This window comes from Odocoileus virginianus, unplaced genomic scaffold (assembly GCF_023699985.2).
Source record: "Odocoileus virginianus isolate 20LAN1187 ecotype Illinois unplaced genomic scaffold, Ovbor_1.2 Unplaced_Scaffold_5, whole genome shotgun sequence".
Taxonomy (NCBI): Eukaryota; Metazoa; Chordata; class Mammalia; order Artiodactyla; family Cervidae; genus Odocoileus; species Odocoileus virginianus.
The window spans coordinates 2,571,138-2,835,585 of NW_027224267.1; the positions used below are offsets into that span (position 1 = coordinate 2,571,138).

Here is a 264,448-nt window from a genome sequence, read left to right on the forward strand (position 1 = left end):
CAACACTCACTTGTGGGGGCCTCCTCCTCAGTCTGCCAGACCCCTCAAAAGGGTTCTTTCTCACTGGCTCCTCCTGGACTCCCTAGTATCTCCACTGGGAGGGCTGCAGGGGGGCTTGGCCCTCGTCCTCACTCACTCCCTTAACCATCTCACCATCTCGAGACGCTGCAAGCTGCCGCTGCACTCACGTAGACCCCAGCCTTAGGGCAGTCCCAGTTGGGGGTCAGGTGACATCACTTTCCCCAGATGGTCAGCAGCTTTCCATCCCTGCCTCCTCTCATGCCACTACCTCAGCAGTCCCACCCACCCTACAGCTCCCCACCTGGTGCAGCGCCCTGGCTCTCCCTTGCTCTGCCTCTCGCCCCAGCCCCGCCCCCACAGACAAAGGGCAGCGGGAGGCCAACCCCAAGTAGAGAGCCCTCTGCTCAGACACTCCAGGAACCTCTCCATCTGACCTGACCTCTGTGTCCTCTAGCTTTCGCCTGGTCTCTGGAAAGCATTCTTCACACTTCCTCCCACCCCCGGGGCCTGGGGTTGGCTGGACTCTCCACGTGCTAGCTGCCCCCAACCGGTTACTTGCAGGGCTCGCTGCTCCTCACGACCCTTACGTGCCGGTTCACTCTAAGGTAACCATCTCCGGACATCCGCTGCCTGGCCCAATCGGCTTGTTTCTCACAGGACACCACATTTACGCTGTCCTTTGTGATTTTCTCCCCCCACTGCAGTGTGGACCCCACGAGGGCGTGGACGTCATGATCACTGCTTTACAGCTCCAGGGCAGGGCCTGCAGAAAGGCGGATCCATGGACGGGTGGCGGGGTCAGCCTTGCTGCCTACTGTCTGGGAGCCCAGAGGTAGGGTTTCTGCCTGTCCGCGGCGCCCCCGTTCCTGCCTGAAGCTGATTCCCAAGAAAACAAGAATGCCAGGATGAGACTGCCTCCCTCGGAGGAAACCCCAGGTCTGGGGGCGGGGTCCTAACGCCTGCTGCCTGCAGGATCCGAGGTTCCGCAAGGTGCGCCTCCGCCCCGCGCTGCGCCCGCCGGCCCAGCCCCGCCTCGCCCTGCGCCGCCCCGCCCCCGCCCCGCCCCCGCCCCGCCCTCGGCCCCGCCCCGCCCCCAGGCCCCGCCCCATCTCTGGCCCCGCCTCCCCAGCCTCTGGAGCGTCTCACGCACCGGGCTTGGTCTCTGCAAGGAGCCCGGCCCCCAGGCTCCCTCTGACCCCGCCCTCTGTCCCCACCCACAACCTCTCACCACGCCCTCGTCCTGGGTTCCGCGGCCGGCAACCCTCTCCTCTTCAGGCCCCAGAGCCGCCCCAGTCCGGACGCGCCTGCGCCCTCTGGCTCCGCCCTGTCCCCGCCCCCGAACCGCCCCCTACAGGCCCCGCCCCTGCCCCGGCCGCCGGGTGGGAGCCGGGCCGCGCAACGCGCATGCTCCAGGCGCGGCGCCCCCGACTCTGCGGTCGGCTCCGCTCGGGCATTTCCGCCTCTTTGTTTTAAACTCCGGACGGGTTTTTTTCTCCGGCTCTTGGTGGGGACCCGGAGGGAGCGGCGCCCCCTCCCCCTGCCCGCTCTGCCCCCGCGTGCGTCCAGCTCGCCCGCAGCTGAGACGGCAGGTCAGTGAGTCCGCGCCCCGCCTGGCCTGGCCCGTGGCGCCCGCTCCACAGGCCGCGGCCTCGGCCCGTGTCCGGGCCCGGAAGGCTCCGAACCCCGGCCCGCGCCCCTGCACCCTCGTCGGCCCGGCCTGCGGCGCCCCTACTCTGCTCGGTAGGCCCAGGCCCGGGCCGGACCTCGGGCAGGGCCCGACCTCGGGACGGGTCTTCGGGGAGCGACCGGGGATGACTGGATCCCAGGACCAGCCACTGAGGGGGACCAGACCCCTGGACAGGCCAGCGCAGAGGGGCCAGGGAGGACCGGACCCCAGGACAGGCCGGCGCAGAGGGGCCAGGGAGGACTGGACTCCTGGACGGGTCAGCGCAGAGTGGCCAGGGAGGACCGGACCCCTGGACGGGCCAGCGCAGAGGGGCCAGGGAGGACTGGACTCCTGGACGGGTCGCCAGGGAGGGACCAGGGAGGACCGGACCCCAGGACAGGCCAGCGCAGAGGGGCCAGGGAGGACCGGACCCCTGGACAGGCCAGCGCAGAGGGGCCAGGGAGGACCGGACTCCTGGACGGGTCGCCAGGGAGGGACCAGGGAGGACCAGACCCCAGGACGGGCCAGCGCAGAGGGGCCAGGGAGGACCGGACTCCTGGACGGGTCGCCAGGGAGGAACCAGGGAGGACTGGACCCCAGGACGGGTCGCCAGGGAGGGACCAGGGAGGACCGGACCCCTGGACGGGCCAGTGCAGAGGATCTCACCCCAGGGTGGGTTATCAGGGAGGACTGGACCCTAGGACCCACTGAGAAAAGACTAGGGAGTACTGGACGCCAAGACAGGTCTCCTAGGAGAGCCCAACCCCGATGTGGGTCATGGAGGAGAGCTGGGACCGTCAGACTCAGCAAGAATCAGCTGGACCGTGAGACAGGTCGCCGAGGGTGGCCAGGACTTAGGAACAGTTGGGACTGGGACAAGTCACTGAGGAGCTGTGGACCTTAGGATGGGTCACCTGGGGGCGGTCTGGACCCCAGGACTGGCCCGTGGAAAGATCAGGGCTTGAGTAAACCCACTAGAGAGGACTGAGACCCCAGGACTGGTCTCCAGTAGGGCCAGGATTTCGAAACTGTCCTGTGAGCACTTCTGGGACCCGGGGACAGCCCGTCCTTCCCAGGAGCCCAGACCCTGGGGCTGTGCCACGTGGAGGGCTCTGTCTTGTGACAGACTGCAGGGATGACCCAGGTAGGTCGTGAAGGAGAGTTGGACGCTGGGCAGTCCTGAAGAAGGCTGGGTCTCAGACAGGACTGGGACTGTGATGAGAGCTGAAACTTGGAGACAGGCCCCCAGGAAGGCTGCGACTCTTGAATGAGTCACTGAGAAGCACCCAGGCCTCAAGGGTGGTCTCTGAGGAGTGCTGGGACCCTAGGTTGGACCCCCAGGGGCCTGGGCCGTGGGGCAGTTTCCAGAGTGCCCGGAATCCACTCAGCTCACTCAGCTGGACCCCACCTACTATAAAGGTCTGGAGCATCAGGGATCCTGGGCACGTAAGCCGCACAGGTGCAAACCAGCCCTCTCTGTGAGGCACCTGGGCCCTACAAACCTGACCTTCAGCAGTTGCTGCCTGGACTGGTTCCTGGGGTTAGACTGGGTTGAGACTGATGGAGCCCCTACTCCACACTGGCTCCATGCCCCGAGCCAGCAGGGTGCCCCTCCCCAGACCCAGGAAGCTGTCCCCTACCCTGTTCTCCCAGTCTCTGCTCCAGGGCTGTCATTTCCTTACCTGGACTCTGTGGTCAGTGTCAGGCACCTTCGATCACTTCTACCCTCCCCGCCCTCCGGTGATGTCACCAAAAGGGCCCCATTCTCTAGGGCTGGAGGTGTTTTCAGTGTCCAGGAATTTCCAGGAGGGATGGGATCCAAATGGCCATGTGGGTTGCGGGAAGGGTTTGGGGGCCATTGGTCCAGTGTTTGTCAGGTGAGCCATCAGGCACCTTTTCCAGTCCAGGAAGAGACCCTGGGGTGGGGGCTCTGCTTCTCCAAAACATTACCATCTGACCTCACCCGGATCTTGCCCACAGTGTCCTTTACTTTGAAAGTAGGAATGGAGACGTGCTGCCTTTGGGCTGGGGAAAGGCTCCAGTGTGTCCAGTACATGAGGCTGCCGAGGTGGGCACTGTCTGCCTGGCATGAGACCAGCGTGCAGTGCGTTCACTGTGTGGACAAGAGGCAGGAGAACATTCAGAGAGGTTGCCCTGTGTTAGGATGGGGCGTGAGTCTAAAACCCAAGGGAGACGCTTGAATGATCAGTTCACTGTTTCATTTTGTGCCATAACTTCTCTTCTTGGTTACTTAGGAGAAACCCCCTTTGAATTTTCAGTGTGACATTTCATAGGACTTAATCTTAAATGGAGTCCATGAATAGTCCAGCCTAGAAACTTTTATTTGTCAGACGTAACCACGCTTGGGACCTTCTTGCTCAGTGCTTACTTCTGATTTTGTTCGTTTGTTTAAACATACACTTTCTAAAAAACTTAATTTTCTTTGAAGTTTTGGAAAAGACTTGTGAAACTGGGCATTCAAGTTTGATTAGGCTCTTTATTTTCTCATTTTTGGATTTTTGAAGGTGTGATAGCACTGGATGGTTATATTATTTATATATTATTGTCCTGCAGGTTACTCCAAAATGTAGTGTGCCTTAAAACCACATCAGTCATCTCACTGTCTGAGGTCAGGAGTCTAGGCACAGCTTAGCTGTGTCCGCAGCCTCGAGAGTCTCAGAGGCTGCAGACAGGGTGCTGGCTGGGGCTGTGGCATCTGTCTGTAGGCTCAGCTAGCCTCGAGAGTCTCAGAGGCTGCAGACGGGGTGGTGGCTGGGGCTGTGGCATCTGTCTGCAGGCTCAGCTGGGGCATCTGCTTCCAGGCTGCTCGCTGGAGACATCCACAGGGCAGCTCTAGGGAGCCAGTGACTGAATGGGAGAGTGAGCAGGCCACAGTGTTCATGGCCTGATATTGGCTGGGATATCCCATCCCTTTTGCCATGTTCTTTGTTAGAACCCAGTTACCAGGCCCTGCCCATGCTTGAGCAGGAGGAACGCCACAGGTGATTCCTGGGAGGGGCTGGGGGCAGCCGGGCCATCCTAATGCCTGGCCTCCATTGGGTGTTGGCTCCTGAGAAGTGCCCTGCAGGGTGAGTGAACAGGACTGCGCAGAGCAGTGAGGTCAGCCCGAGGGTGCAGCGGCTCAGCTGTCTCTTGAGTTACACAGGTTGCTCTGATGTCACCACTGTGCTGATGGAGTGATGCTGGAGCGTGCGCATGATGGGAGAGAAATTACAAGTAGGAAAGATGTTTAGGAGTTAGCCTAGGACACTTGCAGCAAACCTTAAGCCCCCGCCCCACACACAGGTAACCTGTAGGTATTGTGTCAGAGATGTGGAGTTTGAAGCTTCAAGTGCAGTGATTTTAGTTGTTTCTAGAGCTTTGATTCCTGCCAGTTATTTTGCTCTGGGAATTATAAACTGATGTTTCTAAGACATTTTTGAAGTGTGAGGTCCAAGATGTTTTGCATATTTGACCCTCGAAGGGAAGAGTGCTCCAAGAACCTGTGTGCTGGGGCCTGGTTCTCAGCCCACACCTCCCCTCCCACACCTGGACCCTGGTACCTTGACTTCCTGGTGCCGGGGCAGCGCTGCAGGACTGTGACGGCTGTGAAGGGCACCCACACGGGGCCCACTGCCCTTGACTGGTCACCACATGGAGGGGGTGTCCTCTCCTACCACCCTGCTCTCTGGACCCGCTAGGTTTCCACCTTGCTGGGGTGAAGCAGGGTCCTTTCCAGTGATTACACTTACTTATTTGGGTTATAAACAAAGTTTGTGTTAGCCTATACTATTACTCTTTAATTTACTGAATGATAGGATTTGTTATTTCATAGTTTTATTTGGTTAATGGTCAGAATCGAATTTGAAGTTGAAAGTTAATTTTCTTTTTTTTGCACTATGTTGAGGTTTGAGGACAGTTTCTTACTACCTTTCTGATACTTGCTGTTGCAAAAATGCTGCACAATTTATTATGCTTCAAAAAATGGAACTGTTCTTCAGTTCTACAAGTTGATAGTTTTTCACTGTTTTAAAAAAGTGAGGTATTTTAAAAGTAACTAGACTGTCTTCAAAAACTAGTTATTAGGCTTATTTTATTTTTTTGAAGAGAACTTCTAATGCTTAGGCGAATTTAGAGAGTGGAGGTTAACAGGATTTTTTTTTTTTTTGCAAACGCATCAATATTTGCTGGACTTTGCCACACTAACAGCAAATTCCAGGTGTTTGACACGAAAAAGCAAAGAGTAGGAAGGTGTCCACAGACCTCCCTGAAGTTCCTGGCCAACTTGTGGGTCCTCTGTGCGTCTCTTGGCGGCCCACCGGGTTTGGTTGGGGGGGTCTTGTCAGCTGCTATGTTTGCTGATTCTCAGCAGGGCCTGGCGCGTAGAAGGTGCTCAGCTAACTAAAAGCTGACCTGCTCCCTTCTACGGCCCTGTTCTGGAGCTGTTGTATGCATTAACGCCTTCCATGGATCACCCAGGACGACCTGCTCACCCGTGGCTGCCTGGTGAGGACACGCAGGCATGGGGTGCAGTCACAGGTGGTGAGGGACCGAGAAGGGTCAGCCTCTTCCGCTTTTAAGTAATTTAGTTTTACTGTAAAAAAAAAATTGCTTATTTACGTATGGCTGTACTGGGTCTTTGTTGCTGCGCAAGCTGTTCTCTGGTTGTGAGCAGGGGCCGCTCTCTAATAGTGGAGATTGAGGGCCCCTCTCCTGTTGTGGGGCGCGGGCTTCTCAGTGCGGGGACCTCTCGTTGTGGAGCGTCATCTCTAGAGCACAGGCGCGGCAGTTGTGGCACACAGGCTTAGTTGCTCCAGGGCGTGTGGAATCCTCCTGGATCAAGGATCAAACCCATCTCTCCTGCGGTGGCAGATAGATTCTTTACCACTGAGCCACCAGCAAAGCCCCTTTTAGTTTTTTACCAGAGTTTCTGAGGAAGAAAAAACGAATTAGACAATGAGCACCCTTCTACCCTAACCCTAGACTCAACAATTATGTGTGTTTTGCCACATTTGCTTATCAGTTTCTCTAAACACATTTATTGTTGAATCGTCTGATGGGTCAGACGGTAAAGAATCCGCCTGCAATGCAGGAGACCTGGGTTCGATCCCTGGGTTGGGAAGATCCCCTGGAGGAGGGCATGGCAACCCACTCCAGTGTTCTTGCCTGGAGAATCCCCATGGACAGAGGAGCCTGGCGGGCTGCAGTCCATGGGGTCGCAAAGAGTCAGACACGACTGAGTGACTAAGCCCAGCACACACAGCACAGCACCCTGCTGCCCGAACCCGAGACCCAGCGATTACGTGTGTTTCGCCACATATGCTTATTGGTTTCCCTAAACACACAGTTATTGTTGAATCATCTGAAGTAGCTGCAGACCATCTGCCTCGTTCCTTGGTGATTCACATCACGTGACGCTGGTAAGAAGATGGTCTCCACATAACGGCAACGTCGTGGTCACACTGAGAAGTGGACGCTCACTCCACGTACTGGCTCATTTCCTGTCCACTCTCAGCTCTCCCCGGGTGGCTCAGGAAGGTCTTCCTGAACATTTCCGTCTGGGAGGCAGGTGATTCCCCGCATGGCACTGGGGTTCTCCCACCCTTTCGGGCTCCCCACAGCACAGACTTCTCCAGGCCACCCATCACTTGTGAGTTTTTCTGATGGCTCACTCAGGGTGCCGCCCACCTCTGTGTGTGCCCCCTGTTTACCCCGAGGGCAGAGCGGGCTGCGCCCCTCCTGGGTTGGCAGATGCCTCATGGGGGCTGTGGGGACTTCATGCTGTGCTGGTAGGCTGCGCGTCCCGCACTCAGCACTGCCGTCACCCCTGTGCCCCGGGCGCTGGGCCGAGGCTCCGGGGAGCCCAGAGGAGCCGAGCTCTGTCCTGGGAGCGGCACCCGCTCTTGCCCGGGGGGCTGCCTCCGCCACCCTCTCTGTGTCTGAGAGGTGTCCGGGGCCGTTTTGTCACCCTCACACACGCGCGGTGGCGAGTCCCACTCGGGTCAGCTCTGTTGCTCTTAGCAGACTTTATGAAAGGTTTAGTGGGTGGAAAGTTCTTGAAATTGTCAGGGGAAATATGAGTTCTGCTTTGGAGTAGCGTTTCCTCTGGGTGGAATAACTTCCTCCGTACCCTGGAGACGGGAACTGCGGGAGGCAGTCGTCTTCCCTGCTTCACACTAGCTGCCCTGAGAAGGAGCTGGGAGACGGGGTCTCCGTACCGCTGCCGGGACGAGACCCCACAGATAGGGTGGTCCAGGGAGGCTGAGGTCCAGGTTCAGGGTGCCAGTGGGCTTGGTTCCTGGCCTGGACGGGCCTTCTCGCCCTCACAGACAGACTGGTAGCAGGCTGGCTCCTTCCCGGCAGGGTGCTCACCCGTCAGCCCCAACTCATGAGTCAGCCTCGCAGAGGCCCCGTGTGTGGAGACGGGGTTGGGGCTTTAACACGTGAGCTTGAGGGGCCTAGTTCAGTCCATTCCAAGGGGTTCTCGCCTCTTCCACTTGCTTATTAACCTGATTCTTGTCTCTGGAGCTGGGAGAATAGGTGCCGAATGAGAGTATTTCCAGAAGTGGTGGCTGCTTTGTTTTTCACGTGTTTGGGAAACGCCCTTTCTTTAGAAGCTAGCAACTTTCATTTCTGCAAACCCTGTTGTCTCATTTTCTACTGCTGGAAAATGAATTGCCACAAACTTAGTGGCTTGAAAGGGCACCCACTTATGTGTCACGGCTCCATGGGTCAGAAGTCCGGCAGCACGAGGCTGACTCCGCTGCCCAGGGCCCCGGGCCGAGGTCGGTGTATGAGCGTGGCCCTTGTCAGGGACTCACTGGCAGGCCCGCCCTGGCCCCGAGGCCCCGTGGTCCTTTGCCTGAGGGCCATGGGCCCTCAGCATGTTGTGTTCTGCTGTGGTCTGCTCTTCTGCCACTAGCTGAGAAAACTCGGCTCTGAAAGACTGTGCAGTTTGGTCAGGCTGCTGGATACTTGCCCTGTTGTAAGGTCAGCTGATTTGAGACCTTAATTACATCTTCAAAAACCCCTTTACAGCGATAGGTGGGATAATTAGGGCAGAGGTGTGTGTCCGGTAGGGCCCAGGACCTTGCGACCATCTCAGAATTCTGCCTTTCAAAGTCTTCCCTCTGGCCCCCCGAAATTCATACTCCCCAGATGCAAACCCCCCTTCCCCTCCCTTCCAAGGCTCCCAGGGTCTCAGCCCCTGAGTCCCCTGTCTGGTGTGGCTCACCAGGGGCACCTGCGAACCGAGTGAGGCGGTGTCCTCCCTGGGGCTTCCCAGCAACCATGGGCAGGCTGGCCGGCTGTTGTAACTCAGACGTGGGTGGGGGTGACAAGGAGTCGTGTTGAGGCACAGTTCTGAGACCCTGTGGGGAGCCCGGCCTGGCTCCCTGGTTCTGCCTGAGCCGGTGTTTTTGGGGGAGGGGTCACGTGTCTGCTCCTGGGCAGGGTTTGCAGCCAGCTGCCCGCCAGCGGCATCTTGGGGTCCCTCAGCCCTTTCTCTGTTTTCTGTGCTTCTCCGAAGCGTGGACCCGAGTGGGAAGTAGGTGAGGCTGTGAGTCAAGTCTGGTCTCTGGCCGGACTTCCCTCCTGCCTCACTTTGCCTGCTGTCCCTCTCCTGGCCCACGTTCTCAAGGGTCCGGCCTGCGCCCTGCGCCCTCCTTGGTCCTCTGTCCCTGTGCCTGGTCCCGGCTGGAGGCCTTATGCTGGGCTTGTGGAGCCCCTGCCCCTGCCTGCCCGGCACCCCCCGCCCAGGTCAGAGTGGAGACGTCTCTCCACACGTCCTTCCTCGGTCACAGCCAGAGCGGCCGGCCTGCCAGCGCCCCAGCACTCCCTGCACCTGTGCTGACACGTGAGCGCCTGCTGGCTCATCATGTGCTTCAGGGCGTCCTGTGAATGGGTGTCTGAGCATGTTTCCTGAGGCCTCTGCCAGTCTGCTGGGTCAGTTGTCTGGCTGGATGTAGAATCATATGTCCCAGGTGTCTTTAATTGGACTCCTTGGAGTCGGGCGCTGCAGGTGAGGAGGCTGGTGCAGGCGATCCCTCCTCCAGGCTCCTCCTGCCCCAGAACCTTCAGGACTCTCCCTCGCGCCCTGATGTCTTCAGGTTTGGGGACCCGCGTGGATGTGGGCGGCACCAGGTCCCTTGTTGTCTGAGGGGACGACATGCAAATCTCCCAGCTGGGGAGACATGCAGATCATTTTCTCCAGGTTATGAAGTGTTGCCTATGAATGAGTGCGTGGATGACCCAGGAACGTGTGTGCTCCCAGCCCGGCTCCAGACTGTCAGAGCATCTTGTCTGTTTCCCTTTTCTGGAGCACCTGTTGATTGGACGTGGCATTTCTTCTATTTCTCGTCTTTTATACCCTTCGGACAGATTTTCTCAATTTTGTCATATAGCTGGTCTGTTGAATTTTCAGCGTTCCCAGTCACTGCCTGACAGTGTAATCTAGGTGCGAGTGATAACAAAGTTGTCAGTTAAGGGTAGGAGGGGGAAGGCTCAGAGTCATTCGTGTGGGTGTGGACCTTAGGATGGTCTCAGAGCTCACTGGGGAGGGGACGCTTGAGACAAGACTTGCTGGGAGTGAGCCAGCAAGTGGGCCCCAGGGCAGGAATATTCCGGCTAAGAGTACAGTCCCGCAAGGACCCCAGGCGGGACTGCACGTGGAGTGTCCTAGAACAGCGGGGGCCCATGGGGACTGTGGAGCGCCCTGAGCTTCGCAGGACTTCACACTGGAGGTCCCCTGAGCCACTCTGAGAGGGGCGCAGCTGGCGTGGACGACCTGGGCGAGCAGGGCCACTGTGAGTGCACAGCCCCAGGCCGCCTGTCCTCCAGGGCTCCTGCAGACACCTTGCTGCCGCCAGACAGCGTTTGGGTCCCGTGACCCAACACGTGCTTGCCTGGTGAACAGAACAGAGCAGACGCCCGGCAGGTGTGTGAGTGAGGTCACCGGGGCCCGGTGTGGACAGGCCAGCCACGGGGAGAAGGCCCCGGGGGGCCCAGCAGAGCGCAGAGCTCTTCCCAGGCACGGCCGGGGCCTCTGGGTGCGGGCAGCCTGGCCAGCTCCCCCAGGCGGAGGGGCGGGAGCTGAGCGTGGGACTCCGCTTGGCGTGGCTGGTCAGGAGAAGAGGGCATGTGCAGGGAGCAGGGCCCACACTTTGTCAGCTCTGCGTGAAAATAAACAGATAGGTTTCCTGGAGTTTTTCGAGGACGTCAGGAGTACCTCCGGCTGACTGGACACCGGCTCTGGGGCGGGCTCCCTGCTGGACATGGTGCACTGTGGTGAGGGACTCACCCCTGTGGGGTCGCGGGGCACAGACCCTGAGAAGCTGACAGCAGGGGGACAAGACGGCAAATGGGTTCAGGCTTGAGCTTGGGTGGCCTGTCCCGGAGTCTTGCTGGTCTCTGATGGCCCCTTGAGGATGGATTGCCAGGCATGTACAGAGCCGAGAGGTGGGCGAGGCCACGGCGGACGGAGCTGAGGTGGGCTGAGTGGACACAGATAGGCCCCAACATGGATGGAGGAGCTGACGTGGACGGGGAGCGTGGGGGAGGGCTCGGCTTGTCCGCAGTCGGGCTTCTGCAGTTGGTTTTTCAGGGGTCTCGGGTTTGCTTTTCTGAAGTTGTCAGACGTGTCTGTGGAGAAAGAATTGATGGTACAGATGCCTGGGGGCTGTCCTGTTGGCTCCGCCGTCCATCCGGGAACCACAGTGATGTCCAGGGCAGGCCTGTGGGCATAGAGACTGGTGGGGGCTCTGGTGTTGGGGTGAGGATGAACTGAAGGGGCAGAAGAATGGCCCCCAGGGCAACAGAGGCTCAGATGGGGCAGGTGGACACAGGTGACCTCCTCAGTGGGTGTTTCCCCAGCGGGCCATCCACACAGAGCTGTGGCCACCACTCTTCACGGCACCCTCTTTCCCGCAGCCCTGAGGGACAGAGGCAGATGTCTGTCTACAGGCAAGGGGGCTGAGAGTCAGGGTAGGCACCACTCAGAACAGAAGGGGTGAGCTGCCCGTCCACGTGGCCGCTCGGTGAGTCTCAGGAGGCTGCCTGGCCCTGTCTACACAGCGTCCAGAGCCAGGGCCCTGGGGTCCCTTTAAGGCATGTGTCACTTGTCAGACATCCCCCAGTGAAGCTGTTTAATACGTTTTCAGGCTACTCTGAGCAATTCTGTGACAATAAATTTGATGACCTGTTTCCTAGGAAAATATAGCTTAGCGGCACTAACCCCAAAATAAATCGAAAACAGAAAGGTTCTCATAAGATATGTTGATAGAAGGAAGCATGACCAGGGTGGGCTTGTATGGGGAGGTGGTTCTTTTTTGAGGGTCATGAGGGCAGGGAGCGGGGACTGGCTGTGGCCAGAGCCTCCAGGAGGAGCTGTGGGAACACCTGGTCACACCTAGCCACAGCCAGTCTGAGAGCCCAGACTGTGCCTGGTTCTCGGGAGGCTGTGGTTCTCTGTGACTGGTGCTGGAAGGCATCCTCGCAGTTTGTAGCTGAGGGTCTGAGGACGCGTGTAAGTGTGGATGAGGGGGTGTGTGTTTGCAATGTCGGTGGAAGTGAGGATGAGGGTGTATGTATTTGCAGTGTCAGGTGAAAGTGAGGATGAGGGTGTGTGTTTGCAGTGTCAGGCAGAAGTGAGGATGAGGGTGTGTGTTTGCGTTGTTGGTGGAAGTGAGGATGAGGGTGTGTCTCTGCAGTGTCAGATGGAAGTGAGGGTGGGGTGTGTGTCTGCAGTGTCAGGCGGAAGTGAGGGTGGGGGTGTGTGTCTGCATTGTTGGTGGAAGTGAGGATGAGGGTTAGGGTGTCTGCAGTGTCAGGCAGAAGTGAGGATGAGGGTGTGTGTCTGCATTGTTGGTGGAAGTGAGGATGAGGGTGTGTCTCTACAGTGTCAGGTGGAAGTGAGGGTGGGGTGTGTGTCTGCAGTGTCAGGCGGAAGTGAGGGTAGGGGTGTGTGTCTGCACTGTCAGGAGGAAGTGAGGATGAGGGTGTGTGTCTGCAGTGTCAGGCAGAAGTGAGGATGAGGGTGTGTGTCTGCATTGTTGGTGGAAGTGAGGATGAGGGTGTGTCTCTACAGTGTCAGGTGGAAGTGAGGGTGGGGTGTGTGTCTGCACTGTCAGGAGGAAGTGAGGATGAGGGTGTGTGTCTGCAGCGTCAGGCGGAAGTGAGGATGAGGGTGTGTGTCTGCAGTTTCAGGCAGAAGTGAGGATGAGGGTGTGGGTCTGCATTGTTGGTGGAAGTGAGGATGAGGGTGTGTCTCTACAGTGTCAGGTGGAAGTGAGGGTGGGGTGTGTGTCTGCACTGTCAGGCGGAAGTGAGGATGAGGGTGTGTGTCTGCAGTGTCAGGCAGAAGTGAGGATGAGGGTGTGTGTCTGCAGTGTCAGGCGGAAGTGAGGATGAGGGTGTGTGTCTGCAGTGTCAGGTGGAAGTGAGGGTGGGGTGTGTGTCTGCAGTGTCAGGCGGAAGTGAGGGTGGGGGTGTGTGTCTGCACTGTCAGGAGGAAGTGAGGATGAGGGTGTGTGTCTGCAGCGTCAGGCAGAAGTGAGGATGAGGGTGTGTGTCTGCAGTGTCAGGCAGAAGTGAGGATGAGGGTGTGTGTCTGCAGCGTCAGGCGGAAGTGAGGATGAGGGTGTGTGTCTGCAGCGTCAGGCGGAAGTGAGGATGGGGATGTGTGTCTGCAGTGTCAGGCGGAAGTGAGGATGAGGGTGTGTGTCTGCAGTGTCAGGCGGAAGTGAGGATGAGGGTGTGTGTCTGCAGTGTCAGGCGGAAGTGAGGATGGGGATGTGTGTCTGCAGTTTCAGGCAGAAGTGAGGATGAGGGTGTGTGTCTGCAGTGTCAGGCGGAAGTGAGGATGAGGGTGTGTGTCTGCAGTGTCAGGTGGAAGTGAGGGTGGGGTGTGTGTCTGCAGTGTCAGGCGGAAGTGAGGGTGGGGGTGTGTGTCTGCACTGTCAGGAGGAAGTGAGGATGAGGTTGTGTGTCTGCAGTGTCAGGCAGAAGTGAGGATGAGGGTGTGTCTCTACAGTGTCAGGAGGAAGTGAGGGTGGGGTGTGTGTCTGCAGTGTCAGGCGGAAGTGAGGGTGGGGGTGTGTGTCTGCACTGTCAGGAGGAAGTGAGGATGAGGTTGTGTGTCTGCAGTGTCAGGCAGAAGTGAGGATGAGGGTGTGTCTCTACAGTGTCAGGAGGAAGTGAGGGTGGGGTGTGTGTCTGCAGTGTCAGGCGGAAGTGAGGGTGGGGTGTGTGTTTGCAGCGTCAGGCGGAAGTGAGGATGGGGATGTGTGTCTGCAGCATCAGGAGGAAGTGAGGATGAGGGTGTGTGTCTGCAGCGTCAGGCAGAAGTGAGGATGAGGGTGTGTGTCTGCAGTGTCAGGTAGAAGGGAGGTGGGGTGTGTGTTTGCAGTGTCAGGCGGAAGTGAGGATGGTGGAAGCGCCCGGCACATGGCGAGCAGCAGTGAGTGTTGGGGGTTAAGACTGAAGGCTTTTTCCTTAACTATATTCAGTGAAGGATTCCAGGTTGTGATTAGTGAGTGTGTTTACTACTTTTATCCAGCGCAGCAAGCCTAATGTGTTTCCCTGGAGGAGGAAAGGGGATAAATGTATGTGTCACGCAAGGGTATCATGTGGGGAAGTACCCCTTAAGCAGGCTGTGGCATCGGGGGTGTTGCAGACGGGTGGACAGGGGTCTGGACAGGGCAGTGGTCCGAGATGCTGGGACAGAAGGGCCTCTTCATGCAGGAACGAGTGCCCCTGAGTTCTGGCGTGACCCTGAGAGGTGTGGGGCATGTGGCCTGGCCCTTCTGGAGTGTGCAGGGCTGAGGCCATTGTGTGGCCCCTACTGCTTCCCCGGTGGCAGGGGCCGCATGGAGGGGTCGGCTGGGCTGCACGTGGGCGACAGCCTTATATCTTGGAGGGCTGGTGATGTCCTTGTCACCGGAACTTGGTGGAGTCGAGGACGGAAGGCTGGGTGGGGGGTGACTGAGTCATGGGATGGGGGGGTCCTGTGGAGGCAGGTTCTGTCAGGAGGGAGGTGTGGAAGGTTCCGGATGAGAAGGGCTTGCTGGGACCCTCAGAGCCCTTGGGAAGCAGGAGGGTGGGGCCTGGATCAGCCTGGACCGGGGAAGGGGGTAGAGGTGCCACCGTGTCCCGGGGCCGCAGCAGGGTCAGGCCCGGGGCAGCCAGGCCTCGCTCACTGTCTCCGGCCTAGACAGGCTTGTCTGGGCAGACACATGGAGGCCCGGCAGGCCCGGGGCGTTGAGAGGCTGAGGGGTGGCCCCAGGTGTGCAGGCACAGAATGTACTCTTCACGCTCAGGGCTGTGGGTCACTTCAGCCGAAGGTCACAGCTGAATCCGCGAAGGAAGCGGCAGACAGGACGAGCCTTGGGGGACCGGGCCCTGCGTCCAGAGCCCTCTCCCCGAGGAGTCGGGGTGAGCGCGCTCAGTGGAGGGAAGGGCTGTCGCCCAGGGGCCCAGGGCCCTCCGGGCTCTCATGGCGGCTCCTGCTTGGCAGGCTCTCAGCGCCCGAGGACATGGGTCTTGGCATGGACCCCGCTGAGCTTTCAGGGAGGTTTAAGTCACCAGTGGACACTGTCACCAGCCAGGCTCCCAGGCGCTGGCCATGGCTGTCCTCACCGGCCTCTCCCCGCCGAGTCTTAGCCATCGGCCTGGGAGAGGTAGGAGTCAGGGCTCCAGCCGTGCTGCTCCGCGCGGGACAGCCCAGCGACCAGCACCGGTGTTAGGGGGCGCGGGGCTAGAGGATGGCGCCCCCGGCCATCTGGCTCAAGGAGGGTCAACCGATTGTCTGAAGTGTTGCATTATCATTTGATTTCATTTTTGAAAAGTAAAGATCTTTTGTACACACATATGGCATTGGATCTGCCACTTAGGACACCGTGACACATCAGACTCAGGAGGTGTCAGCAAGATGGGGTCAGGGCAGGGGTCCGCCCCCCACATCTGTGCCCGCGACCCCGGGGGCCAAGGCTTGGCCAAGGCCAAGGGGAGAGTGGGAGGTGCAGTGCCCAGCAGCGGAGCCGCCCGGCAGGACGCAGGGCTGGTGACGGCCAGGCGGGGCAGGTGTGTCCTCTCAGCCTTGCGTCGTGCCTCACACATCTGGCCTCCATCCGCCTGGAGTCGGCTATCTGGGGATACTTGCCCAGAGATGCCTGGCGTAAGGGAGAATTCTCACCGCCAGGAGTGGCACTTGTGTTGGGCAGGCTTTTGGTAAAGTGTGCTTTTCAGGGAGGTGTTTACATGCGCTGAAGTGCCCAGTTTCACGGTGCACTTGCTGTCTTGGAGCACCTGTCCCGTCACGCGTCCCCCAGGCGCTGACCTCTGGTTGCCGGCTGCGTCCAGGAGACACACGGCCGCAGCTGCTCCCCGCAGGCGCCTGCTGGGAAGAGAGCTCTGCAGTCGGGCGTAAACCTTCCAGTGGATGGAAGTGTCTGTCTCTTAGATGGAGAGCTTTGTTCAGGTGGAGAAGTTCTTTCTGCTCTTAACTCGCTGAGAGTGCATGTCTCTGGGGAGATCTTAGCATCTCTCTCCTTTTAGATTTTGTCATAAACGACATTCGTTTCCTACACAGAGCCCCTCTTGTGCGCTCTGCAGGCGGTGCTGCGGCTGTCGGTGGTCTGTGTCCCCCGGGTCCCCCTGGCCTGTGCTGTGCAGCCTCAGCCCCAGTCGGGAACACCACCACCTGTGTGCTCGGGCGGGTCTGTCTGGGGCGGGCTGCAGCACACAGGTTTGGTGGAACCCGCCTGGCTCAGCGTCCTTAGGGGTCTAGAACTCTCAATTCTGTTTCCATTCACCTCAGTTCTGGTGAGCTGTTTTCAAGCAATTTGTCAAATTCCTTAGGAGTTTTCAACTCTGTTGGCACGAAGTTATTCCTGACACTCTAATGTTGCTCAGCTGTGACTTCAGGGAGGTGTTCTGGACCCCTGCTCTCCCTGCCTCCTCCTCTGCTCTGGTTTGTCCTGTCTGTCACCTGCAGTGTCTGAATGGACAGCGTGCCTGCTCATGGCGTTTAGCACTTGCTGTCAGTCTTCTCGAGAACGTTGGCCCTGGGGATCTGTGTCCCTTGCTCTCTGACGTCTGAGATCGCGCGTGCAGCATCTGTGCCTGTGTCGCTGGCCGCGTCTAAGCGACGCTGAGTGCAGGCGCCCCGCCCCCCCCAGAGCTCCAGGAATAACTCCAGCTCCAGGCCCTTCAGCTCCGTCTCCCCGACGGTGGCCAAGTCCTACAGGGGCCTGGTCACCCGCTTCTCTGCTGCCGCTCACCCCAGCCCCGTGCTGTGCTCGCTGGCCACGGCCCTGGCGCCGCCGTCTGCACACACACATGCCCGTTGGCGTGTCTGTCCCCTGCGGTGGCCCAGAACCCATGCGGAGCCTGCGGGCGTCCTCGTGTGGCTTCCCCGGGTGAGCCGCCCTGGGGACACCTTCCAGGGCGGGAACTGTGAAAGCAGCCCAGGAGTCACATGGCTGCTCTCCCAGCCTCCCGCCAGGTCACCCAAAGCCCACCACCTCCCCGGGAGCTTCTCTGGGCCCCTGGGCGTGGGGGGCAGCCCCCAGCCTACCTCCCGACCACCCCCAGCCCCTGGGCCTCGAGCCGCCAGGCTCCTCTCGGGGCCTGCCCGTGTCTCCGTGGTTGCTGTGGGTGCTTTACTGTCAACCGAGCTTGCTTTTCATTTTGTTGTTCCAAGCAGGTAAAGGGAGAGACCTGCTGACCTGAGCAGCCGAAGCCGCCTGTCTGGGGTCCAGGCTCCGTGGAACGGCACGTGTGGGTGACGCCCCGTCCCTGTGTCTCCACAGGCTTCAAAATGTAGCGGAGGACCTGGCTCTGTGCACAGGTAATGCAGTGTGAGCTTGAGCTGCTTCTTTCAGCGCGTGTGAGTTGAGTAAGCTTACCTTGAATCACACTTTGTCTTATTTTGACTGTTGCAGCCATAGAAAAAGTCAGTGCTCTGTAGCTCCTTTAAAATTTCGTCTCTGACAGCTCCAGAGCAGGTTCGAGCACAGTTACTGACACATATTCCAGTGTTTTCTGATAATATTTCTAATCGACTCCGTTCTGCTGTTCGCTACGTGGGGCTCTTCACACTTTCTAGCAGAAACGTAACTGCGGGGCCGTGTACGTCACATAAGTGACGTGGCCTTGAACAGCAGGTGCCATTTCTGTGCTAGAAAATGGAAACACCGCAAGAGACGCAAGGAAGGCGCAGACGTGAGGAGCCAGAGCACGGAGGGCACGGCGGACTAGGCGTGAGCGTGGTGCACCCATAGGCGGCGGCGTCCGATGCAGAGGCAGCAGGAGGGACGACGGCCTCGAGGAGGTAGGCACAGGCTTCCTGTGCAGGCTGCTGTCCTGACCGTCAGTGGCGCCTCCGGGGCCGCCCCATGCGCCGCCCGCCTGTGGTCCAGAGGTGCCCGTCCGGTGCTGCGGACCCCTGGGTCATGGCTGAGTTGGGGCGACCACGGGTGCCTAGGTCCTGGCCAGGGTGGGGCAACAGTGGGCGTTGGCCCCTTGTGAGAGTGGCTGGTTACACGCCTGACTGGCTTGGAGGGCCACGTGGGCAGAACTGGAGGCCGGGCCCCCGTGGGGCTCAGGTTCTGGTAGGGGCCTGTCAGACCTGATGCCAAGAGGCACCCCTGCAGTGGGGTCCTGGCCCAGGTATCACCCGTCACACTGTTGGTGGCACACAGGGCTTTCTTCCCGAGGTTCCTGCCCTTCTCGAAGGATGCTGAGTGTTTGGAGACTTCATGTACCTTCACGTCCTCGGTGAAGTCTTCCCCCGCTGACCCCCACCGAGGCTTCCTGAGTCTGCGTCCCTGCAGTTGTCCTTGGGTGGTGACTCTCGCTGCCAGCCTGCCTTCCGTTTACCAGCTCACGTGCTGTGGGGAAGGGCGCCCCTTCCTTGCCCGTCTGTCCGTGTGGCCTCATAGGCTCCTGTGTTACTCCGCTAACCCCCAGCAGTGATGGTTGCTGTCCCGGCTCTAAGCACAGAGGTCCGCCAGGTCCTCGCCTGGTCAGGGCCGGCTGCACGTCCAGCGGTGCTGCCTCCTGCGGCAGAGGCGGTGTGCACCCTCGGCCCAGGGCTGCCCAGAGCGGTCACTCCCAGGGGGCGGAGCTGAGGGCGAGTGGGCGTGCCCACACTCGTGCACACACATCTGTAGAGTGGGCGTGTCCACACGTGCGCACACATCTGTAAAGTGGGTGTGCCCACACTCATGTGCACAGACATCTGTAGAGTGAGTGGGCATGTCCACACTCATGCACACATTGTATCTGTTTGCCTGCTGCCACTCAAGATGAGTTCACACTGATCTTGACCCTGGTCTGTGTGATTTGGAGCCGGTTCTGGCCTGGCTGTCGGGCTGGTGGCAAGTGTGAGCCTGTCGGGCGTGCGAACAGCGCACAGTGAGTCAAGGACACGGTGCTAGGCTCAGTTGAACAGGTGGTAGACAGCACCCCAGGCCCTGGCATCCAGTGGAGTTCTCATCCCGTCTCTGCTTCGCTTTGCTGGGCGACGACTTGGGTTCCTCCCCTTTCCGTTACCTCCCATTTCTTCGGCTCCACAGGGTGCACAGGCCCTTCTTCATGGAGCTGGCCTCAGCAGGTCCAAGCGGTCAGGCAGGCTCCGCACAGCACCTGGTGACCGTGACACTGAGAGCCTGGCCCTGCAGACTTAGGTTTGCTTCCCGGGGCCCGTGGAGCCCCTGTGGGAATGACCCTCATCTCTCCTGACAGCTCGGAACCACTCGGGGCCGCAGGAGAGGGCTCTCTGGTGGGGACCCCCTGCTGGCTCTGCCTGCGAGCCTCCCGTCCTACTTTCTGTGACAGTCGAGGGGCATTGTTGCTGGCGCAGCGGCCCTCGCGTTTCCAGGGGGACTGCGCCCCGCGCCGTGCTGGGCGCCTCAGTCTGTCCTGATGGTTGCTTCTGGGCTTTGGTGTAAGGTGACGGTTTAGTCTTGGGTCGGGGCCTCCCCGGGGTCCGGTGCGGCCTCGTCTGCCCGCCCGGCCCCCTCTGTCCCTCTGCCTGTCTTCAGACAGCGCTGAGCCGGGAACGTCCGCGCGGGAGCCGGGAGCCTCATGCGCTGTGTCCGTGGGTGAGGCCTCACTCTCCAGCTCAGTGCCCAGTGTGCCGTGGGCCTCCTGGGCCTTGGCCTCCATCTCCCGGGGCGTTTCTGCCTCTGGGCAGAATTGTCAGTGATCCTGGTCGTGGAAGCTCCTTGTACCCTGTGCGGTGTACCATCCAGAGGCGTCTCCTGCTCAAACCACAGCGAGTGTCCCGGAAGCTGGTGGCCAAGTGAAGTCTCAGGGTCTCACTGGCCGGTGCTGCCAGCCAGGCATCCAGGGCTACAGTCCGGGTGCAGGCGGCGCTGCTCGTCTCAGAGCTTCCCCCTCGGGGAAGCCCCTTCCCGCTCACAGCCTGCAGGCGGCTTCTGCCATATCTCCTCCAAGCCTCCTGTGCCCCAGAAGGGCCCTGTGGTGACACAGTCACCCGGGGACTCCAGTGGGGATCCCGTCTCAGGAGCCTTTTGCTCCATGAGGTGACACACAGGTTTTGGGGAAGATGTAGCATCTTCGGGGCTGTTTCTCCTGTGCAGCCTTCTATTAGGGCGATGACGACAGACCCTGCACTTGTGAGCCCATGGTCTGGGAGGGGAGCCAGTCAGAGCCGCCGCGGCTCTGGAGGGCGGCTCTGGGGCAGAGGCGGCGCGTCCACGCTCCGAGCACGGTGACAGATGTTTGGACTTAGGATGCTGTTGTGCACTGTGCTTCCTGGGGATGTGGTCCCCTACTGCTCACCTGTGTCATCTTATCAGAGGAGCCAGAGCTCTAGACGGACCCTGTCCTGCCCAGCACGGCCTGCCGGCTCCCTCGCCTCCCCTCCCTCAGCTCCAGAAAACTCTACTGCCTTGCGCCGCCTCACCAGCTGACCTCGTGGGTTCTGAGCAGGAGGAGCAGGAGGGGGGCCTGGAAGGAGCAGCAGTGTGTGTGCAGCCTGGTGCTGCCACAGGGCGGGTGACCTGGTCCACGGGGGGCGACTGCCTGCCTCATGGTGGAAGCAGGGTCGCAGGGTGCAGACCTGGCCTGGTGGGAGCAGGTGGGCCTGACCTGGTGGGAGCAGGGAGACCTGGCCTGGTGGGAGCGGGGGGACCTGGCCTGGTGGGAGCAGGTGGGCCTGACCTGGTGGGAGCGGGGGGGACCTGACCTGGTGGGAGCGGGGGGGACCTGACCTGGTGGGAGCGGGGGGACCTGGTGGGAGCAGGGGGACCTGGCCCGGTGGGAGCGGGGGAACCTGGTGGGAGCAGGGGGTGACCTGACCTAGTGGGAGCGGGGGGACCTGACCTGGTGGGAATGGGGGGACTTGACCTGGTAGGAGTGGGGGTAGGACCTGGCCTCAGCCCTCCTCATGCTGAGCTCCTTCTGGCCACACTAGAGCTGGATTTATGTTGAACTTGAACCTTTGATGAAACATCAGACTGCATCATACTTTGGTTAATATGCTTTTTTCTCTTGCAGAAGCCAAAGATGTTGACCAGAAAGATTAAACTCTGGGACATAAACGCCCACATCACCTGCCGCCTGTGTAGTGGATACCTCATCGATGCAACCACGGTGACTGAGTGTCTGCACACATGTGCGTGCAGAGTGTTCCATCCTCTAACACTTGGGCTCTTTTCCCCAGAGCGTTTACTCAAGCACAGAGCAAGTCCCAGCAGCAGAAATAAAGGAGATCCTTAAGATAAATGAGAAAAGTTATCTGAAGTTAAAACACTAGGGGTAATTTCAGAATAAGAGGTATCATTTGAGAAAGCTAAATAAATGCAAGAAAAGGTTAGTTATTTGTATGTAACAGCTGAAGCCTTACATGTGGTGTGACAGAATATTGGTTTCTAGTGGCCCGAAGTGTTATTGCCATTTGCAAATGAATTCCTTAAACTTTGTGCTCCCTGCCCACCACGGCCGCTGGCCTGTTGCAGGCTTTAGCTTGCAGCTGGTGCTGAACGTGGGTGTCCTCCTCCTTCAAGCACCGCACCCCCCCCCCCCAGCCTTCACCAGCAGGCTGGATCCTGGGGTGCTAACCCGGGCACTTCCTAAGGTTAAACGAATCCTTTGACAGTAAGGATCTTTGATCTTGTATTTCTCACTTTAGAAGATGCTTGCCAGTTTTGATAGAAATTTTATTTTAAGTTAATTGTATTTTAGATATTGGTTGGCAGTATTTTATGGTACATTCACTGAATCTTATCCCATTTGGTCGTGCAGAGAAGTTCTGGTGCTTTCTTAGGCTAACGTAGAAATTTACCTGTTTCCTACTGTGCGTGCGTGTGTGCGTGCGTGCGTGTGTGTGTGCGTGCGTGTGTGTGTGTGTGTGTGAGCTACATGTTCACATCAACATGAGTGTCCAGACGTGAGAGGTGCTCCTTGCGCAGGTCCTGGTCAGGGACGTTTGAGAAACCCCCTCTGGTCTGGCACAGCCCGAGACTGCCTGACGCCTGCAGGACTTGAGAAGCCCAGCTGGTGGGGGGCACTGGTCACCAAGGGGTCTTGCCTGTGTCCTTCTCTGAGTGTTCACCAGCATCTGGAGTCCACACTCTGACGTGTCAACTCAGGTCCTGTGTCACTCTTGCTGGCCCAGGCATTTTGTACAAACTAGAAGCAAAATTCAACTAAAATTCCAGTTTGTGATTGTGGAGTTTGTTATTATTACATGGAAAAGGTTTGAGAATTAGAGGATTGACATTTTTGGCTAACCCACCTGTTCTGTTCTTTTCCAGTCATGACAGAACCATGCAGGATATTGTTTACAAATTGGTCCCAGGCCTCCAAGAGGGTAAGTGTCGGAACCTCCCCCTGGACCCCTGTGTCCTCAGCAGGGCCTCCAAGAGCCTTTTCGTTCAGGGGTCCTGGCTTTGGACGTCTCGCTTGGCCCTGCCCTGGGCTCCCTGCCGTCTGCGCGCTGGTCTCGTCCGCCTTCGCTCACGCGTCTCTCTGTGTTCTGGGGTCCCCAGTGCCCGGCACGTGTGCAGCCCTGGCCAGGCCCCGGGGGCAGAGCAGGGCGGTCTCCTGCTCATGCTGCTGGAGGTGGAGCCAGGAACCCTGTGTCGGCCAAGTTTAACCAAATTTAAACTTTAAATACAAGCTTTAAGTCGATCTTAAGAGACTTCAGCAGAAATACTATGTGGTACAAGTATCCTGAGAGTGGGAATGGCCTTTCTCTCCTCAGTCCTGAGCCCTGAGACCGTCTTGTCCTTGGTGACGGGTGATCCATTCAGAGTGGAGAGTGGGAATGGCCGTTCTCTCCGCAGTCCTGAGCCCTGAGACCGTCTTGTCCTTGATGATGGGTGATCCATTCAGAGTAGAGAGTGGGAATGGCCGTGCTCTCCGCAGTCCTGAGCCCTGAGACCGTCTTGTCCTTGGTGATGGGTGATCCATTCAGAGTGGAGAGTGGGAATGGCCGTTCTCTCCGAAGTCCTGAGCCCTGAGACCATCTTGTCCTTGGTGACGGGTGACCCATCCAGAGTGGGTGCTGGCTGGTGGGGCGGTGCCAGCTGATGAAACCTAGGTGCAGCTTTCTTTCCAAGATAAAAGGCAGCAGTTCATTTGGGAGTGTTCTCTCACCATTGTGTTTCAGAAGGTTATGATTTAAAGAACAGGCTTACTCCATTAGCTCAGTAGATGTCACATGTGACTTTTAAGACACAACTTAGGGAGTAATACTGTTAAAGTCTTCTTTCACTGTTCACAGAATTCATTCAAGAAAGAAGAATTTAAGTTTTCTGAGTAAATATATGTAGAAACTGTCACTTTCGATGGTTGAAGAAGGGTTTTCTACTTCCGAGGTGGCTCAGATGGTAAGGAATCTGCCTGCAGTGCGGGAGATCTGGTTCTGATCCCTGGATCAGGAAGATCCCCCGGAGAAGGGAATGACCACGCACTCCAGTATTCTTGCCTGGAGAAGCCCATGGACAGAGGAGCCTGGCGGCTGCAGTCCATGAAATCAGAAAAAGTCGGACATGACTGAGCAACTGACACTTTCTTTTCTAGTGCTGGGGAAAGGCAAAGAATACATGAAAATAAAATACTGATAGTGTTAAAAATTATTCTAGGGTGTCTTAAACATGCTAAGATTTCATAAAGCACCCGGTGTGCTTATGGCCTAGGGTCCAGAGCTGTCAGCTTGGTCCCGGTCCCTGTTTCATCCAGAGATGTTGACATTTGTTTCCCCAAAGAGGCTTCTTCTTGAAACAGGGAGTTCAGCACCTCTGTAAACCGAGAGCGTGGTGCCAACTCCGTGTTAGCATCAGGGGCTCGTGGGTGGGGCCGTCCTGTCTCTCACAGTTTGGCTAATCCCAGGCTCTCGGTCCCCACGTTCCCGTGTGCGGGTGAGATGGAGAGGCCCCGTGCGATTCTGGCCCCTCCCAGGTGGGACAGTCCACAGGACTTCACGGGTGTGGTCCCGCAGAGCCGCAGCTCATGAGTCCCGGTGACCCAGTGTGTGTCCCTGCATGTCAGCATGTGTCCCAGTGTGTCACCAGCACGGGTCACTGTGTGTGTCCCTGCGTGTCACCAGCATGTGTCCCTGCATGTGTCTGAGTATGTCCCAACATGTGTCCCTGCGTGTGTCACCAGTGTGTCCCAGCTTGTGTCCAAGTCTGTCCCAGCATGTCAGCAGCGTGTCCCTGCCTATCACCAGCGTGTGTCACCGTGTGTCACCAGCTTGTGTCCCTGTGTGTCACCAGCGTGTCCCAGCATGTCACCAGCGTATGTCCCAGCATGTGTCCGAGTCTGTCCCAACGTGTGTCACCAGCGTGTGTCCCTGCGTGTCACCAGCGTGTCCCAGCATGTCACCAGCGTGTGTCCCTGTGTGTGTCACCTGCGTGTGTCCCAGTGTGTGTCCCTGAGTCTGTCCCAACATGTGTCACCAGTGTGTGTCCCTGCGTGTCACCAGCATGTGTCCCTGCATGTGTCACCAGCTTGTGTCCCTGCGTGTCACCAGCGTGTGTCCCTGCGTGTCACCAGTGTGTCACCAGCATGTGTCCCAGCGTGTGTCCCTGAGTCTGTCACACAACACGTGTATCACCAGTGTGTGTCCCTGCATGTCCCGGCATGTGTCCAGCGTGTGTCCCTATGTCTGTCACCACTGTGTGTCCCAGCACAGCAGTTAGGTTAGATTTCTCTTGTGCACCCGCGGTTGGGAGTTGGTGGTGGTGTCTCATGTGTGCTGTTGAGTGGAGTTGTGAGGCTCTGCAGTCCTGTCTGGACATGTCTGCAGGACAAGATGAGGCTGGCAGGGAGGCATGCTTCTGATTGGCCTGCCCCTATTGCCTGGTGCTAAGCATGCAGGTTGTTTCTGATACTTCAGTGTTGGAAATAAGGCTTTATCTCCTTAGGTACTTACCTGATTATTTCCTTGGGATACACTAGTAGCAGTTTTTATAAGTCACCTTGATGCTGGGAAATATTGAGGGCAGGAGGAGAAGGGGGCGACAGAGGATGAGATGGTTGGATGGCATCACTGACTCAGTGGACATGAGTTTGAGCAAGCTCCAGAAGATAGTGAAGGACAGGGAAGCCTGGCACGCTGCAGTCCATGGGGTCATAAACAGTTGGACACAGGTTAGCTACTGAACGACAACCTTCCTGAAAAGTTATCCCAATTGACATTTCCATACCTGTGTGTATCTGACATCGAGTATTGTTATTTTCAATTCTTTTTCATTTTGATAGGTAAAAATTAAAGAAATAGGAATTAAAACTAGGTACAGGCAGACCTCAGAAATACTGCAGGTTCAGCTTCAGACTGTTGTGATAAAGCAAGTGTCGCAACAGGGTGAATCACATCAATCTTCTGGTTTCCCAGTGGCTATAAAAGTTATGTTCACATTATACTGTGGGCTACTGAGTGTATAATAGCATTATGGCTAAAAAGTAGTGTATATCTCTTAGTTAAAAACACAGAATGAAAAAAAAACAATTAAAATAATAACATCAAAGTTCCCTGATCACAGATACCATAAGAAATATAATAACAATGAAAAAGTTTGAAATACTGTGAGTATTAGCAAAACGTGGCGCAAATTGGGTTTTGCGTTTGGTTCCAGTGCCCCGCAGCTCTGCGCTGGACTCACGCGTCAGTCAGTTCTAAGAGGCCTCCCTCCTTCCTTAGCCCGCTGCCTCACGCGTTCGTTTTTTCCTGCACAGTCGGGTATTTTGCAGCATCTGCCTGAGTCTAGGACGTGACCAGGGCATTTCCTGGCCCTCACGGAGCTCGTGGTATGTAGGGAGGGCGCTGTGTAGTGGGTCACCTGTGCATAGGTCTTTCCCACAGTGCGCCTTATGGTTTCTCGTCTGGGTTAGGTTTCCTTTGCGCCCTGCCACGTGGCCCGGGCGGTGGCCACCGCTTTGTTGCCTGGGTGTGAGCCACTCCTCAGTAGCCGCCTGTATCAGAGTCGGCCCTTCCCAGGGCATGCGAGGACCCAGCCTGGACAGCTGTCCTCTTGCCTCCCGGCCTGGCCCCACTCGTGTCTAAGCCCGATGGCCGGGCTGGAGGCTGCTTGCTGCCCAACTCCATCCCCTCCAACCAGTAGAGACCCCTCCCCTGTGGTGGGCGGCTCCAGTCCCCCAGGACTGACGAGCCGCGGTTGCCAGCCGTGGACACCACAAGCACCCTTCTCCTGCCAGGCGCACCTGGAGGCCTGTCCTGGGGGAGCCAGTGGCACCTACACTCAGTGGGGCCCAGGCCGCACCCTGGTACCTGGCCCAATCACACAGCCGGCAGCTGCTCTGAGATTCCAGGGGGCACGGTCCAAAGTTGGTCATTTCTCATGGGTAGCAGCCTTCAGACCTTTTCATCCAAACCTACCCTTTTTCTCATGTGATAATATTTGTGTGCAGAATTTTAATATAATCCATCACCTGCCTAAGATAAAGGATTACATGTTAATTTTTCATAGCGGAAATGAGAAAGCAGAGGGAATTCTACCACAAGTTAGGCCTGGAAGTGCCTGGAGACATCAAGGGGGAGACGTGTTCTGCAAAGCAGCACCTGGACCCCCACCGAAATGGTGAGTGACTGCGTCTCACCTGCACGAACCCCTGCAGGTTCCCAGCGGGCGTGGTGGGCGTCAGCGTCCCTGTGAAGCTGACAGGACCGGGGGGCGCTGAGGAGCAGGGTCCAAGTCCCAGGGCTTACGTGGAGGGCCGTGGGGGGTACCTGTAGGGGCCCCAGAGCTGCCTGGAGGTGGGGTGTGCAGGGACCACGTGTGCACGACGGCCCTCCCAGGGCTCTTTTCCCAATTTGCCTGTTTTCTTGCGGAAAGACCAACTTCTCTTTGGCTTTGATGGAAAATTAGTGGTGCTTTGAATCTGTACATATTGTAACAGTTTATTCAAACCTTTGACTCCATGGGCCACACAGGTTCCTAAGCACTCTGGTCTGTTCTGTGCATCTCTTGAGCATCTGGGAAGGGGAGGCCTTGGCTGCCGGCCCAGAGGAGCAGGGGCTGCATACCTGCAGGCTCGGGGCCTGGGAGCCAGGAATCCCCTCTTTCCCGAGCCGGAGGCCCGCTTTTAAAGCCGTATGGGACCAGCGCGAGCTCTGGGAGCCGTGCTGTTGGGCGGAGTTGAGGCGTGACACCTGGTTGTGCACTGCGGACGGCAGCCTGCCCAGGACCCCCGGACGCACCCACCCCCACCGCAGCCTCGAGACTGAGGCCCTGTCGACCAGCACTCCTACGACTCTTAGGCGTGTGAACTCCTGTCACTGTGGGATTTCATAGCATTTGAGTGTTCTGTGGGGGAAAAATAACGGTTTAACACTTTGGATATCGTGATGCAGTCTTTTGTTTTTGCTAAAAGGAGAAACCAAAGCGGACGACAGTTCGAACAAAGAGGCAGCGGAGGAGAAACAGGAGGAAGACGGTGATTACCACCGGAGCGATGAGCAGGTGGGCGCGTGGCGCGGCCTCGGGGGGGTCTCCCCTGACAGGAAGGGCCGGGAGAGAGGGAGCAGGTGGGCGCACGGCCCAGCCTCGGGGGGGGTTTCCCCTGACAGGAAGGGCCGGGAGGAAGGGAGCAGGTGGGCGCGCGGCCCAGCCTCGGGGGGCTCTCCCCTCACAGAGACGGACCAGGAGGAGGGCACAGCAGAGACAGTCGTGCACCCACCGGCGGCTCTCTGAGTCTCTCCTGACCCCTCCTCTCCTCCCCTTTCTCCTCCTCCTCCTTTTGGCTGCACAGCTTGTGGGATCTTAGTTTCCAGGGGCTGAACCTACGCCCTCAGCAGTGAGAGCACCACCTGGCAACCGCTGGACAGCCGGGAGCTCCCCTTCTGTGGCTAATTGCCCGAGTGACCCCCTACCCACTGCAGAGTGCTTTAGGAACGGAAAGGTTAAAGTGGGTGCCTTCAGCGGGGAGTGGGGGGACGGTGTCTTCCATGCAAACTGCAGTGAAAATAACCAGGACAGAGCCTGCTCTTGGTGGCACTCACTGTCAGGAATCAGGGGAGAATCACTGGGCCCTCACGGCGATGCTGCTGAGAACATGGCGGTGTCACACCTCCCCGTCTGGCACCTCCCTGTCTCTTAGCGCGCCTTGACTTGGAGGCTCCAGTGGTCCTCACACTCCCTGATGGAACAGTTGTCTCATCAGCGTCAGAATTAAGAAAATGTCCGCCCTTGGCTGTCACTCAGCATGATTTGGGAGGCCCTGGACTCAACAATCGGGAGACAGGAACACGAGCTGGGCATGCTATGATTCTTGGGCACACGCATGTGACTCAGCTCCTCAAGGTGCTGAGACCCCTTTTCCAGTGGTAGGACCAGCGTGTCAGAGTCAGAGGGTGGGTGGCTTTGTTCAGAAAATTAATAAGAACTTTAAGGCAGCCTAGCAATAAATGTGAGAGACCAAAACAAAGATACCAGAACCTTCTGGAAGAACACAGAGAAAATTGCATAATTGGGTGTTCCTGGATGGAAGGTTGATCTTAGGATTCGAGTTCTCCTGAAATTAATCTCAGTGGTTGTGACTGTAATCAATTTTATAAATAGGAATGTAACCAGCTGCTTCTGAAGCTCATCTGAAAGAGGAGGAAGTCTGCAATAGCCATGAGAACTTAGGGTCTTGGCTGTAGCAGAATATATGTGTAACATATCCATGCACACATATTTATACATATAGGCCCCTTAGGAGACACTGAGATTCAGTTCCAGACCATTGTAATAAAACAAATCATGAATTTTTTTTATTTCCCAGTGCATATAAAAGCTATGTGTCCACTATATTGTGGTCTATCAAGTGTGAGGTTTTGTTATATCTAAAAAACAGCATTATTTAGTCGCTAAGTTGTGCCCGAGTCTTTTGCAACCCCATGGACTGTAACCCTCCAGGCTCCTCTGTCCATAGGATCTCCCAGGCAAGAATACTGGAGTGGGTTGCCATTTCCTTCTCCAGGGGATCTTCCCAACCCAGGGATCAAACCCACATCTCCTGCATCTCCTGCATTGCAGGCAGATTCTTTACCACTGAGCCACCAGGGAAGCCCTCAGAGGGGGAAAGAAAAAAAGATACATTCCTTAATTAAAAGATACTTTATTGCCAAACAATGCTAGCCATCATCTACCACAAACATTCCATTCATAAAAAACACAGTATCTGTGAAGTGCAATAAAGCAAAGTCTGCCTATATATATATTCTGACATATGGCAGCTCAGTGGTAAAGAACCCGTCTGCAGTGCAGGAGATGCACCAGACCTGGGTTTGATCCCTGGCTTGGGAAGATCCCCTGGAGAAGGAAATGGCACCCCACTCCAGTATTCTTGCCGGGAAATCCCTGGACCAAGGAGCCTGGCGGGCTGCACTCTATAGGGTTGCAAAAGAGTCGGACACGACTGAGCAACTAAACACGCATACATACATATATTTAAGAAGTAAAATATATGTGTATATATGTACACTGACATTTATTACAGACATGATTGGCATAGTGTGGATGTAAGGATAGAATAGTGGAACCTTAATTTCCCAGTTTATATGCTTCTGTGTTGTTGAAAACTTTCCCCGGGTGCCGCAGGAAGAGAAACATCTCTGAAGTGTGGGAGGGTGCTCCAATGTGTCTCAGTGAGCAGAGAGAAGAACAAACACTGGGGTGCAGGACACCTCCCTGGGGCCCACGTCTCCGCCTTTATACGTCCTTTTGGACTTGGAGGTCTCGCTGGGGTCTGGGTCAGGCTGCTGGCCCGGCCTCTTCAGGTGCAGGGTGGGCCTTCTTGTTAACCCCTGTTCTGTCAGTTTTAAACCTCCAGCGTTTATCTTTATTGTTACTAAATTTTGCCTTTTTTATCACAAACGTCCCAAAGAGGTGTCTGTGTGATTGGCTGCTCTCAGAGGAGCCAGCAGGCTGTCCCGGGGACGGGGGCACAGGCCCCACTGCACCCCTTTGAGGCCACATGTCCACGCCAGTCTGCGCCTCGCGCTGTTCTGTTGTTGGCCCCAAGGAAGGTAGAGCGGGGTGGCCGTGGCCCAAGACAGGGGCCTGCTGGGGCCCCCAGGTGTGAGGAGCAGGGGCGGGACAGGGCCTGCAGGGAGGGAAGGCTGGGGGCAGGGCGGCCAGGCTGGAGCCAAGGGTGGGCGGGGACTGGGCGGCAGGGCCTTGGGCAGGTGGTGGTGCAGGTGCCCGGAGCTTGGCCTGGGACGCACCCAAAAACCTTGGGGACCTACTAGACTCTACCGACCTGGGTCCTGAGTCTTCATGTTTATGATGTAGCCACAGACCATGGACACTACAGAACAGGCGCCTTTTCTCAGTTAAAATAGACTTGAGCTTGTTTTTGAGGTGTGTCACGCAGCCACTTCGCACGGTTGCCATGTGACATGGTGCCACGGTGGGCCCTGCGGTGTGTCCTGGGCGCATGCATGGCTCAGGCCTCGGAACAAGGATCCTACTGGTTTCTGTCTGGCGTTCTGACTATTCCAGCCCTCACAGACTCCTGGGTGCTGGCCTTGGTCTTCCTGGCACATTTCCACGCACTGTTTGTGCCAGACTCCAGGGTCTGTGATCTATTTGGTTGCCCATCTGTCTCTAGCTCCTGGGGCGGCCCTTGCTTCTTTCACGCGGATTCTTGCTGTGTTCATGGGTGTGTGTTGCATGTTCTGATGTAATCATTTCACAGGAACTGTATGTATCTGTTTAGCTTTGGTATCAAGGGGAGAAGTCTCAGAGCTGGAGATGGTCTCTCTCTCCCATTTTCATTCTCTAGGAAAGTTTGTATAAGATTGAGAACATCCGTTTTATTGAATATTTTGTTTAAACTTCCCATGAAGCCATCAGATCTTAGTTAATTTTTTTGAAGATGGGTAGGAAGATTTTAAACTATGCATTAAATTTCCTTAATGATTTTAATCCTTCTCGAATCTTTTGTTTCTTTTTTAGATTATTTGGTATTTTTTCTAGGAAAGTTTCTACTTGGACTTAGGTTTTCACAGAATTCTTTTGTCTGTCTTTGGGCTTTGCCAAGTGTCTGGTTATTTCTCTGTTGCTCTTCCTAGTATCCCGCTGGTGTCCCCTGCTTTTTTGGTCATTCTTGCTAGAGATGGAGCCACATTCTTTTCTGTTAATCATTCCTTCTTTCTGCTCTGTGTTCCCTTTTGTTCCTTCTCTACTTTCTTGAGTTGAACGTTCTTTAATATATGCATTGGAGATTTTGAACATCAAATCTTACAAACAAGGCTGCAGTAATCAAGACATTGTGTTGCGGTTGTTAAGGTAGATTTTTTCATCACTGTGGAGTGTGGAAATAAGCCCTTAGATTCAAGGTCATTTGATTCCAGCACAGGTGCCATGGCCCTTCCTGAGGAAAGAACAGTGTCTTGGATGGTGCTTGGACAGCTGGACACCCGCGTGCAGAAGATTCACACATGCCCTTGCCTCTCACCACATGGAAAGTGAAAGTGAAAGTTGCTCAGTTGTGTCCAACTCTTTGCGACCTCATGGACTATACAGTCTGTGGAATTCTCCAGGCCAGAATACTGGAGTGGGTAGCCTTTCCCTTCTCCAGGGGATCTTCCCAACCCAGGTCTCCTGCATTGCAGGTGGATTCTTTACCAACTGAGCTATCAGGGAAGCCCAAGTTAACTCAAAATGTAAGGGCTCAAACCTGGAAACTTTTCAGGAAAACATGAGAGAAACTCGTTAGCATCTTGGGTTAAGCTTGTAGTTCTCAGATCCAAAACCAAGAACACAACTCAGGAAAGAAAACTGATGAAAGAAAATTCATCAAATGAAGAAATACTGCTCTTGGGACTCCCTGGCGGTCCAGTGGCTGAGATTTTGTGCTTCCCCTTCGAGGCACGGCTCAGCCGCTGGTCAGGGAGCTGAGATTCCTCAAGCCACACGGTGCAGCCAAAAGGAGTTGCTACTCTTCAAAAGACACTACTGGGAAAAATATAAAAGACCACAGACTGGGAGAAAATATTAGCAAATGACATTTCTGAAAAGGACTCTTATCTAGGATATGTAACTCTTAACTCAATAAGAAGATGAACAATCCAGTTAACAAATCAGCAGACATTTTATCAAAGAGGAATTACAAATGTTTAATAGTCACATTCCCTGGTAGCTCAGCTGGTAAAGAATCTACCTGCAATGCAGGAGACCTAGAAAGATACCCTGGAGAAGGGAAGGGCTACCCACTCCAGTATTCAGGCCTGGAGGATTCCGTGGAAAGAGGAGCCTGGCAGGCTACAGACCATGGGGTCTCAAAGAGTCAGATTTGACTGAGCAACTTTCACTAATAGTCACATGAAAAATGTGTTCAACATCATCAGTCATTAGGAAAATACAAATTAAAACCATAATGAAATAGCATTTTACACTCACCAAGATGGCTGTAATCAAAAAGATGGTGACAGGTATTGGCAGGGAGGTGGAGAAGTGCAAGGTGCCGCTGTGCACTTGAGTCTCCGCACTTGACTGTGTGAAAGAAGTCAGATGGGAAGACTCCGTTGTATGATCCCATCTGTAGACTGTTCAGGAGAGGCTGGTCCACAGACGCAGGCCAAGGGTGGCTGCTCGGGTGGGGCGGATTGACCACCAAAACCACGAGGGTCTTTATGAGGATGATGGGTCTGACCTCAGACTGGGTGGCGTGGTGGTTGCACGACTTTAAGTTGACTAAAACTTACTGAATTGTATACTTAAAACATATATGTAAATTATACTGCAACAAAGCTGTTAAAAAATTACAAACATGCTTTTAACTTAGTGTTTTTAAGTAGGTAATACATTTGAGTACTTCCTGATGGTTCAGTGGCTGAGACTCCCCTGCAGGGGCCCCAGGTTCAATCCCTGGTCTGGGAAATAAGGTCCTGCATGTGGTACAGTGTGGTCAGAAACACAGATAGGTGATGCGCTTACACGGTCCCGAGGGCAGTGTGCGGTGAGAGGGGTGTGTGTCGCTGTCCCGAGTTCCCCTTCGTAGGGCGCGCTTTGTGGTCACTGCCTGCTTGCACAGACTGGGCTTTCCAGAGCGCTCTGCAGCTCTGTGCCCCCTCCTCCCTGACGGCCCAGCCCACGGCCTCCTGCTCATGTTGTTGGGGGGGCCTGTGGCTTCTTCCTCTTGTCTCCCCTAAACAGCAGCAGGGCTCTCCCGCTGCCTGGGCGCCTCCTTAACCCCAGCTAGTCCGTCTGCTTCGGGCTCTTTCTTCCCGAGCTGCCACTTCTCGTTTCTCGTACTTGGGTTCTGTCTTCGTTTGCTGGTGACATCATTCCACTTCCTCTCTGAATGATAGTTTGGTTCTTCCTTTCTGGCGGCACAGTGGGAAGCCCCGTGACTGGGCTCAGCTCCTGAGCACCAGCCCCTCCTTCAGACCCACCCGGCCCCCTGGGCCTCAGTCCCAGGTGCTCGGAGGGGTCCTTAATGTCTGGGTGCAGATTTCCTCTGATTTCCTTTGTTTCAGATTCTTTTGCTTCCTGGAGTTGAGGACTTAATGTCTTGCATCATTTGGGGGCACCCTTTTGCCTTTATTTTCTCTTTTTCCTCTGGCCTCTTGTGATTTTCAGATTCTGGTCTGTCTTCAGGTGTCTTACCTTTCCTTTGTTTTCTTATTTTAATTCATACCTCTGTGTCTATACTTCTTTTGGGTAATTTGCTCACATTGATCTTTCAGAAGATTGATCTGCGTTCAGTTGAGACTAATCTGTGGTTTGACCAGCCATTGAGTTTTTAATTTGAATGAATGTTTTTTATTTTTAGAAGTTATATTCGAATATCTTTTATTCAAAACATACCTGCCTGTTCTTTATTCCTAGTTATATTCATAGTTATACTTTCAGTTCCTTCTTTCATATCTGGTAATTTTAGACATGTATTTCAGTTGTTAATGACTCTGTTGTTTGAGTTTGGGGCCTGGTTTTTGGCACGCCCTAACCATTCCTGGAGGAAGGCTTGCCCTGAGTGAGGCGAGGCGTCTCGGGTGGGGCAGGCTCAGCAGTGCAGCGGCCAGGCTGCCCCTCCGCTGCGCCTGCCATCTGGAGTCGCTTGACTCAGTTTGTCGTCTTGAAGCTCCTTGTCACACGCTGAGTACTCCGACCCTAACCGTGAACTTGAGACTTGGTGCTTTTGCTCAGAGTCCTCTGCCCTCCAGTGAGCTGGCCACGCGTGCTGCCTCCTGGTGACCCTCTCTGGATGAGGGGTCCATGGTGCCGCCACGTGTGATGTCTTTGCTGAGTCCTCTGCCCTCCAGTGAGCTGGTCGAGCATGATGCGCCCCTTGGTGGCCCTTCCTGGGTGTGGGGGTCGTGGTGGCTGCTATGTGATGTCTTTTCTCGTCATTCCTGTGGAACACTTGGCCTCTGTGGCGACGCGTGTGTGTCCTGCCGGCTAGCTTTTACAACAGGATTTCCACCTTTGTCGGTTTAACTCTTGAGGCTAGCATGTACTGCCACAATAAATAAATCTCGGGTTTACTTTAAAGAACTGTATTAATAAAACAATTAATAATGTTAGATTGTTTTTCACAAAATGGTAAAAATAAACAGATTTTAAGGTAGTGCGTTTAGGTCAAAATAGATTTATGATTTCTAAAACGTCTGCAGTTTTAGGTTTAGCAGGATCGGTAGAGGGCTAGGAGAGCCTCCGGGGCACAGCCCCGTGGCGAGCTCCGGTGCACCTCCCCAGCTGAGCCCTTTCTCTCGCAGGTAAGCATCTGTCTGGAATGCAACAGCAGCAAACTGCGGGGCTTGAAGCGAAAATGGATCCGCTGCTCAGCCCAGGCCACAGTCCTGCATCTGAAGAAGTTCATTGCCAAAAAACTTAACCTCTCGTCTTTCAACGAGGTAAACAGAAACTGTAATGAGTCACTTCTTATTTGTAGAAGTGATACTTCTGAAGTTCTTTGGATTTGTTTGCTTTTTACAATTTTGTTTGGAGATTTTCAATCAGAAAAAAAAGTCTTGTGTGTTGAGTACTCCCAGTTAGTGTGATAGTAAATAGTGATGCAGGCAGTGGAGGCCCAGAACCCATGAGCATGGAGGCCAATGCTAAGAGAAGAGGTGATGCCAATGGGATGGCAGTGAGATGCGTTACAGATTTTCACCGCAGGAGAGATTCTGGTCTTTAATTTCACAAACAGATGGATGGGGATGGATAGAATGGGCAGGTAGACAGAGAAGATACTTCCAAGTTCTGATGAATGCTGAGACTACTATAAAACCGGTGCAGAGCAGAGCGGTCGCAGGGGGAGAGCGAGCACACTCGCGCGGGGTCTCGGACGCCCTCCTGAGGGCGTTCGCTTCTGCTCACACGCGGCTGGTCTGCAGGAGCTGGCCGTGCAGCAGCATCAGGAGGAGACCCTGTGGGGTGCAAAGCCCGGGGCTCGTGATGAAACCAGCCCTCAGGCTGCGAGGAGAGTGGTCCTGGGGTTCGGAAAAGGAAGCAGGAGAGGCCAGTTGGGGGAGTCTGGCAGAAGCCCCAGGAGAGTGGGCCAGTGAGGACAGAGGAAGCCAGCTTCTGAGATGTATGTCAGAGAAGAGTGGGTTGGACATAGCCCCCCACGGAGCTGTGCCCACACCCCAACCCCACAACCTGTAATCATGACCTTTTTGGAGAAAAGATCTTTCCAGATGTGATGAAGCTAAGAGTCTTTAGCTGAAATAATCCTGCATTGACCCTAAATCCAATGACATGTGCCCGTAGAAATGTGAGGCAGAGGGAACTATGAGACACACAAAGAGGAGAACACGGTGTGAAGATGGAGACAAGATTGGGGTGATATGACCACAAGCCAAGGGATGCCTGGAGACCCCAAAAGCTGGTCTGGTTTCTTCTATAATAAAATGTTAGAGGAGAGGGATGAATTCAAGAATGAATTGCCAAACAAAAAGGAACCTACAGCCTATCCAGATTGTAAAAAGATGGTAATATTAGAAATTTGACTGTTAGAAAAACAGTCTAGAGAGAAGGCCAAGTGTGTAGCTGTTCAACCTTTTGCTAAAGGGTTTCGTTGTTTGACTCATGGTGGCTCAGCTGTCTCATGGGAGGAGTAGGGAGGAGTTATCCGAGAAAGAGCCACAGAGGATTTTCATGTCAGTGGCCTGGATCTGGGACATACCTGGGAGACCCACAGTGTTTTTAAGAATGTGGCAGAACCACCACCAGCTTTCTGAAGGGGACAGAGACAGGAAGAAATGAGAGAAGGCTATCAGACTTCCAAAATTCTACCAGCAGGAAATAGGCTGGTAAGAGCTGCTCAGCTACCAAGGTGAGCCACCCCAGAGGGTGAGGCCAACATGGGCCCAAGAGAGCAGAACCTTGACCCTCAGTGATGTGTTCTCAGATCTTGAGATCAAATGGAACTTCCATACTGGATTTCAAATGTTATGGAGACCAGTGATGTTTTTATGCCTCCTAATATAGCTCCCTTTTGGACTAAGAATACCTATCCTGTCCCACACTTGGATTTTGGAAGCAAATAATGTGTTTTCTAGTTTCACAGATCTGCAGTTGGAGGCTTCCCTGGTAGCTCGGGCGGTAAAGCGTTCTACCTACAGTGCGGGAGACATGGGTTCGATCCCTGGAGAAGGCAGTGGCATTCTTGCCCACCCCCACCGCCACCCCCCAAAACAGATCTGCAGTTGGAGAGGAATTTTTCCTCGGGATGCATCATACTCAGAGTCTCACCCATAGATGATTCCTGTGATTTAGAAAATAAGCTCTGAGACTTTGAACTGATGATGTGAAGTTGAGATTTGGGGTTCTGGAGTTGATGCTAGAGTGGCTTGAGTCTCTTTGAGCTAAAAAAATGCATGCGGGGTGGATGTGGGTTTTATGGGGTCAGAAGGCAGACTGTTATAGGTTAAGTGGTGACCCTGCAAAAAATATACATTCACTTTTTAATCCTGAGAACATCTGAATACATCTTTATTTGAAAAAAGGTTTTTGTAAACATGCAAAGAATGTTGGAGTGAAGAGACCTTCTGGATTATCGTGGTGGGCTGTAAATCCAGGGACTGGTGTCCTTAGAAGAGCAGACACAAATTGTCTCAGTATATTTTCAAGGATGTTATACAAAGTATCTTCTCATACCACAGCTGCATGAGGTTAGAAATAAATAACCAAAAGAAAACTGGAAAATTCACAAAATTGTGGAAATTAGGCAACCAGTGGATCAAAGGAGAAATCAAAGAGTGATTAGAAAATAGTTAGAGACAAATAAAAAAAAAATCCAACATATCAAAACTAATGATGCAGTGAAAACAGTGCTAAGGGGGAGGTTTATAGCTGTAAACGAGGAAAGATCTCAAAACAAGGAACATCTCAAATCAGCAAACTCAGTTTGCAACTTAAGGATCTAGAAAAAGACTAAGCTAAACCCAAAGCTAGCAGGAAGAAAAGAATAATACGGATTAGAGCAGAAATAAACAAAATAGAGAATAGAAAAACAATAGAGAAGATCAACAGTTTTTCAAAAAGATCAACAGTATTGACAAACTTTGAGCTAGAGGGGCTAAGAAAGAGGACTTAAGTTATATAATCTGACATGGAAGTAGGGACATCCCTTCTGTTTCTTCAGATATAGATTTTCAGAGAGCACTCTGAGCAGTTGTATGCCAGCAGATTGGATGACCTAGATGAAATGGACAAATACCTAGAAACACAAGGCCTACCACAACAGTCACAAAGAAATAGGAGATTTGAATAGACCTGTAACTGGTAAAGGAGATTGAATCACCAATCAGAAAATCTTGCAACAAAAAAAAGTCCTGGACCTGATGGCTTCCCTGAATTCTACCAAGCCTTTAAAAAACTAGTATCAATCCTTCTCAAACTTTTCTAAAAGACTGAAGAGGAGAACCACTTTCTAACTCATTTCATGAGATCAACATAACCCTGAGAAAGCCAGATAAAGACACTACAAGAAAACTGCACAATATCCCTCATTAACATTGATGCAAAAAATCCTCAACAAAATAGTAATAAACAGAATTCAACATATTAAAAGGATTTACACACCATACCTAAGTGGGTTTCACGGGATTAGATTTGATAGAGTGCCTGAAGAACTATGGATGGAGGTTTGTGACATTGTACAGGAGTCAGTGATTGAGATCATCCCCAAAAAAAGGAAGGCAAAAAGGCAAAATGGCTGTCTGAGGAGGCCTTACAAATAGCTATGAAAAGAAGAGAAGCTAAAGGCAAAGAAGAAAAGAAAAGATATACCCATCTGAATGCAGAGTTCCAAAGAATAGCAAGGAGAGATAAGAAAGCCTTTCTCAGTGATCAATGCAAAGAAATAGAGGAAAACAATAGAATGGGAAAGACTAGAGATCTCTTCAAGAAAATTAGAGATACCAAGGGAACATCATGCAAAGATAGGCACAATAAAGGACAGAAATGGTATAGACAGAGGTGGTGGCAAGAATACACAAAAGAACTATACAGAAAAGATCTTCATGACCCAGATAACCACGATGGTGTGATCACTCACCTAGAGCCAGACATCCTGGAATGCAAAGTCAAGTGGGCCTTAGGAAGCATCACTATGAACAAAGCTAGTGGAGGTGATGGAATTCCAGTTGAACTATTTCAAGTCCTAAAAGATTTGCTGTGAACGCAGCACTCAATATGCCAGAAAATCTGGAAAACTCAGCAGTGGTCACAGGACTGGAAAAGGTCAGTTTTCACTCCAATCCCAAAGAAAGGCAATGCCAAAGAATGTTCAAACTACCGCACAATTGTACTCATCTCACATGCTAGCAAAGTAATGCTCAAAATTCTCCAAGCCAGGCTTCAACAGTACATGAACCATGAACTTCCAGATGTTCAAGCTGGATTTAGAAAAGGCAGAGGAACCAGACAGAGTTCAAATTGCCAACATCTGTTGGGATCATCGAAAAAGCAAGAGAATTTCAGAAGAAAAAAAAAAAATCTGCTTTATTGACTACACCAAAGCCTTTGACTGTGTAGATCACAACAAACTGTGGAAAATTCTTCAAGAGATGGGAATACCAGACCACCTTACCTGCCTCCTGAGAAATCTGCATGCAGGTCAAGAAGCAACAGTTAGAACCGGACATGGAACAAATGGACTGGTTCCAAATTGGGAAAGGAGTACATCAATGCTGTATATTGTCACCCTGCTTATTTAACTTATATGCAGAGTACATCATGAGAAACGCTGGGCTGAATGAAGCACAAGCTGGAATCAGGTTAGTAACCTGAGATACACAGATGACACCACCCTTATGGCAGAAAGTGAAGAAGAACTAAAGAGCCTCTTGATGAAGGTGAAAGAGGAGAGTGAAAAAGTTGGGTTAAAACTCAACATTCAGAAAACTAAGATCATGGCATCTGGTCCCATCACTTCATGGCAAATAGATGGGGAGAAACAGTGGAAACAGTGGCTGACTTTATTTTGGAGGGCTCCAAAATCACTGCAGATGGTGACTGCAGCCATGAAATTAAAAGACGTTTGCTCCTTGGAAGGAAAGTTATGACCAACCTAGACAGCATATTAAAAAGCAGAGACATTACTTTGCCAACAAAGGTCCGTCTAGTCAAAGCTGTGGTTTTTCCAGTAGTCATGTACGGATGTGAGAGTTGGACCGTGAGGAAAGCTGAGCGCCGAAGAATTGATGCTTCTGAACTGTGGTATTGGAGAAGACTCTTGAGAGTCCCTTGGACTGCAAGGAGATCCAACCAGTCCATCCTAAAGGAAATCAGTCCTGAATATTCATTGGAAGGACTAATGCTGAAGCTGAAACTCCAATACTTTGGCCACCTGATGTGAAGAACTGACTCATTTGAAAAGACTCTGATGCTGGGAAAGATTGAAGGCAGGAGGAGAAGGGGACGACAGAGGATGAGATGGTTGGATGGCATCACTGGTCTCAATGGACATGAGTTTGAGTAAGCTCCAGAGTTGGGACAGGGAAGCCTGGCGTGCTGCAGTCCATGGGGTCACAAAGAGTCATACACAGCTGAGCGACTGAACTGAAGAGTGAGGAAGAAGAATATGTAGAAAACTCTAAAAATTTCGCAGAAAGACCCTGTCAGAACTAACCACAAGGTAGCAAAATGCGAAGTGAGCAGAGAAATCAGATGCATTTTTATACATGAGCAATGAACAAGCTGAAAAGCAAATTATAAAACTAAATAAATTTATAATAGCATCAGAAAGAATAATATACTCAGCCATAAAAAGAAATAAAATTAGGTCATTTGTAGAGATGTGGATAGACTTGAAGACTGTCATACAAAGTGAAGTGTCAGAGAAAACAAATATATTAACACATATGCGTGTAATGTAAAAAAATGGTTTAGATGATGTTACATGCAAAGCAGAAATAGAGACACAGACATGGAGAACAAACATGGACATCAGGAGAGGAAAGCTGGGGAGTGGCATTAGTTGGGAGATCGAGGTTGACATGTGCACTGTGGATGCTGCATGTAAAGTAAGAAAGTAATGAGGATGTACTGTGTGGCTCCGAGAGCTCTATTCACTGCTCTGTGGTGACACAAATGGGAAGGAAATCCAAACAAGAGGGCATATATGTACAGTAGCAACTAAGACACCTTTGTAAAGCAACTATAGCCCAATAAAAACAATTCTTAAAAATGAAATACGGAGGAATTAAGTTAACGAAGGAAGTGAGTGACTTGTACAGTGAAAATTATAGAAAGTGCTGAAAAAATGAAAGAAGCAAGTGGAAATGTATACCGAATTCATGGATTAGAAGACTTAATATTGTTTAAAATGTCAGTATTACCCAAATGAGCTACAGATTCAATACAATTCCTATCAAAATCCCAAAGATATTTCTTGCAGAAATAAAAAAAATGCATCCTAATTTTTTTATGGACTCTCTTTTTTTTTTTTTTTTTTATTTTTTTTTTTTTTATTTGTTGGAGGCTAATTATTTACAACATTGCAGTGGTTTTTGTCATACATTGAAATGAATTAGCCATGGATTTACATGTATTCCCCATCCCGGTCCCCCCTCCCACCTCCCTCTCCACCCCATCCCTCTGGGTCTTCCCAGTGCACCAGGCCTGAGCACTTGTCCCATGCATCCAACCTGGGCTGGTGATCTGTTTCACCCTAGATATACATGTTTCGATGCTGTTCTCTTGAAACATCCCGCCCTCGCCTTCTCCCACAGAGTCCACAAGTCTGTTCTATACATCTGAGTCTCTTTTTTCTTTTTTTTGCATATAAGGTTATCGTTACCATCTTTCTAGATTCCATATATATGTGTTAGTATACTGTAATGGTCTTTATCTTTCTGGCTTACTTCGCTCTGTATAATGGGTTCCAGTTTCACCCATCTCATTAGAACTGATTCAAATGAATTCTTTTTGATGGCTGAGTAATATTCCATGGTGTATATGTACCACAGCTTCCTCATCCATTCGTCTGCTGATGGGCATCTAGGTTGCTTCCATGACCTGGCTATTATAAACAGTGCTGCGATGAACATTGGGGTGCACGTGTCTCTTTCAGATCTGGTTTCCTCAGTGTGTATGCCTAGAAGTGGTATTGCTGGGTCATATGGCAGATCTATTTCCAGCTTTTTAAGGAATCTCCACACTGTTTTCCATAGTGGCTGTACTAATTTGCATTCCCACCAACAGTGTAAGAGGGTTCCCTTTTCTCCACACCCTCTCCAGCATTTATTGCTTGTAGACTTTTGGATAGCAGCCATCCTGACTGGTGTATAATGGTACCTCATTGTGGTTTTGATTTGCATTTCTCTGATAATGAGTGATGTTGAGCATCTTTTCATGTGTTTTTTTGCCATCCGTATGTCTTCCTTGGAGAAATGTCTGTTGAGTTCTTTGGCCCATTTTTTGATTGGGTCATTTATTTTTCTGGAGTTGAGCTGGAGGAGTTGCTTGTATATATTTGAGATTAATCCTTTGTCTGTTGCTTCATTTGCTATTATTTTCTCCCAATCTGAGGGCTGTCTTTTCACCTTGCTTATAGTTTTTTATGGACTCTCAAAGAACCCAAATAGCCAAAACAACCTTGAAAAAGAACAAAACTGGAGGACTCAAAGTTTCCCAACGTACTAGAGAGATACACTAACCAAAACTGTGGTGTTGGCGTTGAGACAGACAGACTAATGGGGCAGAATAGAATAAATCCTCACATACGTGGTCAACTGACAAGGTTCCAAGACCCTCTAATGAGGAAAGGACAGTCTTTTCAACAAATGGTGCTGAGGAAACTGGATAGCCACGTACAAAAGAATGAAGTTTGACCCTTACCTAACATAGCATATAAAAATCAACTCAAAGTGTATCAGGGACATAAATGTAAAACCTGAAACAATAAAACTCTTAAAACATAGGACAAAAACTTGGCATTGGATTTGGCAATGATTGCTTGTATAGAATACCCAAGGAATGGATAACAAAAGAAAAATTAGACAATTTGGACTTTGTTGAATTGAAAAAAAAAAAAAAGAAATTGTATGGAATGGAAGGAAGTATTTATAAATCATATATCTGACAAGGAATTACTATCCAGAATAGATAGACTATCTCTAAAATAGAGCACAAAAAAACTCAATTACAAAATGAGCACAGGACTTGAGTAGACATTTCTTCAAAGATGTACAGATGCCAGTAAGCACATGAAAACATAATCAACATCACTAACCACGGGGGAAATGCAAGCCAGAACTGTGATGAGACCTACCTCATATCCAATAGGATAGCTACTGCAAAAAATAAGAAACGAGTGGTGGTGAGGATGTGGAGAATTTGGAACACTTGTGCACTGTTGATGAGATATAAAATGGTGCAGCCACTCTGGAAAACAGTATGAGGATTTCTCAAAAAATTAAACAGATCTACCATGAGATCTAACAATTCCACTTCTGGGTAATACCCAAAAGAATTGAAAACAGGATCCCGGGGAAACATTTGTACTCCCGTGCTTGTAGCAGCATTATTGACAGTGGGCAAAAGGTGGAAGCATCCACAGTGGGTGATGGATAAGCAAAATGTGGTCTGTCCATACGATGGAATGTTCTGCCTTAAACAGGAAGGAAATTTTAACACCTGCTACAACATAGATGAATCTTGAGGAGACTAGTAAGCCAATCACAAAAGGACAAATACTGTCTGATTCCACTTATACTAGGTCCCCAGAGGCATCGGAATCATGAAGACAGAAAGTACAATAGGAGTTGCCGGCGCTGGGGAGGGGACGGGCGGTTCTTGACTAAGCGGGCAGAGTTACAGGTTTACACACACAGAGTCCGTGGATGGGCGTGGTGGCAGCTGCACATCATGGAGGTGGTTAACACCGCTGAGCTGTGCACTTGAAAATGGCTAAGCTGGTAAATGTTACGTGCATCTTACCCCAATTATTTTAATGATAAATAAGAACGAACTATTGATGCGTACAGAGAAGAAAGTAGAGGGAGCTTGGGGCCACCTGAGGACGGAAGCAGGGCTGGAAGGACGCTGCCCCGGGCCAGGGAGCCCTGGCGCCTCCAGAGGGCCTGAGCCTGCGGGCTCCCAGACAGAACTCCAAGGACTGCACTCCTGGCGTTCTCTGTCCTGACCCACAGCTGTGCTGTTTGCATGGCAGATGCAGGAAGCACACGTCAGGACCCTTCCTCCCCTGCCTGAGAGAGAAGTTCAAAAGACCATCTGGGAATTCCTGGTGGCCCAGTGGTTAAGACTCGGTGCGTTCACTGCAGTGGCCTGGGTTCAGTACCTGGTCAGGGAACTACAATCCTGCAAGCTGCATGGCACTGCCAAAAAAAATAATAATAAAAAGATCATCTAGGTCAACAACATTTATCATCAGGTAAATGCAAATTAAAACAATGAGATCCCACTCCACACCTACAGAATGTCCAAAATCCAGGACCCCAACACCACCACATGCTGGCAAGGACATGGAGCAACAGAAACTTAATCACTGCCAGTGGAAATGCAAAATGGTGCAGCCACTTAGGAAAACAGTTCAGTGGTTTCTCACGAAACGACTCTTACATATGTACAACTCGGCAATCAAGCCCCTTGGTACTTACCCAAAGGAGTTGAAAACTTAGGTCCACAAGAAAACTTATACACAGGTGTTTATAGCAGCTTAGTCACAGTTGCCAAAACTTGGCAGCCAAGGCATCCTTCAGAAGGTGAGTGGATAAGTAAACTGTGGTCCATCCAGACAGTGGAACGTCTCTCAGCCAAGAGAAAAGAGCTGACGGCATGATAGACGTGGAGGAACCTTCAGTGCGTATGACGGTGAAAGGAGCCAATCCAGAAAGCCTGCACGCTGTGATCCGAGCCTGTGCCATCTGGGAAAACCCGTGGAGACGGCGCAAGGAGCCGCGGTTGCCAGGGTCGGGGGGCGAGAGGGACAGGCCCCCCGCGGAGTCCTAGGGCCGTGAGCCTGCTCTGAGTGACGCTGTCCTGGAGGACACTCGTCACTCTGTGTCTGTCCAGGCCCCCAGAAGGCACAGCATCGGTCCTGAGCCTGGGGGAGGCGTGGCTATGGCAGGTGAGGATGTGTTGACGGAGGTTCATCAGGTGTAACATGTTTACATCGGGGGTGCTGATGGCGGGGGGAGGCTGTGGGGTGGGGCCAGGAGATAGATGTGGACTCGGTATCTTCTGCTAAATTTTCCTGTGAACCTAAGACTGCTCTAAAATGTCTTTTTACAAAAAAGGGAAGAGTTGTCTGTGGAGCCCATAACCTTTTTCCACTGAGCGAGAGGGACAAACCTGGCCAAGATGGACTGATGCTGGGGCACAGGGTGCTTTTTGGTGAGAGTCGCCTGGAGGCTGCCGTCCCACGACAGGGCTGCTGCCTTGTCCTGTGTAGACAGAGGCCCCTGAGTGCTGTCCACCCTCGGGTGGGGCAGGGAAGGGCCTTCTGAGTGCTGTTTCCCGCTGGTGCTGCCCCAGAAGGAAGGCAGGTGGCTCTCCGCTGACGGGCATGACTGCCTGGCCAGAGGCCCCGTGCTCTGAGCGCCAAGCCCTCGGCCCCGCTGACTGAGGTCTTGTTCTCCTGGCAGCTGGACATTTTATGCAACGAGGAGATCCTTGGCAAGGACCATACACTCAAGTTTGTCGTCGTCACGAGGTGGAGATTCAAGGTGAGACTGCTGTGATTGTGTGTGGTGTCTTTCAGAGCCTAGGAGTAACAGCCCACCATGGACTGGCAGCAGTGTGGTCGCTCTGAGTCATCAGCCCCAGAGTGGCCATGGGTGGCGCAGTCCCCAGGCCCCCACTTGTCTCATCCCTCTCGGTCAAGGTGACTGACATCCTGGGGAGGGAGGCGCCACTGCAATCGGAAGGCACCCTTCAAGCCACGGTCCCTCTCTGGAGCAGGAAACAGACAGGCGTGACCCCCCAAGGTCTGCCTGAGAGCAGGGGAGACAGGCTGGCCGAGCGCCGGCTGGGGCCGGGGTCTGAGGGCGAGCGGGGACCAGACGGGCAGGTGGGGGCAGGAGCAGGCGGGGCCCCCTCCGCAGCTGACCCGGGGGGTCCCGGTCCCCCACACCCCTTGTCTTGCAGAAGGCACCTCTCCTGTTGCACTACAGACCCAAGATGGACCTGCTGTGAGCGCAGCGGAGACGGCGCCCAGGCGCCTGAGGGCGCGCGCCAGGCGGGCCCACAGCACTCGGGTGCTGCCCCGGCGCCATGTGGACCGGACCTCGGACAGAGAGTATTTATCACTTTTGTATGAGAGAGAATCCGCACGCGATGAGACACGGCACAGGGTTGCAGATGTGACGCACGGGGACCAGCGTGAGGACAGGGAGGCGGCGGCCTTCATTCCAACACGTGACCTTTGCTTGCTTTCCAGGTCTTGAAAATCTCAGTCACTTCCGTTCAGTTTATAATTAGGTTTCACGATAGCCCCCAAATACTTGTACGTTTATTGAATCCTTCCTAAGTTATTGAAAAAAATGTCTTTTCATGGTGAATGACGATATTTATGTTGCCTTTAGCTTCCTGAAGACTTAGAAGATATATAAAAATTTAATTTAAAAGCAACCAAAAGAGGTTTCCGTGAGTATCGTGAGTTAACCATGGTGTTTCATTTTCCACGTTAGGGAATGTGAAGCCAGGGGGGCTCTGACCCCCGGGGGACCCAGAGCCCAGGGCAGGGTGCCGCACCCCAGCACCAGCGCAGAGGCTCAGCAGAGCGGACTGGGCCAGTCAGCACTGGTTCTCAGAACAGTTATTCTCAAAACTCGCTTTTATTAAATAGGGCACAAGTTGCTCAGTGCCGCCGGTTAACTTCACGCTGATTCTTCCCCTTTCTCGTTTTGCTGAAGGAATCAATGGTGGTTGCGGGGGTGGGGCTGGCGCCCGGGGGTGTGTCTCCACTGAAGCCCCAGGCGTGCAGACCCCAGGGCCCGCCGGGTCCACCTTCAGCGGCGGGCACGTCCGCCCTGCCCAGCCCCCTCTCCCGGAGCAGACGGCGGGGCCAGCGGGGTCCTGTGCGTTGGAAGCTGCTGTCCTCAGTTTCTTAGGACCTAAAACCCAGCAAAGGCAGCACACCCTCTGTTAACCTTCTCCTCCCAAATGTTCGTATTTTTGTGGAATTCGAGAATAAACTCTTTGCCAGCACATCCATCTTTGTTCTTTCGAGATCGTAGTTTGGAATGTCTGGAGGCAGGAGTGAGGTGAGGGCCCTTCCTGGGTGCGAGCTTGTCCCGGCTGCGTGTCTGTCCCCGTGCGCGTACGTGTCCGGTGGCTTCTGCCTGAGCTTCGTGCTCTTCCCCGCCGTCACCTCTGCGCCCTGGGGTCCTGGGGCCGCCTCGTTCGGTAGGTAGTCTTGATGGTCTCCTGAGAGCTGGGTTTTCCGTGAAGAACTTCACCTTGGTGACTAGCATTTTTCTTGAACTTGCTTTGGAAGCAGTGGTCAGGCTCATTGACATTCAAGTCTGTTTATTTTCTTTTACTTCCTGTTTCTTATGCGTAAATGTCAGAAGCAGCTCCTTGGTGATAAGTAAACAAATAACTCAGTCCAAGTGATCTTAATATAAGGCCTTTCAGAAACATAAAACCAAGTTTTTCCCTAGGAATTGGTCAAAGTTCACCTCTTTATTTAAGCCCATTACTCCCAGGACTGTTTGAATTATTAGTTACCTAAGCTCATTTTTCATCCAAATCGTTTTTTTAGAGTTCCTATTCAAGGGTTTAATGAGTAGATGTGTATGAGTAAATATTACCTGTCTACCTCAAATACACATTTCTGCTAAAACGTTCTGTAAAACCATGTGTTCTCAATGCAGTTGAAGTATAAGATTAGAACTTAAGTATTCTGTGTGGTCAAGGTAAGGAAGGATTAAACAGTATGAGCGTCAGAATTCAAAAACCATTAATTCAGGGTCAGACTAGCAGGAGCCCAACTGCGTGATCTCATAGTATGTGTCTGTAACCCTGCGGCTGTCTTTGCAATCACTTGAATTTGCCATGGTGCTAAGTTTGATGTACTTAATACACAGAGGTGGAGGCGGGCAAGCCGGTGCCACCGTCCCCCTGGGCCCCAACCAGCCCTGGTCCCGCGTGTGTAGCATGTGGCCCTGATGAAACCTCAGCAGCAGAAGTACCTATTTTTCTAAGATGTCCGTTGCAGACTGTCTTCACTGCAGGAGAGCCCGGTCCTGCCACCTCTGATCCGACGCAGCCTTAAGGGCCGGCGCTGGGGGCCTCTCAGCAGAGGGAAGCCTGCCCTGTCCTCGCACATCTGCTTAACATCAAAGGGAGACCCATCTTTTCCAGCATGAAAGCCGGGATCAGCTAGTGATTGGATCCTGTCACTTTTTTTTTTTTTTAAACAGATGGAGTTACTGTGAAGTAGTTTTCACAACTGTTTATGCTGGTAAAGTAAACGCTGTCAGTCAGCAAGCAGTAGCGAGCTTGTCACCAGGGCAGGGTCTCACTAGACACAGGCGTCATGAAAATAGAAGATTCAGATAGAATATATAATATTGAATTTAAGATTTGGGGGGTGAAAAAGAAGAAAACTTAACTTTATAAAATTATTTATTCTATTTTAAGCCTTTTATCATATTTTCCCATCCAATTGTTTGTTTTCAGTGGTCCAGCTTTATTTACAGGCATATAAAATGGAAATTGTGAGGTGTTTTGCAAGCTTCTTCTTTTTACTTTGAGTAGTTTTAATTTGTGTGTGTTGTTTCTCGTGGCTGAAGCGCGGTTTGTGCGTCTGTGCGGCAGGCTACGGCATGCGTTCACCGGAGTTACGTTGGGTTGTCTGCAGCGTCTGTTCTGCTGACTTGAAGGGGGTGCAGGGGGGCCCTCGGCACGTGTACGCTCAGCCCTGATTCTTCTTCTCCATCGTGGTCCTCACGAGAATGCTCTTGTCAGGAGTGTGTGGGGGCCTGCGCGGGGGTGTCTACCATCAGTGAGAGTCAGGGACCGCGTGGCCAAGACTGGCCTCGTGCCTTGGGCCCCGAGTGCTGGCGGCCCAGGACACACCCCGCACTGACCACAGCTGTGATGGTGCTACTTCCCGGGCTCCAGAGCCCTGCAGGGCGTGCGGCCTCCACGCCCCCTCGTGATATTAGAAGTCTTTAGAAATTTGTTTTTTTCTCAAAGCCCACAGGATGTATTTTACAGTGATTTTGAAATGTGTCATTGGATTGAATATTCTAGGAACGAGCCAACTGATTTCTTCTTTGTACGTGAATATTTAATGTGCTCTCAGAACACTGAAAATACATTTAGTGCAGATAAATCACAAAAAGCTCAGTTTCTCTATTTCCTCAGGAAATCATTTACACTCCAGTGCATCACGTGTGACCTTCATGTGATGAACCAGTGTGTTTCTTGCCTTGGTGTTTAAACTAAACAGGTTGGGGTAAGTTGTTAGGAAATGATTCGGACGACACCGGGGTCATCGCTGAGCTTCTGCCCCTGCTGGGGAGCTGCCGTCTCACCAGCTCACGAGTCTCCACGTCTCGGGCACGTCTGAGGGGCCTGAAACATTACGTGTCCCTGAGCACATGTGTAGCAGTCTTGTAAGTGTCTATTCCAACAGCTTCGTCAGGTGCAAGAAAACCGATTTTCCTGAAAGATGTAGCGTTCGGGGGCGAGAGCCCTTGCTGCCCTAGCGTGCCCCGTGGAGCTGGGGGGCCATGGGGGTTGCGGAGGTGACGCTGCAGACACACGTTTCTGACCGTTTGGTTTGGAAGTTTACATTTTTTACGCTTTGTGTTGGTGTGTGATTTTTTTGTACTATTGGTGGCTAGATTTTAATCTAAAAATCTTTTTTGGAATATTGCTTAAATGTTTTGATTTTATGATAGTGAAGCTTGTATTCAGTGTTTTGCCAATTGATATTATATGCTTGTAATAAAAGCAAAAGGAAAACCTACCTAGTTCTCTGAAGCTGGATGTTTGTTACCTAAGATGTTTGTAAAAGTGTAAGGTAGGTGCCCTGTTAGGGTGATCCAGTGCCCTGTGTATCTATGAGTACTCACACACACCCCGCCAGGCCCACCCACCCAGCCTGGGCCCTCTGCCCCACATGGCATTTGTGGCTGTGACCTTGGAGCTGGTCTGGTGTTTGGCGCCAGAGCTTTGATGGGGACTCTGGGAGCCCACGCTTGTCTGTTTGCCTGGAGAGGGAACTGTCTTTGGCTTGGAGCTGTGTGTGCCCGGGGAGCCATGTTAAAGAAAACCTCTGATTCCTGTTGCCGGCAGACTGCCAGCAGATTGTCACCGTCTTCTCATGTTATCTGGGCTTCCCCAGAGCACCAGCCCCACAGGACACATGTGCACACACGTTTCTCGTGAGGAGGCCCTCGAGGGGGCTGGGTGATGCCCATCCCCATGGGAGGGCGCAGGCTGCCCATTCTAAGGCTTCTCTCACCTGGGACACCCTCACAGGCACACTAGAATAATGTTAACTTGGGCACTGAGGCCCCGTCAGATTGACACATGAAATAGGCCATCACAGACAGTTCAAGGGAAAAGTACTATGCCCAAAACTTAATTTTCAAAGGTTAAGTAATTTACAGCAACCGTGAAAATCTGAGAAAACTAGAATTGAAAAAAGGGAGAGTATATTGACCAAAGTTACACTCCTTGAGTTTCAGATCAGTAAACTTTATATTGGAGGGAATCGCTTTACAGCCTCGTGTTCGTTTCTGCTTTACACCCTGGCGAATCAGCTGTAACTATACATTCATCCCCTCCGTCCTGACCCTTCCCCGCCCCCACCCCCCACATCATCACGGAGCACAGGGCTGAGCTCCCTGTGCCACTCCGGCTTCCCACTCCAGCTGTTTTACACCTCACGGTGTGTGTGTGTGTCAGTCTCCGGGTCTGTCCCCCTCGCCCCTCCTCCGCCGCTGTCTGTTCTCTTGTCTGCGTTACAGCTGGGCTCATCTGTGCCAGTGTTTCTAGCTTCCATATGTATGAGTTAATACATGCAGATCAGTAAACTTTAAAGATAAATTTAGTCTTAAGAAATTAATTGTACCTATTCTACTTATTTTTGGTAAGTCATTTACCCCATCTCATGAGTGTCGAGATGCTAAAGCCACATGTAAACGTTCACCGAGGTGCTAGGCACACGATTAGGTCCCGCTTGTAGGGCTCCACTTGGACAGCCAGCTGCCACAGGTGCTTGGGGAAGGCGAGTCTGGGAAAGAGCGAGAAGGCGACTGGCCAGGCCCCCAGGCCGGGAGGATGCGCTTCAAGGAGGGGTCGGATGATCGGCTCAGCCTGGAGCTCTGGGCAGGAGGTTCACTTCCCCAGCGAGAAGCCGAGTCCCGATTTCACCGTCAGCACCATCCCCGCCACGGCCACGATCCTGAGCGAGGCGCAGCGCTGGCCAGGAAAGGGGTGCAGCACACCGGGAGCCTTCACCACGCCTGCTGCCCGGCCAGGCTAAGTGTCTCCTCTGACTCCTGGTTCCTAAGGATAAATCCCCTTGCGGGGCAGCTGAGGGTAGGCCCGGGGGCAGGCCCTCCTGCTCGGCCAGTTCCCCGGAGCACGACTGCGCTACCGTAAGAGGCTCCTGCAGGGCGCACCACCACCTCCTTCCAGGCGGACGCACACCAGGGCTTTGGGTGTGTTGCGGCGGGTGGCCCGAGAGATGCTTCCCCAGCCTTGAGGCCCGTCTGTCTCCACCACCAACAGGCTGATGTGTCCATGGGACTCTCCTTGCAGCCTCGCTGTCTCTGGATTTTATTGGGATGTGAAAATATTAATCATTTGAACATTACATTGAATCCTGTGGGTTTTGTGTGTGTGTGTGTTTTGGGTACTACGATACAAAGTTACTTCTTTAGGAACATTTTTAGTCACAAATCTTTCGAAGCATAGAGAGATCTGGTCTTTATAACAAATAGGCTAAGTCTGAGAATGCATCAAATAAGAATATATTGTTGGTGGGAAATGGCTTCTCTACTAACATCGTGGGCAGCACAGAGAAACTGTTATTCCAGCTTCTGGGAAGCACTTCTGGTGATTCTCCGGTTTATAGTCTGCTATCGTAGGACCCCAAGGCTTGGGCAGGGGTATCCTGGGACCCCAGGGCTCTGGAAGGAGTGTATGATCCTGGGGCTCTGCAGAGAGGTGTAGTCCTGGGACAGCCAGGGCTCCTGAGAGTCAGGGGCCCCAGGGACCCACACTTCTTTCTCTTCCTGTTCCTACGTGGTCCTGAGGCTCAGGTGTTAACAGCTTCACCTCCTCCTGCCCCATGTCTGTCTCTGACCCCACACCCAGGCAGCTGGAGGGGTGCAGAGCCTGCCCCTTCCCAAGATTGCAGCCAAGATGGGCTGAATGCTCCCCATGGAGCTGTGGCTGGTCTGGTCCACCTGCTCCCCCAGCACCCTGGTTGGCCCCTGCAAGGGTTCATTTCAGGGACTTGCTTAGCGATACTCAGGTTGGGGGGGGGGGGGGGGTGGCCTGGGATCTGCTGGAATCACAGGGCGTGTGTTCCATTTGTCATCCAGCATGGAAAGCACCTCCTGTTGTGTCAGTGTTGGCTCTTCACCCACAACATGCCACGTTCATGTGCTTAGACCCCTTCAGGGTCTCGCAGAAGCTCTTCCACATTTTCTTCATGCAGTTCTCACACATTTCTAGTTTGGTTTTATTTCATGTATTTTCTCAGGGAGGTGGGAGCACCTGGTATTGTGGGGTAGAGAAAACACTGGTGTTTGTGCCCAATCTGCTGGTTCTGACTGTGACCGGGAGATGTCCTTGATGCCCACCCCGGCAACAGCATCAGAACCATACAGACCCACTGCTCCTCACCCAGAAAAACATCAGTGGGAAGAGACCTGCTGTGCAACCTGACTTGAGTGGGGATATTCTTAACATCGCCATTTAAGCACGATTGTTGTGGGGAGTTGATAAACACCAATTATTAAGTCAAGGAATTTCCTTCTCTTAAAGCTTACTGGACATTTTAGGCTAGACTATGTAATTTCCATTTTATTTTTTAAGTTAAAAATTTTCAGTAAACTTCCTATTCTGCTTTTCAATTTTTAACACATACGGATTCATGCAACCACCACTACAGTCAGGACACAGAATGGCTCCATTACCCCAAAGACCTCCTGGGGTCAATCCTCTTTTTCACCACCCCCCGTAAATCCTGGCAGCCACTGACCTCCATCATTATAACTGCCGTCTCAAAAATGTCGTGTAGGTAGAATTATACACATCACTTTAGAGACTGGTTTCCTTGACTCCACATACTGCCAGGTTGGCCACATATTTTATATTTCCTGTGACATGGATGAACCACAGTTTGTCTTCCAGTTAACCTGGTGAAAGTCTTTTGTATTTTCAGTGTTTGATGATTGCAAACTTCACATACAGATTTCCATGTGGATGTAAAATTTCTCTACAAAGCAGGATTGCCGGGCCATATTTTCACTTTAAGAAAGCAGTGAGCCATCTGTTTTCATTCCAATCCCAAAGATACTGCCAATGAATGTTCAAACTACTGCACAATTGCAGTCATTTCACACACAAGCAAAGTAATGCTCAAAATTCTCCAAGCCAGGCTTTAACAGTACATGAACCAAGAACTTTAAGATGTTCAAACTGAATTTAGAAAAGGCAGAGGAACCAGAGATCAAATTGCCAACATCCATTGGATCATAGAAAAAGCAAGAGAATTCCAGAAAAACATCTACTTCTGCTTCATTGACTATGCTAAAGCCTTTGACTGTGTGGATCACAACAAACTGGAAAATTCTTCAAGAGATGGGAATACCAGACCACTTTACCTGCCTCTTGAGAAATCTGTATGCAGGTGAGGAAGCAACAGTTAGAACCAGACACGGAACAACAGACTGGTTCCAAATTGGGAAAGGAGTACGTCAAGGCTGTATATTGTCACCTTGCTTATTTAACTTATATGCAGAGTACATCATGCAAAATGCCAGGCTGGATGAAGCACAAGCTGGAATCAAGATTGCCAGGAGAAATATCAGTAACCTCAGATATGCAGATGACACCACCTTATGGCAGAAAGCAAAGAGGAACTAAAGAGCCTCTTGATGAAAGTGAAAAGAGAGTGAAAAAGCTGGTTTAAAACTCAACATTCAAAAAACTAAGATCATGGCATCTGGTCCCATCACTTCATGGCAAATAGATGGGGAAACAATGGAAACAGTGACAGACTTTATTTTGGGGGGCTCCAAAATCACTGCAGATGGTGACTGTAGCCATGAAATTAAAAGACGCTTGCTCCTTGGAAGAAAAGCTATGACCAACCTAGACAGCATATTAAAAAGCAGAGACATTACTTTGCCAACAAAGGTCCGTCTAGTCAAAACTATGGCTTTTCCAGTAGTCATGTATGGATGTGAGAGTTGGACCATAAAGAAAGCTAAGCGCCACAAGAATTGATGCTTCTGAACTGTGGTGCTGGAGAAAACTCTTGAGAGTCCGGTGGACTGCAAGGAGATCAAACCAGTCAGTCTAGAGGAAATCAGTCCTGAATATTCATTGGAAGGACTGATGCTGAAGCTCCAATACTTTGGCCACTTGATGTGAAGAACTGACACTGGAAAAGACCCTGATGCTGGGAAAGACTGAGGGCAGGAGGAGAAGGGGATGACAGAGGATGAGATGGTTGGATGGCATCACCAACTCATTGGACATGAGTTTGAATTAAACTCTGGGAGTTGGTGATGAACAGGGAGGCCTGGTGTGCTGCAGCCCACGTGGTCACAGAGTCGGACACGACTGAGCGACTCAACTGTATTGAACTGAAGCCGTCCCTTCCAACCCCATCCTGAGGGTCTTTCTCAGTCCACTTTTGGTGTGGACAGTTCCCCCAGAAGAGACAAAGGCTGGGATCCAATTTGGAGGTCCGGGCAGAGATGAAATTCGGGGGATGGAAGACAGCCAGTGAGAAAGAGGGAGAGAGCTCTTAGTCCAGGAGATGCCTCCGCTGCCTTCCACCCTCCCCCCCCCCGCGCTGACCCGGCCCCAGGAGCCGGCTCCACCCTCCCCTGCAGTCGGACTGCCCTCCTCCTGCCACCACCCCTCCCCCTGCCCTCCACCGCCCCGCCGCGACTCAAACCCCAGGAGCCAGCCCCGCCCCCAGGTACTGGCCCAGCCTCCAGCGCAGGGGTCCGCCTTCAAACAGAAGCAATTTCACAGTACACGTTGACTCGTCGCCAGACAGAGACGCTCTGATGTATCAAGACAGAAACTAGAGAATGTAATAATCTCATCCAAAATTTGCAGACAAAATGTAAACTTTACCACAATGACCCAGCATCCGCATCCTGGCTGTGTTTACCAAGCACGGTGTTCACTCCTTTTAGCCCTCTCCCCTCCAGGTGAGATGCGTTGAGAAGCCTCATCACAGAAAGACCCCCAATTCCTGACAGCATTCAAAGCAGAGCAAAGCCCGCTTCCTCAAACCTTCCACCCCAGTCTCCCACTGCTCCCAAATCCTAGAAGTCCCTGCTCACCGAGAGGCATGTCATGTTCCCATCGTGTGTTTTCTGTCCCCGTGACCAGAGATACAGTAACTCCACGGCGGGGAGTTGCTGGTGGATTTTGACTGCAGGACATTGGCACAAGAGAGTGACAAGGTCACTCCTGTGGGGGGCCTGGGACGCTGGGGACACACTTGTCTCGGCAGTTCCCTGTCTGGTTCCAGGTGGGAAGGAGCTGGGGTAGCCCACCAGCCCCGCTGCAGTGCTGGGATGTCAGCTCTCGCGTTTCTGGCTGTGCACAGAAGCAGAGTCACAGCAGACGCAGGCAGCTGGGAGGTGACCAGGGTGCCCAGCACAGCGTCCTGGGACACACGGGCCGCCTAGGCGGCTGCTCTGCTGGCTGATGTAACTGGGAATGTTGGACCTGGATCTGCCCCCCTCTGTACCTTCTACTTGCCTCTCTCCCCCTCAGTTCTATCCCCTATTAGATCACTCGTGATTGTTTTTCACTTATTCTTCTACCAATTGGTGAGTCATATACACATATTTATATTCTATTCTTTCCATTTTTTAGCCAATTTATACATACAAAAAACCCAACTGTTTTTAATGGCTTCTCTGTCCTATGGAACCCACACACACACAAAAAAAAAAGACAAAAAGAGAAGACACTGAAAGAGGAACTCCCCAGGTCGGGAGGCGCCCAAAATGCTACTGAAGATCAGTGGAGAAGTAACTCCAGAAAGAATGAAGAGACGGAGCCAAATCTGTAGATGTGACTAGTGATGGAAGTAAAGTCCGATGCTGTAAAGAGCAATATTGCATAGGAACCTGGAATGTTAGGTCCATGAATCAAAGTAAATTGGAAGTGCTCAAACAGGAGATGCAAAGCATGGACATCAACATTTTAGGAATCAGTGAACTAAAATGGACTGGAATGGGTGAAGTTTAACTCAGATGACCATTACATCTACTACTATGGGCAAGAATCCCTTAGAAGAAATGGAGTAGTCCTCATAGTCAACAAAAGAGTCTGAAATGCAGTACTTGGATGCAATCTCAAAAACGACAGAATGATCTCTGTTTGTTTCCAAGGCAAACCATTCAATATCACGGTAATCCAAGTCTATGCCCCGACCAGTAATGCTGAAGAAGCTGAAGTTGAACAGTTCTATGAAGACCTACAAGACCTTCTAGAACTAACACCCCAAAAAGATGTCCTTTTCATTATAGGGGACTGGAATGCAAAAGTAGGAAGTCAAGAGATACCTGGAGTAACAGGCAAATTTGGCCTTGGAGTACAGAATGAAGCAGGGCAAAGGCTAACAGAGTTTTGCCAAGAGAACGCACTGGTCATAGCAAACACCCTCTTCCAACAACACAAGAGATGACTCTACACATGGACATCACCAGATGGTCAATACCGAAATCAGACTGATTATATTCTTTGCAGCCAAAGGTGAAGAAGCTCTATACAGTCAGCAAAAACTGTGGCTCAGACCATGACTCCTTAGTCCCAAATTCTGACTTAAATTGAAGAAAGTATGGAAAACCACTAGACCTTTCAGGTATGAATGGTAAATCAAATCCCTTAGGTTTATACAGTGGAAATGACAAATAAATTCAAGGGATTAGATCTGATAGACAGAGTGCCTGAAGAACTATGGATGGAGGTTCATGACATTGTACAGAAGGCAGTGATCAAGACCATCCCCAAGAAAAAGAAATGCAAAAAGGCAAAATGGTTGTCTGAGGAGGCCTTACAAATAGCTGAGAAAAGAAGAGAAGCTAAAAGGCAAAGGAGAAAAGGAAAGATATACCCATCTGAATGCAGAGTTCCAAAGAATAGCAAGGAGAGATAAGAAAGCCTTCCTCAGTGATCAGTGAAAAGAAATAGAGAAAAACAATAGAATGGGAAAGACTAGAGATCTCTTCAAGAAAATTAGATACTTACCAAGGGAACATTTCATGCAAAGATGGGCACAATAAAGGACAGAAATGGTATGGACCTAACAGAAGCAGAAGATATTAAGAAGAGGTGGCAAGAATACACAGAACTATACAAAAAATATCTTCATGACCCAGATAACCACAATAGTGTGATCACTCACCTAGAGCCAGACATCCTGGAATATGAAGTCAAGTGGGCCTTAGGAAGCATCATTATGAACAAAGCTAGTGGAGGTGATGGAATTCCAGTTGAGGTATTTCAAATCCTAAAAGATGATGCTGTGAAAGTGCTGCACTCAATATGCCAGCAAATTTGGAAAACTCAGCAGAGGCCACAGGACTGGAAAAGGTCAGTTTTCATCCCAACCCCAAAGAAAGGCAACACCAAAAAATGTTCAAACTACTGCACAATTGCACTCGTCTCACACACTACCAAAGTAATGCTCAGTGTTCTCCAAGCCAGGCTTCAACAGTATGTGAACCGTGAACTTCTAGTGTTCAAGCTAGATTTAGAAAAGGCAGAGGAATCAGACAGATCAAATTGCCAACATCCGTTGGATCATAGAAAAAGCAAGAGAGTTCCAGAAAAACATCTACTTCTGCTTCATTGACTATGCTAAATCCTTTGATTGTGTGGATCACAACAAACTGTGGAAAATTCTTCAAGAGATGGGAATACCAGACCACTTTACCTGCCTCCTGAGAAATCTGTATGCAGGTCAAGAAGCAACAGTTAGAACTGGACATGGAACAACAGACTGGTTCCAAATTGGGAAAGGAGTACATCAAGGCTGTATGTTGTCACCCTGCTTATTTAACTTATATGCAGAGTACATCATGCAAAATGCTGGATGAAGCACAAGCTGGAATCAAGATTGCTGGGGGAAATATCAATAACCTCAGATATGCAGATGACACCACCCTTATGGCAGAAAGTAAAGAAGAACTAAAGAGCCTCTTGATGAAGGTGAAAGAGGAGAGTGAAAAAGTTGGCTTAAACAACTCAACATTCAAAAAACTAAGATCATGGCATCCAGTCCCATCACTTCATGGCAAATAGATGGGGAAACAATGGAAACAGTGACAGACTTTATTTTTTTGGGCTCCAAAATCACTACAGATGGTGACTGAAACCATGAATGTAAAAGGTGCTTGCTCCTTGGAAGGAAAGCTATGACCAACCTAGACAGCATATTAAAAAGCAGACATTACTTTGCCCACAAAGGTCCGTCTAGTCAAAGCTATGGTTTTTCCAGTAGTCATGTATGGATGTGAAAGTTGCACCATACAAAAATCACAATATTGTAAAGTAATTAGCCTCCAACTAATAAAAATAAATGGGAAAAAAAACCCAAAATTAAAAAAAAAAGTTGCACTATAAATAAAGCTGAGCACTGAAGAATTGATGCTTTTGAATTGTGGTTCAAAAAGACTCTTGAGAGTCCCTTGGACTGCAAGGAGATCAAACCAGTCAAGCCTAAAGGACATCAGTCCTGAATATTCACTGGAAGGACTGATGCTGAAGCTGAAACTCCAATCCTTTGGCCACCAGATGAGCTGACTCGTTTGAAAAGACCATGATGCAGGGAAAGATTGAAGGCAGGAGAAGGGGACGACAGAGGATGAGATGGATAGTATCGCCAACTAAATGGACATGAGTTTGAGCAAGCTCCGCGAGGTGGGATGGTGATGGACAGGGAGGCCTGGCGTGCTGCAGTCCGTGGGGTCACGGAGAGTTGCACACGACTGAGTGACTGGACTAAACTGGATTCAGCTGTCCTATGAATAATTTAGAAGTTTATTTTCCAAACATGAGTTTTCTGTTTCTCTCTTTATTTTTAATCTTATACCAGGTGCCCTGAGGCGAGACCATGTGTTTTTTTGGTGGGTTTTTTCTCTTGGTTACACTGGGCAGTTATGGGATCTTAGTTCCCTCTAGTCTCCCCGCTACCACAGACTGAGGGCCTCTGACAGTGAGAGCTCGGAATCCCAACCACCGACCCCCAGGGAATTCTCCCATGTGTTCTGTTCCGTGCCAGATCCATGACTTGTTGGGACTAGTTCTGTGGCCTAGTTAGCAGTTAATGTTCATAAATATTCATGGAACTTGAAAAGTACACGTGTTTATCTGTAATTTCAATTGAGTGCAAAGTTCTGTGTATGTCCAGTAGGCCAAGTTTTCTAACTGCAGTATTTGAATCTTCTCTATCTTTTCCTGATTTCAGCTGCTTGTTCTGTGTTCTGCTTGTCACTGCAGAGATGTGTGAAATGCTTTCCCACACTCTGATGGTGACTGGATTCCTGTTCTTCCCGGGGAGGCTAAGGGCCACATTCACTGTGTCTGCTTGTTCGTAGCGCGGCTGCCCCTCCACCCCCCTTTTGCTCCTGTCTGGCAGGCTCTGTTGGGAACTGGCTTCCAGCTGAGACACAGGCGAGGCTCTGCTCTCTCCCTGTCTCTGAGGCTGCTTTGCTTTCTCTTCTGCTTCGGGCAGGAAGGCTGCTGGGCTTTCGAGGACCATGAATATCTCAGCGGTCTGAGAGGTTGGCAGGGGCCGGGCAGGACCCAGATGGGCTGGGGCCATCAGATGAACCTGGTCTGACTGGGATGGCGTCAGGCCACCCCGCCCAGTTCACCCCATGGGGCGGAGCAGGGGCAGCATCACCCCAGAGGCCTCCTGATCACATGGGCCCTTGCACAGTGGCAGTGGGGAGAGAGGCGACTCAGCCAGGAAGGCGCCAGGGACTGCCCATGTGCCCACCTGGCTGAGGCTCTGTGGTCATGTGAGCTGGCTCTGGGCTGGACCCGAACTTCCCTCTCCTGGGCTTTTCAGTAAAGGGCTGGGATTGGTGTTAACTGAATTGGATTACACCTTTTTAAAGTGAAATTTAAGAGCAGATTTAGATTTATAGGAAGAATATGAGGCTATTGCAATGTTCCCTAGGCTCCCCACCTGTGAACACCTGCCACTGTCTGATACTAAAGTCCATCCTGTGTTCAGATTTCCTTAGCTGTTTTCCTTGATGTCTTTCTGTTCCAGGATCTTATCCAGGATATTGTTACAGAGCCAAACTTGGGTCCACTCGCCTGCGCACAGTAAAACCAGTTTACTGACACCAGGTGGTGTTGAAGCCAAGTGCAGAACTTAATGCAATGCCGAGCACCAAAGAATTGATGCTTTTGAACTGTGGTGCTGGAAAAGACTTCTGAGAGTCCCTTGGACAGCAAGGAGATCAAACCAGTCAATCCTAAAGGAAATCAATCCTGAATAGTCATTGAAACGACTAATGCTGTGTGGATCACAACAAACTATGGAAAATTCTTCAAGAGATGGGAATACCAGACCACCTGACCTGCCTCTTGAGAAATCTGTATGCAGGTCAGGAAGCAACAATTAGAACTGGACATGGAACAACAGACTGGTTCCAAATTGGGAAAGGAGTACGTCAAGGCTGTATATTGTCACCCTGCTTATTTAACTTATATGCAGAGTACATCATGAGAAATGCCAGGCTGGATAAAGCACAAGCTGGAATCAAAATTGCCGGGAGAAATATCAATAACCTCAGATATGCAGACGACACCACCCTTATGGCAGAAAGTAAAGAAGAACTAAAGAGCCTCTTGATGAAAGTGAAAGAGGAGTGTGAAAAAGTTGGCTTAAAACTCAACATTAAAAAAACTAAGATCATGGCATCTGGTCCCATCACTTCATGGCAAATAGATGGGGAAACAATGGAAACAGTGACAGACTTTATTTTTTTGGGCTCCAAAAATCACTGCAGATGGTGACTGCAGCCATGAAATTAAAAGACGCTTGCTCCTTGGAAGAAAAGTTATGACCAACCTAGACAGCATATTAAAAAGCAGAGACATTACTTTGCCAACAAAGTTCCATCTAGTCAAGGCTATGGTTTTTCCAGTAGTCATGTATGGATGTGAGTTATCACTCAGTTGTATCCAACTCTTTCCGACCCCATGGACTGTAGCCCCACCAGGTTCCTCTGTCCCTGGGATTCTCCAGGCAAGAATACTGGAGTGGGTTGCCATTTCCTTCTCCATGGATGTGAGAGTTGGACTATAAAGAAAGCTGAGTGCCGAAGAATTGATACTTTTGAACTGTGGTGTTGGGGGAGACTCTTGAGAGCCCCTTGGACTGCAAAGAGATCCAGCTAGACCATCCTAAAGGAAATCAGTCCTGAGTATTCATTGGAAAGACTGATGCTGAAGCTGAAACTCCAGTACTTTGGCCACCTGATGCAAAGAACTGATTCATTGGAAAAGACCCTGATACTGGGAGACTGAAGGCAGAAGAAGGGAATGACAGAGGATGAGATGGTTGGATGGTATCACCGACTCAATGGACATGAGTTTGGGTAAACTCCGGGAGTTGGTGATGGACAGGGAAGCTTGGCATGCTGCAGTCCATGGGGCTGCAGAGTCAGACACGACTGACAGACTTAACAACAGAGCAAGGAGTCCAGGGCCACTGATGCTTAGAAAGCCCAATCTCCCTAAAGTTTTTCAGGAAAGGGTTTTTGAAGACAGGGTGAGGGAGAAGGGTTGTTGGGCTCTTGATCTGCTTGGTGGACATTCTTCTGATTGGTTAGTGGTAAGATAATTGGAAATCAACATAATCTTCTGATTCCAACTGGTCTGATGTCTGCGTGGTTTCAGTATCAGCAAGACAGCTCAAGGACAGAGCTCAGAATAGTATCACAGCTCTTGAGAAGGAACTAAAGATACTTGACTCTGTTTAATGGCTAAACTATTATTACATTGTCTTGCTTGACTGTTTCCTTTGTTTCTGCATTTTCTCACTTCTCTAATTAAATGTATTCTTTGGGACACAGGGAAGGGTTCAGAGGCTGAAGTTTTTCTACAGACAAGAGGCAGGCAGAGGACATGGTGGGGGGTCGGGGGAGCCTCTGTCCCAGAAAGGCAACTCAGAGTCCTACTCATCACAACATCACATTAGTTGGCATGTCCCCTTAGGCTCCTCTGGGCTATGACAGTTCCTCAGACATTTCTTGTTTTAGACGACCTTGACGGTTTGGAGGAATGCTGGTCAGGTGTTTTGTAGGCTGGCCCTCAAATGCAGTTAGTCTAATGTTTTCTTCAGGGTTAGACTGGGGATGTGTATTTGGGGAGGAGGACCCCAGAAGTAGGCTTCCTCTCTCACCACATCATGGGTGCCTGCAACCAACATGACCCGTTGTGACCTGGAGCCCCTGGGATCTGGAGCCCCCGGAGGTGGTGGTCTGTCTGGCTTCCCCATGTGGTGTTCCATTTTGTGTCCTTTGGCAGAACGTCGCTGCGTGGAGCCCACACCAGAAGAGTGGGGAGTTTGTGGACCAATCTGCACAGGAGTTGTGTCTTCTCCACACTTATGTGCTAAATCACGTACCCCAGTGTGGACTCAACGGTTATACTCCAGCACAACTTATTTGTTCACACTGGTCTGGGCTTGGAGCTGAGTTGGTGGCAGCCAAGTCCCTTTCTCACGCCCATCATCCTGGAGCATTTCATTTCCAGGCTCATCTTGTACATTTCCTGTCCCAGCAAATTCCTCCTGATTGGTGAATTGTGCTTACTCACTGAACTTTATCGCCACTCACGATATGAGAATTCGTTGTAGAAGAGAGACCTGTGAGGAGTGTCAATCTCCTATCTGATCCTGGAGTTCCAGCGGCGCATGGCCCCAGTCCTGAGTGGCTGAGGGAGGGGCGGGGAGGTGGGATGGGGCGTGTCCCACCTCTCTTGGGTGCCATGGTCAGGGCCTGGTGGATATGTGTGGATAGAGGCCACCTTCTGGCTGACTGACCCTAGAATCTAGGATTCCTTTGAGAGGATCAGGGGTTTGACTGCCTGGACAGAGGGCCCAGGCCCCTCTTTGTGGGTGAGCTCTTGTTGTAGCAGCTCCACTCAGCTGCCAGTAGAAGCCACAGACTGAAGCAGATTAAGGATCAGTGCTTGGGCTGGGCTCAAAGGCCAGTCAACAACACATTAGGATTTGTCTTTCCAAGAAGCCATCTTAACACTGGGCCCTTTGGAGAGTGCCAGGGAGAAGGAATGGCAGGTGTGCACGGATCTCTCCCAGCCCCGGCAGGGCGGCAGCCAGGGGCTTCTGCCAAGGTCTCATCCTGTCCCGTCCTGGCCTCCAGGCCTTTCCCAGCCAGGCCAGGGTTCCTGACATAGACCTTTACCCTCTCCACAGCATAAACCTCAATGCACTCGCTCAAGCATGCAAGAAACTGTGTTTATTTTGCAGAAATCAAACTTAACTTCAACTTCCATGCCTCATCCTCTGGGGCTGAGAAGTCACTCTGGGCACCAACAGGGCCTGGGGGCTGATGATCAGCCCTGAGCGGGGGCTCTAGGACACCACCAGGCTTCACCCTCCAGGACAAGTGATGTGACAGCAGGGTTCTAGGTGCCTTGGACTCTGGTTTTTCCCCAAGCATCAGGCAACAGAGTGATGACCCACCAACGGGCCAGCACCTGCCACTGGAGGCTCGGGCACCCCCAAGTCCCATCCTCAGCTCCAGCTCCAGCTCCCACGGTGCAGCAGGGACCATTTTGTGGTCCTTCCCCCATGGGCTCTGTCCTTAGGTACGTGCGTGCGTGCCAAGTCGCTTTAGTCGTATCCGACTCTTTTGTGACCCTTTGGACTGTAGCCAGACAGGTACAGACCTCCGCTTATCCAGCCTGGGACCACCGGACCCTACACCCTCACCTGGGCGGAGGGCGGTCAGTTTAGGGAGCAGGGCCGGTGGGAAAGAGAGGTGACTCCGCCGAGGGCCGCTTCAGCTCAAGGGGCGAGGGTGGAGATCCTCTGCCGTCGGTCCCTGGACAAGCTGTGCGTGCCAGGCCGGGCGGGTCTCTCCGGCGCCGGAATTCCTGGGCCCTGGGTCACCGCCCCGCCTAGACCCCGCTGCCCGCCCTCCAACAGGCGGTCCCTGGGACACGGAAGTTCCGCTCTTCACTCCGGCTCAACCCAGCCCAGGGAGCGATCCCGGGTGCCAAGCGCAAGTATGGGCCCCGACCTGCCGCGGCCGCCCTTCCGGCTTTCTCGTTTCGGGGGCTCCGATTAGCCAGGCTTCTGGCACGTGACCCTCTTGGAGCCAATCGCAGCGGCCTTATCTGGCACTCGCTGATTGGCTCAGGACAGCCAGGGGCGGGGCGGGGAGGGGCGGGGCGGGGGAGGCGGGGCGGGGCCGAGGGGTGGGCCGAGGGGAAGGGCGGGGCCCAGGCGCCTGGACTCCGCCCCCAGTTCGAGTGGCTCTGGGTCCTGCCTTGAGACCCTTCCCCCCCCAACCCCGGACCGCGCAGATGTTGACCGATACTGGCCAGGCACTGACGCATCCCGAGCCCATCCCCAGTCCCGCTCCCGGCTCGGCCCCGCAGTCCGGCGTCTCGCATCCCTCCTCCAGCCCGGCCCAGCCTGACTCTACCCGCTCCCATCCCGACCACCCTCCCGAGTTCTGCCCAAACCCGGCCCCTTGTTTCGACCCTTCAACCCTGCCCCTCGGCCAAGTGCAAGTCCGGCTCCAAGGACCTAGCCTTCACCCCAGAGGCTACCGCTCCTTTCAGACCTGACGGGAACCGCCTGAGGCAGGAGTGCAGCAGATTACAAATTGAGTGGACAGGTGGCCCAGACCCAGGGTTCACCGAGCCCCGCTGGCTGCGACTGTGGACAGCAGGATCGTCTAGCTGCGGATTAGCACAACTAGACAAAATGGTCCTTAATTGCCAGATCTTTAAAAATGTGCCCTGACAGCCTTGATAGTCCAGTGGCTGGTGACTCAAACAGCTCTCCGATGCAGGGCGCCTGCAAGGAGAGACAGCAAATCCAAGCAGAGCACTGCCCGGGGCTGGCTGCCTGCAGAGTGGACAGCTCTGGGGGGGCAGGTATCAAAGTGTGCTCTGCTTTGTCAAAACAGAGCTAAATGTCCTGAAAGGAAAGGGGCTCCAGAAGAGGCAGTGTGATCCTAAAGCAAGCCCAGGGGCAAGGCCACGGTCAGCCGGAGTCCCCATGGCCACTCTGAAATGCTCAGCCAGCTCCTGCCTCGGGGCCCTGGCACTGCTGTTCCTGCCTGGGTCCCACAGGGCTCCTCCTTTCTTCCTTGTGGTCTGTCTGCACACCTCACCTCCTCAGAGGTGAAATAGCCACTCTCACCATCCTCTCTGCCCCTTATCCTACTCAATTTTCTTAGAAAGAAATCACCACCTATGTCGTTATTCATCATTTGTCTCCTGCCACTGGAACAATCAGCCCCAGGAGGAAGGACCTCCACTATCCCCAGGCCCTAGAAGAGCTCTGCACATCACAAGGGCTCAGCAGCCTGGAGTGAGCAAGTGCCTCTCCCAGGAGTCCTCAGGAGAGGATTAAGGGGTCTGCCTCACCAGGCACTGGGGAAGGGCTGCCAGGGAAGGCAATTCAGGTGACCAGCACATCTGAATCATTGCTTAGGACCAAGATGAGTCCAGGCCAGGTTGGGGGAGGTGGGGGAGGAGGGTAGAGATGGGGGAATGGAGGCTAATGGTGGGGGCACTTTGGGGTGCCCCACTGAGACCAGCCATGCTGGGGATGGAGGCTTGCAGATCCCAAAGCCGGAACTTGCTACAAAGGCTTCTGACCCCGTTCTGAGGTTGAGGGAAAGGGGCAGTGGGTCCAGGACAGTATTCTGGGCACAGCTGGGTGGGGGATGGGTGGGAAGGGGGACAGGGCGGGTGGGGGTGGATGGGTGGATAGGGAGGGGGAAGGGGCGGGTTGGGGGGGATGGGTGGGGAGGAGGACGGGGCTGGTGCGTGGAGTGGGGAGAGTGTGGCGTTTCTTTTGCTGAGACTGGGCAGGTTTTGCTGGAAGGCGCCCATGCATCCTCATCACCCAGCAGTGTGAGGAGGGTCACAGGCACCCTCCTCCTGGATAGAAGGCCCAGGTACGGACGTCAAACAAGGCCACTCTGGGGACACAAGCGGCCATGGCATCTAGGGGTCAGGCTCACAGAGCCAGCAGTTCCCACAGGCACCTCGTCAGGCCTCAGCCTCTACAGACAGGACGCAGAGGCCTCTCACTGGGCCCGAGGTGTGGCCGGCATAGAAAGACCTGGGCCCGCGTCCTAGGGTGTGCAGTGCAGGAGAGGCCTGGGGTGGGGCCTGTGCTGCGGGCTGGAGACTGGGGGCGGGGGGCACTGAGGGACGGGCTGCATTTCAGGTGGAGACGACCCTGGCCGGGAGGACCTCAGGGAGAAAGGATCGGATGTGTGCGTCCAGAGCGGCAGGAGGCCCTGCCTTGGCCTCAGTGAAAGGAAAAAGGTGCTCCCATCTGGCAGGGCATGGGCTCAAGCAACAGAGCCCAAAGGGAACATCGCAGCCGGCCAGGCTCTGCCCTCCCGACAGGGCAGCACCTCAAGCACCCCAGCCCCGTCGCCTCCCAGGGAATGGACTCCAGAGGCAATGGCCAAGACGTGAAATCACTGTGGAGTTTATTGGCTGTGATTCCATCCGGAGAGAACACAGGCAGCGGCCCCGACATGCAGGAGGAGGCGCAGGCGTCGGGACAGACGGACAGAGGACGTCCACGTCTACACTAAGCTCGGCACTGGGGCGCCCCACGCGCTGAGGATGGGATGCGGGTTTCTACCAGACGCCCGGTCTGCTCAGAGCTGGCTTTTTAAAGTGTGGAAACAGGCATTAAAAAAAGACAAGGAACCCGGAGGGGTCCAGGCGCAGGGCGGACGGCGGGGGACAAAGGGCGCCAGGGGTCAGTATTGCCGTCTAGTCATATGGCTTCTCTAAGGAGCGGGGGAGGGCCGCGCCCCTGGCCCGCGACGCTGGACAGGATGAAAACTTATGTGAACAGGAAGGGCCCTGGGGACCCAGGTGACAAGCTTTCTGTCAAGATAAAACTCCTCACAGACAGAAGACCTCATTTACCTGAGATTCAACATATTGTGATGCAAATTAAACAAGAGGCCGGGGAGCGCTGGGAGGCCCACAGCCGCTTCCGGGGAGCCCGCTGGGCTGGCGGCTGGGATGCCCCGTCGAGGGCCTGCAGGGCTGAGGCGGCTGAGGGTCGGGGCTGGTCTTCGGGGCCACACACTCCGGCCGGCGCGCAGCGCTCGGCCCCCAGGCTCCGGGCCGCCTCCCGGTTCTGAGTGTTCAGAGGCTGCGGGCACCCCCACCCCCAGCAGCCTCAGAGGGACAGGAGGCGCCGGCCAGGGAAGGGGATGGGTTCGCTGCGCCCGCGGACTCTGGGGGTGGAGAGAGAGGTCAGAGAGGGTCCTCCCAAGCGTATTGCTTCGCCTCTCTTCGCGAGAACCAGCCCCGAAGCTCAGCCTTCCAGAGGCCGCGGCCGGGGGACAGACAGGTGGATGAAGAGGGTAAGGGTGCACACGGAGAGCGGTGGCGGAGATTCAGCAACGGGGGCGGGGCTTAGGAGGGGCGTACAGGCCGAACCCTGCTGGGGGAGCCCCAGGCGCCTGCGGCTCGTCCCCCCACCACCCCGGCTCACGACCGCACCCCTACTATGGCTGTGCTCCTGAGTTGGGCCCGACAGGCGTCCACCAATGGGGACCCTTTCGGTGGCCCTGGCCGCGGGCCCTGCTGGGTGGGCGGTGAGGGGCGGAGCCAGAAGGGCTTCCCGGGGCCTGGGGGCGAGTCCAGTCCACCCGCTGCCAGAAGAGCAAGGGGCTGCCCCCGCCCTCCCCCCCCCCCCCCCCCCGAGGTCTCCGGCACAGAAGGCAGCGGCCGTGGGGGGCCCGACGCGCCTCCCTCGGTGGCGGGGGCGGTTCTGGGAGCGGGTGGGCTGCGAGGTGGGCGGAGGCTCCCGAGGCGCGAGGGGGCAACGGGGCGGATGGACCTAGGGCTATGGCTTATATCGGCGTGGGGGGGCTGCGCTCTGCTCCCGGCGGCTCTTCGGGGGCCTCGCGGAGGGCGGGACCGGGGCGGGCGCGGGGCGGGCTGCTGTTCAGCCCTGGCGCTACTTCTTGAAAATGTCCTGCAGCGGCCCGGGCAGGTACTTGATGACCGTGTCCAGGATGCTCTCGTCCTCCTCCTCCGCCGCGTCCCCGCAGCCTGGCGGGATGGCTTTCTTGGGCCTCGTCAGGCTGCCCTCCGAGTTGGCCTCCAGGGCGGCCTGGGCCTCGGCCTCGCGCTCCTCCTTCTTCTTGATGCCGTACTGCGGGGAGGGCAGAGGGTCAGCGCGCGGGCCCTGACCCCGCCCCGCCCGGGAGGGTGCCTGGCGGGGTAAGGCCACCCTCCGGCCCGGGCCCCGCCCTCCTGCGGCCCCGCCTCCCGGGGACGAGGGCGCGGGTGTCAGCCCTGCCCCACGCGGCCCTCCGGTGACATGAGGCCACACTTTTATGCCAAGTATCCTCGGATGCCGCCAAGAACCCCCAGCCCTAGGAGGGGCACTCTGCATGCCCCGTGTCCCGCAGTCACTTTCAGGTGGGTGTCCTAGAACCCTACCTAGATGTGCCCTCAGCAACACCCCTGGGCACCGCCGCACACCCCCAGTTCTGGTTTCCTGTGTATCTCTCTGTCCCCAACCCTTTCCAAAAATCTCCCCTCAGATTGAAAGGAGTCCCCCCAAATTCAGGCCACCTGGAACCTCAGCATGTGACCTTGTTTGGAAACAGGATCTCTGCAGGTGTAATCAAGGTAAGAATAGAGAGGAGGCCTCCCTGCGCTCTAAATCCAGAGCTTCTTTGCAAAAGAAAAGGACACGCAGAGTAGGAAAAGAAAACGTAAAAGCTTGGGAACCACCTTGCCACTAGTCAAGGACACAAACAATGCCAGAAGCCCCCAGAAACTACAAAAGAGGATTCTCAGATTCTTGCCTACAGGTTTCAGAGGGAGAACAGTCCTGCCAACATCTTGATTTGGGACTTCTAGCCTCCAGAACCAAGAAAATTAATTTCTAGGAGACTAACACCTCACCCCAAGGCCCCCAGCACCCTCAGCAGCCCTCCTGGACCAACAAAGCCCTGAAGCCTGTGGTCAGGAGGCCACGAGACCAGGGGAAGACTTCCTGCCTTAGGACTGGTGGGACCAGGGGGGGGCCACGCTGGCCTGATGGATTGGGGACAGAGTTCGGGACCCACCCTAGCTGGGGAGGGGGTGCCCCGTGTTAGGTCTGAGGTCCTGGGTTACACAACATGGAATGTCCAGAAGCAGAGGCTGTGATGTTGGCGAAGAGAGAGTGCCGGGAAGCACACCGCTCAGGGCTGCTGGTCCCAGGAAGGGTCCCCAGGTCCGCTCATCTCTCCTCACCAGCTGCTCCTGAAGGAAGCAGTCGGCTGCCACTGGTGCTGTCGGCAGTGGAGGGGGCACCCTGGTCCTCCAAGAAGACCCTTCGCTCTGCTTCCAGATTAGGGGGGTGGTCCCACTCCCCAGCTTGCTCTGCACCCATCTCCCTCAAGGTTGTGGGGGGCTTCAGGCAGGAGGGCAAGTGCTCTTTAGCAGAGTCTGAGAGGAGGAATCCGGGCTCCTGGCCGCAGTGACCAGACCACAGCTTAGGGCCCCTGGGCACTAAGGAAGGAGGGGTAAGGGGTCTGGCCACCTTCCTCAGCAGGGGCCCTAGTGGTCTGAAGGCCCCTCTGCACCCTGGACGAGTCAGGAGCTTGGGAAGGGTCTCCAGGGTAGGGGGGAGGGCTCAGGGCAACTGACCAAGAGGGCCTCCCCCCTGAGCATGGACACCAGGTCAGCCCAGGGCAGAGTGCGACGAGCCAGCCTGACGGCAGCCACTCCAAGGGGCACAGCCCTCTTCCTGGGTCACCACAGAGGCCGGTGCTCTGATTCAGGGAGGGACGTGCAGGGTGGAGAGACACACCGCCAGGAATTAGGTCAGACCAGAGAAAGCCTCCCTCCAGCCAGAGGCGCAGAGCCCAGCAGTTTCCACAGCCACAGGATGTCTGTCCCCAACTGCGGCACAGGTCTGTGCGCTGGACCCAGGAGGCCGTGGTGGCCAAAGCCCCCCCACACACTCAGCAGAGGCACACACACATGCTCAGGGGGACACATGGTGCTGGCAGAACAGGTGGGTGGCAAGGGGACACACACGTACGGGTAGGAACACATGGTAGGGTCAGGCAGGAGGTCAGGGAGGGACCTGTGTCACAGTTGTCCCCGCTAGGGTCCAGGAAGGAGACCCCAGGCCCCGAGCCAGTCGCTCCACTGAGGCTAAAAGCCATTCTGAGCCTAAGCCACTCTGGGCAAACCTGAGGGCCACCTTACTCGTGGGGTCTCTCCCAGAGCCTGGCTCTGATGTGGTCTGGCTGAGCGCCTGTCTGAAAGCCCAACTCTCCCCCAGTCGCCCCATCCCAAACCCCTCCCTCCACCCTCCTCAACCACTCAGACGGTACCACTGAGGCCCAGGCTGCCAGCGCCCTGGGCAAAGCAGCGCTCCCTAACGGTGAGTCACTGATGTGCCCACAGCCTGTTATTCTCAGCACAAACCTGGGCCGTGGGAGCCAGGTCGACTAGGACCTGCCAGCCCAGCGCTGGCTGGAGGGTGGTTCTGGCTCAGAGTCGCTGAACGTGGGTGGCTGGAAACACCAAACCCGGCGGTGCGGTGTAAACCTGAAGGCGGGGGTGCAGACCAGGAAGCGGGGACCAGATGACACAGGCGGGCCAGTCTCCCCCGACCCGGACACGCGCAGTGCGTCATGACGTCATTACGCGCGGGGCGGGGGGGGGAGGCACCGCCCACCAGCCCGCAGAGGCGAGGAGACCCAAACACAGATGAGGTCCCCCAGGGAGCTGGGGCACGTGGCCTGGTCTGACCCCTCGGCCCCCGTGTGAGGGACCCCCACCCTCTTCCTTGACCACTCGTGAGGTCAGGGGTGGGGGCATGGGGCATACCACGGGGCACCCCACCCCAGACACCAGGAAGGGGCTGCAGCAAGCGGGTCTGGAGCCTGGGAGCCAGCGAGGGCCATTGGGGGAGCCGCCCCTAAAGGTCAGGGGTCCCAACCTGCGGGGAGCAGGAGGGCGGGAGGGGGTCGCCTTGGAAGGCCGGGTAGAGAACGGCTCTGCAGCCATGGGGGACCAGGCAGGGCCAGGGGACGTGATGGGGGGCTTTGTCGGTGAGTAGGGGGATCCAGGCGCTGAGCTCATTGTCAGGATGTCTGGGGAGAGAGGGCAGCAGTGGCCACCACCCTGGGTGGCCGGGGCAGCCTGACCTCCCACGGCCACGCTGTCCACCTCTGGGGTCTTGGGGGCACGGTGGGCTCCCTTCTGTTGAACTGGAGACTCCTTGGAGGAGGTGACCAAATTCTTGGAGACCAGCGCTGAGGCTGTGAGCACCTGGAGCTTTGGAGCTCTAACATCCAGAGTGCATCAGACCCTGAGCTGCCTCCGACCTGTGAATGGGGGTGCTCACCATCAGCCTGTCTCCCCTGCACACCCCCAAGGCCCAGCCCCCACCTGTCAGACTCAGTTGCATGTGTCGGTATGCTCCCCAACACACCACACCTTCCCTGCAGGTTGCCCCCCAGGACCAAGCCCTGGCCCCCTAGTCCGCCTAATCCTCTGACTGCAGAAGCTGTGCTTGGGCCAGTAAGGAAACTGCAGCCCCAGCCCTAGGGTGGGGTGGGGCCCGGCTCTGACCCCTGCCCTGGCAACTGAAATCAGCAGACACCATCGTGCCCCCTGGGTGGGTGAGACCAGACCCTGGACGTGCCCAGGAAAGAGGCCTGGGCCTGGCGGGGAGACCGGCCGCTGTGGCTGATGGAGCCATGGTAGGTCTGGGGACTGCCAGGGTCCAGGAGCAACCTGGGGTCTGTGGAGGCAGTTCAGAAGCAAAGGCACTCAGCCCACCCATGGGGGTCCCAGATGGGGGCGATGCTTGTCTGAGGAAGCAGGACCACTGGCCAAGCGACCCCCGGGGCACCAGGCTAGGGGGCCTTGGGGCTGGCTGCAGCCTTCCATGTGGTGGCCCTGAAAGCTGGGGTCCTGAGGGTGGAGGTGATGAGGGTCGCCCTGCCCCCTGGCCTCCCATGGAACTGCCTTTAGGGTGGGGACACATTCCCCATTTTCACTGGGACTCACTTTGTGACTTGTAAGTCCCACTCGATTCCCTGAGCAAGAAAAGGACCCTGGAGCTAATGCCTGTTCACTCACTTGTTCACTCACTCACTTGTTTGCTCGGCATACAACGGCCAAGTGCAGTCAGAGTTCCTGCCCTCCCTGCGGGGGATGGACAGTGAACAGTAAACCAGTAAAAAGTATGTGTCAGATGAAGGCTGGCTTCTCAGGTGGCTCAGTGGTAAAGAATCTGCCTGCCAAAGCAGGAGGACACAGGAGACTGAGGTTGATCCCTGGGTAGGGAAGATCCCTGGAGGAGGAAAAGGCAACCCACTCTAGTATTCTTGCCTGGAGAATCCCATGGATGGAGGAGCCTGGTGGGGTCACAGAGAGTTGGATACTACTGAGTGAGAAAGCATGCACCCAGATGAAGGCAAGTGCAGAGCAAGATAAGACAGGAGAGGAGTGTGGAGGGGACAGGGAGGCAGAGCCTCAGGGAGCCCCGGAGGGGAGCAGCCAAGCAAAGGCCCTGGGGCAGTGGGAGCCCTGAGGGGCAGTGTCCCCATGGCCCTGGGGCTGGGGCCCGGGGTAGATGGGGCAGAAGGGACTTCTATTAAAGGCAGAATGAGTGGGGTATCTCTACCTTCTGACCCCTCCCCGCCCATGGCTGCCTGCCTCTCTGCTGTCTGTGTGCTCTTCCTGGCTCTTCCCCAAACAGCTCTGAAAGTCTTGAGGTTGGTCCTGGGGGTGAGGGTCTCATGAGCTGCCGCCCCAGCACAATCAACTTGAACTTTCTGCCCAGAAGGGTGTCCAGTGACCAGTGATGGGACACCAGGGGGCACCCCCATGCCCCCATCAACATAGGGGACCCCTCATAAGCCCAGAGACCTGCAGGCGCCCACTTGTGTCCTCACCGCAGCTCTGGTGTCAGGCAGAGGCCCTGCGAACCAAGCAGGGGGGTGGGTCCTGGGGACTGAGCCGTCCCCCCTACAGCCCTAGCGTCTTGCCGGTCTAGGGTTGGGGACTGTTGGAGATGCCCTCTGGAGGACCCCTCCGCCTGCTCCCAGCCCCCTTCCACAGGCTTCATCCACAGTGTCTAGAAACACTTCCCCCAGGGCCCAGAGATGGGAGTGTCAGGGTGGGGGGCAGGACAGAACTGAGAGGCAGCACCCCCAAACTGAGTCCCCCCCCGGTCTCTGGGTGGAGGTGCCTGGCCCGTGTGGGGCCAAGAGTGGTGGGCAAGGCCCAAGACGCTGTGGACTGTGGGAGACCATGTGGTTCAGGACATCATGGGGCCCTAGGGAGGGCCCTTCATTCTCCACCTGGCCCGCAGGCCAGCCCACCCTGAAGGAGGCCGGAGCAGCCGTCCATGCCTGCCCTTCTGACCCACGAGCTGGATGGGCACTTGAGGATGGGCAGTGGACAGGCCCCTGGGGCCCCAGCTGACAGCCTCATGTGTCTACCCCTGCTCTGGCCTCAGGTCCCCGCGGGTGTATCATGCCCTGCGCACAGAGGAAGGTGCCAGAGGGTTCTGGAAAGATGGCCTCCAGCTCCCAGCCCACCCCCATCCAGCCCACACAGCCACAGACCTGCCCCCCAACACCCTGTCGTTCACCTCGGGGGTCTGAGGCCCACCTGGGTGTGGTCAGGGGCATCCTCCAGCCCGTGACGATTCACCCACCTGTGGCCCACTGGGTGGGCCAGCCCCTGACCGCCCTGCTCCTCCTCTCCAGAAGGGCCTGCCCTCCAAGTCTGTGGTGGCAATCCTGGGGGCAGCCACGGGAGCTTGTCCTGCAGAAGCCAGCACCCTAGCCCAGGATCCTAGGAGGATGGGGTCCAGCCCCTGCCATCGGGGCCAGAAGGGCTCGGGCCGCAGGGCAAGCCCAGGCCTGGTGAGCATGTGCAAACGTGCACGCGGGGGCGTGGGATCTCGCCCGCCCGCCCCCCTCCCCGGGGGTCCCTCTCGGAGGTCAGTTCTGCGAGCTTCGGAGGAGGGGGCCGGCAGCCCAGCCAGGCTCCACTCGGCCCTCCCACAGGCAGCCCCCGCCCCAGCCCTTCCCCGTCCCCCATCCGCGCAGGCGGTGCGGGGCCCACCTTGTCGCGGATGCCCTGCCGCATGGCCTCACGCTCCGCCTCCATCTTGGCGTACTTGGCCTTGCGCTCCTCCTCCTCCTGCCGCAAAGCCTCCTGCCGCTCCTCCTCCTTCTTGGCGGCGTCAGGGTCCTTCTCCTCGTCGCCCCCAAGCATCTTGCCCATGTCCTTGGTGGCCCCTGGGCACAGGAAGGCAGGAGTCAGGCCAGGCCCGCCTTCTCCTTGCCCTGCCCTGCCAGGCTCTCCGGTCCAGCAGGCTGGTGGCCCCCAGTGTGGATCGGAGGAGGCTTTGTCTGTTCGGGTGCGACTGCACGACGGTACCCGCAGGCCTCTCTGCTGTGGCTATGTGTGTAGTTTTGTGTATGTGGTTGGTGTGTGTGTCTGCATGTAGTTGTGTGTGTGTGTGTCTGTGGGTGATTTTTGTGTCTGTGGGTGGTTGTGTGTGTGTCTGTGGTTGTGTGTGTGTCTGTGGTTGTGTGTGTCTGTGAGTGGTTGTATATGTGCGTGTGTGGTTGTATGTGTCTATGGTTGTGTGTGTGTCTGGGTGGCTGTGTGTGTGCCTGTGGGTGGTCATGTGTCTGTGAGTGGTTGTGTGTGTGTCTGGTTGTGTGTGTTTCTATGGGTGGCTCTGTGTGGGGCTTTGTGTATGTGGTTGTGTGTGTGTGTCTGTCTGGTTTTGTGTGTGTGGTTGTGTTTGTGTGTGGGGGTGGTTGTGTGTGTGTGTGTTTCTGTGGGTGGTTGTGTGCATGTCCGTGGTTGTGTGTGTCTGTGGTTTTGTGTGTGGTTGCGTTTGTGTTCCTGTATGTGGTTGCTGTGCATGTCTGCATGTAGTTGTATGTGTGTACGTCTGCGGGTGGTTGTGTGGTTGTGTCTGGTTTTGTGTGTGTGGTTGTGTCTGTGTGTGGGGGTGGTTGTGTGTGTCTGTGGGTGTGTGTTTGTGTGCCTGTGTGTGGTTGTGCGTGGGGGGTGGCAGTGTGTATGCACGGTTGTGTGTGTGTGCCTGTGTGTGGTGTGTGTCTCTTGGTGGCTGTGTCTGTGTCTGTGCGGTTGTATGGCGTGTGTGTTGTCTGGGTCCCGGGTGCAGCAGGGCCTCCGCCTCTGTTGGCTGGTAGGGTGGCTGAGTGTGTGGCTGTGTAGCGGGGCGGGGCGGCCCTGGTTCAGAACTGCTGGCGGCGGTGTGTGGCAGCCCCAAGGCCCTAATTTGTCTGCCTCGCCAGCTGCCGCTTTGCTCATGAGCGCCTGATTCACCGGCGACAGCAAACACCTCCTCAGATGCCCCTGTGGCTCAGCCCCGGGACAGACGTGTAATCACGGCTGCAGCCCCCGACGCAGGGGCACCGCGGGGAGAGGGCATAGTGGTCAGCGCTGGGCGTCAGCCGCTCTCAGGCCGGGCGGCCGGCCCTGTAGGAGCGCCCTGCACCCTGCACACCGCCAGCAGCAGTGAGCCCCATGTGCTCCCTGGGAACCAGCCCGCATTCTGAGGGGCCCGTGGCCCAGGTTGTCTGGTCTCTGCCGGGCCCACTCTGTCCTCTCATCCTGGGATGGCCCCTCCCAGGCGCAGCTGGAGGCTGGCTTAGTCCACACCCTGGGAATGGGGGGGTCTGACTGGGTCCATGCAGCTCAGAACCCGGAGAGACTCTGGCCTGCGGACACCTGCGGGTCTCCACCTCCACCCCCATTGGGCAGAAGGAGCCTGGTGGTGGGAAGGCGGCAGCAGCCCGTTGAGTGCTCTGAGCTGAAATCTAGACGTCTGTGGGGCTGGCCTTCCCAGCTGCTGAGACTACTGCCAGATCATGGGGTCACTGTGGGGGCAGGGAGCCCGGCCGACTGGGCTTGGCCAGTGGCACAGCTCCAGATGAGGACAGAAACCAGGAGCCTCACATCAGTTTCCACCCACGTCTGCAAAATTCTGCAAAGGAGACTGTCAGCCAGTGGCTGGAGCGAAACTGGGTCAGGAGCAAAGCTGCAGACTCGCTGTTCTCGGCTCCTAGGACAGGCGGCCGGATCTCTCTGCCTCGCGGCCTGTTGTCCCGGCAGGCAGTGCTGGCGGGGGCAGTGGGGGGGGCTGGGCAGGAGAGCCCCAACCCTGAGCAGCTGTGACCTTCCCAGCCTCCCTGGCAGAGGGGCCACCTACAGCATTGTTGGGCGGCCTTTACACAGATCTCCCCTCTTGACCAAGCTCATTCACACTAAAGTGAGAGTGACTGATAGCTCGCTCTTCTGCATGGAGAGGACTGGCATGGAAGGCAGAGGTATGTGAACAGTCTCGTCTGCATCTCTCTTCCGGTGGAAAGTGCGCAGAGGCTGGGATGGGGGCTGGAGGGGCCACGCCGACTGGGTGATTTGGGTCCCCAAACCTGCTCCTCCAATGCACCATGTGCACTCTAGGCCTAGTGATCACATAGGCATCTACTGAGCACCAGCTATGTGCAGAGCTCTGCACACCAGGTGAACTGGCCTTGCCCCCACTGGAGCTCTGGGCTGGTCCGCCCCACCTGCCTGGGAGTCAGAGAAGGCTCAGGAGAGCGATCCAGCAAACCAAGGGTGCTCCAGGAGGCTGGTGGCCTCTCCCAGGCCGGGGGCAGGAGACCAGAGGTCAACCCACCATGGTGAGATGGTGCCAGCACCGATGCCAGGACTTCCCTGTGCTCTCTACCCATGCCCCCGATCCTGCCTCCACGCGGCGCCCCCACGCCGCCTTCACAGCGTTTGCAGGTGAGCTGTCCCACGTGGTCGCACTCAAGGCCCAGACAGACAGCCGCAGCCCGAGCCTCCCGAATCCAGGACTTGTTGGCCACATGAGGGGTGCAGGAGCTGACACCATCCATCCCTCACTCTTGTCTGAGCCTCTGTTGCCTGGGTGACTCAGCAGGGGAGTGCCAGGGCGGGAGTAGCCGATCCCACCCCCCCTCGACAGTCAGGTAAAGCCCCCAGGAACGACTTCAGTGCAGGATGAGGCATGGGCAATTTTCTCCCCTGGAGCAGGTCCCATACTTGGGCGGGCAGGTTGTGCACAAACCCAACAATGAGAGCGAGCTCTCTAGAACAGTGCTCACAAAGGCCCTGTCCAGGAGACACCTCGAGGGAGAAGCAGGAGGAGGTGGGACGCCCTGCCCAGTGGCCCATGTCGGGGGACACAGTGCAGTGCTACAGGGGAAGGGGGCCAAGTGATCCAAGTGGACAAGCCACCTGCAGACACAGACTCACAGACGTGGGACCTGCACACGTCAGTGACAGAGGGCCGCAGAGCCCTGAGAGAAGAGCCCTGGTTCCCGGGGCAAATGAGCTCCTTTGGGGAAGCGTGAACCTGGATTCACATAACACCACAAATTTTTATTAGTTATTAGTCTGAACATCAACCCAAAATAAAAGTGGGCGAAGATAAACAGCCCTCCCCGCCCTCAATCAGTTTTGTGATCCCACACAGCATGCGTCGTTACCTGAAGTGACCTGATATGCTTTTTGGCTTCTTTATTGTCAGCCTCTGCCAACAGAAGGTCGGCGCCAGGAGAGAAGGGATGCTGACCAGCACTGGGCTGTCCTCCCTACGACTGGAACAGTGCCAGACACAAGGCAGGCACTCACTGAATACTTGGCAAATAACGAGTTTTAAACATTTAACAGCTATGCATCATGTACTCAGCCACAAACAAAACCTTAGCAAACCCTTCAGCTAACATCATGGTCCATGTGAAATACTGAATCCTTGCCTCAGCTCACTAATAAGCAAAGGACATTACAGTCCCCTTGTACTGGAGGGCTTGGCCATTGGACTAAGACAAGAAAAGACACAGAGGCATAAAGATAGAAAAGGAAGAAGTAAAACTGTCTTTGTTAACAAATAACATATGATCTGTGTAGAAAAAGTTGAAGGAGTCTGCAAAACCATGCTAGGACGAAAAGGTGGATCTAGCAAACTCACAAAATCAATAAGCAACAAACAAAGGGTTGCTATGTATTAGCAGCTAACAAGTGGGAAATGAAGTTTGAAAAACAATTCCATTAGCAATACTGAGAAAAATATAAAATATCTATGACTATATTTTTAATAGGTGTGGAAGCCTGTTTTACCTAAAACGATAGAACTGTTGAAAGAAATTTTAAAAGACCTAAATGAATAGGGAGAGACACCATGTTCATGGGCTCAGCATCACTATGATGTCAATTTTCCCTGGATTGATCTATGGATTCAGTGCAATCCCAAACAAAATGCAAATAGGCTTTTTGAGCAAATCTACCAGCTGATTCTAAACTTTATATGGAAATGGCAAAAGACCTAGAAGAGGCAAAACAGTTTTGCAAAAGAACAACTTTAGAGGACCCACCCTTCCTGTTTCCAAGGTCTACTGTAATGAAGAAAGTGTGATATTGACAGGAGACTGGACGTGTGGACCCATGGAACAGGATAAATGGTCCAGAAATAAACCCACTTGTGTATGTTCGAGTGAGTTTCTGACAAAGCCACGAAGATAACTCAGTGAAGAAAGACCAATCTTTGCACAAGCAGCACTGAAACAACGAGGTATTCCTTTGCAAACAAGCAAACATACAAATGTCTGCTGTAAACTCACACCTTATATAAAGCTCAGTAATAGACCTTGTGGAAAAGATAAGAATATAAAATTTCAAGAAGAAAGCATAAGAGAAAAATCTTTGTGACTTTGCTTACGTAAGTGACAAAAAAGCATGAGGCTTAAAAGAAAAAATTGATAGATTGGACTTCATCAACAAAAACTTTTGTTCATAAGACACTGTTAAAAAAAAAGAAAAAAGGCAAGGCCGAGAGAATATGTTTGCAGACCATTGGTCTGATAAAGCCTTATACCCAGTAAAGAACTCTTACAATCCAAGGATAAGAGCACAGACCACTGATTTTAAAAACAGACAACAGATCTGAGTAGACACTTTGCCAGAGAAGAGATACAGATGGCAAGTAAGCACCTGAAAAGATGTGCTCCACAAAGAGCTGACCAACAGGGTACAAACTGAACTCAGGGGCAAGACCTCCAGGCACCCACTTGAATGTCCTGGACTGAAGACGGCAGGTGCCAGGAGGCTGGGGAGGAACCGGGACCCTAGCCCAGCACCACTGGGGTGCTGCTGGCACGGCAGCTGGAAGACAGCCTGGCTGTTTCCTACGATTAAACGCGCATCGCCCACATGACCCAGCAATCCCACTCCTTGGAGTTTGCCCAGAGAAGCAGAGACGCAGGTTCACATGTGTGTGCGGCCTGATCTGCATGAGCCCAGACAAGGGGGGCCCTCAACACCTGTCAGCAGGTGAATGGATGTGGAGGCCAGGCCATCCGTCCAGGGACACTGAGGTTCTTGGCCACATGGAGGAGTCTCACAACCTTTATGGAGTATGAACAGCCAGGCACAAGTTATATGATTTCATTTATATAAACAGAAGTGTGAATTGGTATATGGTGACCACAAGCGCGTCAGGGATTCCTGGGCCCAGGGCTGGGGTGGGGACTGCAAAGGACCATGCCATAGCCAGAACCCAGAGGACCAGGCAGTCCCGGGCAGTACTCAGCGTCAACCACGTCAAAACCAAACTGAGGTAAAACCCTGACAAATGACCAATAGGAGCTGGTACACAGTCCATCTCCCCCAAACATCACCCGGTCAGATTACAAATACTAAAAAGATGACCAGACCCATAACTTTGTAAATTTGAGTTTTAGAAATATGTACTTAATTAACGCTTAAGTTGAAGAGGAAATAAAAACTGAAATTGTAAAAACTCTTAAAAAGCAAAGAAAAATAAGCATTTTCTGTCTAAACTTAGGATCCATGGCTAAAACTGTTTTGGAGAAAAAACTAGCCTTTAATTTTAAAGACGAAAAGAGAAAGTATAGGGACTTCATTATTACCTTTAAATAATTAAAACAATAAACAACCCAAAATAAGGCAAAGAGGATTAATAAAAACAATAGCTGTAACTACAGAGGAAAAGGACCAACGTGAGTGGATAACCCTGCTCCCATGAAATCTGCAGCATGGACGCAGGCCTCCTGTAAATGGTCAGCATTGTTTTGAAGGGTTGATCAAGTCTCAGAGGAGATAAACCAAGAAGTACTGCACTATAAAAAGAGATGGAATTCTCTCTTCACACCCATCTCTTTTGCCAGTGATGTGATCACGTAAGTAAGTAATGCTCAGTCGTGCCTGACTCTGTGCGACCCCATGGACTGCAGCCCACCAAGCTCCTCTGTCCATGAAATTTTCCAAGCAAGGATACTGGAGTGGGTTGCCATTTCCTTCTCCAGGGTATCTTCCTAACCCAGGGATCGAACCCAGGTCTCCTGCACTGCAGGCAGATTCTTTACCAACTGAGCTACAAGGGAAGCCCAAAGAAACTCATGACATGTCAGTGAAAACCCACCAAAACTAATCACGGAAAGTGGTAGAATGGTAAGTGCAATATTTATGGATAAAACTTAATTTAAAACTTCACCTCATACTATTAGAAACAAGCTAGAAACATCAGTGGAGACAGTGGTCTACTTACAGTAATTATTTAAACATAAAAAACACTCAGGAATATGTTTAACAGAGAACTCTATGGTGGGTTTCCCTGGTGGAGCAGTGGATAAGAACCCACCTGCCAATGCAGGAGACACAGGTTTGATCCCACAGGCCACAAAGCAAGTAAGCCCAAGAGCCACCATGGGAGCCACCACAGGAGCCGTCACGAGAACCACCACAGGGGCCACCACGAGCAGTCACCACAGGAGCCGCCATGAGAGCCGCCACAGGAGCCGCCACGGGAGCCACCACAGGAGCGGTGACGGGAGCCACCACAGGAGCCGCCACGGCAGCCACCATGAGAACCACCACAAGGAGCTGCCACGGGAGCCGCCATGAGAGCCGCCACAGGAGCCGCCACAGGAGCCATCACAGGAGCTGCCATGAGCAGTCACCATAGGAGCCGCCATGAGAGCCGCCATGAGAGCCGCCACAGGAGCCGCCACGGGAGCTGCCATGAGCAGTCACCATAGGAGCCGCCATGAGAGCCGCCACAGGAGCCATCACAGGAGCTGCCATGAGCAGTCACCATAGGAGCCGCCATGAGAGCCGCCACAGGAGCCGCCACGGGAGCTGCCATGAGCAGTCACCATAGGAGCCGCCATGAGAGCCGCCACAGGAGCCGCCACGGGAGCCGCCACAGGAGCCACCACTAGAAGCCCGTGTGCTACAGTGATGAGGAGCCCCCACTTGCCACAGCTAGAGAAGCCCATACTGCAATGGAGACCCAGCCCAGCCAAAGATTAACAAACAAAGATAAAAAGAGAGGGAAATCTGTGGCTCCTTCACTTCCCTAAAGGTGACGGCTCGGCACAGACACCCAAGACCCCAGGGGCCCCAGGGAAGGCACGTCGGGAAGGGCCGGCTCCTCCCAAGTCAGCGTGGGACCATGTGCAGCCTGCTCACACTGCCACTGCCACGAAAACTCCACAATCTTCCTGCCTTGGGGGTCTGCATGAAGTTAAGCACCATGCGGCAGATCGGACCTCAGAGGAGAGCTGATTCAGGTCCCTTTAGGATGGAAACTGTCTCTGCTGTGGTCCCGGAGACAGCAAGGAGGTCACCGACTAGAGACCCTTTAAGTGGGGAGCCCAGGAACGGGCCCCAGGGTCTGTGGGAGGTGTGCTCCTGGTGGCGCAGGCTGACAGGCACACTCTTAAGCCCCTTCAGAGCCTACCCGCCCATCCACCCGCTGGCCTCCTACCTCCTCCCAACAAGCTGCACCCCTCCTTGGGGAGCCACGACCCGTGGCTGCTCACTGGCCAGTTTGTTTTGGCCGTGGCCCCGGCAGACGGCGGGACACAAGGCTCCACCTCGGGCAAACGGCCACGCAGGCCTGGTGCCCCACGTCAGGGGTCCCAGGGGCCCATGAGCGGGAAGAGCCCCACATAGCACCAGGGCCCGGTGCAGACGAGGAGGAAAAGGCCTGTGTGTGGGCTTAGACACTTCTTCATTGACTGTCTAAAGATAGAAAAAGAAGGGCATGTTACAAACGAGGTTCGCACCAAACCGAAATCCTCAACGAACAAACAAAAACCAGCCCGCGTTTTCTCCAGACTCTCATGGAACATTCACCAAGGGCAGCTGAATGTTCGTCCACACCACAGTGAGCACCCACGTCACACGATTGGAGTGGCCGTTATTTAAAACACACACCAAACCCAAACTGTCCCAGGAAGCAGCAAGCGTTGGCCAGGACCTGGAGCCCCTGGGACCCTGAGCCCTGTCGGCGGGGGCTTAGAGTGGGGCAGGTGCGGCAGAGCAGTGCGGAGCTTCCCCAGATTCAGCTCAGAACTTCCACAGGGCGGAGCAGAGCGCCTCTGGGTGTAAACCCAGAGGAGCTGAAGGCAGGGGATGCACACGCCCCGTGCTCGCAGCAGCAGCGTCATGGCCACCAAAGGTGGACACGCCACAGGGCGGAGCAGAGCGCCTCTGGGTGTAAACCCAGAAGAGCTGAAGGCAGGAGATGCACACGCCCCGTGCTCGCAGCAGCAGCGTCATGGCCACCAAAGGTGGACACGGCGCAGCGCCCATCTGCAGGTGAGGGGCAGACACAACGAGGTCCATCCGCACAGTGGACACTGTCCACCCCTAACAGGGATGAGATTCCGCCCCACGTTACAGCGCGACACACCTGGAAGAGATCCTGCTGAAGGAAATACACCAGATGCAAAAGAACAAACACTGCCTGATCGCACTAGGGGCCCTAAAGCAGACAAGATCACAGAGACAGAAAGGGAGAGGAGGTGCAGGGGGCTGGGGGCCTGGGCATCAGTGTTTAATGAGGACAGAGTTCAGTTTGGGAAGACGGAGAAGTTCTGGAGTGGGTGGCGGCGATGGCTGCACGGCAATGGGAATGTAGTTGATGCCACTGAAGTGTGCACTTAAGAATAGCTAAAATGGCAGATTTTATATGGTGTATGTTTTACCACGATAAAAAAAGAGAAGTATAAATTTAAATTGATTCATAATCCCACATCTCAAAAGAATATCAGGCTGCAGAGGCAACCTGAACACAATTTCAGTGTATTAACAGGAATGACGCGGAGCATCTGAAGGCCTCAGGCATACAGCAGGAGCAGCAGGGAACCTGGGAGCAGGCCCCCCCCAACCCTGCAGAACCCCCCCCACCCTGCAAACCCGTGCTCTCAGAGCCACCCCCGACGCACACACGTGTCTCGCTAACACGCAAGCTCAGGTGATGTCACAGCCACTGTGTTCTGGGAGCTGGAATGTGAGGTGGGGTCTAGTGAGACCCATGGGGCAGCCCCCTGCACCCACCCATGGACTGCGGCTTAAGGGGTGGGCGTGCAACAGCAAGGGCCGTCCTGAGGACACAGAGCTTCAGACACGGGTGTGGCTGTGGCCGGGCGGGCTGCAGGGAGAGAGGGGGCGGGGAAAGGGCAGAGACCTGCGAACTTGGGACCAACGAGGGAGAAAGGCTGCAGGTGGGAGGACATTAGAACAGTCAGATGATACCTTTACCCTCTATGCCCACACACGTGAAAACCTGAATGGAGTAGTTTTTTCAAGAAATGTCAAAATCTGAGAACCATGTCTAAGAATTCACAGATGGATTCTTTCAGTCAAGAAGCAGATCATTCCGATGATATTTGCACTGTTCTTGGAAGGGACAAAAAAAAAAAAAAGAGGGAAATCCTCCTGGTTATTTTTGTGAAATCAGCACGAGAACGATGCCAAGAAAAGTCGCCGAGTGGGGCCGGGCTCCCACACGAACAGCTAAGAGACAGGAGGCAAGCTTGGCACTTCTCACAGAATTCTGCAGGAAGGGTTCATCTTGGGGAATAAAAGGTGGTCCAATCAGTGTAGGTATGTGTGGATGCTGTCCAGACCCCCTGTGCTAACAGAGCAGCAGGGATCTCAGGCTGTTCCCAGGGCCCCCCACCCCAGACCTGGGGTCCTGGCACCACCCCACCTGGGCTGAAGGGCCTTCTCTCTGCATCCGCGAGGACACGGGATGGAAGCTCCTGCTATGCCTGTCACTGCCAGCTCCCCGGGCCTGCCTGGAGCCCAGCCTCAGGGGCCCTGGTCCACACGAGTGCCATCCCAGTGGCACAGTCAGTTTTAGAACAGCTTAATGGAAGTGCGGTGGGCATACTCTAAACCATGAAATCTGACAAACACATCTATGAACCCATCACACAGTCAGGATACAATACACGTCCAGCCCCCCAGTTTCCTGATGGCCCCGTGTAAGTCTTCCCACCAAACCACCCACTGACGAGCAGACCACTGACTCCTCCCTGTGGCGCCCTTCCCCGCATGCCCCCCAGGCCCGTAGAGAGGCGGCCACAGGGCAGGCGGCATCGCAGGGGGGCGGGCCACCATGGGGACGCTTGCTCGTCCTTCAGGGCTGAGAGGATAAGCACCGAGGGTGTGTCCCGTCATCAGGTGATGGACACGGGGTTGCCTCCATTTGGTCTTTGTGGCTAAAGCCACACGGACAGGTCTCTGTGGGCGCCTGCATGCTCATGTCTCGTGAATGGACACCCAGGAGTGGACACTGAGTGGTGTGGCAAATGGAGTTCTGCTTTTCAGGAACTGCAAACTGTTTTCCAAAGCAGTTGTATCATGTTACAAGCCCACCAGTGTGTCCGAGGGCTCCCACTTCTCTGCATGCCCACCAACACAGCCCCCACCTGTCCCTGCGGTTCCAACCATCCCGGGGGCCATGACGCGGCCACTGCGTTTCCCTCCTCACCACAGACGTGAGCACCTTCTCATGCGCTTGTACCTTATTTGGTGGAATCCCTATTGAAACCACTTGCATACTTTCAAAAATAAACTTTCCATTTTGGAACAAACTTAGACTTACAGAAAAATTATGAAGGCAGCACACAGAGTTCCCATATGCCCCCCACAACAGGAGACAATGGCTTCCTTTACTGTTAACACGTGACGTTAGACTGGCCCACCTGCCACAGTCGATAAACTGATTAACTGAGAATCGGTTAACTGATTTCTGAGGTGACCACCTGAGGTCCACTTTCTGGGCCAGGACCCCGTCCAGGGACCGTATACGATAGTCATCATGTCCCCTTAGGCACCTCTAGGCTGTGTTGCTGGTCAGTTGCTCAGTCGTGTCCGACTCTGTGACCCTGTGCCCTAGAGCACACCAGGCTCCCCTGTCCTCCAGCATCTCCCAGAGTGTGTGCAAACTCATGTCCATTGCATCAGTGATGCCATCCAACCATCTCATCCTCTGTCATCCCCTTCTCCTCCCGCCTTCAATCTTTCCCAGCATCAGGGTCTTTTCTAATGAATCAGTTCTTCCCATCAGGTGGCCAAAGTATTGGAGTTTCAGCTTCAGCATCAGTCCTTCCAATGAATATTCAGGACTGATTTCCTTTAGGATGGACTGGTTGGATCTCCTTACTGTCCAAGGGTCTCTTGAGTCTTCTCCAACACCACAGTTCAAAAGCATCAGTTCTTTGGCACTCAACCTTCTTTATGGTCCAACTCTCACATTCATACATGACTACTGGAAAAACCATAGCTTTGACTATATGGACCTTTGTGGGCAAAGTAATGTCTCTGCTTTTTAATACACTGTGTGTCATAGCTTTTCTTCCAAGGAGCAAGAGTCTTTTAATTTCATGGCTGCAATCATCATCTGCAGTGATTTTGGAGCCCAAGAAAATAGTCTATCACTTTTTCCATTGTTTCCCCATCTATTTGCCATGGGACTGGATGGAACTGCATGCCATGATCTTAGTTTTTTGAATGTTTAAGACAGCTTTTTCTCTCTCTTCTTTAACCCTCATCAAGAGGCTCTTTAGTTCCTCTTCGCTTTCTACCATAAGGGTGGTGTATCTGCATATCTGAGGTTGTTGATATTTCTCCCAGAAATCTTGACTCCAGCTTGTGATTCCTCTAGCCTGGCAATTGTATGATGTACTCTGTATAGAAGTTAAATAAGCAGGGTAACAATATACAGCCGTGACATAGTCCCTTCCCAATTTTGAACCGGTCCATTGTGCCAGCCAGTTCTAACTGTTTCTTGATGTGCATGCAGGTTTCTCAGGAGACAGGTAAGGTGGTCTGATGTTTCATCTCTTTAAGAATTTTCCACAGTTTGTTGGGATCCACACAGTCAAAGGCTTTAGCACAATCAATGAAGCAGAAGCAGGTGTTTTGGGGAATTCCTTTGCTTTCTCCATGATCCAATGAATGTTGGCAATTTGATCTCTGGTTCCTCTGCTTTTCTAAACCCAGCTTGTACATCTGGAAGTTCTCAGTTCATATACTGCTGAAGCCTAGCTTGAAGGATTTTGAGAATTACTTTGCTAGCATGTGAAATAAATACAATTGTTCAGTAATTTGAACATTTCTTTGGCATTGCATTTCTTTGGGATTGGAATGAAAACTGACCTTTTCCAGTCCTGTGGCCACTGCTAAGTTTTCCAAATTTGCTGGCATAATGAGTGCAGCACTTTCACAGCATCATCTTTTAGGATTTGAAACAGCTCAGCTGGAATTTCATCACCTCCACTAGCTTTGTTTGTAGTGATGATTCCTAAGGCCCACTTGACTTCACATTCCAAGATGTCTGGCTCTCAGCAAGTGACCACACCATCATGGTTATCCTGTGATTAAGACTTTTCTTGTATATTTCTTACCACCTCTTCTTAATCTCTTCTGCTTCCATTAGGTCCTTACTGTTTCTGTCCTTTATTGTGACCATCCTTGTATGGAATATTTCCTTGATATCTTCAATTTTCTCAAAGAGCTATCTAGTCTTTCCCATTCTATTTTATTCCTCTATTTCTTTGCATTGTTTATTCAAGAAGGCCTTCTTATCTCTTCTTTCTATTCCCTGGAATTTTGTATTCAGATTAATATATCTTTGCTTTCCTCCTTTGCCTTTCATTTCTCTTCTTTTGTCAGCTATTTATAAGTCCTCCTCAGACAACCACTTTGCCTTCTTTCATTCTTTCTCTTTGGGATGGTTTTGGCCACTGTCTCCTGTACAGTGTTACACACTTCTGTCCATAGTTCTTCAGGGTATCAGATCTAATATCTTGAATCTATTTTTCACCTTTACTGTATAATCATAAGGAGTTTGATTTAGGTCATACCTGAATGGCCTAGTGGTTTTCCCTATTTTCTTCAATTTAAGCCTGAATTTTGCAATAAGGAGCTCATGATCTGAGCCACAGTCAACTCCAGGTCTTGTTTTTGCTGACTGTATAATCTTCTTCATCTTCAGCTATGAAGAACATATCATTCTGATTTTGGTATTGACCATCTGGTGATGTCCATGTGTAGAGTCATCTCTTGGGTTGTTGAAAATGGGTGTTTCTATGACCAGCATGTTCTCTTGACAAAACTCTGTTAGCCTTTGCCCTGCTTCATTTTATTTTATTTTTTATGTGTTTTTTTTTTTTTTTTTTTTGCCCTGCTTCATTTTATACTACCAGGTCTAGCTTGCCTATTATTCCAGACATCTCTTGACTTCCTACTTTTGCATTCCAACCCCATATGATGAAAAAGACATCTTTTTTCAGTGTTAATTTAGAAGGTGTTGTAGGTCTTCATGCATGCATGCATGCTAAGTCACTTCAGTCATGTCAGACTCTTTGAGACCCCATGGACTATAGCCTGCCAGGCTCCTCTGTCCATTAGGGGAAACCTGTAGGTCTTCATAGAACCATTCAACTTCAGCTTCTTCAGCATCAATGGTTGGGGCATAGACTTGGATTACTGTGATGTTGAATGGTTTGCCTTGGAAACAAACTGAGATCATTCTGTCATTTTTGAGACTTCACCCAAGTACTGCATTTCAGACTCTTGTTGACTATGAGGGCCACTCCATTTCTTCTAAGGGATTCTTGCTCACAGGAGTAGGTATTAATATAATGGTCATCTGAATTAAAGTTGCCTATTCCCATCCATTTTACTTCACTGATTTCTAAAATGTCAGTGTTCACTCTTGCCATCTCCTGCCTGACTATGTCCAATTTATCTTGATTCATGGACTTAACATGGCTTTCCTGGTGGCTCAGATGGTAAAGAATCCACCTGCAATGCAGGAGACCCAGGTTCAATCCCTGGGTCAGGAAGATCCCCTGGAGAAGGGAATGGCTACCCACTCCAGTGTTCTTGCCTGGAGAATCCCATGGACAGAGGAGCCTGGATGGGCTACAGTCCATGGGGTCACAAAGAGCTGGACATGACTGAGCGACTGAACATGCACACACACACATGGACCTAGGATTCCAGTTCTTATGTGGAGACAGGATGTAGGAGGATGTGCGCTCATCTTCTCCTGTGAGAACTCCAAAATTACAACTCACTGCTGAACAACCATTGACAGGAGAATGTCTGGATGGATCCCACAAAAAAAGATACCCCACATCCAAGGGCAAAGGAGAAGCCCCAGCAAGATGGTAGGAGGGGTGAAATCACATTTAGAATCAAACTCCATACCCACCAGAGATGCTTGGAAGGCTCAAACAAACCTTGTGCACACCAGGATCCAGAGACCCACAGAACTGTGTTTGAGTGTCTCCTGCAGAGGTATGGGTCAGCAGTGGCCTGCCACAGGGGCAGGGGCTCTGGGTGCAGCAGACCTGGGTATGGCATAAGCCCTCTTGGAGGAGGTCACCATTAACCCCACCATAGAGCTGCCAGAACTTACACAGGACTGGGGAAACAGACTCTTGGAGGGCACAAACAAAACCTTGTGTGCACCAGGACCCAGGAGAAAGGAGCAGTGACCCCACAAGAGACTGACTCAGACTTGCCTGTGAGTGTCCAGGAGTCTCCAGCAGAGGCGTGGGTCGGCGGTGGCCTGCTGCAGGGTTGGGGCATTGAGTGCAGCGGTGAGTACAAGGGACCATTTGAAGGAAGGCACCATTATCTCCATCACCTCCACCATAGTTTGGCCTAAGGTCAAACCACAGGGAGGGAACACAGCCCCTCCCATCAACAGAAAATTAAAACAGTAAAACTAAAGATTTACTGAGCATGGCCCCGCCCATCAGAACAAGACCCAGTTTCCCCCTCAGTCAGTCTCCCATCAGGAAGCTTCCACAAGTCTCTTATCCTTATCCATCAGAGGGCAGACAGAATGAAAACCACAGTCACAGAAAACTAACCAAACTGATCACATGGACCACAGCCTTGTCTAACTCAATGAAACTATGAGCCATGCCATGTAGGGCCACCCAAGACAGATGGGTCATGGTGGAGAGTTCTGACAAAACATGGTCCACTGGAGAAGGGAATGGCAAACCACTTCAGTATTCTTGCCTTGAGAACCCCATGAACAGTATGAAGAGGCAAAAATACCATTCAGGTATGATCTAAATCAAATCCCTTACAATTATACAGTGGAAGTGACAAATAGATTCAAGAGATTAGATCTGATAGACAAGAGTGCCTGAAGAACTATGGATGGAGGCTCATGACATTGTACAGGAGGCAGGGATCAAGACCATCCCCAAGAAAAAGAAATGCAAAAAAACAAAATGGCTGTCTGAGGAGGCCTTACAAATTTCTGAGAAAAGAAGAGAAGCTAAAGGCAAAGGAGAAAAGGAAAGATATTCCCACTTGAATGCAGAGTTCCACAGAATAGCAAGAAGAGATAAGAAAGTCTTCCTCAGTGATCAGTGCGAAGAAAAAGAGGAAAACAATAGAATATGAGAGACTAGAGATCTCTTCAGGAAAATTAGAGATCCCAAGGGAACATTTCATTCAAAAATGGGCACAATAAAGGACAGAAATGGTATGGACCTAACAGAAGCAGAAGATATTAAGAAGAGGTGGCAAGAATACACAGAAGAACTATACAAAAAAGATCTTCATGACCCAGATAACCATGATGGTGTGATCACTCATCTAGAGCCAGACATCCTGGAATGCAAAGTCAAGTGGGCCTTAGGAAGCATCACTATGAACAAAGCTAGTGGAGGTGATGGAATTCCAGTTGAGCTACTTCAAATCCTAAAAGATGATGCTGTGAAAGTGCTGCACTCAATATGCCAGCAAATTTGGAAAACTCAGCAATGAAAAGGTCAGTTTTCATTCCAATCCCAAAGAAAGGCAATGCCAAAGAATGCTCAAACTACTGCACAATTGCACTCATCTCACACACTAGCAAAGTAATGCTCAAAATTCTCCAAGCCAGGCTTCAACAGTACATGAACCATGAACTTCCAGATGTTCAAGCTGGATTTTAAAAAGGCAGAGAAACCAGAGATCAAATTGCCAACATCTGTTGGATCATAGAAAAAGCAAGAGAGTTCCAGAAAAACATTTCTGCTTTATTGATTACGCCAAAGCCTTTGACTGTGTAGATCAAAACAAACTGTGGGAAATTCTTCAAGAGATGGGAATACCAGACCACTTTACCTGCCTCCTGAGAAATCTGTATGCAGGTCAAGAAGCAACAGTTAGAACTGGACATGAAACAACAGACTGGTTCCAAATTGGGAAAGGAGTATGTCAAGGCTGTATATTGTCACCCTGCTTATTTAACTTATATGCAGAGTACATCATGTGAAATGCTGGGCTGGATGAAGCACAAGCTGGAATCAAGATTGCCAGAAGAAATATCAATAACCTCAGATATGCAGATGACACCACCGTTATGGCAGACAGCAAATAAGAACTAAAGAGCATCTTAATGAAGGTGAAAGACGAGAGTGGAAAAGTTGGCTTGAAACTCAACATTCAGAAAACTAAGATCATGGCATCCAGTCCCATCACTTCATGGCAAGTTAGATGGGGAAACAATGGCAACAGTGAGAGAATTTCTTTTTTTCAGCTCCACAATCACTGCAGATGGTGACTGCAGTCAAGACATGGCTTGACTGTAAGCCAAGACACTTCCTCCTTGGAAGAAAAACTATGACCAACCTAGACAGCATATTAAAAAGCAGAGACATTACTTTGCCCACAAAGGCCCATCTAGTCAAAGCTATGGTTTTTCTGTCATGGATGGATGTGAGAGTTGTACTATAAAGAAAGCTGAGCATTGAAGAACTGATGCTTTTGAACTGTGGTGTTGGAGGAGGCTTGAGAGTCCCCTGGACTGCAAGGAAATCCAACCAGTCCATCCTAAAGGAAATCAGTCCTGAATATTCATTGGAAGGACTGATGCTGAAGCTGAAGCTCCAATACTTTGGCCACCTGATGAGAAGAGTTGACTCATTAGAAAAGACCCTGATGCTGGAAAAGATTGAAGGCAGGATAAGAAGAGGACAACAGAAGATGAGATGGTTTGATGGCATCACCGATTCGATGGACATGACTTTGAGCAAGCTCTGGGAGTTGGTGATGGACAGGGAGTCCTGGGGTGCTACAGTCCATGGGTCACAAAGAGTCAGACACGACTGAGCTGCTGAACTGAACTGAACTGATGCAATATTGCTCTTTACAGCACTGAACTTTACTTTCATCAGCAGACACATCCACAGCAAGTGTCATTTCTGCTTTGGCCTCTTCATTCTTTTCGAGCTGTTAGTCATTGCCCTTCACTCTTCCCCAGTAGCATATTGGACACTTTCTGACCTGGGGGGCTCATCTTCCAGTGTCATATCTTTTTGCCTTTTCATACTGTTCATGGGGTTCTCCAGGCAAGAATACTGGAGTGGTTTGCCATTTCCTCCTCCAGTGGACCACGTTTTGTCAGAACTCTTCACTATGACCTGTCTGTCTTGGGTGGCCCTGCACGGCATGGCTCATGGCTTCATTGAGTTATGCAAGCCCCTTCACCAGGACAAGGCTGTGATCAACGAATGGGGCTGTGACAGTTTCTCAAGTTTTCCTTTTCTTGACGACCTGCTCACTTTGAGGAGCGCTTATCAGGAAGTCCATGTGTTTCTGTTAGGACTTGTCTGATGCCCTTCTCTTGATTATGCTGGGTGCCAGGTTCGGGGAGGAAGACTCAGAGGGTGGAGTGCCTTCTCATTCCCTCCCCTCCAAGCCCAGCCAGGCTCTCAATGAGACGGTCACCTTGCTGTCCTGGCTGGCCCCCCTGGAGCTGAGGGTTATGGTCTACCACCTTAGGCTTTGGCACATGTCTTTCTTTTTTAAATAATTGAGTTTATTTACATACAGGTATGGCTGTGCTGGGTTTTTGTCACTACACAGGCTCTTCTGCAGTCATGACAAGCTCGGGGTGTGCTCCGGGCGCGGCGTGCAGTCCAGTTGAGCACACGGTCCAGAGCACAGGCTCAGGAGTTACGGGGCAGGGACTTTGCTGCTCTGCCACACATGGATCTTTGTGACCCAGGGGTCAAACCTGTGTGCCCTGCACTGGCAGGCGGATTCTTACCAACTGAGCCACCAGGGAAACCCTGCCTGTCTCTTAATTGGGCTGTTGATCACCTTATTCTTAACTGGTAACTGTTCTTTATATATTCTGAATACAAGTCTGATTTTATTGATCTTCTTAACTAACTTCTTTCATCCCCACCCCTCACTTCAGTAATTTCCATTCTGATCTTTATTATTTCCTTTCTTTTGCTTACAGTGGAGGTGATGATGATTTCCCTGGTGGCTCAGAAGGTAAAGCATCTGCCTACAATGCAGGAGGCCCGGGTTTGGAAGGTCCTCTGGAGAAGGAAATGGCAACCACTCCAGTACTCTTGCCTGGAAAATCTCATGGACGGAGGAGCCTGGCGGGCTACAGTCCATGGGGTCACAAAGAGTCAGACACGACTGAGCGACTTCACTTCACTTCACTTACTTTGGGTTTCATTCCTTTCCCTCACTTTAGCTGTCAGAAGTTGAAGTTAATCATTGGAAACCTTTCTTCATTTCTGCTGAAGTGTTTGGTGATGTGTTTCCCTCTAAACACAACTTCACTGAATTCCACAATTTTTATCTTTTTGCCATTTGCGTTCAGTTCACAGCTTTCTAACTTCCTTGTTGATCCTTTGCGGCCTCATGGGCTGTTTAGAGTGTGTTGTTCAGTCTCCAAATATTTGGGCAGGTTTTCCTGATCTCTTTCTGTTATGTGTTTCTTGTTTCATCCCATTGTGGACAGAGAACTCGCTCCAGTCGCTGTGGACTGGACTCCTATGTCTATTGAGGCTGCTTCTGTGGCCAAGAATAAGGTCGGAAAACAGTCTGAGCGAGAACCATCCTGAGTGCCTGCAATCAGTCGACTGTATCGGCTGGAAGCTTGCTCCAGTCTGTAGGTCCTTCTGATGTTACCACCAGAATTTGCAGGTCGTCTGTTTCTCCTTTAAGCTCCACCTGTTTTTGCTCACATGTCTTGAAACTTATTATAAATAGAAATGGTCAGGACTCATTATAAGTAGAAGTGGTCAGGACTGTTATGCCCTCTTGATTAACTGGTTCCTTCTCACTGGGAAAGAACCATCTTCCCCTTGGTCATAATCTTTGCTCTGAAATCTACTCTGTCTGACATTAATGTGGCCCCTCCACGCTTCTTTTGATTAATATTAACATGACTTCTCTCATTCTTCCTTTTTAATTTTCCCTTATTTCTGTCTTTATATTTCAGGTACGTTTCTTATAGGCGTGATAAAGTTGGGTCTTGATTTTCTACCAAATCCAAGATCTGCACCTTTTATGAGAATGTCCCCAAGAGCAAGAGCAGAAAAAGCTACCGATCACCGGGCCTCCATCAAAGTAAGAAGTGCACGACCTCAGCTCTGGTTGTGGGAAAATTATCCTCAGACTAAACCTTTCTCTGATCCACCAAACAAAGTTCAGACAAGACAGGAAAGAGTCAAGCTGTATCTAAATAACTTGACCACAGGCTGAACGAAACCCCGTGCAGCAGCAACAGGGTGAATGGACTCGGTGTGCGGGGTCTGTGAAAAGCCCCCAGGCCAGCGAAGACCTGGAAGGCAGCAACTGGCAGGAGGCAGCCGCTCCGCAGCCTGGCGGGACGGCCACAGAAACCGGGGCGGGGAGGGCGCGCAGAGCGTCGGAGAGGTAGATGGGGTGGTGAGTAACAGAAAGTACACCTAAAGTGAGTAAGTCACAAACAGTGGCAAGCACTGGCTATTCAAAAGTGTGGCTGAGTGAACAAAAAATGTTAAATCCAGACTATGACTCCAAAATGTAATTAAAAGTGAGATCAACTTTAGCCCATGGAACCACCCACGCCGGGAAATGCGCCCGGCCTGGGTGCAGACTTGCCGGATCTGCATAGAGGGCCCTCTGGAGCCTTGACAGACCATCCCCGCACACCCTTCGTGCCATGTTCGTGACAGCAGGGATTCCATGGTCTCCTGGAGGCCAGCCCTGCAGCCGCCGCACTGCCGTCTCAGCAGCTCCGCGCGGTTTCCCTCCGTGTGGCACCTCTCACGGCCCCACGTTTAGTCTGCTTACTGGATTCCGTTTATCTGTTTCTGACACTAGAGCATCCACTTCATCAGATAGAGACCGTCTGTCTGTATCCAGCTCATGGGAAGCACTCAGTGAATACATGACATTGGATGACGGGATGTAAGTGCGGGGCGCCCTGCAACATTGTTTATAAGAGCGGCGAGCCCGGGTGTGAGATGGTACCGGCTAAGTCGGCGGTGGTGATTCGTACACGCCCCCTACACATGAATGAGTTCTGTTCCAAGGGCACGTTCATAAGTCTACAAAGATAGCCTTGGTACTCAACTAACACAACTGGTGTATAGTACCATATTGTTGTTGTTTAGTCGCTAAGCCATGTCCGACACTTTGCAACCCCATGGACCGTAGCCCCCCAGTCTCCTCTGTCCATGGGATTCTCCAGGCAAGAGTACTGGAGTGGGTTGCTATTGCCTTCTGCAATAGTACCGTATAGTAATAGGTTTATAACACTATTCACACAAATACATAAAAACAAACACATACAATACAGAGAACATTGTTAATCTTACAGTGCAGTACCTTGGAAAGGACGGTAGTACGGGACAGCAGCTGACACACGGGGGCTGGTGTCACATGAACACGGAGAAGAGCTGCTGATGGAGGAGGGGAGGGGTGGGGACGGTCCCGCTGATGGGCCGTCAGCAACGGGACGCGGCGGGCAGGCTGCAGCCTCACGCACACCGGAGGCTGACGGCGCGCACGTTTGCGTCTCTGAAAGCTCACGACCTGAAGGTTCGAATGTTGGGGACTTACTGTCCCAGCCATCCCGGCGTCAGAGGTCCGCACACCCGGGGCTCAAGCCGGACCCCAGGACACTGCTTGTCCCACACAGCTGCGTCTCGCGGTCCTGAGATCCTCAGATTGAAGGCCTGTGGGGACCCTACGCTGAGCAGCCTGTCAGCGCCGTGTTGTCAGCAGCGTTTATCCCCTTCCCGTCTCCTGCCACATCTAGTGATTCTCACAACGTCTCAGACCCTCCACCAGCAAAATGACTGTAAGTCCCTGAAGGTGGCGATGATGGCTAGCATTTTCTACTGTACAGTTTTTTAACCCAGATATAAACACTGTCTTTTTTAGACAAAACACTGCTGCACACTTAATAGATATATCGTAGTGTGAACATACCTTCCATATGCACTGGGAGCCCAGAAAATGCACACGACTCACTTATTTCGACATTGCCTTTACTGTGGTGGTCTGGAACTGACCCCACATTGACTGAGGTCTGCCTGCACTGGTCTTCCCAGCACACAGCACTCACTCTGGCTACCCTGTGTCCCATCCAGGGGGTCTAATCCCAGGTGTCCTAAAGCCAGTCAGCCTAACAACTGATGGTACCAAGTCGTGGTTGAACAGGCTGGACCAAACACCCATACTTGTCTACACCACTTGCACAACCCACTAAAATGGGAGCAAAATGCAAAGCTGTAATTCCACGAGGACACAGAGCAGGAACAGAGAGAGCAAGGCAATTGAGATATCAAATTGGGGGCAACGGAACAGAAGTGCAGGTGGGGGGCGGTGAGGGGTCAGTGAGGTGCAGAGGAGCCCTGCCCAGGGTACCCACAGTGGGAGTGGGGTCAAAGATGGCCCAAAGCAAGGTCCCGAGAGCGAGAAATTTCACAATGCCAGGTCAAAAGGAAACCGTCAGCGCCTCCAGAGAGAAAAGCACCTGGGACTGAGGGCAGTGTGAGATTAAGAGCAGCCTAGAGTCCGTAACAGACATAAAGCTGCAGAACCCAAGGAGGAAGCTCTGTAAAATCCACAGCTTTTACCCAGCCCCCTGGCAGTGGTGCACGAAGGCAGAATAGAGACCTGCCGTCGGGAGGGTCCCCAGGGCCCCGCGGGAGGGGGTGGGGGGAGGCCTGGGCACAGCACTGGGTGCCAGTGGGGCGGAGGGTGCTGGTGCCCTGGGGCAGTGGCTCCAGAGGGAGGAACTCGGCGGCAAGTTGTCTGGGACCTTTAACACATGAGCGGTGGCTCAGAGTAAAGAGCCGCCTGCCAGTGCAGAAGACGCAGAAGGCATGGGCTCAGTCTCTGAGTAAGGGAAGATCCCCTGGAGCTGGAAATGGCAGCCCACTCCAGTATTCCTGCCTGGACAATTCCATGGAAGGGGGAGCCTGGTGGGCCAGTCCATGGGGTCGCAGAGAGCCGGATGCGAGCGAGCGCGAGCACAAGCCCTGGGGACAGGGGCTGCTGCTGGGATGTGGGAAGAGCTCAAGACAGAACTCAGAGCACCAGACAAACAGGGAGCGTGGCACGGTAGCTCAGCAGGCCATGGGTTCTGGAGGAAAGGGCGTCACCGGGCACCCTGCGGGACGCAGTGCGCCGAGGGGACATGTCGGGAGGGGCAGGAGGTCAGTCCCAACTGAGGGTCCCCGTCCAGCCCTGGAAGCCAAGAGACATCTGAGAGCTAACAGGGGGCCCCTTGGGTCCGAATTCAAGTTACACCTGCAGCCCCGCTTCTGCCCGCAGGACGGAGGGCAGCAATTAACAAACTGTTCCTGAAACTGGAGTCAAGTCTGCACATCACCCACAGGATGAGCTTCACCTCAATCTGTCTGTATGGCAGATGGAGACGCCCCTGAAGCCTGCACTGCTGAAAGGGCTGATGTAAGAAATGACCTTGCCCGGTGTTTTCTGTCCAAAGCTGTTTTAAACCACAGTTGCCAGGGAAGGCTCACTCTTCTCCCCCAGCTTTGGAACAGCCAGCCGATCCCCAAACTAGTTCTAATAAACTGACAGCAGAGTCTTTAAAAGTCTTTAAAAGACTGTGCAGTCTTTTAAAATTAGAGCTGGATCTGAAGGAATTTGTTTCTCCTTGAAAAAATACTTTCAAATACTATAATTTCAAGGAAGTAATGAGTGATCTAATAGATGAGTTTGAAAGTGATGTGGTGTCTCAATTTTCCATACCACTTCTTTATGCTTTTCTGTATTATTTCAGTTCCCTGAACATTACAATGAACATTTATAATTTTCAAGCTAGGAAAGAAGTCCATTTTCATGTTAAAAAATAAATATGGACTAGTACCTCTTATCAAATTGAAGGCAAAGATAAAATATTTTTCTATATTAAGAAAACATCGACTGTAATACCAATTCTCCAGATCAAAACCACAGACCTGAAGAAGGTGGATAAGGGTGGAGGCCAGACAGAAGGACTCACAGAACTTGCTTGGCAAGACCTGGAGACACACGGCTTTGATCCTGACAGCGACAACTAGAGCCCGAATGATGTTTCCAAATGGCACATAGGTTCTAAAACACTGCAGAAGGTTTTTAAAAAGAAAATTTAGTCCATACATTAAGAATAAATAAATGACATAGCAAGAAAGCATGTAAATAGGTTAAAGTGAGGACAACACAGGTTAGATCAGAGGTTAACTGTGATGAGACACATTAAACGGTAAACATTCTTGCAAAGCAAGACATGCAGTGAAGCCGCTCACAGATGCCCACCCTGCTGCCCAGTGGAGGTGCTTGGCCTGTGGGCCCGGACGGGCACTGCAGCCCTGCATGCAGGCCCGTGCTGGGCTCTCCTCGACACCCCAGGCCGAGGAAGCAGCCACACCCACCTCAGGCCGCTGTCTGCTGTCCGCTGCCCCGGGGCCAGCATCCCACATGCCCTCTGGCCCCGCCGGGATGACCCGGAGGTGGGAGAGGCGGCGTCCCACCCTGTCCTTGTCCTTGTCCGTGTCCTCGCTGCAGGCAGAGACCACCCCGCCTGAGGTCATGGCCCAGCCGGGGCGCCCACGCCCTCGGGAGGGGAGACTCAAAGCTTGGGCCTGTCACCCTGCTGAGAGCCGTGCTCTGCCCTGGGCCTGGGGCCTCTCCTGAAGCTGGCCGAGGGCCTGGCCAGGGGCTGGCTCCATGGGGGGTCCCTTGGGAGGTGCCGGTGCCCAGTCTTAACCAGAGTCGGGCCTGGCCTGCCTTCATCTTCCGCAGAGCTCAGCGTTCCCCTGCTTCCGTAGCCTTGCTTCCCTCGCTGGCTTGCCGGGGGCACCGGGCAGGCACTCCGTGCCCGTTAGGGAAGGGCCGCGGGCCACAGCTGTCTCTGCCTACAGCACCGGGCGCCAGGCAGAGCGTCTGGCCATGGTTTCAGGAGAGGACGCCCGGAGACAGAGGCAAGATGAGGCCGTCTGTGAGCAAGTCCGGCAGAGCCCGGCCCGGGACAGATGGCGCGGCCCCAGGCCTCTGCCCGGCTGGCCCCCAGCCCCCTGCACTCCCCAGGTCTGCAGCGGAGGCAGTGGCCCAGGGCCCAGGGCCCAGGGGAGGGGCCTGCCTGCCCCAGCCCGCACCTCCTGTCCTGAGGCGGAGCAGAGGCTCCCTCCAACCCTCTGCACAGCAGGTGCCGGCCCCTCGACACAGCTGGAGGGTCATGAGCAGCTGCTGCTGGGGGCGGGGTCACCCACCATGTTCATTCTGGGGCAGGGCAGGGGGCACCCCACTGCAGAGGCCGCCTTCTGAAGGGTGCGACGTGCGGTGGAGTCCTGCGGCCCAGAGACCCTCAAGGGCCCGAGGCTAGAGCCCTTTGCCCATGTTGGGGTCCCTGTTCTCTCTGCATCTCCCTCCTGCCGTCCCGTGTTGGGGGTCCCCGTTCTCCCTGCCCCTCCTGCTGCATCCCTGGCACCCCCTCTCCCCAGAGGCCCCTCAACCGTGGCCTTCCTGCCCATCCTGGGCGGCGGGGGCCAGAGGACAGGCAGAGGCCTGAGGCTGCGGTGGCCAGGGTGCCTGCCCAGCTCCCAGCTCCGGAAGCAAAGCTCAGCATGCAGGCCTGGTGTTTCCCTTGGATGCGGCCACAGCGGACTTGGGCATGCGCGGGGCAGCCATCACACCAGCAGACACTCCCAGGCTGTGCCACCAGCCGCCCAGCCCCGGGAGTCCTCAGCCTCCCAAGAGCAGCCTGCACTGGCACCCAGATTCCAACACCCAGCCCAGCACTCGCAGCCTTCCACTGGCGCCAGGGCAGACGTCCGCCTCGCCCAGACGCCACAGCTCACGGGCTAGTCCACGGGACCAAAGGGACCTACAGGGCGAGGTGGGGGCTCCCCCAGCCCCCCAGGCTGGAGGTCCCACCTGACCACTGCAGGGCTGAGAGGAGCCACCCCCCGCCCCCCCTGCCACCGTCAGAACAGGAGAAAAGTGAGCCGATGCTGGAAAACGGGCTTGTGCAGACTGCGAGCACCGCTGGGCCAGGAGGAGGGGCTGGAGAGACCCACCCGCCCCCAGACGGGATGGGGACTCACGGCAGCCAGCAGCAGGTGTCTCAGAGGACTGGCTCCCCCCACAGGGGCCACTCAGATCTGCCAGGAGCCTCCTCCCCGACCTCTGCTGACCCCGGCTTGGGTTCAGGAGGCCAAGGACTCTGAGACTTGCCCGCAGTGGGCTTTACCAAGGTGACGCTGATTTGGGGTTTTGCCAAGCCCCGCTCTGTGAAAGGTGAAAACGCGCAGAGAGGCAGACCCAGCCCCACAGGCTGGCTGGCAGCATGGAGCTGTTCACACAAGTGCCTTAATCCCAACCGGAACTGCTCACCGAACAACAGGACAAAAAATAAATGACCTGACAGCTGAAGTGCATTGTATGCATTTATTCCCCGGTTGGGGCTAAAGCATCTCTGACTGAGTGTCGGCTTCACCAACAGGAGGGCCTCTCCTGAGGGAAGGGCTGTCCAGGACTTCAGGAGGACAGACGGCTTCTCTGAAGCATCCTTTTAGCCTCTAAGAGACGAGAGGTAAGAGGTGTCTCTGCTGAACCCCGCGAGGTGAGCTAGTGCTTCTTCCGTCCAACATGGCATCTGGGAGCCCACTCTGAATGAAAATTGGTATTTTATCATCTAGTGTTTGCTGGCTGCCTGTGGAGGAGGAGCCCAGCTCTCAAGGGAAGGAGACATCTCCGCACTCTGGGAGCTTGTGGTCCGGGGGCCCTGTTCCTGGAAATCAAGGGTTCCCAGGCTGGTGGAGGGCTGGTGTGAGCTGCCTTGTTTGGAGGGTGATGGGCTTCCTCGGCCCTCACCTTCCCAGACCTTCTTGCCTGTGACACATAGTGGAAACCTCCACGAGATTTCATAGACATCCTTGCCAAGCAAACAAGGCGCTGCCGCCTTCTTCCTCCCCTCACTGTGCATGGGACGCTGGGACAGCAGCAGCCACTTTGCGACCGTGAGAAGCAAGCTGACTGCTCTCCTAGGAGGACGGAGCACAGTGAAAGCCAGATCCAGGTCCCTGATGGCTCGGCTGCTCAGCTGAGCCACTTCCTGACACCTCATCATGTGAGGAAAACAAACTTCAGTCCAAGCCACGCTGACTGGCTCTCTGCAATTTGAGTCAAAAGTATTCTCTCCAATGCAGAATTCTAGAGTTCCCCCACCCCAGTCTGTTCCGACCCTGCAGTCCAGCTCAGCCTGTGATGCTCATCCTCCCAGAGACCAGAGGACCTGGTCTCCCTGACCAGTGTCCCAGCAGAGCAGCCCCTGACCTGTGGGAAGCCCCTGATAGAGTGAACCCCCATGGGAGCAGCCCTGCCCTCAGGCCCTGGGTCTGGACAGGATGGGGATGCCTGGCCTCACCCTTGGTGTGGAACCGGGAGCAGGGCGGCGTGGGGTCCCCAGGTCCAGGCTCTGCCAGGGGTTCCCTCCCCAGGGCACCTCCCTCCGCGGAGATCTTGGTGGCACGGTGCCCCTGCCGCCTGCACACACGCAGACGCGCAGGCCTGAGGGCAGCGGCACCCCATCCCCTCCTCCCTGCCACACACGGGGCACAGGCCCCCTGCTCTCCTGCCCCTCAAAAGAGGATGAAATCTCAGCCCAGACTCCCGGCCTGTAGGACGGGCCCAGGGCCGACTCACCACAGGACACCGTCCACACCGGCCAAGCCCCAGGACGTGCCAGGGCAGGCCTGATCTCGGGGAGGAAGACCCCTCAGGCTTGGGCTCTGGGCTGCCTTCCTAGCCTGTGCCAGCCCCCAAGACCCTGGGCCTATGCACGTGTGGCATCCCAGGCTGTCCGCTCCTCCTTGGAGCCCCCTTCGCACATCCCCTCCTCCGTGAAACCCTCCCCTGCCCCGCACTGCTCTGAGGACCTAACATGCTCCAGAACAGGACAGGACAGCCCCCGCGGACCAGGCCACTTGGGGCAAAATAGCCGTGTGCTCCCGATTTAGCCCAAAGAGCACCTGCAGCAGGCACACTAACCCGATGACACCCGCCTCTCCTCCGACACGTAAATGGAGCTCCGCGGCGTTCACCACTGCCTGGCCCTGGGGGAAATCAGCTTCTTCAAGTCACATCCTTGAGGACCCTGAGTCCCCAACCCAGGCAGACATAGCCGGGCTCCCAGCCGCCACACAACCATGCATCAGCGTTCTCTTCTCTTGGGGAAGGAGCGTTCACTCACTTAAATCTGGAGACATTTTGAGGGATCTCAGGAGGGCCCAATGCCCGTCAAGGCCTCCCGGATGTTCTCCTAGTGAGAACAGGTTTGCCAACAGCTCGCACCTTCCTCGATTACTGGCCCCAAGAGCATGGTCCCCAGCCGGTCCCCACGTGCCTCCCACAACCCCGCGGGGCCATGGCTCAGAGCCGGAGGCCACGCCGGGCATAGAGCGGGCATCCACAGAGTCACGGGAGGGCCTGGGCTCGCCTGGGGTTTCAGGGCCCACCAAGCGTGAACTGGCCCTTCCTGAGCGGGCCCTGCCCTACCTCACGGAGGTGCCCAGGATGTGCAGGCGGGCAGGATGGACAGGGCAGAGGCTGCCAGTGGGGTCGAGACCAGACAACTGAGGGGGTAAGAGGCGCGCGCACCCCAGACACGACAGTTCTCCCCCAAACACAGCCCTCAAGGGGGCTGGAGGGTGGGGCACGCATCAGGGCCACACAGGTGAGGCAGGGCAGGTGGGGCCAGACAGGTAGGGGCCAGGCTGGTGGGGCCAGACAGGTGGGGGCAGAAGTGTGGAAGGCGTGCACCTATCTGCGGCCCAGCAGGTCCCAGGCTGGTTCCTCCCAAGAGCCCCAGAATGGACAAGGCTGGGCAGATGCAGCCGTGTGTCCGGGCCGCTGTGGTGCCCCATCTGTCTGCCTGTCTGTCCCACGCAGGATTCCTGAGTCCTGCCGCTGCTGGCCTGCCAGGCAGTTACCCGGAAACCTCTGCCCAACAAAAAAGACCTTGGCTGAGACACGGCCGAGCAGACGGCCTGGCTCAATTAGGCCGCACAGAGTCTTGTCCCCAGCGCTGCGAGCAAAGCCTGCCTAGGGCTCCCTCCAGGCTGTGAGTCCTTCTCTGAGGGTGTCTATGTGTGCACACACGTCTCTGCTTCGGGCCCCGACTCAACTTCTCGACCTGTTTCTAATCATCCCTGTGTCTGCGCGCCTCTCTACCTCTCTGTCTGCCTGTCCACCCACGCCTCTCTGTCTGTCCATTTCTCCCTGTTTGTCTGTCTCCATCAGTGTCTGTGTCTGTCTCTGTGGGTCTGTCTCACTGTCTACGTCTGTCTCTCTCAGTCTCTCCCTGTCTGTCTCTCTGTTTCCCCCTGTCTGTCTCTGTCTGCCTGTCCATCCACGCCTCTCTGTCTGTCCATTTCTCCCTGTTTGTCTGTCTCCATCAGTGTCTGTGTCTGTCTCTGTGGGTCTGTCTCACTGTCTACGTCTGTCTGTCTCTCTCAGTCTCTCCCTGTCTGTCTCTCTGTTTCCCCCCGTCTGTCTCTGTCTGCCTGGCTTGCACTTGCTCTTCCTGCCCTGGTTCCTCGGGTCTCCCAGGCTCCGCCTCAGCCAGCCCGTCTCCCGCTCTGAGCTGCTGACCCCCACGCTCCATCCCTGCCCGCCCTCCAGCACCTGCCCATGGGCCTCTCTCCCACGTCAGTCTGCCCCCAGCCCTGCTTCCCCATGGCTTGGCCTCGGGCCGGGGCACTTCCATCGTCCCTTCCCCATCTGTCTCTGACCATGCCTGCTTGGGGCCAGCCTGCCTCAGCATCTGAGGCTCTAGTCTGTGTCTCTGGAATGAGCTCCCAGTCTCCGTCTGTCTGCCTCTCACCCACACTCACCCTAAGAGAACAGAATGCTGCCCGCCGGGGGACAGAGGAGACAAGGTCTCACCCGGAGCAGCCCTGGGGTGCAAATGGGCTGGGGGCAGGGGTAATGCCAGGCTGGGGCGCCCCCAGCGCCCCAGCCCCTCATCGGGGGTGAGCCTGCACTGTCACCACAGCAGGAGGAACTTTGGGCGGCCACAGAACAAAGGCAATCCAGGCTGGCAATTACCCAGCTAATTTCAGCCATGTAGACAGCCAATCAAATATTTCGGTTTCTTTCCAAGCCCACCTCAGGGCCTGAATTAGCTGCCTAATTAATTATCTGTAGCAGCCAGGGGCTGGCTGGGGGGAGCCGGGAGCCGCCTGTGCACGGATCACGCCCGTGACGTAATCGTTATAATTAGACTCAACCTGCAGCCCATCCCTGACCGCAGAGCCTGGAAATGTGGCCCCGGGCCTCCCCGACAGCTTTCCTCTTAACTTGAGTCGGGAGGAGATGCGGCCCACTGTGGGGCCCCGGTCCTGGGCATGGGTCCTTAGGGCCTCCATCCTGCCCTTAGCTCCTAGCACCAAGCCTCGTGGCACCCCGCCTCTGGTGAAAAGCGGCCTGTCACCCCTGCTGAGAGGTGGGCTCACCCTGCAGCACGTGACCCACACCTGGCTGCGAAAGGCATCCGGTCAGCGTGGGGCTGAAGGAGGCCACGTGCGGAAGCCAGCTCCGACGGCAGAGTCGGGCAGCGCCTGTCACTGGGGCTCCCACGGCTGGCACTCACCCAGGGAGCTGGGTGCACAGAGCCGCCCCCAGGGGCCAGGCTGCCCAGACCGTTCTGTCAATAAGCATCCATCTCAGTGTGGCCCGAAGTCCAGTGCCCTGCCCACCTGCTGGGCCAGGGCCTCAGCCCACCGTGCTGTGCCACCTTCCCCTCCTGGCTGTGGTGACAGCCTTTAGCCAAGCCACAGGATTCCTTTCAGAAACAGTCGGCGGGGTTGGAAGCGGAGCGGTTTCCCTCCCCCAACATACACATGGGAATGCATTGTCTGTGGGTGCACACAAGCTATTCGGGGCCTTTTCCCTTATCCTTGTGCCCAGGCCGGCCCTGACCCCCGTACCCAGGCAGGCCCTGACCCCCGTGCCCAGGCCGGCCCTGACCCCCGTGCCCAGCCGGCCCTGGCCCCCGTGCCCAGCCGGCCCTGGCCCCCGTACCCAGGCAGGCCCTGACCCCCGTGCCCAGGCAGGCCCTGAGCCCCGTGCCCAGGCCGGCCCTGGCCCCCGTACCCAGCCGGCCCTGAGCCCCGTGCCCAGCCGGCCCTGAGCCCCGTGCTCAGCCGGCCCTGAGCCCCGTGCCCAGCAGGCCCTGACCCCCGTGCCCAGCCGGCCCTGAGCCCCGTGCCCAGCAGGCCCTGACCCCCGTGCCCAGCCGGCCCTGACCCCGTGCCCAGCCGGCCCTGGCCCCCGTGCCCAGCCGGCCCTGACCCCCGTGCCCAGGCCGGCCCTGAGCCCCGTACCCAGGCCGGCCCTGACCCCCGTGCCCAGCCGGCCCTGGCCCCCGTGCCCAGCCGGCCCTGACCCCTGTGCGTGCTCCTGGCCCTTCCCTGGTAACACCTTGAAGCCCTTGCTGGACGCCCCAGGTCCAGCTCTGTCCCTTACCCCATCTCTGGCTGCCATGGCCAGCCTGCGGCCTCCTGCACCCCTGCTCGCCAGAGGCAAAGTCCCCATGGGGCCCCCAGATTTGACCAGTGGGACTTCCCCGGTGCCCCTTGGGTGGGCTCCACCTGACCACAGCACGTGGCATGTACCCTTCCCCACCCCGAAGCCGAGCACGGTAACTCGGGGTTGCTGCCTTTGGTCGGGCGGAGCCTGCAGCTGGCCTGCGGGCTGTGTGGGGGTCTGAGGGCGACCCTTTGTGACGCCAGCTGTGGGGTGCAGGGGGCCCCTCGCCCTACCTCCCAGGGCCTGTTTCATCACGAACTCCATGGCGATGGCTGAGTCCTCAGCGGCTCCTCGGAGGGCCGAAACTCACGTGCGAGTGTGGCCAGTCCTCTGCCTGTGGGGGGATGTGGTCACAGGTCACCTGAAGGGCTGGGGAGGACGTGCTCCTCGCTCCTGAGATGCGGGTCTGGGGTCTGAGACAGCATCATTCACGGTCCCTGCACACCTGGAGGCCAGACCTCAGGATGGGACAGGCACCTGGAAGGGTCTGGGAGGGTCCCTGCAAAGTGGTCTCATCAAGCTCCTGGAGTGTGTGAAGGTGGATTTTGGCTGCTACTGCAGGGAAGGGGAGGGTGCAGCTGAAAGGAGGCGGCCTGTGTGAAGTGAGGGCAGCCCCAGGGGCGTTTGGAGGTGACTGGCTCGGTGACTACTTGCTGGAGCCCTGGACCACAGGGGCAGGGATCTATCTAAAGACGGGAAAGGTTAGTGTGGGTGGCACCTGGGGGAGCGCCTTGGGTCTGATGGAACTTGGGAGACCAGGTTCCACCAGGGGAGATGCCGGCAGTCATTGACACCTGCCCAGAGACTCGGGGGCGGGGGTGCAGGGAATCCAGCCTTCAGGGAACAAATGAAATGGGGGGTGACCACTGCGCCCCTGCATGCATGGGTGGGCCTCTCCAAGTATAGGTCAGCTGCAGGTCTAGTGGGGAGGGGCTTCTTGTAAAATCAGTAACTGCAGTGCCCACCCCCCTTCCTGTGAAGTCTCTCCTGGCAAGGAAACCCAGGTCCCTGGAGAGACACTGTTTTATGCCTTTAAATTGTTTCCTTCCCAGATGAAGGAGACCTGTGTTTGTGCTGGCTGGGGAAGGAATGCCCCCGCCTGCCCGCAAGGCACTGGCGCGCAGGGGCACCTTTGCCGCAAAGCAGATCCTCTTCCAAACTTCTCCCCTGGCTCCCGGGGGAGCGGATCCCAAGGCCACAGCGCGGCCAGGACGCTGCTCGAGCTCCCCCAAGGCTCCCACCGCCGCCCGCGAGGCTCGGCTCCAGAGGACGCCGCACCCCTCGGCTTTGCTGGCGGGCGAGTTGCCCGACTCTGCCAAGCGGCCCTCAGGCGGGAGCGCGCCAGAAGAGAGAAAGAAAGACACAGAGGACGAAGCAGGGGAAGGGGGGGACGCTAGAGGCAGGAGACTCGGAGAAGCAGCAGGAAAGAGGGAGGGCACGGGCCGGGACCGCGGGGCCGCTTCAGCACCGCTACGGAGGACAGCGCCCGGCGGGGCCAGGGAGGGGGCATCCGGGGCCGGAGAGGGGGCATCGGGGGCGAGAGCGCGCCCTGCCCGGGCCGGGGAGGGGGCATCGGGGGCCGGGGAGGGAGCCGGTTACCTTCCTGGGGCCGCGACCGGGGCGCGAGAGGGCGGGCGGGCGGTCAGCGGCAGAGCGCGCTCGGGCCAGCCGGGTCCATGTGGCGCCCCGGGAACTGCGGCTTCAGCTGAAGGGCACGGCGAGGAGGGCGCGTCACAGGGAGGCGCTCCCCGCCCCCCGCCCGCGTCTAGCGTGACGAGGAGGGCGGGGCCGCGGCGGCCGGGCGGGCGCCCGGGGTGGGGGTGGAAGGAGCGGAGCCGCGCCCCCCCAAACCCTGCCGCTGGGCCGGACGGGGGCGGGGGGGCGTCCCAGGGAGCGAGCTCTCAGTCGGACGCACCACCCCGGCCCTCCCCTTAGGGCAGAGCCACAGACACTGCCCCCAGCCGCCTCCGTCTGATCCGGTCTGCCTGGACCCGGGCGGGGGCCGCCCCCAACCCAGCGCGAGCCAGGGACCCGCGCTCCCATACACTTGCGCCCATGCGGAGCGCCTGGCGCGCGGGCGGGTCGGTCCGCAGCCCAGTGGGAAAGGCCTTTTCTTGTTCGGGCTTTGGCTCTCTGCGGGGGTTGGGGGAGGTTGGGGGTCACGGCCCCGCCCGGCTTCCCACCCTCCACGGGGGCGCGGGAAGCGGTTCTCAGCGCGGCGGGTGACCGCGGTCCCCACCGAGCCGAGTGCCCCTGAGCGCTGCTCCGGTTTCGACCCTCGCCGCTGGGCAGGAGAAGGGGGCCCCCAGACCCCAGAGAACCCATCCAACCGTTGTCGGAGGGCAGCCCACAGACCGACTCGGACCTATTTGTCTGCGTAACAGGGTCGCAAAGAAAGAGCCACGCCGTTTCACTTTAGCGGGACAGAGGCGGAGCGACCCCCGCGCCCTCGGCCGGCGGCCCCACGCCGGGCAGGGACGAGCGAAGGTCACTGCGGAACGTCCGCTCAGCTCCCGCCCGCGCGGCCGCGCCCCTGCTCCGGGCCTCCGGGATCGCCTCTGCAGTGGAAACCAGGTTACAACGGGGAGAGCGGGGTCGCTGCAAGGTCGGCGCCTGGCCTGCAGCCGCTCCAGGGTCAAGTGACAGCCCGCAGCTCTGCCCGGCTCACCCCTGATGACTGCTCCATTAACTTTCACACACCGCCCCCCCCCAGCTGAGTCATAGCTGGGCCTGGGGTGATCCTAGAGACCCCCACCCCGCAAAGCCCTCCTCACGCTGCCCCCCAGGACAGACAGCCTGAACTCGGGACGCCCTGCCTGTTTTCCTCCATCTACCTGGTGCCTGGGCTCCCACCGTCCACCCGTTGCTGACCACCTCCAGGCCTGAGTGTGGGCATCAGTGGCCGGACGGGGGCCCCCAGCAGTAAGGGGTTAGGATGGGGACAGGGTGGAGGCCAGCACCGCTTTCTGGGAGTGGGCAGGGGCACCCCCACTCTGCAGCTACTCTGCCCAGTGAGGACCCTGGTGGCCCTGGGGGAGGCCCATGCTCCAGGACGCACAAAGCTGCAGACTCCTTGGATGCTGGGGCTGTAAGAACCGGCCCAGAACTGTTCACTCTTCCTGCTGGTATCTCCTGTCACCTGGATCTGGGCAAGGTGGGTGCACTGAGGCTGCTCTGAAGGGTGAACCTGGGAACATACAGGACTCACACTGGACCTGCAGGGAGCCCCTTGTGCCTGCCCACCCTGGCCAACCCCCATGAACGTGAGATGCTCATGTCTGTTTCACCTCTCGCCCCACCCTTCACGCCTTCAGCAGGTCTGGGACAGGTGTTCTTGGGAGGGGGTGGTCACCGGTTTCCAGGTGTCGAGGGTCTTCGGGCCCAGCCTTAGCCCTCAGGGTCTGTGCAGCCTGGCCCCTGGTGTTCTCAGGCCCTGGGTGTGGACACAGGAGGGAGACGTGTGTGTCCAGCAGGGAGACGCTCCTTCCCCTGCTGGAGCCTCTGCCCTCCAGCCCTGCCAGCCCTTCCATCCCCTGCGTGGACCCCACAGACCCCGTGACCCAGGCCCGGCCCGTGTCAGTGGCCGAGGACACAGGCCCTCTGCTGACCTTGCCACCTGACCCTCCGGCCCTCAGCCTCTTTCTCCCCCTCCTCTTGGGGTCACCATTCAGAGGTCACACGTGAGGTCATCACCTACCTCTCTGTTGTTACCCCTCTTAGACCCACCACACACTCACAGCTGCCTACTCAGTTCTCATATCTGTCCAGGCCCTAGGCGGGGTGAGGGAGACTCAGACCCTTCCATGGGAAATAGACAAGGTTAGTGACAGTCCCAGCTCAAGGCGCCCGGCACCTGAGGAGGCCTGGAGGGCAGGGGTCAGCTCCCGGCAGGCAGGGGACAATGCCCTGTGACCAGGAGGTGATGCAGCTCATGACCTCTGCCTGGCCGTGGGGCAACACCCCAGGTGGGCACCCATGGCCCCATGAGTGCCTGGAAGAGGACCTAGGTGCCGGTGACCAGTCCCCAAGCCTGCAGCCGACCCGAGAGTCAGGAGTGGAGTGGAAATGTCCATGACAGCAAGAAGGGCTGAGCCCAGGGTGCCGGTGCGCGTCAAGGGTTGACGACCACAGTCAGAGCGGGGAGGTGGGTGATGGGTAGACCAGGCTGGGTGCAGGGAGCGGGGAGGGGGGATGGTTCCCCCAAGGTTTCAGCTTCGGGGCCTGCCAGCAGGACGGGGCAAAGCCCTGAGCTCAGGCCTACGTGGGCTCCTGAAACCCTGAAGGCTTGGAACCCCTGACCCGCAGTGGGGCTACGCTGAGGCCAAGACCACACCGTGCTGGTTTGAGAGGTCCCCTGCAGCCCTCACGGGGCCACTCCAGATGGCAGGGACAAAGGTGGCTCCCTGGCTCCAGTGCCCCCAGCCAGCCTCCTGGAAGCCCTTTTCTGGCTCCCGTCACGCCCCCGGGGAGGCCTGGCCCCTGCTGGTCCCTAGGTTCCAAGAGGGGCCAGGATCACTTGAAGTCCTTCTTCAGTCCTGGCGAGGGGTCTGGCCAGGGGGCTGCAGGCCCCATGGGAAGGACACACTGGCTCACCAGAAACTTCAAATGCAAACTGAATATTTCAACACGATGAATAATTCAGTCTCTGGCACCGGCACCAGCTGCGTGGCCATTTTCCTGCTGGATTTCGTCATTACTTTGAAAGGTAATAACACGTGAAAAGCAGAAGCCACCAGACGGGATCATCGCTGCTGCTGCTTGAAGCTGGGCCAGAGCACCTCGCTCGGCATGGCAGACCCCGCGTGCTCCCACCCCAGGGTCCCATCCGGCCATGTGGGCTCCAGGGAAGAGCTGGAGGTGCTGGCCTGGCCCAGGGGGCCAGCTCGATCCTTGGGCCCTGCCCCCACCTGGGGCGCTGGGACAGGTGGTTCCCTTTCCCACCTGCAGGGGCTGCTCCTCACGCTCCAGGGATGGGCAGGCCTTAGGTCACCCTGGGAACCCCGAGGGCCCGCCTCCCTGAGAGGCCAGCCCAGGATCTGGGCTCAGAGCACATCTCCTGTGCCCATACTCTGCCCGCCCCGGACCCCGCGGGGCACTACCCCGCACTCAGTGCACTGGCGGGGCATGCTGTCCTGCAGACGCCCCCAGCCCGCTCCCTGCCCCCGCCCGCGGTCACCTCCTGCCGGCCATCCACCCCCTGGCCTCCTGCCCACCCATGCCCACTGGGGGGCCAGCCCTCTCCTCTTCCTGGTCTCTTCTCAGAGCTCTCAGCACAGGGGTCTGTCTGTGGGGCTGGGGGGAGCCTGAGCCCACCTGGAGGGTGGGGAGTGTTAGAAAGAGGGGTCATGACTCCCCGAGATGCCCAGAGCAGGGCCTGGGGAGGGGCTGGGCAGCCACGCGGGGCCGTGAGGGCCATGCCCCCCCTTCTCCTCCGGCTGCTGCCTGGACCCCCCCTGTTCCCCGTGCTCCCAGGTGAAAATAGAGTTCACACCGCCTGAAAATGGAATCCCACTTCTCCCCAGCTCTATTGCAGGTGGTAACCACAGGGGTGCGGCAGCACGGCAGCACCAGGCGGCCCTGGGTGAGTGCGGGGGCCTCGGTCACGAGCGGGACGTGGGGGCAATGGGGAGGCCGTGAGTCCTCAGGCCTCTGCCCGGCGGGATCCCCCGTCGCCCCCACCCTGGGCTCAGCTCGCCCGAGCCTCCCATCGGGGTCTCTGCGGCCAAAAGGAAAGTGATGTCCGGCTGAGGGGCCCACACCCCACTCTGTCCAGTGGTCACTCCCTTGCTGTGCGACCCTCACAGGGTGAGTTCCCGAGATGCACCAGCAGTCCCTGCTCTGTGAGTGACCCCACCCATCACCAGAGGCCTCCTCCGCCCTCCACGGGCCGCCGGGACCAGGCCGGGGACCCTCCACAGGACACGCCATCAGAGGCCAGACTCAGTGCTTCCTGCGTCCCTCAAGGGCCCAAGCTGCCAGCGCTCGGCGCAGGTCAGGCCTGGACTCCCTCAGCTGGTGATCTGCGTCCAGCAAGGACCAATTTGGCTGACAACAGGGCGGGCCCCCTGGGGTGGGCTTCAGGCTCAAGAAATCCTTCCCAGAAAGGCAGGCTAATGAGAGACCACCACGCGGCATGTCCTCCCCACCCTGCCCCCTCCAGTTCCCCTCACTCAGACCTGAGTAAGGCTCGGCCTGTGCGGGTCCCGCTGGTGGGCCTGCATGCCAGGAGGCCCAGGAGGCGCTGTCTGGGCCTCGGGGGACCCTGTCTGCTCACTCAGGGGTCTTCCTTTGGTCCTGGGCTGGGGCCCCTCCTCCTGTGCTTATGTCCAGGGGGCCTGGCAGCCCTGGTCAAGCAGCTCGGGCTTGCAGGGAGGAGTGGGCAGCTGAATTCAGGCCCCGTTCCTGTAGGCCCAGGGTAGGGGGTGGCCGGAGGCCTGCCTCAGAGGACAAGGAGGCTGCAGCAGCCAGGCCCTTGCAGTGCAGTCCAGGGGACCATCCAGCTAGTGACTGGAGCTCTGACACCACCAGCGTCAGTCAGAGGCACCCTGCTCACGGCACCCTGCTCACCCATCAGCACCCTGGAGGGAAGGGGGTCTTGGGGGCCGGGCCCACCCCTGGATCACGTCCCCCTCCTGCAGGACCCTCAGCCCTCATCTATCCAGAGCTCAAGCCACCGGTGGTGCCCGTCACCGCGTGGTCTACTGCCGCCCCAGGAGCTGTCCTGGTGGGGGCGGTGGAGGAAGGCAGGCGAGGCTGTGCAAGCGCCGTGAAGAGGCGGAGCAGTGGAGCCAGAGAGAGCTGGGGAGGGTGGCCTTCCAGGCAGCACACTGTGGGCAGGCCTGGCCCAGCCCAGATGGGTACGACCTCTATCCACCTTCAAGGCGGGAGCCCTCGAGGCCCTGGGACACCCCCTTCCCCAGACTACATCCCTGGCTGTTCAGGCTCAGTTGTGTCCGACTCTTTGCAACCCCATGGCCTGCAGCACTCTAGGCTTCCCTGCCCTTCACTATTTCCCAGAGCTCAAATTCATATCCATTGAGTTGATTATACCATTCAACCACCTCATCCTCTGTTGTTCTCTTCTCCTCCTGCCCTCAATCTTTCCCAGCATGAGGGTCTTTTCCAGTGAGTCAGCTCTTCACATCAGGTGGCCAAAATATTGTAACTTCAGCATCAGTCCTTCTCATGATTATTGAGGGTTGATTTCCTTTAGGACTGATTGATCCCCTTCCAGTTCAAGGGATTCTCAAGAGTTTTCTCAAATGCCACAGTTCAAAGAAAGGCATCAATTCTTCAGCGGAGGTACTTTCAGGATTCATATGGGAATTGCAGCATCACATGCAGAAAAGGAAAAAATGACAGAAACAGAAGGCATCCCAAACCGGAGAGAGGAGACTCCCCCTCCGCCCCCATGAGAAGCCTAGGAAGTGACTGAATCAAGTTAACCCCTCCTTCCTGGCCTGGGGGCTAGGCCCTGCCCAGTCCAGGGGGCCTGTGGACAAGTCCCAGCCCAGGGCCAGGTGTGCACAGTGAGGAGCAGCACCCCACCAGTGCCTGTAGCTGCCCAGTACCCCGCCCTGTATCCAGGCTCTGCCCCCCACACCTATGTACCCTCCCCCATCTGATTCCTGGAAAACCCTGGCCCAAGTCTCCCTAAATCTACCTGCATCCCAACACTCACCCAAAGGCAACACGCCTGCTGGGCTCACCACTGCCTGAGGGGCCCCTCCTGCCCCCTTCCCGCCTCCCCTCCTCCTGACACCCCCCGGGGTGGCCCAGGACCCCGCAGATTTGAGACCCATAAGCTGTGTCCTGGCCCTCAGGCCAGCTCCTCCCCAGCCTGGCTGGCCTGGGCCTGCCCCTACCTGTTAGCCGTGACAGTCCTTGGGACTCTCCAGGCCAGAATACCTGAGTGGGGAGCCTTCCCTTCTCCAGGGGATCTTCCCAACCCAGGGATCAAACCCAGGTCTCCTGCATTGCAGGCCGATTCTTTACCAGCTGAGCCACCAGGGAAGCCCAAATGCCCCCAGGAGCAGTCCCCAAAGGACGAGGTTCTGACCCACAAGTGGGTCTGGGGGTCCTGGTCCTGAAACATCGCTCTCAGGGAGGAGTGTGTGTGCCAGGGACACGAGGGCAGGCAAGTGAAGGTGGGGGTGGAGTGGGGGTGCGTAGGGGGTGTGTGTCTGTGTGTGGTGTGTGTCTGTGTGGTGTGTGTATGTGGTGCGGTGCGTGGTGTGTGTGTGTCTGTGCATGTGGTGTGTGTGTGTCTGTGGTGTGTGTGTATCTGTGTGTATATCTGTCTGTGTGTGTCTGTGGTGTGTATGTGGTGCCGTGCGTGGTGTCTGTGCATGTGGTGTGTGTGTGTGTGTGTGTATGTGGTGTGTGTGTGTGTGTCTGTGCGTGGTGTGTGTGTGTGTGTGGTGTGTGTGTCTGTGGTGTATCCGTGTATATCTGTGTGTGTCTGTGTGTGTCTGTGGTGTGTGTGTGTGTGTGTCTGTGCGTGGTGTGTGTGTGTGTGTGTGTGTCTGTGCTGTGTGTGTGTGTGTGTGTCTGTGGTGTGTATGTGGTGCGGTGCGTGGTGTGTGTGTGTCTGTGGTGTATCTGTATATATCTGTGTGTGTCTGTGTGTGTGTGTCTGTGCATGTGGTGTGTGTGTGTGTGCGTGGTGTGTGTCTGTGCGTGGTGTGTGTGTGTCTGTGCATGTGGTGTGTGTGTGTGTATATCTGTGTGTGTGTGTCTGTGTGGTGTGTGTGTTGCGGCGCCCTCCGGGCAGCGAGCCCACCTCCCACAGCCGGGCTCTGGGGAGGGGCAGAGTCGTCGCCGAGGCCTGGGGCTGCGGCTCCTGGCAGGGCCCAGCGCGCCCAAGGGCGCCGGGGGACGGGGGCTCAGTGGCTGCAGCGCGAGGGGATCTGAGCCGGCTTCATGCTGGACAGAGGGTCTCCTTTGGCCAGGATTCCCACCTCCGAACTCCACCTGGGCGGGGGTGCTTCTCCCAGGCCCATTCACAGAGCTGGGGACAGTCACCTGTGCGTGCTGGGACAGGACGATTCCCGAGGTCAGTGAGGGACCCGCCAGGCAGTCTGGGGTTTGGTCCTGCAGGAAGGGAACCACCGGGAGCAGGGGCCCACTTCTCCCAGGGCCCTGTGGGGCCCAAGGGGATCTATCCCTGGGTCCCCCAAGGCAGAGCCTGGACTCAGGCCCGGGGCAGCAGTTCCTCTCTGAGGCCTCAGAAGTAGTGACCGGGGCAGGCAAGGAAGCCAGCAGGGGTCAGCAGCTGAGCTGGCCCAAGCCATCTTCCTGGTTCACAAGCAAACGAGTCCTTTCCTTTCCACAAATGGGCATTGCCGGTAATCCAACAAGGGTGGGATTCCAGCCTGCTTTCTGTGCTGGAGCCAAGCACGTGGGCCTCCCCCGGCACCCGAGGGTCCCCGCCCACAAACCCCAGGGGCAGGCAGCCTCCCCGAGGCAAGGAGAGCCACACAGCAGGAACGTGATGGGGGTCCGACATCAGGGGGCTTCCTGCAGGGAAGTCACAAGCCCAGCTCCTTCAGACTCAGGGCTCAGTGCCTGCCGGGACTCGGGGAGCCGCAGAGGCCACGGGGGACAGACTGGGAGGGACGGCTGGCATGGGACAAGGGTCGTGTCCCTCGCGACGCCCGTCACCCAGATGCTCAGGCACATGCCGGGTGGGGCTTCTACAGGGCAGGGGTGGCCAGACTAGGGGGTCCCGGGTCCAGACCCGACCTCTGCAGAGCCGCCCCCCAACACAGCCTCTGCAAGCAGGGGAACAGCTGGTGGTGCCAGCTTAGGGCCAGGGTCACTCCCTGAGTCCCCGGGGGCCCACTGCAGGGGCCACACCTGGTCCCTGGAGGATGGAGACACTGGGGCCGTCACCCACCCTGGCGCTAACTCAGAGCCGGGGCGTGAGGAAGCGCCCATCAGACCCAGGGGAGGCAGGTCCTGCAGGGCCTGAGCCGGCGCCTGGAACATGCGTGTGCACCCTCGGGCCTACTTGGGTCGTTTGCTGTTCCTCAGGAGGCCTCAGCCTGCGGAGGACCAGGTTTACACCTCCCAGGTGGTAAGGCGCCCACCTCAGCGGGGACGGAGCAGCGGCCAGGCCCTCAGCCTCCTCCCCTGCCCTCTGCTCAGGCCCGTTGCCCAGGATGGGGTGGGGGGGGACCCAGGGGCAGAGGTTGGAAGGTCCGGGGCCTCAGGAGGGGAAGCAGGAGCCCCCTCCTTCTCCGGGCCTCCAGGAGCCACAGGCTTTGCCCTCTCCTGGACCAAGGAGGTCCCAGAGGCTTCGGGTCAGAGTCCAGCTGCCCATACTCCCAGGTGAAGCCTGATCTGAGGACGAGCCCACAAGGGCAGCATGGGGTGGGTCCTGGGAGGTGGCGCCCTCCTGAGCCTTCCTGGCATCACAGCTGCCGCAGTGACTCACATGTTGCAGGCTGCAGCTCTAGCACGGCCGGCCACGGGTGCGGGCGGCCAGGAGGCGACGAGCCCTGGGGTGCGGACTCACAGGAGGCTGGACCGTCACCTCTGACCAAAACCACAAGGCACGCAGCCGCTGCTGGCCCCAGGCCCACACTGCCCAGCCTTCCTGCCGCGACTGACCGCCCCGCCCAGGGCCCGTGGGGGCCTGGCTCGGTGTGGGCGAGGAGCCTGGTGCTGCGGGGCAGGGTCCCTACGCTGCACCTCCACGGACGACAGCAGACAGGCTGGGAGGTGGAGAGGCAGCCGGAGACGAGGGCCATCAGAAAATAGTTTAATTCTGTACAGTGGTCACCAGGCTGATTACAGGGGAAGACACAAACGCTCACGGACAGACTCCGCAGGACAGCAGCGCAGCGCCATCCACCTCGTGGACACGCCACCGGACAGAACAAATCACAGCCGTGACACGCCTGGGGGGAGCACGGAGTGTCACGCCTCCTCTGGGGCCAAGAGAGAAAATTAGAGGACTGGGAGGCTTTGGAATGCTTTCTCTTCTCCCGCCGGGAGCGGCATCGGCTCCGACCCGCTGAGTACATGGGCACGATGCGAGGACTGGGTGCAGCCACGCCCGCCCACACCGCCGGAGCTCCGGCCACGCTCGAGGGCCGCTCGCAGCTACGGCTCCAGAGCCACATGCGCAGCCGCAGTTCAGAAGAGCGGCCGGGAGCCCTGGCTCTCAAACTCAGCCCAGGCGTCATTGAGCTCCATGAAGATCATCCGGGCGTACTGCTCGTGGGGCTGCCCCCGGGCCTGCAGGGTGGACAGCAGAGTAAGGGCGGCCTTCCCCGCACCTGCCCACCCCATCCCCACGCCCACCCCAACCCAGCACTCACCCTGTCCAGGGGACCCCCAACCTGGCACCCACCCCAACCCGGCGCCCACCCTGTCCAGGGGACCCCCAACCTGGCACCCACCCCAACCCGGCGCCCACCCTGTCCAGGGGACCCCCAACCTGGTGCCCACCCCAATCCAGTGCCCACCGTGTCCGGGGGACCCCCAACCCCACACCCACCGTGTCCGGGGGACCCCCACCCCGGCACCCGCACCCGCGCCCACCTTGTCGGGGTGGACTACCAGCACGGCGCGGCGGTAGTGCTTCTTCACTTGCGCGGGTGTCACCAGGTCGGCCATGCCCACCGGCGTCCAGCGGCTCTCGCCATCCCACAGCGCCGTGTGCAATGTGGACAGCAGTGCGCGGATGTTCCTTTCCTTGCCCTCCGTCCACTCCAGGAGCTGCAGGAGATGAGGTACTACTGAGGGGGCACTGGGCCTGGCCTGCACCAGCCCCACAGCTGGGGTGAGCCCCACGGAGCCGGGCTCTGACCGTGAGACGCATAGCCCTGTTTCTGCACTGAGCCCCCGCCCCCCTGGCATAGCCAACACGTCCCTGGGTCTGGACGGACAGGACGTGGAGGAGACTGGTGTGTGGAACCAGGGACCCGTCCTCGACGGGGTCGTCCACAGACCACCTGCCATCACGGCCTCCGCCTGTCCCTGGCCTGGGGCCCCAGCGCCCGGCAGGAACAATGCCGGACTCCAGGGGGCCCTCAGAGGGCCCCATGACCCCGTCTCCCAGCTGTCCTCCCAAGGTCAGGGCGTAAGCACACAGACATCGGTCACCCTGCGGTCTCTGCGGGTCAGACCCTGACCAGGGTCACACCTGGCTGGTCTCAGAGGTGTGAGAAGCTTAACGAGCACGAAGCCTCTTGTCCCAGCCATGTGGGGACAGCTGATCTTTCACCCCAGAGCTTTCAGAAGAGCAGTGAATGTGGACGGAAGCCCCCTCCCCGCAATGTGCTGCACAAAGGTCCTCACGTCTAAGCCAGCGGCCGGCTGGTTGCATCCCTCCCCTAGTACCTTCAGCTTCAGCGGATCTGAGTCCCGGGCCTGGTCCTGCCTCCTCATCTCAGCGATGGTCCGCGGCCCCTTCCTGTCGGCCCGCGAGGAGAAGCCCTGGTTGGACAACAGGTCTTCAAAATCGTTCTCTGACACCCTCGGCTTTGGACCTGCAAGTGAGCAGAGGGTGACAGCCTGCCCGCCCCTCCGCGCTATGCAGGGGCTCAAGGATTCCTCGGACAGAGGCACGGCTGAGACGGGCAACAGCCGACGGAGCTGCCTGAGCTGTGGGTCCACCACTGTGGGTGGCGTTGTGGCAGGCGTCAGGACTCCCCCCCACCCCGAGGCGAGTGCTGCAGTCAGGTCTGGCCCGGCCACCGCTTCCTGGCCAGCGAAACAGAGAAGGTTCCTGGACAGGGTGGCCTGGCCACCTGAAGTGCCTGCCAGGGGCAGAGGTCACCCAGACACTGGTCTGAAATCATGAACTTCCGTCCCAAGGGGCTCCCATGGGTGGAGTCTCTTTAAACACCCTTCCCCAGGACTGAAATGAGCCGGACAAGATGTGGCTTCGCTGTACCCCCTTCACGGGGCGGCAGGGGAACTCACCGAAGCTGGGGGCGCGGACTCCCCGCTCCTCCCGGCTGCCGATCACACTAAAGCTGGAGGTGTAGTTAGGCCTTGGCTGTACACTGGCTTTGGGGGGCGGCTTGGCATGGGGGGGCCACGGGGTGCCCTGGGCTGGGGGCCGACTCGTCTGCCAGGAGCCGCTGGCCTTGGGAGGGGGCGCTGCTTTGGGACCAAAGCCCCCAAGAGCAGATGTGGCAGGTGAGCCTGGGGAGACAGTTCCCGCGGGAGCGTCAGCGACAGCCCAGACAGGCTGCCCTGCAGACACTCAGGCCTCAGGAACCGTGCCCCAGGTCAGCAGCCGCGACGGGCTCCCCTCCCCACACGCTCACACGCAGGACCAGTCCAGGAAGCTCAAAACCAGTGCCCAGAGCACCCAGCCCCTGACCAGCACACGTGGGCATCATGTGTCACGTGTATGGTCCTTGGCCACTTCACGCGTGTACAAGCAGCAAGCAGCGGGGTCAAGACGGCCCTGTTTTCCGTCCTATGACCATCATCTTAAGAACATTCCAGAAGTGGAATCGCAGGGCAGGCGGCCTTTGTGATGGGCTCTTCTCCCTCAGGACACACCCGGCTGCAGGCCAGTGGGTGGACACACCGTGGACTCCAGCAGGTTCCATCTGAGCCCACTGCCAGTGGCGGCCGTGTGCGCTGGGGCCAGACCCCCGAGAAGCCCACACGCGCCTCTGGGGTCCCCCCAAGAAGGATGCCCGCCAGCTCTGTGCCTGGCACTGCCCCCAACACGGGGTGTGGCTGCCGTCCTCTCTGAAGCTCACTCATCTCCAAGTCGGACGGGTCCACCTTTGTTTTCGCTGTTGCTGCTCCCACACGTGCAGGAGCTGTCACACGTGTGGTTCAGAGCTGTTTTCCCCACTCTAGCTTCTCATCCTGCTGACAGCCTTCAGCACAGCAAAAACTGCTGATTAAGTCCAATTTACCCATTTTCTCTGATGGATCATGGTCCAGGTGACACGCCTTTCTGTTTTCCTCTAAAGGCTTTAGAAATCTATGGCCGCTTCTGAGCAGTGGTCACTTACTTGCTATTTCAGGTGTGAAGTTCATGGCAAGGCCACTTTCCTTGCCCAGCGACTCTACGAATGGCTTTGCACCGCTGTCTTCCGCTCCTCCATCCTGCCCTGGGACCTGTGTGTCTGTCCTGACCACACCACACAGGGCTAATTCCAGCAGCTAGAGTCCGCCACGGCCTGGTGGGCTGAACCGACCACTTGCCCTAACTCTCCGATAAATTCTACAGTGAGTCCATCTGAATTCTGGTGGGGACTGAGCTGACCCCTTGACCACTGCTGGAGAGCCTTCCCCTCACTGGTCTCTGGGAGGCGAGCTAGTCTCCCTGTTCACTGAGGCCTTCCCCGACCTCCCGCATCCTGGGACCCTCTTCAACACACCCTGGGGCCTGAAATGCTTTCCCAGGCAAACAGCACGCTGTCTGCACATGGCCACACTGCCTGTCCCTTCTGCCCCTCTCCTACCTGCGTGCACTGCCAGGGTCAGCCCTGGAGAGCGTGCGGTCCTCCGAAACCCAGCGTGTGGCAGGCAGCAGGACTCAAGACGCGCCAGCTCAAGTCTACAGACTACGAGCCAACGGTCTGTCAAGAGTGCTCCCCACAGTGAGTTGGACTCCGGGGACACCTTTTCTGCACCGTGCTATGATCACACAGTTCCCCTCCAGAGCCAGTTAACATGGACCATGCCTGTGGGTTTGAGGATGTTGAGCCAGCCATGCCTTATGGGACAAGCCCTGTCTGGCTGTGGCGAGCTCTTGCGCTGGCTTCTGTGAGCGATGCTTCCCTGGGGTCTCTGGTTTTCTTCTGCATTGTCTCCGTCTGGTTTTGGCATCAGCCTCATAAAATCAACTGCAAAATATTCCCTCCTCTTCCTACTTCCTAGAAAGATCATGTAGAACTGGTGTGAGTTCTTTAAACATTTCGTAAAATTCTCCAGTGAATCCAGCTGGGCCTAGAGATCTCCATGGGCGGTTTTTAACTGAGCTCACTTTCGTCATGGTTACAGACCCTCTCCAACAACCTGTCTCCCCGGCATGGCCCCCTCACAGCAGGCCTAGGGGTGGGGCTGAGGCCGTGAGTCTGCTTTCCTTTGGCACCTCCAGGCTCTGTGGACAACTCATGCTAACCTCTCTTTTTAATCCAACTTAGGAGAGATTTGTCAGCTTTACTAATCTTCTCAGAGAACTAACTTTTTGATCAACCCATTTTCTCTAGTTTTCCTTTTCACTGATGTGGGCTTTTCATCATTTCCTTCCTTCTATTTGTTTTGAGTTTACTTTGCTTTTCTTTACAAACACCTTTAGCTGAGAACTCATAATACCAGTGAGCCGTCTCCTCTTTTCCAAACTGCACACCCAGTGTTATACATCTCCCTCCCGGCATTGCTTCAGCAGCATGCCTCACGTTTAGCTATGCTGTGCTTTCATTCTGTTTGACAAGAGTTTTATTTCCCTTGAGACTTCCCACATAACCTGTGTTATTCAGAAGTGTGTCATTCAATTTCGAAGAGCTTGATTTCGCAGTTATCTCACCGTCATTGATTTCTCCTTCGGTTGTCAGTCAGGGAACGACATGCTCTGCTGGTCTCAGTTCTAACGTGCTGAGGGCCATTTATGGCCCAGCACATGGCCTTTCCTGTGGCTGCTTGGCTGCCTGAGGACCTGTGTCCTGCTCTGGGCAGTGTCCTATGGAAGCCCCACGGCTTCACTGGCCTTCCGTCTGACGGCTCCATCTGCGCTGACACAGGGGTGCCAGGCTCTCCAGCCAGAATGTGGGCCTGTTTCTCCTATCAGCTCCGTGAGCTTCACGCAGGACTCTTGTTTTCTGAGTGGGGTGTGATGGACGTCTGGGGTCACAGTGCCAGGCTGAAGGCGGGGCTATACCCTGAGAACGGGCACCCCAGATCCTGAGAAGTCCTTTCCACCACAGGCAGCACCCGAGAGGCTGGGGATGGATGGCCCTGCCTCAAAGAGCCCAGGATAGAGGCAGAAAGCCCAGGACACACCCACAGTTCCAGGAATGCATTCAGGGAGACAAAGAAACCTTGTGAAACTCTGGAAAGCACCCGGGGATGTTATTTTCACCTAAAATTCCACATGCCTCCCAACTGCCAAGGGATGAGACAGGCACACGGCCTCCAAAGAATCAGCGTCCTTAGAGGTCTTCTCAGAAAGGACAGTGGCCGGTGGTGGATTCTGCACCCCAGGCCCAGCCCTGAGCAGGGCAGGCAGGCTCCACCATCCTGGGCTGAGGCAGCCCCCAGCTGGCCCCCACACCCCATGGAGCCGGCAGAGGGGCTAGTCCCTGTGCCTGCTCTGGCAACTCCCGGCATTGTCTTGGCAACAAGCTCCTGAAAGGAAGCAGAGGGGCCTCTCCTGGTGTTGCTGGGCCCTGGGGGACTGGGCAAAGCCGACTTCAGGGGGACGCAGAGCCCCCCCAGGGAGACCTGGTGCTCCCCACATACCTCAGGGGGGTGCAGACCCCCCCAGAGAGGCCTAGTGCTCCCCACGTGCCTCAGGTGGCCATCAGTTTACCTTGGAGGCCGGAACTGAGGTCACCGAGGTCTGCAAATGGGTCCTGGCTCTGAGACTTGGTCTGGCTGGCCGAAAGGCCAGGAGGGGTCGGCTGGTCTCCAGGAGAGAAGAAGGGGCCTGGAGAAAGGCAGGGGCATCAGAACCCGCGCACTGGAGGGGCACAGCCTCTGCCCCAGCTCACAAGCTGAAGGCCTCACTTGGCATAGTCACCTCACGTGGGACAAGGCCACACACACAGCAGGGCTGCCCCTGAGGCTCCGTGGGGGCGCTCACCTGACAGCGTGTACAGACCATCCGGGCCTGCCCCACCACCCCTCAGAACCCACCCAAAGTGTGAGTGTGTGTTCCCAAGCTCTCCGTTAACTCTCAGTCCTGTCCTGCCCCAGCTCCTGGGTCACTGAGGAGTCACTGTGAGGTCATTACAAGCGACAGCAGCTCAGAAAGAGCTCTCACCAACCAATCAGAAAAAGGTGACTCTCTGACGCATAAAACTGAAGAACGTGGAACAGTTCTCAAATGAAATATAAAACAAAAAACCACCTCACTCATAATGAAGAAAAGCAAACTGGAAGGACCGACAGCCCGTCAGACCAGCAGAGGCCTGTCTGTGAAGGGCGTCCCCGGAGGCGCAGTGATGAAGAGCACACCTTCCAGGGCAGGAGCCCAGACAGACCCGGGCTGATCCCTGGGCTGGGACAGTCCCCTGGCGGGTGTGGAAACCACTCCAGGATTCTCGCCTGGTGAACCCCATGGACAGAAGAGCCTTGGAGGCTGCAGTCCACGGGGTCAAGGACAGACATGACTGAAGCGACTTAGCGTGCACATACACATCTGTAAACTCACAGCCCGCCGATGAACAGAACTGACAGGGCATGTGGCCCGGGCCTCACACACACTGCTGCCTCCAGAGCAACTCAGTACGGGGTCTCCTAGAGGACGCAGGTGACGAGAGGCCAGACGCCCTCCCAGCCCCAGGAGGGCAGACCAGGACAGCCTGCGGCCTCCCTGGGGCCCTGCAGGAGGCATCAAGGAACAGCTGAGGTAAAAACTAACTTCAGAACCAGCCGCAGGTGTGGCAGGGAGGGGCTAGGGCCCTGCTCCTGACCCCCCTCCTGGGGTGGGCACAGTCTCCCCACTAACCGTCTGCAGCCAGCGTGGGGGCCGGCGCCTCGGCCCAGGCGTCCCAGGCTCCCAGCAGATCAGGGTGGCTGGCAGAGGCAGTCATCTTGCTGGGCTCGGAAGGCAGGTCCCCTGGGAGAACAGCAGCACTCTCTGAGTGTCCTCGGCAGGGCGGACACACAGCCTCACATGGGCTCTCAGGCCCCGGGGACAGGCTGGCCACGGGCGCTGTCTGCGGGGCGCCCCCATCTCCTGCTTGGGCGGGTGGGAGGGAACTGGCACCCCAATAGCTGCCCTCAGGAGGTGGAGACCGGGCAGCTGGGAAGGGGGCCCCCAGGAGCTCCTGGGCACCCAAGCTCCCGCAGGCTGCGCTCACATCCTCTGGGCCGCCCTCCGACTGGTTCCCTTGGGCTGAGAATGCGGCGTGCGGGGTCAGCAAGTGGACATGCTGAGGGTGGTGCTGAGACCAGCATCTAAGAGGTTCCTCACCTGAGAGTTTCTCCAGGGGCCTCCTCCTGCTGCAGCCAGCCACACACCTATGCCCCCAAACCTGCCTCCCGCCCCCCTGAACCCAGCAGGGTGCACGGCACAGACACTTGCTGCGCCCCCGTCCTGGGGAAGGCAGGACCCGTGGCCATGCCCGCCCGTTCGCCCCCAGGAGCGGAGGCCGCCCTCACCCAGATGCAGGAAGTCAGTGCCGCAGGCTGGGGGTGGAGCACTGTGGGTGGAGGGGAAGGGCGCGGGCTGGGCAGCCGAGGCGTCTGAGTTGAGGAATTCGCCGAAGAGGTCAGGCTGTGAGCTGGGGGGGGCGTCCGCGTCAGGTGGCAGCAGGAGCAGGCCGAATGGGTCAGCTGCGGCGACACCGAGCAGGCAGGTGTGAGCACGGGCACTGCCAGGCACACTCAGCCCATGGCACTCACCCCGGGACAACCCTCCCTGGGCACCTGGGCCCCGAGTGGGAGGCAGCGCTGACCAGCGCCCGCCTCTCGATGGTGCAAGGTGCCTGAACAGCAGACCACTCCCAGCAGCAGCACCTACCATCCGGGGCGGTGGTCTGTGTGCAAGGGTCAGGGGCCGGGCTGCTAAAGAGCAGGGCCGTGTCCCCGTCAAGCAGGCCCCCCGCAGCTCCCTCTGGAGCAGGATCTGGGGCCCTGAGCAGGCAGCTGAGCAGGTCTGCATTGCTGGTGAGGCCGCCAGGGGCATGGGGGGTGGGCGCGGGCCCCGCCTCCACGTGCAGCCCCAGGAGGTCCACACTGTCCTCCTGCTGCACGGCGGGGCCGGGCACATCCTCGTCGCCTGTGTCCCCACTCTCCACAGAGGGCGTTGGGGCTTCCTCATCGGACGGCTCGCTCACACGGCCATCCTCAGCCACAGCAGAGGGACCCTCCTCGGCCAGGGGACCCTCCGGGCCCGTCGTGGAGTCCCGGTCCTCTGCAAAAGAAGACGGCAAGACGGCTGTGGCTCAGCACAAGGGGGCGTTGAGGGGAGCGCCATGGGGCAGCCAGGCCCGCCGACCCACCCCGCCAGTCCAGCGTGTGCAGGAAGTGGTCGGCGTCCACGCTGCTGTGAGGCGAGTCCGCCTCCGGGGGCTCGGCGTCCGTGGGCCCGGCCTCGGCATCATACTGTGCGGTGGACCCAGGCTGCCTGGGGAGCTCTGGCTTTCCTGCAGGAAGAAGGGGTGTCAGGCCTCCCACTCAAGGCTCCAGGACCAGGCCCAGGGCTGGGACGAGCTTGCACATCCAGAATCCACAGGACAACCGACGTGGGCCCATAACTGCTGCCCAAGGCCTCCCCAGGTCATACGTATGCACACATGTGTACCCATGCACACACAGGCGTGCACACAAGAGGTGCACATGCTTTTCAGGAATACTTAGCTATATATACCTCACATGAAAAATAGAGAAAAAGCCAGCCAAGAACACAGGCAACTTGTGCCGTGGCCAAGGGAGCCGCAGGGTCACCACCAGCGGGCTTCCGGCACTCGCTCAGAAGCACTCTGGAAGGAAGCTCCTTGACCCCGCGGACAGGGGGGTCACCAGGATGACCTCTGCAGGGGGCCCTGTAGGTGTGCCCGCAATGCAGGATCTCACCAAACTTGGACAGGATGTCCTGCTGCTCCTCCCGGCTGGAGAAGAGGATCTTGGGGTTCAGCCCTCGCATGCCTGCACCCTCCCAGGGCGGAGCCTCACGGCCGGGCCTGTCTCTGGGCTCCACCTCCACCTCCAGGTTCACTTGGAACAGGTCAGGGTACTTCTCCTGGATGTCGCAAGCATCCAGGTCATACCTGTAGTTGGAGACCAGATGCAGGTTAGGAAGGACCACAGGCACTTCAGAGGTCACCCCAACGTCCACTAGGATGCAAGCGTGGGGCAGGGCTGTGTTCTTGGCGGGCAGCCTGCCCACGCCTCAAGCTCTGGACGTGCAAGCCCCCACCGAGCAAAGAATCAGAGGCGCCTGCAGGGTCTGAGAGCAGCAAGACCCGACCACACTCTCAGAGCAGAAGCCCAGCTCCCGTCACCCCTCAGGTCCTGGGGTTCAAATCAGATCAGGTCCTCAGATCATAAAATGCAGGTTCAAACAAAAACAATGCCATCCATCCTGGCAAAACCCTTGTGAACAGACGCCCACAAACCGAGACCTCTGGGAGCTGCTGCAGAGGCAGTGACCTACCCTGCAGGGCGGGAGCAGCCTGGCCGCAGCGGCCAGCTCACTGAGCAGCCCTCCACCTGCAGGGAATTCCCGTCTGGTGCTCCTCCCCGAGGTCACCAGAGGACGGCACTGACCCCCGCCTGTTCCTCAGCCAGGCGGCAGGGGCCCACAGCTGATTCTCTGCTGGCCTCTGTGCTACTTACTGCGTGTGCGTGTTAAAAACAGTAAGGCGACAAGAGGAGGGACTAACAGGAATGATGGGTCCCCGAGGGCCTGAGGCGTCGCGCCTCAACAACGCGGGCTGAGCAAGCACACGTGACCCCAGTGTGACAGCCACCAGTCAGTCCTTGCCATTCCTCACAGCCACGGCCCCCTCTGCGCGCTGGGGGCACCGGGGGCTGGTGTGGGGTGAGGCCAGGCCCACGTGGGTGCAGGCAGAGCGGCCGCCCAGCCACAGGGCTCTCCTTCGGGTCCCGGCAGGGCACACCCAGAAGACAACGCAGGGACAGTCGGCCGTTGGGAGGAGAAGGCGCGGGGCCCACGGAGGGAGCCTGACAGCGACCGCAGTGAAGGGCCGGGGAGGGGCCCGTGCACGAGGTGGGGACCAGCCCACAGAGGGCATGAGGCTCCGGAAGCTCAGCTCCAGGACGGGAGGGCCCCAGGGCCCACTGCCGGCACCATGCTGGTGGCTACCCAACCCGCCCCCCTGCCCGGTCCAGCCCAGAGGTGGCCCCCAGGCCAGGGTCTCCGCAGCCAGTGAGGACACAATGAGGTCTGTGACCAGAGGTGCAGCCCCCAGCGCCCCCAAGGGCTGCGGTCTTAAGAGGGCCCAGGCCCCACCCACTGGGCAGGGAACAAATGCACTGGCTTTCACCCCAGACTGCCCCGCCCACTCTCACCTGCTTCCCGCCCCCGTCACAGGAGGCCCCCCAAGGAATCTGAGTCCTTCTGAAAAGTGTTCTCTTTCAACAGCCCGTCAGGCACCCACTTGTCTTTTTCCTCGTTAACCAATGAGTCCACTTCCAGAGGCCTAACCCACAATGAAGCACAGCTCCCCTGTCCACACAGAGTAAACCCAGTCTCCCTCCAGACACAAGCAGGACCACACCCCCAAGGGTGGCCGCCTCTCAGGCCATGGGGACCCCACGGGAGGCCCGAGCAGATACAAGGGGTCACAGACATGACACCGCATCTCACCATCTGACCACCAACAGCACTGGGGCTTCTTTCCAATATGGAGCCACTAAGCCTAAGGCTCTGGGAGCAGGGCTAACAGTGCCTCGCTGTGCGTATGAAAGTTCTCAGGATGAGGAGTTCTCATCATGAGAAGACTAACTCTGCATGGCTCCCGGCACATTCCTTGGCGTCTTCACAGCCCTAAACTGCTTCCCGGGAAACAAGGGACGCGGCGGCCCACCCAGGAGCTCACAGGCCATGTGGATGCCATTCCTCTGAAGCACCAGAAGCCTCCCGCTCACCTTTAATGGGGGCTTTCTCTTTTCTACCCACACTCCCTTACATATCCTGGACACAGCCCCACAGGTCCACACATTACACACGTGCCGCAAACATTCCGTTGCCTGAAAACATCTCTGACTGGCTGTGACTTTTGAAGGACGATTCCCCCAGACTTGGAATTACAAGTTGGTGATGCTCTCCTCTCGTTAAGTGCCCGCAAGTCAGCTCCACCGCATGGCTGCACATCAGCTGCCGGTCTCCTTACTTTGAAGGCCACCCTGAGGACACTGGAAAGGTCATCTTCAGTTTTCAGCAATTTAACCACATCCTTTCCTTCTAAGAGCTGCTTGCTGTTTCCAGATTGTTTTTTATTTGGCTGTACTGGAGCTTCAGTTGTAGCACATGGGCTTTAGTTCCCTGACCAGGGATCGAACACAGGCCCCCTCCATTAGGAGCTTTAGTCTTAACTGCTGGACCATTAGAGAAGTCCCTGTTTCCAGTTTTTCCAGTTTCGATTCTATGGTTTGACGTCTTCCAGATCAGCTTGAGAATTTCTGGCCAGTGGTTTTTCCAGCAGTGTTTCCACCGAATCCTCTTCTCCTCGGGCTCCAAACAAAGGCCGCCTGACCTTTCCCCAGCACTAGACATCCCCACCTCCACCACGTTCCCGTGTCTACTCTGCTACCACACGTGCAGCTGAACTCTCAGTTCCGGCTGTGACGTTCCACAGCCCCCAGGTCACACCTGCCTCCTGTTTACCCACTCCAGTCCTGCAGTGAAAGCCCTGTGTTTCCCTGCACACACGAGCCAGCCAGTAAACGCCACCCCCAGCTCAGACGCAGGTCTTCTGCTCAGTCTTCTTCATCATCTGGCTTCTGAAGAGACACGTCTCAGGAAGCAAGGCCTATGGAAGCCCTGAGCCACCCTCCCTGAAGGAGAGAAAACCTGAGACCTAAAGATGTGACATTCCTCATCTGTCTCATTGTCACATAATACAGAACTCGGGGAATCAACGTGAAAACACACTAACAGACAAGAATGTGCCTTGAGGCTCTTAAAGGAGCGACAACATGTGGAAACACGAGAGGCGCCTCCAGCCCACACCACCGACGCTGGGGGGCCTCCCCGAGCCATCACCGCGAGCAGCGGCGCTTCCTGCAGGGGCCCTCTGGGGCCCCTGCCAGTCTCCACCGCGTGGCGTTTGTCTGTGCCCCACCCGCAGCGAAGGTGTCGGTGCCCAACCCCTCTCATCCTCCCACGGTGCGGCACCAACATACTTGGCAAACCTCACAGTAGCTGCGTTCCGAGGCACGAACCCTGTGTGGAACTGGATCTGGAACATCTTCATGGACGCCATCTATGGGAGGAAGCACAGGAGCAGCCGTCCGCAGGCCGGGTGGGGGCTCCACCAGGTTTCTCACGGGTCCCAGGGATTGAGAGCCCAGGCAGGGCTCCAGGTGGCGGGACACACAGACGTCAGGGTGATGCCTCTGCTGACAAGCAGCGCCTTGGGCCCATGGGGGAGCCCCAGGCCACAGCCCTGCAGGCCCTCGGGGCCGCATCGAGGGCAGGGTCAGGCCGCCGACTGGCTCCGCCACACAGGCGGGACTGGGCTCTCACCGCGCCGAGGGCTGAGCTCACCCGTGAGCCCAGGGCCGCTGGCACCCCCCTTACCTTCGCCTGCAGCCTTCCTCCCAGCGTGGACCTCGCATGATAGATGACGACGAGCACGTCCCCCTGCACAGTTATGCCCAGGGGAATGACCGCTTTGCCATCCTCAGTTTTAAAGTCTCTGGAGAACAGAACCAAGAGAAGCAGTTCCCTTACGTAAGTGAGAGGCGCGTGCTGACGAAGACCATCCCGCAGATGGCGTCCATATTTCCTCCTGCCTGGTGATTTTTCCACCAAATTATGTCGGGGGTTGGGCAGGAGGATGCTTTAGGAAATGATTTCCAAGGACCCACTCAGCACAAAGACCAGGAGAAACTCCAAGGGCCCCACCAGCCCTACCTCCAGCCCACCCCACCCAGGCCCACCTCTCCCAGCCCCGCCGCCCGGAGGTCCACCACCCGGCCACATGCCCAGGGCACTGGCGCCTCCCACAGCTCCTGGAGCATGAGGCTGCACAGACAGAAGGGCCTGTGCCCGAGCCCACCTCATCTTGTCGTATTCCTGGGACGTGGTGGTCACACGCTCGTCCCCCACGTAGACCTCACAGAAGGGCCTACAGCCAGTCCTCTGCTTGCTGAAGAGCGGCACGGGCGTCATGACCACAGCCTTCACCAGGATGGGCTTGCTGTGGGGCGTGACGGGCTCCTCGGCCACCATGTCGCACATGTACTCGATGTACCTGGAGGGCAGGAGGCAAGCCGGTTCACATGTGCTCCATACTCGGCCCACTGCGACCATCCACGTGCTCCACCTGCAGCCCACTCGCTACGTCACATGCATGTTCCTTATCTCTGGAGCCCATCAGGACATCAACCTTACTTCAATCACATGAAAGCATTTCACGTGAAATTCCCCTCAAAGCAATGTTCTAGTATCATCTAGTGAATCAGATGTGATTTTCACTCAGTTCAAAATGTCTTTACATTTCTCTTGAGACTTCCTCTCTGACTCATGGCTACTCAGAAGTAGGTCTTTTCCCTTGGAAACATCTGCTGTCCTGGTTTCTGGATTAACTCCTCAATGGCCTGGGAACGCGTTTCACATGACTTCTATTGTTCTCAACCTGCTGCAATTTAAGGGCCCAGACTGGGCCTTTCCGAGAGCTCCGAGGCGCGTTTCTGTCGTGGGACATGCTGTGGCTCTGATCTGACCCGCTGACTTGCTCGACTGGCCACTGAGACCATCTGCGTCCAGCTCTGGATCTGCAATCTGCTCCTGCAGCTCCTTTTGTGTTTCAAAGGCTCCATGGCTCCGCCCCCGCTGTGGCGCCGCCCGTCCCTGAGGCTCCGCCCCCTCTGCGTGGCACCGTCCCCTCTGAGGCACCGCCCCCTCTCTGTGGGGCCGCCATCTCTGGCCCTGTCTCCCAGGAACAAGCAGGGGCCACGACTGAATTTGAACCCACAACTGTCACATTCCACGTTACCAGAGCACTCTCACCACTCCCGACAGCTGTGGTAGGACCGTCGTGTGCCAGGAGACCTGGGCACCTTTCACCAACAGCAAGAAGCCAGGACCCGTGAGCCATGTCCACAGCCTGAGTGAGCTGGGAAGCAGACTTAAGACCCAAGGAGTGGACTGTCTCAGAGGTGAGTCTGAGAGAAGCAGGCAGCCTGGGCAGTGAGAGCAGGCGGGTGACACGACCAGGAGTTCCGGCCACTGGGCATGGCCCGCACACCCCCTCTCACCTCTATGAGGGCAAAGCGCAAGCCCACAGGTGCCATGAAGCGGCTCCCAACAACCACCCGCTCCCCGGCTCTAGCTTCCTGTCACAAGCTCCTGGGTCACCCGAGCACGTCCCAGGCCTCCCCTCGTGCCCTCAGCTCACTCTTGGCACCCACACTGGCCGCAGGGAGAGCGCCCGTGGTGGCTCCCGGCGGCCCAGGCGCGCCTTCTGGTTTGTCCTGAACCCTGCTGTGCCCTCCAGGTGTCTGAGGCTCGAGCTTTTCCGTTAACTTGGGGGAATCCTCAGGACATCCTCTGGACTCCGTCTCTCCCAGGGGTGCGTCTGTCGGATAGTCTGACATGGCCCCTTGGCATTTACGCCCCTCCAGGGCATAGAGTTTCTGACAGGCTCCCTCCCTGCTCACGCACGGCCTCCAGCCCCCACTTACTTCGTCAAAGTCTCAAACACACGGCCCAGTAACCCCACACCTCCCGACATAGTTCCAAGTCTCATGTGAAGGCCACCTCATCTGACTGTCCCCAGGGTGACCTCATGCCCTCTTGAGTGGCAGCCTCCCTCGCCAACCTGTCCTTGGGGTGCAGACCCCCGCCTGCATCCCCTGTGGGCCCTGTCCCTCCTGGGGCTGGTGGCCAGCCGAGGGCTCCGAGACAGCTTCTCCGAGGTGTGGAGCAGGTATGCTCAGAGCTGGCGCTGCTCTTTGGTTGCTGGGGGCGGGAGGGGGCAGACACTCCACACTTGCGCATCTCCAGGGCGGCAGCCTGGGGTCTAGTGGGGGCCCGGGGCCAGGCACACACCAGCAACGATCTGCTGGCTCTGACCACAGCCCTGAGTGGGGCCCTTGCTGCAGGCACAGCTCCGGAGCCCTGACTGTGCCTGCATTACAGGAGGCTGACATGCCGAAAGGGTCAGACGCCAGCCTGGCAGCCCAGCCCTTGCTCTCCTACACCTTCTGCACAGAGGATGGGACCCCCAACCCCCACCACCTGGAGCCACACAGAAGACACGCCCTCTCGGGGTTGAGGGACAAGGTGCTGCCCTGGGCAGTGAGCCAACAGGCTGGGCCGACAACCAGGAGAGAGCAAGCTCCCCAGCCCACCAACCAGGCCACGCGGCCACCCCAGGGCATCCCACTATCGAGTGAGAGTGATACCCACAGTGGCACCTCACCAGCCTGGACGCTCCCCAGTCTCCCCCCAGGGTCAGGGCCCCGGCTCTCCATGCTCCAAGGCCCTCCCCACAGAAGAGGGAAGCCTTCCCAGGGACTCCAGGGGCCTAAGGACTCCTCAGGCAGAGCACCAGGCGCCCTCTTGCTGTGAGGTGGATGGAAGCAAGGCAAGCTGGTCTGGGCGCAGGCAGTGGCCCCAGAAAGGTGGCGGGTGGGCAGGGGCCAGCTGCAGCCCCAGGAAACCATCTCATGTAAGCAGTCAGCAAAGACAGCCTGGAAACCCACATGTCTCACAGACCCTGATGCGGAGGACACAGCACAGAGCGGGTGCTGCCCTCATGTGTGCCAGAGAGCCCCCAGATGCCGCTCCACCTGCGAAATGGAGCCACCAGGCCACATGCCCCCCGCCCACCAAGCAAGAGGCCACGACACTGGGAAAGGCAGACACCGTACCTCTTGTGGGATGGCCAGATGCCTGGCGGGCAGCGCTTCATGCTGAACATGTACACAGCAGCTTCCGCAGTGCTGAAGAGCCGGCAGAAGCACAAGAAGGAGCACACAGCCACGGCCGACGCCGCCCTCCCATCCTAGGACAGAGCACAGGGCGTGTGCGGGCGTTGCTCACTCCCCGGGGACAGTCAGGGCCTCTGCCTGGGCTCCTTGGGGGGCTAAGGAAACCCCACCTGAGGCAAGGACACAGGGCTCCACAGCAGAAGGCCTGAGGCGGCAGACCACACACTGCTCACCCTCACAGTCCCCACCCAACCTCTGCGCCCGGCCACCCACGGGCACCCACATGACACCCCATCGTCACTCCTGCCTGACGTCACCAACACCAGGATGGCAGTGCTGACCTCCAAGGGTAGGTTCCAGCAGGTACTCCGCTGGACAGGATGTCCACAAACCCTCAGCCCCAGAAGAGGGTCAGACAGGGTCCCAGAAGGCAGACCAGCCTCTGCATGAGGGGACCCACCATCTTCCACCAAAGAGGCAGGAAGACCCACGTGAGGACAGTCTTCTGCCAGAAGCCTTGCTGCCAGGGGACCCAGGTGTGGACACAGCAGGTGCAGGGCCTGCACCCCCACCCTCCCCGACAGCCTCTATTCCCTCCAAGGTCCGCTGCCCTGGGATGACTGGACCCACCCTGGGGCACCAGGCCTGGGCCACGGCCACAGGCCGGAGCAGAGCCACTGCCAGGAGCAGTGCCTGGCTTGGCGAGGAGCCCCGGAAGAGCCCGCCCAGACGGTCACTCCTGTGGCCCCCAGTGCCACCACCCGGGAGCCTGGAGGCCCCCTCTGCCCCGTGTGCCCAGGGAGCCTGGCCCGCTCACCATGCAGTGCACCACGCAGACATTGCCAGGGTCCCGGCGGAGCCAGCCGTGCATGTTCCTGCAGAGGCTATACAGGCTGCGGAGGCTCGGGGCCCGCCGGGCCGCCCAGCCGCAGTCGGAGACCTGCAGGGAGGGCAGCTCACCAGTGGGGTGCAGACATGGGCCTCCCCACACAACCCGACACCCCCCTCCCCGGGCGTGCAGAGGACTCGGGCGCCAGGCTCCGCCGGACGCGGCCAAAGCTGCAGAGACTGCTGCGTCCGCGCTGTTTCCATGAGCTGAGCGACAGCAGAGGGCGCTGCATGGACTGTGTCCCCTCTGGGCGCACTGTGGGCTCGGTGACTGAGATCCTCGGAAACCGCCCCCCGCCGCCCAGGTGGTGTCCAGGCTGGACCCTGAGCATCGGCATGAGTCCGCTGCTCACCCGGTTGTGGAACTTGGAGGGCCGGTAGGTCCGTGGGGACAGGTTGTAGACGGCGTAGCGGCCTGGGTGCTTCGAGTCCAGGAACAGCCGCACATCCTCAATGTTGTTCTTGATGGCCGACTCCACACCCTCCGCCGGGAACGACATGACTGAAAGACAGGAGCCCCTGCAGCCTCTCCAGCCAAGGGCCGGACGGTCAGCCGTGTGAGGCCCCGCTGCTCGCGGCTGCTCGCCCATCAGTGCGGCGGTCCTGAGAAGGGGGGATCAGAGGCCCCTGCAGCCTCTCCAGCCGTGGGCCGGACGGTCAGCCGTGTGAGGCCCCACTGCTCATGGCTGCTGGCCCATCAGTATGGTGGTCCTGAGAAGGGGAGATCAGAGGGCCCTAGGCCCTGCCTTGCTGCTCGTCAGATCCCCAGGGATCCCTGGACAGTGCCCCCGAGACCCTCCTGAGACTCAGCCTCTACACAGCCCGAAGCACCACAGGGTCTCCAAGCGTCTGGACTTAATATGTGTGGCCACACATCACTTCTCTGAAGGCCTCAGCATTCCAGAACGTTCCAGACCAGAGGTGGGGGGGTTGACCGGGATCCTGGGTTGACGTGGGACTATCGGCTGCAGGGCCTGGGGGCACACTGGATGCAGGGGTGGACACCCAAGGCCGGCACCTGGCACACGGCACCAGACAGGAAAGAAGCAGAAGATGTCCTTGCAGCTAAAGCTGGCAAACGTACCTGCGATTCTGGACGTGATGTAAGAAATATCCAGATCTCCCTTCGCATAGCTGGAATTAAGAACAAAGGGAACTTGGTTATTACAGGAAATTTCTACCATTAACTCGTGAGAGCCGAAACTGAAGCAAGTCCTTGAGAGGTTGCAGGGTTCAGTCTGCAGCCTGTCAGCATGCACGCATGTGCCTGGATGACTGCACACACGTGTATGTGTGCACGTGCGGAGTGACATCTACCTACGAGGTGAAGGAGAAATTATAAACCGCGAGGGGGAGGCAGGACCCAACAGGAAGGACTTTTATCCTCTCAGTACTAAAGGTGGGCACTGAGAGAGGGTTTGGGAGAGAGATGACAACAAAAATGAAGACAGAGCTTCTGACTCAGTACATCATGTCTGGCTAAACAATTACAAGGTACCGAGTGGCAAGAAACAGTCTAAAGAGACAGAACAAGCATCAGAACCAGACATGGCAGGGACGCTGGAGTTATCAGACTGGGAACTTAAACAGCTGGGGTGGGGGCTTCTCTGGTGGCTCAGTGGTAAAGAACATGCCTGCCAATGCAGGGGACAAGGATTCAATTCCTGATCTGGGAAGATCCCACATGCCACAGAGCAACTGAGACCATGCATCACAAGTGCCACAGCTGCTGAGCCTCTGCTCTGGAAACCGGGGGCTGTGACTGCTGGGTCCACACAACCTGCAGCCCGTGCTCGGAACAGCAGAAGCCCCCACCAGGAGAAGCCTGAGCACCGCAGCGGGAGGGCAGCCCTCCCCGGCGCAAAAGAGTAAAGCCCATGCAGTAAGGAAGACCCAGCAGCCGTAAAAAACAGGAACAGCCAGGGCTGGTGTGCTGAGGGCGCTGACGGATAAAGCAGGCAGTGTGTAGGTCAGACAGTAAGCACAGAGGTGGAAATTCTAAGGGAAAGCCAGAAGGAAATGCGAGGTGGAGGCCCTGAGCAGAAAAGAAGGCTGCCTTTGATGATGAGTAGACTGGACATGGCTGAGGAGGAACCTCTGAGCTAGATCTTGACAGAATCCCCGAAAGCCCAAAAGCCAAGAGAACAGGCTGGAGGACAGCACAGAACATTCCAGGTCTGTGGAGTGAGCTCGTGACATAACGGGGACCCCGAAAGGAGAAGAGAGGGAAGGACAGAAGACACGCCATACATTTCAACTAAGAATTTCCCTAGATCAGCATCAGACACCAAACCACAGAACCGGGAAGCCCAGAGAACACCCAGCAGGACAAACGCCAGAAAAACTACCCTAGGGCATGTCAGTTTCAACTTCCAGAAAAATCAAAGATAAAGACAAAATCCTGAAAGAAGCTTGGGGCAGGGGACACCACCTATAGGGGCCTGCGGTGAGAATTACGCCTGTGGCTTCACCCCAAAGCCCGCACAGGCCAGGAGTGAAGCCAGGTGTCTGCAGTGCTGGGAGAAAAACCAGCAGCCGGGATCTGTACCCCGAGACCCCGTCCTCGAGAACTGAGGAGATATGAACAGCAGTGATGTGGGGATAGGAAGGTAGCTGTAGGGTTTCTGTGAAGTCAGGAAGCACACTGTCACACTGTGAAGTCAGGAATAGCATGCTATCTGAAAGCAGACCTGGGTCAGCTGGGAAGTGCACACACCAGGGCAACCACTGAAACCAGCAAAGAAAGGATGTATAAGTGGTAAGGTGAGCAAGGAGAGAAAATGGGATCATAGAAAAGGTTCAATTAAAACCACAAAAAATAGAAAAAGAATGAAAAACAAAAAAACTAAGAACAAGAAAGCAACAAGGACTAGAAAACAGACAGCTGTTGTTCAGTCGCTCAGTCGTGTCCGACTCTTTGCGACCCCATGGACTGCAGCACTCCAGGCTTCCCTGTCCATCACCAGCTCCTGGAGCTTGCTCAAACTCATGTCCATCGAGTCAGTGATGCCATCCAACCATCTCATCTTCTGTCGTCCCCTTCTCCTCCTGCCTTCAATCTTTCCCAGCATCAGGGTCTTTTCCAATGAGTCAGCTCTTCGCATCAGGTGGCCAAAGTATTGGAGCTTCAGCATCAGTCCTTCCAATGAATATTCAAGGTTGATTTCCTTTAGGATTGACTGGTTTGATCTCCTTGCTGTCCAAGGGACTCTCAAGAGTCTTCTCCAACACCACAGTTCAAAAGCATCAATTCTTTGGCACTCAGCCTTCTTTATGGTCCAGCTCTCACATCCATACATGACTACTGGAAAAATCATAGCTTTGACTAGATGGACCTTCATTAGCAAAGTAACGTCTCTGCTTTTTAATGTGCTGTTTGAAGCCAGTGTCTTCACTCTCCTCTTTCACTCTCATCAACAGGCTCTTTAGCTCGTTTCTGCTTTACGCCATTCGGGTGGTGTCACCTGCGTATCTCAAGTTATTGATATTTCTTCTGGCAATCTTGATTCCAGCTTGTGCTTCATCCCTACTAATCCAACCCCAGGCGCTGTGGGAACACGGCAGGCTCAGCTCCAGTCCCCCGCAGTGAGCCGGGACCCAGCAAAGCGAGCCATGCAGACTTTAGGGCGTATTAGTTACGTTCACATTACTCTGGGGTCTGTTATGCCCAAAAGACAGTGCCATCCCTTCAATTAAAAGTATTTCATTATTAAAAACTGCTAACTATCGTCCAAGCCCTTCAGCGGGTCTCATAGCAACACAGAAGGCCACTCACTGATCACAGATACAACAACACATACAATAATGACAAAACATCTGAAGTGTTCCAAGAACTACCAAGTGGGACGTGGAGACACAAAGTGAACAGATGCTGTTGGGAAAAGGTGCCTACAGACTCGCGGACATGGGGCTGACACAGACCTGCCTGTGTGAGAAATGCAGGGAAGCAAGGCTGGCCTGTGTGCCAATAAGCACTTTACACACCGGTGACCGATGCACCAACTGACAGACTGTCAGAGTGGGTCAAAACACACAACCCAGCGATGCGGTCTATGAGCAGCACAGAGCTGACCCTCTTCTGTGTTTATTCACACTTTGTTTTGCTGCTTAGTCACCAAGTCGCGTCCACCTCTCTGCGACCCCATGGATGATACAGCCAGCCAGGCTCCCCTGTCCAGGGAATTCTCCAGGCAAGAGTACTGGAGTGGGTTGCCATGCACTCCTCCAGGGGATCTTCCTGACCCAGGAATCAAACCCACGTCTCTTTTGTCTCCTGCATTGGCAGGCGGGTTCTTTACCTCTAGTACTACCTGGGAAGCCATGAAGCTCCATGCGCTAAGTCACTCAGTCATGACCGACTCTGTGACCATGGACTGCAGCCCGCCAGGCTCCTCTGTCCGTGAGATTCTCCAGGCAAGAATACTGGAGTGGGTAGCCATTTCCCTTCTCCAGGGGATCTTCCCAACTCAGGGATCGAACCCAGGTCTCCCGCAATTGCAGGTGGGTTCTTTACTGACTGAGCCTCGCGGGAAGCTTATTATAATCCTATGGATAAAAGTCATGATTCACACAGTTTGAACGTATTTACTCCCAATCCACTGCCACATTCTCTTGTTAAAGAAATGTGCTTTTTCAAGGAACAGAGAATTTTTAAGTCATTTAAATTTATTAACCACTTCTCCAAGGCTTATATGCTTTTAGTCACATTTATCTTTCTTACTCTGGTGTTATAAAAACATCTCTTCATATTTTATCAGCTTTTCCTAAGAAATGGCTTTTCATGATCAGATCTGTTAACAGATCAGATCTACTATATCTTGCTGTTATTATACGAGATCCAATTTTTTCTTTGACACATACCCATGATCTCAGCAACATACACTCGTTAGGTTATTTTCTTCAGACTCACAGCTCATGTTTCATACCACCCCTCCCCAAGTACGTGTCATGGGTGAGTCTAAACACATCTAACAACAGATGCTTGAAAAAAATTGACATAAAATAAGTTTGTCTCTGTTCTTATTTTTAAAAACATTGCTGGCAATTTTGGGTAACTTACATGTGAATTTTGGGATCAGAATCTGTGGCAACATCAGGATTTTCATTTCTAAAGCAAAGAATTTGTAGATGAACTGAGGAGTGACATGACCTCTAAAATGTGAATTCCCCCAAACTTAAAGACAGCCGACTTCCCCACTGCAGTCTGCTGCTTCGGTCTTCATCACTGGCTGGGGGGGGGGGGGGGGGGCCTCCCTCTGCAGGTCCAGCCTGGGTGGGCCGGTCACTTTCGCTACCGCCCACCCCCGACCCCTGCCTGCACCATGCGGCCACCAGGAGAGGCAGCCCCTGAAGACCAGCTGTCCTGAAACGAACCATGAGGTGGGGAAAACCCACACCCTCAGAGACCACACAGCAACGTGACAGGTTTACTCTCAACTGCACATGAAGCAGAGCTGAGTGAGGGCAGCTGACGCCCTCGGGTGGGCAGAGGGGGTGCCGCCTCCTGTGCGGGGGGGTGAGCAGGGCTCGAGCAAAGTCCCCAAAGGAAGGTCTAGGTGCATCAGAAAGTCAAACCTGCAACCACAGGGCCATCAAAGCTACATCTCCGGTATACTGAGACATTTATAATGTGTCTTTCTTTTTCCCCCCGGCTGCACCATGCGGTTCCCTGACCAAGGACAGAACCCAAGCCCATAGGAGTGAAAGCAAAGAGTCCCGACCACAGGAAGGCCAGGGCAGGCCCGCTCTATTGACAAGCCAGGCAGGATAGGCCTCCACGGCAGAAGACGGAGGGCACAGAGGGAGTGTGGACAAACCTGTGGCCAAGCAACGCCAGCAGCAGGCGTGGAGAGTGCCGGCCACATTCACTACCTTCACAGTCTATAGCGTACGACACAAAGTCAGCGGGAGAAACAAACACTGTCAGGAAACAGAGCAAAGGCCGGAGCAGCAGTTCACAAGGACACGTGGCCGGAGGTCTGCGTCCCAGGCCCAGAGGCCACGAGGCTGCACATAGGACGCTGAGTGCTGGGGCGGCTGGCACAGCCCGGCCACGCGCCCTGTTGCCCCTGTGAGGGACCAGGGCACCAGCACGGGGGTGGGCAGGTCAGACACACCACACTGGGAACTGAGGGCGCCTGGCGGAGGTGACCGTGAGAACCTGGCGTGTGGGGCCTGCGCCTAAAGCCACTGAGAAACCAACAGGAGAACACAAACATGTGTACATATGGGGCCTGGGCCTAAAACCAAGAGACCACAGACGGGCAGGAGCTCAGGATCAGGACTGCGAGCCAGAGGCCACAGGGCGGGTTCACACACCCTGAGAGAGGGTCCCGCCTGCAGACCCGGAGTGGAGTGGCCCTGGAGGGGCCCTGTCACCAGGCCCTGACTGGACCCTGTGCCAGACCTGGAGAAAGCCCCTGGCGAGCTCAAGTATAATGGCTGCTGCGCTTGTCTGACTCACAGGGCAAAGGCCATTCCCTGCAAACCATCTGCCTGCCTGGTGGTCGAGGCCCACAGGCCCAGGGTGCGCTCCCCACACACATGCGAGCCAGTGGCCGCAGGGATGCCCTTCCCCCAGCCAGCGTCCAGAGCTGGGTCCCCCCATCTGGTCTTGCCCTGTGTGGGGAACGGCCTCCTTGGTTTCAGGGAGGGTCTGAGGTCCCATCCATCCCGTCCTGGCCTTGCTGTGGGGAGTGCAGTAACAGGTCACCATCCAGGGGCATCATTGTGCCAGGCCTCAGCATGGAGCCCCTAGACAAGTGCGCTCAGGCCCGTACCTTAAACCAGCTTCACAAGCAACGGGGCATCCCGGGCAAGAGGCAGTTACCCACCTGGCCCTGGTGCTCAGAGGGCCTTCCAGCAAGGCTGGCCCCGCAGGCCTGTACCTCAGCCTCGTGGGAACTCGGTTCCCAGCAAGGCCGAGCGGCTTCTCTCAAGTCTGCTGACTGCTGTCGGCCTGCTGTTCCTGCCGGGTCCACCCAAGACCCCACGACGAACCCCACTGGGAGGAAGACAGGAGGATGTGAGTGCGGCCGTGGGCACCTCGTCAGTGGAAGTGCAGGGAGAGCTGCAGGCTGGGGGCAGCCACCACACGCAAGGCTGCCCTCCGCCCCCGGGACGCAGCGGCACAGACGGCTGATGGGGAGGCCCCGAGCAGGGCCCTCTGCCCGCCCACAGCAGGGTCCTCCGGCCCGTGACGGCCGCGCCGCCTCTTGTGGTCAGGACTCTGGGCAGCCAGGTACCAGACCGACAGATGTGCCTCTGACCTTCCTGCTGGTGACGAGGTGTGGCCCGGGCACCACAAAGGGCCACACCACGCAGGGGCGAGCAGGCACCCTGCCCGGCCAAAGCCCGCGCCGGGTGGACACCAAGCTCCTCTCATCCTACACGATCACGTCAGAGGCAGAGCACTAGGGCACCACCGAGTCCACCTACACAACACACGTGTGCACACACACGCCAACTCACACTCATGCACGAGCGCGTGAGCCCCTGCCTGTGTCCCCAACAGCCGTGGATGTACAATAATAACCACGGCACAGAGAAGACAAGTGAGGTCTGCATGACTGTGAGGGCTGCATTATCCAGCGGCTCACAGCACAGACACACAGGCCGCCCCTGCCCCAACGAGGCAGGCACATGTCAGACAGAACCTGACTCCTGGGACTCCCTGGTCAAAGCCAAGACCTCTCGGAGCACAAGCAGGCTGTGTGCGTGGCTGCCATCTCCGTGGACAGGGCCACCCTCAGGAGAGACACGGCCCAGACCCAGTGTGTATGGTCTCCAGCACATGCCCTCCAGCGCTAGGGCAGGAATGTGGTGACGCCTGAGCTCGTGTCGGGGGGGCCAGGCTGATGCTGAGCACGCACGCTCACCCGGCCGTAAGTGCGGGTTCTGCAGTCTGGACGCAGGTCCGCGCCCAAGGCTTCAAAAATCACACAGCAGAGAACTCATGTGCCTGTGCGTCCTTAACTCACTTAGCAACGGACTGGATGACCTTGGAGGAGGTGTCCTTGATGTTGGTGAAGAGGCGCTCGGTGCCCCCACGCAGAATGTCCAGGAACCCGCCATAAGGCTGCTCGTACTCAGCGACCACCAGACCTGCAGGCAGAGACAGACGTGTCCAGAAGCCCGGGCGCCGCAGCAGGCACGTCCCTCAGCCTGGGCCAGCATTCTCCACCTGTGTTCCATGCCCCGGTGCGAGAATGAACTGGGTAGAAATGAACCCAGGGCAGAGCCTGGCTACATCCGCAGGCCAGAGCCTTTGGGCGCGTGAGGCTGTTCCCATGTCCCAGACATTCACCGAACTCACTCCCAGTGCCTGCTGGACACCAGCAGGGATGCCGCCTCTGACAAACACATGTTGGAGCCCAGCGGGGGTGACCAGGTTGGTACACAAGGTACGAACACGCCCACAGACGCAGGCTGCAGATGCGTGGGGAGAAGAGGGAAGAGGAGGGGGCAGGAGCAGGGCCGCGTGCGGCACAGGAAGGCCACGGCGGCCCCCTACTCTGCTGGTCTGCAGGGCAACAGGCCCCCAGCGGCCACCCTGACGAGGCCGGAGCAGCAGCCCACAAAGGCCCTGACACCAGGGTCCAGGGCACGACTACACCCTGGAGTGTACACAGGTCGTGAGTGCACAGGTCGGGGTGAGGACGGAAAGGAGGCTCCACATGCACCCGTGAGGGGCAGCCTGTGGCCTCTGGATCCAGGGGCAATGCGTGTGTGACACCTATGCCAGCCCTCTGCCAGGCACCCCGTACGCACGTGGGGTGTCTGTCCAGGCACCTTGAAGTGGCCCCCCACACTGTGCCCCAAGGAGGCAGCTGAGCCAGAGCCACTCTGGTGAACAAGGAGCCAGGACACGGGCCAGCCAGCTGCCAGCATCAGCCCTGGAGGCGACGAGTTGCAGCATGACCCTGAGAGTGAGGGAGGGGTGGCCCTGGAGACACAGGGCAGAGGCGTGTCTGGAACCTTCTGGGGCAGCCACACTGAGGGCTGGCTGCACCGGCCCCCAGAGCCCCCAGGCTAACTAGCAGATCAAGAGCAACCCTCTCAGCAAACACGCCCGAGCCATGAATAAAGTCCACCTGCCCCCCGCTCCCCACCAGATCCACCTCCCCACCCAAGCCCTCCTCACAGTGAGCAGACACGGCCCCTGTGGTCCCCACACAGCCGCTCTGCTCCCTCACGCACCTCCTCCGGGGCCACCCCCGGAGTCACCGTGGGCTAGCCTCAAGGAGCCCCCGCATCTGGCCGGGCAGGGGCCACACTCGCTGGAGACCCTTGCGGCCAACCCAGTCCCCCGGGGGCCCAAGGCTGAGGCAGCCTACAGGCAGTCCCCCCAGCACCCCTCGGGCGAGACTGGGGTTCAGAGGACCCAGGCTGCCCCGATGGTGGGCAGGGCAGAAGGCAGGTGCCCAACCTCTTGCCCCCTCGCTGGTCCTGAGCCTCACCAAGGAATGGCCCTGCTGAGTCTAGGGGCGGCTCAGGAATTGTGAACTGGGTTCCCAGGGATACTCACCGCTGCCCGTGGAGCCGGGAGGGGCCGCATGCCCATAGCCTCCATTCTGCTCCAGGAGCTGGAAAGGTGCAAACTCACGTCAGGCCAGGCAATCGGGACACATCACCCACCAAGTCCACCCAGCTCGTTATGGAACCACAAAGGACCCCCCAGGATCCCGACGAGTCCTAGAACCCAGGGCTGGTCCGTGGGGCCACCCAGACACACAGCTCCATTCACAACACAGGCAGCAGCCGTGAACCCACCCCACCCACCGAGCCGGCGGGCCCTGCTGTCGACAGGACACAGCACGGGACCCGTGGAGGCTCAGGCGGGATGACAGCCACGAAGCGCGGCCACAGAGCACAGCGCGTGTCCCGGGGGCTGAGCCCGAGGCCGCATCAGCTGCCGTCGCAACACAACCACCCTGGAGACCTCAGGCTCCCCGCGACGGGCGCAGACGAGCCTACTCCCTCGCGCTCTCCCAGCCGGAGCAACTGCAGCTCCGCGTCCACTCTCTACAAGCTACGCAGAAGTTCTCTGAAGTCTCTTCCAGAGTTTCTGAACATTCTTACTTTCAGGTTAACATGACACATTAAACTCAAGAACCACTCTATTATGGCCTCTATGGTACGCAATGCACCGGAAGTGGTCAGTGATAAATGGACTGCTCCAAGGAATCTTAAAATAACACCAGAAAACGGCAGGCACATGTGTCTTAGCTCAACTGTGTCATTCACTCAGAAACCAACACCTTCGTTTTGTTGTTTCATCAGCTTCCCGAAAACACGGAGCACCTCTTGGTGGGACTGCAGGCTCCACACCGGCTCGGAAGCTGCAGGGAACGTGCTCTGAGGCTGCAGGCCCAGGACGTGGGGAACATGTTCGGAGGCCCCAGGCCGCAGCGTACAGAGCCTCCGGCACTCCCGACTCCAGCCCAGCCTCCTGGTCTCAGAGTCCATCAGGGCCAGTGAGGACCAGCTGACTTCTCTCCCTCGAGGCCCCGGGCAGAAAAACCCTACAGCGGGGTGTAGGGTTGGGCTGACGTCTGACCCCCAGGTCCCAGGCTCTAGAAGCACTTGGAGCAGCGCATGCTCACGAGCCCCAGTGGGAGCAGCCTGTGTGCTTCCTCAGGCTCTTCTGCCTTTCCTGTGGAGCCATCCTCAGGAGCACACACGGGCTGGCTGCCCCTGGATCTTGGGCCCAAACGCCACCCGAGACTTGGCCCACCCGGGGGCCCAGGTTCTCTGAAAAGACCACAGGGCAGCCCAGGCCGACCTGCCTCAGCGGCCTTCTCCTCCTCGCCACTGGCCTCTCTGAACCTCACCCACTCTGAACCTCTTGAGTCCCACCCTGGGCTCTGTCTCCCGGCTCCAGGAACCCCACAGGACGGCACACTGCCCCTCAGGCGACCCCGGGTGCTCCTCCCTCCGCAAGAGCCGAGTGAAGACAGACCACCTGACCACCTGGATCTAAAGCACCACAGCATTATCGCAAGCAGCACGTGGAAGCCCACCTCGGTGATGGGTGACTTGGGGTTCACGTTGCGGGCGGCGGCGATCTCCTGGAGCTGGTTGACCAGCTCGGTGACAGACAACCGCTCCTCCGGGTTGACCTTGAGCATGGCACCTACGGCAGAGGCAGAGCTCATTCTGAGGGCGGCAGGGCTGGCGCCCCGGGCGGGCAGCTCCCCTCGCTCTGCAGGGCGGTGGGCCCTGGAGGCCCGTGTCTTGCTTACACTACTGCTTTTAAAAGCAAGCAGGGAAGGAAGATGTGAAGAACAAGATCAGCAGAAGCTGCCACTCAGGACACGTGCTCAGGGTGGGGTGGGCTGCGCTGGGACTTACGGATGAGGCCATGGAACACGGAGTAGCGTGTGTCGTCGGCGGGGATCGCGTACTTCCCATTGACGATGCGAAGCTTCGCCCCGTCCTCAAACGGGTGCTGCCCAAAGCAGAGCAGGTATAGGATGCAGCCCAGGGCCTATGGAGACAGGAAGGCCTGCCAGCTCTGCCCCGTCCGCTGGCCTCAGTCTACACTCGCGGGGCGCAGACACCAGCCAGGTCAGAGTGGCCAATAAAGCCGAACCCTCCGTTCTCTGATGAGAAAGTCCTTTCCAAACACCAAGCTCCTATCCCAGGGTGGGCTCTACCCGCCAAGCGGCCGTGCTGAGCGCCAGGGACGAGTCGGGGGCTGCCAGCCCCGCACCCCTTCCCTGCCTCCACCACAGCACCTGCCACAGGAGGACAGGAAACCAAGACTGTCCAGCACGTTGAGGGGACTGAGGCTCATGCGGGGCCCAGACCAGGCCAAGCCCCACCTTCCAGCTCATGCATGCGGTCCTTGGGCTGGGACGGGCTGAAGGCGTCCACTTGGAGTCAACCAGCTCACGCGTGTCCACCAGTCTCCACTCACCAGCACAAGGCTCCCCAAGCACTGGGGCCGTGGGTCACGGGCCTACTGGACCTGGATGGGAGCCCTGAGGTGGGGGTTCAGGGCCCCCGAGTCTTGCTCTCAGGGCACCAGGGAGGCCACAGGGCACCTCGGATGGGCAGGAGCAGGGCTCCCTGAGCTCCAAGCCCTAATGCTGAACCAAGGGGTCAGTAGACACCCACTCAGTCAGGCCCCACGTTCAGCGTACACAGGGACCGCCCTCCACCGACGGGACATGTCCTAGAGGATGGGCCTGACCTCACTCTGAGACCCCGTAAGGCCTCGGGCCCAGTCACAGCTCCGGCATCACCAGGTCAGCACACAGCTGCAAGGCCATCCGGAAGGCCCAACGCTGGTCACGCAGACTGGCTCTGTGAGCCCTAGCCTTCGAAGGGGCTCGGACCAGACAAGTTCAGGTCCAGGCATGCAGGAACAACCCATCTCGGGCTGGGGCTGGGCAACACTGGCCTCCACCCCTCAGCGCCCCACCGTCAGCCCCTGTCCACTAACAGTGTCACCAGGGCTGCAGAAAAGGAGAAAGAACCACCAGAGGAGAGGAAGAGAAAGGGGAGACGAGGGCTGGGTGGCCGCAGCCTCACCCAGGGCCCCAGGGGGCCAGTCAGGCTGCCCAGGCCCAGGGGCCAGCCGCCTTACCCAGATGTCCTGCTTCTCGCCAATCGGGAAGTTCGAGTACAAGTCCACGATTTCTGGCGTCCTGTACATGGGCGTCGTGTTCCTTGTGATCTGAAGAAAGGAGAACGTGTCAGAGGAAAGACACAAGCCCGTTACAGCTGCTGTGGCAACCCTGGGCCGCGGGGCCCGGCGTGGGTCGGGAGGCCTGGCCAGGGTGGTCACACACGGCCCTGCACAGGAGGCCCTGAAGCGCGCTGGGTATATGGGGCCAGCACCACGGACGCGAAGAATCGGCAGCCACCCAGGAGTCCTCGTGAACCACCAACAGCGGAAGAGGGTGCGTGGCGAGCAGGGGTCACCAGGCTGCAGGACCCGCTCCAGGTGCTGTGACCAGAGCCCCAGGGCGAGCTGCAGACCAGGCCCCAGGCAGGACGCATCTGCAGCCCCGAGGCGCAGGTGCCCCCCCAGTGAGCGCGGTCTCCAGGGAGAGTGCAGCGCGGCGGCGGGGACGGGCGCTGCCTGTGGCGGCCCTGACTGCTGGTCTCATGCTGTGCTCTGCTGGTGCGGGTTCCGGGACCGCGTCTGTGAGCACGTGCTCCCAGTGCAAGAGCACAGTGTGAGTGTGCAGACGGCTGCCCCAGCAGGGGCCGTCTGTGCCCACTCAGTGCCACCTGCTGTTCACAGGGGCGTGAACTCGCCCACCAGTCTCCCCGGGGAGCTCCTGTGGTTACCTGCCGGACCACCCTGAAGGCAGGTTTTTACATGATGCTTTAAAGTGCCACGTTTTAAAAGGGGACCGCACGCTTAAAAATGGTTACGGCGGGAAATTTTACATTGCATACTTTGCCACATCAAGAAAAAAGCAAGGGAAGAGCCAGCCAGAGCAGGTATGGTAGGCGGTGGTGTCCTGGCGGCCACACTTACCTCCTCCTCCACTAGGGCCCGGCGCTGGGCACTCCAGCTATAGTCTGGGTAGTGCGAGATGGTCGTGGCACTGCCAAAGTCGCACAGCTTGATGGTCCCCTGGTTACTAAGCAGCAAGTTTTCAACCTGCAAAGTTCCAGGAAACAGTCTGTGAGGCCGGGCTGCAGGCTGCACTGTGGACAGCAGGGGGCTGGGTGGGCAGGGGCCCAAAGGGCAGACCGGCCAGGGAGTCTTCTGGGCAAAGGGGACACTCCTTTCTGACCAAAATCAGTGTGTGTACCTTAAAACGGGACAGTCACATAAACAAACGGAAGGTAAAATCCACCACAAATCAAAGATAAGCTAGTAATATACGATATATACAATATATATAAGATATATACAATAAAAACCTTTAGAAAACTTAAAAGATGAAAAAAAATTAACATACCAATTAAAAGTCACCAAACACATTAATAACTGAGGAAGAAACCTAACAAAAGATACACGGAAGACCTCTTATTCAGAAACTGTGAATAAATGAGACCTTAAATCTGCATCGAACAGGGACCTGGACTCTCCTCCGAACAGGGGGGCACAGACCTGCCCGCAGCGCGGGAGCCAGGCCCCGCGGCCAGCCCACTCGCCCCAGGGGGCTCTACTCTCCAGTGGCTGCGAAGTCAGGAGACCAGGACTCCGTGACCCAGACTGGGAGCACCTTTACCAACCCAGCAGCCAGGACGTCTCCAGCCTGTCAGCCCTCTCTTGGAGCAGGGGTCACGGCCACTCTAACCAGAAGCCGAAACTCTGAGCCAAACAATCACAGGCCACCCTCACTTCCCTGAGCTTCTCACATAGGCAGGTCTGTGCCAGCCCCACGCCCGCGAGTCTGTAGGCGCCTTTTCCCAACAGCATCTGCTCACTTTGTGTCTGACTCCGTGTCCCATTCGATAATTCTTGAAATGCTTCAGACGTTCCGTCATTATTGTACGTGTTGTTGAATCTGTGATCAGTGGCCTTCAATGTTACCATGAGACCCACTGAAGGGCTCCAATGACGGTTGTGTTTTTCAGCAATCAGGTGTTTTTAACTGAAGGGACGGACACTGTCTTTTGGGCACAATGCGCAGCAGGTTAACAGACCCCAGAGCAGTGTGAATGTGACTAAGAGGCGCTGGGAACCAGGGTGCCCACATGGCTCGCTTTATTGGATCCCGGCTCGGGTAGAGACACCAAGAGCTGACAAGAGCTGCACAGTCCGGGGGACCCGCTCTGATACATACGCTGGGGAGCAGCAAGGCCGGGCGCTGAAGACCCCTCACAAGGAGCCAAGACGACTCACCCCAAACACAAGAGACGCCCGAGGGAGTGAAAGAGCAGCCACAGGAGCGCGGTCTGCCCTGCCAGCACTGACACGGGGCTGCCCCACAGGACACCGGGTCCCCACGGACAGGGTGAGGCAGGCAAACCCGGCACCAGGAGGAAAGGCGAGGGGCAACAGGAAGCCCACACTGAGGAGGACGTGCATCCGGGCCCGATACTCGCATCTGGGGCCCCCAGGCCCTTCCTGCCCCTCCGCGGAGCGCCAGGCCAAGAACCCCGGGGACAGACCACAGGGAGCGCGAGAGGTTCCCTCACAGCGCCAGCAGCCACGGACCCAGCACACGGGCGCTGAGCAGTCCCGCCCAGGCCGAGCTGTCATCCTTCAAGCTTTTTACCTTCCTGAGCCAGAGAGGGGTCCGCCACCTCCCGAGGACAGTGCTGTTCCCCAGGTTCAAGATGCCCCAAGAGGAAACAGGAAAGCTGGCCACAGCTGGACACGCAGGAAGCAAAGGGAGGTTCCTGGCAGGAAGGGGCATATCTGGGGTCTGCTTTTAGCAAGTCAGACCAGGGAGGGTAGAGGGGGCCCGCCGCCACCCTGAGGCATGGTGAGAGTTGGGGCCCTGGCTTCTCGGATGCCGGATTATTGTTAAAATGAAGCCACAGACCACGGGAGACATCTGTAGCATGTTCCACTTAAAAAACACTATTGTAAGAATGTAAAAAAACCAACCAATAGACAACAGAAAAAAGGCAAAAGACACCCAGTTAACTGAATAGTAAGGACTCTGATGACTAAAAACACAGCAAAAACACACATCATTAAACAAGAAAACACAAAGTTGTGACCACGAAGCCCCCTCCCCCACCACTGGTGGCCCCAGAAGGAAGGGCAGCCTCCTGTGTGCACCAGGGGTACACACAGCCCTGTGGGCAAGCGCTCCTGCCCAGCGCCTAGCAGCAGGCGGGCAGGCCTCCTGCCCAGAGCAGCCCAGGGGACGTCACCTCCTCTCGGCTCCACGTAGGGGTCCGCGCCCATGACCGTCCACACCCTCACCCGTGGGTGAGAGCCCCCAGCTGGGGACAGGAGCGGAGGCAGCCTGAGCGCAGGGGGGCTGCCGGGTAGCGGGGCACCGGCCCCCACACGCGGCAAGCACGGCCGGCAGAGTGGGCAGGGGCCTCACCTTGAGGTCCCTGTGGATGATGGGCGGCTTCTGTCTGTGCATGTGCTGCACCGCCCTGCACGTCTGGTAGAAAATCTTCAGGACAGTGTCACATGAGAGCGGACCTTTAGATTCGACTTTTTTTAAAAATTCCACCAGCTGCCCTAAAAGAGAATCAAACTCACATCACCAGGGAACTGCTGAAGCTGGTGCCCAGGCCTGCTGCCCTCCTGTACCCGCCGTGGTGCTGCCCTCCCTGCCCTCCAGCCAGCACCCAGTCGGGGTTACAGAGCCCTGGAGGGGAAGCCTGCCTGCAGCGGCAGAGACCTCCGACCACGGAGCCTTTGTGACGCAGCAGCTACAAGGACCACGACCCCGAACGTGCACGTTCTGGCAGACACCTCTGGGGAAATGACCGCTGAGCTTCCTTAGTTAACAGCGGTCCTCGGCTGTTCACCTGAGATCTCAGTGGATACGTCCTCCATCTCTGGGCCCCCACCCCAGGCTGCACCCCGAGGGGTCCCCGCCTCAAGGTGCTCCTTCCTGTCTCTGTGGCGCAGGGACCTCAGTCCTGCTGGAACTGGCTGGAGCCCAGGGCCACTGGCCCTCTCCACAGGGGCTCCCTCCGCAACCGTGTGCTGTCTTTGCTGGGCCAGCTTCCCAGGACCCACAACTCACCTGCCTTGGGCCCCCAACCCTGTTCTTGCCCTAGACATCCCAAAGCCTCTTCCAAGAGTCCCGCCTACACACTCCTGTCCAGGGCCCAGGGCTGCCTCCACTCCCAGAGGTGAGCTCCGCACGTTATGGGACCCCCAGCCCCACTCAACATGGAACAAAGAGCAGCACCACACAGCCACAAGGCCCCCGTGAGCCCAGAGCCATCCCAGGAAGCCTCCCGGGGGTGCACATGAACGTGCAGGGCGTGCCTCATAAGCTCACACACGATGCTGGCTTCAGTGAGCAGGCACTGCTTTCTTGCAGGTGAAGGACAGTGATGCCAACCACCAGCCACGTGGAAGGCCCCGACCTGAGCTGAGCACCCACGCTGCATGGTGTGTGCCCAGGAGAGGCGCCGGCGAGCACGGCCAGTGCCGCACAGGACCCCGAACGCCAGTCCCCACAGGAGCCCAGGGGCCCACGCTGCTGGGACAAGAGCATCACGCACCCTGGGTCCTGTCTTCACCTGGGATGGGGTCCCAGTCCCCTCCACTCAGGGTGGGGGTCCTGTACTCCTGGCTGTGGTCCCCAAGACCCCCCAAACCGGCAACCACCGCACCCCATTTCTGCTCTTCTTCGCAGAAAGACTCCCACCCACAAGGCTCCCGTCCTCTTCCTGGGACACTCCTCTGGGGGCCGTGACCCCTCGGGGAGCTTTCCTCCCTCCCTTCGGGGGAGCCCCCTGCCTCAGTCTCCCCCCCTCTCCCCTGGCTTCACGGCAGCCCCGTGCACAGCTGGTGACGGATGGACAAGCAGGGCGTCTGGGGGCTCCTGCCCTAGTTCCAGGCCCTCTGGCCAGTCCTCCACACCTGCCACGCCTCAGAAGTCCTGCCCAACTCTAAGAGCTATCTTGCCCACACGGGTCCAGCACAGGGCAGAGGTTCAGTTGTGGGATGAGAGGAGCCCAACCCTCCAAGTGGAGACCCTGCTTCTGCCGCTGACAGAAGCCTCACCTCTCCTGGGAAGCCTGGCACCACTGCCCGCCCACTCGCCCGCTCTGCCCCAAGAAGTCCTGAGAAAGCACCGGCTCCCCACTGCTGTCAGGAGACACAAGTCTTCCTCTCAGAACATAGCAAGTGCGACCACCTTGAGCTGGTGAGGTTGCAGGCCCGTCTCCGCGGCCCCGCCCACCTCCGTGGCCCTGCCCACCCCGGCCCCACCGGGCCACTTCCGGCCACTTCCCGACGACGGCTGCTTCCTGCTGCCTGATGGCCCCGACAGCCCAGCCGCCCCTCCGCAGCCCCAGTTCTGCTCTCAGCCCTGCATGGGGGTGAGGGGGTGGATACACCCACTCAAAGAGCTCCCACCAGACAGGGAGCCACTCTCTCCCTGACGACCACGCGTCTCTGGAGAGGAGACCCCAGGAGCTGTCCCGCCTGCTGGGTGGTCCCGAGCCGCAGTCACCTCACCTCTGCAGAGCTCCATGAGCAGCAGGAACTCCGCCTGCCCAGTGTCCGACTCCTCTTTTCCTATCGATGCTGCAGAACAAAACTGGACAATATTTGGGTGGCCTGAAAGTTTTTTCTGCAGGTGTCTCGTTAAAGGAGAATGCGTAAGTCTGCATGTTTAAAAACAAATATATACATAATATTAAGACACTGAAGTCAGAACACTGACTCCAACTAAGGGCAATCTGAGTGCATAGCCACAAAAACAGCGTGGGGGCAGGCGGAAGGCAGCCAGGAGGACAGGAAGACATTGGACACAAGGAAAGGGGCGGCGCTGAAGAACCCCACCCCACCCCCCGCCACCGGCCACACACCTGCCAGGGGCTGGGTGAGGAGGCAGGTAGAGGGTGTGGTGCAGGTGAGGCTGAAGAACCCCACCCCACCCCCGCCACCGGCCACACACCTGCCAGGGGCTGGGTGAGGAGGCAGGTAGAGGGTGTGGTGCAGGTGAGGCTGAAGAACCCCACCCCACCCCCGCCACCGGCCACACACCTGCCAGGGGCTGGGTGAGGAGGCAGGTAGAGGATGTGGTGCAGGTGAGGCTGAAGAACCCCACCCCACCCCCCGCCACCGGCCACACAGCTGCCAGGGGCTGGGTGAGGAGGCAGGTAGAGGGTGTGGTGCAGGTGAGGCTGAGGAGGCCACAGGAAGCCCAACGTGGTGAGGACCCTCAGGCCCAGAGGCTGGCAGGCTCACAGTGGACAGAGCTTTGAGACGGAGAACAGATTCTGACAGCAAAGGGCGAGACCCCAGTTCCAGGGAAACGCGCGTGGGAGTGGAGAGCCAAGCCAAACAAGCCCGCAGATCCAGGCTCCATGCACGGACGCCCAGGGCCCCTGCCCTCTGGGAAGGGTGAAGGCACCAGGGGGCTGCTCAGAGAACAACTTGGAGCCCACGGGAGCCAGGGCTGGCGAAGAGCTGAGGGCAGAACTACTGGCCAGGAGCCAGGCATCACATCAGGTCACTGGGCAAGCAGCAGGGCGGAGGCAGGGAGCTGCCCACCCCCAGTTTGAGACCTCTTGGCAGGAATGATGCTGTTGCTCCCAAGGCTATAAATCTCTTACCATTACTCTGAGAGTAAAGAACAAGGAAGAAAACTCCTTCCTACTAGACATGGGCTACAGGCAAGTCCAATGAAGCAAACAGAGGGGGCGTCCCCGAGCAGCCGGCAGCCGAGGGCAGCCACAGCCGGCCGCAGGCCTCCCCACGGGGCCATGCTCGTGCTCAGCCCTGGAAAAGGATACCATGAAACACACTTCCTGGATGATGGCTCTGTTCTTCTCCTCTTCATTGGACAGCAATCTCTGTAGCGGGAAATGACGGACGAGGAAAGATTAAGGGCCTTATCCGTCTGCTCTCACCGAGCACGCACAGTGCATCTGAGGGCTGTCCCCGCCTAACTGTGTGTTAACATCTGACCCACAGAGAAACCTGACAGGTTAAAGGACCTCAAAAATGGTCCTCTGTGATCCAAGAACCTAAGAAAAACTAAAAACAGGAGGCATCTCACCCAACAGGCTGGAGGAAAAGGAGAGATGTGGGTCTACTTCTGGACCCCCAAGTCCAAGTGCACGCCCCCAGCCCAGCCGAACCCCATGACGGTCACTGCCCCTGAGGCTAAGCAGGGCCCCTGAGAGTCTCAGGAGAGACCACAAAGTGCACCCAGCACCCCACCCGAGAGCCCGGCTCACAGACACACTGTGCACACGTCACTTTACACGAGTGGCTTTCAAATGCCTGGTGTTCCTGGAGCCCTTACTTTGGCAGCTCTGACTCCCCTCCCCTGGCCGCCCCAAAGCTGAAACCCACAGCTTTCAAGTCCTCTAAGACTGCAGAAGAAACAAGTGTAACAAACAGACACAGACTGTAAAAAAGAAACATAAACTAAAGGGGTAGGGATAAACGTCTGGAAACAGTGTCACTTAGAAATTTATTACCTTTAAAACACAGGAAAACCCACAAAAGCTCGTCCCCTTTATTACCTTCAATGCATACTCTCTGCCACTTCCCAGATCTTGAGCTTCATACACAAATGCAAACCCTCCTGAAAATTAGAAAAATACACAGCAGTTTTATGTAACATTTAGCTGTAAAAATACCTTGACTGAGAAAAGGTACAAACTGGACTGTGGCCAGGAGTCTGTGTTCCGCTGTGATGGTGGCCCTGGTTTATGTGACCGCCTTCTACACACCCTGTTCACAGAGACCAGGGCAGGAAAATCAACACAATCGACGCCAGTTCTCTGGAAACAAGTGACTCGTATCACACACAAACATGGATGAGAGAATTCCTGACAGATCGTTAATTCTACATAAAACAAAATGTTAGCAAATTAAACCCAACAACTATAAAAAAGGGTACTACATCACAACTAAGTAAAGTTGGTTTAATCAATGTAATTTGATTATTTTTAGTTTGACTTCTTAGTCTTCTCTAGTTTCCTACAGTGGAAAATTTCACCATGAAATTTAAAACTCTTAGCAAATGGGAACAGAAGGACAGTTGCTCAGCCTGATGACAGCGTCTCTGGAAGGCCCTCCACCAACACCACACTCGAGGTGGGGGCCTGACTCTTCCCTCTACGACCAGGGCAGGGCAGGCCTCAGGCCTGTTCTCGCCACTGCCATTCAGTATCACGCTGGAGGCGCAACCAGTGCAATCAGGCAAGAAAGGAAATAAAAGGCATCCAGACTGAAAAGAGACAACAAACAACATGACTGTCTATATAGACAAGGTGATACCTACTCCTTCAAGCTACTATCAATAATGAATGAGTTTAGGAAGGTTGTGTGATGTAACAGCAACATACAAAAAATCAACCATTTTGACAAACCCTACATTAGGTAAACAGTATGATCCATAAATGAAAAATATGATAAATTGACCTCATTAAAGACAGTTTTTGCTGGTTTTTGGAAACACTGTTGAGAGCTTGAAAAGACAAGTCCCTAACTGGACTTCGCAAATCACACATCTGGCAAAGGACCTCTATCCAGAAAATATACATAAAATCCAAAGTTCAGTTCAACAGCATTTATTTAAGGGGCAAAATATACAAAAAGACACTCAACCAAGACAAACAGCTGGCAAGTAACCACATGAAAAAAATGTCATTATCCACCAGGGACATGCATGTTTAAACCACAAGGATCTACTACATACCTATTAGAACATCTGAGAATTTTAAGACCGACCTACCAATTATTGATTGAGGTGTGGAGCAGCTGCACGCGTATTTACAATGCCCACAGGAATTCAGGATGGTATCATCATTTTGGAAGACAGTCTGGAGAGTTCTCCAAAAGCTAAACGCACATCAACTCTACAGCTCTGCCATCACATTGTGAGTATTTACCCAGGAAAAAGAAATGCACACGTCCTCACAAAGACTCGTACACGCATGTTCACAGCAGCCCCAGCAGGAACAACCCGTGTCCATCAATGGTGAGTGGATGGAGCGGCCACCCTCGCGTGACCAGGCACACTGCTGCTGACATGCAGCAGCAGGACTGCGAGCAGCCACGCTGAGGAGCGGCAGGCAGGAAAAGAGTGTGCACACGGGACCGCATTCACAGGAGACCCGAGAGAAAAGAGAGTCATCACACTAACAAAAAGCAGATGAGCGGTGGCTTGGGGGGTGAGGAGGAAAACCATGGAGGCGATGGGTTTGTTCACCACCTTCACAGTGACAGCTGTATAGATACACACACACACACACACACACACACACACGCACATTAACACACATATAGAACATACTTACAGTGTTTTGACACATATGCAGAGTTACTCTGTCACTTTTATCTCAACATAGCTGTTAAAAAATCAAATAAGTCCATATAAAAAATAGATTAAAGGAAATAAATGAAAATCTAGAAAACAGAAACAGAAAAACAGATGGCTTCACTGGTGAATTCTATCAAACATTTAAGTGAAGAAAGTACAACAACCTCACACGAAATCTGTGCCAAGAGAGAATAGTTCCCAGAGTCTTTTTTGAGGCAGAGAAAACAATAAGCATACAATTACAGATCAAAAGCACTCATTAACACAGAAATCGAAAACCATCAGAAAACACTAGGAGTGATTCTGGCAATACGCAGTGAGGACAGTACGTTAGGACCACGCAGGAATGCAAGGCTAACAGTCACTGCAGTACACAATGTAAAAGGGGACAGACACCAGGAAAGTTTCTGCCCACACGCAAAACCCAGTCATGATCCTTCAAAACAGTAAAATTTTTAAAAAACGTTCAGCAAACTAGAAATTGAAGCAGAAACTTCTTCAATCTAAGAAACGGCAACCACGAAAAACTAACTGCTAACACAAGACTTAAAGGTCCTCTCTGAGATCAAGAACAAAGAGAGGATTTCTGCTGCTCTCAGAGCCGCAATACAACATTTTTTCGGTGAGCCTAACAGTGCAAGAAAGCTAGAAAAATAAAGAATGGAGGAACTGAGACTGCTTTTACTTGCAGATGATAAGACAATGAAGCAAACACTCCTAAGGACTCCACCAAAAACGTCCGGGACAGAAGGGCAACCTCAGCAGGACTACCAGATCCGTGGGACCGTCCTCAGGCCTCCGCTGCAGCCAGACCAGTACCACCGCGCCTGCTCAGACATCAAGCCCACTGCTGCCCGGGGCCGCCCCCCTGGCCACAGCCCCGCACGGCCTGGCCCGACTCCCCTCACCTCACTCCCCTGAACTACCCCCACGTCCCCCACCCCGTTTCTTCTCCCCAGCGTTCTCTGATACCTGACTCGACCTGGATACCTGTTTACTGTCTCTCCCACTAGGCCGAGAGCTTGAAGCAGAAATGTTGTCCGAGTTGTGTGCATTGCTATCACAGGCACCCAGGACAGTGTCGGACACAGTGGGCAACCAGAATGGTGTGCTGAGCAAACCAGCAGACCACCACAACAAACTCTTCAGAGGTCGAAACACAGTCACTTCCATTTAACACCCCCCACAGCAAGATCACGAAGTCTGAACACAGCACCTGCAGAGGAAGTACAAAGATGAGCAGGAAGTACTGCGCTAGCTCACGGCGGTGGCTGCCTCTAAAGAGAGACACAGCAAGGCAGCGGGGGCAGGGGGCCAACGGAACCTTTACAGCATCTGTGGTGCTTCACTGTCTAGAGAAGATCTGGGACCAAAGATGACTTTGGTTGTGGTTGGTGGTGGTTAAGTCGTGTCCGACTCTTTCAACCCCATAGGCCGCAGCCCACCAGGCTCCTCTGTCCATGGAATTCTCCAGGCAAGAATACTGGAGTGGGTTGCTATTTCCTTCTCCAGGGGATCTTTCCCACCCAGGAATCAAACCTGGGTCTCCCACATTGCAGGCAGATTCTTTATCAACTGGGCTACGAGGGAATCCATTTTCAAAGTTAGTATTTATTAATTCTGGATAGCAGGGACAAAGGTGTCTGTTCTGTTCTTACTCTTTCTACTTTTCTGCATTAAAAAAATTTTTCCTAACTCAGAAAAAAAAATTTCCAATTTTGTTGTATAGCTACAGTACTGAAGACTGTGTGGTACTGGTGGACAGATAGATTGTAGATCAATGGAACAAAAAAGAAGAGCCCTGTACACAACCACACAAATATGCCCAAATTGCAAAAGCAGCTTCAGAAGGACGGTATTTTCAACTGGACAGCTCCAGGCAACAGAAAGAACGTCAGTCTAAACCTCACACGTCAACTCAGAGCATACAAGCGTCAAACCACGAGACGGCACAGGAGAGAATCCTGGAGACGCAGGGCTCAAAGTTTTCAGACTAGACAGCAAAAGCAGGATTCCAGAACGAAAAGCGATAGAATAGACCTCATCAAAGTTAGAGCCTTGGATCCGCAAGAGACCCTGTCAGGAGGCCAGAAGACAAGCAGCCTGAGAGAAAACACCTGGCAACCACACTGGACAGAGGACTCAAGAAGCTCTCAAAACTCAACAATGAAAGATGATTGGAAAAGAGGCAGAGGACACAAAGAGACATTTCACCTGGGAGGATGAGCAGGTGAAAATAAGCAAAGCATGAGCTTCTAGGGAAACGCAAACTAAAGCCTCAATGACACATCACCACACACCTGCCAGAATGACCACCAAAGACAACACGAAACACTGGCAGGGACGCAGAGACTCGACTGCGGCCCCCAGGAGTCACGAGGTGAAGCCCTAACCCCGACACGGCCGCATCTGGGGACAGGGTGCGCGGGGGGTTGACTGAAGTTCAATGAAGTCGGAAGTTGGGGTCCCGATGTAACACGACTGGGGTCCTCAGAGTAAGGGGGAGCGAGGACAGCCAAGGGGAGAGACCCCCCTAGGAGCCTGCCAGCTCCCTGGCCTCAGGCTCCAGCCCCAGAGGCAGGAAGGCGAAGCCGCCTGCACACACCCAGCCCACGGCGGGTGCAGCGCCGGAGCACGGGCAGGCGCCCCTCCGCCCACGGGCGAGCGCATACAGCACAGCTCGAGAGACAGGTCGGCAGCTTTTCTAACAACGAGACACCAACTGCCACGTGACCCAGCACCTGCGCACTCATTCCAGAAAATGAAAACACAGCCATTCAACAACCTGTATGTGAATGTTTATAGCAGCTTTATTTCAAATGGTCAAAAACCTGGAAACAATCCAGACATCCTTCAGTCGGTGGAAAGTTGAGCAAACTATGGTATATCCACACCATGGACTGCTCTGCAGAGACAAAAAAAGTGAGGACACAGCAACGTGGATGGTCCCCAGAGAATCATGCGGGGTGAAAGAAGCCAATTCTGAGAGGTTGCACGTGATCCCGTTTACACAGAACTCTTCAGAGGACAAAGGACAGAGGGGGGCAGGCCAATGTTCTTCAGGTGTCCACAGGGATCCCCAAGGGGACAGACACTTCAAATCCTGGCTGTGACCACAGTTTTTCTAGACATTGCCACTAGGCAGTGTACCCAGACCTATCTGCATCTTTTCTTCCAACTCCACGTAAGTCCACAATGATCTCAAAAGGAAAAGTTAAAAAACAAACAACCACTAGCATATAAAACACATAAAGGGATACCCTGCCGGGTGCTGCTAAGACAGTTGTGACAGAGTATGTTCTGGACGGAGCACAAACTGGAATCAAGACTGCTGGGAGTAATATCAATAACCTCAGATATGCAGATAACAGCACCCTTATGGCAGAAAGTGAGAAGAACTAAAGAGCTTCTTGATGAAGGTGAAAGAGGAGAGTTAAAAATCTGGCTTAAAGCTTAACATTCAGAAAACTAAGATCATGGCACCGGGTCGCATCACTTCATGGCAAATAGATGGGGAAGCAGTAAAAGACTTTATTTTGGGGGGCTCCAAAATCACTGCAGATGGTGATTGCAGCCATGAAATTAAAAGATGCTTGCTCCTTGGAAAAAAAGCTATGACCAACCTAGACAGCATATTAAAAAGCAGAGACATTACTTTGCTGACAAAGGTCCATCTAGTCAAAGCTATGGTTTTTCCAGTAGTCATGTATGGATGTGAGAGTTGGACTATAAAGAAAGCTGAGTGCCAAAGAATTGGTGGTTTTTAACTGTGGTGTTGGAAAAGACTCTTTAGAGTCCCTTGGACTACAAGGAGTTCCAACAAGTCAATCCTGAAGGAAATCAGTCCTGAATATTCACAGGAAGGACTGATGCTGAAGCACCAATACTTTGGCCACGTTATGTGAAGAACTGCCTCACTGGAAAAGACCCTGATGCTGGGAAAGATGGAAGGCAGGAGGAGGAGGGGACAACAGAGGATGAGATGGTTGGATGGCATCACCGACTCAATGGACATGAGTCTGAGTAAACTCCGGGAGTTGGTGATGGACAGGGAGGCCTGGCGTGCTGCAATCCATGGGGTCGCAAACAGTCAGACATGACTGAGCAACTGAACTGAACTGATGTTCTGGAATTAAGAAATGGCTTACCTTCACTTCCCCACACACGTGTGTCTCTGTGTATGTATGTTATATAAAAACCGGACTTGGATCTAGAACAGATACTCCCAGGTTTATCCATAAGTAGTCAGGAAATTCTCATTATACCACAGTTAAAAAAAAAATACTCCCACAACTCCTGCCCCCCTGAAAAAAATGGAAAAAAGATTTTAACAAACATTTCACACACACAAAAAAGATAACACAAGTGACTAATGGGTGAAAAAATATTCAACACAGTACCATGGAGAAGATGCAGATTCAGCCACTGCAGGCCCTGGAGAACGGGTATAGTCAGGACACTCACACACTGGGGAGGCCGTGGGGCAGCAGGTGGCAAAGCCCAAGGGGAGAGGGTTTGGCTGTTTCATGTAAAGTCAGCCCTCCATCCGACTAGAAGCCCACAATCCATTCCTGGGCATTTTACCCAAAAGAAAGGAAAACACATTCACACGCGCACACACAGTAAAAAATGTCCTTGGGAGCTTTATTTTTAACAATCCCAAACAGGAAAACACACCAAGGTCCACAGCAGGAGAGGGCCAGCAAACCGCAGCAGGAAAGGGAGCCGAGCTTCAAGTCCACGAAGCCACCGCAAGCGCACCCAGCCGCCGCGGCCCGGGCCGAGAGGCCGCAGCCAGTCACGCCACCTGCTCTGCGGTGGCCGCCAGCTTGCTCCATCCCCTGGAGCCTCAGGCCTCCCTGCCGCTGGGTATCCTGCTGTCTACACCAACTGTCTTGCTGTATCTCACTGTTCGCTGAACCCAGAACAGGCGAGGTGCGAGCAGGGAAGCTGGAAGAAAACTCCAGGAGCGGCAGGAACAGGAGACACGTTTATTCTCTCCGGGGTGGCCCCAGTGCAGACGCAAGGGCTTTTCAGGTGGGGCTTATGCGTGCTTCTAGACCAAAAGTGGCCCATGGCCAAACGGGAGGGGGGGGGGGCAGGAGGCCTCGTGACGCGCATGCGCACTGCCATAAGTGAGCCCGGCTACCGTATAACCACGTGTTTACAAAACACGGGGCGAGAGGCTGACCCCACCATCCTAAATTGCTCTTTCCCTACACCCGCTAAAATGAGGAGGGTGGGGGCGGCTGGAGTCCGGCAGGGCCTCCGAGGTGGCGGGGGACCATCCCTCCCACAGCGCAGGGTCACAGACAGGGGCCAGGCGAGGTGGGGCCTGCTGGTGGGACAGCAAACCACAGGCCGGGTGACGCCGCAGCGTGGGAAGCAGGTCAGGTGACCTTGACACGCTTTCTCAGCACCGCTGCTGAGAAGCAGACGCTTCCCTGGAGCAGAATTCCAAGAGCCCCACTACACACAAGCTCATCACCCTCCTGCAGGGACAGGCATGCTCACACAGACGGGGTGCCCTGAAGGAGAGCAGACCCAGACAGCAGGAGGAGGAGCGCGCCTCCCCGAAGAGTCCCGCCCAGGGTGACCTCCCCGGCCCGCTTCACGCACCCGCAGACGTGTGCTGGGGAAGGACCGCAGGCCTCGCAGTGCAGCAGCCTCTGCACTGGGCTCCCAGCTGGCCCCCAGCAACCCCGCGCCAGCAGCTGCTTTCACCGGGACTCCCTCTGGATACCGCTCCCTGCAGAACACAGCTGAGACGGACCCACACCTTCCCTCAGACCAAGCCTCTCATGGGCTCCCGCCCGGCCCCACCATCACCCCTGGCGGCCTGGCAGGCTCCCAGCAGCCCTGAGCTCAGCACCAGCACTGTGACCGCCCCCACGTAGCCAGGAGCCCCACAAGTGCTGCTGTGGGGGCCACTACTGTTTTACACTGGGCACCATCACCACGATTCAAGGCCAACCTTGAAGCTGCCCACATGCAGGGGCAGGGCCAGCTGAGGGGGACATGAGGTGGGGCCACAGGCAGCCGCCCGAGCCCACAGCCCTGCGGTGAGAGCTGGCTGTGTGCTCCGCGGTATCTGGGAGGAGACAGCCACTTGGAACCCTCCCTGGCAGAGAAGGGTCCCCACACTCAGGCCTCCAGGCCCAGGGTCAAGGGCAAAGACACAGGGATGACAAGACCCCAACACTCAAGAGAAAAGACACCAGAACTACAAGACCAGCGAGCCATGGGGCTCAGGGCTCAGCCACGCTTCCCAAGTGGAAAGGGGGGTCCGCAGGGGCCACCACAGCCCAGCGGCCCCCGACAAGCCCCCCAGGGCACCACGCGGTGGGGCTCTGCAGAGGAGGGCCCAGTCCTCTCCCCCATCACGGCCACCTCAGTCCACATCACACACCACCCCCATGCCCTTCTGCAGTCAGGACAGGCCCCGCGGGCAGAGAAGAAATCCGCAGGAGCCGTGGAGCAGCAGCAGGGCCTCAGGAGTGGACCCAGCCTGGGAGCTGGCGGGCGTGTGCCTTCACACCTCCTCGGGCCCGCATCACCCACAGGGAACACGGACTCTGTGCAGGGACCACGTAAGTTCATCCAATACCACTGACACCACGCCCAGCACACACGTGTCCGAGCAGACACACGCTGGCTGACAGAACTCACGGGACATCTGACCGCAGACCACACCACCACTGTGCCGCTGTGCTCGCCTCCCGAGAGCCCATGTCCACCCCAGGAGCAAGTCCACACAGTGGACCGGCCCCGCAGAGCTGGGAGCCCTGAGATCGAGCTCCTCAGCAGCAGCAATCCCTCACTCTCGGCCTTTCTGGTGGAAGAAGGCGTGAGCACACAGCATCCAAGCAGGAGGACACACCAGTGTCCCCGGGTCACTCAGCCGGGCAGCTCTGACGTAGGGGGTTCCCAGCACTTTGCTTTCGTGTGCGTCAGTCGCTCAGTCGTGTCCGACTCATGGACTCTGCGACCTCATGGACTACAGCCCACCAGGCTCCTCTGTCCACGGAATTCTCCAGGCAAGAATACTGGAGTGGACTGCCATTCCCTTCTCCAGGGGATCTTCCCGACCCAGGGATCGAACCTGGGTCTCCTGCACTGCGGGCAGATTCTTTACCGTCTGAGCCACCAGGGAAGCCCGTTTGTTCTTAAAAAGTGAAAATTTAGAACAAATTCTGAAAAGCTATCTAGCTCCACAGTTCTACTCAACAACCCATTTCAGGCTATAAATTGCAAAAAGCTATGAAAACCAATGCTTTCTCCCTAAATCATTTGAGAGCAAAATCTGATGAGAAACTCAGCTGGGACAACCCCAACATGAACTGATGTGAGACTATTTGAAGACCTAACTACCCCACAATGAGAACACTTACTTCATTACAGAAGTACTGAATATTAGTACATTTGATGACGCAATTGTTTCCCAACTCTCAGCCCTAATATCCCAGAACCTACAGGCTACACTCTACCTTTCGAAAACCTGAAAAATTCCGCAGTTGTCCAAATAGGTACCCAAAAGTTTTGAACTGAACCTTCCCCATATTTATAGAAGACAACCGGAAGCCCACAGCCCACATCCTAAGGTTGCTATTTTATGTGAAGGACTTCATACAGGTTTCCTACTGTCCCAGTTCAAACACAGCTTCACGAGCTTCAGAAGCCCTGGGCTACCACTTCAGTTTAAGTGCAGGAAATCCACGGCTCCTGACCTGCTGGGAGAACGAAGGGAACAAGTGCTACACGGCTAGGGCGCCCGCTCTCCCTGTTCATCCTGGGGGTCAAGCCACTGAAAGGAGCTTCCTCTCCCCCTGAGCCACCTCTCCCCCGCCCCCCCGCCCCGGCCTCCTCCACCAGCCCTGCAGCTAAGCCCACTGTATACCCACCAGGGGACGCCCCCTGCACTTTGTTGACCTCTGGTCATCAGAGCCTGTGTCTCAGAACTTCCACAAGGTAGAGACCATGTGCTGAGCACTGTGAATTTCTTAAAGATTCAAAATACTTGCCTGGTATTTTCAGAATAAATGAACTGATGGGGGGGGCACACTTCTCACTACTAGATACACTGGCCTCCACATCGGAAAGAAGAACCTGAGATTTTCTCACCCAGTCACACCCAAAATCTGTTTCTGACAGTGGAGAAAAAGTGTGTGGTGGTGCTCTGGCCTTAGCACCACCTGAGGCCTTTAGGAAGGGGGGCACTAGAACAGCCAGCACTCGTAAGCTCAAACTGAGCACAGGTGGCACCAAGGGTGCGACATCAGGTGGTAAGCCCGGCTTCAGCACCGGCCCCAAAGCCACGCCTTCAGCTGGTAAGTGCAACGGCTAGGGGAATCTGCCGGGCCAGATAGACAAAGGAGCAAAATCTGGCCGAGGAAGCCGAGCTGCACCAACAGGGGTGAGAAACTCTGCGTGAAGTAAAGAGGACATTCAGAAAGCCAGAGGGCATGCGGAAGTACCGAAGACGGCCCTGACCGGCTTGCCAAGCAAGGTCCGCAACGGTCACACCTGTTGGCTCGTCCTGCGGAAACTCGCCTGGGGTCTCAGACAGAGCCGGGGAGAGGGACGATCAGGGGCGAAGAGGCAGCGCGGCTAGCTGACACCGCACAGTGTGTCCCCGCACCTGAGGAAGCCAGGACTACGGCCAACCACGCCCGAGCGCCTGTCTGCCAGGGGGCCGGCCCTGCGTCCGCCAACCCACTGTGGCCCTCGGAGCAAGAGGGGCCACGGCTTCGCCTGCTCCCGCCGCACCGCCCGCCTCCAAACTCCAGCCTCCAGCGGCGTGGGGTCCCGCCCGCCGGGCTAGCCTCCACCCTGGCTGGGGGTCGGCCCACACCCGCCGGCAGGATTGCCACGGCCCGGCCTGACCCCGAGCCTCCGACAAGGAAGTGCCCGACCCGCGGCCGGCCTCCTCCCCCGCAGTCGCCGCCCTACCGGCCGCGGCCGCCCTCACCTTCGGCCAGGATCCGGCGCACCCGCAGCCGCAGCTCGCCCATCTCCACCGTCTGCCCCACGAAGTCCGTCTGGTCGCGGCCGGCCGCGCCCCCCAGAGAGCCCGGGCCCGCCAGGAAGTCGAGCGCGGACTGCAGCAGCGACATGGCGGCGGCCCGCGGAGGGCGCCGGCCCGAGGGCTCGGGGTCCCCGCGCGTCCAGGTGCACTCGGCAACCGCCGCTCGCGAGCCGCACCAGCTTCCGCCCGACGCCGCGACGCAGGCGCGGGGGTCGCGACCCGCCCGGAAGAGCACCGGCGCTGCACTTCCGCCGCGCCGGGGCCGCGCGTGCGCGGCGCCGCGGCCTCGGCGGACTTCCGGGTCGCGCGCCTGCGGGCCTCGGGCGGACTTCCGGGTCGCGCGCCTGCTGGTTGCGGCGGTCGCCCCTCGGAGGCTCGCCCCCGGCCTGGCGCCCAACCGTTCCTGTGTGGCCGTTTCCGCGGACGCTGGCGCTTGGGAGCTCCCGGGGAAGGGCTGCGCGGCGGGAGCAGCGGGCTGTGTGCGCGGAGCGCCGGGGCGCTGGCAATATCCGTCTTTTTGCGTTGGTTCCCACTAAAGAACTGAAAAGCTCAATTTTAGAAACCGAGATTGGTAGCTTCTGTAGAAAAAAGTCAGATCTGGCGGCACTGGACCCAGACTCCCGGGTGTCGCCCACCACCTAGAGCTGCCCCCTCAGGTAAGATAGCACCGCTCGCCTGGCCCGTGGGCCGCTTCCTGGTCCCGGAGCGAGGCCTTGGAGCCGGATTGCCAGACAGCATTGTCACCCGCCCGGAGCTTAACAAAGATGTCTCTCCAGACAGACTAGCGTGTGTTATTCTTGTAATAAAGCAGGTTAGTTCGTACAGGGCTTTACTGCTTGCCACATCCTTTTATAACACTTTTGTAAGTGTTTGCCTTAGTGACCCTGGAACATCTCGGCGAACTCCCACCCCACCCCACCCCACCCCACCGCCTTTGGGGTGACAAAACGTGCTCCGCAGTGGCATTACATGGCCAGATGGCCGGGGTCTGGATAGTTAGTGATACAGCTTGAAGTCCACACAAGTCACACGGCTTCTCCAGCCAGTGTTTGTCTGCTAAATGGAATACAAGGGTTGGGGGCTCAAGGAGTCAGGTTGTGTTTGGATGTCTCTTGCCTGGAAAATTCCGTGGACGGAGGAGCCTGGTAGGCTGCAGTCCGTGGGGTCGCTACCAGTGGGACACGACTGAGCGACTTCACTTTCCCTTTTCACTTTCCTGCATCGGAGAAGGAAATGGCAACCCACTCCAGTGTTCTTGCCTGGAGATTCTCAGGGACGGCAGAGCCTGGTGGACTGCCGTCTATGGGGTCGCACAGAGTCGGACACGACTGAAGTGACTTAGTAGCAGCAGCATATAGGTGGCAGTTGAAGAGAGCCCTGAGGGGACACGGCAGTTAGAAAGATGCAGTCCTCAGAGGCGAGGAACAGCCAAGGAAGCAGGAATAAAACTAAGAGCGTTGCGTCCCAGGGCCGCAGGAAGATGGGGGGAAGGGAGGGGGGTAATTAGAAGTGACACATGCTGCTTTAAGGAAGGGAAGAGAGTGAAAGTTGTATGTTGGACTTAGCAACAGTGAGATCTTTGGTGACCTTGCCAAGAATAACATTGTTTCATTGGCAAGCTCCCTTTAACCTAAGGGGAGGAGTATAGAAAGAAAGAGAGGGTAAGTGGAGGTAACTCAGTGCCTTGGTGTGGAGAGCGAAGAAGAGTCGGGGCAGGTGCACAATGGTCCTGTAGAAGGTGGGCGGGGATGACATCCAGAGCATAGGGAAGCATTTGCTTTGGAAAATCGCTTCTCTTCATAAAAGGAAATGGAGGAAGGTGAAGTAACTTTACATGTTTTTTGGAATTAAAGTGAAGGAATTCTCTAATGACTTCTCTTTTCCCTGTGAATAAGGAGAAGGAAACATCTACTGAAATTGAGAAGGGAGGTAAGACAGCTAAGATTGAAACAGTGCGTAAAAGATCTAAAGTAGCTTTTGTGGGAAACTTAGTGAATAACACAGGAAAGCATGATGTTGCCCAGGTTGTGTTTGAGTTCAGAGGATGTGGGTTGTGCTGGTGTGACCTACAGCCAGGCGCAGATTTCTAGATAGTGTGACTCCCTTGGGGAGGAGAGTTTATTCAGACTTTGTATTTCATGTTGATGGAGCACTTTTTTTTACTGATGCTGCTTGAGGAGCTGCAGTAGCACCATCTTGATCCAGTTCTGTGTCTCTGGACCACACTCCCTCCTGGACTCATAACCCTGTGTTCTGAGGTGGCTCACCTCACATATGGTCTAAGACTGTGTGCACAGTCTTGGTCACCAAACCTGTCCCTCTAGTAGATTTCATAACAAAGACTACAATCAGAAGTTAGATTTAATAATGATGAATGGGTAAATTCATTAGAAGATGTAACAATCCTAAACAGTTCTGTCTCTGATAATAAAACTTCAAAATACATGAAGCAAAAGCTAATAGTTCTGCAAGGAGAGAAAGACAAACCCACAGTTGTAGTTGGAAATTTCAATACTACTTTCTCAGATGATGACAGAACAAATACCCAGAAAATGACCAAGGATGTGGCAGAGTTGAGTGATACCATCAACCAACTGGACTTAATGGCCATTTGTAGGATACACATTATCAAATATATAAACAACATTTACCGCGATGTATCATGTTCTGGGCAAATATGTTCCCTGAGCACTATGGAATAAGCTGGAAATTGATAGCATGTATGTGGAAAATCATCCAAATATTTAAAAACCTATTGACTCACTTGTACATTATCCATAGATTAAAGGAGAAATCAAAAGGGAAATTAAACTTTTACACTGAATGAAAAAAATGAAAATGCAACATTTCAAAAGTTGTCTCAAATCATTCATCTTAATAAACTAGAAAAATAAGAACGAATGAAACTCTTGAGTACAAAAAGGGAAATGATAAGTATCAGAGCAGAAATAAATAAAAGACAATAGAGAAAAATCAATGAAACCAAAAGCTGATTCTTTGAGAAGATAAATAAAATGAGTAATTGCTGGCCAGGTTGAACAAGGGGAAAAAAAGATTAACAATATCATGAATGAAGGTGATGATGTCATTGCTAAAAGGGTAATCAGAGAACATGAACAACTTTCTGCCAATAAATTCAATCACTTGCACCAAGGGGACAAATTCCTTGGAAGACAGTGCTAAAACTCATTCCAGAAGAAATAGAAAAACCAATATAGCCCTATAACTATTAAAGCATTGAATTTATAGTTAAAAACTTTTCCTCAAAGAAAACTCCATACCTAGATGGCTTTCCTTGGAATTCCACCAAACTAAAGAAAAAATATTATCAATTCCATAGGGGTTCTTTAAACTGAAGGAAATGTTTGCCAGCTCATTCTATAAGGATAGCATTATTCTAATGCCAAAATTTGACACAGACAACAAAAGAAAGTTGCAGACTAGTATTCTCATAACAGAAATAAAAATTCTTATAAAACATTTTTTAGCAAACTGAATCCAATACTATATAAAAAGGATAATACAACGTTGACCAAGTGAAGTTAATCTTAGGAATGCAAAGTTGGCTTAGTGTTCAAAAATGGGTCAATGTAATTTACAGTATTACAGTGAAAAAGGAAACCAAATGGGTCATCTCAAGATTTAGGGACTTCCTTCTGGCTATGATGGTAAGGAATCTCTGCAATGCAGGAGACCCTGGTTTGATCCCTGGGTCAGGAAGATTCCCCTGGAGAAGGAAATGGCAACCCACTCCAGTATTCTTGCCTGGAGAATTCCATGGACAGAGGAGCCTGGCAAGCTCCAGTTCATGGGGTTCAACGAGTCGGACACGACTAAGCAAATAACACACACAAGACATAGAAAAAGCATTTGATGGGGACTTCCTGGTGATCCAGTGGTTAAGATTCCACACTATCACTGCAGGGGGTGCAGGTTCAATCCCACATGCCTTGTGGCCAAAAAAAATTTGTTTTTTTTAAAGAAAAAGCATTTGAAAAAATTCAGCATCCATTCCTGATTTAAAAAAAAAAAAATACTGTTGGCAAGCTAGGAATAAAGTGAAGATTTCTCAGCATGATAAGGACATCTATGAAATACCTATAGCTAACATAATGGAATGATGAAAGACTGAATTTTTTTCCCTCCAAGATCAGGAACAAGTATTCAACATTATACTAGAAATTCTAGCCAGTGTAGTGAGGCAAGAAATTAAAAGCTTCCAGGTTGGAAAGAAAGAAGTAAGATTGTTTATTTGAAGATAACATGATAGTCCATGTCAGACTTTCCTCGCCTTGGCCACGGACATTGTGGACCAGATAGTTCCTTATTAGGGTTGAGGAGTGATGTTTCCAGTGCACCACAGGGCCTTTGGCAGCACCTCTATCTCAGCCCCCTGGATACCAGTAACATACCACTTGTCACAGCCAAAAGCATCTCCAGGCATTGCAATTGTCCCTTAAGGGGAAATTGCCCTCAGTTGAGAATCACTACTCTAGGTGAAAAAATCCGTGGAAACTACAAAAAGAGCTACTAGAACTAATGGTTTTAGCAGAGTTATAGAATACAAGGTTAATAAACAAACAAACAAAAAAGTTCTATTTCCAAATAGCAACAAATACTGGAAGTTGAAACTAGAAAAAACACTATTTACAATAGTGTCAACAGACAGTAAATTTTGAAGATAATCTGTAATAGAGATGCAAGATTTATAACTAAAAACTAGGCAACTTTGCTCAGAGAACCCTTAATAAGTGGAAAGTTACACAGTATTCATTAATTTAGAAATTTCAGTATTGTTAGTACATCAAATCAATCTATACATTCAATGTCAACCCAGTTAAAATCCTATCATACGTTTTTAACTGACACATGATTTTAAAATTCATTTGGAATAGCATAGGAGCTAGAATAGCCAAAGCAAGTTTGAACAAGGACAAATTTTTATGACTCACACTATGTAACTTCAGTTCTTGTAACAGTACAGTAATCTAAATAGTGTGGTGTTGGTGTAAAGATCCATAAGTAGATCAGTGGACCCAAAAGTATAAATATGGTCAGTTGATTTTGAATAAAGGTAATTAATTGGAGAAAGGATAGTCTTTTCAACAAATGATGCTGGAAAAATCAGATATCCATATGTTTAAAAAAGACTTAATCCATACCTTGCATCATATATGGAAAGAAAAAAAACAAACATAAAACTTGTAGAAAGCCACTCGTGAGAGTTTCTATTATGACAGCAAAGAACAATCCATAAAAATGTAGATAAACAACAAAAATGAAGAATTAAAAAAATAAAAATAATTCTAAAAAAAATTTTTTAATGAAGAACAAGAGTAGATAAACAGGACTTCACCAAACTTAGGGACTTCACAATGTATGTTGCAGACGTGCTTCAGCAGGTGAATGGATGAACATAGATAAAACAGTATTATGCAGGGATAAAAGGAAATGAGCCAGAAGCCACAAAAATGACACAGAGGACCTCAGAAGCATGTCACCAGGTGAAAGGAGCCACTCTGAAAGCGCCACATACTGCTGGATTCCAGCTCCATGACGTTCTGGAAAAGGCAAGATGAGACAAGTGGAAACATGGGTGGTTGCCAGGGGCCTGGGGTAGGGAAGGGTGAGTAGAGGCAGCCCAGGGGGACCTCAGGACTGTGAAGCCCTCTCGTGTGACACTGTGACAGTGAACACAGGTGTGCACTTGTCAACACCCTTAGAGCTACAATGCAACCATGTGTCCATGTTGCCTCATCACCTGAGCCACGCTAATGTCAGACGTTAATGACGGGGAGAGTGGGACAGGGGAACTGGTGACCGAGAGTTCTCTGCACTTTCCCTTCAGTTATTCTGCAGACTCAAAACTACTTCGAAAAGCAGTCTGTTGGTCTGAATATATATGTGCATCCGTGCTCAGTTGTGTCTGACTCTTTCTGACCCTTTGGGCTGTAGCCCGCCAGTCTCCTCTGTCCACGGGATTTCCCAGGCAGGAATACTGGAGTGGGTTGCCATTTCCTTCTCCAGGGGATCTTCCTGACCCAGGGATAGAACCTGAATCTCTTATGTTTCCTGCGTTGGCAGATGGATTATTTACCATCGAGCCACCTGGGAAGCTCTAAGTAGATACATATATGTACATATACACATGCACACATATGCATGAGAGAGAATGAGAAGACAGCCCACACTGGGGGAAAATATCTGATAATGCACTTGTATATGGAATATAACATATATATATAGAAAAGTACATAAGCCCTGCACAATCTTCACAGTAATTTCCACGCTCCTGAAGGAGCAGAAGTGCTCCTTGTGACTTAGTCCTGGCTTACTTCAGGTGCACCTCCCAGTCTGAGGAAGTGGCAATCCCAGAAGTGGAATTACTGGATCCTATATTAATTCTCATGGCATCTGGTCCCATTGTTTCATAGCAGATAGATGGGGAAAAAGTGGAAACAATGACAAATTTTATTTTCTTGGGCTCCAAAATCATTGCAGACGGTGACTGCAGCCAGAACATTAAAAAATGTTCGCTCCTTGAAATAAAAGAAAGGAAATTGAAGTTGCTCAGTCATGTCCGACTCTTTGAAACCCCATGGACTGTAGCCTACCAGGCTCCTCTGTCCATGGGATTTCCCAGGCAAGAGTACTGGAGTGGGTTGCCATTTCCATTCTCCAGGGGATCTTCCTGACCCAGGGATCGAACCTGGGTCTCCTGCATTGTAGGCAGATGCTTTACTGTCTGAGCCACCAGCTGTGACAAATCTAGACAGCATATTAAAAAGCAGACAACTCACTCCAGTATTCTAGTCTGGGAAATCCCATGGACAGAGGAGCCTGGCATGATACATAAATATACATTATAAGTATTTAAAAAAAAAGCAGAGACATCACTTTACCAACAAAGGTCCGTATAGTCAAAGCTATGGTTTTTCTAGTAGTCATGTATGGATGTGAGAGTTGGACATAAAGAAGGCTGAGTGCTGAAAAATTGATGCTTTTGAACTGTGGTGCTGGAGAAGACTCTTGAGAGTTCTTGGACAGCAAGGAGATCAAACCAGTCCATCCTAGAGGAAATCAGTCCTCCATGTTCATTGGAAGGACTGAAGCTGAAGCTCCAATACTCTGGCCACCTAATACAAAGAACCAATTCACTGGAAAAGATGCTGATGTTGGGAAAGATTGATGGCGAGAAGAAAAAGGGGCGACAGAGGATGAGATGGTTGGATGGCATCACTGACTCTGTGGACGTGAGTTTGAACAAACTCAGGGAATTAGTGAAGGATGAGAGCCTGGCGTGCTACAGCTGATGAGGCTGCAGAGTCAGACACAACTTGGCAACTGAACAACATGTTAATTCTTTGTTTAAAATTTTGAGGAACCTCTGTACTATTTTCCACAGCAGCTATCCTGTTATATTCCCGCCAACAGTGCACTGGGGTTCTGTTTTCTCCATGTTCTCGCTAAAAGTTGCTGCTGTTCTTCATTTATTTGTGTGATAGCCATCCTGGGGGGGGGGGGGGGTGAATGTCTTGTGGTTTTGATTCGCTCTTCCCAATACAACCAAATGATTTTGAACATCTTTTGTTGTGTTTATTGGCCAATGGAATATCTTCTTTGGAGAAATGTCTTTTCACATCCTTTGCCTTTTTTTTGAATTGTGCTGTCTTTTTATTGCTAAGTTTTAAGAGTTCTATTTATATTTTGGATGCTAGACTCTTACCAGATACATAATATGCAAATATTCTCTCCCATTCTGTGGGTTGTCTTTTTCTCAATAGTGTCCTTTAAGCACCAAAGTCGCAATTCTGATGAGCTCCAATCTGTTTCTGCCGTCGCTTGTGCTTTTGGTGTTACATTTAAGAATTATCTGCAGAATGTGAGGCCACGTAGAATTTCTCCAATGTCTCAGCTCTTAGAGTTAGGCATTCACTTTGAGTTAATTTTTGTATGTGGCATGAGGTAATACCAAATTCATTCTTTTGTGTGTAGATATCCAGTTGTCTCAGCAATATTTGTTTAAAAGACTGTTCTTTCCCCATTGAATGACCTTGACACACTTACTGCAGGTCAGTGGAGTGTGAACATGATGATTTACCGCTGAAGCCTCAGTTCTCGTGCGTTGATCTGTATGTCTGTCTTTATGCTGGAACTGCACTGACTTGACCACCACAGCCTTGCACTGAGTTCTGAAATTGAGAAGTGTGAGTCCTCAGCTGTGTTGTTTCTCAAGATTGTCTTGGCTGCTCCTTAAATAGCCAAAGGTTCCTTACATTTCCATATGAATTTTAGGGTCAGCTTGTAAATTTCTATGTGGAAGGCAGATGGAATTTTGAGAAGGATTGCATTGCATCTGTAGGTAAATTTGGGAAGTGTTGCCATCTTAATAATAATAAGTTCTCTAATCCATGGACAGAGGATGTCTTTCCATTTATTGGGGCCTTCTTTAATCTCAACCATGTGTTATATTCATTTTTAAACTTTATTGCTGAGTATTTTTAAGACTACTATAAATTAATTGCTTTCTTGAGTGTATGCAGGGTTGGTTGTTGCTGGTGAATAGAAACACAGTTGTCTTACACATTGACCTTGTTTCCTGCAACCTTGCTGAACTCATCTATTCTAAAAGCTCCCTTGTGTGGGTTCCTTAGGGCTTTCCTGTTACAGAATTACACCGTCTGCAGAGAGAGCTGGCTCTGCCTTTTTCTGTGTGCCTTCTACTTGTTCTCCTTGCATCGTTGCCATGACTGGAAGTCCCAGCACAACATGGGGAGCAGAGGCCTTTGTCTTGCCACTGGTCTGAGGTGGGAATGGTTCTCAGGGTTTTCCCCACTGAGTGTGATGTTTGCCCTTTATCAGGTTGATGAAGTTTTCTTCCATTCCTATTTTGTCAAATAGTTTTTATCATGAAGAAGTGTTAGATTTTGTCAAATGCTTTTTCTGCATTTATTAAGATGATGGTTTTTGTCTTTTTTCTATTGATATGGTGTGTTACAGTAATTGATTTTTTAATTATAAACCAGCCTTGCGTGCCTGGAATGAATCCCACTTGGCATGATATATAATTCTTTCTGTATGTTACAGAACTTCATTTGTTAACATTTTGTTGAGAATTTCTGTGCCTATATTTGATCTTTACTGATTTTTTGAATAAAATTTAATTGAAACAACTTACACATACAGAAAGTGTAGAGAACTATGTGATGGATGTCTGTTTCCCAGAGTCAACCCTAAAGAAATGCACCACCTTCTGCCCCGTTGATCAGATGGCCGTTCCTCCCACCTTTCCCTGCTCCCGTCTCCCTCCCTTTTGTGAAGTAAAAGGATTCTGTTTAGTGCCAGCCCCGCCTGCTGACTACAGGTGAAAACTCTGGACAGAATATTAGAAGAAAACGTGCACAAAAGGCAACAGTTTGAAAGGGGGGTTGGAACTTGAAGAGTGACACATGTCTGAGTCTTCGATGATTTTCAGTCCTCCTTCTCTTCTGGCCGTGACCCCAGGCCAGCTCCAGTTGTGGGCCAGGCAGTGAGGACCGCTATAGCCCATTTTTCTGCCTGTAGGAACTATGAACGGGGCCTCAACAAGCGGGAGGCCATGAGGGAGAGGCAAAGAGCGAGAATCATCCAAATGGTCTGGAAAAGAACAAAGCTGGAGAACTCGAGCAGACATCAGGACTGATGTGAGGCTGGCATGAAGGCAGTGTGATGCCGCAAAGGACAGATGCCTCATCCCTGGACAGGATGGGTATCCCAGAGACACCCCACGAATGTGTCTGTCAGTTTGTGACCAAGGTGCCTGCAAAGGCAGCTCAGTGGAGAAGAGACAGTCTTTTAAACAAGAAGTGTTGGAATAACCAGACATCCATCTGCAGGAAAGGGAAACTTGACCGTACTTTGCATGTTATATAAAAACTCAAAATTGATCATAGGTCAAAAGTCAAACCTCAAACTTTAAAACTTCTAGAAGAAAACAGAAAATCTTTGTGATCTTGGGTTCAGCAAAGCATTGTTAGATATGACACCAGAATAATAATCCATTAAAAAAAAGTGGTAAGAGTTCATCAAAATTTAAAACTTATATTCTTCTAGGGACTTCCCTGATGGGTAGGAATCCTTGCAATGCAGGGGACGCAGTTTCAATCCCTGGTTTTGGATGATGCAGTGAAGACTCGAGGCAGTCAAATAAGTAAATATTTTAAAAAAGAAACTTACATCCTCCTGAAGATTGGTAAGAGAAGGAAAGGCAAGTCACAGATTTGGAGAAAACGCCTGCAAATTATACATCTAACAAAGGACTTCTAACCACAATGTGGAAAGAATTGTCAAAATTCAACACGAATACAAATGACCCCCCAAAAAAGTGAACTGAAGATTCTAGCAGGCACTTTACCACAAAAGGTGTACAGATAAAAAGTAGGCACGTGAGAACACTCAGCTGGTCAATAAGAAGTGCAGGTTGAATCGTGGTGAAATAGCATGTCTGTTAGCACAGCTAATACTGAAAAGTCATCAAATTTATAAAGAGCCTCCAAACCCGGAGGGGAGCAGTTGCAGCTCGCCCCCTGCTGGTGGGCATGCAAACCTGCAGCTACCCCGTAAATGGTTTGCCAGTTTCCTGTGAAGTTGACTTAGTGGAGGACCCAGCAGACCCCTCTGAGGCATCTGCCCCAGGAATACCACTCCGGCTCAGGCCCGTGCTTCTTTCCAGGCTCCATCATGTCCAGGCCCCAGACCCCAGAGCCGACCCTCGATGGGCAGGGAGACACCCCCGTGGGCTCGCCAGACGACGTGGCCGACGGGATCCAGCACTCGCATCGCATGCTCAGCTTCAGCGACGCGCTGCTATCCATCATCGCCACCGTGATGGTCCGTGGGGGCCCTGGGCCACTGAGGGGCGAAGGGGGGGCCCGGGCCGGCCCAAGTGCCGACGTGGGCACCCAGGGAGCGGTCGTTGCCCAGGGAGCATCCCTGGACCTGCGCTGTGTCTGTTGTAGATCCTGCCCGTGACCCACACAGAGATCTCCCCGGAGCAGGTACTTGGGAATGGTCTGCAGCATTGGAGTTCAGGCGGGGGCCCGGAGGCTCAGGCCACGGGCTCAAGGCTGGGCTCTGCTTGGGTGCACCTGGCTGGGGGGCTGGGGCCAGGCTGTCTGCTGCGTCTCCTCCAGAGCCTGCTAGCCCCATCCTGGCTTGTGAATGAAGGCGGTGCCCTCAGGCTGAGCCCTGAGGAGACCTGAGAAGGGCAGGGGCACCTGGTGGCTGGCATGGATGCCCCCTAGTTCTGTGCTGTGGCCCCTGGAGCGGCCCACCAAGCAGGTGCTGGGGAGCGGAGGGGCCAGCCTGGCAGACCTGGGCCCGCATGTGAGCAGAGAGGAGAGTGGGAAAGGAGGTAAGGCCGAGTTTTCATTGCTAGTCAGCTTGGAGCGTCTCCACTGGGTAGGTGAGACAGCGACACGTCCAGCCCCTGCGAGGTGGCCCTGACCCAGGAGGGGACGAGTCCCTGGGTGTGTGTGTGCTGAGTGCTGCGCTCAGCTCCTCGTGGCGTCGCCTCCAGCGCTGGTCTGTGCAGGACCAGCATGTCTGGGTCCAGCCTGGACGCTGCTGGGAATCTTGTCAGAGAGGTGGTGTCATTGCTTCTCACAGGGTTTGAACAAGACCGAGATGCAGGTTGAGCCTGATGACCTTGGCAAAGGGCCATGTGGCCTTCTCTGCTCCAGGGAGCTGCCTCCCCATGGGGTCCCACAGGGCCTGGGCACTCCTGCTGCTCTGGAACCTTCTGGGGGCTTCAGTGCCACCGCTTTCAGGACAGGGAGGCAGATGTTTGCGGGAAATGCTGAAGGTAACGGGGACCCATGGGCCTGGAGCGCCTCACCGCTGATCACCGTGGAGAAGCCCCCAGTCTGCATGCTGACCGACCCGGAAGAGCTCTGAGCCAGACTGTGGCTGGGACACTCCTTCAGGGCAGGTGCCGCGGGCTGGGGCGGGCTCCCCGTGGCTGGCAGCCGGCGCCAAGGAGAAGGCTCGTTGAGACCACAGGACCTGAGGGTCCGGAAACCGGGGCTGCTCACATGAGCTCAGAGGACCCGCAGACAGGGCGAGACATTGGATTTGCATCTGGAGTTTCTGATGACGGTGATGCGTGAGCCCTCTCCTGTGCCACCCAGCGTGCGGTCGTGGTCACACAGCCTCTCGCCAGGCCTCACACGGCCTCGGGACCACTCACCTATCAGTGCCATGACTCTCTCTGGCTGCCAGGCCTCTGGCCACCTGCCGAGGTCCTGGGAGAGGCCTGAGGCCTTTCTGCCTCCAGAGCAGGCATTCCAGGGGCCTGCATGTCAGGATGGGCCCCAGGGCCAGCCCAGACGAGGCTAAGTGTGGGTGGGGGTGGGTCCTCTAGAGGTGTGTCCCCAGGCGGGGCACCATCCCAGGCGAATGGGGTTGATGAGAGGCACTTCTGTTGCAGGAGTTTGACAAGAGTGTCCAGAGGCTCCTCGCCACCAGGATTGCTGTCTACCTGATGACTTTCCTCATCGTGACCGTGGCCTGGGCAGCCCACACGAGGTACAGCGGGCCGGGGCCTCTGCTCGGGGGGCAGCCGGCAGGGTGTGCGCCCAGCGGGCGTGGGCTCACTTGGCCCAGGGTCAGGCTGGTGGCGGGTGTGCTTGGGGCGCAGCCGCCCCTCCCCGCTCCCCACGGAGGCCTCGCCCACACCACTGCTTTCACAGGCATGTTGCCACAGCAGCACGCCCCAGGCCCGGACGATGACGGGGTGCTGGGCACGGCACTGAGGAAAAGCATCCTCAGGAGCCCAGGGGAATTGGGCCCCGGAGCTCTGCTGACAAGCCCCATGGGAGGAGGGTCCAGGAGGCCCCCGGGGTGGAGACGCTCCCCGCCACGGTGCTGGGGGCACAGGAAGGCAAGGAGCTTGCGAGGCAGTGGCACCCAGGTGGAAAGTGTCTCAGCGTCGTCCCGCACACGTGTGTTTTCAGCAAAGTGGTCATTTCTGGTGAGGACAAGTGACCCCCTTTTAAGGCTTCAAGGGATCTCTCCCGCCTCCTTGCTCACAGAAAGCGAGGAGGCCCGGGGGCTGCCGGCCCAGTCCTGCCCGGAGCCATGCAGGCCACGGGCATGACCAGTGTCTGGGGCTCATCAGCGCCCCCACCCTCTGCTGCGGGGGCTGCAGGCTGCGCTTCTGACTGAGAGATGCTCCTGGCCCCTCAGGTGCCCTGGGCCCTGACCAGGCGGAGACCTCCCTGGGGGGAGCAGGCCGCATCCTCGGGGCTCCAAGCGGGGAGAGCGCGTGGGGACTGAGACAGGCCGCAGCCTGGGCGCTCTGCCTGCTTCCTGCCTGTGCCAGTCTTCTGCCCACGTGTCTCCATCTCAGCGTGAAGCCGTCGTGTGTGTGTCTGTATCTGATGCCATCAGAGCCACATTCATTCACAGTGACTTCTGCCCTTTTCCTTGAATTGTTCAGGTTGTTCCAAGTTGTTGGGAAAATAGACGACACGCTTGCCCTGCTCAACCTGGTGAGTTTCTCCTTCGGTTCCTGGGCTGGAGCTCCACCCGCCAGGAGCCAGGGCTGGTGCTCAACCCCGGGTGTGCAGGGCTGGCCCCCAGCCACCCTCAGCTGTGCCCCACCCCCTTCCCAGGCCTGCATGATGACCATCACCTTCCTGCCGTTCACAGTGAGTCACAGGGGCTTCTGGCCCCCCTTCCACCCCGGGCCCAGCCGCCCTCCACTGACCCGAGAACATGCCCTCCTCAAAGCTCTCGGACCCATGGGCAGGTGCCCTGGACCACGTGGTTGCAGAGGTTTCCAAGAGCCGGCCGGTTCCCATCACGGGGCGCAGGTGGGGGTGGGGGTGGGGCGGAGCCCCCGACCTCCTGGCCAACCTGGGCTCATCCCTGCAGGTGACCCACCCTCTTCTCACCCAGCAGCTCCTGGATTCGGAGGGAGGGCCATGCTCTGAGCGCAGTGCGTCACAGAGGGTTGCGGTGTGGGGAGCCTTTATGAACTTGATAACCTTCAGCTTTAAAGGCTTCAAGCTTCAGCCCAAGGGCTCCTGTGGCAGAAACGCCCCCTCCCCTGACGGCTCCGCAGCGGCCCAGGCACGGCCCAGTGGACTCGCAGGGGCCCTGATGTTGTGGGTCTTTCTGGCTGCAGTTTTCCTTGATGGTGACCTTCCCCGAGGTGCCTCTGGGCATCTTCCTGTTCTGCATGTGTGTGATCGCCATCGGGGTCGTGCAGGTAGGACGCCGCGCCCTACTGTGTCTCGGGGCACAGCTGTGGCATGTGCTCGGGCCCCCGCTGAGGGGCCGTGAAGACTGTGTGCTGGGACCCCCCCGCTGAGGGGCCGTGTAGACCATAGGCTGGGACCTGTGCTGAGGGGCCGTGCAGACTGTGCCAGCCAGGGCGTGTCTGCCCCGGGCACCCGCTTAGGGCCCGAGCCCCCTCCCTGATGTGGATGGAGAATGAGATGGGCCTGGCGCCCTCAGGCTGGGCTGAGACCCCAGGCCTGCCCGAGCAGCACGAGGGCCCTGCCCCCACGCCCCAGACTTCCTGTGGCGCCCGTGCGAGGCCCACCCGCAGCCTGCAGCATCTCCCGCAGGCGCTGATCGTGCTCTATGCCTTCCACTTCCCGCACCTCCTGAGCCCCCAGATCGAGCGCTCTGCCCACCGTGGTCTCTACCGGCAGCACATCCTGGGCATCATCATGCGGGGCCCCGCACTCTGCCTGGCTGCCGCCGGCTTCTCCCTCTTCTTCTACCCCGCGGTGAGTCCAGGGCCTGCCCGGAGCTGCCACAGCACACACCAGCGGGCCTGGGATGCGTGGCTCTCTACACGTGCGTGGGGCTGTGGCCAGCTGAGAGCGGAAGTAGGGAAAAACCTTCCCGAGCCAGGAAGGACGGAAGTGGAGGAAAGGGAGGTGCAGGCACAGTGGGCTGGCCAGCACAGAGCGCAGGAAGACGGAGTGAGGGAGACGGCGGGTGCAGGCGGGGCTGCGCCTGACTCTGTCCTGGCCGAGCTGCAGCCGGAGATGCTTCGCTTACCTGGGTGGGGAGATAGCCCCACCAGCGGCGACTCAGGGCCGCCCCTGCCTTTACCTGCGCTCTGGGTGAAGCAGAGTGAACCCTTAAACCCAAATCATCACAAGAAATGTGAAGGAATGTATTTTAAACGTCTAGTAAATGTTTCAAGAGAATTCCAAATTTAAAATAAACAGGCTGGCAAGGGCTGCAGGGTCACACCCTGGAGGATGGAGCTGGGGGCTGGGGTCATGTCCAGGGCACCCCGGCTCAGGCCGCAGGTGGGGGCGGGGGGATGACGTGTCCCCTCACCGTGTGGGGGCTGCAGCTCCCGGTGGACCCCCCTCCTGCTGGTCAGGGGCCTTGGGGACCTTTGGGGCCAGGCGAGGTAACCCTGACCATGGCCTTCAGTGGGTGCTCCCCGTGGACAGGGCAGGCCAGCAGGGGTGAAGCACAGAGATGGAGGGCAGGAGGGGTTTGCAGCATCCATGCTGCAGGTGGGTCAGCCCCCCAGCTCTGGCCGGGCTCAGGCAGTGGGGGGCATTGTGTGGAGGACAGAGGGCCTGGCTGGGTGTGGAGCGAGCGGCCTGGGTGAGGAGCAGGCAGAGCGGAGGCCCCTTGGCGGGCACTGTGGGTGCCATGAGGCACCTGGGCAGGGAGGTGACTGGACCCTTGAGTGATGGCAGCAGGGGGGAGGGCGCTGGGCTGCCACAAAGAGGGGAGGGTCTTCGTGGGGCTGGGGCCCAGGTAACCCGTCCCCCATGTCCTGCCTTCCTGCAGGGGTGGTCTGGCCCCTCAACCCCTCACCCGCTTGCCTGGGGCGCCCTCCCATCACCACGTGGGACAGCCCCCTGCCCAGCCCCCCCAAAGCTCCCCAGGAGCCCTGGGCCATCCTCCCAGGCTTGCTCACCACCCCCCCCACCCCAATCCAGGGTGCCGTCCTGGGCCCACCTTGCAGTCCCCACCATGGTCACACCCTGGCCCACCGTCCCCACCTCCATCTGGACCGTCTACACCAGTGCTGACGATCAGGCCCCGGGCCTGCTCCTCCCTTGGGCTCACACCCCTCAGCCCTGGGCAGCCCCCGCCCCGCACCCAGCTCAGGTTCCCCTTGGACTGTTGTTTGACATGCATGCACACGCACACACACGCCCTGGTCCTGCCACAGCCGCGCTCCCTCGGGCCTCAGCACTCCCCTGAAGCACGCTCTCCGCACAGTCATACCTGCTGATGGCCACGGTCATCTTCCTGCCCTACGTGAGCAAGGCTGCCGGCTGGTGCAGGGCCCACCTTACGGGTAGGTGTCCTGGGGGGCTCCAGGGCTGCCACCCAGGGCCCCCCCCTGGCCCAGAGTGCTGAGGGCTCGGCCGCCCCTCCCTGGCTCACCACAGGCCCCAGAGAGCCCCCGGCTCACAGCATGGAGGTCTTCACCTTCGACCTGCACGAGCCGCTCAGCAAGGAGCGGGTGGAGGCCTTCAGTGACGGGGTCTACGCCATCGTGGCCACTCTGCTCATCCTGGACATCTGGTGAGAGCTGGGGGCCGCCCTCGCAAGGGGCTCCCACCCGAGGGCCCCGGGCAGGGCCCGCCCCCCCAGGGCGGAGGGCGGGGGGCGGAGGGCGGAGGGCAGGCGGCCCCCAGCTCCCTGTGCCCCGCTCTGCTGCTTGGCCAGGCAGCCTCTGCGTCTGTCAGAGTTCCAGCCTCAGCTATCGTATCTTCATTTCTAAGTGTTTTATCTACTCCTTTTTCAAATCTTCCATCCTTTTTAAAGCCTTTTTTTGTTCCTTGGCCATATTTCAGTACATTCATGTTTTGTTAACATTTAAACACTCTGATTTTATGTTCTGTATCTGATCATGTAAAGTCTTGATGCCCCTAAGCTTCTCTGAGTAGCTTTTTCTTACTGTGACTTGAGAACTTTTAAAAATTAGGAGCAAATGCCCATGGGCACAAATCTCTGAGGCCCAGAGGTTCTGCCCTGAGCCAGAGCCCTGCCTCCTCGTCCCTGCTGGGTGGCAGTGAGGGGTGACTGCGGCTAGGCACCCCATGGGTCATGGCTCCTTCCTCCCACCAGAGGCACAGCCCGAGGACCCAGGTGGGGGTCCCCGGGAGACCCCAGGCTCTGTCTCCTGCTCCCACCCACACCAGCATGCATGCGGCCGCCGGGTTTGTCCAGGCTGTGGCTGTTGTCCACGACCTCCCCTGTGTGCCTGAGACTCTCCTTACAGTCAAGTTCAGCCTGGGCAAAGCCCCTCAGGCCTGCGGGGCCACTCCCCATGGAAGGGTCACTGCAGGGGGTGAAGCTCTCACAGCACTATCCGTGGGTGCCAGAGGGGCTGCAAGCCTGGGGCCTGGCAGGCAGGGCTGCGGTCAGCCTAGACAACAAAGGCTGCAGCTGAACTTGAACTTCAAGTGAACAGCCCTGCGTGTGTCAACACAGATCCGCAAAAGTCCGCACGTGCTGTTCATTCATCTAAAGTTCGTGTGTGCGGGGGCAGCCGTGCTGACCGGATGCCAGAGGCGGGGCCCCCACAGATTGGTGTGTTTCTCCCCTCAGCGAGGACAATGTCCCGGACGCCAAGGATGTGAAGGAGAAGTTCCAGGGCAGCCTGGTGACCGCGCTGGGCGAGTCAGGGCCGCACTTCCTGGCCTACTTCGGCTCCTTCGCCACGGTGGGCCTGCTCTGGTTCGCCCACCACTCACTGTTCCTGCACATCCGCAGGGCCACGCAGCCCATGGGACTGCTCAACACGCTCTCGCTGGCCTTTGTGGGCGGCCTGCCCCTGGCCTACCAGCAGACGTCAGCCTTCGCACAGCAGCCCCGCGATGAGCTGGAGAGCGTGCGCGTCAGCTGTGCCATCATCTTCCTGGCCAGCATCTTCCAGTTCGCCATCTGGACCACGGCACTGCTGCGGGAGGGGGAGACACTGCAACCCTCTGCACGCTTTGGGGGCCGCGAGCACGCATTCATGTTTGCCAAGCTCGCCCTGTACCCCTGCGCCAGCCTGCTGGCCTTTGCCTGCACCTGCGTGCTGAGCAGCTTCAGCACGGCCATCTTCCACGCCATGCAGATCGCGGTGCCCTTCACCTTCCTGCTGCTCCGGCTGCTGGTGCGCCTGGCACTGGCCAGCCTGCGGGCCCTGCGGGGGCTGGTGGGGCCCGTGCTTGCCCAGCCGGCGCCTGGGGCTGCGGACGAGGCCCAGTCCCCACTGCTCCCTGCCCCCTGCTAGTGCCGCCCTGCCCCGTCTCCGGGGCCTTGTGAAGATTCATGTTCTGCCTCAGACCCTCAGATTACTTCCACTTTGCAGAGAAGAGTCTCATGGCAGCTTTACTGTGTTGCTTGTGCCCGTTGTCTGCTCAAGCCAGCAGAGACGAGCCCCGGAGGGCTGGCAGGAGGTGGGGGCCCTGGGGCAGTGGGCCCAGCCCGGGCCCAGCCCCTCCCTGGACTCAGGCCACACCCCAGTGCAGAGGCCCCAGCAGGCTGCCAGAACACCCACCCACCCCCCGCGACGCCCCAAGCACAGTGACGCAGGAGACGGACAGCAGAAGGGCCGGAAGCCCAGACTCTATTTGTCCAAGATATAAATTACGGTCACCTTCGGGGGTAGGTTACACACGAGGAAGGGGCGCAGCGCTCACACACACTCTCAGACTCGCTTACACGCAGAGGACTCGTCCACCCGAACCGCAGTGACAGACAGTTCCCACCAACCGGTGCAGCTGCAGGGCAAAAGCTGATTCCGCCCCCAGGAACGCAGGCCCGAGGGATGCACACCGGGCACTGGAGGCCCGTGGCCCTCGTGCTGCCCACGTCTGGGTAGCTTTGGCACGAGCTGGGCGGGGCCGTGTCTGAGGTCGAGGCCAGTGTCAGGGCGAGGCCGCCACCCAGGGTGAGGGCCTGGCAGCCAGCCAGTGCCAAGGCATAGGGACCAAACAGTCAAGAGAGGGGCCTCCGGACCCTCCTTCACGCCTGGACAGGGCTCTGGGCTGGCTGGACTCCAGGGCTCTGAGTGACCCGCCTGGCAGCCCATCTGCGTCCCCCATCTCCACGTGGAGAAGCACAGAGACACATCTGCTCAGTGGACACGGAACCCACGTGGTAACTGCTGACACGCGGAGGGGCGGAGCACTTTCCCCAGCCAATTAAACCTCTCCTGCTGCACACTCGCCTCACATCCTTGGGAGTCCTGGCCGGGCCAGCTCCTGCTGCCTCCTGGGTACCACACACCTCCTGGGGGGCCAGGCCCACCTGGCTTCCCCGGGGCCTGCCTCTCCCAGCCCAGTCACCCCAGGGTCCCCGCAGAGCTCAGACTGGGCCAGCCAGACACTGTCCGGCCCGGGAAGCTAGTGGCTGGGGTGTCCCATGACTGCACTGGGCACCCCCAAGGTCAGAGAGCCAGCTGCCCTGTAGGGGTGCCTCGGGGTACTGCTGAGGTCTGGTGCTGCCCGGCTCAGGGGCCCAGAGGTGGCAGAGGGGCCCCGGGGGAAGTGTGTGTCCTCCAGGACAGCGGCCTGGGCCCCAGGGAGCCCCACACCACCCACCTAGCAGTCTCCGCCTGGCACGGGGAAGAGACGGGAAGGCCAGAGGCCAGGGCTATGAGCACATCTGTCCGCTGCTGAGTGCTGCTCCAGGATGTGCCTCTACTTGGGGTCCCCCTCGGGGGCCGGGGCCCCGTCGGCTCGTGCATCCTTAGGGGGCCCCCCCTTCCTGGGCTTCTGCTTGGCCTTCCTGAGCATGTGGACCTGTCCCAGGACACACAAGAGCTGTCACAACTCAGGCCACCTGGCCACAGGTCCCAGAGCAGCCGCCACCATCTCAGCCCATTTCACGGAAGGGGACAGGGTGGCGGTTAACTAAAGGCTGGCCGCCTCATCCAGCCCATGGCCTCTCAGAGTCAGAGAAGAACTAGCCATGGCTAGACTGCCCACCAGCCGCAAGCCCCCTTCCCACCCCACCCTGACGTACCTTAGGGCCCGCAGCCGAGATGATCAGGTGCCCAGGAGCCTGGACCCAGGGTTCACCATCCACCTGCACGGGTGTGGCCTTGAGAAGGGTGACGCGGAAGTAGGACCCCTGGGCAATGCGGATGCCTGAGCGCAGCCCACTCTGGACCTGGCCCTGGTGGGAGGGGGGCCAGGCTCAGCAGGCCACAGGCGGCACCGAGGGCCTGGTCTCCAGTCCCCACACTCCCCATGTGCACACCCCGGGCCCGTGTCTCCAGTCCCCACACTCATCATGTGCACACCCCAGGCCCCTGTCTCGTCCCCATGCTCCCCGTGTGCACACCCCGGGCCCCCGTCTCCCCACCCCCATGCTCACCATGTGCACAACGCCCGTCACCCCCACCACCTCCAGCAGCCCGTCGTCCATGCGCGGCTTCTCGAACCTCGAGTCACTGTCGGAGCCCCACAGGTCGGCCCCTGAGCCCCAGCTGCACAGGAGGGAGGGGCACAGAGGTCAGAGGAAGGTTGGACAGGAGGGCGGGGGCCAGAGCCCTGGAGACCCGTGCGTGGGGGCATGCAGGTCAGATGCATCCCCGGCCCCGTCCTCAGTGGGCATTTCTCGGGGAAGCAAGGTCAGGGAGACTTAGCATCGGGCGGGGGTAGGAGCCCCTCACCCTACGTGAGGCCCCGCAGGGCTGGACAGGAGGGCAGGGGCTGCAGCCCTGTGTGTGGGGTCACGCAGGTCAGAAGGAGGCTGGGCAGGAGGGCACGGGCCGCGTGGGCACCTGGGGATGTTGATGAAGATGAGCCCCTCGATGCTGGGCAGCTCCACCTCCTGCTGCTCCACCTGCAGCCGGAGGGCCCTGTGCAGGCCGCGGGAGTGGCTGATCTTCTGCAGCCCGACCCGCACGTACACGCCCTTGTTGTGGAACCTGGTGGGGGACTCCGCGTCATGAGGGGCCCCAGACCCCGGTCACGGCTGGTGAGCCCCCAGGAAGTTCCGGGCAGCCCCGCCCCACCCGTGCACCCTGACCTGCTCGTGAACTTGCCGGGCTCCTCCTCCCGCGCTTGGTGGAAGTCCAGGCTCAGCTCTGCGTCGATGCCGATCCCACAGTAGTTACTCATCTGTACGATCTGAGGACAAGACGTGTCTCCCTTGGCCCCTGTCGACCCCCAGAGGCTCCCCGCCTCCCATGAGGCCAGCATACATGGCCCTGCTCTCAGCTGCCCATCCGCCTGGGAACAGTACTCGTGGCGACGCCGGGGCGTGGGCACCACTGGGCACCACGCCCTTGCCCGGGCACGCCGGTACCTTGGGGGGCTCTGCCTCTGCCTCGCTGTCCTCCTCGCCAGCAGCCTTGTGAGCATCCAGCAGGATGGTCCAGCGGTCCACAAGCACGGCGTCCGCCTCGTCCACTGACAGCAGCACGGAGAATGGGTCCTCCCCGCTGTAGCCCGCCCCCCAGCGGAGGACCCGGCCCAGGTCGTTCCCTGGGAACCAGCAAGACAGGCTGCCTCCACACCCGGCCTGCCACGCCGGGCCCCCACCCCCGCCGGGCCGGCCCGCCCCACCTGTGCCCAGGGGCAGGATGGCTACAGCAGGCTCCGGGCAGGCCAGGCGGTGCCTCATGTCCTCCAGGGCGGTGAGCACCCAGCCCACCGTGCCGTCCCCGCCGCACACCAGTACCCGGAAGCAGGGTACCTGGGAGAACACGTGGAACCTGGGCAGGGAGACAGGGCATGTCCTGCCACCATGGCCAGACAAGACGGACCAGGCCACCCCGGGGCAGGAGGGCGCCCTCGTTGGTCCCGCCACGCCCCGCCCCTCCAGGCATGCTCACCCGGGCAGTGGCCCCCCGTTGGTCAGTTCGAAGACCTGGTGGGGGTTGAGCAGCTTCCGGAAACTGCAGAGCAGGTCGCGGCCCTTGAGCCCTCCACTCCTGGGGTTCACAAACACGAGCAGGGGGCGGCAGTCTGGGGCCAGCTTCGTGTGCTGACAGATGCGGGCTGCGTCAGGGGGTGCGGGACGGCCCCCGGGGGAAGCAGGGCCTCCCCCGACCCTACGCCGATCTGGGGCTGGCCTTCCTTGGGAGGGAGGCCACGCAGCCACCCCACCTCACCACTGGCCTCTTAGACCACCCCCCGCGGTACCACAGACCACAGACCAACGGGCAGGGAAGGTACCCGGAGCCCTGAACCGATGGCCACGGCGCCCCTGCCACGACGTGTCTTTAGGCCCCACCCCCGCCTGGTGCACGGGCCTATGAGTCCAGGCCAGAAGCCCACTGGGACCCGCCCGGCAGTCAGGAGGGGCACCCTGGCGCAAAGGGCCGCCCCATGCCTCACCCCAGCAATGGGTGAAGGCCCTCCCCACACATAGCAGAAACGGCATTTGAGAGAGCAGGGGTACCAAGCTGGTGGGGGGGGGGGCTGGGGCCTTACACGGTGGGGTTGGGGGGCTGAGGTCCCCCCTGGTGGGGGTGGGGGGCTGGGGTCTCTACACCGTGGGGGGGGGGGCTGGAGTCCCCGCCATGGGGGCCGCTGGGTGACGAGGGACAGACAGGCAGACACCATGGGCAGTGGTGGCACACGGCTCGGCTGTGGCTCAAGGCTGTGGGCACGCAGAGGGCGCGTGTGGGCCCTCAGGCAGGGCGGCCTGCGGGCAGCACTCACCTGCTCGCTGGGGCAGGCAGCTGCCAGGGGAGAGGGCTGGCAAGACCCACCTGTCTCTGGCCAGAGGGCGGGCGGAGGGCCTGGGCCCACGATCACCACGCCCTTGTCTGGACGGTTGGCCAGGGCAGCAGAGACCACAAGGGGTGGCCCCCCCAGTCACAGCCTGAACTTTCTGCTGTAATTCCACCTGACCTGAGCTAGGTCAGGGGCCACAGACACCCTTGGTGATGGTGGGGGGGGGGGGCGTCCCTGGAAGCCAGCAGGGCTAAGGACCAGAGGTGGACCAGGGCACAGAGCACAGGGCAGGGTCCGGGGCCCTGTGGGGACTTTGAGACAGCCTGGGGAGTCGGGGAGCATCATGTACTGAGGAGGCCCATGCTGCGAGCAAGGTCCAGGGCCTCCCAGGCAGGGCGAGTGGGGCCAGGGCCCATGACCCCACGGGGGCTGCCCGCGCAGTCACACACACGTGACAGGCTGACAATGTGTGCCCTGCAGGGCCTGCTGAGGTCAGACCTCGGCCCATCCTGAGGAGCGAGCTGGCCTTGCAGCAGACATTTGGACTTTGCTCCAACGGCCCAAGATAAAGACAAACCAGTGGGAGCCTCAGCCCCAGGCCCACCTTAGCGCCACTCACCAGCACCTCCGGGAGCACCAGGGCCATCAGCGGCCGGCCACGCACAGCCGTGTCCCTGACCAGCATGTACAGCCGCTCGGCCTCCGCGAAGCAGGCCACGTCCAGCACCACAGCACCTGTGGCAGGTGGGCGGTGAGCTTGGGTGCCTGTGCGAAGGTCCCGACCCCCACAGTGTCTTGGGCCAGGGCCCCAGCTGTGGGGGAATGACCCCAGTTCTGGCCACGCCCGCTTTGGGCCAGCCTGTCCCAAGGTGTGCATGACTCCTTGCCTGGGGGAGGCCTTCAAGGACAGCGAGGCCCAGAGATGGGAGATGCTTGATGGGCAGAGCAAGGCTACTGGAGGTGGTGGGACAGACAGGCCCCAGGGCCCACGAGAGCCATGGGGGGTGCTGGGAGCTGCTGTCGGCCCCCAGAGGGGAACACGGGCCCCATGACACTGTCCTCCCACTGCTGCTAAGTCACTTCAGTCATGTCCGACTCTGTGCGACCCCATCCCTGGGATTCTCCAGGCAAGAACACTGGAGTGGGTTGCCATTTCCTTCTCCAATGCATAAAAGTGAAAAGTGAAAGTGAAGTCACTCAGTCATGTCTGACTCTTCGCGACCCCATGGACTGCAGCCCACCAGGCTCCTCTGTCCATGGGATTTTCCAGGCAAGAGTACTGGAGTGGGGTGCCATTGCCTTCTCCAGTCCTCCTGCTGGGGAGATCTAAAGCTGCCCGGGATAAACTCTGGAACCCGCGAGCAGCACAGGCTGTGGTGAGAATGTTCTCTGCACCTCAGTCACATTTTAGCAAAAGCATCACAGCTGGGAGCCGGGAAACAAACACCAAGGTTTCCCCTACCCCGGGCCCCCAATGAGGTGAAGCCAGAGGGCGGGGCTGCCCCACCTGCTCTGGAGGTGACCTTTGACCAAACCTGACCAGGGTCTGCGGGTGGCTCACCTTGGGCGGAGTAGACATGGCTCACAGTCACCACAGCAGCTGCAAAGATGGGGGGACTGTGATCAGATGCCAGAGACCTGCCCCCAGGGCCTGTGGCCACCCAGCCTCCCAGACCAGAAAGAAGCTCACACCCCCGAAAAGGGAAGCTCACTCTCCCAGAAGTGTCCCCTACTTCAGGCACTGGGCAGCCCCAGGGCCCAGATCAGGAGGCCCAGAAACTCTCCAGAGGAGGTAACAGGCCCTGGGCCTCAGACATGAGGACAGAGGTCCTCTTGTCAGGACCCAGTCTGGCATGTGACTGGGAGGAGGGGGGAGCAGGAGGGCCCCACCTTGGCACTGCAGCCCCCAGACCCCCCCTTAGGACTCCTGGTCTGCACCCCCCACCAGGCCAGGCACCCCGCCAGCCCAGGGAGTGACAGTCCAGGCAGGTGTACCTTTGCTGGCGACAGCCTCATCCAACAAACTGCGGTACTCCTGGGGGGACAGGCCCGGCGGCAGACCACCCACAAACAGAGAGACGCGCGGGGCCAGCGCCCTGCTCTCAGCCACGTAGAACCGTGTCTGGCTCATCTGCCGCAAGGACATCTGCAGGGAGGGGACACTGAGCAGAGCCCCGGGGACACCCCCCACCCGCTCTGTCCACAGGGGGCCAAAGGGAAGACGTCCCAGGCCAAGCGCCCCCAGAATAAGAAAGGACAGCAGAGGAGGGACACACGGAGACCTCAGGGGGAGGCACTGCAGGCCAATGTGGCCTTGGTGTCCTCAGGGCAGACTCCCTGTCTACAAGGGACAGGCTGTGCCCAAAGGCCAGCGGCTCCCCGGGGGCAAATGGCCGCATCCACTGACCTGCCGGATCTCACGAAGCCGGTCAAGCAAGGGTTCCTCGTCTGCCAGCACCGTGCGCTGGACTGTGGGGTTGAGAGACACCGCCGTGAGCCCCAGACACCACGACCACCTCCATGACCAGGTGTCCCGGAGCCCCTGGGCAGACGCGGTCAGGGCACGGGCTACAGGCTGCCCCCTCACCTTGTCTGCTGCCCATGAGCACCTCCACAAGCTGGAAACCCTCGACCCCCTCAGCCTGTGGGGGTACAGTTCAGGGTATCAAGTCTGGACGGGACCCCACCACCCTAAGACTTTGGCAGGGCGGGTACACGGGCGGGGCGGGGTGGGCACACACCTGGCGTCCGAGCAGCGGGAGGACCTCCAGCACCACGCTGCGGGCAGTGCTCTGCGGGGTCACACGGATGGAGACGTAGGCCACACCCACCCTGCAGGGGACAGGCTCAGGAGCTGGGGAGGCACGGTCCGCGCTCCTCCCCGCCCCCCACAGCCCTGCTGGGACCTGGTCTCACTTGAGCCAGGCCGGGTAGATCTTCAGGATCTCCTGGGTGCGGGGCAGAGCGCGGAGGACCCAGGCCTGACAAGTTGCTCTGCCGCCCTCCTCCTCAGCGGACCCAGCGCTCCAGACCTTTCCCGCTGCCACGGTGTCTCCAAGCTGCGCAGGAGTGGGGAGCGCCTGCAGCTGGAAGCCCTCAGGGTCCTCGGGGATGTAGTAAGCCCGCAGAGCCGCCTCCTGTGAGAAGGGGGCAAAGGTGGGGCCTGCCAGGGCCAGGTCCGTGGGTCCCCGCAGCCCCCCATGGCCGGGCTCCCTCTTACCAGCACCTCCTGGCTCCGGGCCAGGTGCGGGACCGTGACTGTACGAAAGTGGTTTCGCTGCATCGCGTCACTGCCATCAAAGATCTTCAGAGTCTGCTTGCCTGGGCCGCAGGGGAGCGCGTGCAAGTCCGTGGAGTGAGAGACGGTCGAGGGAGCGGGGTCCGGGGTGTGGGAGCGGGCACAGCGAAGGGGCACTTACCGGACTCAGGCGCCCCCACCTCTCGGCCCGGGCCGGCGGGGACGCTGCCATCGGCGCTGTCCTCCCCGTCCCCTGTGAGAGGGTCACAGACGGCCTTAGTCAGGGCCCGGCCCAGCGCCGGCCACCCCTCCCCGTCACCCGGCTCACCCGGCTCCGGCGCCGCGATCTCAGGGATTCGAAAGCAGTGCATCTTGCTGAAGTTTCGGGACAGGAGGCGCACGCAGGCGGGGGGCAGGACCAGGGTGCGTAGGCGCCCGAAAGTGCACTCGGGGGCGAGCGCCGCGGAGCAGACCGAGTGGGCCTGAGGGGAGCGGGTGCGGCTCGAGCGCGGGGCTCCGGCGCAGAAGGCCAGGAGGACCCACACCGAGCACCCCCAACCAGAGACCTGAGTCTCCCCTCTACCCCCAAAGGCCGGGAGGTGGCGCGATCCAGACGAGCTGTGCCCAAGACCCAGGACTCCATCCGGCGGCACCGCCGAGGCCCCCCGCGCGCGCCAGCCCCAGCCGAAGGCAGCCGAGGCCCCGCCCCGCGCGCAGAGGCCCCGCCCAGCGCGCCCACCTGGACGCTGCACCACTCGCAGCGCACGCCGGCCGGCACGTCCGAGGAGCCGCACGTCTTCCGACAGAGCTCGCAGCGAGCGCCCGACGGCAAGGTCCCCTCCCGCCAGTGGTGGAGGTGTGCGTCCTGCGGAGAGTGCCGTCAGCGGCTCGTCCGGCCGCCCGCTCCCCGGCCTCCCCCAGGCCCCGCGCACTCACATGTTCGCGGTGCCCGTCCTGGTGGCACTGGCGGCAGTCGCTGCAGGCGAAGGGCACACAGTCGGGGTGAACGTGCAGCTCACACACTGGGGGGCGGGCAGGGTTAGGGGGCCTCTGTTCGCTGCCCACCGACCCTGCCAAACCCCCGGATCAGGCCTGGGTCTGCCCCTCCCCGGACCTCACTTTCCTGAACGTTTGGGGGCCTGTGGTGAGACAGGAACACCCCCGAGCCCCCCCCCCCCCCGACCCCGGCACGATGGGAACCAGCTTCTCTGCGTCTCTCCACCCAGCCCACCTCTGCACGCAGGGGGCGGCCCTGAGATGCCCCGCACCCACCTCCCCGCCTCCCACCCCAGACCTGCGGCCTGACCGCAAGGGGGGGCGAGGGCCGCCCGGGCCGCAGAGACCAGGCCCCTGGGGCGGGGCCACGCGGGATGCTGGCGGTACCTTCGCAGCGGAGGCCCAGCGCCTCCAGGCCCTTGCGGCACACGGAGCAGAACCTGCGCTTGTAGAGCCCCCGGGGGCCGAAGCAGTGGGCCACCGGGACCTGGGAGGGGCAGAGCCTGGCCTCAGCCTGGGTCCCCCATTCCTCTCTGCCCAAGGAGCTGCCATGACCAGCCCTGGTCTCCTGCCTGACCCTTCAGTCCTCCCGAGCCCTGCTGATGGAGTGCCGTGTGTGCCTCTGGGCCCCTCCATGCTCCCAGGGGATCCTGCTGGGGACCGCCCAGCATGCGGACTCCTCTGTTCCTTGTGCGGGACTGACTCGGGGCAGCCCCAGGGCGTGACCTCAAACAGCCCCTTCTGCAGCTCAGGCCCAGCTGGCCTGGCCCAGGCCTGACTCAGCTGCACAGGTACTGGCCACCCCCAGGCCTGTTCCTCTGGCTGATACATTTGGGGCCAGCCAGATCGAGTACAGGTGGAGGGAAGCCCAGCCACAGGCTGCTGGGTACCAAGGACCCCAGAGAAGACAGGGTCAGAGCCCTGGGGAAGAGGGGCCCCCTGCTGCCCTGGGAGGGGCTCGCGGACAGGGGTGCACTGCAAGGGGGCACTCCCAGCCCAGCCCATCTGACCTGCCGGCCCGACTCCCAGCCCAGCCCCCTCACACACAGGAGCCGGGCCCCCAGGCCCTCTTTGCCCTCCTCCCAAAGGTGCAGGTGCAGCGGCCAAGCTCCATACGCACGCGGACCAGGCTGGGAGCCACACTGGTGCAGGGGGTCTTCACGTGCTTCAGGCACTTCTCGTGGGACATAAAGTTGCAAACTGTGGGAACAAGAGCCCCGTGAGTTGGCCCCTGTCCTGCCCAGGGATCAAGAGACCGCAGGGCTTGGCATGAGGGAGGGAGGCCGCGCCAGGGCAGACAGCTTATCACAGTGGGCCCACCCTCCCAGACCTTCCTGAGCCTAACCCTGGCCGTCAGGGTAGAGAGAGAGCGTGGAGAGAGCCTCGTCCTCGGCCCCACCCCTGAGAGCTGAGTGAAGAGCAGCTTGGTGGCTCTGGCCATCCGGGATGACCATGTACTCTGGTGTCCTGAGCCAGCCCTGTCCACCTGCTCCCCCCACCACACACACATATACACAGGCCCAGCTCCTTCCAGTCTCTACTAGCGGTGGGTAGGCAGGCGGGCCCTTGGCCGCCTCCTGCATCTCTGCCTGCCCCAGACCAGCTTCTCCAGGGACACCCTTCCCTTGCTCCCCACAAGTGCATACACCCCTAACTACCCCTCCCGCACATGAGGTGCCTGCCTGGACCAGAGCCAGTCTGAGACCAGGATGCCCTGCCTCTGAGGGCAGCTGGTCCTGCCCGGAGAGGTAGGTGTCCCAGAGGCTCCAAGGCATGAGCTGTGCTCACAAGGCCCACGGAGGCAGCAAGGGGGCACCCTCCATCCTGGGGAGGCATGCAGCAGGGTGAGGGGCACGCCTGGCACAGCCTCAGAAGGCGGCAGCTCTTGACAGGTGGCGCTCAGCTTCCTCCTCTGGCCCACAGAGAGAGCTCCTGCTCCCCACACATCCTGGGTGCTCCCTGGCAGGGGAAGGCACTCTTCCTCCCACACCCTTGCCAGGCCTCTCTGTGTGCCGAGGTCACCAGCTCACCCTCCAGAGCTGAGGAGAGTGTCTGCACATCATTCCCATTTCCCTTCTGTGAGCTCCTTTGCCCCTCAGACCTAGCACCCACCGGCAGGAGGTCCTACCTGTGAGGAGGACCGGCCACTTCCCTGGCAGCTCCTCCACCCATACCTAGTCCAGCCTCCTCAGCACACCAGGCCCCAGGCTCCTCGGTCCCCAGAGCCATGGGCCTGTCTCCCTGGGCAGGGCAGAGGCGCCCCGCCCCGTCCCATCCCCCGTGGAGACGCATGATGGAGGGCCTCCCCGCCCGACCAGGCCCGTTTGGCGGCTGGGCCGGGCCCTGTCGGGGCACGTCACACTCGGGGTGGCAGGCCTGGCCCAGCTCCCTGGAGTCTGAGCCCGGGCAGCCCTGTGGGCAGCAGCACACACCCAGGAGAGAACAGACCAGCACCAGCCCCGGGGAGCCAGTGGCTCAGGCCAGCCCTGCCTGGCCACGCTGCTGGCCCTTGCACCTGCCCAGGGTTGGCTGGCCTCATCCCCAGTCACTGCACCGGCCCTGCGCGGCCGCCGCGCTCTTTCCTCACAGGGTTCCAACCCAGGTGAGGACTCCCGGGGGAGAGGCCGCGACCGCTTGACGCACCCAGACCCCGCAAGGTCCTCATAGCCTCCGCCGGGAGGTCTGGGCCTGGCACGCTCCTGAACCGAGGGCAGGGGTCTCTGTCCCGGGGAAGCCCCTGCTGGAAGTGCAGAGAGCAGGGGCTGGGGTCCGCGGTGGGGTCGCGGGCGCTCACCGTCACACAGGATGCCGGCCAGCCCCCAGATGAAATCGGAGCAGAGGTGGCAGAAGGTGGGCTTAGTAAGCGTCACCTTCCTGAAGCTGTGACTCGGCGCGGCGGGCCCTGGGGGCCTGGCGCCCGACCGCTCCGGCCCCGACCCCGGCCCGGACCCCGGCCCCGATCGCGAGCGGCTTCCGGCGCCCAGCTCGGGGCTGGAGGTCGGGCTGCCCGAGCGCGGGGAGACGCCGCCAAGCCAGCCTAGGGCACCGGGCTCGGCCGCCGCCGCCATCCCCGGCCAGGGCGGCCCGAGCCCCGGCGGCGGACGACTGTGGGCTGCGTGCTGTGGGCAAGTGGGGCTGCCGTCCCCGCGGTCCCCGCGGTCCGCGCCGGGCTTCCGACTGCGCCCGTGCTCACTGCGCAGGCGCGCGCCCGTGGGGCGGGGCCTGGGTGGGGCCTGGGGCGGAGCCGGCCTGGGGAAGGGGCCGGGCGGGGTGGGGCCTGAGTAGCGGGCGGGGCCTGAGAAAGGGCCGGCCTTGCGAAGGGGCCGGACGGGGGTGGGGCCTGTGGGTGGGCGGGACGGTGGGCCTGTGGGTGGGCAGGGCATGGGCGGGGCCGACCTGCGGAGCCAGGGAACCGGTCCACGTCCTGGGTCCAGCCGGCGGGTGGATGGGTCGGGTGGTCCGACGAAGGAAGCACAAGACCTCCACACACCGATGAAAGGTGTCTGCACCTGCGGCGCTCAGGCGCGTGTCTGTGCAGACGGGCGCCTCCCACCCGGCCCAGGGATCCTGCGTGTTGTTCCGCGCGACCCGGCAAGCGTGCGGCACAGCCCCAAGTACCCAGAGTAGGGCCTGAAGGGGACCCCGTGTGGAGTCCAAGGGGCGGGGAAGGTGTTGGTGCCTCGGGGTGGGGGGTGTTCCCAGGGTGAGGTCCTGGGCCCCAGTCTGGGCGTGCATGACGGAGGAGATGGCCGTGGGTCTGGGAGAGCCGGCCTCCCGCGTGCTCCCACAAGCTATGCTTGGGCGGCTCTGTCTGCAGGGTCCTCGGAGATGCGGACGCCGGCCCCCGTCCTTATCACCACAGGTCTCCCAGCCTGCGCTGGCCAGGGCCTTCAACCCGCTGGGACTCTGCTGCCCCGCCCGTTCGCGTGTTCTCCTTGCAGGAGGAGTCCTCCCCTCATCTTCCCCTTGGGGAGCCCAAGGGTTTTGCCTCATTCCTTCCGGCTGACCCAACAGGTGACCCTACCCCGGGCCTCCTGGAGACCAGCCCCCCACCGCACTCCCGATTAGGGCAGTGAATCCCAGCCCTCACCCTGCCCCCAGCGTTGTCTCTGGGAAGTGTGGGGGTGGTGTCCACAGAGGCCGCCCGCGCTCCAGAGTTCCTGCCCCTGTGGGCCTGACGGGGGATTGTCATCCAAGTTGCCAAGATGGACGTCATGGGCCGAGGGGCTTCCCTGGGACCCGCCTGGCTCCCCTCCCTCAAGCCAGACCCCTGCCTGGCAGGGTGAGCAAGGGTTGCAGGGCCCCAGAGGAGGAGGAAAACGGGGCACGGAAGCAGCCAGGGGAGGAATGTCCCGGGAGAGGGCGCAGTAGGGAGGAAATGCCTGGGCCAGCCGGGAGGGGATACAGGGGCAGGAGGGGGGGCGGGGCAGGAGAGGGGGCGGCGCGGGGAGGGGGAGGGGCGGGGAGGGGCGGGGCGGGGCGGGGCGGGGACCCGCCCGAAGAGGAGCAAATCCCCGGGTTGCTGGGGCACTCCTAATCTGTTAGAGCACTGGGCGCCAGGCTGGCATCCCTGCCCCCCTGGGGCTGAGTTCTGGGGCAGACAGACAACAACAAACTGAAAAACAGGCCGGGAAATGCCACTTAGTGGTGCCTGGCCGTGAATGGAAGGAACCAGGACTGAGCTACCCGGACAAACATCCAAACAGGGCAAACAGGGGCAAAGTCCTGGGTGGTGACCCCCTACGTGGTGACGTTGCAAAGGCAAGGACACCCCTCCCTGGGGCTCCCCGGACTTCCTGAAGCATGTAGCTCATGCAGGCCTCCCCCTCCTCCCCACAACCTGAAGCCTCGCCTGCCCCCTCCTCCTGTCCTCAGCATCCCCCAACCTGTGAGAAGCAGAGGTTTCTATAGAAGCCCACTCCCCATAATCCAAACCAGCTGACTCCCAAGGACACAGAATTTCAGTACGTAGCTTTTCTATTTGTGAGAAAGTGGAGAAAGCAGGGAAAACATCTTGAAAAGAAAAATTCACATCCAACCATTTCCGCAGATTTTAACTGCTTTCTGATGCAGCATGTTAAATAAAATGGCAAACACACTTCTGTCACACCATCCCACGACCTTATTAGAATACCTTCCAAAATAATTAGCAGCTTCTAGTTGAAGCTTTCCCTGGAGAAGGGAATGGCAACCCACTCCAGTGTTCTTGACTGGAGAATCGCAGGGGCGGGGGAGCCTGGTGGGCTGCCATCTATGGGGTCGCACAGAGTCGGACACAACTGAAGTAACTTAGCAGCAGCAGTTGAAGCTTCCCCTGGAGAAGGGAATGGCAACCCACTCCAGTATTCTTGCCTGGAGAATCCCATGAACAGAGGAGCCTGGCGAGCTACAGTCCATGGGGCCGCAAAGAGTCAGACACAACTGAGCAACAAATAATTTACTACTTAGACAAAACTTAAATCTAAACCTTTGCTTGGTACTTCTAAAATTCTGGACAGGCAGCTTCAGCACCTGACACTTATTATCTTGGTTCTGGAGGCTAGAACTCTGGAGATCAGGGAGCTGGCGTGGTGGGTTCTTGTGAGTGGGTGTCTGGCCTGCAGACACCATCTTCTGGCTGAGTTGGGATGCAGAGGGGACACTAATCCTGTCGTGGTTCAGTCAGTTCAGTCGCTCAGTCGTGTCCAACTCTTTGTGACCCCATGGACTGCAGCACGTCAGGCTTCCCTGTCCATCACCAGCTCCCAGAGTTTGCTCAAATCATGTCCATCGAGTCAGTGATGTCATCCAACCATCTCATCCTCTGTCATTCCCTTCTCCTCCTGCCTTCAATCTTTCCCAGCATCAGGGTCTTTTCCAATGAGTTGGTTCTTCACATCAGGTGGCCAAAGTATTGGAGTTTCAGCTTCAGCATCAGTCCTTCCAATGAATATTCAGGACTGATTTCCTTTAGGATGGACTGGTTGGATCTCCTTGCTATCCAAGGGACTCTCAAGAGTCTTCTCCAATGCCACAGTTCAAAAGCATCAATTCTTCAGCACTCAGCTTTCTTTATAGTCCAACTCTCACATCCATACATGACTACTGGAAAAACCATAGCTTTGACTAGATGGACCTTTGTCAGCAAAGTAATGTCTCTGCTTTTTAATATGCTGTCTAGGTTGGTCATAGCTTTTCTTCCAAGGAGTAAGTGTCTTTTAATTTCATGGCTGCAGTCACCATCTGCAGTGATTTTGGAGCCCCCCCAAAATAAAGTCTGTCACTGTTTCCATTGTTTCCCTTCATCTATTTGCCATGAAGTGATGGGACTGGATGCCATGATTTTAGTTTTCTGAATGTTGAGTTTTAAGCCAACTTTTTCACTCTCCTCTTTCACTTTCATCAAGAGGCTCTTTAGTTCTTTGCTTTCTGCCATAAGGGTGGTGTCATCTGCATGTCTGAGGTTATTGATATTTCTCCTGACAATCTTGATTCCAGTTTGTGCTTCATCCAGCCTGGCATTTCACATGATGTACTCTGCATTTAAGTTAAATAAGCAGGGTGACAATATACAACCTTGATGTACTCCTTTCCCAATTTGGAACCAGTCTGTTGTTCCATGTCCAGTTCTAACTGTTGCTTCTTGACCTGCATGCAGATTTCTCAGGAGGGAAGTCTGGTATTCCCATCTCTTGAAGAATTTTCCACAGTTTGTTGTGATCCACACAGTCAAAGGCTTTGGCATAGTCAATAAAGCAGATGTTTTTCTGGAACTCTTGCTTTTTTGATGATCCAATGGATGTTGGCAATTTGATCTCTGGTTCCTCTGCCTTTTCTAAATCCAGCTTGAACATCTGGAAGTTCACAGTTCATGTACTGTTGAAGCCTGGCTTGGAGAATTTTGAGCATTACTTTGCTAGCGTGTGAGATGAGTGCAATTGTACAGTAGTTTGAACATTCTTTGGCATTGCCTTTCTTTGGGATTGGAATGAAAACTGACCTTTTCCAGTCCTGTGGCCACTGCTGAGTTTTCCAAATTTGCTGGCATATTGAGTGCAGCACTTTCACAGCATCATCTTTCAGGATTTGAAATAGCTTAACTGGAATTTCATCACCTCCACTAGCTTTGTTCGTAGTGATACTTCCCAAGGCCCACTTGACTTCACATTCCAAGATGTCTGGCTCTAGGTGAGTAATCACACCTTTGTGGTTATCTGGGTCATGAAGTTTTTTTTGTACAGTTCTGTGTATTCTTGCTACCTCTGCTTAATATCTTCTGCTTCTGTTAGATCCATACAATTTCTCTCCTTTATTAAGCCCATCTTTGTATGAAATGTTCCCTTGGTATCTCTAATTTTCTTGAAGAGATCTCTAGTCTTTCCCATTCTATTGTTTTCCTCTATTTCTGTGCATTGATCACTGAGGAAGGCTTTCTTATCTCTCTTTCATATTCTTTGGAACTCTGCATTCAAATGGGTATATCTTTCCTTTTCTCCTTTACCTTTCGCGTCTTTTCTTTTCTTAGGTATTTGTAGGGCCTCCTCGGACAACCTGTCGTGGGGCCCCACCCTAATGACCCCCAACCCTGACTATCCCCAAGGGCCCAGCCCCAAATACCATTCCATGGAGGCTAGAGCTTAACCAGTGGGAAAATCAGTGTTGTTGAAGCTACCTGGCTTCTGCGCTTTGTGTGGGAACCTAGGCGAGCGGTGGAATACAGAGAGCTGCCAGGTGTCTCAACAATTCTTTTTATAATTTTATTTATGTTGTTCTATTTTTGACTGCACTGGATCTTCAGTGCTCTGTGCAGGCTTTCTCGAGTTGCAGTGCGCAGGCTCCTCACCGCGGTGGCTTCTCTCGCTGCGGGGCACGGTCTCCAGGTGCGTGGGCTGCAGTAGCTGCAGCACACCGGCTTAGTCGCCCCAGGGCATGTGGTTCCCAGACCAGGGGTGGAACCCATGTCCCCTGCATCGGCAGGCAGATTCCCATCCACTGCTCCGCCAGGAAGTCCTCTCCCAGTGCTTTGTCTTAAGTCCCACTGCAGGTCCTTCTGTTGCTGCTCAGGCTTGGGGGCATGTGGGGGTCATCTGCCGTCGTGCTTACCACTCAGCCCCACGCCAGCAAGCTTGAGTGTTGGCCCCAGATTTTGGCTGTTACAGAAAATACTTCTGCGAACATTCTCATCCACGTGTTTGGATACACACATACACATGCCCACGTGTCTGCTGAAGTACAACATGCTATATTCACTTCTAGAAGATAGTCCCAAACAGCCTTCCAAAAATCCACACAAAAGTAAAGATCCATACTTCCAGCAGCGGAGCAGGAGCCCTGCCAAGCCCGGGCAGCGGCAGCCGTTCTGGTAAGGCGCAGGGCGTCCACGTGGCTCTGGCTCTCGCTGTGCGGCATGGCAAGGGAGGCCTGCACCTCGCAGGACCTCCGTCCCATCTGCAGCGCCTCCTGTGGGGCGTGCTTCGATGTCTCGGTCACCTTCTGTTCAGTCCTTTTCTTATTGATGTGCAGGAGTTCTTTATATATTCTGGAGATAGCTCTTCAGTTGGTTACAGTCAGTTCTCAACATTCTCAGAGCCGTTCTCTATGTGGTGGTCTCCAGGAACTCTGACTCACCTTTCCTGGGTCGTAGTGTTCTCCCCGACGCGAGCACGCTGTCGCTGGCTCGGCCGCATGGACCCCGCGGGCAGCACCATCGCGGCCTGGATGGAGCCCACCCGGCACACGGGCTCCCCCGTGGGGCCCGTCTGGCCTCCTGCGAGCAGGTCACTGGGTGTGACAAGCTCTCGGCGGGGCCAGGAAAGCCGCAAAGTCACCCCTGGAAGCACGAGAGTGGAAACGTGCACCGCGGGGGCAGGAAGCTGGCTATTCCGGCGGGGGCAGGGGCGGGCACGTCCATCAGCGGTGCCCTCGCGGGCCCCCCAGTGCCCACGGCGCGGACAAGCGCGGCCTTGCAAGCAGGTGGGCTCGCAGAGACAGGACCGGGGAATATGGGGAGGGGCCACATCTGCACCCTCCCCTCACCTGGCTGGCCTTCCACCCCCTCAGTGGTGAGCGGCCTGTGTTTCCCTCTCAGCCAGTCGGTCAGCCTTTGCCTTCTGGGGAGGCCTCTGCGTCTTGCTTGAGCACTGCCCACACTGAGGCTGCCAAGTGCCCAAGTCCCAGGAAGAGGGCAGTGCAGTGGGAGGCGTGTCACCACACGGCTGACACATGACCGGCTCAGTGTCGGGCTGGGCCTGCCCAGGTTCTGGGTAGCCTGAAGTCAATGGGACCCTAACTCAAAAAAGGCAAAATCGTTTTGATAAAATTAGGAACATACTTATTCAGCATGAGAGGGAAAAATTCATAACAAATCAAACATGAAAAAAATCAAGAAATGGCACAAAACATCACAAAATCTAGAAAAAAAAACTTTTACTTATAACTGCCTGCTACCCCACTGTGCTTCTTCTTTCATCTATGGTTTAAAAGTGTTTCTGGCTGCACTGGGCAGCTTACGGGATGTTGGTTGTCCAACCAGGGATTGAGCCCAGGCCCTGGGCAGTGAAAGCTCCGGGTCTTAACCACTGGACCAGCAGGGAATTACATCAGCTGCATTTTCTTATTGTCTCTCTTTATAACAGTATCAGAGTCCAGGGAGAAGAGAGAGATCGTTTAGTCCCTCTGGCATGACTGATCAGAAGACAGTGGTGGTGGTTTCTGGGTTCACTTGCATGTCTGTTTTCGGTTGTGCTGCTGTTTGCCCTGTGCTCTGGCCTTCCTGGTTTTGAGGAGCAGGGGACACTCTCTAGCCGCAGCTCATGGCTTCTCATGGCGGGGGGTCAGTTGTGGAGTAGGGCTCTAGCAGCTCTGGCGCTCTGGGTCAGAAGTCGCGGCCCACAGGCATCAGTCACTCCGAGGCACGCGTTATCTTCCAGACAAGGGCTCGAACCCGGATCCCTGCACTGGCAGGTGGATCCTTACCCACTGTACCACCAGGGGAGTCCTGTGGCTGCTATTTCACAGGAGTTTCTGCTTGACGAGTCATTGCTGGTTGTATCATATGAACAGTTAAGACTGCTGAAACACCTGGAGAAAACTTTGTCAGTTTGTCTCATCTGTAAGCTGGGAAGCCTCAGGGCTGCGTCCTTTCCCTGGGTCGTGACTAATCTAAATGACCCCGCCGATTTGACGGAGCTCCTTACGTTATGTCCTTGTCACTGGCCATCAGGGACCACGGTATCTTGTGGATGTCAGTATTTCCTGTTAAGTCAGCGGATGTTTAATCCTCTCCCAAAGCTGGTGTGATTCACGCCTTCCTGCTGGGCAGCTGTGATAGGAGTTCCTGGAAGCCGTTTTCTGCTCCAGGATGACTGGCCGTAACTTCCTAAGCAAGTGGCTTCCCCACTGACCCCCAACTGATGTTCCCAAAACCAACTTCCCCTTGGCCAGACCCCCAGAGTGCCCCCCAGGATCACTCCAGCCAGAGGGAAGCGTGACGGGGCACCCGAGAGGGTGTGGGAACCATTGTGGTCACGTTGTCTTCATTTAGCAAGTTTAAAAAAAAAATTATTTTTTATTGAGGGATAATTGCTTTACAGAATTTTGTTGCTTTCTGTCAAGCCTCAACATGAATCAGTCGTAGGTACACATATATCCCCTCCCTTTTGAACCTCCCTCCCATCTCCCTCCCCATCCCACCCCGCTGGGTTGATACAGAGCCCCTGTTTGAGTTTCCTGAGCCAAACAGCAAATTCCCGTTGGCTGTCTACTTTACATATGGCGTTTAGCGAGTTTAGCAAAGCCTCGTGGGCATGTGGCCAAGGCCCTGTGTGAACCCAGGCCGCCGCGTGGACCCTCCCTGGGTGTCTCTGTCCCTCTTTGCCCACTGCCACGCAGTCCCACCGCGCCAGTGTCATGGTGCAGTCCCGGCCAGCAGGAGCCCCTGTGTGTGTTAAGGCTGTGGGCAGGTCCGCGTTCCCGCCCAGTGACTGAGCCCTGTTCTCGGCATTCTGGAGCCCATGGCCCCTTCCTTCGTCGTTAAGAGCCTCAGCACGACATCTCTGTTCAAAGCTTTGTGCCCAGGGTTTGTTTTAATCACTGTGGTAAAGTGATGGGGACACTGCCTGTGGATGAAGAATTTATTATTCACGTTGCTTGAGAGAAGGGGCGGCACATCCAGAGTAGAGGTTTGGGTCAGGAGGCAGAAGTGAAGAAAGCACGGCCCAGAACCTTCGCGGGGGTTGGCAGGAAGGAGTGGTGAGCAGCACGGGACCATGGAGGGAATTCAGGACTGGGCGGCTTGAATGATCGGGCAGGCCTGAGCGCCGGGGCAGCCCCTGGTGGTCCAGTGCCAGCCTGGGGGTGATGGGGGGGCATATTGAGGCACCGTGTGCACGCAGGTGAAGGGGCTGACTGGGGTGAGGGCTCTGGACCCGTCTGGGGAGGGGCGCAGTCCTGGGGGGGCAGCCTCTCCAGGACCAAGCCCCCAAGGCCAGAGCACCGAGAGCACAGTGACAGTGACAGTTGCTCCGTTGTGCAGGACTCTGCGACCCATGGGGACTCCCCAGGCCAGAGTACTGGAGCGGGGCACCGCTCCCTTCTCCAGGAAAGAAGAACACAGGAAACAAGCAAAAGTCGTCAGTACAGTCAGAGATGGATGGGGGCAGATAAAAGCAAACCGTTCTTAGCTGCTTAGAGATACAGGCCAGGATTCATTTAAGAGAGAAAACAGACTTTTGCTTAAGAGAAAGAAGAGGGGGAAAGACTGCTGGTGCTGCTGGCAGGGCCCCTGGCCCACTGACCAGCCAGAGACAGTGACAAGAATCCTAACAGAAAAATGAACGAATGAACAAACGAAGAAGGAGAAAAGACCGAAAGGCAAAAACCACCCTAAGGGCATTGAGGGAGAATGGAGCCTAATTCAGCCTGTTCTTTTCCCAGGAAAATTTCAGGTGGACGAAAAGCACGCCATGCCGCAGTGGTCCCACTGCTGGGCCCACCCAGAACTCTACAGCCTCGGCACCAAGGCCTCAGCCGCCAGCAACCAGAATGATTTCCTCTCCCGCCGCTGGCACCACCCCCAGGGACAGCCCCGCCGCTCCAGGCTGCCCAGGGTGGGCCTGGCCCCGAGCCCACGACCCGGAGTCTCAGTACAGGCATCCCCGGACTGTGCAAAGGGTGCTAGCGGCCACACCCCGCCTCCCGCCCTGTGACCCCGCTGCCCCTGGCCCTCAGCCCTTGTGATGGAAAGACCCCGAGCTCAGCCCACCAGCGGCAGGGCCCACGAGTGGCCCATTCCCACATGATAGGAGTGAAGGACTTTAGGAATCTCTGGTCTCACATGAATACACTGAAATCCCGCGTGTCTCCAGGTGCACGAAAGCCACGCACGGGGTCAGGGAGAGCTGGTTCTTTCAGGCTGACACACACACACACACTCGGGTCACTCTCACAGCCCGGCCCTGAGGGCGCCCAGAGGGCTGAACTGAGACGCAGACGGGCCTCCTCGGGCAGCCTTCTCCAAACTCCAGTCCAGCAAGTGGGCCTCCAGACAGGTCTCTGTCTTGTTCCAGGCCTTAATCTCCCGTCATTCAAGTGCCTTGGCCAACTCACCCGCCAGCTTCTAAAGCTTTCCACTGCCCTTTCCTCTGCTTAAAGGGGACACGTCCTGCCACTGGGCACTCAAGACGCCCTGAGCTTGGGATCCTTTAATAATGCTCCTCCCCTTGTGGCCTCCCTGCATGGGCCTGCCTCTTTTTTCCGGGATCTGTGTCCTTCGGTCTAACCGTGCCTGATTAAAACAAGTCCCCAGGACGGAGTTTAGGACAGTCTTCAAGAGGCTTTCTCTTCTGAAGTCCCCATGGGGCCTCTGTTGTGTCAAATCTCCCCCCCCGTCTCCCCCGGACAAGGATATTAGGGCCCAGTCCGATAATCCAGGATCATCTCCCCACTGTAAGACCCTTAACTCAATCGCAGCTGCAAAGTCCCTTTAGGGCAGCAGCCCCACTCGGGGAACGGGGCGGCCAGCCACTCGCGTACCGCGTGACCCTTGCAACTCCTGGCAACTGTGGTCAGGGGCTCCCATCTCGGGATCTGTCTCAAGTCTCACAAGCGCTCCCGTGTGTGGGCATTGCTCTCCATCGGGTTTGCGGACAACAGACCTTTCTGCCGCATGTCCTTCCTTCTGTGAGGATCCCTGACCTCCTGGAAGGACACCAGTTATCACCAAGGAGGGTCAGTGGTGACGACCGTCCTCAGAGCTGGACCCTTGGAATCGTCTCTTTTGTCCTCATCTCAAAGCACACTTTTTGCTGGGTTTAGACGACCTGACTGACAGTGATTGACTGTTTTCCTTTCTTTTCTGTTGCCTCTGATAGCTTCTGTTGGAAGGTCAGTGCTCCTTCTTGCTGTTTGGCTCTTTGAGGTAATGGGTCCTTCCCCCTCTGGCCGCGTTGGAGGCCCCCCTCTGGCTGTGCCGTCTGCACTTCACCTGGACACTCCTGGGTTCTGCTGCTTTTGCCCTTCTCCTCCGGCAGCTCGGCTCCATGCAGTGGCTGGATGGTGTCGGTCAACTCTTGGAAAGCGATCAGCTCCTCTCTGTCTTCACCCCAGGGGACAGTGGAAAAGGGTGGACTCCGGGAGGGTTCTGCTGTCGAGGGAGGTCAATGTGGGGGCCAGAGGCCCCTCCCTGAGCCCTGGGATGTCTAGCGGAGGAAGTGAAGTGGCGCAGAAACTCGTAGTGTATGTGTGTGTTCAAAGCTTAAATGCTTACACCACTGACCCCACCTTCCCCAACACACGGACCAGGCTGCCCAGCTGTCCACAGAGATGTCCACTGCACTTCTCAAAAGCAGCGTAGACCCCGGACCACCCCAGTTGTTTTACAATAGCTCCTCTTTCAGAAAACCACAAGTCCCCACGCTGCTCCGGCCAAATTTCTAAGGGCCACCAACCCACCTTCCAAATGGGTCCACATCTGGGCACCTCCCCGCACTGTCCAGTCTTCGCGGTTTCAGCCATGGAGCAACCACCCGGCCGGAGCGTTAGGCTACTTCCCGGGCGACCTTCCGAAGCCCTGACACAACCGCCAAGCGCTTTCCAAGAGCGGCCCGGTGCCCGCTGAGCGGGAGGGGACGGAGGGGTCCGGTGCCCGCTGCCGGAGGGGACGGAGAGGCGCACATGGCCGGGAGGGGCTCCAGACGGGGGAGCAAGGCACTGCCCTCGGCCTGGAGACGCGCTCCAGTTTCCGGGCTGCGGTCGACCCCAGGCCCGGCCCGCAGCCCCACGCCCACCGCCCGGGACCGTCCCCACCCGCCCCTCTTGGCCGCGCTCCGGCCCCGCCCCGGCCACCACGCCCGCCCCCCAGCTGACCCCGCCTGCCCGGGTCCTGCCGAGGTCCCTCCCCGCGCCAGCGGTCACGTGGCCCGCGACCCGGAGGCGGAACCGGACGGCGGGGCGTGGACCTCAGCTCGCAGAGCGCAGAGCGCAGAGCGCCCGGGGCGTGTGCAGGGATTGGGGTGCGCCAGCGCCCGCGCCCCCGCCATGCGTCCCCCGCGCCCCTCCGCCGTGCTGCTCGCCATCCTGAGCACGCTTTGGGTGGTGGCGCTCGCGGCCGCCGAGGCCCCGCACCTGGTGCGCGTGGACGCGGCCCGCGCGCTGCGGCCCCTGCGGCCCTTCTGGAGGAGCACCGGCTTCTGGTGAGCTCCGCGCGGGGACGCCGAGGTCGCGGCGGTCCAGCTAGTGCCTGCCTGCCGCGCGCTCCTTCCAAATGGCCTGCGGCCTCGCGCCACGCCCCGGGCCCCGGGGCCCCTTGTCGCAGCTGGAGCGGGCGCCCCGGAGTGAGGGGGGCCGCGGCTCCCTCCTTCCTTTCAGGCCCCCCCTCGGGGTGGGGCTCTCCTCTCTGTCCGTTGGCCCTGTGCCACGTTTCCAGCGGTGCCGCGGAGCTTTGCCAGCTGAGTAGCTGCCCCAGGAGTCAGGGTGGGGGGGTGGTCCCCCTTGTGCCCGGTCTCCCCCAGGAGTCTGAAGAGCCTGGGGGCTGCCCAGGACACCGCAGGCTGCAGGAGGGGCTGTGGCCTAGGACCGTCTCAAGGGGGCAACCCCAGCGTGTCCCACAACCCCGCGGTGGGACCTGTACCCATGCTGGGTGTCCCTAGTGGCCTCTGCCAGGCTTGGAGCTGATATCTCCCCACCGGTGGGGCAGGGCTTAGCGTAGGTATGTGGTCTCCCTGGGAGCCCTTGACCCCCGTAAACCTGAGGCTTCACCCAGTCCTGGCAGTAGGGACTGGTTTATTGTCAGGGGCAGTGAAATTCGCGGGCAGAAAGGTACACCCCATCCCTTCCCTGGGTTTGTAGGTGCGGTGTGTGTGGAGGCTGTTCCATGAGCCCCTCCCCTGGGGACTGATGGCTCCACTCCCTGTGTTTTGTGTCCAGTCCCCCACTGCCGCATGGCCAGGCCGACCGGTATGACCTCAGCTGGGATCAGCAGCTCAACCTGGCCTACGTGGGTGCGGTTCCTCACGGCGGCATTGAGCAGGTTCGGACCCACTGGCTGCTGGACCTCATCACGGCCAGGTGGGTGACGAAGGGGCCGGGCCACTGGGCAGAGCCCGTGGGGGAGGTGGTGTCTGGGCTGGAGGGCAGTGCAGCACGGGCCCTGGCGGGGCCAGAGGGAGTCGCTGCCCTTCTGCTTCTCGGCAAAGACCCCTCGCCTTGGGTTCCGCTGACTTCCTCCTGGAAGCCACCCTGGAGGCACAGCTGGACCCCGCAGCGGCAAGTGGGCACTCTTGCTCTGCTCGGGCTGTACAGGGTCACCCCGTCAGGCCCAGGCGGCAATCATGTTGGTCCCATCTGCCTGAGGCCCAGCGGGGCTGAGGTACACGGTGTGAGAGACACTTGGGTGTGTGCAGTGTGGGGTTTCCTAGACAGAGACTCTCATGTCCCTGGCCAGAGCTACCAGCTCTCACCAGGGGGGTGGGGGCTGGCAGGTCAAAGGACTGATGTCCTTTTGGCACCTTGGATGCCAGGTGACTGCCTCAGGGTCCTCCAAGTAAGACAGGACGCCAAGTGTCAGACTGGCTCCATGGACTGTGGGCATGCAGCACTGTGCCCGGCATGACGCTGGGGCCGCGTCTGTCTCGGGGTGCAGTGTGGGTCCTTGTGTGTGCCCAGTGCGGCCCTCCATCCCGTTTGGGATCCCCAGCTTCTCTAGGTCAGAGGAACCAGGCGATGGAGGGTGGCCGTGATGGGCAGTGGGTGTGGGGGCTGGCCGCAGGCGCTGGCTCCACTAGAGGATGGAGTTGGCGGCTGCCAGCTCCTGGTGGCGGGCGCGGGCCGCCTGCACGGCACAGTGCACGCTGGGGAACAGCTGCCCGTCCTCGGCCTCATCCCCCGGGTCCTCCCCGAGGAAGCCACCTCTTCTCAGCATGTCTGTTACCGAGGGGTTGCAGCAGGCCAGGAGCAGGCTGATGCCCAAGGCCCCATAGTCTCGATGCAGCTCCTGCAGTGTGGCCAGGCCAGCCACGTCCAGGAACAGCAGCGGGGCGCAGTCGATGACCACCGCATGGAAGTGGGTCACCGCAGGCACCAGCGAGGCTGTGCCACTCCCGGAGCCCAGGTCCCTGCCCCCCACGGGGTCTCCCTCACCGGCCCCCACCCCGGGGCCTCTCTCCTTCCTCCTGGCGACCGCGTAGCCCACGTCCAGCCCCGTGAGGCTGTACAGCGACTGCAGGAAGAAGTCCTTGTTGGCGTAGTAGAGCGGCCCCGTGAAGCGGAACACCTGCACGCCGGGCTCAGGGGCCAGGCCCTCGAACTCTGCCGGGTCCCCATAGAAGCTGGAGCCCCCAGCGCGGGCGAGCAGGGCGGTGCGTGGGCGGCGGGTGCGGCCAGCCAGGCTGAGCAGCGAGAGCAGGACGCCGGCCAGGAGCCCGGCCTCGGTGCTGATCAGCACGCAGGTGGCTGCCGTGGCCACCCAGACCAGCGCGTCGGCGGGGCTGAGTCGCCACAGGCGCGGGACGTCCCGCACCTTGCGCAGGGCCCCACGCAGGCTGACCACGATGACGCAGGCCAGCACGCTCCGCTGCAAGTCCCGAAACAGCGGCGCCAGCACCAGGAGCACCAGCAGCACCACGGCGGCGCTAACCACGCTGGACAGCTGTGTGCGGCAGCCCGTGGCCGTCTTCACCAGGCTCTTGGCCAGGGCAGCGCTCGTGGCGAAGCAGTGGAAGAAGGCGGGCAGCACGTTGCAGCAGCCCACGGCCAGCAGCTCCTGGTTGGCGCGCACAGCATAGCCGTGGCTGCGGGCGAACATCTCCGCCAGTGAGATGGAGAAAGCGGAGCCCACGAGGGCCAGGGAGGCAGCGTCCAGTGCCACCCGCCACATCAGCCCCAGGTCTGGCACCCGTGGTGCCACGAAGCCGGTGGGGATGTTGCCCGCCACGCTAGAGCCGAAGCGCTCGTGGAACTGTCCGAGGTGGGACACGAGCGTGGCCACCACGATGACCAGCAGCTCGGCGGGCAGCGGCACCCTCAGGCGGTGCTGGAAGCGGTCTGAGAGCTCCTTGGCAGCCAGCAGCACAGCCAGGCACACGGCACTGGTGAGCACATCACACAGGTTGGCCTGCCCAGCACCGCGCAGCAGGCTCAGCCACGTGCTGACCACCAGGCCCGGTCCCCGGTGCCGCGGGACCCGCACACCCAGCAGGTGCCGGAGCTGGGAGGTCAGGATGGTCACCGAGGCCCCCATGGCGAAGCCGTCCAGCAGCGGCTGCGAGAGGAAGGCGGACACGAAGCCCAGCCCGAGGATGCCCATGAGAACCTGTGGACGGAGCATGGCCGGGGCTGCAGGTGGATAGCCCCACTCCCGCCCTCGCACTGCGTGTCTCCCTCAGGGCCCCCACGCGAGGCAGCCTGCACACGTGTGTGCGCACACAGGCCCAGCAGACACCGGAGCACGCACCGTGGCTGCGGGGTCAGCATGGTCTCATGCACGTGGACTCCAGGTGTCAGAAGGCAGCGCCAGCCACCTCCCAGGAGAGCTGAGGGCGGGGCCTGCGGTGGCGTTTGGGAAGAGGTGATATGGGGTAGGTGTCCTGGTCCGATGAGGCCTTGGGAAGGCAGGAAGGCCCCAGGGTCCCAATTGGGACAGGAAGCCAGGGGGGACTCGGGGCCAGGTGGGGCAGTGGGGCATGCCTGGGCCCGGAGCCACAGCCCATGGCCATCCGGACAGGCTCCCTGTGTGGGCGCGGGTGCAGCACCTCACCTGGTAAAGCCCAGCCACCAGTGTGAGGGCCGTGGCCACGCGGATGGCATAGCAGTCCTGCCCGCAGTCCTGCAGCCCAAGCGCCGGCACAGTGGCTGAGTCGTTGAGACTGCTGCGGTTGGCCCCGGGCCCCGGGCCATCCTGGGAGGGGTCGAAGCCAGCCAGCAGGAGCTCACGGTCCACCACCTGGCCCACCATGAGGCAGAGCAGGCTGAAGATGCCCACAGAGACGTGGCGCGAGGTGCCCATGAGGAAGTAGATGAGGTTTGCAAAGAAGGACGTGTAGAGGCTGTAGATGGGCTGCAGCCCGGCCAGCAGCGAGTAGGCGATGGCCTGCGGCACCAGGATGATGCCGATGACCAGCCCAGACATGATGTCGCCTGCCAGTGCTTCCCGGGGCTGGTACCCGCGAAGCCAGCAGATGGCAGGGAACAGGGCCTGCATCTGCGCCCAGGCGCCCTGCAGGCTGCAGGCGCAGCTCCGCCGCAGCCCAGCCTTCAGGGCCTCGCGCAGGCCCGGGGGTGGCGGGAGGTGCCGACGGACTAGCACCGGCCGCCCACCCTGCTCCGTGTTCTCAGAGGATGCTTCCATCGTGGGGCCCCGGGCTCCCCGGGAGAACCTGCAAAGTGGGTGGAGGTGGGTGTCACCATCGGGGAGGCCAGGCTGTCAGGGTCAGAGGGCCTCACGGGAGCCAGACGCACAGCCGGACCGGGCCCCCTGTGCCCACGCAGCCCCAGTGGCCTATGCCCACACTAGAGGCCGCTCCGCCCGCCGTCTGGACATCTGGCCTGCGCCGGCAGCTGCAGCCCTGTGGAGGCCAGAGCCCTAAGTCCGCGCTGCAGCAGCACCTGCCGCTGCCCAGTCCTCGGGCAGACCTCCTGCATGTGCAGTGCATCTGGGGGGCAAGTGGGGCGTTGCGCCTGCCAGGGAGTCCTGGACGGCAGGCCCCCTTTCCCAGCGCGAGTTAACGCTGCTGAGTTCTGGCTCAGACCCCACAGGCACCGTGGGAAGCACGTGCCAACCCTCCTCGCAGTCCAGAGGGCAGCCTGCTGCCCGGGCCCAGCCCAACTTGCCGCCTACTCAGTGAGCAGGCGCACCGGGGCACTGTTCACAGCTGCACTGAGGGCCCTCCGGCCTTCCGCTCTTGACGTCCCCCTCATGACGGTCTCTGCCCACTCAGAGCCTGGTCACCCGGGCATGGTGCACACGGGCCTGGGACCCAGGGCCTGGGGGCAGCCCTGCGTGAGGAGGACAGGTGCAGACCCAGGCCTGCCCTTCGGGGCACCACACGGGGATCCCTGGACACCCTGAGCTCAGCCAGAATTCTTGGGTCCAGGGGCGTCTGTTGAGGATTGTTTGAATGCCTGGGAGTGCACAAAAGAGACCTCGGGGTCAGGCCTTGCCACTCTCCAGATGGGCCACTGACCTTTGCTGTGGCCAGGTGGGCCAGAGCCCCGCTGTCCTGCAGCGGGCCCCAGAGGACTCTTACCTGAGGGACCCCCTCCCAGGCTCGGTGGGTAGTTCAGGCCTGGCGCGTCTGTTCCGGGACCCTCTGGCTCAGTCCGCGGGTGGGGCGTGCGGCAGTGGGCTCAGGCTGAACTGGCCCATGTCGACCAGCGGTCAGTGGTCTGTGCTCAGCATCTGACTGCCCAGTTTGCTGGGCTTGCAGTTAAATCATTTACTCAGACTGCTGAGTCACAGGTTTCCCCAAGATGAGTGTTACCTGAGTGGCTAATCCGGGGAGTTGTTCTGTAATCAGAGGCTCAGAGAATGACAATTGTGTGGGCCTTTCATAAGCTTCCAGTCTCCCGGGAGGGAGCGGGGCTGCAGGTGCGGACAGGGCGGCTGGGGTGGGGGCGGGGGGAGCCATTGGCTGAGCTCTCGGCTTCCAGGACCTGGAACGTGGGCAAGGGTGGGGGTCTGCGGGAAGGACGTGGCCCCCAGCATCGTCCCTGTACGTCCTGTTTTCCAGGAGGTGGGTCTGGTCTGTGCCGGAGCTGGCTGGGTCCCGGGCAGACGCGGCCCGGCTTCTGCTCTGGGTCGCAGACTCCAGGGTTGCCGGTATGGAGATCTGATAACCAGCCGAGCGTGTCCTTCCTGCCTGGGGTTGGGGGCGGGGTGGGGGGGCCTTGGGTCTGCCCTCTGGAGCCCAACCTGCTGGCTCTCAGCCAGGTGCTGACCCTGTGTTGAGGGCGGGTGCCTGGCCTCGCCACACCTCGGTCGCTCCTCCAGGGTGGTGGTACCTGCGTCTCGGGGCCAGTGGGAGGTAAGCGGTCGGTTTAGAGAACTACCCTCATGTCCCACGCACAGTAAACTTGAGTGTGCTGCTGTTTTAAATGTTACTCGGAACCTCAGTTCTCCCACCTTGAAAAGGAACATGTGGGTGTCTGAGGGGCAATGTGGGGAGAGGAGCCCGTCTCCCGGGCCGTGAGTGTCCTCCACCCCGGGGGGCTGGCCGGGGTCGCTGTGATGAGGCTGCAAGGCAGAGCTGGCCTGGGCCCACTGTCCCCCGAGGCCCGGGTCGGGGGCGGGCAGAGATCTCTCCAGGTTCCTAACACACTTGGCCTCACTCTGGGACCTTCCCCCAGAGCCCCCAAAGGTGTACCCTGTTCTCACGCCCACAGCCTGGCTGGGGAAGACTGGGGCCCCATTTGGGGGCAGAGATGGGGGTGGAACCCCAGGATGGGCGGGGGAGCGCCTGAGAGTGAGAGGTCTCCCCACCCCTGCAGAAGCGAGCAGTGTGGTCAGTGCCCAGGCCCCACTGCTCAGCTCCAGACACAGTCCTTGCCCTTGAGGACTCTGCCAGAGCCTGGGCCACCCCAGTGCCCCCCCTCCAACCCCCAGCGTGCCCCCCCACCCCTCAGAGTCCTGACCAGGGCCCACTCGGCCCTAGCGGGCAGCTGTTTGCCCAAGGATGTGGTTTATTTACAGGAGCCACTGGCCAGCGAGCAGGCAGGATGAGTCACAGCTGCCCAGGGGCAGATAAGAGTCCTCTCTGGGCTGGAGAGAGTGTAGCCACCGGGTCACAGTGCTTATCTTCCAACCGGCTACCAGTAGTGCCGGAACTGCCAGGGGGGCAGAGGTGGAGCTGGGGGCCTCAGCCTGGGGAAGGGGAGCTCCGCCCACCCTGGGAGTCTCCTTGGGTGGGGGTAAGGCCCAGAGTGTGCACACGGGGGTTCCTGAGTGCGGGGAGGGGCGGTGGTGGGATGTGACGGGCCAGGGAGCTGGTGTCGGGAGGGGAAGGGAGGGGAGCCTGGAGGCAGGAGGGCGTTCTGGGGGCCAGCCACGTGTGGAGCACCATGCTGGGGGCTGGGCGGGTGGAGACGCTCTGGGAGGGCTGTCCTTCGGGTTGGCCTGGCTGTCGTGGTGGTAGGGTTGGGCCTTCTACTCCCCCAGCCCCTGCGTCTAAGCAAGTGAGGAGATACAGCTGAGGCTTCATTCCTGTCCTTGGAGAGACCGGCAGGACCCCCGGGGCCTGAGCCACGCCCCCATCTGCGCCCTGTGCTTTAAGGCCCATGTTCTTTGCTGTCGTCAGAGAGGGAACACAGGCACCACCTTGGGGCCCAGGGCCTTGCTGGCTGAACCCCACTGCAGACTTTTCTGCGCGGGCAGGAGACAGCAGGGCCCTGGCGCGTGGCTGGCCCGCAGAGGGCACCGGATCTCCCGCGCCTCGGCCTGCGGGAACCGCCCTCCGTTTGCCTCCTCCAATCCTGTGCACACAGTTGTTTCAATGGTGGTCCTTAAATCACCGTCTCCATAGCTGAGTTCACGTATTTGGAAAGGAGCTTTGTATACCCACGGCACGTGAGAAGAGCCAGCCCATCCTCATCTCCAGGGCGCAGCTTGCGGTTCCTCTCCTGCCCGCCCAGTCGGCCTGGCGGCCCCCTCGGAACCCCAACCCGGACCGCACTTTCCCGGCCTCAGCGCTGGGCGCTCTCTGCCCCGCCCCGCGCACTCGCCCACGCCGGCCCTGCGCGTCCCACCCGCACCGAGCAGGGGCGGCCTGCGCTCCCGCCGCGTGCATTTCCACACATGCTCTGCTCCTTGCCCCCGCCACGAGTGCGACCGCACCCCGCACCGCCCCCCAAACCGAGCAGCCCTGGCCCCACCCCCACCCTGCGCCCTCGCCTGCCCGCGCATCCCTTCCCGCACCAGCCGAGGAGCATCCCCACCCGGCGTCCCCACTCTTCCATGAGCGAGGCCTGGGCCCCGCCCCGCGGACGCGAGCACTCACCGGGCCTGGGCACCGCCCGCCGGGTCTTCGCGGCGCACGCGCTCGGGCAGAGGGGCGGGGGTGGGCTCGGCGCCGCCCGGCTGGCCGCCTGCGCGGTGAATGAAGCCGTTGTGCAGCCGCCGCTGTTCGCCCGCCGCGGCCCGGCCCCCTGGCAGGAGCGGAAGACGACCCCGCCTGTGCCTCCCACCCAGGACTGGCCCCTGTGGGGCGGCAGGGTGGAGAGGCGCTGGGGCGACTGCGTCGGTGACCCCGGCCCCTGCAGGGGGGCGCCGGGCTAGGCTGCGCGCTGCCGCGCTGGCTCGGCCCTCTCGCAGGCTGTGACCGCTCCCATTCCTTCCCCCGGGGGACTGAAGCGGATGGAGACCTGGGCACCACCAGTAGGGCCCGAGGGCCGCCCCCCCCCCCCCCCAGGATTCTGGGCCCGGGATTCCCCCAGTGTTGGGTCTTTTGGTCCCGACCCCCAGGGCATTTCCGGGAGCCGACGCTGGACGGGTCAGCGGACTCTCTGGTCCGCTCGGAGTAACGGGCTGGCATCGGCCCTGCGGCTGGGGCTCCCCCTAGCGGCACCCTGCTGGCCCGGGACCAGAACGCGGGAACAGCATTTACCCCAAGGCTGCCTTGCTCGCGGGATCCACAAAGAGAGCCTGGCACCCGCGCCTCAGCGTCACCCACCCCCACCTGCGGGACTTTGGAACCTGTACCTTGCCGCGCATTTAATTTTTACCCTATCGCTTAAGGCTTTTTCCGTTTGCTGCTGATTGTGACCTTTGGAGGGGGGGAGGGGGCGGATCACCGCTGCGCACGTGCCGTGGGGCTGGCCCCCCCCGGAGGCGGGAAGACTGGGCCGGACGGGAGCCGGAGGCACCTGGGTGCGTGGTGGCTCGGCCTTGACTTTGTGTAGAGAAGACTGGGAGGCTGGAGGCCCCGGAGGGAGGTGCTGACTTGCCCAAGCGCTCGCTCTGCGTCCGGGGCTCAGCGCTGGTCAGTCCAGACCGGTGTGAAACAGACCAGAGCAGGTCAGGGCCGGATTCCCCCGGACTTCCCCCTCGCCCCTCCGCTGCCGCCGCCGCTGGGGGCGCAGCTGCACCTCCGGGTCCTATCTGGACCCAGCGGGCCTCAGACCCTCTCTGGTCTGCCTGCCCCGCACGCCTCGGCGTGACCACCGGGCACCGGCTCCCTCGGCCAGCCCCCGAGCCAGGTTCCCCTCGGATGCTCACCTCCGCGCCACACCAGCACGCCAAGCCCCATCTTACTCAGCCTCCCGCTGCCTGCCCCTGCCCGCTGCAGCCGCCCCCACCCAGGGCCTCAAGGGAAACCCCTTGGCTGGACTGCCCTCCGAGCTCGCCCTAGTCAGCGCGCGCTGCCCCTCCACCTCCTAAATCCATCCGCTCCAGCTCCCTCGTGTTACCTCCACACCACCACCCAGAACTGTGGTTTTGGGGTGATTATGTCAGTGTGGGCTCAAAAATGGTAACAAATGTCCCACTCTGGGAGCTGATTATTGGGGGCGGGGGCTGTGTCTGTATGACGGCAGGGGTAAATGGGAAAGTCTCTACTTCCCTCTCATTTTGCTGTGAATCCAAAGTATGCTAAAAAAAAATTAAATCTCAAAAACATATGAAGGGGGAAAAAAGGGGCTCACATTGCTTCTCAGAGTGGGAAGAGGCAGGGGCGCTGTCCATGGTGCCTCTCAGAGGGGGAGGGGGCTGGGATGCTGTCCACGGTGCCTCTCAGAGGGGGGAGGGAGCAGGGGTACTGTCCACAGTGCCTCTCAGAGGGGGGAGGGGGCAGGAGTACTGTCCACGGTGCCTCTCAGAGGGGGTAGGGGGCAGGGGCGCTGTCCACGGTGACTTTTGGAGGGGGAGGGGGCAGGGGCTCTGTCCACGGTGCCTGGAAGAGTGGGGATTGCAGGGGTACTGTGTTCATGGTACCTCTCTGAGAGGGAAGGGGCAGGAGTGCTGTGTCTCCAGTACCTCTCTGAGTGGGAAGGGTGATGGTACTGTGTTCATGGTACCTCTCTGAGTGGGAAGGGACAGGGGTGTTGGGTCCACAGTACCTTTGAGTGGGAGGGGGCAGTGGTACTGTCCATGGTACCTCTCAGAGTGGGAGGGGATGGGGGTACTGTGTCCAGGTTACCTCTCACAGTGGAAAGGGGCAGGGGACCTGTCCATGGTACCTCTCAGAGTGGGAGGGGATGGGGGTACTGTGTCCAGGTTACCTCTCACAGTGGAAAGGGGCAGGGGACCTGTCCATGGTACCTCTCAGAGTGGGAGGGGATGGGGGTACTGTGTCCATAGTACCTCTCACAGTGGGAGGGGCAGGGGTACTGTGTCCACAGTACTTCTCACTGTGGGAGGGGGTGGGGTGCTGTGTCCACAATACCTCTCGCAGTGGGAGGCGCAGGGGTCCTGTGGAGCCAGACCCAGGCCCCCGGCCCCAGGAGGTGCAGGCTCTGGCAATGCAGCACCCTGCCAGGCCCACCGCACAGCCTCCCCCTTCCTGTGAGCTGTCTTGCTCTCCCTGCCTCCACCTGTGGCACCTTTCCCAAAGGCCTGCCCACCCGCCCCCACCCTGAGCCCCAGGCTGTTCCGAGCCCTTGAAGGCCTGCGGGTGGGCCTCTGGAGCAGACGCATTCGCGCATGCTAGGCTGAGGGGCTACGAGGCTCACAGACTCTTTTCTCGAAGGAGAAAGTCCAGTTGCCCCTGGAGCCTAGTCCTGCAGGCTGCCCTGCTGGTTCCCGAGCTGCTTGAGTGTGGCTGCCGTTTCAGCCCCTGGACCAGCTCCCCCGCCTGACACTGAATGTCGTTCCACAGGGGGCTGGCTGGGCAGGGCCTGCGCTACAACTTCACCCACCTGGATCGGTACCTGGATCTTCTCAGGGAGAACCAGCTCGTCCCAGGTAAGCTGCCACGTTGCCCTGGTGCTGCTGGCCTCCCTGTCTCTCCTTGGCCTGGTTCTTCTGGGTCCTCCTGGCTGCCCACTCAGGGCTGCCTCTGTGCCCACCTGGCTGTGCCAGGCAGGTGAGCGGTGGGATGCCACCCTCGTTGCTGCAGGCTTTGAGCTGATGGGCAGCCCCTCTGGACGCTTCACTGACTTCGAGGACAAGCAGCAGGTGTTTGAGTGGAGGAACCTGGTCTCTCTCCTCGCCAGGAGATATATCGGTGGGCGGGGCACATGCCCTGTGGGGACTGGGTGGGCAATCCTGGGCAGGTTGCCCTCCATCCCACCCCCACCCCACCTGGTTTTCTCATGAAGTCACCAAGCCAGGGCCTCCTGATGGGGGAGGGTCCGGGTGGTGGGGAGGGGGGCGAGGCCCGTGAGCTCCAGGGACCCAGACCCTCCCATCACATCTGAACCTCCCAGCCGTGGTTGCCCTCCTTGCTCTGGAGGGCTCCATGAGCTGGTGACACCGCCCCAGAGGAGGGGCCCTCTTGCCACAGTGAGGACCCTCTGCAGGTAGGTATGGCCTCGAGCACGTTTCCAAGTGGAATTTTGAGACATGGAACGAACCAGACCACCACGACTTTGACAACGTGTCCATGACCTTGCAAGGTGGGTGGGCCGGCCTCTTGGGGTCCTGTGGATCCGCGAGGGCTTGGCAGCGGGCCCCTCTGGCCCGGAGGTGTGGACTCTGTGTCCTTCCTGCCCAGGCTTCTTGAACTACTACGATGCCTGTTCCGAGGGTCTGCGAGCAGCCAGCCCGGCTCTGCGCCTGGGCGGCCCTGGAGACGCCTTCCACGCGCCGCCGCGCTCGCCGCTCTGCTGGGGCCTCCTGGGGCACTGTAACAACGGCACCAACTTCTTCACCGGAGAGGTGGGTGTGCGGCTGGACTACATCGCCCTGCACAAGAAGGTAGGCAGGGGACCCTGCCCTTCCGCCCCCGCCTGCGGCCCCTCGGCGGCCCTCCCAAGGTGCTCAGGCGGCGGCTCGCAGGGCGCGGGCAGCTCCATCTCCATCCTAGAGCAAGAGGCGGCAGTCGTGCAGCAGATACAGCGGCTCTTCCCCAAGTTCACGGACACCCCCATTTACAACGACGAGGCCGACCCGCTGGTGGGCTGGTCCCTGCCGCAGCCCTGGAGGGCCGACGTGACCTACGCGGCCATGGTCGTGAAGGTGGGCCCGCCCCCGGGAGTCCCGGGTGGGAGGGGCAGACGCCCCACCGACATGGTCCCAGCCGCCCCGACATCTGCAGGTCATCGCGCAGCACCAGAACCTGCTGCTGGCGAATGCCAGCTCGGCCGTCCGCTACGCGCTCCTGAGCAACGACAACGCCTTCCTGAGCTACCACCCGCATCCGTTCTCGCAGCGCACGCTCACTGCGCGCTTTCAGGTCAACAACACGCGCCCGCCGCACGTGCAGCTGCTGCGCAAGCCGGTGCTCACCGCCATGGCGCTGCTGGCCCTGCTGGGTGAGCGGCGGGCCGCCCCGCAACGCCTGCTGCGAGAGGGGGGTGTCTCTCTCGTCTAGGAGTAGCCCGTGCAAAGGCCAGCGGACCCTGCCGCGGAGCGGGGAGCTCTTCTCTAGCCCCCCCCCCCCGCCTCATTCCTAGCTCACGGGCAGCGGAGGTTGTGCGTGACCTCCCCCGGAGGGCGAATGGTGGGAAGCCCGGCCCAGGAGGGCAGAGCGACCACGACCCCCGTGTTGACCGCCCCTGCGTGCCTGCAGACGGCGAGCAGCTCTGGGCCGAAGTGTCGCGGGGCGGCGCGGTGCTTGACAGCAACCACACGGTGGGCGTCCTGGCCAGCGCCCACCGCTCCACTGGCCCGGCCGACGCCTGGCGCGCCACGGTGCTGGTCTACGGGAGCGATGACACCCGCGCCCACGCCAACCGCACGGTCCCATTGATTCTGAGCCTGCACGGGGTGCCCCCAGGCCCCGGTGAGTAGGGGTCGCGGGGAGGGGACCCCGGCCCTGGGGCGGGCGGGGCCTGGAGGAGGCGAGGCGCGGCCCCAGCATCTGGCTCCGCAGAGGTCGTCTTTGTCCAGCTCTACGTGGACAACTGGCTCTGCAGCCCCTACAGCGACTGGCGGCGCCTGGGCAGGCCGGTCTTCCCCTCGGCGGAGCAGTTCCGGCGCATGCGCGCGGCCGAGGTCCGCGGGAAGGGAAGGGAGGGGACGGGAGAAGGAGGGGAGGGGAAGGGGCGCCTCCCGAGGTCCGAGGGTCCCGAGGGCCCGACTCTGTTCCCAGGACCCTGCGGCCGTGAAGCCGCGCCCCTTCCCCAGCAGCGGCCGCCTGACGCTGCGCCCTCCGCTCGCTCTGCCCTCGCTGCTGCTGGTGCACGTGTGCGCGCGCCCCGAGGAGCCGCCGGGCCAGGCGAGTGGCCGCTCCCCCGCCGCCCCCCACTCCCGGCCCCGACCCCGACCCCGCCGCCCGCCCCGGGCGCCCCGCCCCGCCAACCCTCAGCTTCGCTCTCCCAGGTGACTCGGCTCCGTGCTCTGCCCCTGACCCGCGGGCAGTTGCTTTTGGTCTGGTCGGATGAGCGTGTGGGCTCCAAGTGCGTGAGTGCGGTCACCGCCCCTACCCCCGCCCCCCGACCCCACCTCAGCCCCCAAGTCCTCCCAGCTGCAGGGCCCCAGCGCCCCTCGGACCGCCCCCCCACCCCACCCCCCCCCCCCCCCCCCCCGCCGCCGTAGGATATGTCCGCGTCCCCCACACTTACCTGCCTCCATTGTTGTCACCAATGCCCATGACTCTGCACTTGTCTGATGTAGGGTGGGGGCATCTTCAGGGAACCTCTGCCCATGACGCTTGTGGTCCAGCTCTCTCCTCCCAGCCAGAGTGGAAATCGCCACTGCAGGGAGAGTGTTCGGGCTCTGCGCCTGACCTTTCTGCAGCCCCCCTGGACCCCAGCCCTGGTCTAACCTCCCCAGGTGCCTGTGGACCTATGAGATCCAGTTCTGCCCGGAGGGTGGGGTGTTCGCTCCCATCAGCAGGAAGCCTTCAACATTTAACCTGTTCGTGTTCAGCCCAGGTGTGCCTGCCACCTCGGCACAGTCCCTGGTGGGAGTGGGGTGGTCCAGGGCCCTTCAACACCTGGAGTCTGGGGGGATAAGAGGGGTTCAGGCTGCAGACGAGCATGTACCTCTGTCCACAGACACAGCTGTGGTCTCCGGCTCCTATCGGGTTTGTGCCGTGGACTACTGGGCCCGGCCAGGCCCCTTCTCCAGCCCCGTGCGGTACCTGGAGACCCCTGCTTCTTGAGGGCTTCTGCTGCCCAGCGACTGGGCCTGTGCTGACCGCGAGCCTGGGCGGCCAGGAGCCAGGCTGGGCCCAACTGCCAGCAGCCTGCCAGCCAGTCCTCCCCTCTGCTGGTCCCCTCTGGCCCCTCACTCGCCCCCTTAAAGGGCCTTACCACTCACGGTCTCGGGGACAGCCTTCGTGGTGGGCACTGGGACACGGGGTCTAGCTGGAGCGCGGCCATCCCCGCTGGCCCACCAGAGGCCTCTGCCCACCCGTGGGAGCCGGGATTCCACTTGGGTGGGATGCGGACAAGTGTGAGTTGCCATTGGAGTGCCTGCCCTGGAGTGCCCACGCTGGAGTGCCCGCCCTGCCTGTCTGGAGTCTCTGTGTCACCGCTGGGCGCAGCAGGCCCACCATGTCCCCTGCAGGGCGGAACCTGAGGCTCTGCCCGGAGCAGGTGGCCTGGGGCAGGACAGAGCCCAGGGGGGTCCTGCTTCCTGAGGCCCAGCCAGATTGGACCCTGCACCCCACCCCACCCCCCCAGGCAGGGGTTTCCAGGCTGCCTGGGCCAGACTGTCCAGCGGAGAGAGAGGCTGACAGCGTCCACTCCACGGTCATCTGGGCTGCTCATCCGGCCCCTGGAGGAAACAGACCTCACGTCCAGACGAGGACCACCTAGGGGCTGGGGACGGACTTGGGGGCAGAGGGCAGGGAAGCTGCAGGGTTCTGCAGAACCTGGGACTCTTCCCCACCCCACCTGTGTCCCAGGACAGATGGAGCCCACGGAGCACGGTGGGGAAAGGCCCCCAGTGAGGAGAGGACCATGCCCCGCAGAAGTGGGCCCAATACCCGCCTCCTGCCTGCTGCCCTCCCGGAGCCACCTGGGCTCGGGGGCGGGGCGGGGTGCAGCGGGCCTGGCCAGGCAGATGGAAGACAAGGCCTGGTCGTCCCCCCGCCTCCCCTGGAACCCGCTGCCCTGTCCACGTGGAGCATGCAGGCATCTGGGCCCATCAGCTGTCTTGTCCTGGGTGAGGGTGTTGGTTTGGCCATTCTCCATGAGAACCCCAAGATCAGCGCCTGTCCCCCTGCCTCAGGCCTTGGTGCCCAGGGCCCCACTGTTACCAGTTGCCTCTTTAAAGGCCCCCACTCCAGACAGCACTCACATTCTGAGGTCCTGGGGGTAAGGACGTCAGTGTTTGAACTGGGGGAGGTAGTTTGCCTGTAGCAAGCCCTGAGCCTGTTCTCTGTGGTGGGAACACCTCACCCCAACATTAAAGCAGCTTCTTCTCCACTTGCTGGCTTGGTGGCCTGAGGACCCCAACTGTCAGGGTCCCTCTCAGCATCCTGGGAGGGGTACCGGGCTCCCGGGTTCCTTCCTCAGACACCATGCACCCCACCTACCCTCCAGGGAGCAGATATCACCCCCCACCTCTCCTTCCGGGCACAGAGCAGTGGCCCAGGCTTCTCAGTCTCCCAGCAGGAGCCGGCTGCCTCCTCGCTGCTGGGAAGAGGGACCCTCCTTCGGAGAGTTGTGGCTTCTCGGCCATCAGTGGGGATTCGGCCCTGATCCCTGGGTCTCGCCGGGACAGTCAAGCCCCAGCTGTCTCAAGGGGCAAGTCACCGTCTGCACTGAAATCGTGGCTGGTGTACTGTCAGACCGCCCCCAAGCTGCTGGCATGTCCTCACCGTCCAACCGTGTTTTGGTCCTTGCTGGTTTGGGGTTGGGCTCGGAGTCAGGCTGAGAGTTCTGGAAGGCCACGTCCTTGGCCCCTGCACAGCCTTCATTGTCCCTGCTGCCGCGGCCACTGCGCATATGTGCCATGGAACGGCCCCAGAACAGCAGCAAGAGGCAGCCCTGTCTGGCGGTAGGGGTCCCTTCCTGGACCCATGCAGCCTTGCTGCAGGACACAGCGCCCTCTCTGCCCCTCTCCCCAGGTGTTTGTCCCCACGTATCCTGTCTTCGTCATCCTGAGTCTGGCCCGCTGGCTGCCCTGTTGGATGTGGCTTGCTGGAGCCAGACATGCGCCTCAGTCCTGCATGTGCGGAGGCGCTGGTGGGCATGTGCCCTTGGACCACCCTCCAGGGTCACTGAAGGCTCCCAGAGCGGGCCCACATGGGAGGGTGGGGAGCCTCCAGGTCACACGTCCTGCTTCCAGACGCACGGGGCCCAGGCTCTGGGACACATGCTGCGGGCACTGGCTTCTCACTGGTCCCAGGGTCGTGTCCCTCGGTAAATGGGGCTGGAGCCACCCTGGAGCGGCTTCTGGAGAGCAGAGTCGGTCCTGACTGAGGAGGAGGTGGCCCTGGTCCAGGATGCTGGGTCCTGAACCAGAGCACTTGTCGGGGGTCAGCCTCAGATGCTCCTGCCAGCGGGGCCCTTGTGGGCTGTCCACCCACGGGGCAGTGGCCTGTGTCGTGCCTGGCCAGCATGCCTGTGGCCCAGGAGACGGGTCAGAACGGCGTGTGTAGGTGCAGCGTCTGCTGCACCCTACCCGGAGCCCCACCAAGTGCTGGGCTCCCAGAAGTGGTCCTAGAGCAAGAGAGCACCCCCACTTAACAGGACACCCTGACACTGCCAGTACCCCACTTCACAGGATACCCCAACACAGTACCCCACCTTCAAGGACACCCCGACACTGCCAGCCCTCAGACTGCAAACTCCCCTGGAGTCGCCTGGACTTTCATAGGGCATACCTCCCCCCGCCCGCCCCCGCCCCGCCGCTGGAGGACAGGGCTTATCCAGGCCTCCACGGTGCATATCATCGCGCCGCCACCCTGATTGGCATAATGTCATCGAGGAAACCGAGATCCCTGGACTGACTGAACTAAGAGTGGGAGAGGTGGTGCAGCAGATAAGCTCTGAAGGTGAGCCACCGTGCTGGCCACCTGAGCGCTTGGCTGTTCTCGTCCACAAGGGTAGAGAAGCCAGCACTTGCCAGTTGGCTGCATCTTGGTGCCACGGGCTGTGATTTAGTCGAGTAAGGGTGTTGCCACAGGTCATATTGTGCTCATCGGTCACCCACACCTGTCTGGCAAGTGACACGGAGACCAGAGGAGTCCCTCAGTCACATTTCCCCAGTTTCTAACGTGAGACCCAATCGCTATTTCCCAGTGTGGCAGGCAGGCCTGGGGGCTTCCACAGTACGCCCCCTCCTCCAGCCAGGGGGCCCTGGGGGCACTGCTGCTGGCTGAGTGTGGACAGCCCAGCCTATGTTCTGGGGAGACGGGGACACCCGAGGGAGGGGCTGCACCCCATGGGTGCAGAGATTCAGGCCAGAGCCCCATCTGACCTGCGCTGGTGGTTCTCAGGAGTGTGACTTTGCCTCAGGCCAGAGCCATCATCCGGGAGCCCCCAGGGTGTCCGAGGGTCCTCCTCTGTTGGGCAGTCACGGGGGTACCTCAGGGGCCCCTCCCACAGCTGGGGTGCAGGCTCCTGACCGTACGGGCACCCAGCCTTCCCTCCACCAAGGCTCTGGGTCCCGGACGTGGGCCCAGCCTCATGTGACGGGCGGTGTCAGAGCCCCGCCCACCGACCTACAATCTGCTGCCTGCCTGTGCCTCCGGCAGCACTCCAGAAGGTGCCCGTGTGTCTCTTTGCTCGGGGCTCTGCGTGTAATCTGTCTTCTCACTTTTGCCAAGGACCCCGGGAGCCCACGGCTTCACACGCTCCAGTGTGTGTGTCACCTGGGGGCTTGGTATACGTGGTCCGACTCTGGTCTGTCTGGGACGGGGTCCAAGACCACGTTTCCGACCACCCTGGATGCTGCTGGTCCTGGAGGGCAGGAGTCCCAAGAGGGTGCCCTGCAGAGGTGGGCACTACCCCCACCCCCAGACCGGAAGGAAGAAGAATGGGCTGGCTGCCCACGGACCTGTCGCCTCAGACCCCAGCCTTGGGCACCTTCCAGGTTTGCAAAGGCAGCCAAATGCCACCAGACACCCAGGGGTGACCTGGGCCCAGCCCAGGAAGGGGGGCAGTGGGCCCCCTGGGAGCAGGGGTGGGGGCCCTTCTTGGGGCCTCAGGGGGATGAGGGGCTGCAGGGAAGGCAGCCTGGTGCCCTTGCCTATGACCCCGAGGGGGCCCCGGGTCACGTGGGTGGTGGGGCACATGGATGGGGTCCAGCCCCTTGCTGTGATGGGACCTCCCCAGGCTGAGAGTCCTGAGCGCAGTGGCTGGGATTCATGTGCCCACCCCCGCCTACACATTACCATGCGGGAGACCAGCTGTCTCCTGGGCACCAGGGCAGAATACCCCTGCAGCCTCTTGGTCAAGAGGCCCCACCTGGGTCGGCATAAGACACTGGGAGCAGCCCCTAACCCCCAAGGCAGAGCGAATGGTGGGCACCCCTGCTGCAAGCAGGGGCCATGGATGCCAACACTGACCCAACCCTTGCCCCCGGACCACCACGTGGCAGGCCAGTGACGACAACCGGCCAGGCCTGCCCACCAGGGAGGCTGCTCCACCCAGCAGAGCTGGCAGGATGGGTTGGCATGACCAGTGTCCTGCTCTGGCTTTGGGGGTTCAGGGGTGCCCATCTGCAGGAGTGGGGCCCCATCTTGACAGGGGCACTGGTCAGCCTGGCTGGCAGGGCTCACTTGGCCTGCAGTCCCACCTCGTGGCCACACCCAGCAGCTCCAGCCCCAGCCTGTAACCACCTGCCATGAAGTGGGTCCCCGGTAACGTCCACACCCCTGAGCCCCTGTGGGGCAGCTCACCGTCTGGGGGGTACTTTGGGTCAAAGCTTCCACCAGGAGCCACCCTCCCAAGCTCGCCCACCCCTACGGTGTCTGTCTGAGTCACGAACAGCACACCAGTGTTCCCCGGGGCAGAGTGTCCTCCACAAGGGTCCCAGTGCAGGGGCAGGAGCGGCCAGCCCCATGCATGGGGCTCCAGTGAGGGTCTCAGGAGAGAGGGTGAAACCAAAAAGAGATCTTTGGAGCCTTACACAGTCTAGGTGATGTCACCCTGTTCAGGCGTGGCGCTCATTCCGCAGCTGCGGTCAGCGGGGCCATGCGTGTTTACCCCTGTGGCCTTGGCCGCCCGCCAGGGCCCTCCTCTAGTCTGTCTTGCAGGTCAGCCTGTCTTTTTTCTTTTTAAAAAATAATACCTTTATTATGGTAAAGTTGACACTATCTAAAGCATATGATTTGATAACTTTTGACCTATGTCCTTGACACCATGACCACAATCTGGACACTGGACATTTCCCTCACCCCCAGGGGTCATCTCACTCCCCCTCTTGGCACCCACATAGGCAGCCCCAACACCTGCCTTGATCACTGTGGACCCCTGCCTCTTTCTAGGAGGTGGTACAGACGCCACTGCACGGTACCCACACCTTTCCCACTAGCATGACTTCCTTGAGACTCACCTGCATTGTTGAGTCAACAGATGGTTCATGTTTTTATTGCTGACAACATCTCTTCTCCTATGGACCTAGAATGGTTGACCCTGTGGCCTACTGATGGACATTTGGGTGGTTCCCAGTTTGGGGGTAATACTGATAAAGCTGCTGTGAACATTTGCATGCAAATCTTTGTGTGGACACGTATTAATACATCCTTTCCTGTTGGGTAAATACCTATGAGTGGGAAGTGGGCCCATCCATATTTCATCAGGCATTCTGTCTAGCAGAACTAGTCCTTTAAATCTATTTCTCACTTCCACTGTATTATCATAAGGGATTTGATTTAGGTCAAACCTGAATGGTCTAGTGGTTTTCCCCACTTTCTTCAATTTAAGTCTGAATTTGGCAATAAGAAGCTTATGATCTGAGCATCGTCAGCTCCCAGTCTTGTTTTTGCTGACTGTATAGAGCTTCTCCATCTTTGGCTGCAAAGGATATAATCAGTCTGATTTCGGTGTTGGCCATCTGGTGATGTCCATGTGTAGAGTCTTCTCCTGTGTTGTTGGAAGAGGGTGTTTGCTATGACCAATGCGTTCTCTTGGCAAAACTCTATTAGCCTTTGCCCTGCTTCATTCTGTACTCCAAGGCCAAATTTGCCTGTTACTCCAGGTGTTTCTTGACTTCCTACTTTTGCATTCCAATCCCCTATAATGAAAAAGACATCTTTTTGGGGTGTTAGTTCTAAAAGGTCTTGTAGGTCTTCATAGACCCATTCAACTTCAGCTTCTTCGGCGTTATGGTCAGGGTATAGACTTGCATTACCATGATATTGAATGGTTTGCCTTGGAACTGAACAGAGATCATTCTGTCACTTTTGAGATTGCATCCAAGTACTGCATTTCAGACTCTTTTGTTGACTATGATGGCTACTCCATTTCTTTTAAGGGATTCTTGCCCACAGTAGTAGATATAATGGTCATCTGAATTAAATTCACCCATTCCAGTCCATTTTAGTTCGCTGATTCCTAGAATGTCAATGTTCACTCTTGCCATCTCCTGTTTGACCACTTCCAATTTGCCTTGATTCATGGACCTAACATTCCAGGTTCCTATGCAATATTGCTCTTTACAGCATTGGACCTTGCTTCTATCACCAGTCCCATCCACAACTGGGTGTTGTTTTTGCTTTGGCTCTGTCCCTTCATTCTTTCTGGAGTTATTTCTCCACTGATCTCCAGTAGCATATTGGGCACCTACTGACCTGGGGAGTTCATCTTTCAGTGTCACTATCTTTTTTTGCCTTTTCATACTGTTCATGGGGTTCTCAAGGCAAGAATACTGAAGTGGTTTGCCATTCCCTTCTCCAGTGGACCATGTTTTGTCAGAACTCTCCACCATGACCCGTCTGTCTTGGGTGGCCCTACACAGCATGGCTTAGTTTCATTGAGTTAGACAAGACTGTGGTCCATGTGATTAGATTGGTTAGTTTTCTGTGATTGTGGTTTCAGTCTGTCTGCCCTCTGATGCCCTCTCTCAGTGCCTACCATCTTACTGGGGTTTCTCTTACCTTGGACGTGAGGTAAAAAGAAATGAAAAAAAGAAAAAGAAATGCAAAAAAGCAAAATGGCTGTCTGAGGAGGCCTTACAAACAGCTGTGAAAAGAAGAGAAGCGAAAAGCAAAGGAGAAAAGGAAAGATATACCCATCTGAATGCAGAGTTCCAAAGAATAGCAGGAGAGATAAGAAAGCCTTCCTAAATGATCAATGCAAAGAAATAGAGGAAAATGATAGAGTGGGAAAGACTAGAGATCTCTTCAAGAAAATTAGAGATACCAAGGGAACATTTCATACAAAGATGGGCTCAATAAAGGACAGAAATGGTAGGGACCTAACAGAAGCAGAAGATATTAAGAAGAGGTGGAAAAAATACACAGAAGAACTGTACAAAAAAGATCTTCATAACCAAGAAAATCATGATGGTGTGATCACTCATCTAGAGCCAGACATCCTGGAATATGAAGTCAAGTGGGCCTTAGGAAGTATCACTATGAACAAAGCTAGTGGAGGTGATGGAATTCCAGTTGAGCTATTTCAAATCCTGGAAGATGATGCTGTGAAAGTGCTGCACTCAATATGCCAGCAAATTTGGAAAACTCAGCAGTGGCCACAGGACTGGAAAAGGTCAGTTTTCATCCCCGTCCCAAAGAAAGGCAATGCCAGAGATTGCTCAAACTACCGCACAATTGCACTCATTTCATACGCTAGTAATGCTCAAAATTCTCCAAGCCAGGCTTCAGCAATATGTGAACTGGGAACTTCCAGATGTTCAAGCTGGTTTTAGAAAAAGCAGAGGAACCAGAGATCAAATTGCCAATATCCGCTGAATCATCAAAAAAGCAAGAGAGTTCCAGAAAAACATCTATTTCTGCTTTATTGACTGTGCCAAAGCCTTTGATTGTGTGGACCACAATAAACTGTGGAAAATTCTGAAAGAGGTGGGAATATCAGACCACCTGACCTGCCTCTTGAGAAACCTGTATGCAGGTCAGGAAGCAACAATTAGAACTGGACATGGAACAACAGACTAGTTCCAAATAGGAAAAGGAGTATGTCAAGGCTGTATATTGTCACCCTGCTTATTTAACTTATATGCAGAGTACATCATGAGAAATGCTGGGCTGGATGAAGCACAAGCTGGAATCAAGATTGCTGGGAGAAATATCAATAATCTCAGATATGCAGATAACACCACCCTTATGGCAGAAAGTGAAGAAGAACTAAAGAGCCTCCTTGATGAAAGTGAAAGAGGAGAGTGAAAAAGTTGGCTTAAAGCTCAATATTCAGAAAACTAAGATCATGGCATCTGGTCCCATCACTTCATGGCAAATAGATGGGGAAACAGTGGAAACAGTGTCAGACTTTATTTTGGGGGCTCCAAAATCACTGCAGATGGTGATTGCAGCCATGAAATTAAAAGACACTTACTCCTGGGAAAGAAAGTTATAACCAACCTAGACAGCATATTAAAAAGCAGAGGCATTACTTTGCCAACAAAGGTCCATCTAGTCAAGGCTATGGTTTTTCCAGTGGTCATGAATGGATGTGAGAATTGGACTGTAAAGAAAGCTGAAGAATTGGTGGTTTGGAACTGTGGTGTTGGAGAAGACTCTTGAGAGTCCCTTGGACTGCAAGGAGATCCAGCCAGTCCATCCTAAAGGAGATCAGTCCTGGGTGTTCACTGGAAGGACTGATGCTGAAGCTGAAACTCCAATACTTTGACCACCTGATGGTGAAGAGCTGACTTATTTGAAAAGATCCTGATGCTGGGAAAGATTGAGGGCAGGAGGAAAAGGGGATGACAGAGGATGAAATGGTTGGATGGCATCACCAACTCAATGGGCATGATTATGGGTAAACTCCGGGAGCTGGTAATGGACAGGGAGGCCTGGCATGCTTCAGTCCGTGGGGTTGCAGGGAGTAGGACACGACTGAGCAACTGTACTGAACTGAACTGGGAAGCAGGCCATGCGACTGATTAGATGTGTGCTTGGCTCTTTAAAACCTTGCCGATCCAGCTGTGTGTGTGCGGCTCACTGTTCCAGGGCCGATGGCATTGAGTACCACGGTATCTCACCACCTTGCCTAAGTTCGCCGATACTGTTCATTTTGGTGACTTTTTTCTTGTCAACTCCATAGACTTGTTCACATAGATGATTGTGTCATTTACAGATCAAGACTTTACTTCTTTCTTTCCAGTTTGAACTGGCTTGACCCTCTAGCGCAATACTGAGTACCAGGGAGAAAGCAAAGCCCAGTTCTGGCTCTGATGTAAGCAGGGAGCATCACTCTTTAACAGTCAAGTGTGATGTTAGCTGGAATGTTTCTGCAGATGCCTTTTGTCAGGTGGAGGAAGGCCTTGTCTTTGACAGTTTGCTGAGAGGTTTTGGGGTTTCTATTTTTAATAACATCAGGATCAGGTGCTGGATTCTGTCCAGAGCTTTTGTCTGCATCTATTGATAATAGATAATCTTTTTTCTTTCTGTTGATATGGTATGTTACAGTGACTGACTTTCAAATGTTAAACCAATTTTGCATCCTTGGATATATCCCACTTGATCATCATGTAGTATCCTTTTTTTACATATGTTGTTGGATTTGATTAACCAACATTTAAGATGTCTTGCATCTGTTTTCATGCCCGATAGTGTTTGTGCATTTCTGGATTCAGCATCATGGAATGAGTTGGGAGGTAGCCCCTCCTCTACCTTTTTGGGAGTGTTTGCATAGAATGGATGTTATTTCCTTCTTAAATGTTTTGTAGAATTTCTTGGTGAAGCCATGTGGGCCTGGTGCTTTCCTTGTGGGAAGGTTTCCAAGTAGAAATTCAAATTATTTAATAAACATATTCAGATTTTCTACTTCTCCTAGAGTGAGCGGGGTTTCCGCTCTGGCTGCTGGACGCAGGCACTGCTCCTGCCTGCGGGCTCCCAGCCTTCAGGGCGGCTCTGCCTCAGCCTCTGATGCTTCCTGCCCACTCCTGGGCTGATGGGTCCTCAGTTGCAGCCTCCAGGAGACCCTCTGCGGGCCCCTGGGGCACTGTCTGCACGATCTCTCCTCTCCCAGGACTCTGCCCCGTGAACACCAGCCAGCATGTTCTCCGGAGCCGCCCTCCCTCTGGGCTTTGCCTGGGCCACGCTGCCTGCACTGCAAACCTCAGGGAGGGAGGGAGCGGTGACCGTGGCCCAGCTCGCAAGGACGGCTGTCTCTTGTTGTCTGATCCCATCGTGGCTGCTGTCCCCAGCCAAGAGAGATCCAGGCTCGTTCTCTCTTTCTCTCACACACATATATATATCTGAATTTTTAAAAAATTGTTTATTTTTGACTGCACTGGGTCTTTGTTGAGTCCCACGGCCTTCTCTAGCTGTGGCAAGCGGGCTTCTCACTGTGGTGGTCTCTCCTGCTGCGGAGCTCGGGCTCCGGGCTCCAGCAGTTGCGGCGTGGGGGGTCAGAAGCTGCAGCCTGCAGACTCTAGAGGGCTCAGTGGTTGCAGTACCCGGGCTTAGCTGCTCCGGCGCTTGGAATCTTCCGAGACCAGGGATTGAACCTGCGTCCCCTGCATTGGCAGGCGGGTTCTCATCCACCATGCCACCAGCGAAGTATTCTGAATTTTTAAAATTTAAATATTTTTTAACATGCAGAGAGCATGTATCTCTGGTCCCTGTTGCTTCATGGGGAGCAGAAGCTCATATGTCGGGGCCCTCAGCTCCCTGGTGAGCACTTCCCATCCTCAGAGGTGATTCTCGGCCCCTACCCCTGCTCCTGAGATGACGTTTCTCTAGGCTGTGGACCTGCCCTGCCTGGCCACCCTCACTTGTCCCAGCCTCTGGCACAGAGCCAGGGCTCAGCTTGTCCTGGTGGAAAGAGGATGGTAAGAAGAGCAGCAGATTAATGCCTCCTGGGGCTCGCTGTGTCCAGCAGGTGGAAGATGGAAACTTGCAGTCCCCGAGATCATTCGACAAGGTCGGATTGCAGATGAGACGACTGAGACCAGGAGCTTAGCTAATTGCCCAGATTTCAGTTTTTAAAGTGTTCATATTCTGGGGCCAGTCTCATGGAGGGGGAGCGGGGGCCGCTGGTGGGAGTGCTCCGTGGAGGCGGCAGCCCAGGCAGCGGCTCGGAGGCCGGTCTGGCGCCGCGTTGGGAGAGCCGCGTCCCAGGCGGAGAGGGAGGCCCAGGTCCGGGGTGGGGACGGGACTCGGGCGACCTCTCGGCCCGCCGTTCCCCGAGCCTCCGCCAGGGGGCAGCGCCTCCCCGCGCAGAGCCCTGCCCGGCCGGGCCACTCGCCCGCACCTGCAGCCGCTCCCCTGGCGAGAGCCCTTCCCCTCGCCCACCTCACCCTTCCCCGCACAGGGCCCCCTCGGCCACTTCCTGCTTCCGACACCCACCTCCCCACACCTGCTGCAGGCAGCCTCCCACCTGTGTCAGCTCTGCACGCCCGGCGACGTCTCCCCACAAAACTGTGCGCGCTGCCCTGCGCGCCTCCCCCCCAGAGCCCACCTGCCCCCTTTGTCCCAGGGGTCCTGTCTGCGACCCACTGCGCTGCCCACACCACCCTCGGTTAGGCGCTGAACGCCCGCTCCTGGCTTCCTGCCCGCTGCTGCAAAGCCTGACTCCAAGTTCAGCTCAGTCGTGTCCGATGCTCTGTGACCCCATGGACTGCAGCATGCCAGGCCTCCCTGTCCATCACCAACTCCCGGAGTTTACCCAAACTCATGTCCATTGAGTTGGTGATGCCATCCAACCATCTCATCCTCTGTTGTCCCCTTCTCCTTCTGCCTTCAATCTTTCCCAGCATCAGGGTCTTTTCCAAAGAGTCAGTTCTTCACATCAGGCCAAAGTATTGGAGTTTCAACTTCAGCATCAGTCCTTCCAATGAATACTCAGGACTGATTTCCTTTAGGATGGATTGATTGGATCTCCTTGCAGTCCAAAGGACTCTCAAGAGTCTTCTCCAACACCACAGTTCAAAAGCATCAATTCTTCGGCGCTCAGCTTTCTTTATGGTCCAACTCTCACATCCTTACCTGACTACTGGAAAAGCCATAGCTTTGACTAGTGGGCCTTTGCAGGAGGGCTACTGGGGTCTGCGTCTGGGCCTCCACTCAACGCGCAGGCAGGATGGTGAGCACCCAGCTCACCACCACCCACCCCTGAGGTGGGTGCCCTACCGGCCCAGAAAACCGCCTTATCGCTGGCTTGGAAGGAGTGGGCAGCCTGGGTCTCCATGGGCTGAAACCCTGGCGGGGTGTGATGGCTCACACCCCTTCATCCAGCTCTCCTCTGCCCTGGGGATACTAACCTGCAAGACCTCTCCAGTTCCAGTTTTCCCTGGAAGACTTCCTGGAAGAGGAAACCCTAAGAGGAGAGAGCTTGTTCCAGAAAGAGTTCTCAGAGGAATAGCAGGAGCAGAGGTCCAGAGGGGCTGGAGGGACTGCTGCAGGGGAGCGGGGCTGGGAACTGGGCAAGGCCCAGGCATCCAGGGCCTCAGGGGTGGTGGGGTTTGTGTTGAGTGCACTGGGGAGCCAGAGAAGCGTCAGGGTTGTGTTTTTAAGTGATGAGTCTGGGACTTCCCTGGTAGTCCAGTGGTTGAGAATCTGCCTGCCAATGCAGGGTGCATGGGTTCAATCATGTGGGAAGATCCCACATGCTGTGGAGCAACTAAGCCCACGTGCCCCAAGTACTGAGGCCATGTGCCTTGATTACTGAAGCCTGCACACCTAGAACCTATGCTCCCAACAAGAGAAGCTGCCACAGTAAGGCTGCACACCACCAGAAGAGTAACCCCCACTAGCCACAGCTAGAGAAAGCCCTTGCACAGCAACAAAGACCCAGCACAGCCAAAAAGGAGATTAATAAATTTAAAATATATTTTAAAAAATGATGATTCTCAATTCCAGTGAAGGGACAGTAAAAAGGAAGCCAGGGGAGCCTGGCCCACTGATTCAGGCCAGTGAGCTCAGGGTGTGGTCAGGTGATGGACAGAAGGAGGGCAGTCATGGGGGCCAGTGTATGTTGGTTGCTGAATAGGAAAGGGAAGGGCAGTGGAGCAAGCTGGAGAATGAGCCACAGGACAGGGGCACTCTGCAGTGCATGGATCCAGGCCTGGGCATCTCAAGTGCCTGGGAAATCCTGGGTAAATTACCTGCTTTCTCCGTGCCTGCATTTCTTCATCTGCACAGGTGACAGCAAGATGCCTGACTGATTGTGAGGATTAAAGTTATTAATATCTTGTTATCTTGCTGAGTTATTAATATCCTTGTGTAACCATCACTGGGCTTCCCAGGTGGTGCTAATGGTAAAGAATCCACCTGCCAATGCAGGAGACCCAAGAGAGGCAGGTTTGATCCCTGGGTGGGGAAGATCCCCTGGAGTAGGAAGGGCAACCCACTCCAGTCCTCTTGCCTGGGAAATCCCATGGACAGAGGAGTCTGGCGGGCTACAGTCAATGGGGGTGCAAAGAATCGGACAGGACTGAGCGCACAGGCACACCATCGCTAGCGGATAGGAGGCCGCAAATCGCCAAGTGGGCGGTGGGAACACATCTGCTCTCGGTCAAGCGGATCTATGAGCCGAGGCGCCAGGGCGGGACCTCTGTACCCCACGTCATGCCCGACTTGGCGCTCCCTGGAGCCGACTGGGGTCAGAGCCGGGTCTTGGATCTCCCCTCCGTTCCCGACGACCACCAGGGGGCTCAGATATCGGGACTCTGACTGCCCAGCTGGAGCTCGATCAGGGACAACTCTGGAGGCGCGTGGGAGGCTGTTGGCCTGAGGCTGGAGGCTCAGATGCAGGCGCCAACGGGTGCAGCTGCAAGGTGGACGGCGTGGGACCTGGAGGTACGCGAGGCGGGGCTGGGCCGGGGCTGGGTGGGGTCGCTGTGTGCTGCCCCAGCCGCGAGCGGGTGGGAACAAACTGGGGGCGGGGCCAGGGGCTGCGGGGGCGTGGTGGACGGGCAGGGGCGTGGCTGCGCCCCGGGGAGCCGCCCCGCCCGCGGGCGTCCCGTACTGCTAGGGTTAAGGCCGCGAGCCAGGCGGTGGCGGGGCGGGCGCGCTCGCCGATTGGCGGAAAGTTCGGGCGCGGGGCGGGGTGCGGGGGCGGGGCGCGGCGGCCAGGACGCGCCGATTGGCGGGAAGTTCGGGAGCGGGGCGGGGCGCGGGGCGGGGCACAGGGGCGGGTCGAGGGGCGGGGCGCGGGGGCCGCGGCGCGCCGATTGGCGGGAAGTTGTGTCGGGGCGGGGCGCGCGGCGGGCTCGGCGCTCGCTCCGGGAGAGTTGACAAAGCCCCGCAGGGAAGGACGCCTCGCGGCGCGGCGCCCCGGGCCCCTCGCCCCGCCGCCCCGGGATCGCGGCCCCGGCCCGCGGCCCGCCCTCGCCGCTCTGCTCGCCCCGCGCCCCGGCCCCGGCCCCCGACCCCCGCCCCGGCCCCAGCCCGAGCCGCCCGCGCGCAGGTAGCGCCGCCCCGTCCCGAGGCCGGGCCCGGGGGCGCGGGGCGGCGGGGTGCGGCGCCCGGGGCGGCGATGACCGCGCAGCGCGCCCCGCGGGCCCGGCCCTGAGCCCCGCCGCCCGCGAGCCCCGCCGAGGTGAGCCACTCCGCGCGCCTCCGATTCCCGGGGCGTACTGGGAGGGCCGATTCCGGAGGGCCGGGGGCCGGGGCCGGGGCCGTGGGCGGGGGCGGGGGCCGAGCGTCCTGGTCCCAGCTCCGCGGCGAGGGGCCGCCGGCACCGGCACGCGCCGCCGCGGCTCCCGCCCGACCCGAGGTCCTGCCCGCGCCCCGCCTCCCCCCCTGCACCCCACGTGGGCCCCCCCCAACGCAAATTTGTCCGCTAATGGCGCAGGCGATTATCTGCGGGGCCGCCGGTGTTGTGTGTCCCGCGGGCAGGGCCCGAGTTACAAGCGCCAGGAATCCAGACGGTGTTTGGAGGGGGGGCGGGGGAGGTCGGTAATTAGTGTAAACCCTTTGTCTGCCTTTGATACCCACGGTTCCCCCGCCGCCGCTTCCTCCGCCCGGAGCGCGCCAGGGAAGGCGGGGCAGCCCGCACCTCGGTCCCCCTCTGTCCAGGGGTGCTGGCGGCTCCGGGGCCCTCGGCCCGGGGGAGGGGGAGCGGGGCGGGGAACGCGGGGAACCCGCCCCCCCACCGGTCCCCCACCCGCCCTTCAGTGACCAGCCCCTGAATACCCCCCAGGTCCGCACTGGCCGAGATGACGCCGAGCCCCGCGCTGGTGCTGCCACTGCTGCTGCTGCTGGGGGCCCTCCCGCCGGCCGCCGCCGCCCGAGGTGAGTGCTGGCGCCCAGCCCGGCGCCCCGGCCTCCGCCAGCGCCGCCCCTTTCCCTCAGGCCCTGAACTCTGCCACAGTGCCCGCCTGGCGCGCGTGCCTGCGCCCCGCCCCTGCTGGCCGCGCGCAGCCCAGCCCCTCACCCACTGGGCCCCCAGCTCACCCACGGGCCAGTGCAGCTCACGCGTGGGCCCCACACCCAAGGGGCTCCTCAGCTATCTGCGGGGCCTCCCCTCTCACCATGAGATCCCCCAGATCACCCACAGGGTGATCTCACTCTGTGGGCTCCCCCAGCTCTGGCACAGGGTCCCACACTAGCTGGCAGGGTGGGCTCTGGCCCCAGTTCCCCTCAGGATACACACATCCACCCACTGCTGCAGCTGAGGGCAGCCACTGGTGGAGGATTCCTGGGCATTGGGCAGTTTGGCCATAGTGGACCCAGTTAGGCCCCTGAAAACCCACAGAAACCCCCTGGTGGCCAGGGTCGGGTGTGGGGACAGTAGGGACCTTCTTGGCATGTGGGACTAATGACCGAGACCGGTGCACTGACCAGACCCAGACCTGCCTGTCTCTAAGAAGGTGCAGGGTTGGGGCCAAGGGACTGAGGACCCAGCACAGGGGGTCACCGCATGGTGGGGAGTAGGGGCCTGTCTTAAGGCAGACACTGAGACCACATACTTAAGGCCACACAGTGCATGTCTCAGTATGGCATGTGCCACAGTGGGGCCTAGATGCGGGCTCACACACCTCCTGGGCAAGAGGGCAGGTTCAGATACCCCTGGAGGGACCCCTGCCCCAGCAAGGGACGTCCTTGGCTGACGGGCGACAGGTGATGCGTGCCCGTGGACTCCCACCACCGTGTTCGGTGCTGGCCTCCTTCAGCGAGGCGGGACCTGCGGCCAGGCCAGCCCTGTGGGTGTGTTGACCACTCAGGATCGTCCTTGCCCTGTCCACCAGTCCTCTGAGGCGTCGCACCCCTCCCCCGCCGCTGCCCCGCAGGCGCACCGAGCCCAAGCTGGCCTTATATGGCCACATTCGGGTATGGGGTGGCGGGCGGCGGCCCAGGTGGGCCTCATGCCACGGTACCCCCCCGCCTGCCCTGCCGGGGACTGGCTGGCTCGCTTGAGGGTGGGGGCTGCCCAGGCGTGGCCGGGATGGCAGTGTCCAGGGTGGTGCGGACACTTGGGTCATGCCCAGTGAGGCTTCCACCCCCGGGGCCGGCAGCTCGACCTCTGATTGCTCTTTCATCTGCTTGGACTCCCCCATCCCCTAACCTGCCTGTCCTCTGGCCACTTGGCCAGGGAGGCTCGGGAGGCCACTGGCCTGACCTGGCCACCGGCTGGAGCCTGAAGTGGAGGGGCGGGTGGCGGTGGGCCGCCGACGGCGGTGGGCAGCAGGGCCTGCCTTGGCACCGAGCAGTGCCCCAGGGGCTGCACCCCGCGCGGTGCCCTTTGGCTGAGGCCTTGGGCTGCACGATGGGGGCCCTGGCGGCCGCAGGGAGGTGGGAGCCGCTCTCCAAGGGCGAGGGCCTCCGCGGTTTCTGGTGGGGGGGCGCTCTTCCTGAATCGTGTTGGCTTCTCCTCCGGGCCTGGACTGGAGGGCAGAGTCGTCTCAGGCCCTTCCCACTTGGCGCGTGAGCAGGCTGAGTGTGGACCTTCAGGCAGGCAAACCAGCGCAGGGAGAGTTTGGTGGTTTCTTGAAGCCGCTTTCCCTGCGGTGTCACAATTTCTGGAGTCAGTACATTTCTAGACTCAATATTTTTAAGGTTCCCCTTTCCCCAAAGTTTCACAATCTTGGTGGGTTAGCCTTAAACTTTTTCTTCTTTCAAATTTGAAAAAAGAATTTGGCTTTCTCCGTTTCCACTTTATTTCTCCCAGTGGGAATTCGAGAGGTTCCGAATGAAGTGCCTTTTACAATTTACTTTGAAAGAAGTCATTTCAGGGTTTTCTGAGAAGTGCCACGTGTGAACTTTTCTGAGGATGGTGCAGTGGACGGTCTCTGAGCAGCTGGCCCTGGAGGCCCCTCTCCCTCCCCTGAACCTGGCCAGCATGCCCAGCCGCCTTCCGCCTGTGGGATGGTGCAGACTTCAGGCCGACTTGCCTGGGGGCTGTGGTGGAAGGCTCTGCCAGGGCGTGTGAGGCCACGGGGAGGCGTACGGCTGTCAGAAAGGCTGGGATGTGTGTGCTGGTGACCTCAGCCTCTGACCAGGCTGCAAGGGGCCTCCTCCTCACCCTGCAGGCCCCTGCAGGCAGCACGGGCCAGTGTGCGGCCCAGGCCGAGGTGGACTCACGGGAGCCCGGCTCAGGCTCTGCAAGGTGGACGTGGGCCAGTGGCCCACTTAGGTCTTGTCTTGGGCCCCACTCCTGGAAGGGAAAATAAACCACTGCCCCCTCTGCGGGGAGGAGGGAGCAAAGAAAGTCGCCCTTGGCTGGGGCTGGAAGCGCTGCCTACCAGGCTCCATCTCCATTGCGCTGGGATCAACGGCCCCCGAGTCCTCCTGGCTCTGTGGCGGCCCTAACGAGGGAGTTGATGGTTTTCTCCAGCAGCAGCCCTGGCCTCTGGACGCCTGGACAGCCCAGGCCCCACGGACGTGCAGGGGAGGCGGGCGGAGGCCGCCCATCTTAGCCTGCTTTGCCCCATTCTGTGCCTCCATGGGTGACCGCAGCCTGGTTGTCCAGGGGACGGCCTCAGTGAGCAGGTCAGCACGCAGAAGGAAGGGGTGCCCACCCCATGGACGCCCTGTCCAGGGCGGCCCCCCACTCTTCCTAGCGGTGGTCGTGGGTGTCCAGTAAGCACAGCCTGCCTTCTCTCAGGGCCTGGGGGAGCAGGGGCCGCGCAGAAGGAAGGGGTGCCCACCCCATGGACGCCCTGTCCAGGGCGGCCCCCCACTCTTCCTAGCGGTGGTCGTGGGTGTCCAGTAAGCACAGCCTGCCTTCTCTCGGGGCCTGGGGGAGCAGGGGCCACCATTCTGGGCTACCTGCAGCGGCTTTTGCACCCAGGGTCCCCTGGAGAGGCTCAGGTGTCACAGGGCCAGGCGGCGTAGGCCTGGGCAGATGAGGTGAGGAAGGCCGCCAGCGATGGGAGTGTCGTGGGCAGAGGTGGGCAGCTCACCACGGCCGGGGTGGGCATGGCGCCTTAGCCTAGCTGGGTAGGGCCCTCAGGTGGGGAAGGGCCTGGGCCAGGCCGACGGGCTGGTTGGTTGAGGGGGGCATCCGGGGGGTGGTCCACCGGGGCTTTGTGAGCTGGGGCCCCCATTCCCACCCTGTGCCCTGCCGAGTGGCTGGGGCAGGGTCTGGAGCTGGCGTGCTGGGGTGGGGGGCGCACGCCCGCACCGAGCATGGACTGGCCCGGGAGGAGGGGGACTGGCCAGGGGGGTTTCTGGAGCTGTCCCCGAGCTGTCCCCGAGTCAGAGGCAGGGCAGGGAGTTGCCCCAGCCTCGGAACTGCTGAACCCCAGGGTTTCCCATCTTGGCAGGAAACACAACTCCTCTTCTTCCTGCCGGGGAGTTTATTTTGTGAGAGATTTTCACAAGCTGTGTGCTGGATAATGGGGCCTGGGGAGCCGGCAGGGAGGAGGCTCCTGTGACACTGCCCCCGGGCGCCCTTGATCAAGGGCCGTCCCCCACCCCCTCCAGCCTGCCCGGCAGCCCGTCTGGGTCCTGGTGGGAAGGTGGGGCTGGTCCCGGAGCTCACCCTGAGGGTCCGGTGGCCCACCGCATGGCCTCTGGGGGCCTGGGGGCGCCCAGTCTGGGTCGCTCTGGCCTCAGGGCCTTGGGCCCGTCCTGGAGAAGCCGCTTGGGCCTCAGTGGAGCGGACGTGGGACCCAGCCGGCTACTGGGGGTTGGTCGTCTGCAGCTGTTGCCTAGAGACCCCACATTCGCCCTGAACGCCTGGGGGCTCCAGGCTCAGGAAGGGTCCTCTCACCTCCTAGGCGACTACCCCTTGGGTGGCTTGCGCCCCGAAGCGCATTACCCTGTCCTCTGTGTCCAGCACGGCAAGCGTGGGAGGCCCCGGGGGACAAGGGCCTTCTCTGCCCTCTGACAGCTGGGAGCGCGTCTGTGAGGTGGCGGCGGGGCGCAAGCGCGGGCAGGTTTGCAGGGTGTCGGCACTGAGTCTGGGGGCCCACCAAGGCCTCGACAGTGCAGGAGGGCTGCCCAGTGTTCAGCTGTGCCCCTGGGTGGGTCCGGGTGCTTTCCAGTCACCGTCCCCCACTGGCAGTTCCCATGGGAGCCCCCAGGGATGTGGCCCCATCAGGGTGATGCTCTGGGGCCCCCGCCAGGGTCCTGGGGGTGGTGAGGGTGAGGCAGAGGAGCCCTGAGGCTGGGCTTCCACTGGAGGTAAGGTGCCCACTCCCCTGCTGGGTGGCTGGGCAGCAGGTGGTGGGGACACTCCCGCCGCCTTGCTCGGTGGGTCAGGCCGCCCCTTCGCCACGCCCAGAGTGGCCTGGTTTCTCGGGCAACCACCTGTCCTGCGGGTCCTACCAGTTCCACCGCAGATCCCGTGGGTCCGGCCCCCAGGGGCCGCCCCGGGCCAGCTGGTGACCAGGAGCCTGTGTGCACGTGTGGGTGTGCAGCAGTGCTGGGCGGGGGTCTGCCCGCCTCCTGGCAGCCACATGGAGGTCCTCCCCTGTGCCCACCCCCCATCCCGGGTGCTCCTGCCCTTCCGCCAGGGGCCTCGCCTCCCTGGGGAGGGTGCTGGGCCCAGAGCCTGGCGCTCACTGTGGGGAACCCCTCGGGTGTCCCACCCCCGAGACGGCCTACTGTGCTGGTGGCCAGGTGGGCCCGCCTCCAGAGCCCAGGCCCCTCCTCCCGGCTGCCCCCACCTGTAGCCAGGCCCGTCGTGGTCGGCTTGATCCGCGCCGTCCCCCACCTTGCTCCGGCCAGAGCGTTCCTCAGGCTGGAAACTTGTGGGGCTTTGCAGGGCTTGCTGGGGACGGAGCTGCCCTGACGTGCAGGCTGGGGGCTCAGGCTCCGTCACCTCACCTGCTCTGAGGCCTCTGGCACCTGGAGCCCGGGGGAAGGCTGCTGTCTGGCTCACCCCCCTTGAAGGGAGCTTGGGGTCGCAGGCCAGGGCCCACCGAGCACCCTGGGCAGCAAGGAGGGGTGAAGGCCGACGTTGGGGTGTCCCTGCTCCCCATGGCCAGGCCCCTGGCAGACTGTGAACAGAGCAGGGAGTGTGGGTCCAGAAGGAATGGCCAGGGCAGCTCACCCTGCCCCGGGGCAGGGAGGGGAGCGCGGGGGTCAGGGAGGTGCCCAGGGGGCAGAGGCCATGAGGCGTGGGGCACTGTGCTTTGGGGCGGCCCCCAGGGCCTGTGATGATGACTTGGGGTGCGTGGGGGAGCCTGGGGGGCTCCAGCTGGGGGTCCCTTCTCCATCCGCCTGCCTCTGCCCTCCCTGGGGCAGGAGGGGTGTCAGCTGGGGTTGCAGCAGGGTCTTGTTATAGCAAACCTAGGGAAACGGAGCCCCCAGCCAGGCAGGGGGCCCGCAAGCCTGGGGGTCTCTGGTGCTCAGAGGAGGGGCGTCTGCACCCCCTGTGGGGGCGTGCGTCTGGGGGACAGCACACGGGGGTGGCACTGTGTCCGCGTGTGGCCCCAGCTCTGGGCATCCTGGTGGCTCCGGGTGGAGAGTCCACCTGCAGTGCCGGAGCCCCAGCCTCACGCCTGGGTTGGGATATCCCCTGGGGGAGGGCATGGCAGCCAGTCCAGTGTCCTCCCCTGGAGAAGCCCATGGACAGGGGATCCTGACGGCCTACAGTCCACTAGGTCGCAGAGTCCGACTGACTTAGCAACTGAAACAACACCCGAGCAGCTGCAGAGCGTGGGGAGGAGGAGGAAGGGGAGGAGGGGCGACGCCCCCTCTGCCCACGACTGCGATGCTCTGCCCGTGTCCTGGATGAGACCCTGCCCAGCCTGCAGCCTCCACGCACCCTTCGCACCCTGCCTGTGCCCCAAACCGCCCAGCACCGTGGCTCTGGGGAGGTGCTAGGTTGGGGCTTCCTGGAGGCGGCGCTCTAGGGAGGGGCCGTGGCCGGGAGGAGGGGCTGCCCCCATGGGCTGCACCCACCCCCACCCCCCGGCCACGAGGCCCTGCAGGGGCCCCAGGTCCCCATGCAGGCCTCAGTTTCCCACGGCAGAGTGTCGGGATGCCCTGTCCAGGTGGAACAACAGGGCTTGTGTTTCCCAGGCTAAATATAGAGCTGCCCCAGCCGTGCTGGCGGCCAAAACCCCCGGGAGTGTGGGGGGCCGGGCCTCTCGCCTGTGAGCCTGCGAGGGTCTCTGGAGAAGCTGCGGGGCTGGGCTGGCGTCCGGTCCGCGAAGTGCAGGTGGGGGCGGGGCGGCTGCCGAGGGAGGGGCTGTTTGCTTTGCGCCCCGGCCTCCTCCCCTCAGGCCGGCTCGGCTCACGGCTCACCGGGCCACATTTCCGGCCCATCTGGCCGTCACTGGGCCCCGTCGCTCCTCTTCGCAGTGACCCCAGGCAGCGTCCCACCACCCACACTTGCCCCACCCTCCCTTCTGAAGGCCTCCTTTCGGGGGACGGGGCGGGGCCGCGTGGTGGGGCCGGCCCCTTCTCTGCCCCTGAGGCCAGCCGCTCAGGGTCTGGGGGTGTTGGCGAGGGCCCACTGGCGCCCGCAGGTTGTGGTCGGGATGGCAGAGCCCCAGCAGGGAGGCTCCGCGTACCCGTGTGTCTGTGTGCACACGTGTGGGTCTGCGCCTGTGACCCTGTGTCCAGGTGTCAGCCTGGGGCCAGGGGCAGGCTGAGGGACCTCTTTGTCCTGCAGCCTCGGAGGCCCCTGGGGATGGTGGGATTTCAGGAGGTGACAGGTGGTGGACAGGGTCCTCCTGGGAATGAGGGCTGGACCCTGGGCAGCCTGGTGGGTCCTCCTGGGGTCCTCCTGTCTGGGGGCCCTGACGCGACCCCCCCCCCAACTGCCACTGTGAGCTGAGTAGGTGCCTGGGGGCGGGCCCTGCAGACTGCTGGTCACTGGGGAGAGGTGGTCAGGGGAAGCAGGAGGGCTGGCTGGCTGGGGCAACTACCTGGCAGGGGTGTGGCCCCCCGAATAGGGGTGGGACGTGGGGGCCGAGGGGAGGTGACCGGATCTCTGTCGCTCAAACCCCGGTCCCCTGGAAGCAGAGCCTCGGGACCCCCTCCCCACTTGGGGCCCCAGAGAAGCTGAGCCCGTGGCTGTCAGCTTGCCCATCCCTGGGGGCACGGCCTCCACCCTCCCTTAGCACCCCAGACAGGGGCGACGGGGGTCCGCGCCCTGCGGGGCCCTGGGAGCCACAGCGTCTGCAGGACCCACAGGAGCGCTCTGGTTGCAAAGCAGCAGTGGAACCAGCTGGCAGTTGCATATTGAAGAAACACCAGCTGGTTATTGAAAACACATGCCGCCCTTGGGCTCTGAGCGATAGCGTCTCAGAGCAGCCGCGTCAGGCTGGCACCTCCGTGCGGCCAGGACACCCGGACGTGGCCCTCCTGGCCTGAGTGGCGGCCTCGAGGGGTGGAGGCACCTTCCAGTGGCTGGTGGCTGGAGTCCCGGGAGCCAAGCCCGGCCAAGCCCCTTGGAAGGGCAGCTGAGTGCCTCTGGCTGCCTCTCCTGGTCTGGAGGGACAGTGGGTGGCTGCCCACGAGAGAGGCCCGAAGCCCCCGTAGTCTTCCCCTGGTGCTGGAGCTGCACATGGGCCCAAGCTCCAGGCCACGGGCACAGCAGGGGCTGAGGGTCCCCTGGCGGTAGCTCTGTAGCCTTGTGGTGTCGTGGTGTCCTTCCCTGTGGTCAGCCCCTGTTGTGGTCTAGACCCGATCACTCCCATTGTGCCCACACTTGACCCCAGAGGAAATGAAGCTGGACCCAGGCCGGGGGGGTCAGGGACGTTCAAGGGCACCATGACCTCAGCCCAGGGCTCCGGCTTCTCCCACGGGAGAGACTGGTCACCCAGAGCTGGGTTGTCCAGCCGCTTGCCCTCTGCCCCAAATGCCTTGGTGACCTGGTGTGGCCTGGCTGGCAGTGGGGAGGCTCTTGCCCGGGCACACACGAGCACAGACGCGGACGCTCGCATGTGCGCCCCCCGTCTGTGAGGGGCTGTCCTTGCTGGTCTGTGTACGTGCGTCCTGGGCGAGCCGGTCCTCCTGACTGCATTCCAGCTCCTGTGTGAGAGCGCACAAGGGCCCCTGTGGTCTGAGAGGGGGCAGGCGTCTCTGCCTGGGGTCCTGGGTGGGCTACTGGCAGGGACAGGCCTCCCCCCAGCTCCCAGTGCCCACACCGCCTTTGCTCTGACCGACCCGCTGCCAGTCCCCTCCTCCCTGATGGAACCCTCTGACCCCCCAGGGCCCCCGAGGATGGCGGACAAGGTGGTCCCGAGGCAGGTGGCCCGGCTGGGCCGCACGGTCCGGCTGCAGTGCCCCGTGGAGGGGGACCCGCCGCCACTGACCATGTGGACCAAGGACGGCCGGACGATCCACGGCGGCTGGAGCCGCTTCCGCGTGCTGCCCCAAGGGCTGAAGGTGAAGGAGGTGGAACCGGAGGACGCTGGTGCCTACGTGTGCAAGGCCACCAACGGCTTTGGGAGCCTCAGTGTCAACTACACGCTCATAGTGATGGGTCAGTGTCGGGGCGGGGCCTTGCGGCGTGCCGTTCGACTCCGGCCAGGAGGCAGCGCTTCCCCGAGTGCCCACCGCCACCCCCCATCCTGCCTGAACTTGACCGCTGCCCCCCAGGACCAGGCCTGTCCTGCTCAGTGCCTCTGAGTCCTGGACACCCCCCAGCCCGGGCCTGCCTCCTCAGCTTGCACCTCGGGGTGGGGGTGGGGGTCTTTCCTCCCAGCCCCTTCTCCCACAAAGGTCTGCCGGCCTGAGGGGCCAGGGCTGGCTGGGAGATGGCAGGAGTGGGTGGGGGGCCCCAGCTCGCACCAAAGCGCAGTCTGGTGGGCCAGGCCGGCCAGTAGCCTTGGCGTCGGCCATGACTTGAGGCTCAGGTTTCCAAGTTCAGAGGGGCCGCTGGGAAGCGAGGGCCTTGTGTTCTCTGCCTCCGGGGCCCGGGCTAGGGGACTGGGCGGTGCCCCAGCAACACGCCCTTCACTCGCTGGTACCAGGCGCTGGCCCGGCCCTCCCCCCGGGTGCCGGGGCAGCACAAAGCAGGAGCCCGACCCCCACACCCCGCCACTCAGTTCTGGGGTGGGGTCCAGGAGCCGGGCCTTGGTCCTGGGCCCTGGAGGCGGCGGCTGTCCGGGGAGGGGGCATTCCTCAGCATTCCCCGACCACCACCCCCCCCAGGCCCCACAGGCCTCCTCTGGACTGTGGAATGGGAATACTGTGGGTGTCCCCCCACCACGTCCTTTCAAAGGGGAGGATGACCAGGCGGTATGTGAGCCATGTCAGCTTACCGAGCCCTCGGCCCCTTGATGTGGGCTAGGGTTACTGCAGCTGCTGGCAGGCCCCAGCCCCCACCGCCCCCAGGCCCTGCAGACCCCCGGGAGCCAGGGTGGGAGAGCCAGACCTCCGTCCCACCCACGCCTGGCGGGGTCACCTGCACCCAGGGAGTGGGCCGGGAGGCGGCTCCCGCCCAGCTGTCCCTGGGATTCTGAGCTGTGGGTGTGCATCCACAGCCTCCTGCTGGTGTGCTGGAGCCTCCCAGCTGGGCCTGGGGCTGGGGTCCATGCTGGGATCTCACAGGGGCTACTGAGGCCCCTCTCATGTGCCCCGCTCCTCCCCCCACCCCCCAGATGACACCAGTCCAGGAAGGGAGAGCCCAGGGCACGACAGCTCCTCTGGGGGCCAGGAAGACCCAGCCAGCAAGCAGTGGGGTGAGCAGAGGGGCGTCAGGTGGGCTGGGGGCTGGGCTTCACCGCTCCCACCGCCCTGCCGGGCCCTCTGACCTCCACGCCTCCCTCCCTCTGCAGCGCGGCCCCGCTTCACGCAGCCCTCCAAGATGAGGCGCCGCGTTATCGCGCGGCCCGTGGGCAGCTCCGTGCGGCTCAAGTGCGTGGCCAGTGGGCACCCGCGGCCCGACATCATGTGGATGAAGGATGACCAGGCCTTGACCCGCCCGGAGGCTGGCGAGCACAGGAAAAAGAAGTGGACGCTGAGCCTGAAGAACCTGCGCCCGGAGGACAGCGGCAAGTACACGTGCCGCGTGTCGAACCGCGCAGGCGCCATCAACGCCACCTACAAGGTGGATGTGATCCGTGAGTTGCGGGCGGGGCGGGGGCTGGGGGCGGGCTGCAGCCCCGGGACCACGCCCAACGCCTGTCCCTGTGCAGAGCGGACGCGCTCCAAGCCTGTGCTCACGGGCACGCACCCGGTGAACACGACGGTGGACTTCGGGGGCACGACATCCTTCCAGTGCAAAGTGCGCAGCGACGTGAAGCCGGTGATCCAGTGGCTGAAGCGCGTGGAGTATGGCGCCGAGGGCCGCTACAACTCCACCATCGACGTGGGTGGCCAGAAGTTCGTGGTTCTGCCCACCGGCGACGTGTGGTCGCGGCCCGACGGCTCCTACCTCAACAAGCTGCTCATCACGCGCGCGCGCCAGGATGACGCGGGCATGTACATCTGCCTGGGTGCCAACACCATGGGCTACAGCTTCCGCAGCGCCTTCCTGACGGTGCTGCCTGGTGCGTGGGCCTCACCCCGCCCCTGCCCCGCCCCTCGGGTCCCACCCCGTCCCTGCCCCCGCCCCCAGGGGGGTGTCCCACCAGGCCCCGCCCATGTGCACCAGCTGGGCTGTGGGGGTCCCGCGCCCTGACGGTCCACTCCCTGCCCCTCGGTGTCTCCCGCAGACCCAAAGCCCCCAGGGCCACCTGTGGCCCCCTCGTCCTCCACCACCAGTCTGCCGTGGCCGGTGGTCATCGGCATCCCAGCCGGCGCGGTCTTCATCGTGGGCACCGTGGTCCTGTGGCTCTGCCAGGCCAAGAAGAAGCCATGCGCGCCGGCCCCGCCCCCCCCGGCGCCTGCACATCGCCCACCTGCCGGAGCCCGCGACCGCGGCGGGGATAAGGACCTGCCTGCCCCCGCCACCCTGGGCTCTGGCCCTGGAGTGGGGCTATGTGAGGAGCTTGGGCCCCCAGCCGCCCCCCAGCATCTGCTGGGCTCCGGCTCAGCCACCGGCCCCAAGCTTTACCCCAAACTCTACACAGACACGCACACACACACACACTCACACACACACTCACACGTGGAGGGCAAAGTCCACCAACATCAACACATCCACTACCAGTGCTAGGAGGCCTCCGGATGGGCTTGTGGAGGCCACGGCCAGTGGCCGGCTGGGGCAGAGTGCCACAGGGGAGGACAGACCGTGGGTCCATCTCCCCATGCCCCGTGAGATACACACACACACACACACACACACACACACACACACTCAGACTGAAGCCTTTGGGAAGGTCTGTATTGTAACCGCAGTGCGCATGTGGCGACTGGCTAGCTCATGAAGGAATCCCTTGGCCCCGTGAGAAGGATTTCACGGGGGCCATGGTCACCCCCCCACCCTGGCCTGGCAGGAGATCTGAGAGGCACCCTGGCTTTGCAAACCAAAAACTCCGACCCCTTCCCTACGCCTGCCTGCCTGTGTCCCTGCCCAGGCTATTTTTGCCGCCACCTGTCCTGGTGTGCAGGAGTCCACCAGTACCCTGGAGGGGGGTCGGGCGGAGCAGCCCTGGGCCCTGTCCTGAGAGGCTGGAGCCAGCTGGGGGTGACTTTCGTCCCACCCAGCCTCCCACTGCCAGAGAGGAGGGCCCTTAATATTTATATTTAAGAAATTAAGATAATAATATTAATGATGAAAGGAGGGCTGGGCCACAGAGACTTGGCCTCTCCTGGGACCCAGGACCCACCTGGCCTTGTGGCCATGCTGGATGTCCACGCAGGGCCTGGGCACCCATCACCCCATTACCCGTGGCCCCAGACCTCTGTAATTTTATATAGAGTTTGAGCTGAAGCTTCGTATATTTAATTTATTTTGTTAAACAAGAAAACGTGCATCCTTTTCCTCGAAGTTGGTGTTCCTTCCTGTGTGCGCGTGCGTGCACCTGTAGGCCAGGAGCCCCATGGCCAGGCCACAGGCTCGGGGCCCCCGGGACCCACCGTTGGTGTCCTGGACGCTCACCTGTATGCATGTCTCTGGCCAGCCTGAATCTGGCTTGGTAGGGGTCTGCTTTCTGTACTGGTGTGGCACCCCCCACCCCCAGTCCTCGCCGCAGGGCCTGTGCTCCTCCTGTCCCACGTTCTGGGGCTCGCTGCGTGCCCTCGGTGGGCAGGTGGGCTGGGGACTCCGCCGCAGGGCCCCATCCACCCTGGGTGGGGCAGCAAAGCCTCTGCTGGGCGGCTTGGGCCGCCCCGGCCTGCAGGTTCTGGAGCCTTATAAGAAGCACTAACAGGTCGTGCGATTTTAGTGAGGCCCCCGGCGGGACCACATCGGTAGGTGAGCAGGAGGGGTGGGGCCCAGAACCCAGCCCCTGGTTCTCAGCACTTCAGGCCACGAGCTCGGGCCCTGCCTGACCTGCGGCTGGGCGTCCCCCACCTGACCTGGAGGCCGGGCCTCCTCGCAGCCTCCATGCTCCCCTGCTGCTCACTTCCCCTCCCCAGCTCCAGGCTGGACCCCCACCTCTGCTGTCGTCTCCCAGGGCTCAGTCCCCTCTCCCCTCCTCTGCTGGGACCCCAGGCGGGGCAGGACGGGACCCCCTGTCCTCTTCAGTGCTGCGCCCCCGGCCTCTGGTCTCCCGGGGTGGACCCTACTCCTGTTTCCAAGGAGGCCCCTCACCAGGCTCAGGCCGGATGACAGGGGCCACCCACAGCCCCAAGGGAGACCCAGGGCCTGGCTGGCGGCGGGAAGCCGGGCGGCAGTGGTTAGGGCAGCAGTGGGGGCTGCTGGTGGCCCACAGCTGGGGACCAAACAGATGTTCCCCAGACAGGACTGGCTGCAGCCAACGCCTGGTTGGGTTTCAGTTCGAGGGGGAAGGGTGGAGAGAGAGGAGGCCCTGGGCAGTGGGGAGACCTCAGGCAGTGGGCCATCTCTGGGTCATAGGAGTTGAGCTGCCCCCTCCCCAGCATGTGGGCAAAGGGGCAGGTTCCTGGAGGGTGCAGTCCCTTGGAACTGCAGAGGAGACTCTAGGACCCCAGCTCTGTGCCCTTGGCCTGAGGCTGGTGCTGTCCACCCGTTTCCTGGGGACCAGCCTCACCATCTGCCCCAGGGAAGGTGGGGAACTAATGACCTGCCCACCCCTAGGGCCTGTCTCAGCCTGAGAGGTCTGGTTCTCTGGAGACCAGTGGCTCTGTGTCCATCCCCCAGCGTCCTTCCTGAAGAGAGGGCTGCTGGTGGGCTGGTCACTCTGTGGGCCTGCTGGGGTGCCGGGAAGGGTGCGGGGCTGGTGGGGGGGTCTGGATGACAAGACAGGTCCGTCTGCATGGGGCTGGGCGGCCATCAAGAAGTCCAACCCCGGATTACAGGCCGGCCACACCTTGGCGCCCAGAGCCCTCAGCCAGGCCATCTCCCACATTTCAGCTTCCAGCTGTGGGGCAGGGGTGGAGGCGGGAGGGCACCATGTGGCCCCGGACGCCCAGTGTCCTTCTCTGGGGCGCCCCGTGCCGTTTGCGGGACCAAGGCTCCCAGGGCCGCCCTTACTGGGTGACATCTGCCTACCGGGGGCCACTGGCCGGTCCGCTCCCTGCCCCACCGGCCCCACCCCCATCCCCGGCGCCTTGCCCACTCGGGGGCTCCCAGGTCGTGCGGGGCGGGGCGGGGCTCACACGAGGGCGAGTGGGCGGAGCCGGGCTGCGGGGGTGGAGCTGGTGGAGTGCGAGTGGGCGGGGCCGGGCGGCGCGAGGGGAGGGTCTTGGGGCGGGTGAGGCGGGCCCGAGGGTCTCCGAGTCAGGCCTGTGCTCCCGGGGTCGGGTTGGGGCTCCTGGGGTCGCACCAGGTGAGGCTCCACGGCCTGGCTTCGCCTCCTGGGCGCTCGGGGGCCGTACCTCGGCCCCTCCTCCCGGCCCTCCACAGTTGCCCCTTCATAAATACCAAGGCCAGGACCTAATGTGCCCTTGGTCACAGGCAGAAAGACCAGCGAGCAGCCACCCGTGATGCCACTGGGGTCCCAAACAGGAGCACAAAATCTTCCCTACCCCCAGCTTCGTGAGTTCCCCGCGGGGTGGGAGTTGGGCCTGGGCCTTGTCCTGGGGGGTCCCATTCTCGAGAAACAGGAGGGGGACCCAGCTGTGTTCTCCGTAATTCCCAGGCCAGACTGGGTCACTGGGACCAAAACTCCTGATGTCCATGGTGGGTTCTGGGTGTTGAGTAGGTGGGGGTCCCAGGAGGGTGGAGCCCCAGAGCCAGGCCAGTACCTTCCCTGTGGCCTGGGCTGTGACAAGCTGTTCTCTTCAAACCTGCCAACTCGAAAGGGCGGCCCAAGCTCTGACACCCGGGGGTGTGACTGGCCCCTCCCTACCTCCGCCCTGCCGCCCAGCCCTCCTGGCTTCAAAGGGGCAGCCGAGAGGCTTCTGCAGCTGTCCCAGAGTGGGGGCCCTGAGGCCGATGTCCAGGGACCGGGAGATGTGGCAGGAGGGTGGAGATGGGGGAACATGGGGCCACACCTGTGGGGCTTGGGTCGGGAGGGCCTGGCAGGAGATCAGAGCCTCGTCCGGGGGCCCGGCCAGGGGGCCTGGGACAGGAATGCAGAATCTAAGACTCAGGAAAGGGGACAGGAACATGGGACATGGGACGAGGACCCCTGGCACAGCACAGGCTCACCCAGGGCTCCGGATGTGGGGTCAAAGACTGCAGATGCCAGCCAGGCTGCAGCCTGCTGGGCAACACCGCATAGGGCTTGCAGGGGCCTGGGCCTGCTCAGGGGCCAGGGTGGGGTGGAGGCGCTGTGGCATCAAGGGGCTGAAAGGTGAGCACCCAGACCCAGGGCACAGCCCAGACCCAGGGCACAGGCTGGGTTGCCCTGGGACCTGACAGCCTGTGGGCTGGAGCTGCAGCCAGGTGGGGTATGGAGACACGGGGCTCACGCAGGGTCAAGCCACCCGGGGCTGGGCTGGGCTGGGCAGCCGCCCTCACCGCATGCCTGAGGCACCAGCCCCCATGTGTCCCTCTTGCGGGTGGTGGGCGGGGCCAAGCCTGCTCATCACGTGCAGGCTCGCCCTGCGCCTGCTGCTGACCTCACCCAGGGTGGGATGGGAGCCCATCCTACTCAACCACCCGGGGCTGGCTGGGCTTAAGGCCCTCAGGAGATGGGCTGGGCATCAGGGAAGCTGGGGGCCAGGGGCTCTCCTGGGAGCCCTTTGAAGGTCCATGCTATCCTCCCAATTCAACCCCCATCATGTCAGCCCCACCTAGGGTGCCCTCCCCACGCCTACCTTGACAAGCCGTCTTCAGTCCTTCTTTGGCTCAAGAGGCCTCCACAGGCCGGTGATCCCCCTGGCCCAGCCGCCCTGACTCCTGGACTGCCACCGTCTGTGGAAGGGAGGGTGGGCTTCCCAGCAGGCCACAGGTGATAGTGAGCCCAGGCAGGCAGGTGGGCGCTGGCAGGGGTCCCCAGGCCGCGGGATGCAGTGCACGGGAAGGAGGCCCTGCCTCCTATGGGGCTTCTCCCACGGAGACCCCCGGGGAGGGCCCCCAGAGCAGCCCTGGGTCGGCAGCTTCCAGCACCTCGTTCTGGCTGTGCTGCTTGGGGTCACCTGGAGCTGTGCCTGGAGGGCTCGGAACCCGCCGTCCCGTGTGCCTCTGCTGGGCAGCAGCTGGCACCCTGGTCAGCTGCCCGTGCCCCTGGCATTGCTGACGTGAGGGATGGAAGCCTTGACACAGGGCTCCCACCAGCCCTGGGTGGCTGCACCCATCCACCACGTGGCTACTGCCGACTGGGCCTGGCGTCTCACGCCCCTGCCCCGGCGCCTCAGGCGCTGGGCAAGGGTGCTCAGCCAGCACCAGATCCGCATTTGCTCTGAGGTGAAGGAGGCCCCGGGCCAGGCACCTTCAGCACACTCCTGCGTCTAGGGGTGCAGGCTGGCTCCTTGAGGGGTCTTGTCTCTGGTGCTCGCCGGGGATGATAAGGTGGAGTGTTGCGGCTGGGGATGGGCACAGCCTCTCCTGCCTGGATCTGGGCTCAGCCCCACCCCAGCCTTGCCCGGGACTGGCAGGCTTGCTCCCTCCCCTCTCCAGGGCCGCAGGGGTGAGGGCACCCCTGAGGCTTCACTGACTCCCGGCCCCTTCCCCCACCACACCTTCAAGACTCCATGGAAGCTGAGCTCTGTGGAACCGCCAACCCCACAGACAAGCCTGGGGAGAGGGTGCCCACTGGCCAGCCACAGGGAGCAGCCTCGGGTTAGGGTCAGACATCCATCCCCGTGGAGCCTGGGCTGAGACACACCCCTGGCCCTAGGGCCAGATGGAGGGACCAGTGAGGGGTCTGCAGCAGCCCCAGGTGAGGGTGGGTGGGCACGGTGCCCAGCACCCGGGAGCTGTGCACCCCGCCCCCTTCACTCAGCAGCCATGGGGCATCTGGCCCCGGGTCGGCAGGTGCTGCCAGCTGCCAGCAGCTGGCTGAAGGTGCCCCTTCTCCTGAGTCTCGGGGGATGGGGAGAGCATCCGGTTGGAGGAAAGGCCGAGCTGTCCTTGTGTCCCCAAAGCGCCGCCCCCAGGCCCTAGAGACCCTTGCAGAGAGGACAGCCTTGGGGAGCAGGACACGCAGGGGTGTCGACCCTGGTGCCTGGGCTGTGTCCCCAGGCGGTGCCATCTGTTTCTGTGGGCCCCAGTGATGGGGGAGCTCCATGCGGGGGTGGGGTAAGGCTACCCCAGCATCACCCCGTTGGAGGCAGTGAAGGTGGGCTTCGGGGGAAGGCCCTGGGGATCGTGGAGGTGCCCCACCCCTCCCGCTGACACTGTTCCCTCCTGGCGCTCAGGATTCCTGACCCTCCTGGAACTTGGCAGTCTCTCTCGTGGGGCCCTGGGTTCCTGGGCTCTCACTGGGACACTGTCCCATCCCTCCTGCCCCTCCTTAGGCCGGCCCCAAGTTCATCACAGTGGGCTTTTCACGAAGCCCTGCAGCCTGACCACTCCCGCTGGGACCCACCCTCAGCCAAAAATTTGATCAACAAAACAAGTTACCCCTGCCTGAGGACCCGCTTTGGGATGGGTATACACCTCTAGCGACGGGCCGCTTTGGGATGGGTATACACCTCCAGCAACAGGGCTGGCTCAGTGGGGGGCAGGGGCAGGGAGCTCTCCGTGCCCTCGACCCCTGCCTCCTGCCCTCGCCCTCTTCCATCTTGTGGTGGGGACAGGGGGTCTGTCAGCCTCCAGGAGGACTGCAGCGTGGTGGAGAGCGGCAGTGCCCCAGCCTGACTCTGACCTCTGGTGTGGGCTGGGACGGTGGGGGTCTGGGGTCACCACCGAGTCCTCTTCCAGCCCTGGGGTGCGGGGCCCCTCCTCAACCCTCACCCTGCCTCCCAGCAGCACCCTGGGCTGACCTCCCACCCAGCGCACACGGACTGTCTTCTCGGGCAGCGGCCCCTCCCATCTTGAGGCCCCAGGCAGCTCCCCACCACTCTGACCCTCAGATTCCTACTCTGTGCACAGACAAGAGGACCCGGCCAGCGGGAGCCCCTGTCCACCGCGTGGGTAGGAGGTGAGAGCAGGCCCGCGCCCGGAGCACACAGAGTGGACCCGCCTAGACCGGGGCCCAGGGCAAGGCAGGGTGGGCTGGGGTGGCACCGGGCTCCGCAGAAGCAAATTCCTTCTTCCTTCACAACTTTTTCCTCTTTTTTTTTTCCACGTTCTTCCAAAAGCCATCCTCTGCTGTTCGTTCCTGGAGCCCCTCCAAGACCATCGGCTCCGGCTCCACTCGTGGCCACAAAGCTCCTTTGATGGAGGAGGCGGGAGCTAAACCAACAGTGGGGGCAGGGGGCGGGAGCCCCCGGCGAGGCCTCAGGGTATCTTGGGGGGGGGGCTGTACAGGGTGGGGGTGGGGGCCCAGCAGGGACCCCAGCCCCGGGCTCAGCCTTGTTCCTGGCTGGGAGGATGGTGGCCCCATCTGCCTGCCTAAGCCCAGCACCCGTGGCTGAGGCATCCTGGCTGTTCTAGGGGTGGCTGTGGGGCCCTTCGTATCCATCTGGGTCTGCCGAGGGTGGGTGCCAGCCTCGCTGGGAGGTCTGCGGCCACAGGACCCTGTGCCCGGCTGACCGATGGGGTGGCATTTGCCTTGGATTGTCCGTCCTCTGCCAGTGTCTCCACCCATGGGCTGCGGGGCCCAGGCGGGCACACAGCGTCACTCACAGAGTGTTTGGAGAGAGGGGCTGTTGGAGGCAGAATGTCAGGGTGTGGTTCTTCTCCTTTCTGCCCTCTTGGAAACCCAGAGGTCTGACCCCCGTGGCCCCCCCCAGAAGCCAGCTTGGAGCATTGGGCACCCTCAGATGCCAGGGAGGCCTGGATGGCCTGCAGGGTGACGGGAAGTCACGGGCATCACAGGGCAAGGGGGCCCCGGGCTGGGCCGGGGCTGGACAGGCGCACACCCCGGGCTGTGCAGCGAGTGTCTGCACGGGAGGCGGCGCGGGGCGGGCACGGAGCCGCCTGGCTGCCGCCTCGGGGCTTCAGGCAGCCGAGGGGGCGGGTGGCGGGCCAGCTGGGTCCGGGACAGGCTGCCGGCTCCCAGGCTCCCGGCCCCCCGGGCCCGCGGCTGGTGCCCGCCGCTGTCCGTGCACTGAGCCCTCGCTGCTTGGCCGGGGGACTCTCGCTTGGCTGCAAACACAAACATCACCCCCGGGGCCCCGCGGGGGCAGCGGCCGGGCGGGGAGCAGGCCCAGAACGAGGCACAATCCACCCTTTGTTCCCGTGGCCGCCCGGAGCCTGCGGGCCAAGAGGAAATGAGGCCGCGCCAGCCAGCAGCCCTCATGGCTGGGCCCGTGGACGCCGGGCTGGGCCCGCAGAGGAGTGGAGGGGGCCCCAGGGAGGGCGCAGGCAGGCCCCAGCGGTGTGGATAGAGAGCCCGCACCCCCCACCCTGCACCCCCACCGGGGAGGCCTGCCTTGCGCCCCGTGGAGGCCACGGCCGGAGCATGCATCCTGGAAAGGCCCTGCTCCGGGCCGAGGTCAGCCTGCCGGTGGCCTCCTTCCCCCGCAAAGGCCGCAGACAGGCACTGGGTCTCTCCTGGCTGAGGCTGGACAGCGGGAGGCAGGGTCTGGCTGGCCAGGGCCTGGCTCATGCCCCACCCTGCCCATCACCGCTTCCCAGGGCCCCCTGGACAGGATAGAGGGGACGGGGTCTGCGGTCCATCCCTGAAGCGGCCAAGCTCGTCCCTTCCCCCTAAGCGGGGCAGGCCCTGGGCTGAGAGTCCTATCCCGGGCGGCCTGGGGCCCCTGATGGGAGCGTGTGCACACCTGTGTGTACTCTGCGCACACATGTGCAACTCTGCGTGTGGGTGTGTGGGGCTTGGGGCGCTCCCTCACACCTCCCTGCATCTGCACACCCTTCTGAGGGGCCTCCCGGAGTCCTCATTTGTGAGACTGCCTGCCTGGTGGGGTCTCTGGACCGGCCTGCCGCAGCAGTGCTCAGCGGGCTCCACGGGCCCCAAGCGGCCCCGTGTCTCTAGCTCAGGTGCGCTTCAGCCCCGCCTTAGCCTGTGCTGAGGCTGAAACTGGACCCGAGTTCCCTTCCTCTCTGAGATGCGTCTCCCCTGGGAAGGGCTGACTCCACCCACCAGGCACCACCTTCGTCCTCTCAGGCAGCGATCCCACCAGACCCAACCCCACAGCAGGGGCGGCCTGGGGTCCCACTGGAGCGCCGGGCAGGAGCTCGGCGGGTGATGTGCCCGCCTCGGCTCAGCTCTGGGTGCGGGACCCTTGGGGTCCCCGCAGAGGTGGGGGGGCCGTGGGGCAGGGGCTGTTGCCGTATCTCTGAGGCCCAGGCTCGGGCCGGTGGCCAGGGTGGGTCCGGGGTGGTCTTCTTCCCCCGACACCAGGCCCGCATCCACTCCCGGGGTCCCGTCTCAAACCCCAGCAGGGAGGGTCCAAGGCTGGTGGCCCTGCTGTGGACTGGGGTCCTTGGGGCCAGGGGCGGGGCTCTGAGGCCTGAGCGTCTGGCCCCGCCCTGCGACGTGCACGTGCACACGCCTGCGCGTGACAACCTCGCCGGCCGTCACTCACGAGGGGCTGCATGGGCCCTCCCAGACGGCGAGTGCGCGGCCCTTCCTGGAGGTAGTCGGAAGCCTGCCCAAGGCTCGTGCTTTCCCGCAGCCCCGGCCCAGACCCCGGCTGCGGCAAACGCCGGCGTACTGCGCCACCCCCGGGGCCCCGAGGATGCCATCCTCCTGGGGCAGAGAGGAGGCCGGCCCATGAAGCCGGGTCCCCAGCAGGCCTGGCCTCCAGCGGTTTCCTGCCCCATTGTGAACCCCGCCCGCCCTGCTCGGCTTGACTGGGAGAGGGCCAAGGCATAGGGTCCCAGGCCGCCCCTCCCATCCGCCAGGGCCTCCCCAAGCGATGCCCCCTCTGGCTACCTGGCCAGGAAGGCAGGGATACCGGACGCTCAGGACTAAGGAGCATGGCCACAACTTTAGAGGGGCTGCCCACACCGCTTTCTCCAGAGTCCACGAGATGGTTGCCCAGCTGTGCCGGCCTGCAGCCCAGGCCCCTGCCACCCCCGAGCCCGCCCTGCAACCCCTGGGCCTGGAGGGGACCTCGGTTCAGGTAGGGAGCCTGCAGGTCCCACGGTCCCCCAGTGCCCACCCCCGCGGGGGGCCGAGGGTAGTTTGTTGCTCTTATCTGGAAGAGGCCAGGGCGGTAGGGACCTGTCTCTGCCAGCCAGCTCCTCTTGGAACCAGGGCCCCGTGGGCGGCACACAGGGGTCTCCAGCCCGTGGGGGTCTGTCCTCCAGGGCACGTCTCTGTAGGGGGCCTGGGGCTCGGGGTCCTGGGGCAGGTGAGAGCAAGCATCCCCATGGGGTGGGGTGATGGTGTTTCATGACCCCCACCTCTTTCCTTGGGCCCAGGTTCCTAGAGAGCTTGGGGGGGGGCAGTAGGTCGGGAGTCCCAGGCCATGGGGGACCTCCCTTGGGTGTTGGGGGCTCTGCCCCGTGGTGCCCCCGTAGCGCCTGCCTTTGGGCCGAGTGGCCCTCACGACCATCCTGCATTTCCGTGGCTCAAGCGAACGCAGATGGGGGCAGCCGTTCCTCCAAGGAGGATGGGTGGGTGCAGGTGGGCCCAGCGTGGGGTGCCGAGAGGGCAGTTGGGAACCTGAGGGCACCAGGCTCCAGAGCCTGGCTGTGGGGGGCAGGTGCCTGCGGTCAGCCTCTTGCTCCCAGGCTGTCCGGCTGAGAACCATCCGGCACCTCCTGGGGTCTGAGCAGAGCGGAGGGGGGAGGGCGGGGGACTGGCTGTGGGGCTTCCGAGCCCCTTCCTGGCCCTGTGCCCGCCAGCCCGGTGGGCAGCCCTGCCCCCCTCCCAAGCTGGGCTCCTGGCCGGTCAGGAGGGCAGGCACGGCAGCGGGACCCCCTTGGCAGGGCGGTGGACCAGCCTGTGGTGGCCCCCAAGCAGGCACCAGCTTCAGAAGTCGACGGGGTGAGTGGGAAGTTTCTGGGCTCACGTTACAATTTCCACTGGAAAAACAGCCCCGTTTTGAACGCTGGTTCCAAGTTTTTAAAAAATTGCAAATATATCCAGTTTCCTGACGTGCGCTCAGCTGGTGATGGCTGAGGCCCAGGATGGCCGGTGGAGGGCCTGTCAGCAGGGCTGACCTGCAGCTCTGGGGAGACACCCCTTTGGCCTGGCCAGGGGGCCTTGGGCTGCAGGCCCGTCCCGGGAGGCAGGGAGGCTGAGGCCACGGTGGCTAGAGTTGCAGGGGCGTCAGGAAGGGCTCCTCTGTCCTTCAGGGTCGTCCTCCGCTCGGGCCTTTGGTGGCTGCACCTGACCCCGGGTTGAGGGGCAGGAGCCCTGGGGACCGCTGTCACCTGGTGCAGCTTAGACCTGCCGGCTCCCGGGGCCTTGGGGTGCGGGGTGGGGGGCTGATCCGGGGCTCAGCACTCTGTCAGCTGCCTTGGCCATCGTCTGTGTGGAGGGGGCTGGGCTGGGTGTGCGCACGCGTGTCTGTACTCATGTAAGTGTGTGCACAGTGTGAATCTGGGTGTGTCCGCAGCCGCCCCAACACTCAGGGTCACGGCGGGGCTTGAGCGCAACAGGGTGAGCGGGTCTTCAGGGAGGGTGCAGAGGTCCCGGACTGCCTCTCTCTGCTGCCTGCTCCCTGCGTGTCCTCCACGCTAGACGCCCCCCGGCTGGGGGGCGGGCCAGTGGCCTGTCCAGAAGTGCTCACTGGGTCAACGGGGACTCTTGCCTGTCCCGGCCACGTTCCTGGGTTCACGGAAGGCTCTTCCTGGTGCCAAAAGCATCTGGAATCGCTTCCACAGGCTGAATTCGAACTTTGCGCAATTGGAAATGGGGCTGTCTCCTGCAGGATGGGAAGCTGGTGGGTCCTGCCTCTCCCCCGCTGGCCACACTGCCCGAAGGGTGCTCCCAGCTCGGCTGGTGTGGACAGGAAGCCGGCCCGGGCAGAGGTTCTCAGGCCCCAGCGGAGGCTCCTCTGGGAAGGAGCTGGAGGTGGTCCCGGGAGGCCCATTGCGAGCCTGGCCTTTGGCCCGGGGGAGCCACATGCCCCCGTGACCCCACAGGGGCATCTAGGAGCCATGGTAACCCCAGGTCCTCCCTGGGGTGGGGATGAGCGGAGTGGCCCGGGGCCCAGCACTGGGTCACAAGCCAGGAAATCACAGCTGTGCTTCCTCACTGGGGACGCAACGACCTCTGGGTTTATGCAGGAGCTGCAAATTCCAGCTCCACCGAAAAGAAAACAGACTCTTCGGCAAGGACGCACCTCTCGCGTGGAGACCCACCAAGTCACCTGAGGCCAGAAACAGCAGCTGTCCACCCAGACCACGTGCCCCGGATGGTGTGTGGACCCCCAGCAGGGCCCATGCAAGGGTCCCGCCTGCATTCCCACAGAGAGGCCGATGGTGGGAGAGGGGAGGGCTTTGCCCTCTGTGCCCCATCCCGCCGCAGCCTTGCGGGAATGCATTGCCTCTGGGGTCCGCCAGCCCCGTCCAGCCCCTTCCACTCACCCATGCCCACCTACAGCACGCTGGGCTTGCAGCTGCTGGCCCTGCCCGGCTCCTGGGAGCTGCCTATGTGGAAGCTCCCCCTGCCTGGTGTTGAAGTCCCGGGCCGTGAGTACAGCGGGCTCAGCAGTGACCATTAGTGACTCTGGGTCCTCAGCTGCCCTCGTGACATCCATATCTGTGGTCCACGCTCTTCTCTGGGGCACCTCCTGTGGGACCCAGTGCTCTAGACGACACGGGAGCCACACGTCCCTGAGCCTCTGGGCCTGTGATCGCCAGCCTGGCCCAGAAGCCATGGGCGGGGATGGTGCTGGGCCGGAGGGCGTGTCCTGTGTGAGAACTCACCAGCACTCACGGTCAGGAGCAGGGCACCAGGAATGAAAGTTCCTGAGCGCCTCGTCGCTGTGTCTAGGGAAATAAATTCAGTAACAGATGAGCTTTTAACAAGGCACAGAGTGAAAACGTCCTGGGAGGGGCCGGGGCAAAGGTGTCGTTGGCGTGAGTCCAGCTGGCCCACCTTTGTCCTGAGCGTGGCCGTGCTGGGGCACGTGGTCACTTGGCACGGCCGCCTGCCTGTGGATGCTGCCGGTCACCAGATTCTGGGTTGGGCCCTTGCTCCAGAACCAGCTAGGGCAGGCACTGAGCGTGATTGCACGGTCACCCTGGGGGTCCCTGGCCCCTCCTTAGGGGGCTGGCCGCCCGCCTCCCCAGCCCCACTGCCTGTCACCCCCTCCCTGGACCTCCGGAATCCGGGGCCTTGGGGGTGGGCCCTGAGACCACAGGCAGCTGAAGCGCCAAGGCTCCCGTGGCCCGTCCAAATAGGGGGCGCGGTCCCCTGGCCGGCAGCCTTTTCTCCTGCTCACAAAGGTGTCCCCCGAAGCAGATGTGTGACTGGACTCCACACGCACAGCCTAGGGGCCCACTTTCCACATCATAAGTTACACGGAACCTTTCAAACTGTGAAAATGTTCCTGTGTGTCAGCATCGTGAGGTCAGTTTCAGCATGCCTTCAGTTTTTATCATGACAAACTCTGCACTGGAAGGACGAATGTTGAAGCTGAAACTCCGATACTTTGGCCACCTGATGCGAAGAGCTGACTCATTTGAAAAGACCCTGATGCTGGGAAAGACAGAAGGCAGGAAGAGAAGGTGACGAAAGAGGATGGACATGAGTTTGAGCAAGCTCTGGGAGTTGGTGATGGACAGGAAGGCCTGGTATGCTGCAGTCCATGGGGTCGCAAACAGTTGGACGCGACTGAACTGAACTGAAACTCTACATTTCACAAAGCATACTGCTGTAACGATTTTAAAGTGTGCAGGCCCGAGGCCTCCATCACATCTCCAGTTCTGGGACGCTTTCCTCACCCCAAACGTAAGCCAACTAGGGGCTCTGCTTCCCGTCCCCGCCCCAGCCCTGCGGGGTCTTGGCATGTACCTGCCGTGTCTGCATGACATTCACACCAGCTTCAAGGTTGCGGTGGATGGAAACACATGCTCAGTATTTTATTTACTGTCTGTTCTGAGTCACTGTTTTCTGTGTCTGTCCTAGATGTGGTCAGTTAGTGACATGTGGCACTCGCTCTGTTTTGCTCTGTGCAGTGCCCATCCGCACCCCATCCCCTGTGTGCGTGTCTGTGCCAGGTGTCAGGAGGACCCCCCAGCAGAGAGCATATTACTGCAAGGCATCCCTGGAAGGAGAAGAGGCAGAGGGAGCCATGCAGAGCATGGAGGCGTGTCCACACAGACCTCCTGTGTCCACGCGGGGCTCCTGTGTCCACGCGGAGCTCATGTGTCCATGTGGGGCTCGTGTGTCCACGCAGAGCTTGTGTGTCCACGCGGGGCTCCTGTGTCCACGCAGGGCTCCCATATCCATATGGGGCTCCTGTGTCCACGCGGGGCTCCTGTGTCCACGCGGAGCTCGTGTGTCCACGCGGGGCTCCTGTGTCCACGCGGAGCTCGTGTGTCCACGCGGGGCTCCTGTGTCCACGCAGGGCTCCCATATCCATATGGGGCTCCTGTGTCCACACGGGGCTCCTGTGTCCATATGGAGCTCATGTGTCCACGCGGGGCTCCCATATCCATATGGAGCTCATGTCTCCATGCAGAGCTTGTGTCCACGTGGAGCGCACATGTCCACACAGAGCTCATCACTGGCTGATGTACCAGCCCTTGGTGCCTGGAAGCAGGTCTGGATACCTGCAGCAGCCACGAGAAAACGCCAGATGAAACCAGAATGAGAACCACTCTGAGTGAAATACAGGGCTGGGCACGCATGTGTGCGTGCAGACACGCGTGTGTGTCCCGAGTGGTGGAGCAGGTGGACCCCTGTCCACAACGGAGAGTCCAGGGAAAGGGTGGTCTCTCCTCTGCACCCATCTTACTCTGGAACTTTCTGTGAGGGTCTGTCCATGTTGGAAGTTGGGCTGAAGCTCAGCAGCAGGGCTGAGCAGACCCGGGGTGAGTGACCGGGCCGCGTCCAGGCAGCCGGTGTCGGGAGCGCGTCCCGTCCTGGGGGATGTGTGTTCTGTGGCACGGGGCTGGCAGCTGTGCTCAGACGCACACGAGCCACAGCGGCTGTGCCTCTCAGGCCTCTCCGGGTTTCGGACACTGACTCACGCAGACGGCGAGGGGGCCCCGAGTGTCCAGCCAGTGGTCACCCGGCGGGGGTGGTGGGCCCAACCGGCCGGCCGCCCGCCTTTACCGCCAGACCCCGGGGGCTGGGGGTCCCGAGGAGGGCAGACGGGGGTCCCGAGGAGGGCAGACGGGGGTCCCGAGGAGGGCAGATGGGGCCCAGGACGCCAGCCCCCTCCCACCACGTGCATCCTGGTTCTGCAGCTCCCTGAACTCCACGCAGGAGCCTGGATTTACCACCGAAGAATTCCAGGAATTTCCTATTAGTCTGAAAAGAAAACCCCTTCAAGACCTCCTTCGTGGCTCTGAGGGGCGTGGAAGGGCCCTGTGCTGCCGGAGGAGGCCGTGCGTGCAGGGGTCGGCCCTGGATGGGCCCAGCCTCCCGCTTGCTCCCGTGGGGCCGGGCCGGGGCGCCTGGGGGCTCCTCTCCGGGGCTCGCGGCACCCCGGGCTTCCTGTCTGCCCCGAGGCCTCTGGACGGCTCTGTGAAGCTCCCTGCGGGCTGGCCCCGGCCCCTGGGCTGGCAGCGGTTCACTCGCTGTGCCGGGAAATAGTGCTGCTCGGAACACTCTCTTTCACTTTGGAAAAACACGTCCAGCGACTGTAAATTATACCTAACTCGACTCTATTTGTTAATGGAAATTTTACGGCTAAAGCGAGGCTTCTGCCAGCCGCTCTCAGCTTTGTCTCAGACAGGCGATGCCCGGGACGCCTGATGGCAGCGGATCCCAGGCCCCAGGGGCTGCGCCAGCGGAGGGGCGAACACTAGGCGCCCTCTGGCATCTCCCTGGGAGGGTCTGTCCTCAGAAGCATGGAGTATGTGATGCAACTGTGAGCAGATGGGGCTGAGAGCAACACCAGGACACAGAGAGCTGGGGGATGCGCATGTGTCCCCAGGGGGCTCCCACAGGCACCCCAACCTGCCAGCGTCCCCGGGGGGCTCCCGCAGGCACCCCAACCCAGCCAGCATCCCCAGGGAGGTCCCCGTGTGCGTCCTGCAGGGGTTCCCATGTGTGTCCCCGGGGTGGTCCCGCTGCGGCCGTGCCACCCCTCCCGGCCCCACCCTCTGATCTCCCCTGCTGACTGCTCAGGCCTCCTCTTGGCCCTCCTCCCCTCTCAGGGCCCCTCCCCCAGCCCGTCCCACACCAGAACCCCTGAACCCCGCCGTCCTGGGATGCTCCGGACCCCGCACACTCCCGGGTTGTCTGCTGGCCCTCCTCTGACCCCTCAGGGCGCCCTGACCTGTGTCCCGGGGTCAGGGGCCTGAGGACCCTTGTTTCCTGCAGGGGTCTCGACCCGACGCCCCCGCCCCCCCAGCCTGCACACCCTTCTCCAGCCTTGTCCCGGGGGCACCCCGTCACGGGCACTGAGGACTGTGTGGCCGTGTTGCCAGCCACCACGCTGTGGACGCCCCGTGATGAGAGCAGGTAAGTAAGCGGGGATGCAGCCCAGGGGAGCCAGGGGACGGGCTCCGCACCAGCCAGCCAGGAGCCCTGCAGGGCGATCCCAAGTTTTCATTAAAAGCACAGTCAGTGCCTGGCCCACTGAGCTGGCTTCTGAGGACACACTGGGAACACGCTGTGTTGCTGGCCTGGCTGAGGCGGCCGAATGCGCCCGAGCTGAGGTCAGTCCAGGTGCCGGAGGGGCTGCCGGAGGGGATATGCCTCCCACCCACCATACTGGCCTCAATGAACAGGTTCAGTTCAGTTCAGTTCAGTCGCTCACTCGTGTCTGACTCTGTGACCCCATGGACTGCAGCACACCAGGCCTCCCTGTTTATCAACTCCCAGAGCTTACTCAAATTCATGTCCATCGAGTCAGTGATGCCATCCAACCATCTCATCCTCTGTTGTCCCCTTCTCCTCCTGCCTTCAATCTTTCCCAGCATCAGGGTCTTTTCCAGTGAGTCAGCTCTTTGCATCAGGTGGCCAAAGAATTGGAGTTTCAGCTTCAGCATCAGTCCTTCCAATGATCACTCAGGACTGATTTCCTTTAGGATGGACTGGTTGGATCTCTTTGCCGTCCAAGGGACTCTCAAGAGTCTTCTCTAGCACCACAGTTCAAAAGCATCAGTTCTTTGGCACTCAGCTTCCTTTATGTCCAACTCTCACATACATACACGACTACTGAAAAAACCATAGCTTTGACTAGATGGACCTTTGTTGGCAAAGTAACGTCTCTGCTGTTTAGGTATGAATAGGCATTATCTTGGAATTAGATGAGAAGCAATGCAGTCACTGCAGCAGACACACCACCACGGGCTGACTGTACCCCCAGGGGCACTGGACCCCACGGCTTCTCTTGGAGCCAGCACAGCCCCCCGCCCGTGCTCGGGCTCACCTCCCGGCCCGCCCCGCGGTCCTCTCTGCAGATCCGGCCCGGGGCACGGCCATGTTGCCCGCCTACCTGGCCTCTCTTTCTTGCCTGAAGCTCTCACAGACTCCCCGGAAGCCGGGAGGCGGCCCCCCTTCCTGGGGACGGGACCCACATGGTGGGAGGGGACCTAAGAGGATGTGGTCTGAACAGCCTGCTCATCCTGGATAGTTCCATTCGCTGGGAAGAGCAGCGTTATTAACAGCGAGCTTCTCAAAGGAAAAGGGCAGTGACCAGAAGGAGGCTCACTATCCTCAGCGGTCTCTTGGCTGGGGCTCCGTCTGCTGTCCAGCCCATCTGAGGCCCTCCTCACAGGCCTGTGCGGCGCTGGCGTCTCCTGCCCCCCCAACTCGTTCATTTCAGCCTCAGGTTTTGTTTTCTTTTAAAACTCACAAGCAGACACGTTTACACTCCCCTGGCCCTCGAAGGAGGGTTTGTGACACACGGTCTTGCCCACGCCAGGCCCTGCTGGGTCGGGCCCCACACCAGACCCCCAAGGCCCAGCTGTGTGGGGGCTGCAGAAACGGGATGGCCTGGGGGGTAAGCTGTGGTCACTCGTCCCGGGCTGGAGATGTCCTCACGTGACACGTGGGGGGAGCCACACCTGACTCCACGTCCAGGGCAGGGCCCCGCCTGGGCTGGGAGGGAAGGTCACACCTGACTCCACGTCCAGGGCAGGGCCCCGCCTGGGCTGGGAGGGAAGGTCACACCTGACTCCACGTCCAGGGCAGGGCCCTGCCTGGGCTGAGAGGGAAGGTCACACCTGACTCCACGTCCAGGGCAGGGCCCTGCCTGGGCTGAGAGGGAAGGTCACACCTGACTCCACGTCTAGGGCCGGGTGAGGGCCCCGCCTGGGCTGAGAGGGAAGGTCACACCTGACTCCACATCCAGGGCAGGGCCCTGCCTGGGCTGAGAGGGAAGGTCACACCTGACTCCACGTCTAGGGCCGGGTGAGGGCCCCGCCTGGGCTGAGAGGGAAGGTCACACCTGACTCCACATCCAGGGCAGGGCCCTGCCTGGGCTGAGAGGGAAGGTCTCACCTGACTCCACGTCTAGGGCCGGGTGAGGGCCCCGCCTGGCCTGAGTGTGGCTCTCTGTCCCCCCACCCAGGCCCTGGCGCACGGCCGCCTCTAGCCGCTGGCCACCAGGCAGGACAGTGCAGGCCTGAGCTGCCGGGACATGTGGGGCCCAAAGCAGGCCGAGACCGTCGGCGCTGTGACCTGCCCCCTCACACAGCCCCACGACGACCCCCACCCTCTGCCAGGCCTGGGCTGACCCTGGGGTTGGTGTGCCCCTGGGTGGAAGGCCTGAACGGGAGCCTCAGGCACTAGGCTGTGTTGTCTTTTTCTACGGCAGTGTGTGCACTACCGTTCAGATTTGTACTCAGTTTTGCCGTTCCAGTGAAGAGAGCTGTAAAAGGAAAGTAGATGTGCTGATGTTAGTGGTCAGCCAAGCAGAGAGGGCAGGAGGTACAATCCTGATTAGACACCCATGGGACTGAAACTCCAATGTGAAAAACACCAAAGATAAACAACGCTAAAAACACAGCATCAGGGTTTTTCTGTGAAAAGGGAGACGAGGTGACGGAAAGGGAACTCAGGGCTGAGGACGGACCCGGCCCCAGACCCACGGAGCCAGGGCTCCACCTGCAGGAAGCCTGGAGGCGGCGTCACGAGGGCTCCTCTGCGGCTGCTGTGTCTCCTCTGGTCCTGCCGCCCTCGCCCCTCGCCCCTGCTGCCGAGCCGTCCACCCTGGGA

General features: G+C 58.1%; 9 protein-coding genes and 2 long non-coding RNA genes across 29 annotated transcripts; 6 read left to right on the forward strand and 5 right to left on the reverse strand.

Moving 5' to 3' along the window:
* Positions 1-1,385: 1,385 nt before the first annotated feature.
* On the forward strand, positions 1,386-18,009 carry LOC139033413 (uncharacterized). Its single transcript, XR_011485981.1, has 3 exons — positions 1,386-1,610; positions 17,388-17,531; positions 17,866-18,009. It is a non-coding gene; the product is annotated as an uncharacterized lncRNA (long non-coding RNA).
* Positions 18,010-22,445: 4,436 nt separating this feature from the next.
* Positions 22,446-46,788, forward strand: PCGF3 (polycomb group ring finger 3). The gene is made up of 6 exons (XM_070462455.1): positions 22,446-22,523; positions 26,647-26,757; positions 27,551-27,639; positions 34,884-35,021; positions 45,225-45,305; positions 45,727-46,788. Exons 1-6 carry the CDS (start codon positions 22,481-22,483, stop codon positions 45,772-45,774), a joined length of 510 nt encoding a protein of 169 aa, XP_070318556.1. The 5' UTR covers positions 22,446-22,480; the 3' UTR covers positions 45,775-46,788.
* A 19,737-nt stretch (positions 46,789-66,525) lies between these two features.
* CPLX1 (complexin 1) lies at positions 66,526-108,674 on the reverse strand. 2 transcript variants are annotated; one of them, XM_020899447.2, is made up of 4 exons: positions 108,585-108,674; positions 105,531-105,631; positions 74,179-74,354; positions 66,526-68,236 (listed from the first exon to the last, which is right to left on the reverse strand). In XM_020899447.2, exons 2-4 carry the CDS (start codon positions 105,559-105,561, stop codon positions 68,039-68,041), a joined length of 405 nt encoding a protein of 134 aa, XP_020755106.1. In that variant the 5' UTR covers positions 105,562-105,631; positions 108,585-108,674; the 3' UTR covers positions 66,526-68,038. The 2 variants fall into 2 exon arrangements, with proteins under 2 accessions (XP_020755106.1, XP_020755107.1); XM_020899448.2 differs by lacking the exon at positions 108,585-108,674 and adding an exon at positions 106,897-107,008.
* Positions 100,142-105,473, reverse strand: LOC139033416 (uncharacterized). Its single transcript, XR_011485985.1, has 2 exons — positions 105,235-105,473; positions 100,142-100,376 (listed from the first exon to the last, which is right to left on the reverse strand). It is a non-coding gene; the product is annotated as an uncharacterized lncRNA (long non-coding RNA).
* A 46-nt stretch (positions 108,675-108,720) lies between the features above and the next one.
* LOC110140822 (uncharacterized) lies at positions 108,721-113,491 on the forward strand. 2 transcript variants are annotated; one of them, XM_070462501.1, is made up of 5 exons: positions 108,721-110,002; positions 110,820-110,878; positions 111,102-111,288; positions 111,936-112,154; positions 113,280-113,491. In XM_070462501.1, the coding sequence occupies exons 1-5, from the start codon at positions 109,678-109,680 to the stop codon at positions 113,297-113,299; spliced, it is 810 nt and encodes a 269-aa protein (XP_070318602.1). In that variant the 5' UTR covers positions 108,721-109,677; the 3' UTR covers positions 113,300-113,491. The 2 variants fall into 2 exon arrangements, with proteins under 2 accessions (XP_070318602.1, XP_070318601.1); XM_070462500.1 differs by lacking the exon at positions 113,280-113,491 and having other exon boundaries at positions 111,936-113,264.
* A 2,555-nt stretch (positions 113,492-116,046) lies between these two features.
* On the reverse strand, positions 116,047-164,100 carry GAK (cyclin G associated kinase). Of its 5 annotated transcripts, none has more exons than XM_070462492.1 (29): positions 163,840-164,100; positions 153,067-153,128; positions 152,329-152,388; positions 151,046-151,160; positions 148,941-149,083; positions 146,459-146,584; positions 145,556-145,645; positions 144,316-144,451; positions 143,985-144,097; positions 142,490-142,547; positions 140,943-141,066; positions 138,023-138,070; positions 134,048-134,097; positions 133,317-133,465; positions 132,893-133,015; positions 132,016-132,149; positions 129,198-129,392; positions 128,717-128,834; positions 128,320-128,399; positions 125,026-125,219; positions 124,452-124,595; positions 123,971-124,363; positions 123,610-123,783; positions 122,954-123,064; positions 121,814-121,930; positions 118,234-118,458; positions 117,649-117,797; positions 116,848-117,024; positions 116,047-116,541 (listed from the first exon to the last, which is right to left on the reverse strand). In XM_070462492.1, exons 1-29 carry the CDS (start codon positions 163,982-163,984, stop codon positions 116,440-116,442), a joined length of 3,855 nt encoding a protein of 1,284 aa, XP_070318593.1. In that variant the 5' UTR covers positions 163,985-164,100; the 3' UTR covers positions 116,047-116,439. The 5 variants fall into 5 exon arrangements, with proteins under 5 accessions (XP_070318593.1, XP_070318594.1, XP_070318595.1 ...); XM_070462493.1 differs by lacking the exon at positions 163,840-164,100 and adding an exon at positions 155,862-156,069; XM_070462494.1 differs by lacking the exon at positions 163,840-164,100 and adding an exon at positions 155,844-156,069.
* Positions 164,101-164,194: 94 nt separating this feature from the next.
* TMEM175 (transmembrane protein 175) lies at positions 164,195-183,087 on the forward strand. 4 transcript variants are annotated; one of them, XM_070462497.1, is made up of 11 exons: positions 164,195-164,552; positions 174,608-174,765; positions 174,894-174,932; positions 176,363-176,460; positions 177,374-177,425; positions 177,549-177,749; positions 178,064-178,147; positions 178,509-178,673; positions 180,145-180,223; positions 180,318-180,453; positions 181,483-183,087. In XM_070462497.1, exons 2-11 carry the CDS (start codon positions 174,616-174,618, stop codon positions 182,153-182,155), a joined length of 1,677 nt encoding a protein of 558 aa, XP_070318598.1. In that variant the 5' UTR covers positions 164,195-164,552; positions 174,608-174,615; the 3' UTR covers positions 182,156-183,087. The 4 variants fall into 4 exon arrangements, with proteins under 4 accessions (XP_070318598.1, XP_020755111.1, XP_070318599.1 ...); XM_020899452.2 differs by having other exon boundaries at positions 164,196-164,552; positions 177,549-177,584; XM_070462498.1 differs by lacking the exons at positions 164,195-164,552; positions 174,608-174,765; positions 174,894-174,932; positions 176,363-176,460 and adding an exon at positions 176,538-176,905 and having other exon boundaries at positions 177,586-177,749.
* On the reverse strand, positions 182,464-193,995 carry DGKQ (diacylglycerol kinase theta). 2 transcript variants are annotated; one of them, XM_020899453.2, is made up of 23 exons: positions 193,586-193,995; positions 191,912-191,991; positions 191,179-191,278; positions 190,732-190,817; positions 190,535-190,660; positions 190,124-190,277; positions 189,977-190,048; positions 189,778-189,878; positions 189,474-189,694; positions 189,299-189,389; positions 189,145-189,199; positions 188,965-189,026; positions 188,553-188,703; positions 188,119-188,157; positions 187,177-187,292; positions 185,711-185,862; positions 185,442-185,590; positions 185,182-185,360; positions 184,903-185,003; positions 184,655-184,801; positions 184,246-184,357; positions 183,892-184,044; positions 182,464-183,668 (listed from the first exon to the last, which is right to left on the reverse strand). In XM_020899453.2, exons 1-23 carry the CDS (start codon positions 193,857-193,859, stop codon positions 183,567-183,569), a joined length of 2,823 nt encoding a protein of 940 aa, XP_020755112.1. In that variant the 5' UTR covers positions 193,860-193,995; the 3' UTR covers positions 182,464-183,566. The 2 variants fall into 2 exon arrangements, with proteins under 2 accessions (XP_020755112.1, XP_070318597.1); XM_070462496.1 differs by having other exon boundaries at positions 187,162-187,292.
* An 11,203-nt stretch (positions 193,996-205,198) lies between these two features.
* On the forward strand, positions 205,199-220,728 carry IDUA (alpha-L-iduronidase). 9 transcript variants are annotated; one of them, XM_070462510.1, is made up of 14 exons: positions 205,201-205,460; positions 206,194-206,334; positions 216,069-216,154; positions 216,309-216,416; positions 216,712-216,807; positions 216,906-217,108; positions 217,190-217,369; positions 217,449-217,665; positions 217,923-218,135; positions 218,226-218,347; positions 218,445-218,570; positions 218,675-218,751; positions 219,128-219,228; positions 219,352-220,728. In XM_070462510.1, exons 1-14 carry the CDS (start codon positions 205,306-205,308, stop codon positions 219,456-219,458), a joined length of 1,932 nt encoding a protein of 643 aa, XP_070318611.1. In that variant the 5' UTR covers positions 205,201-205,305; the 3' UTR covers positions 219,459-220,728. The 9 variants fall into 9 exon arrangements, with proteins under 9 accessions (XP_070318613.1, XP_070318615.1, XP_070318614.1 ...); XM_070462512.1 differs by lacking the exon at positions 219,352-220,728 and having other exon boundaries at positions 205,199-205,460; positions 218,675-218,755; positions 219,128-219,227; XM_070462511.1 differs by lacking the exon at positions 218,445-218,570 and having other exon boundaries at positions 205,202-205,460.
* On the reverse strand, positions 206,033-210,673 carry SLC26A1 (solute carrier family 26 member 1). The gene is made up of 3 exons (XM_020899454.2): positions 210,510-210,673; positions 209,021-209,639; positions 206,033-208,576 (listed from the first exon to the last, which is right to left on the reverse strand). Exons 2-3 carry the CDS (start codon positions 209,609-209,611, stop codon positions 207,047-207,049), a joined length of 2,121 nt encoding a protein of 706 aa, XP_020755113.2. The 5' UTR covers positions 209,612-209,639; positions 210,510-210,673; the 3' UTR covers positions 206,033-207,046.
* Positions 220,729-233,630: 12,902 nt separating the features above from the next.
* Positions 233,631-246,600, forward strand: FGFRL1 (fibroblast growth factor receptor like 1). The gene is made up of 7 exons (XM_070462407.1): positions 233,631-233,919; positions 234,523-234,614; positions 242,935-243,207; positions 244,328-244,408; positions 244,505-244,789; positions 244,865-245,218; positions 245,384-246,600. The coding sequence occupies exons 2-7, from the start codon at positions 234,539-234,541 to the stop codon at positions 245,824-245,826; spliced, it is 1,512 nt and encodes a 503-aa protein (XP_070318508.1). The 5' UTR covers positions 233,631-233,919; positions 234,523-234,538; the 3' UTR covers positions 245,827-246,600.
* Positions 246,601-264,448: the final 17,848 nt, after the last annotated feature.

What these genes read in the sequence shown, in the direction of transcription:
- FGFRL1 (XM_070462407.1), top strand. Translation starts at nt 234,539, where the DNA reads ATGACGCCGAGCCCCGCGCTGGTGCTGCCACTGCTGCTGCTGCTGGGG. An exon ending in CTACACGCTCATAGTGATGG is followed by an intron (nt 243,208 to 244,327) that starts GTCAGTGTCGGG and finishes CCCACCCCCCAG; the next exon opens with ATGACACCAGTCCAGGAAGG. An exon ending in CCCAGCCAGCAAGCAGTGGG is followed by an intron (nt 244,409 to 244,504) that starts GTGAGCAGAGGG and finishes CTCCCTCTGCAG; the next exon opens with CGCGGCCCCGCTTCACGCAG.
- IDUA (XM_070462510.1), top strand. Translation starts at nt 205,306, where the DNA reads ATGCGTCCCCCGCGCCCCTCCGCCGTGCTGCTCGCCATCCTGAGCACG. An exon ending in ACGCGGCCATGGTCGTGAAG is followed by an intron (nt 217,370 to 217,448) that starts GTGGGCCCGCCC and finishes CGACATCTGCAG; the next exon opens with GTCATCGCGCAGCACCAGAA. An exon ending in GGCGCTGCTGGCCCTGCTGG is followed by an intron (nt 217,666 to 217,922) that starts GTGAGCGGCGGG and finishes GCGTGCCTGCAG; the next exon opens with ACGGCGAGCAGCTCTGGGCC.
- CPLX1 (XM_020899447.2), bottom strand. Translation starts at nt 105,561, where the DNA reads ATGGAGTTCGTGATGAAACAGGCCCTGGGAG. An exon ending in GATGAAACAGGCCCTGGGAG is followed by an intron (nt 74,355 to 105,530) that starts GTAGGGCGAGGG and finishes TCCTGTGCCCAG; the next exon opens with GGGCCACCAAGGACATGGGC. An exon ending in GGCAGGGCATCCGCGACAAG is followed by an intron (nt 68,237 to 74,178) that starts GTGGGCCCCGCA and finishes CCCTCCCCGCAG; the next exon opens with TACGGCATCAAGAAGAAGGA.
- TMEM175 (XM_070462497.1), top strand. Translation starts at nt 174,616, where the DNA reads ATGTCCAGGCCCCAGACCCCAGAGCCGACCCTCGATGGGCAGGGAGAC. An exon ending in CAGAGATCTCCCCGGAGCAG is followed by an intron (nt 174,933 to 176,362) that starts GTACTTGGGAAT and finishes CTTCTGTTGCAG; the next exon opens with GAGTTTGACAAGAGTGTCCA. An exon ending in GTTCCCATCACGGGGCGCAG is followed by an intron (nt 177,750 to 178,063) that starts GTGGGGGTGGGG and finishes TTCTGGCTGCAG; the next exon opens with TTTTCCTTGATGGTGACCTT.
- LOC110140822 (XM_070462500.1), top strand. Translation starts at nt 109,678, where the DNA reads ATGGCAGGGACAAAGGTGGCTCCCTGGCTCCAGTGCCCCCAGCCAGCC. An exon ending in TTTCGTCATTACTTTGAAAG is followed by an intron (nt 110,003 to 110,819) that starts GTAATAACACGT and finishes ACTTCTCCCCAG; the next exon opens with CTCTATTGCAGGTGGTAACC. An exon ending in GCAGCACCAGGCGGCCCTGG is followed by an intron (nt 110,879 to 111,101) that starts GTGAGTGCGGGG and finishes CGACCCTCACAG; the next exon opens with GGTGAGTTCCCGAGATGCAC.
- PCGF3 (XM_070462455.1), top strand. Translation starts at nt 22,481, where the DNA reads ATGCAGGATATTGTTTACAAATTGGTCCCAGGCCTCCAAGAGG. An exon ending in ACCTCTCGTCTTTCAACGAG is followed by an intron (nt 35,022 to 45,224) that starts GTAAACAGAAAC and finishes TTCTCCTGGCAG; the next exon opens with CTGGACATTTTATGCAACGA. An exon ending in TCACGAGGTGGAGATTCAAG is followed by an intron (nt 45,306 to 45,726) that starts GTGAGACTGCTG and finishes CTTGTCTTGCAG; the next exon opens with AAGGCACCTCTCCTGTTGCA.
- DGKQ (XM_070462496.1), bottom strand. Translation starts at nt 193,859, where the DNA reads ATGGCGGCGGCGGCCGAGCCCGGTGCCCTAGGCTGGCTTGGCGGCGTC. An exon ending in ATCTACCCGGCCTGGCTCAA is followed by an intron (nt 189,390 to 189,473) that starts GTGAGACCAGGT and finishes TGTCCCCTGCAG; the next exon opens with GGTGGGTGTGGCCTACGTCT. An exon ending in TCTCGGCTGCGGGCCCTAAG is followed by an intron (nt 183,669 to 183,891) that starts GTACGTCAGGGT and finishes GTCCTGGGACAG; the next exon opens with GTCCACATGCTCAGGAAGGC.
- GAK (XM_070462492.1), bottom strand. Translation starts at nt 163,984, where the DNA reads ATGTCGCTGCTGCAGTCCGCGCTCGACTTCCTGGCGGGCCCGGGCTCT. An exon ending in GTCATCCAGTCCGTTGCTAA is followed by an intron (nt 138,071 to 140,942) that starts GTGAGTTAAGGA and finishes TCTTTGCTTTAG; the next exon opens with AAATGAAAATCCTGATGTTG. An exon ending in GCTACTGTGAGGTTTGCCAA is followed by an intron (nt 125,220 to 128,319) that starts GTATGTTGGTGC and finishes CTCCAACTACAG; the next exon opens with GTATGACCTGGATGCTTGCG.
- SLC26A1 (XM_020899454.2), bottom strand. Translation starts at nt 209,611, where the DNA reads ATGGAAGCATCCTCTGAGAACACGGAGCAGGGTGGGCGGCCGGTGCTA. An exon ending in TGGTGGCTGGGCTTTACCAG is followed by an intron (nt 208,577 to 209,020) that starts GTGAGGTGCTGC and finishes CTCCGTCCACAG; the next exon opens with GTTCTCATGGGCATCCTCGG.